The 276,711-nt window shown below is 46.1% G+C and overlaps 9 protein-coding genes and 3 pseudogenes across 14 annotated transcripts; 8 read left to right on the forward strand and 4 right to left on the reverse strand.

Annotated features, from left to right (window-relative positions):
* Positions 1–11,036: 11,036 nt before the first annotated feature.
* On the reverse strand, positions 11,037–12,269 carry LOC109461380 (nucleoplasmin-3 pseudogene; annotated as a pseudogene).
* Positions 12,270–33,045: 20,776 nt separating this feature from the next.
* Positions 33,046–47,888, forward strand: LOC141572852 (mucin-16-like). The gene is made up of 3 exons (XM_074338709.2): positions 33,046–36,574; positions 42,897–43,007; positions 47,566–47,888. The coding sequence occupies exons 1-3, from the start codon at positions 33,073–33,075 to the stop codon at positions 47,886–47,888; spliced, it is 3,936 nt and encodes a 1,311-aa protein (XP_074194810.2). The 5' UTR covers positions 33,046–33,072.
* Positions 47,889–50,633: 2,745 nt separating this feature from the next.
* On the forward strand, positions 50,634–81,128 carry LOC148755230 (uncharacterized). Its single transcript, XM_088792660.1, has 3 exons — positions 50,634–50,726; positions 67,139–79,089; positions 81,087–81,128. The coding sequence occupies exons 2-3, from the start codon at positions 67,189–67,191 to the stop codon at positions 81,126–81,128; spliced, it is 11,943 nt and encodes a 3,980-aa protein (XP_088648786.1). The 5' UTR covers positions 50,634–50,726; positions 67,139–67,188.
* Positions 51,762–60,134, forward strand: LOC109461379 (mucin-16 pseudogene; annotated as a pseudogene).
* Positions 81,129–87,017: 5,889 nt separating the features above from the next.
* LOC148755231 (uncharacterized) lies at positions 87,018–90,842 on the forward strand. The gene is made up of 2 exons (XM_088792661.1): positions 87,018–89,139; positions 90,801–90,842. Exons 1-2 carry the CDS (start codon positions 87,097–87,099, stop codon positions 90,840–90,842), a joined length of 2,085 nt encoding a protein of 694 aa, XP_088648787.1. The 5' UTR covers positions 87,018–87,096.
* Positions 90,843–91,037: 195 nt separating this feature from the next.
* LOC148755232 (uncharacterized) lies at positions 91,038–92,852 on the forward strand. The gene is made up of 2 exons (XM_088792662.1): positions 91,038–92,766; positions 92,811–92,852. Exons 1-2 carry the CDS (start codon positions 91,117–91,119, stop codon positions 92,850–92,852), a joined length of 1,692 nt encoding a protein of 563 aa, XP_088648788.1. The 5' UTR covers positions 91,038–91,116.
* Positions 92,853–93,047: 195 nt separating this feature from the next.
* On the forward strand, positions 93,048–95,116 carry LOC148755233 (uncharacterized). Its single transcript, XM_088792663.1, has 2 exons — positions 93,048–94,980; positions 95,066–95,116. The coding sequence occupies exons 1-2, from the start codon at positions 93,127–93,129 to the stop codon at positions 95,114–95,116; spliced, it is 1,905 nt and encodes a 634-aa protein (XP_088648789.1). The 5' UTR covers positions 93,048–93,126.
* Positions 95,058–168,514, forward strand: LOC109461385 (mucin-16). 2 transcript variants are annotated; one of them, XM_088792342.1, is made up of 53 exons: positions 95,058–98,272; positions 99,630–99,754; positions 99,836–99,903; positions 104,261–104,433; positions 106,318–106,353; positions 106,539–106,604; positions 107,295–107,419; positions 107,507–107,574; positions 109,657–109,829; positions 112,097–112,132; positions 112,369–112,434; positions 113,011–113,046; positions 113,336–113,368; positions 117,094–117,218; positions 117,503–117,570; positions 118,193–118,365; positions 118,478–118,513; positions 118,743–118,799; positions 120,752–120,873; positions 121,751–121,818; positions 123,228–123,400; positions 123,722–123,757; positions 123,963–124,028; positions 125,998–126,122; positions 126,290–126,357; positions 135,727–135,899; positions 136,029–136,064; positions 136,539–136,663; positions 136,928–136,995; positions 137,618–137,790; positions 137,904–137,939; positions 138,488–138,523; positions 140,093–140,217; positions 140,311–140,378; positions 140,866–141,038; positions 141,305–141,340; positions 142,114–142,238; positions 142,334–142,401; positions 144,140–144,312; positions 145,851–145,886; positions 147,081–147,146; positions 148,078–148,199; positions 148,296–148,363; positions 148,522–148,694; positions 149,991–150,121; positions 150,471–150,538; positions 151,333–151,481; positions 153,226–153,389; positions 153,714–153,781; positions 162,338–162,504; positions 164,251–164,292; positions 164,499–164,578; positions 166,382–166,556. In XM_088792342.1, the coding sequence occupies exons 1-53, from the start codon at positions 95,137–95,139 to the stop codon at positions 166,430–166,432; spliced, it is 8,058 nt and encodes a 2,685-aa protein (XP_088648468.1). In that variant the 5' UTR covers positions 95,058–95,136; the 3' UTR covers positions 166,433–166,556. The 2 variants fall into 2 exon arrangements, with proteins under 2 accessions (XP_088648468.1, XP_088648469.1); XM_088792343.1 differs by lacking the exon at positions 164,499–164,578 and having other exon boundaries at positions 166,382–168,514.
* Positions 168,515–172,053: 3,539 nt separating this feature from the next.
* On the reverse strand, positions 172,054–172,715 carry LOC109461378 (small ribosomal subunit protein uS10 pseudogene; annotated as a pseudogene).
* Positions 172,716–180,111: 7,396 nt separating this feature from the next.
* ZNF558 (zinc finger protein 558) lies at positions 180,112–199,138 on the reverse strand. Of its 5 annotated transcripts, none has more exons than XM_074337771.2 (10): positions 198,801–199,138; positions 197,956–198,042; positions 195,615–195,661; positions 195,119–195,214; positions 193,329–193,450; positions 192,723–192,808; positions 192,057–192,183; positions 184,786–184,881; positions 184,206–184,288; positions 180,112–183,260 (listed from the first exon to the last, which is right to left on the reverse strand). In XM_074337771.2, exons 5-10 carry the CDS (start codon positions 193,348–193,350, stop codon positions 182,478–182,480), a joined length of 1,197 nt encoding a protein of 398 aa, XP_074193872.2. In that variant the 5' UTR covers positions 193,351–193,450; positions 195,119–195,214; positions 195,615–195,661; positions 197,956–198,042; positions 198,801–199,138; the 3' UTR covers positions 180,112–182,477. The 5 variants fall into 5 exon arrangements, with proteins under 5 accessions (XP_074193872.2, XP_019613158.3, XP_019613159.3 ...); XM_019757599.3 differs by having other exon boundaries at positions 195,119–195,312; XM_019757600.3 differs by lacking the exon at positions 195,615–195,661 and having other exon boundaries at positions 195,119–195,312.
* Positions 199,139–239,091: 39,953 nt separating this feature from the next.
* Positions 239,092–240,342, forward strand: ACTL9 (actin like 9). The gene has a single exon (XM_019757610.3). The coding sequence runs from the start codon at positions 239,092–239,094 to the stop codon at positions 240,340–240,342; it is 1,251 nt and encodes a 416-aa protein (XP_019613169.3).
* Positions 240,343–255,049: 14,707 nt separating this feature from the next.
* On the reverse strand, positions 255,050–260,340 carry LOC148755234 (NFIL3 like protein-like). Its single transcript, XM_088792348.1, has one exon. The coding sequence runs from the start codon at positions 260,338–260,340 to the stop codon at positions 259,471–259,473; it is 870 nt and encodes a 289-aa protein (XP_088648474.1). The 3' UTR covers positions 255,050–259,470.
* Positions 260,341–276,711: the final 16,371 nt, after the last annotated feature.

Genomic DNA, 276,711 nt, shown 5'->3' on the forward strand with positions numbered 1-276,711 from the left:
TTGAATAATAGTGGTGAAAGTTAATAATAAAATAAAATAAAATCACTGTGGGAGGGATATAAATGATAAATGTCTATTACATTGTTCTGTACACCTGAAACTAAAAAAAAAAAAAAAAAAAGTGGTGAAAGTGGACATCCTTGTTGCGTTCCTGATCTTGGAGGAAAATGCATTTTGCTTTTCACCATAGAGTATGATGTTAGCTGTTGGTTTGTCATATATGGTCTTAATTATGTTGAGATATGTTTCATTTGTTCCCACTTTGATTAGATTTTTTTTACATAAATAGATGTTGGATTTTGTCAGATGCTTTTTCTGCCTCTGTTGAAATGATCACATGATTTTTATCCTTCATTTTGTTTATGGGATGTATCACAAAATTTGATTTGCAGATATTGAAACAGGCTTGCATCCCAGGGATAAAACCCACTTGACGATGGTGTATGATCTTTTAAATGTATTGTTGCATGTTACGTTCGGTTTGCTAATATTTTGTTGAGGACTTTTGCATTTACGTTCATCAGAGATATCAGTCTATAATTTTCTTTCTTTTTTTTTGTGTGTGATGTCTTTGTTTGGTATTGGAATCAGGGTAATGCTGACCTCATAAAATGAGGTTGGGAGCAGTCTCTCCTCTTGAATTTTTTGGAATAGTTTGAGAAGGCTAGGTGTTAATTCTTTTTTGAATGTTTAGTAAAATTCACCTTGAAGCTATCTGGTCTAGGACTTTTGTTTGTTGGGAGTTTTTTGATTACGAATTCGATTTAATTAGTAGTAATCGGTCAGTTCAGATTTTCTGTTTCTTTTTTATTCAGTCTTGGAAGACTGTATGTTTCTAGGACATTATCTATTTCTCCAGATTTTTAAATTTGTTCACACATAATTGTTCATAATATTTTCTTGTAATCGTTTGTATTTCTGTGGTGTCAGTTGTCACTTTTCTTTCATTTCTGATTTTATTTGTTTGGGTCCTCTCTATTTTTTCCTTGATGAATCTGGTTAAAAGTTTATCGATTTTGTTTATCTTTTCATGGAACCACCTCCTCGTTTCATTCATCTTTTTTTTTTTTTTTTTTGATCTTTTTGATTTTTTTTTCATTGTATTGTTTTTTAGGAACTGTTTTGTTTATTTCTGCTCTGTTCTTTATAATTTTCTTCCTTCTACTCACTTTGGGCTTCGGTTGCTGTTCTTTTTCTAGTTTCCTTAGGTATAAGGTTAGGTTGTTTATTTGAGATTTTTCTTGTTTCTTGAGGTAGGCCTGCATTGCTATGGATTTTCCTCTTAGGACTGCTTTTTCTGTGTCCCACTGATTTGGGGTCATTGTGTTTTCATTTTCATTTGTCTCAAAATACCTTCTGACTCTTCTTTGACCTCTTTGTTAACCCATTCATTGTTTATAAGCATGTTATTTAGCCTCCATGTGTTTGTATGTTTTCAATTTTTTTCTTGTAATTGATTTCTTGTTACATACCATTTTGGTCAGAGAAGGCACTTAATAGGATTTCCTAAATCTTCTTAAATTTATTGAGACTTGTTTTGTGGCCTAACATGTGATCTATCTTGGGATATGTTCCATGCGCATTTGAACAGGATGTATATTCTGCTTCTTTGGGGTGAAATGCTCTTCAAATACCAATTAAATCCATCTGGTGGAAAGTATCATTTAAGATCACTCTTTCCTGGTTGAGTTGCTGTCAAGAAGATCTAGCCATTGATGTCAATGAGGTGTTAAGATTCCCTACTTTGCTGTATTACTGTCGATCTCTCACTTTTTGTCCATCAATATTTGCTTTATATATTTAGGTGTTCCTATGTTGGGTGCATAAAAGTTTACAAAGGTTATATCCTCTTGTGGGATTGGTATTTTTATCATTATGAAATGTCCTTTATCTCTTATTATAGCCTTTGTTTTAAAGTAATTTTGTTTGATATAACAATTTCTACCCCAGCTTTTTTTTTGTGTTTGTTTCTATTTGCATGAAATATCTTTTCCCATCCCTTTACTTTTAGTCTCTGTGTCTTTTGATCTGAAGCATGTCTTTTGTAGACAGTATGTGTAAGGGTCTTGTTTTCTTATCCATTCAACTGCCCTATGTCTTTTGATTAGAGCATTTAATCCATTTAGATTTAAAATGATTATTGATAGGTATGTAGTTATGCCATTTTATTATTTATATTTATGTTCCCCCCCACTTTTCTTCTTAAAGCAGTCTCTTTAACATTTCTTGTAATACTGGCCTGGTGGTCATGACTTCCTTTCGCTTTCCCTTGTCTGGGAAGCTCTATATTTCTCCTTCAATTTTACATGATAGCCAAACTCACACCCAAACTTCACTTAATATAAAGCATTTTATAACATGAAAAATAGGCACTTACCTTTTCACATTCATTGCTTCATTTTTTTTATTTTCTCTGATTTCCTCACTTAATTTTTAGCTTGTTGTGTGTAACTCTATATTCCTTTTTTTTTTTACTTTGAGTGAGGAGGGCTAATCATGCATAAATATTATATTAATAAAAAAATACCCAAAAGATACACAGTGCATACATTTTTATGGATTTGTTGCTTTTGGGCCTAAGGCCGTAAACTCCTGGGAGAGACATAAATGGATTTCAGATGAGCAGTGATCTTCCTAAATATTTAGGAAGTGGGGTTGAGTATCTGTGCATCCCTTCCCTACCTCCAGAAAATAGAGAGATTTTATCAGACTCTCAGATGGATCCATGACCCCCCACATATTATGACCCTCTGATCTAGATGGTCTAAATGTAATTCCTGGATCCGGCCAGAGCATCAGAACAAAGCTTGTGTCCCCACCCGTGTGGCCCACTGTCAGCAAGCTTTCATCCAATGGGTCCAAACTGGGGTGATTTTGACCCCCAGGGGACATATGGCAATATCTGGTTGTCACACCTGGGGAGAGGGGACGATGCCCTGGGGTCTAGTGGGAAGAGGGCAGGTTGCTGCTAAACATCCTACAATGCCCAGGACAAAGAACTAAGCAGTAAGCTCAAAATAATCAATAGTGCAAGGATGAGAAACTCAGATCCAACTAAATTGTCTGTTGAAATCTCAGTCCTGGCTTGTGGCCAGGTTGTTACGGGAACTAATGGGTGGAAAGCCAACATTGCATTTATAGTCCAGTGCGTCCGTGCAAATGCTCTGTTGGGCTTTGCTCCTCTCCCCATTTGGACCTATTGTAATGAGCCACCTGAGACATTTCTTTCAGAACTCAGCGCCAGCCAAACCTTGGACTCTCTTGAGCAAGAAATATGATTTTAATTTCTAGATACTGGGCCTCTTGTTCATTCAACAAGTATTTACTGCCTGCCTGTCCTTTGTCAGGCGCTGCCTTAGTCTCTGGGGACAAGCAGTGAGTGAAATGGTTACAGTTCCAGCCTTCTTTGAAGCCTGTATACCAGTGGGAAGACACTAAATAAGCTACATGATGTAGAATTACTAGCTATGAGGGAAAAGAAGGAGTTTCTTAGGTACAGAGGCAGAGAAGAGGTTGCTAGGCAGAGAGAACAGCCTGTGCAAAGACCCTGGGGTGAGAAGGAACACTGTGTTTTGAAAGAATCATTGGCAGGCAATGATTTGGGGTGGCCCTGAGAGTGTGAATGTAAGTAGTGCAGAAAGCTGAGGAAAGAGATGGCAGTCAGACCGTGCAGCCTGGGCCAAGGAGGCTGTAGCGAGGCTTTGATCTCAGGTCTGGAGATGGAAAGTCAAGGAACATTTTACGTTGTGAAGAGGATGCACTGCAGAGGGCAAGAGTGGGGACCGTTCTTCAGGGGAGAGTTGAAGATTGCTTTGGCTTCCATCCATCTATCTGTCCATCCATGCATTTGTCCGTCAGTCCGTCCATCCGCCAACCCATCCAGCAAACAGGCACTGATTGCCAGTTTTGCCCAAATAGTTATGCTTTAAATCTCTGCAAGGTCTGTGGAGCAGCACCATCCTCTGGGGTCTTCCCAGACATGAAGACTGTCAGTGGGACTTACTGTGTCAGAATCTGCATTTAAGCAAGTGAATTCTGTGTGGGTAAATGTCAAGGAGCCCTACTGTTCATATTACCGATACTGACAGAGTCGTCATAAACAGTGAGAGCAAGCATGGCCAGTACCTGGCCTCCGCTGGTGACTGAGTAAGTGGCAGTGGCAGTGTTGCCATTTTCCATTTGCATTATTGTAGCTTCCTTAACTGGACCGATTCAGGGGTAGCTGTTCGTTTGCAAGGATCATTTATAGTCATGGGTGTTTGTTATTCGGGGACTTTTTATGGAGGGATGCCACTTCTCCAATTCATCTGTGGTTCCGAGTTTTCTAAGTTACCAAAGAGGTGATGCTGGCCCTCTCTCCTCTCTCGCTTCTCTCCTGGGGAGTCACTCAGCTGGACAGCAGAGCTTGGCTGGGGCTGGGTGTAACTGCAGGAATTCTGGGTGAGCATCATGTGCCCACGTTTTAGCCTTCTCCAGAGGGGCCGTGCACAGGTGTGCCCAGCTCCCCTGGGACACCCCCAGGGACACGCTTGCTATCCAGAGTCAGGAACACGAATGGGTTTTCTGTGGATGCCAAGAGGCAGCGGACAACAGAAAGCTGATCAGAAGGGCAGCATCTGTCTTCTCAGGGCCATCAGTGAAGCCAGGGGTCCCGTGAGTTCCCAGAGGCCAGGATGGGGCCCAGCCGGCTCCAGTGCCCCCTGCCCAACCACCCCCGCCACACTCAGGGCAGACGCCCCCATGCCCTCCCCGTCTAGGACCAGAGATAGTAAGTCCTTGCATTTTAATCTTCCAACTAGGCATTCTGGTGGTCGTACAAGTGTTTTATCGTCTTTGTTTCTATACTCATTGGTTTCACGGATGTCGAGGCTGTGCCTGATGCTGAGGGTCAAAGGTCACTGCAGCCAAATTGGTTCAGGCTTCATATGGCTCAGAGGCACAGTTTGAACAAATTGTCACAATGAACTGTGATGGTCCAAAGGAGGGGGGAAGGACAGAGGGTACAGTCAGGGGGGCCTAACCTGGGGTTGGAGATATGGGTTTTTCCATTAGAACCTGAAATTGAAGCCACAATGGGAAAGAATTCACCAGTAAGGGTATGTGGAAAAAATGCAAGGGCTTAATGGATGTTTCTTTTCCTTCCTTTCCTCCCATTCCTCCCATTCCTTCCTCCCAGCCTCCTTCCCTCCTTCCTTCTCTCCTTCTCTCTCTCTCTTTCTTCTACTCCCCTCCCCTCATTCTCCCTGCTCCTTCTTCGGTTTCTCTTTTTCCACAACTCTCTCTACCGTCTCCACTCTGTTTGCCCTCTTCTTCCTTCCTCTTCTCTTCCTCCTTCCATTATTTTGAAATAGATTACCATTCATTTCTTGAGTCATTCAGGTCATGGGCAAAGGACCCGGGCCCCTGTTTTTCTGTGGAGAACTCATGTTCAGAATGGTTTTTATGTGTTTAAAGGGCTGGGGCAAAACCAAACACACAGGAAAAAATAAAATAAAATAAAATAAAAACAAAAATACAAAAACAAAATAAAACCCTCCCCAAACAGAGGAATATGTAGCAGAGACCATATAGCCCATGAAACCAAAAATGCTTACTCTGCCTTTTACAGAAAAAGCTTGCTGAGCCTGGAATATATGATTTATATTATTTTCACTGGTTTCTTTTTCACTTTGTGTTGCGTGTGGCTGCTGGAAAAATATAAACTACATTGTATTTTAAATCAGTTTGTACTTCTGCTGAAAGAACTGCTGGAGGGGGTCGCCAGTGTCTGTCCCAGACGGGGCACACGTCCCCCTCAGTTCTTTTTCATCTCTACCCCTCAGTGCTGTCCTGTGAACAAAGGTCATGGTGGGAAGAGGCAGGGGAGACAGTGGTTATTCTCGTGGGCCTCCGGCATCTACTGTGGGTTCGAGTCCCAGCTCTTCTGCATCCTGGCTGTGGACACACTGCTTCGCCCGTTGACCCTCAACGTCCTGATTATAAGACGTGGACCTAAGAGTGCAACGTTGTGATTTATAAGACAGTCAGTCTTCATCCACAGTTCCCGGGTTGAAACAGGTTCGGAGAGCTTCCGGGTTGGTGAACACGTGGAGCTGCTGGGAGGTGGTGCCTGGAGAGGGCGTGGACGCTGTGCCCCCTGCCCCTTGCCTTGCCCCACACATCTCTGCCATCTGGCTGTCCCTGAGCTGTACCCTTCTCTAGTAAACTGGTGAGCTAGTACGTAACATGTTTCTCCGAGTTCTGGGAGCCACCCTAGCAAATTAATTGAATCCAAGGAGGGGGTCATGGGAACCTCTGATCTATAGCTAGTGGGTCAGAAGGATGGGTAACAAGCTGGACTTGCGATGGGCATCCTGAGTTGGAGGGAGTCGTTGGGACCTCCAATCTATAGTCGGTTGGTCAGAAGCACAGGTAAGAGGCAAGGCTTGCGACTGGTGTCTGAAGTGTGCCTATGTTTGTGGTGGGGGTGGTCTTGAGCCCTTATCCTGGGGGATCTGATGCTATCTCTGGGTAGATAGAACTGAGTTGAATTACTGGACACCCTGCCAATGTCTGAGAATGATTTGTTGGTGTTGGGGGAACCCTGTTGTCCCCATGCTGGAATTGGGTCTTCGAACACTACTTAAAGAGCCATACCTGTCCTCTGGATTTCTGTGAGCATTTAATGAGATGACATGTGGCAAACACTTAGCACAGTGCCTGGCTCGTGGGAATCATTAGGAGGAAGATGGCTCCTTAAAACCATTGGCCAGGGACCCTGCAAGTCACCATCCCCGTGGGACGCAATGTGTACCTTGGCAGGGGCTCTCCTGGCCTGGCCCCACCGGGACACTCCCTGGCAGCCCTTCCCAGCTGCTCCCACAGACACAGGATTAGAAGCCCATGGTGATGTTACCTGAGCTGGCTGGCACCCACAGGTGTGGCTGGGAGACCACGAAGACCAGTAGAGCATGACGGTCACTGCGAGTCCTCCTGGCAGCTGGGAAATGCCACACAGCCTCTGCTAGGGACAGAGGAAGGTCAGGCTGGCCCCGCCTCACCTTCCTTCAAGAGCTTCCTTCAGGTGCTGGGCTCTGGGGATGGATGTGGCACCAGCTCTGCCATGCTTTGCTTTCCAGTTCAGACGTCAAGCGGCTGCGTCTTGTTGGTCCCGGCTTCATGTACTCACCCGCTTGTTTTCCAGACACTGGTGGAGCACCTGCTTCAGGGCCATGCGTGTGCTGAGTGCGAAGGATGCAGAGCCGGCAATAAGAGCGAGGCCTCTGTCTCAACGAGGCAGAAAATCTAGGAGGTTGTTAAAAAGTGAGCAAAGGGCTGAGTCAACTTCAGACATGGTGGTCAGGGAAGGCCTCTCTGAGGAGGTACCACGTGAGCCGAGACTGGAATGGGGAAAGGGATCCTGCAGCGGGAAAGGCATTTCCGGCGGGGGGAAGCTCTAAGGAGAGAAAGCATGTGGCGTGTCTGGGAGCTTTAAGATCAGAGTGGCTGGAGGCTTGTGAACAAGAAGGAGAGGGTCCATATGAGACGAGGTCAACGAGATGGGCAGGACCTGGCTTGTGTGGAGCATTTGTGTCCAGTCATCGCTGCTTAACAAATTTCCCCAAAGCGTAAAGGCTGGAAACAACCTTTGCTACCTCACGGTGGGTGTCCGTGGCTCAGGAATGTGGGTGCAGCTCAGCTGGCTCCTCTGCCTCAAGGTCTCCCACAGGCTGTAATCAAGGTGTCAGCCGTGGCTGCAGCATCTCAAGGCTCCAGTGAGGAAGGACGGCTTCCAAGTTCACTTTTGGCAGGATGCAGCTCTTAGTGGCTGTGGGGCTAACGGTCTCCCGTGTCTTGCTGGCTTTTGGCGGGAGACCACCTCAGCTTCTTGCCACATGACCCCTTCCCTAGCTGTTTGCTGTATCAAAGCATTCAAACCAGGCAGGTGACAGACAATCCCACAAGATAGAAGCCACAGTCGTTTGTAACCTGATTGTGAAAATGACACCCCACCACTCTTGCCATATTTTACTCATTTTAACTGGTTCACTGAGTCCAGCCTATACCCCAGTGGAGGGGATTCCTCTAGGTGCGATCACCAAGGACCATAGATTCCTCAGCTAGGGGTGGTGTTTGACTCTTAACCTGAGTGCAGTCTTACTGAGTAGGTCTTACTGAGTGCAGTAAGAACTGAGTGGGTCTTACACATGTTATTTTGTCACTCTACCTCCAGCAGAAAATAAAGCCAAGGGTTCTCACACTGGAAGAAAGGAGCTATAGAGATCAGAATTTGAACCAATAGAGAGGGCTGTTATCCTGATTAATCATGAGTGTTGACTGAGGTAGTAAGCTCCCTGTCACTGGAGGCATACAAGTAGAGCCTGAAAGACACCACATGAGGAATGCTGTAGCAGGACCTTACAGGTTGGGCAAGACCGGAGCATTTTTATGCAATTAAAACCTGCCCCATGGCACAATTGAAAAGACCACTCTAGGGAAGATCCTCCTTGAAAAAACAAAACAAAATAAGATAGTCCTGAATCCCTCAGTGATAACCTGAGAGGCCCCAACCAGGGATGTGAACCCCTTGTTCCCACCCTTGAGTGCCTAAACTCAAGGACTCCTCAAAGATTCCTTCCCAGAGATGTCACTGCTGCTCCTTGGACGAGGGTCCCCCGGGAAGGATGTCTCAGCTGCAGGGTTATGGGTGCTGTTGTTAGTACATTCATCTGTTTAACGAGTGCAGTACACATACACAGGCTTTCAGCGTGGCCCTGCCTGGGGTCAAGTCCTTTGCCTTTACCTCTCCTTCACTGACTGAGCAAGTCGGAGTTTCTCTGAGCTGTAGTTTCCACATCTCTGAAAATGGGAAAAATAGTGTGTAACTCTTAGGGTTTGTTGTGAGGCTTAAAGAAATAAAGCAAAAGCCTGCCGGTCAATGCCTTAATGTGCTCAAAGGTCTCACAAAAGAGTCAGCGACCACGATGGTCATGAGGACCGCGGGTTGTTTGTTGATTTATCTATTCACATTGTTGTTCAGCAAACATTTCTTGGAGCCCGGGCGTTCACCAGCTGGGTGTCTGTGTGGAGTTGAGCGCCCCTTGTGAAGTCCCTCCTGATGGGTGCCCTGTGGGGTAGGAGTTTCCTCTGGTGCTGTAACAAACACCACAAACTTAGTGCTAGGGGAGAATCTGTTCCTTGCCTTTTCTAGCTTCTAGGAAGTTATCCACATTTCAAGGCTCATGGCCCTATCTCTCTCTTCAAAACCAGCAGTGTAGCATTTTCAGATTTTTCTCTGTCTCTCTGACCTCTGCTTCCATCATCACTTCTCCTTCTCCGACCCAGACCCTCCCGCCTCCCTCTCATAAGCACCCTGTGATGACACTGGGCCCATCTGGATAACCCAGGGTCACCTCCCCATCTCCAGGTCCTTAACTCCATCACATCTGCCATGGAAAGTCACATTCACAGGTTCGGGGGGTTAGGACATAGACAACTTGGGAGGCCATTGTTCTGCTAACCATACCTGGGTCCACCACCTTCCGGACCCTGCACCTATCTCTCCAGATACTCTCCATCCCTTGAATGAAACTCCCGCCTCAGATGTTCTTCTGCCCTCCCTTTGTCTGATATTACTCACCTCTCAGGTCTCCACCCCACCCCCAGGTTTCATCAAGTCCCCGGGTTCGATTAAATCCCCACCTTGTAAGTCACCTGCCACCACAGAAGTAAGGTGTGTGCCCTTCCTTATTTTTGCCCGCCTCCTTCTGTCACTCAGAGCCCCCTAAGGGCAGGGAGTTTTTTTTTTTTAAAGATTTTTTTTGGGAAGGGGAACAGGACGTTATTGGGGAACAGTGTGTACTTCTGGGACTTTCCCAAGTCAAATTGTTGTCCTTTTACTGCTACATCCTCATGCCTGGCACTTGGCAGCTCCTGACGAAAACCTGTCAGTTTGAATTGAGTGGCTGCCCCCTCCCCACCCGCCCTACTTACTATTAGTTTCCTTGTTGCTATTTGCAGGTGTATTTCTAGGGCGGCTGTAACAAACTACCACAAACTGGGTGTCTCCCACAGCGGAAATGTGTTATTTCACAGTTTTGGAGGCCAGAAGTCTATGTGATGGCAGGGTTGATTTCTTCTGAGAGCTGTCAGGGAGAAAGTATCCCTGCCAGGCCTCCCCCCTAGCTTCTGGTGGCTGGCTGGCGATCTTCGGGGTTCCTTGGCCTGTAGATGTGTCACCCGGATCTCTGCCTCCGTGTTCACAAGCCGTTCTCCCTGTGCATGTCTGTCTCTGCGTCCAAGGTTCCCTTTTACAAGGACACAGATTAGGTTAGGGCCCACCCTAATGACCTCATTTTAACCGAATCATCTGCAAAGACCCTATTTCCAAAATAAGGTCCCATGCACACATACTGGGGGTTAGGATTTGAACATCTTTGGGGGGACAGAATTCAACCCATAACATGAGGCTTCTGCCCTCAGAATCATCTGCACTTGACACCTCAGTAGCTTTTGCGTAATTCAGAAAATATGGATAGAGGGACTTATTACGTATAATAGACTGTTGAGCTGAAGGCTGGAGACCCCGTGGCAAGTTCTAGAAGACATCTTAATCCTTTTTTTTTTTGTTTTTCAAAAAAAAACACGACACCACTTTATTGCAACCTTTATCCAAAAATGTAAAAAGCATTAAAAATGTGTAATCCTGGGCTTCAGATGCTGCCCGCCAACCTTACAGGCAAGTGGGGAGAGAGGGTCACAACAGAAGCTCAGAATTCTTCTCCCTGCTGGAGAAAAGGGAAGCCCCAGGCATGGTACAAGATGAGCGGACGAGGGCCCTGTGGAGAATGGGACCCCCGCTCTCCTAGCACCAGTCCAAGATGCCCCAACCCACCCCTCCTCTTCAACAGAGAAGACATTTAAAATTCTTGATAATTGTACAGCAACATGGTGCCCGGCATGTGTGGCAGGCAGGAGAGCAAATGAGGGGTCAGCACCTGTTCCTCCAGCCTCCCAGACCCTGCTGGGCACCCCTCCCTCTCACTCACCAAGGAGTGCTAGGGCCTGCCCCGCTGCTTCTTGGCAGGCAGGATGGGGCACAACTCAGCTTCCTCCTCCTCACACCCCTCTTCTCCTCTCTCCTCTTCCTCCGAAATGTCATTGCTTACGGTCACCATCTGGTGCCGCCCGGTGATCCGGGCAGGGCCAGAACCTGACTTCAGGTGGTTGGAGCTGGACGTCATCCAAGCTGAGCGTGGGCTGCACCCATGCAGGACAACTTGAGGTTGGCCACAGGGACGGCAGTCTCCTGGTGGTCCTGGTTCCCTGAGGCAGAGCCTGGTCCACGCCAGCACGGCCTCTGCACCATCCTCTTCCTCTACGTTGAAGGTGAAAGAGCGAGTGGAGCCCAAGAACTCACAGCAGAAGACAAAACTCCATAGTGACTGGAGCTGGCCCCTCAGGCCCCCCAATGCCCTGGGTCCTGGCTCGGCTCTCTCCTGACTCAGGAACGCTAAGGCAGCGGCCATGCTGCAAGCTTAATCCTTCTTTTAAGATTTGCAAATGAGGAAAAGCTGATGTGGCTTTGGAATGTGCCTATTTCTCAGGCTGCATCATGGGGGCGGGGATGAAAATGAATAGATTTAGTACTTGCAAATGATTAGACGAGCCCCGTTTCCTTGGCCCTGCCCCCTCCCACGTTCTGCTTTTCTAAAGTCTCTCTCAAAGGCTCCTCCAGGGTGATTGAAGGTGTCTCATACCTGGAGGCGTCTCATGCAGGGGGTGTCTCATCTCACACACGCTCCCAGAGAAACAGGCTTAGTGCCACCTCTCGTCTTCACTTGCTTTGCTACACGACTATGAGTCTTCTCATTTCAGGCTCAATAGCAATATTGCAAAGTAGGTGCTGGCATTGCCCCATTTGAGATGCAAAGAAAGTGAGGTTATTGTCCAAAGCTGCACACCTGACGTAGTGGAGATTTGATTTGAACCCTGTGCATCTGACTCCAGAGCTTGTGCCTGTAACCCTGACCCAATAAAAGAGAGAAAGCAGGTTCAGGGGAAAAGAAGGCACAGCTGGGTCAGAGGTCAATCTGATCCCAAAGCTATATAGACTATATTTTTGCCCCTTTTCAAGGAACTAGAACTTAGGCCCAATGACATGCACAATTTTAAGTGTATACGTTTTCCAACAGCTTATTATGAAAAATTTCAAACATACACCAAATTGAAAGAATGTTGCAATGAAGTCTCATATACCCAGCACCAAGATTCTAAATTCACATTTTGCCATACTTACTTTATCACACATCTCTCCATCCATCCATCATCTACCCATCCATCAACTCATCCATCCTTCTATCCTTCCAACCATCCTTCCACAGTTCCTTCCTTCCTTCCTTCCTTCCTTCCTTCCTTCCTTCCTTCCTTCCTTCCTTCCTTCCTTCCTTCCTTCCTTCCTTCTTTCCTTCCTTCCCTCTCTTGCTCCCTCCCTCCCTCCTTCCCTCCCTCCCTCCCTCCCTCCCTCCCTCCCTCCCTCTATCCTTTTATCCACCATATCTAATCATCTTATTTTTTATGTATTCCAAAGAAGTTGCGTTATGAGTACCATCCCCCCCTAAGTAGTTCACCGTGCATTAACCAGAACCCAATATCTGTACATAGATGTTTATCTTTTGAGATCAAGTTTACATTCCACAAAATGCACAGATATTGTGTAATTTGCTAACTTTGGACAATGCACACATTGGTGTAACCCAAACCCCCATCAGGATATAGAAGTTCGTCAGCATCACCCCAGAGAGATATAGAATATTGCCCCTTCCTTTTCTGCTTTCTATAATTTTTTAAAATTTAAGTATAGTTCATATACAGTGTTATATTCATTTCAGGTGCACAATATAGGGATCCAACATTTACATACCTTACAATGTGCTCACCACGCTGTTCAGTTACCATCTGTCACCCCGCAAACTTATCACAGTGTTATTGACAGCGTTCCCCTTCACCTTTCCCACCCATCCCCCACTCCCCTCCTCTCTGGCAACCATCAGTTTGATCTCTATTTCTATGCTTTTTTTCCCTTTTATATGAAACTGTAATTTAGATCCAGTAAAGTCTATGTGTATAGGTCAATGACTTTTTATGAGAACCGTAAGATTTTAACTACTTGGCTGTACTTGCAAGCACTTCCCTTCTTAATAACTGGATCTTGTCTTTGGGCCAGATTCTGGTATGGATATAATTCAGTGGTTCTCAGTTAGGAGTGATTTTGCCCCCAGAGGACCGCTGGCAATATCTGGAGACATTCTAGTTGTCACCACTGTGTATGGCGGGGAGGGGGGCAGGTGGAGGTACTACTGGCATCTTGTGGGTAGAGGTTAAGGGTGCTGCTAAACACCCCATCTGTCATCTGTCGTGCACAGCTAAGGATTATCCATCCTCAGTAGACCTTAAATCCTCTAGAATTACCAGATGGGTCTGGATTTGAGACAAGTCGGTTTAGGCTCCATCCCGGGGTCCTGTGTACCATATATGAGTACAAAGAACCACCGTGGTCAGAAGGAGGGTGAAGCACCAGAGGGGAATAGAAAACACAGACAGTAGCAACCTATTTGCTTTTTCAGCCACGTTTGTCTCCTTCATTTCTTTGTTCCCAGTGCTTGGGGCCTGGTGATTGGTCAATAAGTAAATGAGTCAGTCAGCAAACTATATATAGAGAGTGCCAAAAATATGTATACACACTTTAAGAAAGAAAAAAACACTATATTAAAATTACACGGATGGTAACCGCTTAGAGCACCTCTTATAATTACAGAAGTCAAACGTGACTTGTGTTCATCTTGTTATTGGTGTGTATTGAGGATTACAATTTTAATACAGTCTTTTCCTTTCCTAAAATGTGTATACATTTTTTTGGCACCCTCTGTATTTCTGCACACCTACTGTGTGTCAGGTACCCTGTGCAGTGTTCACGAATCTAAGGTGTGCAAGAAATCAAAACACAGGTATGTGAGCGTGTGGTCAAATTCTTTCACTAGACAGTGACAGAGGGCTCTGGAAACGGGGCAGGGAGTTACACATTCTGTCTGTGTGAGGCCGTGGAGCTTCCTGGGACGCAGCAGCAAAGCCTTTGAAGGAATGAATGAGGAGAGGGAGGACAGTCCTGGCAGAGGGAACAGCCGGCAAGGCCGGGAGGGGAGAAGCCCTGTCAAACATTGCGGGGAAGGCTGGCTACTCTGACATGGCTGAAGCTCTAGTTTGTGGGGGAAATAGTGATGAGGTGAATGGGGAAGCAGGTCCCAGATCAAGGTGGGCCTCAAGAGTCAGGTTGGAGAGTGAACTTGATCCTGAGGGGGATGAGAAGGCACTGAAGAATTCAGACCAGGGGCAGGGCATGGCCGGTTCTGCATTTTTGAAAGGTCACTCGTTGGCTGGGTGGAGGGGATCTCAGGGTGGGGCTGGAGATAGAGGATGAATAAAGAGGCTGTTTGAAACGTCAGAAGATGAGGTGAGAGCCAGAACTAAGGTCGTGTGGGTGGCAGGGGGTCAAGAATTACCTGGAAGCTTCTGAGGATGGGAAGGAAGTCCTGGATAGAGTTTCACAGGGCAGGCCCCCAGAAGGCTGGCTCCTAGAGCTGCTAGGCCCTCAAATGGCTAAATTAAATACAACAGGGTTTCCTTCTCAACCCCATCGAGGGACCCCTAGGGACGTATTTATGTTTTATTCAACAAATATGTGAGGGCCTAGAGTGTGCCATCCATGGGCATATTCCCATGACTAAGATAGACCCAGCCCCTGCCCACCTGGAAGATGGAGACAATAGACAAGTGAACATATGGATCCTAAAATAATTAGAAATATAGAAAATTTCTATATTTTCTATATCTAGCCTGTGCTAGAGAGGAAATAAAGAGGATAATGAGGTGTAAAGAGGTGGAGAAAGCCGGCCAAGCTGGGGGTTGGTGAGAGCAGACCTCTTGAGGAAGTGACATTTGGTTGGAGGCCTGGGAGATGGGAAAGAGCCAGTTGTATAGAATTGCAGGCAGAGGGACGAGCATGTGCAAAGGCCCTGAGGTGGGCAAAGTCTTCATATGTGCTTCCAGCAGGGAGACAATGCAGCAGAGCAGAGAGGGGAGAGTAAAGGGAAGAAAAGACCAAGAGGTGGCTGGAGCCAGACCCAAGGGCTGTGAAGAATTCACAGCGAGGAATTTTGATTGTACTCAAAGTTCTGCATGAGGAGGGCATTGGAGGGTTTGAACAGGTGAGCTATAGAGAATGACTTGGACCAGAGCAAGAAGGGATGCAGGGAGGCCTGTGAGCAGGGCATTGTCATTGTTCAGGTGAAAACACATCATTCAGACAGGCCTCGGTTCAACAGCACCCTCTGCCAAATGCATTGGTACAATTTTAAGTTAATTCTTAAAAAATTTTTGTTGAGGTGTAACGCCCACCCAGTACAGTGTACAAAATGTCCTCATTGTTAGTGTATGACTCAGTGAATTGTTACATACGTGTTACCTTCCCTTGGCTCAGAGTATGGAACATTCCTTCCCTCTGGGACAGGGTTTCCCAGCCTCCATAGTGCGGATATTTGGGGCGGGGGGGCAATTCTTTGTTGTGAGGGGCTATCTGTGCAGGATGCTGAGCATGGGCCCTGGCTGCCACCCGCTAGATGCCAGCAGCACCCACACCTCCCAGGGCTTGGTTTCTTCTTTCTGGAAGTTTTTATCTTTTGACCACCATCCCCCTTTTCCCCTCCCCCTATCCCCCACTTCTGGCAAACACCAGTGTGTTCTCTGTGTTATTGAGTTTTTTTTTTTTTAAGATTCCACGTATAAGTGAGATCACACAGTATTTGTTTTTTGTTTTTGTCTGACTTATTTCACTGAGCGTAATGCCCTCAGGGCTATCCTTGTCGTGAATGGCAAGGTTTCCTTCCTTTTCATGGCTGAATAATATTCCATTGTGGATGCATATATACAGAGGGTGCCTAAAAAATGTATACACATTTTAAAAAAGGAAAACTGTATTAAAATTGTAATATTCAATTTATACCCATAACAAAAGATGAATGCAAGTCACGTTTGACTTCTGCAATTACAAGAGGTGCTCAAAGTGGTTACCATCAGCGTCCAGACACTTCTGATTACGGTGAACTACTGCTTGAGCAATGTTGACCAAAGTATTCACTTGTGTACATTTTTTTGGCACCAATGGTATACCTCACACTTTCTTTATCCACTCATCTGTTGGTGGACACTTAGGTTGTCTCCATGTGTTTGCGGCTGTAAATAAAGTGGCAATGAACACGGAGGTGCAGGGATCTCATTGAGATAGTGACTTTGTTTTCTTTAAATAAATGCCCAGCAGTGGGATTACTGAATCACAAAGTAGTTCTATTTTTAAGTTTTTTTGAGGAACCTCTATACTGTTTTCCATAGTGGCTGCACCAATTTGGGTCTTACCAACAGTACTGAGGGTTCCCTTTTCTCTGCATCTTCGCAAACACTTGTTGTTTGTTAATTTGTTGATGACAGCCATTCTGGCAGGTATGTCATTGTGTGTGTGTGTGTGTGTGTGTGTGTGTGTGTGTGTTTAAATTTTATTGGGGAATATTGGGGAACAGTGTGTTTTTTCCAGAACCCATAAGCCCCAAGTCGTTCTTCAGTCTAGTTGTGGAGGGCGCAGCTGAGCTCCAAGTCCAGTTGCCATTTTCGATCGTTTGTTGCAGGGGGTGCAGCCCACCATCCCATGTGGGAATCGAACTGGCAACCCTGTTGTTCAGAGCTCATGCTATAACCAACTGAGCCATCCTGCTGCCCCTCATTGTGGTTTTGATTTGCATTTCCCTGACAACTAGTGATGCTGAGTACTTTTTCTTATGCTTGTTTGCCATTTGTATGTCTTTGGGAGCACTTGTCAGTTCTGACAGCCAAAAATGTCTCCAGGCATTGCCAGATGTTTCCTGGGGGGGCAGAATTGCCCCACACCCCCATTGAAAACTGCTGCTGTAGCAGTTTCCCTTATTCTCTTTCAAACAATGTTCCATTATTCTGATTTCCATCCCCATCGGTTAGTCTTGCCTGTTCTTGAACATTTTACAGATGGAAACATATGGCCCTTCCCTGCAGGGTGCTGTGTGAGTTATGTAATTTCTTTGTGCCTCAGTTTATGTCTTTCTGAAATGGGTTGATGAATGCACCATCTGGAGATACCATGAGAGCTAAATGAACTACTAGGTCTGCAAGGGGTGGAGTTCAGAGAACACATTGAATAAATGCCTCATGTTCATGCTGGTGTTTAATGGCAGTGCCCTTAGCCATGATGCCCAGCATATTGTACTTACCAGTTTTGTGAGGGGTGGGATTAGAACCCAGGCTCCCTCCAGCGCCCGTCTCATTCCCTCTGGACTTCTTCTGGTCCTGACAATCTGGCCTTGTCTGTTCTCCTGCCCAGAACGTCCCTTCTCAAGAATCACGGACAGCTCCTCTTGAGCTTCCTGTGTCTTTCGTAGGACGTTTGCATGGGGGCTCTCCCTTGTCCCCAAACCCACTTCTGCTGCGGGAATTCAGTGGGCTTCTCCTCCACTTTTCTGACTGTGTCCAAGCAGTGTCAGCTCTTTCCCCTGGGCCCCCACCAATGCCACCTGATAGGGAAGGCTGGCTCAGGCCCCGCGCGGTCTGGGTACAGCAGGAGCCTTCTCCGCTCTTTCTCCAATAGCACCATTCTCTGTGTGCACTTGCAGGGGAGCAGGCAGATCTCCAGCACCCAGAGATCTCCCCCAATTCCCCAGTGACCCGGCGGATGGAGTTAAGCTGAGGAAGACAGAACAGAGGCAAAGGTTTTTTCTAGTTACGATGATTACGATTAAATTATGGTATAATAAGAATATTATCTGAAATGGTTACGCTTATTTATGGTGGGGAGCGCTCAGATCCCAGACCAGCGTTATCCATTAGAAAGAGAACCCAAGTTACCTATGTAATTGTAGATTTTCCAGTAGCCCCATTAAAAGAGTAAAAAGATACGGGTGCAATTAATTGTAATCATATGTTTTATTTAATCCAATATATCCAAATATTTATTGTTTTATTAAGTAATCAATATAAAAATTACTAAGGAGATGGTTTACGTGCTTTTTCTCCTATCTTCTAAATTCAGTGTGCGTTTTAAATTTTATTGCGCAGTTAGATTTTTTAATCTGAACTACTTGATCTGTATTTAGATTTTGCAAAATTCCAGTCAAAATAAGTACATTCACATGCCCACACTGTTCCAAGCCTGCTTCTGAGGCTTCTAATAACTGAACTGAGCATTGGTTTTGTTTCCCCCCCGCCATACTATACATGACATCCCCTTGACTTACTGATTTTATAACTGGAAGTTTGTACCGTTGACTCCTTCATTCATGTCTCCCATCCCCACCCCCTGCTTCTGGCATCCACCAATCCATTCTCTATATCTGTGAGCTTGAGTCTTCTGGGATTTTTTTTTTTCTCTCTCTTTTTTTTTTTTAGATTCCACATCTAAATGAGATGATACAGTATTTGTCTTTTTCTGTCTGACTATTTCACTGAGCATAATACGCTCTAGGTCCATCCATGTTGTCCCAGATGGCAAGATTTCCTTTTTCATGGCTGAGTAATATTCCATTACTTTCTTTACCTATCCATTGATGGACGCTCAGGTTGTTTTCATTTCTTGGCTATTGTGAATAATACTGCAATGAACATGGGATACAGCTATTGTTTTTTTAAACTAAGATTAAACAAAACGAGCACTTCAGTTCCCCCATTGTACCAGTCACATTTCAGGTGCTTAGTAACCACATGGGGCTACCTGGATGGAGCAGGTGTAAACATGAACATTATTATCATGGAAATTTCCGCTGGACAACAGCACAGCTTTAGACCAGGGTTTCTTATCAGTGAACTATTGACGTTTGGGGCCAGATAATTCATTGTTGGGGTGGGGCTGGTGGTGGTGGTGGTGTACTGTGTACTGTAGGATATTCACTGTGCTCTACCCACTCAATGCCAATAGCAACCCCCTTCCCCTCAGGACAACTGAAAATGACTCCAGACATTGCCAGGTGTCCTCTGGGAGGACAAAAAATGCCCCTGGGTGAAAAACACTGTTTTAGATGCAAACTGAGTTCAAATCCTAGCTCTGCTGTGTGCTGGCTGAGTGACTCTGGGCAGATCCCTAAGCCTTGGCATTCTCATCTGGGCAATGGCACTGACAGCGGCCACCTTGCAGAGTCGCTGTGAGGGTAAGACCTGCGTCATGGTGATGACTGGAAGCCATGCCCAGCACATAGTAGGTGTTCAGTAAACAGTAGCTGTGATTACCCATCATGAAGCTAAACACACTCACTGCCGAGTGCCCTTCATAAGAGCAGGGCAGCTCCTAGACCCCAAGGCCTCCCAGATTGATGGTGCTTGTTGTCACGTCTTAGTGAAGGAGGATTTGAATTGCTTAATAGGGAAGAATTTGGGGGAGTCCAGAGGCCTGGGGTCTGCTCCCAGCTCTGTCAGTGATCTCTGTTCTGGCGCTTTCCTGGGACCCAGTTTTCCCCTCTGAGAAATGGGGGAGTTGAGCACAGTGATCTTCCTTCCACGGGACTCGCTAGCTTGGCCTGTTTTTCTTAGGAAGGGAGGATGTGTCTCGGTAGGGAACTAGGGGTGAGGGAGTTGGACAAAGGCCAGATGCAACTTCCCCCTTCCTGCAGCCTCCAGCCTTTGCTGCTGCTGTATCTTTTCCCCAGAACCCTCCCATTTCATCTACCCACAACCCTGGCCCAGCTGACTCTAGCTTATCCTTCAGGTCTTGGTGTATGTGGCACCTCCTCCAGGAAGCATTCCCTGATTCCTTTCCCTTCCCAGTCTGGGTCTGGTGTCTCCCACCAAACTCTGTGCTTCTGCCACCCCAGCGTGATCTCTGTACTTGTTCATTTGTCCTTGGTCAGGCTGCATGCCCAGAGCAGAGCTGGGGCTCAGGGTATGTTTGTCCTGAGAGTGAATGAATAAGAGTAGGGCAGGCAGAGAGGAGAGAGTAAGTTACAGAGGACATGGAAGGGCCTGAAGTTTTCTGACAAGCTTGCCCTGGCCACAGGAATTTGGATCTGGGTACAAATATCCAGGAGATGTACGAGGCCCCGTGTGGTGTCTACTGCCTGCCACCTTCGCACTGGGCACCTGTGTATGCCTTCCTTGAATGAGGAGATAAACCCTCCTGGCTTTGGGCTGTTAGAGGCTTGAGGGATGGGGCAGGAGAGCAGGGAGGGGGTATCTTGAGTGCCTGGACGGGGGGAGGAGAGTGGGGGCCCTGAGGTGCATGGTACCCAAGGAGGATCTGTGCTGGGCACACGGCAGAGAGGCTGTTTCAGGGATGGCTGTCATAACAGCCCAGGTCCAGGGCGAGAAGAAACATGCTGGAGGCTGTGGAGATGTTGGGGGGGCATAATCCCCAATCCGCTCCTGGTACCCTACCGCAGCCATTCATGCCTTCTTTGCCCCTGGCAAGGGGCCACTGAGGGCTTGGCCGGGAGGCGAGGGACTGCAGCCCCATGGTGGCTGTGTGGGGCACAGAGGTGGAGAGGGTGGCTCTGGGGGGCTCCCGAAAGGTACCACAGACCTGGCCCTCAGCTGCCCTGGCAGCCGGGGAGTTCCCACGTGGGAGTGCAGTCTCCTTTCCACACCCGCACATTCCAGAACCCTCTGAGCCAGCCGTGCGTACCTCCTCCAGGGAGGGTCCGCCAGTCCCAGGCTGGTGGTGCCAGCCTCTGAGCAGGTAGGTGTCAGAGGTAGAATCCAGGGGCTTCAAAGAATGGGACAGGTTGAGGCCCAGGTCCCTGTCCTTCCTTCATCCCAGATGCACCCATGGGGGTCTCTCGGTTAGGCCACAGTCTCGGGAGCCAGGCTTTGTCTGGTGGGTTGGGGGTCTCCTTGGGGCCCATCTCACAGAGGGTGTTGGTCAGCAGGTGTTAGTCACTGCAGGCGCTGATGATGCCGCTGACCTTTGCCAGCAGCGGTGTCACCACTTCTTCCCCCCAGGGAAGCCCTGCCCCTCCTGGGAAGCTCAGCAAGGCGTGTCCTCACAGCCCTCCCAGGAGCTGGGGCCCGCCTGGGCAGGGCTCAGTCACAGGGACTTGTTCAGGGGTGAGGAGCACCGCCAGGGTGGACAGGCAGGAGATGGGCTGGGAGGGCCCTGCACACCGCCGGCCCCGCCGGCTTGAGCCCCTGATGGCCGTGGCTGTGAGTGTCCTCATCTGTGGGCCAGGTAAGTGGGACGGATGGGACAGGGGCCTGTGGAGGATCCGTGGAGCAGACGGGCAGTGACAGGTACCCTGGGCAGTGACAGGTTCCCAAGCCCCCGTGGGGGCAGCCAGGAGAGCTATTGCTTCCTGGCACAGGCTTACCTCACAGCTGGACAGGTGAGGCTGCGTTCTCTGGACGGATTTGGGCAAGTTCGCAAAACTGCTTCTTCATGAATTAAGTATCTGCTGAGATGAGTGTGGAGATGCCTAGGCATTCCTTCATTCATGGCTCACTCACTCTCGTTCCCTGTGGGGTTCTTTTTTTCCCATTAAGTGAGCTACTTTATTATTTGTTTATTTTTTATTAAATTTATCGGGGGTGACAATGGTTAGTAAAATTATATAGGTTTCAAGTGTACATTTCTATAATACATCGTCTATATATTGCACTGTGTGTTCACCACCCAGAGTCAGTTCTCTGACCCCCTTTATGCTCTTCTACCACCTCCTCCCCCTGACCCTCTGGTAACCACTAAACTGTTGTCCGTATCTATGAGTTTTTGTTTCTTTGCTTGTTTGTCTTGTTCGTTTGTTGCTTTCAGTTTTATGTCTCATTATGTGAGTGAAGTCATATGGTTCTTGACTTTTTTCATTTTTTTTCTTTTTTAAATTAAAGCTTATTGGGGTGACAATTGTTAGTAAAGTTACATAGATTTCAGGTGTACAATTCTGTAATACATTATCTATATCTCACATTGTGTGTTCACCACCCAGAGTCAGTTCTCCTTCCATCACCATATATTTGATCCCCTTTACCCTCATCTCCCACCCCCCTCCCTCCTTACCCTCTGGTAACCACTAAACTATTGTCTGTGTCTATGAGTTTTTATTCCTTCATTTGTTTGTCTTGTTCTTTTGTTGTTTTCAGTTTTATATACACATATCAGTGAAATCATATGGTTCTCTGCTTTTTCTGACTTATTTCGCTTAACATGATAATCTCAAACTCCATCCATGTCCTTCGATAGATGAATGAGGTTTTTTTTTAAATTGACACTTCAGCTCCCAACACCTGTGCCCAACTCTCAGGTGGGAAATGAACAAGCGACTTCCAAGAGCTCCAAGCTGGTGGGTGAGGAATGTGGGTGCCCAGCCACTCGGGTACAGGTTGAGCAGGAGCGTTGCCATCTGAGGGGATGCTGAGAGGGGGGAGTTTGCCTAGACGGCAGGGTGGTATTGGGTTGGCAGGATATGCACAGGCACACTTAGTGGTAAAGGGAAGGACACGCCTGGAGGGGAGAACCGGTGGGCAAAGGCAAGAAGCAGGAAGCTGGCATGTAGGTGAGTGAGTAGGTCAGTGTCATGTGAGTGTGTTTGGGCTGCGTGATGGGAGGACAGGAAGCTACGAGCAGGAGGGCATCCTGTGGGGGCTAGGGGAGCTGTGTTCTTAGATTCCAAAGAGGGCTTTGCAGCCCTGTTGGTCATTTTGGCTGCCCAGAACCCCACATTGCTTTATTCCTGCTGCTTCCTTGGGCAGGGAGTCAGGACTTTCCAGCCAAACTCCTCTGGTGTCCAAGATAACGCGAGGCTTGCAGAGGGGTCATCTACGATGTGCCAGGTGCTTAAATACCTGTTCTGTTGTTCCTCCCGGGAGAAAGGACTGTCCTCAGTGCTTTGCTGGGACATGGAGGCCACCAGGGCCTGAAGGTGGGGGGAGAGGGGCTTCTACATCCTGAGAGGGTGTGAGGCCCTCAACACTGGCAGCCGGGGGCCACCTGGGGTGGGAAGGCCGCCACCTGGTCTTCCCATAACTCAGGCTGGCTGCAGCTCCTGGAGCAGGGGGGAGGGTGCCCCCGGGCCCCAGCTCTGAGTCACCAAGACCAGGCTTTGGCCTGGGAAGAGCTTTGTGGTTGGGCACCATTGTGAGGCGTCCACACAATGACATGAATGGTGGGCCGGTTTGTACAGGACAGTCCCACCACCTCAGATGGGGTGTGTCCCCAAAGCACGCTGCCACAAACAGAGGCTGTGTAACTGCTTTTGTCCCCATGGCTCACTCAGGGTCGGATGCTGAGGACTGTTTGAATCGTTCAGATTCCTGTTCCTACCCCAGGGAGGGCTGGTTCCTGGGCTGTGGTCAGCATCCTCCTCACCACCCCGTAACTTCTGCAGCGCAGGGATAACCTCTCGGCAGGGATTCCCCTGGATTCAATCCAGACGCCTCTCAGGACTTTTGACTTAGACGCTGGAAAAGACGCCCTTAATCCCTGGGCAGAGATAAAAGGAATCTAAATCAGTCCCTGACAGGCTGTGTGTCCTTGGGCCAGACACCTAACCTTTCTGAATTTCTCACCCCCCAGAGAGTAATTTAAAAAAATTCCAGAGCTGGAGGAAATCTGCTTCTCACTCACTCTGCCTCCACCCTGGACCCCCCATCCGTCCTCCTCCACACCTGCATTCTGTCCTGTTTTCCTCCTTGCCCCTGGGGCTAAGATACCCTAAGACCCCAAAGGACCTCAGTAACCCTCATTTTGTAATGCGTACCTACTATGTGCCGGAGCTTTATTTGTGTTATCTCGATTGAGGCTGTGTGGGTAAGACCAAGGCAGCACTGACGTTTTTGTTTGTTTCTACGGAAGAGGAAACAGCCTCAAAGAGGATAAACCTTTTGTTTAAAGTCACACAACAAAGATCTGAATCCCAGTTTCTGGATGATTCCTAAGTCCCAGTCTTTACCTTCTGCCTGGGAAGAGACTGAGGGTTGATGGACATTTGTCCTCTCCTGGCAGTTTCCTGGCATGTGGGTACCTCCCCCAGGAGGACAGTGCTCCCTCCACCCTCCTCCCAGCAGGGCTTCTCCAGGGTTACGGCAGCATAGGGCATGTGAAGCTCTCACCTTGCTCTACTGAGTGCCTTGCTGCGGCCATCGCCCCAGCCCAGTCCTGGCCAGAGATACCAGAGATACCCGAGGCCCAGAGAGGGAGATAATCACGGGAGTCCGTATGCATGGAGGGTGTTTGGAGCTGAGAGGTCGGGCCCTGAATCTAACCTGCTCTGGCCAGAATTTCAGTTCACCTTCCAACCCTTGTGACACCTCTCAGAAAAGAGGGAAGATTTGTTCACATTCCCTCTGAACCTCAAGAAAGAGTCACCTTTCTTCCCAGTAACTCCTCCAAAGGAAGGTGATGGGTCCAGGAGGTGGGGCCGCCTGGGCTTCTTTACAGCCAGCTGGCCCTTCTGGTCACTCGGTGCTCCCAGGACGGCCCCAGGTGGGCGCTTTCTGGGAGACCCAAGACCGGTCACAGTGGCTCCTACAGGGACCCACCCACTCCTGATGGTAGGCTCGGGTCCAGATGTCCCCATTTCACAGGTGAGGGGACAGAAGCTCAAAGAGGAAGTCCCCCATGTGGCCAGGGTAGAGCAGGGCTTCAAACCCAGGTGGTCTGGCTCCAAACACAACACTTTGCATCCTACTGCCCCTGACCAGGTCTGGCTTCTGAGTGCAGGGAGCAGCCGGCTTCCTCTTCTGGTCTCAGAGCTGTCAGCAGGGGCCTTAATGTGTCATAGGCTCTGAGCTGTGCCGGGCAGATGCCAGGTCAGGCGGAAGCATCCCAGGATGGTCACCAACCAATCATCCTTGTTCACCTGAGACTGAGAGAGTTCCTGGGATGTGAAACTTTAAGTGCTAACACTGAGAAAGTCCACACCAAGACAAACTGGTCACCCTCTATGCGGGTCCGTCTCCTGTACTTCTTCTATTCCTGTCACCTCTGTGGCCTGTCCTGTACTTGGAACATAGTAGGTGTACGGTAAATATTTGTTGCATGAATGGTGGAGGCAAAAATCTCACTTGGTGAGAACTGCTGGTCTACCGCCTCCTCCCCCAAAGTCATGACAGATGCCCTGACAGCCTTAGGGGATGCTAGCTCATGTGCACTGCCCAAGCAAAAAGCCAAACTTCTCAAGCTGCCAGCACTGGAATGAAACCAGGTGGCCATCTTCTCTGACAGCTGGGGCCTCCTCCGAGAACCCCAGAACAAACCCAACCCTCAGCTCCCCTGAGCTCCAACAGAAGCATCCAGCTTTGCCATCTCTCCTTCTGCAATCCCCTCCCTCCCCCCGTGGCCCACTGGAGGAACCCAAGGGGTTGCATCAAGGGGCACCTCCTCTTTAGCCAGGGGTCTGTCCCCAGGCCCATCAGCTTCTCTGTCTTGGGGACATCCTCTGGGACAATGTTCAGCTTATATCTTGAGTCCCTCCCCTCCCCACAGCTGTGTCTCTAAGCAGCACGGCTCATCCTTTCACTACCTACCCTTCAGACTGCTACCGGCCCAACCAATGAGGCCACAGGGGTGGGAGGGCCCTAGGTGGCTCCGAAGGCAGGAGGAGTCGCCCTCCTCTCCCGCAAACAAGTAGAGAGAGAAGAACTGGATTCACAACTGAAGTAGTGCTGGTCATCTAGAATTCATTAAGGGTGAAGAGTTTGAGGTGCCTCGTTTATTTAATTCCTCTAAAAATGCTGTTAGAGACTTTTATTCTCTCCACTTTTGTTACAGTATATGCATTGATATTTTAAAAATATTTAGGTGCTTTTATTATCTCCATATGAGAGACCTACAACTGAAGATCAAGGGACTTCAGGAGGCCATGAAATAACAAATGGAAAACTAAGATGTGAAACTTGAACACGTTTGCATCTTAAGTCACGGTCCTTAACCACTGTGCTGTACCACCACCAGCCCCTAGGAACCAAAGCCCAAAGCAGATTGGCAGTTGCCCAGGGAACCTCCAGCTCCAGGAATGGGGGACTCAGTCAAGGGGAGGGTGGAATTCTGGGTCAGGAAAAGTACTCCTGGGCCATGGAAACAGAATGCTGCTCTTCTTGAAGTGGGGGAGAGCAGATGTGGTGACAAGGCCATTAATAGTTAATTAATCTGGAGGGGACATGGACCTGTCTTGATCGTCACCCTATCCCCACACCTTAGAATGGTGGCTGGCCCATGACAGGTGCTCAAGAAATATTGACGGGTTGGGTTAATGTGGGATGGAGAGTCTGGAAGGAATGAATGAATAAAATGGTCAATGAATGAGTCTTTATGTAGAGATTCCTCTGGAAAGAAAGGGAAGAAGTCGAGAAGAAAAGATTTTCCTTCCCGCTGCTTTCTGTTGAGATAACCATGCTGGGTCCTTCCTCCGCAGGGGTGCCATGGAATGCAGTGGTCTTTGCCCAGATCCCAAAACAAGTGGCATCTGGAACCAGCAGACCGTCAACAGACAATTCTTCATTTCCAGCATCGCTCCCCAGCTCTGTGGGTAGGTAATAATAAAGACCATTAACAAACAGCATTTATTACGTCCTATCCTCCTGCTCTGCATGGTGCTAACTGCTTCATCTGCATCATTTCATTGCATCATCACAACAGCCCTATACTGTTATCCCCACTGGATGCATGAGGCTCAGAGAGGTTAAGTGACTTACCTAGGGTCACACAGCAAGTTAGTGACAGAGCTGGGATTCGAATCCAGCTAAGTCCACTTCTTCCAGTTTCCTCCCACTGTGCATTTTGTTTCCTGTCCTGTGGAGGTTCCAATTACCTTGATTTTAGGGAGGGGAGATGATGGGTCTCCAGGAAATGAGTTGGATCTGAGGTCTGTGTGGACTCTGTTTCCTCTGCCTTACTCACAGATATTGGCTTCCTTAAGAGCAGGCAGGAGACAGACAGCCTGGCCCTTTATCCCTCTCCCTCTGACCCTCCTGGCTGCCCATCCACCTCCTCTCTCACATCTGCACAGTTTCCTGGATGCAAGTGCTGTCAATGGACCTCAATGCGGACCCAGCCATCAGCTCTGTCACATACACAGGAAAGTTTCCTGTTGCTGGGACACAACTGCCCAGATGTCCCCATGGTTGGAACTAGTGCAGTCCAGAAGCAGTCTGAGGCCTGAGCCCTGCCTGGGTTCTTCACGCTTCCCTGCCCTCCTTGCTCTTGGTGATGACCCTACTCTCTCAGGAGTCTAGTTTGTTCCCTGTGTTTGGACAATAGAGACTTTCTAATGAGCGCAGCACAGGCTTTGGTGCCAGACAGCCTGGCTCCAATCCCACACCAGACAAGTGAGGTAACCTCTCTTAGCTTCTGGTTATATATCTATCAGGTGGGAATACATGTGTGATTGACCAGTTGTAAAATCTAAGTTAAATTCCACATGCCTCCTCAACAGTGGTTCTCAACCGTGTGTGATTGTTGCCCTCCGGGGACATTTGTCAATATCCGGAGATGTTTTTGGCTGTCCCTTCTGGGAGGACAGGGGCTACTGACGCCTGGTGGGTAGAGGCCAGTGGTCCTGCTAAACAACCTGTCCTTACTTCTGCCAGCCACACCGCTCCCTCAGGCAGACTGCTGTGTCCCTGCCGGGGCTCTTGGCATTGGGGGCTGTGTCTCCTTGGGGATCGGGTCCCCGTGTTCTCCTTCCAGCTGTCCATCTCTGTCAGGGCCTCTGGGAACGTTTACATTGGTTTCTGAAACATGCCAGTGAGACCTCTTCTCTACTCCATTCCCCCAACCAGCACCCATCTCTGTAGTTGCTCATAAGACGGTGGTGACCTGATATAATCAGTCCTAAAGGTTCCTGCCTTCTAGATCAAGCAAGCTTTCACCAGTCTGATCTTTACTCTGTTTCGAGATTTCATTCCTTACTAGTTGGAAGGTGGAAAACCAGCCCGTAATCCCAGCTTTGGACTTATTTTTTTCACCAGAACTTTCTCAGAAAGAATTCTCAGTTCAGAGACAGAGTGAACTGGTACATGTATGAGAGTGGCCTCTGCATCCGAGATGGTTGAGTCTGTAACTTTCATTGCCTCTTACAGACACTGATGAAGATGAACCGGGACTTTTAGGAAACTGATCAGTCTGGGACGCCTGTGGGTGGAGCTGGGCGTCCTTGAACTCTCTAGCCCCGACTTCCTGTTTATAAACTCTATGGTTCTAACTTCCTGTGTGAGATATGTAAACCCCCCGTCTTAGATGGTCAGCAGAATGTGCACGTGGCTTGTCCAGTCTGCATTTTCTCATGCTGCTGCAGGATTTTTTCTTTTTCCCAAATAAATCCTTTTGGTGATGGATTCCCTTTCTTTATTTATCCAGTCAACAACACCATCATGCCAAGCTCAGACAGCACAATTGAAAGAGATCATTTAGGGGTAGCTGGTGAAACTCAGGTACTGGGGAGAGCAGTCTGTACCATAGATACGTAGAAAAAAATTATGTCATTCACATTACCTCTGCGTTCAGTGTCCTGAGAAGGTGTAATGACATGATAATGGAGAGCTTAGGTTGGGGCACGTTACTATGTCAACACTATTTGCATGTATTAGTTCATTGAATAGTAAGGACCTCATGAGGTTGTTATGGAGAGTCAGTGAGGTAATGCAAGTAAACAGAGAGTCTGGCACAGAGATCTTGACCAGTTTCTTTATTCCATCATTATCTCCATCCCTGGCAGTTTCTGCAGGACACATTATCCACAGGTGTCTAAGGAAGCTAACGTTATCAGTAACTCAGCCGCACAGCACAGCAGTGAGCAGTAGAAACTTAACACATATGAATGAATCGATACATTTCGTTTATTGGGATGCAGTATCTTCATGCTGGAGTTATGCCATTAACGAGAGGAAGTCACTCATGCATTGGTTCATTCATGCAGCAAATGGATAAAACGCATTGATATGTAGGTGAGATGCAGATTCCAGATTTTTTTGTTGTTGTTTTTTGTTTTTGTCCCTTAGAGCTTCTGGTCTATTGCAGTATGCCACCAAATAATTAAGATACATTATGAGAAGTATGGTCAAAGAGATACACCCTGGTGCTCAGAGAGCAGACAACAGAATTGCCCCAGCCAGAAAGGGCTCCTCTTTTAGGTTCCTGGATCCAGTTTCCAATGTGCATGTGTTGCGAGGCTTCGCACACAACACCCAACAATTCTTGGACACCAGCAAGGTGTCTGAGAATTCAACTCACTCCTGACACTATTTGCCCAGAGGTAGCGTCAAGATTCCACACATCAGATGTCAGATGCAAAGCCAGGCTGTCACCCGTGCTTCTGACCAACTGGCTACACATTGAAGGTTGCTATCACCCTTTGCAACTCAGGATGCCAAACAAAGGTCCAGCTTGTTACCTGTACTTCTGACCAACTGGCTATAAATTAAAGGTTCCTATGACCTCCTCCTACTGTGTTTCCCTGAAAATAAAACCTAGCTGGATCATCAGCTCTAATGCATCTTTTGGAGCAAAAATTAATATAAGGCCCAGTCTTATTTTACTATAATATAAGACCTGGTATAATATAACGTAATATAATATAATATAATATAATATAATATAATATAATATAATATAATATAATATAATATAATATAATGTAATACTGGATTGTATATTAATTTTTGCTCCAAAAGATGCATTAGAGCTGATTGTCTGGCTAGGTCTTATTTTCAGGGAAACAGGGTAGGTTCAATTAATTTGCTAGAGTGGCTCACAGAACTCAGAGGAATAGTTTACTTACCACATCACTGGTTTATTATAAAGATAAACTCAGGAACAGCCAGATGCAAAGATGTAAGGCCAGGTATGGGAAAAGGTGGACCTTCCATGCCCTCTCTGGCATCTCGAACTGTTCAACAACCAGGAAGCTCTCTGAATACTGTCTTTTTCATTTTTTATTTTTTTTTAAAGATTTTTTTTTTTTTTTTTTAATTGGGGAAGGGGAACAGGACTTTATTAGGGAACAGTGTGTACTTCCAGGACTTTTCTTTTTTTCCAAGTCAAGTTGTTGTTCTTTTAATCTTAGTTGTGGAGGGTGCCATTCAGCTTCAAGTTGTTTTCCTTTCAGTCTTAGTTTGGAGGGCGCAGCTCAGCTCCAGGTCCAGTTGCCCTTGCTAGTTGCAGGGGGCAGAGCCCACCATCCCTTGTGGGAGTCGAACCGGCAACCTTGTGGTTGAGAGGACACGCTCCAACCAACTGAGCCATCTGGGAGCTCAGCGGCAGCTCAGCTCAAGGTGCCGTGTTCAATCTTAGTTGCAGGGGGCGGAGCCCACCATCCCTTGTGAGACTCGAGGAGTTGAACCGGCAACCTTGTGGTTGAGAGCCCACTGGCCTATGTGGGAATCGAACTGGCAGCCTTCGGAGTTAGGAGCATGGAGCTCTAACCGCCTGAGCCACCGGGCCGTCCCTGTCTTTTTTGTTTTTATTAGAGGCCTCATTACATAGTCACAATTGATTAAATCATTGGCTGTTGGCAACTAATCGAATCTTTTTTTTTTAATTAAGAGAAATATCTTTATTAAAGCAATTTTCACCAAAAGTATAACATATTAATATGTATTAAATAATGTTTTCTTCGTCATCATACTAAGCTCTTTTTTAGTTAGACATTTATCATTTATACCCCTCACAAAGTGATAACCCCCCGCCCCCAATCTACTACCCCTCTGACATCGCATACAGCTGTTACATTTCCACTGTCTCTATTCCTTATGCTGTACTCCACTTCTTGTGACTATATATATATATATATATATATATATATATATATATATATAAAATTACAGTTGACATTCATTATTGTTCAGCTTCAGCTTCAGGTGTACAGTGCAGTGGTCAGGCATCTACATCATCCCTGAGGTGGTCTCCCTAATGAGACAAGTGTGCATCGGATACCCTACAAAATGTTTACAACATTATTGATTATATTTCCCAAATTGACTTTCGTGTCCCCGTGGCAATCTTCTGGTTACGGACTGTGATTTCTAATCCCCTCATCTTTTCCTTTATTCCCACCCCCGCTCCCATCTAGCAACCGTCAGTTTTTCCTCTATGTCTCTGAAACTGTTTCTGATTAGTTCGTTCATTTATTCTATTCTTTAGATTCCACGTATAAGTGAGATCATATGGTATTTGTCTTTCTCTGTCTGACTTATTTCACTTAGCATAATGTTCTCTAGGTCCATCCATATTGTTGCAAATGGTAAGATTTCATTCTTCTTTATGGCTACTTAATATTCCATTGTATAAATGTACCACAGTTTCTTAATCCAGTCGTCTACCAATAGGTATTTCAGTTGTTTCCATGTCTTGGCTATTGTGAATAGTGCTGCAATAAACATAAGGGTGCATAGATTTTTTTCGAATTAGCATTTTGGAATTCTCTGCATAGATACCCAAGAGTGGAATTGATGGATCATAAGGTAGTTCCATTTTCAGTTTTTGAGATACCCCCATGCTGTTTTCCATAGTGGCTGCACCAATCTGCAATCCCACCAACAGTGCATGAGGGTTCACTTTTCTCCACATCCCCGCCAGCACTTGTTGTTTGTTGATTTATTGATGATAGCCATTCTGACCGGTGTGAGGTGGTATCTCATTGTGGTTTTTATTTGCATTTCTCTAATGATTAGTGTGGTTGATTGAATCTTCATCTCCCCTCCCCTTTCCTGAAAGTTCCAATTCTCTAATCATATGGTTTGTTCTCCTGACAACAGTGCCCTGCCCTTAGGTATCCTAGGGGCTTTCCCAGAGTCACCTCATTAACTTTACAAAAGACACCTATATCTCTCTTTTTACTTAGGAAATTCCAAGGGTTTTAGGAGCTCTGTGCCAGAAATGGGACCAAGGCCAGTATATTAATATATGTTTCTTATAAATCACAATATCACATCTTCAGAGAAGACTTCCCTGAGGAGGAGATGCTTGAACTGTTTATTTTAAAAATTAACTTTTTAGAAGAAAAAAAAATGATCAGTGATGTTTATTTTCCTTCTCAGACTTTCCTGAAAATTCCAGTGTTCTAACATGAGCTGGTATTAATTTTGTCTTCAGAAGAATACAAGACATTGGAAGTAATGTATGCTCATTGTGGGACGTGTAGAAAATTTAGTAAAGACGAAAACTGAATACAATAACTGAAGCTCAATGTTAAATGATGAATATGTGTCAATTTGTGAAAAGGGTATAGTGATAATTGCAGACAGAATGGAAAGATGAGTGAAGAATTACCATTTGTCTGGCTGGGGAACTGCAAGAATGTAGCTGTGGCTTACAGAAGATGAGTGGATGGATGCTGTGGGACGTAAGACTAGAGCAGGGTTTTTCAGTATCAGGACTGTTGACATTTGGGGCTGCGTAATTCTTTGCCATGGGGGTTGTCCTAGGAATTATGGGGTAATTAGCAGCATCCCTGTTCTCTCACCACTAGATGGCAGTAGAACACCACTAGTAGTGACAACCAGAAAATGTACAGACATTATTAAATATTGGGGGGGAGGGGGCGTGGAAGTCACACCGGGTTGAGAACGAGAGCGCGAGCGAGAGCGAGAGACATGGAGGGGGGAGGGGAGGGAGACGGAGGAGACGGATCATAAAGAACGTGATAGCCTACGTAATTTATCGGGTAGGCAGTGAGTTTTGCAGGAGGGAACTGGATGGTCAGATTTTCACTTTAGGGAACTTTCTGTGGTTGTGACATCTTTCCCTTTCTCTTGCCCAAATTTGTATCTTCTTGGTCAAAAGAGTTGCCCAGTTTCCCCCAACCCCCACTACATACAACAGTGCTTCTGGACACAGGTCTGTCCAGCAGGCGCACAGAGATACCAGCTGCAGAGATTTCCCACACAGGAAATCGCAGGGAGCCCGGTAGCGGTGCAGCAGCCACCTCCCCTCAGTGGACTCTGCTTAGACCAGCCGCCCAAGAGGCAAATGTTGACCCATCCACGCTTGAACCCACAGGCCTCCCTGGATCAACTGCTTCTACGCGCTCCTTGTCAACAGGGCAGAGCAGCATGGAAGCCACATTGGAGGTGGATTCTGGACCCCCAGGAACCAGTTTGCCACAGGATGTGTCTGTAGGTGTAACCACGAAGAAGGAGGGTATCCTGCCCTTTACTTTTCCAGCCAAGACCACAGCCAGTCCTACCTCTTTGGGTCAGGCAGGAGCCACCCAATCCTTGGCAATGATGTACTCTGCCCTCCCTGAGTCAACCTCTCGAGAAATGACAAATTCAGAACAAAGAACCAGCCCTTCCTCGAGGCCCCAGGCAAATGGAACTCCTTCCCAGAATTCCTCTACTGAAAGGATGGTTCCAGAATTCAGTTCGCTAAGGACCAGTTCAACAGATGGTCCTTTGGCCAGAGAAGCATCGACAGACACACACCGTGAAGAGACCACCGATGGCCCACTCACTGATAAGTACACTGACCTCACTGATATCCCAGTGATGGAAGACAGTAGACCAGGGAGTATCCAGGACACAGAGCATCTTCCAGCAGCAATCCCAGCATCAACGGACACAAGCACAGATTTGACAGTTTCAAAGAAAAATGTCCCAAAGTCCATCATTTCATCTGAGCCCCAAACTGCTGGTGCACATACTCCCGGAAACACAGATCGATTGTTTGAGAACCCATCTTCTTCTGTACTTGAATCAACACCTACAGGGACTCCAGAGGGCTGGGGTAGAAACAGACTGGAACTAACTCAAATGAACATGGCACATCCCTTCTCCTCTCCTGACCCGCGCTCTGCAGCAGACACCGTGGAAAACACCAGGGTTCCTCTGTTGTCGTCTGCCTCAGCTGTCGGTGATAAAGTCTCAGGGCCCAGCACCTTCTCAGTCCAGAGGGTCACCGCTTCTGTGACCACCGGGACCCCTGAGACCACAGGAAGTCCTCAGCCCAACTCAGATGTCCCTTTGTCCATGACAATAAGCAATGCAGCGACAGGTGCTGAGAGAGTCAGAAGTACCGCTTCGCCTCAGGCCCGTCTGGCTCCATCAGCAGAAGGGACAGCAGGCAGTGTCCACACCCTCAGCACGTCTTCTGACACCGCAGACCCACCAAGCGTCCCCACAGCCAGGACTGGGGCTTCTGAATGGTCAGGTGGTCCTAGAAATGCCAGCCTTGCCAGTGTTTCGGGAATAAATACCACATTTTCTCCATCTAGCCACTCCACCTCAGTAGTGACCAACACCCATCTATTTATTCCTGGAGATGAATCAAAGGAAACTTTGAAGCCCTCTGTTTCTCAATCTGAGACCTCTGCTTTCAGAGTAACGTCCCCCTTCGCCATCCCCTCTGCCCCCGCTCACGACTTTCCCAACATGGACACCCCGACTTCCCTTCCAGCTCTCTCTTCTCCATCCCACCTAGTGAGCGGGCTCCGAGGCACAAGCCATGACTCCGTTATGAACTCCACCAGCACAGCCATTCCTAACACATCTCACCGCCTTAGAAACTGGGCTTTCCCTTCTGTAGCGGCGACCCCACAGGCCGACACGGGCACCTTTAATTATTCTTCTGCACCTGGAAACACATCTTGGCCAGAGACTAGTTCCAATTTTGACACAGGGTCACCTTTAACACAAAGCACTGTTCCAGCCTCTGCCACTCCTCTCCCTGCTACTGTGGGGGTCACTAGGTTCACTTCCCCAACAACCAGCTCTATGGCAAGAACTTCTCTCAGGAGAACGTCCACAGCCATACTCGCAACAGAAAGCACGAGTGGCCCAGACACTGTTCCTTTTACTGATTCCACGAACCTAACAACCACAAGGGGCTATGACAGTGAAGGAAGGTTGGGGACAAACCACCTGCCCACTGGAAGCACATCTCCATCTGAGACCTCTACAGATGTCACTGTGGCCAAGGAACGTGTCCCAATCCCAGTATCTCCATCTCAGTCCATGGGTGCTGATGCCTCAAGCACTCCAGAGAGGAAAAGCCAATTGGTGAGCATATTTCCTGATACCCCCTATCATTTGACCACTGGAGGGATTACAGTTTCTGTGAGCCAACCTTTGCCTTCACAGACGGTTACAGTTCACTCATTTCCTGAGCCTGGCTCTGCTGGAAGCAACTGGCTCAGCAGTTTGTCCTCATCTCCTGCTCCTGCTGTTGCTGCCCCAGTTACAGTGACCCCCACAGTTCCAAACCAGAGGGTCACCACAAGCATAATAGAAGCAGATGACCCACGTAAATGGAACATGCCCAGCTCACCTTCCATCACTTCCCTGTCACTAAGTAATACCCCCACAAGGGCTGATATAGGGGAAAGCACCACTATTTCCCACGGTACTTTGTCTCCAGCCCCATTGATGGAGTTGTCGGAAAGGAGATTCCCTCCCCTCAGCAGCTCCCCTGAATCAACAAACATACCTAGCATCAGCCTCAGGGCACACACCACAGCTTTAGCTGGGTCTTCCCCACTCCCCACACCCCGCTTCATGGAGACCACCACTCCTGTATCAATAGTGAAAATGGAGACCAATGATGTTTCTTACTCTTCTGGGTCCCAATCTGAGATGTCGGTTCCCAGAGAGGCAAGCACCAGTGGTTCCTGGGCCTCCACCACCACTCGCTACCCCCACGTTCCAAGTTCAACTCGCCTCTCTTTATCCCATGCAATACAGGAGCTCAGAACCGCAGACAGCTCGCCAAGAACAGAGGCCACCAGTCCAGCTACTCACCCTGAAGGTTTGGAAACTCTAAAGATACCCCATCCTGCTAGCCCTGCCACGATAGCATGGACAAGCACAGACGCAGTTGAACACTCCACGCGATCCCCGGGCAAAAATCCTGCATCTGAGACACAGTCAGCTCCAGCACCGGTCTCTGTAGACGTTTCCACCTCCTCTACCACTGGAAGCAGCACCTCAGAACCGACCTCGGATGCGCCGGGTGAATCCTTGGCCCTCACTACCACTGCACACAACACAATTACTTCTTGGCTATGGGCGCTCACTACATCTCTCCCCATGGAAACACGGCTAAGGACCAGTTCAACAGAAGAGATTGTCCCTGATGTTTCAAGTCCAAGTTCATCCAAGACATTTGCTACTTTTTCACGTGTGTCCATACCTCCTCACAAACTTTCCAATCCAGGAGTAGATACCAGTGCTCTCCAGAATACAGATTCAACTACTTTGGTCCAGCACCTAGAAGAATTCAGATTTTCGGGTACAGCTGGGGACTTAACGCCCCTTCCAGCCACTGCCTCCCAAGATCTCACCGTGAGCCCCAAACGAAGTGCATCCATCTCGTTGATTTATTCATCCTCAGATACGACAACCATAGGTGTCACAACTGAAAGCAGCACTGATGTGCCTGAATCTAGCTTTCCAGGCCTCTCCAACACAGAAGCCAGGAAGAGTTCATCTCCACTTCCTCCCTCGACTACTCCTTCTACAGAGACCACATCTCCTACAGTGCTGACTGCTTTGGTCCTAAACCCCCGTGCATCCAGGAAAAGACCCACACCATCACAGCCAGTCAGCTCAACATCTCAAGGTAAGACAAGCCCATCTCCAGAGTGGTCCACAAAGGTTCAGAGCCTTGCTGCCACTGTTCGCTCTGTGGAAACCAGCCGAAGGCTCACTCAGACATCTGACCATGGAAAAACCACAGTTGATCTGGGAACCAACTTAGTTGCTAAGTGGAATTCATCTCTGCCTTTGACTCCAAACACTGCTGGGGCCCCAGCTTCCTCAGAGACAGCCACTCCTGGAAGGCACAGTGGCCCCTGGTCAGAATCATCAGTGACCATAAGGAGGGATGGGCCAGGATCCATTTCTTCAGCCTCTTCTTCTGTGTCCCCTGAGATGACCACTCCATCAGTCACTTCCCCCACCATAGGAGAAACCATGGTCTCTACCTCATTCTTCCCTAATGTTAGGGAAATGCCAACTGAGAAAGTATCAATTTTCTCTTTGGCCTCTGGCCTGCCAGGCACAAGATCTCTCCAATCTCTCCCAAGGACCACATCTTCCACGGGTATTTGGGAGCATGCAGGGACAAGCTCAGCCAGCTCGTCTTCTGAAGGGGCAATAAATCCCTCTAGTCACACCCCCCTCCCCATTAGCAACGGTCTTGCTCCTTTTGATCTGCCCACCCGAGCAGGGCCCAGGGCTTCTTCCTTAGATCCCACATCCCCAACCTGGATCTCTTCAGAAGCATTTCCCAACTTTCAGGCACAGACAAGCCACACTTCTCCTGAGACTATTTCCTCCTCAGGAAGCACAGGGACAGGGTACACCAGCCCGGGAGTGGAGACTGGCCTGGCTAGAACCCCCTCAGGGGCATTGACTTCTTCTGAGTCCAAGAGAGAGCCCGCCTGGACATCCACCTCTCCACTGTCATGGGCCCCCACCAACAGAGGTAAGACTTCCGGGTCAGGGAGTACTGTGGCCCTGAGGTTGGGACATCCCCATGTATGAAAGTTCCTCATGGATGAAAAGTGACCCTTCAACACCTATGACATCAGTTTACTCTGCAGATATGATGGCTGCCATTTAAATTTGTCTCTAGGAACCTTGTTGTTTGTTCTCTGATCAATTGTCCTTCTACTAGAAATAGTCTGAGAAGTTGGGACCACCTGGATTTCTCCTCAAGAATGTTGGTCTCTCTGTTCTGCTTTCTCGATATGGGACTTAAGTATTTCCAAGAACACAAGAGACCATTGTGTGTTTGGGAGATTTTTATTAATAGAGGATTCTTACTGGAAAAGGTCTGAATCTAACATAATAAGAAGGGACTAAGACTGGTTCCTGGAATGGTCTTAAATGGGAAGGAGCTACCATATTAGAGGGTGTGATGCCATTAGAAAGTGAACTCTGTGTTCTGGAGGTTTTTCCATAAAGGAAACAGTTCTCTCTTCTCAGGAAGAAGTGATGGAGGCCTAGAGACAGACCAATATTTTTATAACCTAATTTTCCTGCATTTAACTTCTCTTTAAAGGCCAAATAGGAGTCTCCAAGATGGACAAAAATAAGAGAGATATTAAATTATACCCCAATCCCTTAAAAATAATATTTAAAGATCAAGCTTTTTAGATTCTGGAAGGGGCACCATGGATACTCGTTAATACGGTGCGGTCTGGAGAAGGTGCAGGGGCCATAGAAAAGGAGGGGCAGAATATCCTCATAGTTTTGTCAGCATTGGGATTTATTAAATGTTCTCTTAGCACAACTCATAAAAACCTCACTGTATACTTCCGAAAATCATGGGGGCATTTTTCAGATATAAAGGGCAGGGTGGGAGTACAGTTACAGACTAGATTTCCTCGGGAGAAGCAGGAATTCTCCTCTGCATCTTTTCAAACAACCAAGTGATCGTGTCACAGACTTGTCCAATTGCACCCAAAAGATGACAAGAACTACTGATATATCCACTACTCCAGGCTTCAGGGGGCCCACCAGTCTCCACGGGGCCACAGCCACTAAAGAACAAAAAGAGGTTGCCATCACGCCGTATCCCACTAGACCTGCCCCCCTTCAATTCAATGCTCCCACAGGGCAGAAGTACAGCAAATATCCCAAACAATGTCTTCCTATCATCCCGAGCCACAGATCCAACTGAGTCATTCTCTGACATGACCACGGGTACAGAACAAAACCTCCGTTTCACTTCCCTGGTTGATATCACCCCTGGATCAAATGTGTCAGAAAGGACCAGTCATTCATTAGGGACTTACCCCTCTGCCTCCCTGGACTTAACAACTAGAAGTGTAGCTTTTGGAGAGAGACCCAGCACACCTCTGACTCATGCTCCTGGGACTGATTTCTCCTCTCCTGAGACTCACCCCATTGATGGGCCGAGGATGAGCACCAATTTCCTTCTGATCTCATCCTCCATAAATCTAGGTCTGGCGTTCCAGGAACTGACTCTTAGCCAACCCGTGTGATACCAGAGGCACAGTCTCAAAGGAACTTGCGCCCATCACAGGGGTAGATTTCAGTCCACCTCCCCCTCCTTCCCCTGCTCTGTATAAAATTCCAACAACAACTACACCAATTGTGATTTTGCCTAATCCATCTCCCTTTGCAAAGGCAGAGCATACACAGAAGAGTAGCGTGTCCCCAGTGCTTTCCCCAAGGACAGAGGCACACTGGGAGCCACTCATAATGAGATCATCTCACTCAGAACACCTGATTGGACAGAAAGTCAAGCCCTGCAAGCTTCTCCACTTATACCACAAGCTCAGCCCTTCCCTCCACATCTGAGACACACATGGGGGAAGAAGAAGAAACCCTTAAGGATACTTCAGCAACGGTGGCTCCCACGGAGGCCTCAGTTTCTGGCACGGAAACCAAAGCCACTTCTTCTAGCTTTACCACCATTTTTATGAGCAATCCTGAGGAGGAAGTCAAAACCGTGGACAGCATTCAACCAACAAAAGCTGTCATAGGATACCCTGGGTCACACCCATTGGTGGATCAATAACTACCGCTCTCCTGGTCCCTGGGACAAGCCCAGTTACAGCTGCCAACACCACTCACTGGCAGAGCATCTCTTTACCAGAAATGCCTTCTGCAAAAGAAACACTATTGCCCCAGGTAACAATCTCTTGGCCAATCTCTGTGTTCAAGTCCCATGCTGGCCCTGCAGCCACAGCTGCAACCAGAAACATGGAAACACCAGCAGTTCAGACACCTAAATACACGACACACACAACAACTGTAGATAAAATCAGTACTTTGGGGTCCAAGATCAGTAGTGCTTCAGTTACTGCTGAAGACAGGAGGGCTTCCACTAGTTTGGGGATGTTTAGAAAAACATTAGCACATGGAAATATAGAAGCAGAAGTAATACTAACCTCGCATATTTCCACAGATCATTATGAACATTCAAGAGCAGAAGCAGAGACAAGTATGTCCCTGTCTACTTCACAGCATGGCCAATCCACCACGAGCTTCACCAGTGCCTCAGAAGGAAAACCCGCCGCCTCTACACTTGTAATATCTCTGTCAGAGGAGCCAAAGATTCGTAACTTCATCACAGAAGCTGCCTCGTCACCCGGGATCCCATCTAAGTCTTCATCTCCGACTAGCATGATGAGTTGGGGTGGCTATAAAGCTCCCCCTTCAGCTGTCACAAACAAAAGACAGTGGGGGACAAGCTCCCGTCCCATAATCATGCCTAGCCTGGAGGAGAGTTTCAGCACCACGGACAGTGCCCAGGCGTCAGGGTCTAGGACCCCGTGGGCTGTCCCAGACACAGCTGCCAACTTACACATTACAGATCTGCCCAAGGCCAGTTCTACAAGAAAGACACATTCTTCCTCAGCAACAATTACTGCATCAGGCTCTACCCAACATCCTACCACTTTCACTGAAACCAGTCTGGACACCCCACTATCTGCTTATGCAGCTAGAGTCATTGAGGTCAGCACAAGTGTGAGAACTTTGAGTCCAGTGGACACGGCTGCATCTTATCCCATCACAACCTCTTTGGACAAAGAGCAGATGAGCACCTCACTTCCTGAGACTTCAGGTTTAAATCAGACTCCCCAAAGCCCTGAACTAATGACACTCTATGTTTCCATTCCTTCTTCTGACGAACTAGGCACACAGGCTGACAGAAATGACTCCTTTCCCACTTCTCTTCCTGACTCTACCTTGAACTTGACAACTAGAGAACATTCATTATCAGCAGCTGTCACCAGTTCAATGACTCAGAGAGACACAAATTCCCAGGAACCCATGTCGGAGCCTGAAACCAGCCCATCCATCTCAATACAGGAATCCTCAGCCCCGGTAGCCATGACCCCTCCTGAAGTGACGCTAACTCTGAGTACAAGTTCCAAGGGATACAGCTTAAAGCCTCCTGCAGTGAGGATGACAGCTTCAGCCATTTCTAGGGGTGAGACACACACAGCCTCCATGACTCCAATGACCACTGACACGGGACGAGTCTCTGCCAGCTCATTGGGGCTCCTGAGTGGAGTCACTCACTCAGCTGAGCTAGTGAAACCCACATCTCTGGTGGGTGTGAGCACAGAAACTGGGAACAGTTCATCTCCAACTCAGATCAACACCTCAATGGAGACACTGGCTGATTCTGAGACCACCACAGACACCACAGGCACGGAGGAAATTCATCCCTCCACAGACGCAGTGGTATCCACCATGTGGGCAACAAGTTCTGGAGCTGCTCTACGTTCTGCCCCTTCCCACCCGGAATCACACACGGTCACACCACCAGTGGTTACTGCTTTCGCCATGGAGGCCATCGGCTCTGCGACCTCTCCTGTCCCCAAATATGCAAGGATGGGCGCAGAGCCTGTTTCCTCACTGACACATGGACTCAGGGAGACCAGCACTTCTCAGGATTTCAGCAAAGCCACAGACATAGTCATGGTCTTTTCCCAAGTGTCCAGTGCGGAAGTCACCAGGACTGAGGCCATTTCCCCTGACAGAACGTCTGGCCCAGACTTTACTCAGTCAGTGGGTGGCACTGATGTTCCTATAAGAGCCGACACCACCCGTTCTACCTCCCCTCCCACGGCAGAGTCTTCACACAAGACTTTCACCACACCAAGTCCATCTAGGGCTCCAACAAAGAGGACTCTCCCTCAGGACTCCATAGACACAACCTCCGGGGAAGGGATGCCCTCTGTTGAGACTCAGGGCTTTCCACTCTCAGAGACGAGCACGCCTGTGAGCACAGGTCTGAAGACCCAGTCACAGACACAACCTTTCTTGGAAGAACAGACCAAATCCCTCTCTCCCCTGGTACCTGTCCTAAGCTCAACCTCAGCTTCTTTTATTTCCTCCAAAGTAGAAAAATCTAGAGCCTCCAGTTCTCTGCCTGCCTCAGGGCTGACACCATCCTCATCATCCACAAACATTCAGTCCCAGAAAAGCCCAGCTTCACCAGGCACTAGCACCCCAGAAGACTCCTCCTGGTACCCGAGCACAGCTACAGAAGAGGATAAGACCCCTGGGATGGATATCACCACACCAGTGGCCAGGCTACCAGCGGCTGTCACATATGGCATAGCTGAGACTATAGCCACCAAAGAGAGCAGCCCACATGTAGAGCCCAGCTCAGTTCCAGCTCCTGATAACTCCATCCCATTTATAAGTAAGAACCTAGTTCCCGACCTCCTTTGCTTTGGGGTTCTGAGGTTTGCTGGATGCAATTGAATGGAGGATAAAGAATACAGGAGGAGAAAACAATTGAGGAGAAGAGAAAATTCCTTCTGAGATGCCCCTTTCTGTTTCTATTAGGTTGGTACAATTGCAAAAACCGCAATTACCTTTGCACCAACCTAATACATATCTAGGAGGATCATTCTCTCTCTATGTAACTACTGACATTTCCAGCATGTTTGAGCCAAAATTCAGTTCCTTCAGTCAAAGCCTATGTTTCCCCTTCCCAGATATGAAGTGTGCATGATAATAATTGTAAAATAATGATAAAAGTAAATGACGTGAGTAATCAAGACATTATTTGCATACGTATGTTAACTAATATGATGTAATAATTAATGATATCATGATTTTAATTGCAGAGAGTTCAAATATGGGAAGGAAAAATTAACCAATTGTGAATTCATGTATTATAAATGATGGAGATAGAATGTTACCAAGTGCTTTTGCTTGAAGCTAATAAGTTTAGCAGTCCTGCCATCAACAGGAAGCTCTTCGATAATAATGATCCAGGTCGTTTTATGGGTTTGATTTCATGCCAACAAGAGAATTATTTTATGCAATATATCTTCTCAGATACAGATGAGGACATTGCTGAGCCAGTGTCTAATGAGAGAATTTCTCATAGACACACATCTTGAAGGAATGCTGGGATGACCCTTCTGTCCCTTTTCCTCCAGGGCTTGAGGAGTCAGTGGCAACCACCACCGTGGAGCTGAGTGAGGGGCCCCACGGAGGCACCACAGGGTCAGTGGGCGACTTCTCATCTCTGGTGACTGTCACTAGTCTGGGTATGTATGACCATCTGTGTACACTATGCTTGAGTCTTTTCTCCTGATCTCTGGAGTAAAATCATTGATTGCCCAGGTCCCAGGTTCTGGTAGATATGAAGGTCTGACAATTACGTCCATGAACTAACCCTAGAAAAAGTGCTACATGCCTCATTGCTGAATATCATTATGGTCACCATCAAAGTACTCCCCTTGGGAAGCTCTGCACCAATGCCAGCGACTAGTCTACCATTCAAAGCAATTGTGGAACTCTTTTTCTGGAATGACCATCAGAGCTGTTGTCGTATTACCCTTGATGTCCTGAATGAAATCAAAATATCTTCCTTTCAATATTTCCTTTATCTTTGGGTAAAAAAGAAGTCATTGGGGGCCAGATCAGGTGAATAGGGAGGATGTTCCAATACAGTAATTCATTTACTGGCTAAAAACTCCCTCACAGACAGTGCCGTGTGAGCTGGTGCATTGTTGTGATGCAAGAGCCATGAATTGTTGGTGAAAAGTTCAGGTCATCTAACTTTTTCATGCAGCCTTTTCAGCACTTCCAAATAGTAAGCTTGCTTAACTGTTTGTCCAGTTGGTATAAATTCATAATGAATAATCCCTCTTATATCAAAAAAGGTTAGCAACATCGTTGTAACAACCTCGCAAACTTAATTGTCATACCTCAGTAATCATAACTTTCTGCTGTTGTACCCAGAGGCTGTTGATAATAATTTTTGGGGAGATTTATTGACTTCTAATATGCAGTGCTTCTACTTAGTAATTTGCAAGTTCAAGAGTCAATCACTGAGGCCTTAGGGACAGACAGACATGTCTACCAATCAGCTGACTGATTATGAAGGTCCTTCCTAAGTCAGGCATCCTGACTGAGGTCAGGAATTGCCATAAGCAGGGAAAGGCAAGCCTGGGATGTCACAGGTTTATTCTATGGGATAAGTCATCGCTGAGGTGATTTTAATATAAGGTGAACATTTATCATCCATTGTTATGGCTTATAATACGTGGCACACAGATGAGAGGGGATATCCACTTGCGGTACTTAAGCTGATGAGTACAGCTGTCCTGATTCCTGAAAGCAGTAGTTTGGCCTGTCCTTCTAGGCTGTAAGGAAATGGTTCTGTCCTTTATGGATGAGAAAAGTGAAAGAATATGAAAACATAAAGGAAGTAAGATACCTGGGTCTACCTCTTCTCCTAACCTGTTAAAACCAAGCCCCAGAGCTACTTTTCAATTAGACTCACAGTTCTGAGGCTTAGGGGAGAAAGGCAGATATCAGACTAAAATAGATTGATTAAAGCTTGGGCTCAAGGATGAAAAATGGAGCAAAAGAAGGGAGGGGTTTTCCTCTGTTCCTGGCGGACTCTTTATGCTTCACTAAGACATGAGATGTGGTACAAAGGTCCACATGGAGGCCACATGGAGATAGAAACTCACGGTACCAACATGAGCTCTGTGAGCCCGTTATAGACCGAGCCTGTGTCCCACCATTGGACGCACGGCTGGACAATGGAATTCCTGCCATTTAGAGGAGGAGAGGGCGTGTCCAACTGATTTGTAAAAAGGGAGGAAGGAGAATCCAAACCAGAAGAAACCTCTTTTTCACCTCTTTGCAAACTTCCTAACTCAAGAGCTGTTTCAGCTGCAGGTCTGCCCACCGGAAGCCCAGGAACCTCTGAAAATATCAGAAACCCAAGCTTGCAGGAGCCCAGCGGCAGCCACGAGACCGGAACCCCTGTGCAAACTTCTCTTAGGGAACCTCTAACACAGACTGCTCCCGTGGAGACCACCGTGGGACCGGCCACCCGTCTGTCCATGGTCACGGGGAGTGGCAGCATCAGACTTGCTCACCTGCCCACAGGAACCATGGTGCCTGCAGAATCCTCTACAGAAATGGCGGTAGCTACAAATAGGATGCCACCCTCCCCGTATCCAGCTGAGGCTTGGGTCAGCCCACACTCTGGGACACTAGAAGGGACCAGGCAGCTAAGAGGAACGGTGTCCTCCCTCCTCTCAGAGTCAACTCCCCCAGGCCTCACAGGGAATGTGCAGCCTGTCAGCCCAGTTCTGACGCCTCAGACAACTGAAACGGACTTGTCCTCGTGGCTTGACACCACCGGGGGGACCACAGTGGACACACATGTCCCTTCGAGCACATCTTCCACTGGCCTTCCAGGCTCTGCAGGAGGCTTCATTACAATCCCCATGGGAACCACAAGCTCAGTGACAGATAAATCTGAACTTAGAAGCATGAGATGGGTCAGCACCACAGTCATTCCTTCCACTGCCCTGAGCAAAACGACAGTGACAGCCGAACGGCAGACACGGGGACCTGTGGGTAAGTCTTATTCATCTACGAGCCCATGGTCAGAGCGTACATCCGGAAGGGACCTGATGCTGAGTGCCTCCTCTGCGAACGCAGACACAGCTGTGACCACCCTTAGAGCCCCTATTACTCCAACAGTACCCTGGACTTCTGATAAATCAGATGGCTCAGCCACTATGAGCCTCATCAGGGTGACAAGAGGGAAAACTGGCTCCTCCCCTTTAGGGACCCCCAAGTCTGAGGCCCTGTCAAGAGTGGAGACCACTGACACTACATCTCCACCCAGAGCCCTTTCTGTGATGTCATCTCTTGGAGGACTAACGAGCAAGGGGAGGGCCTTCACTCTGGAGGCTGTCACCTCCAGCCCCAGGGGAACAAGGGCAGCTATAATGCCTAGCCCAGAGAGGAGGGTCTGGACCACAGATGGCACCCGAACAGTAGAGACCTCTTCATGGACTGTCACAGACACAGCTGCCCACTTTCCTGTCACTGGTTTGCCCAGAGTCCCTTCTACAGAAAGGACACTTTCTTCCTCCGCACTGGCCACTGCGACAGGCTCTCCTCACCATTCCTCGGCTTCCACTGGAACTAGTCTGGCCACCCTGCCCGCCTCATATTCAGATGGAATCACTGAGGCCAACCCAAGACTGGACACTTTCAGTCCAGGGGACACAACTCTATCTACTCCCATTGCAACTTTTTCTGATGACCAGGGGCTGAGCACCTCATTCCCTAAGATTTCAGGTACAAACTTGACTCCCCAAAGCCATGAAACAACTGTACTCCCTATTTCCTTTATTTCTTCTGAGAAGTCAAGCACACAGACTGATGTACATTCCTCCCCGCCCACTTTAACGCATGATGTGTCTACGGTAACCTCGGCTACTAGAAGATCTGTGTCTTCAGCATCTGTAACAGATTCGATTCATGTGGGAGCCACAAGATCCCAAGAACTCACCTTGGGGCCCAGTGATAGCTCATCCATCTTACTGCTGCCGTCCCCTACAGGGGCCATGACAGGTGGGGCCGCCTTGCGTCAAACAGCCAGTCGCACTGAAGTGTCTGTCACAGGAAAGCTACTGCCAACCAGCAGAGAGCCAGAACGGAGTTCTGTGTTGTCTCCCACCATGAATTCAACCTCAAGACAGAAATCCACAGTCTCAGTTACTCTTCCCGGAGAGACCACATCCACAGTAGAAAATGTAACCCTCAATTCAAGTGCCCAGGGACAGAGTGTAAAGGCTCCTAGATCTGAGATGACAGATTCACCTATCTCTAGAGGTGAGGTACAGACAACCGCGGCCACACAACTGACCCCAGAGATGACATCGATCTCTCCCATCTCACTAGGGACCATCAGTGAGCTCACTCAGTTTCCTGGACCACTGCAGACCACCAATCTCCTGGCCACAAACATGGAATCTGGAACCACTACACCTCCACTCTTGATGAGTAGCTCACACGATAGATTGGCCACTTCCAAGACCACCACAGACACAGAGACAAATGCTTCGACAGATGCAACAGTGACTACTCATTGTGATACCTGCTTTGGCTCCGGGCCACCTTCCTCTGCCCCCACACACTCGGAGTCACACAAGACCTTCTCTCCAATGGTTGCAGTCTCCACTGTAGAGACCACCAGTGTGTCTCCATCATTATCCACTTATCCTGTGTTTTGGGAAGAACTTGCTTCCACTCAAACATCTGGACAGAGAGAGACCAGTAATTCCAAGGATTCCAGCTCAGTCACAGATGGAAACACTGTCTCTCCTCGAGTGTCCAGTGCTTCTACTACTGAGGTCACCAGGACTGAGTTCACTTCTGACAGAATATCTGGCCCAAGCCCCACTCCATCCTTGGGGACACCTGATATCTCCAAAGGAACCAACACCAACTCTTTTACCTCCTCTCCCATGACAGAATCTTCACACCTTGCCTTAACCACACCAACAGGTCCCTCGAGGGCTACACCTGGGGGTGCACTTACTCTGAATAAAACAACCGCAGCTTCCCAGGAAGGGACAGCTGTGGCTTTGATTCAGAACTTTCCACTCTCAGAGATGACTATTCCTGTGAGAAGAGGTCCAGAGACTCTGTCAGGGAGAAGCCCTTCCTCGGAAGCAGAAACCGGATATCTGTCTTCCCCAGTGTTTACCCCCAGCTCAATCTCACCTTCTTCCAGTTTCTCTGAAGCAAGGGAACCCAGAGATGTCCCTTCTCCTCCTGCCTCAGGACTGATACCATCCACATCATCCACAAACATTCAGTCCCGGAAAACTACAGCTTTGGCAGGCACGGGTTCCCCAGAAGACTTGTCCTGGTCCCTGAGCGGTGCTGCAGGAGAGGATGGGACCCCGGACATGACCTCTGCGAATGTCACCACATCGGTGGCCAGGAGTGAACCACCCAAGGCTACCACATCTGGCCGAGCTGAGAGTCCAGCCACCAAGGAGAGCTTCCCTGTGCAGGCCAGACCTGCTCCAGTCCCTGACAAATCCACTCCATTTACAAGTAAGGACCACCTGTTCCTGAATTCCTTTGCCCTGCGGTTCTGAGCTTTGGTGGACATGATTGAATGGGAGAAGAGAGAACTGTCAGGAATCTGCTTTCTGGTTCGATTTTTTCCATTAGGATCTTTCTATTTTTTCTCTTAGAATCGAGTGACTTCTATAGCATGGAGCCCAAATTCAGTACCTATCAGTCAGAATCTACTTTTCTCCATCCCAGATATGAGTGTACAAGATAATAAGTAAAAGGGCATGTTGAAGGCAAATAGCAATTCTTTTAGAAAAATAATTAACTAATTATGTTTAATTATAGTTGAAATACAGTACTATGTTAGTTTCAGGTGTAGAACACAGTGATTCAATATTTATAGAGCGAGCACAACAATAAAGCTAGCAACCACCCATCACCGTGCACGCATTATGATACTCGTATTATTGACTTTATTCTCTGTGCAGGACTTGACATCCCCATGACTTAGTCTACAAACTGGAAGTTTGTGCTTCTTAATCCTCTTCCCTCTTTCTGCCCAACCCCCACCCCCTTCCTCTCTGGCAACCATCAGTTTATTCTCTGTTATTCTCTGTATTTATGCATTTGTTTCTGTTTTGTTCTGTTTGTTCATTTATTTTGTTTTTTAAATTCCACATATAAGTGAAATCGTAGGATATTTGTCTTTCTCTGACTGACTTATTCCACTTAGCATAATACTATGTCCATTCATGTTGCAAATGGCAAGATTTCATTCTTTTTTACGGTCGAGTAATAGTCCATTGTATATATATGTACGACATCTTCTTTATCCATTTATCTATTGATGGACACCTAAGCTGCTTTCATATCTTGGCTATTCAGCAATCCTGCAGTGAACATAGACTGCATATATCTTTTCTCTTTTCAAATTATTTTTTTTTCAGTTACATTTGATATTCAGTATTATTTTATATTTGTTTCAGGTGTACAGCATATTGGTTAGACATTTATATAATTTATTCAGTGTTCCCCCCATTAGTCTAGTACCCACCTGGCACTATACATAATTGTTGCAACATAGCTGACTAGATTCTCTGTTCTGTACTTTATATCTCCGTGACTATTTTGTAACTACCAATTTGTGTTTCTTAATCGCTTCACCTTTACAGTCAGCTCCCCCAAACCCCTTCCCCTCTGGCAACCATCTTTTCAAATTAGTGTTTTTGTGTTCTTTGAATAAATACCCAGGAGTGGAATTGCTGGGTCATAATGTAGTTCTGTTTTTAATTTCCGAAGGAATCTCCACACTGTTTTCCATAGCGGCTGCACCAATCTGCAAGCCCACCACCAGTGCACAGGGTTCTCTTTTCTCCACATCCTCGCCAGCACTTGTTATTTGTTGTCTCTTTGATAATAGCCGTTCTGACAGGTGTGAGGTGATGTCTCACTGTGGTTTCAAATTGCATTTCCCTGACGGTTACTGACATTGAGCATCTTTCATATGTCTATTGGTCATGTCCTCTTTAGAGAAATGTCTCTGCAGGATGTCTGTCCATTTTTAATTGGATTGTTTTTTGGTATTGAGTTGCATGAGTTCATTACATATTTTGGATATTAACCCCTTATCACATATATCATTTGCAAACATCTGCTCCCATTCAGTAGGTTGCATTTTTGTCTTGTTGATGATTTCCTTCACTGTGAAGGAAAAAAAAAAAAGTAATTCTTTATTGCTAATTTTGTTAGTTACATGCTTTAGCTATTATAACATCTGTCCAGAGTTCAGCCGAACTGGACTCAGAGTACTGAGCTGCCCTGTGTTGGAGTAGTTGAATAAAATGGCAAGCCAAAAATGAAAACAACAGTCAAGCCCTTAATAGTTCACTGTGACAGTATAAGCAAGAGATAAAACTGAAGAAAGCACCGACTCCCCTCTGTTCTAGTTCCCCATGTAATGGCATGTAGCTCAAAGACCAGGTGGATTAACAAAGAAGTGTCTCACTGTTGAGGGGCCTTGAACAGCAGCCTCCTGATATTTTATGGACCCAAGAGTCAAAAGGAGGGGAAAGTGAAAGGCTAGAAGTGGAAAAGTACTGAGTCAGAGTGGGGAAAAAGTGTCCTAAAGATTGCCCTCTCCTCCCCCTGATAAACCAGGAGAGCTCAGCAGAGTCACATGAGAAATAATGCAGCCGAAGAGACTTAGGAATGAAATCTCCTGCACTAGGAATGCAGACAAGCAGAAGAGCAAGGCTGGTCAAAAAGGGCCCAAGACCTGACCACAGCTCCCTTGAGTGAATGTAGTGTATTGGCTGTTCACCAAGTCTGGTGTGGGGAGGACATATGGCCTCTTTGACGCTAACTACCATCCTTGAGGTAATTCCCTATGGTTGTGTCTGAAAATCACACAACCAGAAGGTTTTTAACCAGAAGTCAGATGCCTCTATAACTGCAACCAGTATTGTGATATTAAACTCATTTTACATATAAATATTTTAATAAGTAAAGGTATAATAGTGAGAAAGACCTTACTGGTCCTAAGGAGAGAGTGTCTCGAAAATTCACATACTTGAGATCAACAAAATTGGCAGTCCCCACAGTCAGCAGACAGCTTTCCATCCCTTATGCCCATCGTGAGTTTTTTGTTTAAATGTAATTATTCTTTAATTAAATCTTTAAATCTTTAAATGCCAGATATTCTTTAAATGCCTTCTCAGAGACAAGTGAGGGCGTTGCTATGCCAGTGTGCAGTAAGAATGTTCCTCACAGACCCGTATTCTCAGGGAATGGAAAGGAAACACCTCCGTCCCTTTCTCCTTCAGGGACTGATGAGTCAAGGCAGCCACGTCCAGGAGAAAATGGAGGTACCACTCAGTCACCCAGTGATGCCACATCTCTTGTGACTGTGATCAGCCTGGGTAAGTATGAGCATCATCTCTGTTTCCTTCAAGGCCATTTCATTCGGGTCGTTTCTCCTCATCTCTAGGGTCAAAAGTTGGGTTGTTTAAGGAAGTAAAATAACTAGCTTGAAATAGTTTCCTTTGACTCTTGCCACTCTTCTCTGAGGATTTGGCCTATTTTTCCCGGAAATTTGATTCACTGAACACTTTTATTACTTCAACTTAGTCATGTATATGATTAGTATCTAATCAATTCATCAGGAGAAAATGCCACAGAGTCAGTTCTTTCTATACCTTCTTTTGCCCCAGAGTAGAGGATCTTTCTAAATCAGAGACTATTACTGAAATCTTGGGTTCACAGACGGGGCACAGATAGACTCATGTTGACATAGGTTCCTTACGCTACAGTAGAATATACAGCCAAGGTTGTGGTCCTTGGCTATGCCAGGTTGGTTAGAAGAATGTTAAGAAGTGTCCCCAGGAGGAGTGTCTTTGGAGGGTTGAGCTTTCCTCACCCCCGTGGCTATTAGATGTTCTTTTCCACAAGGACAGGAAAAGGATTCTGAGAGGGAGATTAATTTGAAAGATGATTAAGGTAAAGAATAAGAATGATTTCATCCCCCTACCCTCTTCCTTCTCAAATATAAATCCTTAAGTGGCTTTGCAGTGAACTAAGATCTAGAGGAGGCTGGAAGTTGTAAGCTGAAATTGGTTCAGCAAAGGCAGCAAAGCCAGGCTCCACGCCTCTTACCTTGTACAAAGAGCCCTTGTATATAGGGCATGAGGGAGACTGAGCTCCAGGGGACAATGTCTCCTGAGCAAACCAGATGGGTCAACACTCTGACCCAACTAGATCCCTGGGGATGATCAGTATGTGCCCTGGTGTCCAGAGGCTTGCAGTGTGGTGTGGAAGGACTAACATTTTATTTTCTGGGAAATAAGGAAACCACTTGAATGGAAATACCAGGAGGAGATGAATGATACTGTCAACAGAAGGACCCCCTTTCTTTACCATTTGCGTATCTCCTACCAACTCATTTTCTAATCACAGGGATGCCCACAAGAAGCCCAGAAATGGCTCCAGCTCCCAAAGTCATAAGCTCCAAGGAGCCCAGCACCAGCGCAGCCACTAGGTACACTGTGGGCAATTCTTGGGAGACTTCAACAGCGACTGTCCCCATGGAGACCAAGGTGGAATCGGTCACCCTTCAGTCCACAGCCATCAGCCTCCCTCACCTGCCCATGGGAGTCATGGCACCAGAAAAGTCAACAATAGAAGGGACAGCAGCTACAGAAATGGCGTTACTCTCCCCATCCCCATCCGAGGCTGGGATCAACCCCCATGCTGGGACTAGCAAATCACTGGGCCCCGTGTCCTCTGTCTCCCTAGAGTCAACTCTTAAAGGTACCACAGGGATTGGTCAACAAAGCAGCCCTGCCCTTATTACAGAGACAACTGGAATGAATTCCTCCCCTGGCTCTACTGGAGGGACCACAGTGGAAACACATGTCTCTCTGAGCACATTTTCCACTTACCCTGAAGATGCTATGGCCATCTCAGGCTCTCTGACAACCCAGAAGGGAACCACAAGCGCAGTGGCAGATAAATCTGAATTTATAACCAAGACATGGGTCAGCACCACAGTCATTCCTTCCACTGCCCTGAGTAAAAAGACAGTGACAGCTGAACAAGCAAGTCTGTCTGTAGGTGAGTCTTACTCATCTGCGAGCCCATTGTCAGAGCAGATAGCTGGGAGAGACCTGACACTTAGTGTGTCCCCTGAGGGCACAGACACATTGAACATAACATCCATAGGACAAACCACATTAGGATCTCTGACCCCTGAAAGCCAAGCCACTACCAGCCTCACCAATGCCTCAGGAGAAAAAATGAGCTCTTCACCATCTGTCACATTCCCTTCAGTGGAGACTGAAAGTCTGGTGGCCACCACAGGTGTAGTTGTCTCTACTCCTGAGCAACTGTCACAGACATCACCTCCTGCAGGAGCAAGCATCATGGATGTTACCACAGCCCTCACTTCAGGTGTCACCACAGCCATGACCACCATGGGAACCAACTCATTCCTGACTGCCATGCCTGACCCAGAGGGGAGTGTGAGCGGCATGGAAAGTGCCCTGGCCACAGAGACCAGCACATCTGCTCGACAGGACCCTCCTACCTGGTCATCCATAACTGCATCTGCCCCAACAGCAGGCCCTTGGACTATCACAAACATGGCTTCCATCTTGGACGTCACAGGTTCTCCTGATACAACTTCTGCGATGGGTACCACTTCATCCTCAGCATCAAGCATGGACTCAGGCTCTGTGTCTACTCCCCATGACCTTGTGACGGTCATTGGAGCCAGCCTAGCTGTTCCTTCCTCCTATGTTTCAGCTGAAAAGACAGAGGCCAGCACAAGGAGAACACTGGGTCCATCAGACACAACTGCATCCATAACCATCTCAACTTCTTCTGCTGTCAAAAGGATAAGCACCTCAATTCCTGACATTTTAAGCACAAGTGGGACTCCCAGTAGAAGAGAAACAGAAATGCCTGTTTCAATGGCTTCTACTGACCATTCAAATACAAAGACTGACCCAAGTATTGTCCTACCCACTCCTCTGCCTGATTCTCTGTCCACTCTTGACTGGGCCACCAGGACGTCTGTGTCATCAGCTACAATCTCTACCTTAGCTCCACAGTGGGGCACAACTCAACCAGAACTCCCTTTGGAGAATGTGATTAGCCCAATGACCTCACAGCTGCCACTCTCTGTAGGAGACATTACAAGTGGGTTCATACCCGCTGCAATGGTAAGTAGCTCTAGAACAATTTTATTAGGGAGGCCAGATCTTGCCAGCAAAGAAGCAGAGAAGAGCTCTACCCAGCTTCTTGCCACAACTTCTGTAGATCCAGGATATGTGCCCAAACCAGAAGCAACAACTCCGGATGTGATTTCCTACACAGTAAGAACTCCAGACCCAACTTCCCAGGGGCCAGGGCTAAGGACTCGTACAACAGAGGCAAGAGCTACATCTGATTCCTGGATGGGGAGAAAGGATTCAACTTCAAGCACGTATATGAATGCTGAGATGACAAGTGTCTCCTCTGTCTCAGGAGGGGCCACCAAGGAGGTTATGGACTCCCCAGGCTTATTAAGGTCCACAGATCTATCAGGCATAAGCTTGGAATCTAGGACAACTTCACCTCCAAGTTGGACAAAGAGCACATCTGAGAGAAGAGCCACTTCTGAACCCACCACAGACAAAGAGGTAGTTCACCCTTCCACAAACACACCAGTGTGGGTCATACGTTCTGAATATGACCCTCATCTCACTGTCCCAGTCCACTCAGAGTCATCCAGGGCCATACATCTGATGGATACTGCCTCAACCATGGTGAAAATTATTGTTTCCACATCAACAACCACCTGGCCAGAATCCACAAGGGCTGGAATGGAGCTTGGTCATTCCCTGACCCCTGAACTGAGGGATTCCAGTGCTTACATGGACACCAACTCAACCACAGAGACAAACATTGTCCCTTCCCCAAGTTCTACTGCTGTTACTAAGGAATCTAGGACAAAAGCCACCACCTCTGACAGAACATTCAGCCAAAACCTACCTCAGCCCACAAGATCATCAGCTATCACCAGGACTTCTACCCGCTCTGCCATGGTAGAATCTGAGAGGAATATCATCACGAAAACAGGTCCTTCTGGGACTACATCACTGGGTACACCTACCTTGACTGTACTATTTCCACAGTCAGAAATAACCACTCTCATGAGCAAAGGTCCTGAAGATGTGTCATGGGCAAACCCTCCTTCTGTGGAAGAAACCATCTCTCCCTCTTCCCTGGCACCTTCCTCTGCCACAAACTCACCTTCTCATGTTTTGTTGACATCACCAGGGCACAGTCCCTCGTCTACTCTACCCGTGACCTTTGGCTTGGGGAAGACCACAAACATGTTGAGGACAAGCTTGGAACCTGATACCAGTTTACCCCCAAATTGGAGCAGTACCTCAGGTGAGATACTGGCCAGCTACAAAGCTGCCACAGATCCAGAAGCAGTTCATCCTTCCACACACACCGCAGTGACAGATGTAGGTACCACTAGTTCTGGATATGAATTGCATTCTCCCATCCCGGCCCACACACAGCCATCCCAAGCCATACCTCCAATGATTACCTCCTCTACCAAGTGGGCCATCACTTCTTCCACACTGAGATCTGGCTCCTCTGAGACCACAAAGATTGAGAGAGAACCAGTGTCCTCTCTGAATCCTGGACTTAGGGAGGTGAGCACCTACCAGGAGCCCAGCTCTGCTGCAGAGACAAGCACTGTCATTTCCAATGTGTCCACAGGTGATGCTACTACTGATGTCACCAGAATACAAGTTACCTCCTCTAGCAGGATGTCCAGCCCAAGCCCTGCTCACGTCAAAACCTTTCCAGATATACTTACAGAAAGCAGCACCACACCCTCCACCTCCCTATTCGTGACAGAACCTGCAGAAATGATTATAACCACCCAAGCCAATCCTCCTGCAGCCGCCACACAAAGTGCACTTGTCTCGGGTACATTAACCAAGGCCTCCTGGGCAGGGACACCCTCAGCTGTGACTCAGGGATTTCCACAGTCAGAGAGGAGCAAAGGTCCTGAGGATGCGTCATGGACAAACCCTCCACCTGGGGAAGAATCCAGCTCTCCATCTTCCCTAGAACCTACCCTTCCCACAACCTCAACTTCTCCTGCTGCCTTCACGTTGCAAGGGCACAGAACCTTCTCTCCTGTTTCTGAGACCTCAGACCTCACCTCTGGCCTGGTGAAGACCGCAGGAATGTTGAGCACAAACTTAGAGCTTGTGACCAGTACACCTGAAAGTGTAAGCAACATCTCAGATAAGACACTGGCTACTTCACAAGCCACCACCAATACAGAAACAATGCACTCTTCAGCAAGCATCGCAGTACCCAATATGGGGACCACTAGTTCAGAAAATGCATCACATTCTACTGTCCCAGCCAACTCAGAGTCATACAAAGCCACATCTCCAATGGTTACCTCTTCCACAATAAGGGACACCACTGTTTCCACATCGATGCCTGACTCTTCTGAAACCACAAGGATCAAGACAGAGTCAGTGCCCTCCCTCGTTCCTGAATTGAGGGAGACCAGCACCTATCAGGAGAACAGATCAAGTATAGAGACAAACACTGTCTTCTCCAGTGTGTCCACAGGTGCTTCTACTGAGGTTTCAAGGACAGAAGTTCCCTCCTTTGATGAAACATTAATGTCAGCCTCTGCGACATCAACAAGGACGCCACATATTTCTTCAGAAACCAGCAGTGGACACTCTACCTCTCCTCCATTGACAATATCTACACATGTGGCCTTCACTACACAGACGAGTCCTTCTGGGGCTCCATCACTGGGTACACTTACCTTGGACACTTCCACCATCTCCACATGGACAGAGACTCCATCAGCTGTGACTCAGAGCGTTACACACTCAGAAGCAACCACTCTCATAAAAACTGATCCCAAGAATATGTCATGGACAAGCCCCCTCTCTGAGAAAGAAACCAACTCTCCTTCCCTGGCACCTATTCCTGCCATGACCTCAACTTCCCTTGTTTCTTCCACATTACAAAGGCACAGTCCCTCATCTTCTTTATCTGTGTCTTCAGTTCCCACCTCTGGACTGGTGAAGACCACAGGCATGTTGGTCACAAGCTTGGAAACTGGTGCCAGTTCACCTCCAAGTTTGAGCAACGCAAGTTCAGAAGCCATCACAGATAAAGAGAAAATCCATGATTCCACAAAAACAGGAGTATCCAATGTGGGGACCACCAGTTCTAGACACGAATCACGTTCCTTTGTCCCAACGGACTCAGAACCATCCACAGCCATATCTCCAATAATTACCACCTCCATCATGGGGGAAACCACTGTTTCCACCTCAATGCCTGGCTTCTCTGAGACAAAGAATGAGATTGAGACAAGTTCCTCCTCAACCCCTGGAGTGAAGGAGACCAGCCTCTCCAAGGAGACCAGCTCATATACAGAGTCAAATACTGTCCTTCCTGATGTGAACACTGGTGCTACCGCTGAGGTTTCCAGGACAGAAGTCATCTCCTCTAGCGGAATACTCAGTCCAGGCCCTGCCCATTCCACAGTGTTGCCAGTCATCTCCACAGAAACCATCACCAGGCTTCTTACTTCTCCCATCATGACAGGATCAGCAGAAATGACCATTGCCAGACAAACAGGTCACCTGGGGGCTACGTTACTGGATGCTCTTCCCTTGGATACATCAACCACAGCATACTGGTCACAGACACCCTTAGCTCTGACCCAGGGAATTCCACACTCAGAGATGACCACTTTCATGAACAGAGGTCCTGAGAATGTGTCATGGATGAGCCCTCCTGTTGTGGAAGAAACCAGCTCCCCATCTTCCCTGATGCCTCTATCTGCCATGACCTCACCTTCCCCTGTTTTCTCCACATTACTCTCCTCTCCTACTCCTGGGACCTCACTTCACACCCTTAGCTTGGCAAAGACTGCAGACACACTGGGCACAAGCCCAGAACCCAGAACTCGTTTACCTCCAAATTTGAGCAACACCTCAGATGAGATATTGGCCATTTCTAAAGATACTACGCCTACAGAGATAATTCATCCTGCCACTTACACAGCAGTGCCTAATGTGGGGACAACAAGTTCTGGATATAAATATTCCTCTGTCTTGGAGCTATCTGAAACCATATCTCCAACGGTCACTGCCTACACCGCAGGAGACACAATTGTATCCACATTAATGTCAGCCTCCTCTGAGGTCACAGAGATTGAGAGAGAGCCAATATCCTCCCTGACCCCTGGAATGAAGGAGACCAGCACCTCTCAGGAGAACATGTCAAGTACAGAGACAAGCATTGTCCTCTCCAGTGTGTCCACAGGTGCTGCTACTCAGGCTTCAAGGACAGAAGTTACCTCCTTTGACGAATCATTCATGCCAGCCTCTGCTACGTCAACAAGGTCCTCGGACATTTCCTCAGAATCCAGGAACAGACTCTCTACCTCTCCTCTCTTGACATTATCTACAAAGGTGCCCTTCAGTACCCAGATTGACCCTTCCGGGGCTACATCACTGGATGCGCTTTCCTTGGCCAAATCAACCACAGCCTCCTTAGAAGGGACTCCATTGTCTGTGCCTTGGGGTTTAGGACATGCAGAGATGACCACTATCAGCAACAGTTCCAAGGATGTGTCACGGATGAGTTCTCCTGTGGAAAAAAACAGGTCTCCATCCGTGGGCCCCATCTCTGCCACAACCTCACCTTCTCCAATTTCTCCCACATTAGCAGGGAGAAGCCCTTCCTCACCTACTCCAGTGACCTCACTTGTCTCCCCTGGCCTGGTGAAGACCACAGACATGTCGGGTCTAAGCTTGAAACCTGTGACAAGTTCATCTTCAAGTTTGGTCAGTACCACAGTTGAGATACTGGCTACTTCTGATGCCTCCACAGAGGCAATTTACATTTCTAAAATCACAGCTGTAAACAATGTGGGGACCACCAATTCTGGACATGAGTCACATTCCTCTGTCCCAGCTGACTCAGGGCCATCCAAAGCCACATCTCCAATGGTTACCTCTTCCGCCATAACGGACACCACTGCTTCCATATCAACGTCTGGCTCTTCTGAAACCACAAGGATTGACACAGAGTCAGCGTCCTCTCTGATCCCTGGACTGAGGGAGACCAGCACCTCCCAGCAGATGAGCTCGGCCACAGAGACAATCACAGGCCTTTCCAAAATGCCCACTGGTGGTCCTCCTGAGGTCTCCAGGGCAGAAGTCATCTCCTCTAGCAGGACATCCATCTCCGGCCCTGCTCAGTCCACAATGACACCACACATCCCCGCAGGAATTTTCAGGCTCTCTACCTCCCCGGTCATGGCAGAACCTTCAGCAATGACTATCGCCACCGAAAGAAGTCCCCGTGAGGCTACCTCACAGGGCACACCTCCCTTGGACACATCAACCACAGCCTCCATGGCAGATACCAACTTGGCTGTGAGTCAGGGTTCAGCACACTCGGAGACGACTGCTCTCATGAGCAGAGTTCCAGAGGATGTGTCAGGAAAAAGCACATCCTCTCAGGAGGAAGCCAGCTTGCCATCTTCCCTGGTACCTTCACCTGCTATGACCTCACCTTCCCCTGTTTCCTCCAGATTACCAGGGAATAGTTCCAACTCTCTTACACTGGTGACCTCACTTCTCACCTCTGGCCTGGTGAAGACCACAGACATGTCAGGTATAAGCTTTGAACTTGGAGCCATTTCACCTCCCAGTTCGAGCAGCACCTCAATTGAAACACTGACCATTTTCAAAGGCTCCATAGATACAGAGGCAGCTCACCTTTCCAAAAAGAGAGCTATGGCCACTGTGGGGACCACCAGTTCTGGACATGAACTTCATTCCTCTGTCCCAGTGCACTTGGAGTCCCCCAGAGTCACATCTCCAATGGGGACTGCCTCCTCCATGGAGGAGACTACTGCCACAGCATCTGACACAGAGCCACTGTGGCATCTGACTCCTGGCTTGAGGGAGACAAGCACAGCCCAGGACTTCAGCTCAGCGACACCCACACACATGCCTCCATCTCCCCAGTCTACTCATCTTTCGAAGAGTCCCAGGGCTGGTGCCACCTATTCCGTGAAAACATCAGTCCCAGACCAGCCTCCATCTTTGCAGTCCACTGAAATTCCAGTGGAAACTGTCACCCATTTTTATGACCCTCTCTCTGTTACAAGGCCTGCTGACATAACCTCCTTCCAAGAATCCAAGATTTCTGTGCCTGTATCAGAAAGTGACCATCATTTAGGCACAGATATTCTGTCTTCAGCTGACACCATTCCAGGGGACACATTGACACTGTCTCTGTCAGGTTCCATGGCTTCCTTTGCCACATCTGGAGTTCTGGATGGCAGCTCAGCCGCCTTCTCATTCAGTCCATTTTCTAGAACAGAGTCAGTCCCTGGAGATGCTACTAAGTCCACCATTGCAAGGAGCCCACCTTCATCAGCTTCAACACCATTCCCCTCTTCAACTTTCTCTACCATGGACTCTTCAACCAGCTCAGCCCCCCATGGGGTTACTGCCTCCCCGGCCGCCACACATACAGCAGACACCACCCTTGGGAAAGAGACCAGTGCTACTGAAGGACCTTTGGTCATGGTCAGTGCTCTGGAGACTTGGACCCAGCCAGTCAGGACATCTTTACCTCCCATCATGGATACCAGAATAACAGAGAATGTTGACTTGCAAACAGTGACAAGTGCTTCTCAAGTTTCTCCACTTTCAACAGGGCTGACAAGTAAGGACCCACAGCTGTTACACTCTCATTATTGAGGGCTCATAGTAAATGGCTTCTCTCCTAAGAGGTAAAAAGGAGTTAATTAGGAATTTATTACCATACTATCAATTCTTTTGCCAACATTTGTTAATCTTTCCTCAGTTCCAGGCAGTGAACTATACTTTGGAGTAAACAAAGATAAATAAGCAAGTAGTTGCATAGATGGTCTCACATTACTGTTAATACTTATGATGAGGAGAATAATAACAGCAGTTGTTTATAGAACACTTATTCTGTGTCAAAAACTGTTCTATCAAATCATTTAATCCTCATTGGAACCAAATATAAAGAACGCACTATTATAAGCCCATTTTACAGATAAGTAAACTGAGGCACAGAGAGGTTAAGTAATTTGCTCAAGATCACAAAGCTGGTAAGTGATAATAACTCAGACTATGTGGCACTAGGAATCTATGTTCTTAACCATTAGGCCGGTTAGAGTGGTCAGAGAGGTGTGGTCAGAGAGGTAGAAGAAATAGCAAGAGATCCTGGTACCACAGAAGCTGTAGGAAGAGAGAACTTTAGGAAGGAGGAATGGCCAGTTCTGTCAAATGCTACAGAATAGCTGAGTTGAAATGGGGTTGGGATTTTCTGACAAAAGAGGGGTCCTCAGGAATTGTAAGAAAGGGGAGCATCAGTGAGCTGTAGAGGACTGAAACAACAGCTAGAATAATACATAGATACAAGGGAGGGGTTCCCCCTTTGAGTTGAGCATTGATGACAGCATCAAAAGCAAGGAGGAAGGTGAAAGGGAAAGGTGAGCAAATGAAAAATGAGGGAACAAAGTACCTATGGAGGTGGTGAGAACCCAGGGCCCAGGAGGAGAAAAACCACCTTCAAGACATCAGTAGTTGAGGGAGGGAACCTCTTGGGAAGTCCATTTCTCTGAAAAGTTGAATTTGGCCCCAACTTTTGTTCTGGACACAAGTCTAAAGAAGTCCTGCAACTACTTCACTAGATAATGTCTACAAAAAGATGACTTGATTATCTCTCAAGTTAGTTTAGAGCAGGGGTGTCCAAACTTTTTTCAACGTTTTTCGCCAAGGGCCATATACGGTAAAATACACAAACAGCCAGGCCACTCACTCGAGGTGAAGTACGTATTGCCTCACCTGGTTTATTTAAGTAAAATAAATATAGTTTTGGAATTTGCTGCGGACCAATTAAAAATGGATTGCGGGCCGCAGTTGGCCCGCGGGCCGCAGTTTGGACACCCCTGGTTTAGACATTTCACAATAAAGTTAGGCACAGTGGTGGCTATTTACCCATGTCTTAAACATGGCTTAGTCGTTAAGTCACAGGTGTTCACAAATTAGGAGTGGGATGGTAAGAAAGCAGGACTGTGGTTGGATGGATGGCAGGATGAAAGGAAGAATGGAGATAAGAATAAATGAGAGAAGAAAGGATGGATTGTATAGAAGGAAGAAAAGAAGGAAAGGTGGACGGATAGAAGGCAGAATAAAAAGAAAGAAAGGTGGATGGAAGGGAGGACTGAATGGAAGTAAAAACTGAAGGAAAGAGAGATGAAAAAATGAAAGGTAAGAGGAAATATAAAAGGAAGGATGCATGGTAGGATATGATAAAAGGAAAGATGGAAGGATGGAAGAAAAGATGGATGGATCTATGTGTGAATGAATGGATCTATGGATGGATGTGGCTGCTTAGGGTACATAGCCATGGCTCAAGGTCGTACTAATGGATGTGAGAAAAATTGAGTTGTATAGTCTACTTCATTAGCAGATCCACTTAGATAGTGCTGTCTTTCTGGCTGAGATGAGTTACCCCATGCTTCTTTCCCTCCCTCATCTGCAAGGACTGATGGCATCAGGGAGCACATGACAAAGATGCCAAATGTATCAGCGCATGGAGGTGCCAGAGGACCAGTTTGTGTCCCTCTGGCACCCACGTCATCTGCTAGTCCTAGACGTAGCTTCAGCTTTGCTTACCTCCCAGTAGTCTGACTTGTGGCCTTATTTCCTGTTCCAGAGAGATGAGATCTTTGGGGTTTTTAAGAGAAAGAATTAGGTGGGATTGCCATGGGCTTCTCTGTCTTTGCTGGATCTTTGTCTGTTGGTGCCAAGTTGGATGTTACCACTTTTCCTTCCCTCGTAACATACCGAGTGAGTTCAGTTCAAGGTTGGATATGTCAGCTTCATAGAGTCGACTCAGTTTAACTTAATTCTGAAAATGCTTAGTAATAGCTCACTCTGTGTTCGAGGCTATGTTATAAACTGAGGGTGTGCAGATGAAAATACTTTGGCATTGCACCGGTGTTGATCTCAATTCAGTGGGGACAAAGGACAGCAAAGGAACAAAGTAATTATGATGCAACTTTAGAGAAAGGCTTCATGGCGGAGGCAATATTTGAATTGGGTTTGAAAGGATAAATAGGAGTTTACCAGGAAGACAAAGGGAGTTGATGAAGACATTCTGAATAGAAGGAAAAGCCATATCCAGAGGCATAGAGAAGCGTAAAACCTGGGAATCACTGGGAGGTACAAATATTTCACCTTTGTTACAGTGTGAAATATGTATAAGGATGGCATGGTAGGAGGTAAGACCAGAGGCATGGGCAAAAAGCAACATTCAAAAAGACTCTAAGGCTTGATAATGCTTGGATGCCCTTTAACAAAAGGACAAAGAAGTTTGTGGCCAAAAATTTTGGCAAATATGTTCCTTCTTCCTAGAGAGTCATAACATGCATAAGAATGTTATAGGCTCTGAGAAATCCTACTGTAAAGAAACTTGTTTAGCTTTATTCATGCCAGGGTTTATACAATTATTTGACTACATAACCTTTTCCTATGAAAGGCACCTAGTAACATTTCCTAGTATTATTGTTCTGCCTGAGAGTTTAAGACGGGCAGGTTTATGAGGTGTGACCGAAAAATACAGTGAATGTTTAAATTTAAAAAATTTTTATAATAAAAGACACATTGCCATTAAATCCCCTCAAAGTACCCCCCCTTGCTTTGAACACACTTATCCCTTCGTTCTTGCCACTTTCTGAACCAGTTCTGGAAGTCCACTTTCATGAGTATCTTTAGTTGTGCTGTCATGGCTGCCTCTGTGTCCTGAATCGATTCAAAATATTTTCCTTTCATGGTCATTTTGACTTTGGGGAAGAGCCAGAAGTCATACAGTGCTAGATCTGGTGACTAAGGTGGATGTGGACAGCCTGCAATGTTTATATTTGACAGAAATTGTCATATACCAGAAGTGATGTGTGCCACGGAGTGTTGTCATGATGGCAGATGAAGTAAAGACACTCAGGGAAGAGGGCTTCCAGAACTGTTTCAGAAAGTGGCAAGAATGATGGGATATGTGTGTTCAAAGCGAGGGGCAATATTTTGAGAGGGATTAATGGCAATGTGTCTTCTACTGTAATAAATTTTTTTTATTTAAACATTCACCATATGTTTTGATCTGACCTTGTATATAGCAAGGGGTCCTTCTCACTGGGTGGCTAAAAGTTAAAGCTCCCCCATGCATATTAAATTTCTTCCAAGTTTTTTAGAGACCAGACTACTTTACCAATACATTATAGAGGCTTTCTGCAAGATCCAGGCTTTGGACAGTCACCCCCAGTCAGGTTATTAGTCTTATCCTGTGACCCAAGTATCTTTGGTTGGGTCCCCAAAAGAAGACTTAAGGATGTGGGGCAAGTAGTTTATTTGAGGTGGAGGATGGTCCTAGGAAGCCCTGGAGAAGACAAGGAAAGGAGGTCACTGCAACTTGCATTTGTGAGCAGGTCGTAGGTATGGGGGTCAGAGTGTCATTACCACTGGGGATGTCTGAGGGAAGCATAGAACAGCTCAGTATTGTCCCATCCAACGAGTGATGTGGCTGGGGTATTTATCATCTGACTGGCTTTCATCATTGACTGTGGGCTGCTTGCTTTTGGGGGTGATAGGCCTCAGCACTTCTGGCCTGCACCCCCCACGGGCTGAGTCATAGCCCCTAGGTGTGGACCCACGGGGACTGCCTTAGGATCGCACTGGGGTCACTGCACTGCAGCAGTAAGTGCTTATGGGATATGAGTGGTGCATTGACAGGGCCGCTACATCAAGGTCACCAGGGTGCAGGTCACCAGGCTTTAGGGGAAAACTAATATTGGATAGCAAAGTTTATGAGGAATAGCCAATAGTACTCATTGGCTCCATTCAGTATAGAGCAGGGTTTCTCATCCTCAGCACTACTGACATTTTGGGCAGATAATTATTTATTGCCTCCTAGGATGTTTAGCAGTATCCGTGGCCTCTACTCACTAGATGCCTGTAGCACCCTCCGCATATACACAATTGTGACAAAGATGTTTCTGAACATTGCCAGTGTCCCTTGGGAGCAAAACTGCCCCAGGGTGAGACCTACTCAACTAGTGAGTTGTTAAGATACCCCAAGATGGAATTTCCCCCTCACATCCTTGTCTTTCTATCCTGGACCCCATGAGATCTTGAACTTCAATTAGGGAAGTAATATATAGTGGTTACGAGCATAGGTTCAGGATATAGACAAAACTATGTTCAAATTTCCACACTATCAGTCAGTAGCTGTGTGGCCTTGCCAAATTGTGATCTCCCGGTTTCTGTTTTCCTCTTCTGTGAAACGACAATAATAGAGGGTACATTCAATGTTCTAGTGATGATCAAAGAGAGAAAGCATTCCAGGTGCTTTGCAATGTATCATCATCATTATCACCATCAAATACATATGAAGCACTTTATCATGTCCACTCTCAAAAATATGTTTTTCAGGTTATTCACAGCAACACAGGGACATGGCTCCACCATGAGTGTCAAAATCCCCTTAATTTTGTCTCTCTCCCTGCACCAAGCTCCACTAGGCTTTCTGGTGTCTATAGAGAAGCCTCCAAGTGGTTCCTCCTCACTCCTGAGAACCATTTTTCGAAGCCGTGGGCAGTAGCTGCTGTCTCAGCCAATGCCACTTTAATCTTCCCCACAGGTGAATGCCAGGCACCGTGGCCAGCTAATGTGCTCCCTGGTAAATTCAATTCAGTAAACATTTATTTTGTGGTAGAAGTACAAAAGTAGGTAGTAGTAACAGCAGTAATAGTAGGTAGTAGCAGTGGTAGTAGTAACAATAGTAGTAACAGTGGTAATGGTAGGTAATAGCAGTGGTGGTAGTAACAATAGTGGTAACAGCAGTAACGGTAGGTATTAACAGTGGTGGTAGTAACAATAGTAGTAACAGTGGTAATGGTAGGTAATAGCAGTGGTGGTAGTAACAATAGTAGTAATAGCAGTAATGGTAAGTAGTAGCAGTGGTGGTAGTAACAATAGTAGTAAGAGCGGTAATAGTAGATAGTACCAGTGGTGGTAGTAACAACAGTAGCAGTGGTGGTAGTAATAGCAGTAGTAACAACAGTTACTACAATAACAGCAGCAATGGTAGTAGTAACAGTAGTAGTAATAGCCATAATAGTAGGTAGTAGCAGTAATAGTAGCAACAGTTCTAATAATAGAAGTAATGGTGGATTGTAGCAGCAGTAGTAGTACTAATAATAGTAGTAGATAGTAGCAGTGGTAGTAATAAGAGTAGTTATTACTAACAGTAATGGAAGTAGTACTAATGTCTTATTGTGAACTGGGAGGCACTGTGCTTGGTGCATTTTTATCAACACTCTGAGATGGCCACTGTACTTATCCTTACTTTATAGATGAGAAAAGAGAGGTCTAGTAAGATTTGGTAACACATCTACTTAGTGGCAGAGCCGGAATCCTAGATCTTAGTGCAGGACTGTCTCATTCCAGAGCCCAAGTGTGTAAGTACGATACATGATCTCTCTCAAGTAAGGGGATATATACACACACATATGTGTATATGTACGTGTATATATACACACACCAGTACACACACAAAATATGACAGTTAAGTTCGTGAACTTGTTGCAACAACATTGTTAACTTTTTTTGATATCAGAGGGTTATTCATTATGAATTTGTACCAACTAGACAAACAGTTAACCAAGTTTACTATTTGGAAGTGCTGGAAAGGCTGTGTGAAAAAGTTAGATGAGAATGATCTGAACTTTTCGCCAACAATTCATGGCTCTTGCATCACCAGCTCACACGGAACAATGCACCAGCTCACACGGCACTGTCTGTGAGGGAATTTTTAGTCAGTAAACAAATAACTGTATTGGAACACCCTCCCTACTCACCAGATCTTGCCCCCAATGACTTATTTCTTTACCCGAAGACAAAGGAAGTATTGAAAGGAAGACATTTTGATGACATTCAGGACATCAAGGGTAATATGACAGTTTTGATGGCCATTCCAGAAAAAGGTTCCAACATTGCATTGAAGGGTGGGCTAGGCACGGCATCGGTGTATAGCTCCCTAAGGGGAGTACTTCGAAGGTGACCATAGTGATATTCAGCAGTGAGGTATGTGTCTTTTTCTAGGATGAGTTCGCAACCTTAATTGTCTGACGTCGTATATATCCACTTATTCACTCATTCATGAATTCAGTGACTTAGCAAATATTTGTTGAGCACCTACTATATGCCAAGCAGGCAGACATTAATAGCTACTACCAAGGACACTGAGCCATTGTGCAGTGCAGGTTCAGACAAGATGGTAAGGAGATAATTCAAAGGGAGAGATGAATTCTGACATGGATTTATAAAGCTAGATTTGAGCTGGGGTTCGAAATAGGACAGAAAGGAAGAAATCTGTTGAGATAGGGGCATGGCAAGCTGAGAAAACAGCTTGAACAAACTCACAGGCTGGAGAGTACAGAAAACATTCGGGAACAGGGAGTGGTCAATAATCCATGGAGGAGTTACAGCCCAAGATGAGACAGGAAAGGGTAGGGAATGCCAATCACAGCTCCTTTTCCCTCCAGAAGCACTGCGGGCATGTCCCGGGCAGACACATTTATCTCCCTTTCCTCATATAGATGAAAAAACAAGCTCTTGCCAGTCCAGTAGGTGGTAATCATTGTGTCCTAAATTGTGTGTCTATCCCCAATTCACAGGACTACCAGCAAGAGGCACAGAGAGGGCAGAGACCACCAGCACAGCAATTATGACCACCAGAGTCTCCACTCCCAATGTGGGAAAGTTGACTCTCCTCAGGACACCAGGTAACACGGCCAGCACAAGCACAACAGGAGTGACCATCACAACCCCAGATGTCTCCCCTGATGCTCTGGAGATGACAGCTTCCTTGGAAACCCAACCTGGAACAGAGACCAGCATGGCAATTTCCAGGACGACCACATCTATGTTCAATACAGGATCAGAGACCACACCTGCACTGGTCCTTAGTTCTGGGGCAGAGACCAGTTCAGCTGGTGCAACTCTGACTGTTTCCCTTACTGAGCCAGATGAAACCTCAGACTCAAGGGTCACCCATCTTGTGGGGACCGGCACAGCTGTTTCCAGGGCAACCGTGACTGCTTCCCACAGTGAACCAGACAGCATATCTCCAATGGCTACCAGTTCTGAGGAGGAAGTCAGTTTAGCTGTTCCAACTCCAACTGTCTCCCCTGGTGTACCAGAGATGGTGACCTCACTGGTCAGTAGCCCTGAGGCAGAGACAAGTATGGTTTTTGCAAATCTGACTGGTTCTACAAAGGAACCACAGACCACAGCATCATGGATCACCCATCCAGGGTCACATGCCAGCTCCATTGTTCCGACGTTAACTGTCTCTCCTGCTGACACAGATAAAATAACCTCATCGGTCTATTCTGCAAGGAACGGCACAGGTGTTTCCAGAACAATTCCAAATGCTTCCCATAGTAAATCAGACAGCACATTCTCAAAAGCCACCAGTCCTCTGACAGAAGCCAGTTCAGACAATCCAAATACAACTCTGTCCCCTAGTGTATCAGGGGTGGTGACCTCCCTGCTCACAAGCACTGCAGAAGAAGCAAGTAAAACTTTCCCAACTCCGACAGATTCCCCACATGCACCAGAGACCACAGCCTCATGGATCACCCAACTTGAGTCAGAAGCAAGCTCCCAGGTTCCAAAATTATCTCTCTCCCCTGGTGACACAGATACAAGAGATTCATGGGTCCATTCTGAAGGAACTGCCATACCTGTTACCATAACAACGCCAAATGCTACCCATAGTGAATCAGGCAGCACACCTTCCGCCCATCCTGGGGCAGAGGGCACTTCAGACATCCCACATACAAGTGTAACCCCTAGTGTATCCGGCACAGTGACCTCCCTGGTCACCAGCTCTGGAGCAGAGGAAAGTACAACTTTTCCAACTCCGACTGATTCCCCACACGAACCAAAGACCACCGCATCAGGAATCACCCATCCTGGGTCAGAAGCCAGCTCCATTTTTCCGGCCTTAACTATCTCCCCTGGAGACACAGATACAACAGCCCCATGGGGCCATTCTGCACAGACTGGCACACCTGTTGTTGGAACAACGCCAAATGCTTCTATTAGTGAGGGAGACAGCCCACCTTCAGCAGCCACCAGTTCTGGGGTAGAAGCCAGTTCAGACATTCCAAATACAAGCGTATCCCCTGGTGTATCAGGCGTGGTGACCTCCTTGGGCACCAGCTCTGGAGCAGAGGCCAGTACAGCTTTTCCAACTCCGACTGATTCCCCAAACGAACGAGAGTCAACAGCCTCAGGGATCACCCATCCATCGACAGAAGCCAGCTCCATTGTTCCTACGTTAACTGTGTCCACTGGTGACACTGATACAACAGCCTCATGGGTCCATTATGAAGGCACCTGCACACCTGTTTCCGGAACAACGCTAAATACTTCCCAGAGTGAATCAGACAGCACGCCCTCAACAGCCACCAGTCCTGCGACAGAAGCCAGTTCAGACATTCCAAATGCAAGTGTAACCCCTGGTGTATCAGGCGTGATGACCACCCTCGTCACCAGCTCTGGAGGAGAGGCAAGTACAACTTTTCCAACTCCGACTGACTCCCCACACTCACCAGAGTCAACAGCCTCAGGGATCACCCATCCTGGGTCAGAAGACAGCTCCATGGTTCAGACGTTAACTGTCTCTCCTGCTGACACAGATACAACAGCCTCATCGGTCCATTCTGCAGGGACCGGCACATTTGTATCCAGAACAACTCCAAATGCTTTCCGCAGTGAATCAGACAGCACACTCTCAACAGCTACCAGTCCTGGGGCAGAAGTTAGTTCAGAAATTCCAAATACAACTGTATCTCCTAGGATATCAGGGGTGATGACCTCCCTGGTAACTAGCTCTGAGGCAGAGTCAAATACTACTTTTCAAAGTCCGACTGATTCCCCACAGTTATCAGAGACCACACCATCATTGGTCACCCATCCTGGGACAAAAGCCAGCTCCACTGTTCCGGCCTTACCTATCTCCCCTGGTGACACAGATACAACAGCCTCATCGGTCCATTCTGCAGGGACCGGCACAAGTGTTTCCAGAACAACTCCAAATGCTTCCCATAGTAAATCAGACAGCATACTCTCAACGGCCACCAGTCCTGAGCCAGAAGCCAGTTCAGACAATCCAAATACAAGTCTGTCTCCTGGTGTATCAGGGGTGGTGACCTCCCTGCTCACAAGCACTGCAGAAGAAGCAAGTAAAACTTTCCCAACTCCGACAGATTCCCCACATGCACCAGAGACCACAGCCTCATGGATCACCCAACCTGAGTCAGAAGCAAGCTCCCAGGTTCCAAAATTCTCTCTCTCCCCTGGTGACACAGCTACAACAGCCTCATGGGTCTATTCTGGAGGGACTGTCACACCTGTTTCCATAACAACGCCTAATGCTACCCATAGTGAATCAGGCAGCACACCTTCCGCCCATCCTGGGGCAGAGGGCACTTCAGACATCCCACATACAAGTGTAACCCCTAGTGTATCCGGCACAGTGACCTCCCTGGTCACCAGCTCTGGAGCAGAGGAAAGTACAACTTTTCCAACTCCGACTGATTCCCCACACGAACCAAAGACCACCGCATCAGGAATCACCCATCCTGGGTCAGAAGCCAGCTCCATTTTTCCGGCCTTAACTATCTCCCCTGGAGACACAGATACAACAGCCCCATGGGGCCATTCTGCACAGACTGGCACACCTGTTGTTGGAACAACGCCAAATGCTTCTATTAGTGAGGGAGACAGCCCACCTTCAGCAGCCACCAGTTCTGGGGTAGAAGCCAGTTCAGACATTCCAAATACAAGCGTATCCCCTGGTGTATCAGGCGTGGTGACCTCCTTGGGCACCAGCTCTGGAGCAGAGGCCAGTACAGCTTTTCCAACTCCGACTGATTCCCCAAACGAACGAGAGTCAACAGTCTCAGGGATCACCCATCCATCGACAGAAGCCAGCTCCATTGTTCCTACGTTAACTGTGTCCACTGGTGACACTGATACAACAGCCTCATGGGTCCATTATGAAGGCACCAGCACACCTGTTTCCGGAACAACGCTAAATACTTCCCAGAGTGAATCAGACAGCACACCCTCAACAGCCACCAGTCCTGCGACAGAAGCCAGTTCAGACATTCCAAATGCAAGTGTAACCCCTGGTGTATCCAGCACGGTGACCTCCCTGGTCACCAGCTCTGGAGCAGAGGCAAGTACAACTTTGCCAACTCTGACTGATTCCCCACTCTCACCAGAGACCCCAGCCTCATGGGTCACCCATCCTGGGACAGAAGGTATTTCCATTGTACCGACGTTAACTGTCTTACCTGGTGACACAGATACTACAGTCTCATGGGTCCATTCTGAAGGAACTGAAACACCTGTTTCCAGAACAAGTCCACATGCTTTCCATAGTGAAGCAGACAACACACCCTCAACAGCCACCAGTCCTGCGACAGAAGCCAGTTCAGACATTCCAAATGCAAGTGTAACCCCTGGTGTATCAGGCGTGATGACCACCCTCGTCACCAGCTCTGGAGGAGAGGCAAGTACAACTTTTCCAACTCCGACTGACTCCCCACACTCACCAGAGTCAACAGCCTCAGGGATCACCCATCCTGGGTCAGAAGACAGCTCCATGGTTCAGACGTTAACTGTCTCTCCTGCTGACACAGATACAACAGCCTCATCGGTCCATTCTGCAGGGACCGGCACATTTGTATCCAGAACAACTCCAAATGCTTTCCGCAGTGAATCAGACAGCACACTCTCAACAGCTACCAGTCCTGGGGCAGAAGTTAGTTCAGAAATTCCAAATACAACTGTATCTCCTAGGATATCAGGGGTGATGACCTCCCTGGTAACTAGCTCTGAGGCAGAGTCAAATACTACTTTTCAAAGTCCGACTGATTCCCCACAGTTATCAGAGACCACACCATCATTGGTCACCCATCCTGGGACAAAAGCCAGCTCCACTGTTCCGGCCTTACCTATCTCCCCTGGTGACACAGATACAACAGCCTCATCGGTCCATTCTGCAGGGACCGGCACAAGTGTTTCCAGAACAACTCCAAATGCTTCCCATAGTAAATCAGACAGCATACTCTCAACGGCCACCAGTCCTGAGCCAGAAGCCAGTTCAGACAATCCAAATACAAGTCTGTCTCCTGGTGTATCAGGGGTGGTGACCTCCCTGCTCACAAGCACTGCAGAAGAAGCAAGTAAAACTTTCCCAACTCCGACAGATTCCCCACATGCACCAGAGACCACAGCCTCATGGATCACCCAACCTGAGTCAGAAGCAAGCTCCCAGGTTCCAAAATTCTCTCTCTCCCCTGGTGACACAGCTACAACAGCCTCATGGGTCTATTCTGGAGGGACTGTCACACCTGTTTCCATAACAACGCCTAATGCTACCCATAGTGAATCAGGCAGCACACCTTCCGCCCATCCTGGGGCAGAGGGCACTTCAGACATCCCACATACAAGTGTAACCCCTAGTGTATCCGGCACAGTGACCTCCCTGGTCACCAGCTCTGGAGCAGAGGAAAGTACAACTTTTCCAACTCCGACTGATTCCCCACACGAACCAAAGACCACCGCATCAGGAATCACCCATCCTGGGTCAGAAGCCAGCTCCATTTTTCCGGCCTTAACTATCTCCCCTGGAGACACAGATACAACAGCCCCATGGGGCCATTCTGCACAGACTGGCACACCTGTTGTTGGAACAACGCCAAATGCTTCTATTAGTGAGGGAGACAGCCCACCTTCAGCAGCCACCAGTTCTGGGGTAGAAGCCAGTTCAGACATTCCAAATACAAGCGTATCCCCTGGTGTATCAGGCGTGGTGACCTCCTTGGGCACCAGCTCTGGAGCAGAGGCCAGTACAGCTTTTCCAACTCCGACTGATTCCCCAAACGAACGAGAGTCAACAGCCTCAGGGATCACCCATCCATCGACAGAAGCCAGCTCCATTGTTCCTACGTTAACTGTGTCCACTGGTGACACTGATACAACAGCCTCATGGGTCCATTATGAAGGCACCAGCACACCTGTTTCCGGAACAACGCTAAATACTTCCCAGAGTGAATCAGACAGCACGCCCTCAACAGCCACCAGTCCTGCGACAGAAGCCAGTTCAGACATTCCAAATGCAAGTGTAACCCCTGGTGTATCCAGCACGGTGACCTCCCTGGTCACCAGCTCTGGAGCAGAGGCAAGTACAACTTTGCCAACTCTGACTGATTCCCCACTCTCACCAGAGACCCCAGCCTCATGGGTCACCCATCCTGGGACAGAAGGTATTTCCATTGTACCGACGTTAACTGTCTTACCTGGTGACACAGATACTACAGTCTCATGGGTCCATTCTGAAGGAACTGAAACACCTGTTTCCAGAACAAGTCCACATGCTTTCCATAGTGAAGCAGACAACACACCCTCAACAGCCACCAGTCCTGCGACAGAAGCCAGTTCAGACATTCCAAATGCAAGTGTAACCCCTGGTGTATCAGGCGTGATGACCACCCTCGTCACCAGCTCTGGAGGAGAGGCAAGTACAACTTTTCCAACTCCGACTGACTCCCCACACTCACCAGAGTCAACAGCCTCAGGGATCACCCATCCTGGGTCAGAAGACAGCTCCATGGTTCAGACGTTAACTGTCTCTCCTGCTGACACAGATACAACAGCCTCATCGGTCCATTCTGCAGGGACCGGCACATTTGTATCCAGAACAACTCCAAATGCTTTCCGCAGTGAATCAGACAGCACACTCTCAACAGCTACCAGTCCTGGGGCAGAAGTTAGTTCAGAAATTCCAAATACAACTGTATCTCCTAGGATATCAGGGGTGATGACCTCCCTGGTAACTAGCTCTGAGGCAGAGTCAAATACTACTTTTCAAAGTCCGACTGATTCCCCACAGTTATCAGAGACCACACCATCATTGGTCACCCATCCTGGGACAAAAGCCAGCTCCACTGTTCCGGCCTTACCTATCTCCCCTGGTGACACAGATACAACAGCCTCATCGGTCCATTCTGCAGGGACCGGCACAAGTGTTTCCAGAACAACTCCAAATGCTTCCCATAGTAAATCAGACAGCATACTCTCAACGGCCACCAGTCCTGAGCCAGAAGCCAGTTCAGACAATCCAAATACAAGTCTGTCTCCTGGTGTATCAGGGGTGGTGACCTCCCTGCTCACAAGCACTGCAGAAGAAGCAAGTAAAACTTTCCCAACTCCGACAGATTCCCCACATGCACCAGAGACCACAGCCTCATGGATCACCCAACCTGAGTCAGAAGCAAGCTCCCAGGTTCCAAAATTCTCTCTCTCCCCTGGTGACACAGCTACAACAGCCTCATGGGTCTATTCTGGAGGGACTGTCACACCTGTTTCCATAACAACGCCTAATGCTACCCATAGTGAATCAGGCAGCACACCTTCCGCCCATCCTGGGGCAGAGGGCACTTCAGACATCCCACATACAAGTGTAACCCCTAGTGTATCCGGCACAGTGACCTCCCTGGTCACCAGCTCTGGAGCAGAGGAAAGTACAACTTTTCCAACTCCGACTGATTCCCCACACGAACCAAAGACCACCGCATCAGGAATCACCCATCCTGGGTCAGAAGCCAGCTCCATTTTTCCGGCCTTAACTATCTCCCCTGGAGACACAGATACAACAGCCCCATGGGGCCATTCTGCACAGACTGGCACACCTGTTGTTGGAACAACGCCAAATGCTTCTATTAGTGAGGGAGACAGCCCACCTTCAGCAGCCACCAGTTCTGGGGTAGAAGCCAGTTCAGACATTCCAAATACAAGCGTATCCCCTGGTGTATCAGGCGTGGTGACCTCCTTGGGCACCAGCTCTGGAGCAGAGGCCAGTACAGCTTTTCCAACTCCGACTGATTCCCCAAACGAACGAGAGTCAACAGCCTCAGGGATCACCCATCCATCGACAGAAGCCAGCTCCATTGTTCCTACGTTAACTGTGTCCACTGGTGACACTGATACAACAGCCTCATGGGTCCATTATGAAGGCACCAGCACACCTGTTTCCGGAACAACGCTAAATACTTCCCAGAGTGAATCAGACAGCACGCCCTCAACAGCCACCAGTCCTGCGACAGAAGCCAGTTCAGACATTCCAAATGCAAGTGTAACCCCTGGTGTATCCAGCACGGTGACCTCCCTGGTCACCAGCTCTGGAGCAGAGGCAAGTACAACTTTGCCAACTCTGACTGATTCCCCACTCTCACCAGAGACCCCAGCCTCATGGGTCACCCATCCTGGGACAGAAGGTATTTCCATTGTACCGACGTTAACTGTCTTACCTGGTGACACAGATACTACAGTCTCATGGGTCCATTCTGAAGGAACTGAAACACCTGTTTCCAGAACAAGTCCACATGCTTTCCATAGTGAAGCAGACAACACACCCTCAACAGCCACCAGTCCTGCGACAGAAGCCAGTTCAGACATTCCAAATGCAAGTGTAACCCCTGGTGTATCAGGCGTGATGACCACCCTCGTCACCAGCTCTGGAGGAGAGGCAAGTACAACTTTTCCAACTCCGACTGACTCCCCACACTCACCAGAGTCAACAGCCTCAGGGATCACCCATCCTGGGTCAGAAGACAGCTCCATGGTTCAGACGTTAACTGTCTCTCCTGCTGACACAGATACAACAGCCTCATCGGTCCATTCTGCAGGGACCGGCACATTTGTATCCAGAACAACTCCAAATGCTTTCCGCAGTGAATCAGACAGCACACTCTCAACAGCTACCAGTCCTGGGGCAGAAGTTAGTTCAGAAATTCCAAATACAACTGTATCTCCTAGGATATCAGGGGTGATGACCTCCCTGGTAACTAGCTCTGAGGCAGAGTCAAATACTACTTTTCAAAGTCCGACTGATTCCCCACAGTTATCAGAGACCACACCATCATTGGTCACCCATCCTGGGACAAAAGCCAGCTCCACTGTTCCGGCCTTACCTATCTCCCCTGGTGACACAGATACAACAGCCTCATCGGTCCATTCTGCAGGGACCGGCACAAGTGTTTCCAGAACAACTCCAAATGCTTCCCATAGTAAATCAGACAGCATACTCTCAACGGCCACCAGTCCTGAGCCAGAAGCCAGTTCAGACAATCCAAATACAAGTCTGTCTCCTGGTGTATCAGGGGTGGTGACCTCCCTGCTCACAAGCACTGCAGAAGAAGCAAGTAAAACTTTCCCAACTCCGACAGATTCCCCACATGCACCAGAGACCACAGCCTCATGGATCACCCAACCTGAGTCAGAAGCAAGCTCCCAGGTTCCAAAATTCTCTCTCTCCCCTGGTGACACAGCTACAACAGCCTCATGGGTCTATTCTGGAGGGACTGTCACACCTGTTTCCATAACAACGCCTAATGCTACCCATAGTGAATCAGGCAGCACACCTTCCGCCCATCCTGGGGCAGAGGGCACTTCAGACATCCCACATACAAGTGTAACCCCTAGTGTATCCGGCACAGTGACCTCCCTGGTCACCAGCTCTGGAGCAGAGGAAAGTACAACTTTTCCAACTCCGACTGATTCCCCACACGAACCAAAGACCACCGCATCAGGAATCACCCATCCTGGGTCAGAAGCCAGCTCCATTTTTCCGGCCTTAACTATCTCCCCTGGAGACACAGATACAACAGCCCCATGGGGCCATTCTGCACAGACTGGCACACCTGTTGTTGGAACAACGCCAAATGCTTCTATTAGTGAGGGAGACAGCCCACCTTCAGCAGCCACCAGTTCTGGGGTAGAAGCCAGTTCAGACATTCCAAATACAAGCGTATCCCCTGGTGTATCAGGCGTGGTGACCTCCTTGGGCACCAGCTCTGGAGCAGAGGCCAGTACAGCTTTTCCAACTCCGACTGATTCCCCAAACGAACGAGAGTCAACAGCCTCAGGGATCACCCATCCATCGACAGAAGCCAGCTCCATTGTTCCTACGTTAACTGTGTCCACTGGTGACACTGATACAACAGCCTCATGGGTCCATTATGAAGGCACCAGCACACCTGTTTCCGGAACAACGCTAAATACTTCCCAGAGTGAATCAGACAGCATGCCCTCAACAGCCACCAGTCCTGCGACAGAAGCCAGTTCAGACATTCCAAATGCAAGTGTAACCCCTGGTGTATCCAGCACGGTGACCTCCCTGGTCACCAGCTCTGGAGCAGAGGCAAGTACAACTTTGCCAACTCTGACTGATTCCCCACTCTCACCAGAGACCCCAGCCTCATGGGTCACCCATCCTGGGACAGAAGGTATTTCCATTGTACCGACGTTAACTGTCTTACCTGGTGACACAGATACTACAGTCTCATGGGTCCATTCTGAAGGAACTGAAACACCTGTTTCCAGAACAAGTCCACATGCTTTCCATAGTGAAGCAGACAACACACCCTCAACAGCCACCAGTCCTGCGACAGAAGCCAGTTCAGACATTCCAAATGCAAGTGTAACCCCTGGTGTATCAGGCGTGATGACCACCCTCGTCACCAGCTCTGGAGGAGAGGCAAGTACAACTTTTCCAACTCCGACTGACTCCCCACACTCACCAGAGTCAACAGCCTCAGGGATCACCCATCCTGGGTCAGAAGACAGCTCCATGGTTCAGACGTTAACTGTCTCTCCTGCTGACACAGATACAACAGCCTCATCGGTCCATTCTGCAGGGACCGGCACATTTGTATCCAGAACAACTCCAAATGCTTTCCGCAGTGAATCAGACAGCACACTCTCAACAGCTACCAGTCCTGGGGCAGAAGTTAGTTCAGAAATTCCAAATACAACTGTATCTCCTAGGATATCAGGGGTGATGACCTCCCTGGTAACTAGCTCTGAGGCAGAGTCAAATACTACTTTTCAAAGTCCGACTGATTCCCCACAGTTATCAGAGACCACACCATCATTGGTCACCCATCCTGGGACAAAAGCCAGCTCCACTGTTCCGGCCTTACCTATCTCCCCTGGTGACACAGATACAACAGCCTCATCGGTCCATTCTGCAGGGACCGGCACAAGTGTTTCCAGAACAACTCCAAATGCTTCCCATAGTAAATCAGACAGCATACTCTCAACGGCCACCAGTCCTGAGCCAGAAGCCAGTTCAGACAATCCAAATACAAGTCTGTCTCCTGGTGTATCAGGGGTGGTGACCTCCCTGCTCACAAGCACTGCAGAAGAAGCAAGTAAAACTTTCCCAACTCCGACAGATTCCCCACATGCACCAGAGACCACAGCCTCATGGATCACCCAACCTGAGTCAGAAGCAAGCTCCCAGGTTCCAAAATTCTCTCTCTCCCCTGGTGACACAGCTACAACAGCCTCATGGGTCTATTCTGGAGGGACTGTCACACCTGTTTCCATAACAACGCCTAATGCTACCCATAGTGAATCAGGCAGCACACCTTCCGCCCATCCTGGGGCAGAGGGCACTTCAGACATCCCACATACAAGTGTAACCCCTAGTGTATCCGGCACAGTGACCTCCCTGGTCACCAGCTCTGGAGCAGAGGAAAGTACAACTTTTCCAACTCCGACTGATTCCCCACACGAACCAAAGACCACCGCATCAGGAATCACCCATCCTGGGTCAGAAGCCAGCTCCATTTTTCCGGCCTTAACTATCTCCCCTGGAGACACAGATACAACAGCCCCATGGGGCCATTCTGCACAGACTGGCACACCTGTTGTTGGAACAACGCCAAATGCTTCTATTAGTGAGGGAGACAGCCCACCTTCAGCAGCCACCAGTTCTGGGGTAGAAGCCAGTTCAGACATTCCAAATACAAGCGTATCCCCTGGTGTATCAGGCGTGGTGACCTCCTTGGGCACCAGCTCTGGAGCAGAGGCCAGTACAGCTTTTCCAACTCCGACTGATTCCCCAAACGAACGAGAGTCAACAGCCTCAGGGATCACCCATCCATCGACAGAAGCCAGCTCCATTGTTCCTACGTTAACTGTGTCCACTGGTGACACTGATACAACAGCCTCATGGGTCCATTATGAAGGCACCAGCACACCTGTTTCCGGAACAACGCTAAATACTTCCCAGAGTGAATCAGACAGCACGCCCTCAACAGCCACCAGTCCTGCGACAGAAGCCAGTTCAGACATTCCAAATGCAAGTGTAACCCCTGGTGTATCCAGCACGGTGACCTCCCTGGTCACCAGCTCTGGAGCAGAGGCAAGTACAACTTTGCCAACTCTGACTGATTCCCCACTCTCACCAGAGACCCCAGCCTCATGGGTCACCCATCCTGGGACAGAAGGTATTTCCATTGTACCGACGTTAACTGTCTTACCTGGTGACACAGATACTACAGTCTCATGGGTCCATTCTGAAGGAACTGATACACCTGTTTCCAGAACAAGTCCACATGCTTTCCATAGTGAAGCAGACAACACACCCTCAACAGCCACCAGTCCTGCGACAGAAGCCAGTTCAGACATTCCAAATGCAAGTGTAACCCCTGGTGTATCAGGCGTGATGACCACCCTCGTCACCAGCTCTGGAGGAGAGGCAAGTACAACTTTTCCAACTCCGACTGACTCCCCACACTCACCAGAGTCAACAGCCTCAGGGATCACCCATCCTGGGTCAGAAGACAGCTCCATGGTTCAGACGTTAACTGTCTCTCCTGCTGACACAGATACAACAGCCTCATCGGTCCATTCTGCAGGGACCGGCACATTTGTATCCAGAACAACTCCAAATGCTTTCCGCAGTGAATCAGACAGCACACTCTCAACAGCTACCAGTCCTGGGGCAGAAGTTAGTTCAGAAATTCCAAATACAACTGTATCTCCTAGGATATCAGGGGTGATGACCTCCCTGGTAACTAGCTCTGAGGCAGAGTCAAATACTACTTTTCAAAGTCCGACTGATTCCCCACAGTTATCAGAGACCACACCATCATTGGTCACCCATCCTGGGACAAAAGCCAGCTCCACTGTTCCGGCCTTACCTATCTCCCCTGGTGACACAGATACAACAGCCTCATCGGTCCATTCTGCAGGGACCGGCACAAGTGTTTCCAGAACAACTCCAAATGCTTCCCATAGTAAATCAGACAGCATACTCTCAACGGCCACCAGTCCTGAGCCAGAAGCCAGTTCAGACAATCCAAATACAAGTCTGTCTCCTGGTGTATCAGGGGTGGTGACCTCCCTGCTCACAAGCACTGCAGAAGAAGCAAGTAAAACTTTCCCAACTCCGACAGATTCCCCACATGCACCAGAGACCACAGCCTCATGGATCACCCAACCTGAGTCAGAAGCAAGCTCCCAGGTTCCAAAATTCTCTCTCTCCCCTGGTGACACAGCTACAACAGCCTCATGGGTCTATTCTGGAGGGACTGTCACACCTGTTTCCATAACAACGCCTAATGCTACCCATAGTGAATCAGGCAGCACACCTTCCGCCCATCCTGGGGCAGAGGGCACTTCAGACATCCCACATACAAGTGTAACCCCTAGTGTATCCGGCACAGTGACCTCCCTGGTCACCAGCTCTGGAGCAGAGGAAAGTACAACTTTTCCAACTCCGACTGATTCCCCACACGAACCAAAGACCACCGCATCAGGAATCACCCATCCTGGGTCAGAAGCCAGCTCCATTTTTCCGGCCTTAACTATCTCCCCTGGAGACACAGATACAACAGCCCCATGGGGCCATTCTGCACAGACTGGCACACCTGTTGTTGGAACAACGCCAAATGCTTCTATTAGTGAGGGAGACAGCCCACCTTCAGCAGCCACCAGTTCTGGGGTAGAAGCCAGTTCAGACATTCCAAATACAAGCGTATCCCCTGGTGTATCAGGCGTGGTGACCTCCTTGGGCACCAGCTCTGGAGCAGAGGCCAGTACAGCTTTTCCAACTCCGACTGATTCCCCAAACGAACGAGAGTCAACAGCCTCAGGGATCACCCATCCATCGACAGAAGCCAGCTCCATTGTTCCTACGTTAACTGTGTCCACTGGTGACACTGATACAACAGCCTCATGGGTCCATTATGAAGGCACCAGCACACCTGTTTCCGGAACAACGCTAAATACTTCCCAGAGTGAATCAGACAGCATGCCCTCAACAGCCACCAGTCCTGCGACAGAAGCCAGTTCAGACATTCCAAATGCAAGTGTAACCCCTGGTGTATCCAGCACGGTGACCTCCCTGGTCACCAGCTCTGGAGCAGAGGCAAGTACAACTTTGCCAACTCTGACTGATTCCCCACTCTCACCAGAGACCCCAGCCTCATGGGTCACCCATCCTGGGACAGAAGGTATTTCCATTGTACCGACGTTAACTGTCTTACCTGGTGACACAGATACTACAGTCTCATGGGTCCATTCTGAAGGAACTGAAACACCTGTTTCCAGAACAAGTCCACATGCTTTCCATAGTGAAGCAGACAACACACCCTCAACAGCCACCAGTCCTGCGACAGAAGCCAGTTCAGACATTCCAAATGCAAGTGTAACCCCTGGTGTATCAGGCGTGATGACCACCCTCGTCACCAGCTCTGGAGGAGAGGCAAGTACAACTTTTCCAACTCCGACTGACTCCCCACACTCACCAGAGTCAACAGCCTCAGGGATCACCCATCCTGGGTCAGAAGACAGCTCCATGGTTCAGACGTTAACTGTCTCTCCTGCTGACACAGATACAACAGCCTCATCGGTCCATTCTGCAGGGACCGGCACATTTGTATCCAGAACAACTCCAAATGCTTTCCGCAGTGAATCAGACAGCACACTCTCAACAGCTACCAGTCCTGGGGCAGAAGTTAGTTCAGAAATTCCAAATACAACTGTATCTCCTAGGATATCAGGGGTGATGACCTCCCTGGTAACTAGCTCTGAGGCAGAGTCAAATACTACTTTTCAAAGTCCGACTGATTCCCCACAGTTATCAGAGACCACACCATCATTGGTCACCCATCCTGGGACAAAAGCCAGCTCCACTGTTCCGGCCTTACCTATCTCCCCTGGTGACACAGATACAACAGCCTCATCGGTCCATTCTGCAGGGACCGGCACAAGTGTTTCCAGAACAACTCCAAATGCTTCCCATAGTAAATCAGACAGCATACTCTCAACGGCCACCAGTCCTGAGCCAGAAGCCAGTTCAGACAATCCAAATACAAGTCTGTCTCCTGGTGTATCAGGGGTGGTGACCTCCCTGCTCACAAGCACTGCAGAAGAAGCAAGTAAAACTTTCCCAACTCCGACAGATTCCCCACATGCACCAGAGACCACAGCCTCATGGATCACCCAACCTGAGTCAGAAGCAAGCTCCCAGGTTCCAAAATTCTCTCTCTCCCCTGGTGACACAGCTACAACAGCCTCATGGGTCTATTCTGGAGGGACTGTCACACCTGTTTCCATAACAACGCCTAATGCTACCCATAGTGAATCAGGCAGCACACCTTCCGCCCATCCTGGGGCAGAGGGCACTTCAGACATCCCACATACAAGTGTAACCCCTAGTGTATCCGGCACAGTGACCTCCCTGGTCACCAGCTCTGGAGCAGAGGAAAGTACAACTTTTCCAACTCCGACTGATTCCCCACACGAACCAAAGACCACCGCATCAGGAATCACCCATCCTGGGTCAGAAGCCAGCTCCATTTTTCCGGCCTTAACTATCTCCCCTGGAGACACAGATACAACAGCCCCATGGGGCCATTCTGCACAGACTGGCACACCTGTTGTTGGAACAACGCCAAATGCTTCTATTAGTGAGGGAGACAGCCCACCTTCAGCAGCCACCAGTTCTGGGGTAGAAGCCAGTTCAGACATTCCAAATACAAGCGTATCCCCTGGTGTATCAGGCGTGGTGACCTCCTTGGGCACCAGCTCTGGAGCAGAGGCCAGTACAGCTTTTCCAACTCCGACTGATTCCCCAAACGAACGAGAGTCAACAGCCTCAGGGATCACCCATCCATCGACAGAAGCCAGCTCCATTGTTCCTACGTTAACTGTGTCCACTGGTGACACTGATACAACAGCCTCATGGGTCCATTATGAAGGCACCAGCACACCTGTTTCCGGAACAACGCTAAATACTTCCCAGAGTGAATCAGACAGCACGCCCTCAACAGCCACCAGTCCTGCGACAGAAGCCAGTTCAGACATTCCAAATGCAAGTGTAACCCCTGGTGTATCCAGCACGGTGACCTCCCTGGTCACCAGCTCTGGAGCAGAGGCAAGTACAACTTTGCCAACTCTGACTGATTCCCCACTCTCACCAGAGACCCCAGCCTCATGGGTCACCCATCCTGGGACAGAAGGTATTTCCATTGTACCGACGTTAACTGTCTTACCTGGTGACACAGATACTACAGTCTCATGGGTCCATTCTGAAGGAACTGAAACACCTGTTTCCAGAACAAGTCCACATGCTTTCCATAGTGAAGCAGACAACACACCCTCAACAGCCACCAGTCCTGCGACAGAAGCCAGTTCAGACATTCCAAATGCAAGTGTAACCCCTGGTGTATCAGGCGTGATGACCACCCTCGTCACCAGCTCTGGAGGAGAGGCAAGTACAACTTTTCCAACTCCGACTGACTCCCCACACTCACCAGAGTCAACAGCCTCAGGGATCACCCATCCTGGGTCAGAAGACAGCTCCATGGTTCAGACGTTAACTGTCTCTCCTGCTGACACAGATACAACAGCCTCATCGGTCCATTCTGCAGGGACCGGCACATTTGTATCCAGAACAACTCCAAATGCTTTCCGCAGTGAATCAGACAGCACACTCTCAACAGCTACCAGTCCTGGGGCAGAAGTTAGTTCAGAAATTCCAAATACAACTGTATCTCCTAGGATATCAGGGGTGATGACCTCCCTGGTAACTAGCTCTGAGGCAGAGTCAAATACTACTTTTCAAAGTCCGACTGATTCCCCACAGTTATCAGAGACCACACCATCATTGGTCACCCATCCTGGGACAAAAGCCAGCTCCACTGTTCCGGCCTTACCTATCTCCCCTGGTGACACAGATACAACAGCCTCATCGGTCCATTCTGCAGGGACCGGCACAAGTGTTTCCAGAACAACTCCAAATGCTTCCCATAGTAAATCAGACAGCATACTCTCAACGGCCACCAGTCCTGAGCCAGAAGCCAGTTCAGACAATCCAAATACAAGTCTGTCTCCTGGTGTATCAGGGGTGGTGACCTCCCTGCTCACAAGCACTGCAGAAGAAGCAAGTAAAACTTTCCCAACTCCGACAGATTCCCCACATGCACCAGAGACCACAGCCTCATGGATCACCCAACCTGAGTCAGAAGCAAGCTCCCAGGTTCCAAAATTCTCTCTCTCCCCTGGTGACACAGCTACAACAGCCTCATGGGTCTATTCTGGAGGGACTGTCACACCTGTTTCCATAACAACGCCTAATGCTACCCATAGTGAATCAGGCAGCACACCTTCCGCCCATCCTGGGGCAGAGGGCACTTCAGACATCCCACATACAAGTGTAACCCCTAGTGTATCCGGCACAGTGACCTCCCTGGTCACCAGCTCTGGAGCAGAGGAAAGTACAACTTTTCCAACTCCGACTGATTCCCCACACGAACCAAAGACCACCGCATCAGGAATCACCCATCCTGGGTCAGAAGCCAGCTCCATTTTTCCGGCCTTAACTATCTCCCCTGGAGACACAGATACAACAGCCCCATGGGGCCATTCTGCACAGACTGGCACACCTGTTGTTGGAACAACGCCAAATGCTTCTATTAGTGAGGGAGACAGCCCACCTTCAGCAGCCACCAGTTCTGGGGTAGAAGCCAGTTCAGACATTCCAAATACAAGCGTATCCCCTGGTGTATCAGGCGTGGTGACCTCCTTGGGCACCAGCTCTGGAGCAGAGGCCAGTACAGCTTTTCCAACTCCGACTGATTCCCCAAACGAACGAGAGTCAACAGCCTCAGGGATCACCCATCCATCGACAGAAGCCAGCTCCATTGTTCCTACGTTAACTGTGTCCACTGGTGACACTGATACAACAGCCTCATGGGTCCATTATGAAGGCACCAGCACACCTGTTTCCGGAACAACGCTAAATACTTCCCAGAGTGAATCAGACAGCACGCCCTCAACAGCCACCAGTCCTGCGACAGAAGCCAGTTCAGACATTCCAAATGCAAGTGTAACCCCTGGTGTATCCAGCACGGTGACCTCCCTGGTCACCAGCTCTGGAGCAGAGGCAAGTACAACTTTGCCAACTCTGACTGATTCCCCACTCTCACCAGAGACCCCAGCCTCATGGGTCACCCATCCTGGGACAGAAGGTATTTCCATTGTACCGACGTTAACTGTCTTACCTGGTGACACAGATACTACAGTCTCATGGGTCCATTCTGAAGGAACTGAAACACCTGTTTCCAGAACAAGTCCACATGCTTTCCATAGTGAAGCAGACAACACACCCTCAACAGCCACCAGTCCTGCGACAGAAGCCAGTTCAGACATTCCAAATGCAAGTGTAACCCCTGGTGTATCAGGCGTGATGACCACCCTCGTCACCAGCTCTGGAGGAGAGGCAAGTACAACTTTTCCAACTCCGACTGACTCCCCACACTCACCAGAGTCAACAGCCTCAGGGATCACCCATCCTGGGTCAGAAGACAGCTCCATGGTTCAGACGTTAACTGTCTCTCCTGCTGACACAGATACAACAGCCTCATCGGTCCATTCTGCAGGGACCGGCACATTTGTATCCAGAACAACTCCAAATGCTTTCCGCAGTGAATCAGACAGCACACTCTCAACAGCTACCAGTCCTGGGGCAGAAGTTAGTTCAGAAATTCCAAATACAACTGTATCTCCTAGGATATCAGGGGTGATGACCTCCCTGGTAACTAGCTCTGAGGCAGAGTCAAATACTACTTTTCAAAGTCCGACTGATTCCCCACAGTTATCAGAGACCACACCATCATTGGTCACCCATCCTGGGACAAAAGCCAGCTCCACTGTTCCGGCCTTACCTATCTCCCCTGGTGACACAGATACAACAGCCTCATCGGTCCATTCTGCAGGGACCGGCACAAGTGTTTCCAGAACAACTCCAAATGCTTCCCATAGTAAATCAGACAGCATACTCTCAACGGCCACCAGTCCTGAGCCAGAAGCCAGTTCAGACAATCCAAATACAAGTCTGTCTCCTGGTGTATCAGGGGTGGTGACCTCCCTGCTCACAAGCACTGCAGAAGAAGCAAGTAAAACTTTCCCAACTCCGACAGATTCCCCACATGCACCAGAGACCACAGCCTCATGGATCACCCAACCTGAGTCAGAAGCAAGCTCCCAGGTTCCAAAATTCTCTCTCTCCCCTGGTGACACAGCTACAACAGCCTCATGGGTCTATTCTGGAGGGACTGTCACACCTGTTTCCATAACAACGCCTAATGCTACCCATAGTGAATCAGGCAGCACACCTTCCGCCCATCCTGGGGCAGAGGGCACTTCAGACATCCCACATACAAGTGTAACCCCTAGTGTATCCGGCACAGTGACCTCCCTGGTCACCAGCTCTGGAGCAGAGGAAAGTACAACTTTTCCAACTCCGACTGATTCCCCACACGAACCAAAGACCACCGCATCAGGAATCACCCATCCTGGGTCAGAAGCCAGCTCCATTTTTCCGGCCTTAACTATCTCCCCTGGAGACACAGATACAACAGCCCCATGGGGCCATTCTGCACAGACTGGCACACCTGTTGTTGGAACAACGCCAAATGCTTCTATTAGTGAGGGAGACAGCCCACCTTCAGCAGCCACCAGTTCTGGGGTAGAAGCCAGTTCAGACATTCCAAATACAAGCGTATCCCCTGGTGTATCAGGCGTGGTGACCTCCTTGGGCACCAGCTCTGGAGCAGAGGCCAGTACAGCTTTTCCAACTCCGACTGATTCCCCAAACGAACGAGAGTCAACAGCCTCAGGGATCACCCATCCATCGACAGAAGCCAGCTCCATTGTTCCTACGTTAACTGTGTCCACTGGTGACACTGATACAACAGCCTCATGGGTCCATTATGAAGGCACCAGCACACCTGTTTCCGGAACAACGCTAAATACTTCCCAGAGTGAATCAGACAGCATGCCCTCAACAGCCACCAGTCCTGCGACAGAAGCCAGTTCAGACATTCCAAATGCAAGTGTAACCCCTGGTGTATCCAGCACGGTGACCTCCCTGGTCACCAGCTCTGGAGCAGAGGCAAGTACAACTTTGCCAACTCTGACTGATTCCCCACTCTCACCAGAGACCCCAGCCTCATGGGTCACCCATCCTGGGACAGAAGGTATTTCCATTGTACCGACGTTAACTGTCTTACCTGGTGACACAGATACTACAGTCTCATGGGTCCATTCTGAAGGAACTGAAACACCTGTTTCCAGAACAAGTCCACATGCTTTCCATAGTGAAGCAGACAACACACCCTCAACAGCCACCAGTCCTGCGACAGAAGCCAGTTCAGACATTCCAAATGCAAGTGTAACCCCTGGTGTATCAGGCGTGATGACCACCCTCGTCACCAGCTCTGGAGGAGAGGCAAGTACAACTTTTCCAACTCCGACTGACTCCCCACACTCACCAGAGTCAACAGCCTCAGGGATCACCCATCCTGGGTCAGAAGACAGCTCCATGGTTCAGACGTTAACTGTCTCTCCTGCTGACACAGATACAACAGCCTCATCGGTCCATTCTGCAGGGACCGGCACATTTGTATCCAGAACAACTCCAAATGCTTTCCGCAGTGAATCAGACAGCACACTCTCAACAGCTACCAGTCCTGGGGCAGAAGTTAGTTCAGAAATTCCAAATACAACTGTATCTCCTAGGATATCAGGGGTGATGACCTCCCTGGTAACTAGCTCTGAGGCAGAGTCAAATACTACTTTTCAAAGTCCGACTGATTCCCCACAGTTATCAGAGACCACACCATCATTGGTCACCCATCCTGGGACAAAAGCCAGCTCCACTGTTCCGGCCTTACCTATCTCCCCTGGTGACACAGATACAACAGCCTCATCGGTCCATTCTGCAGGGACCGGCACAAGTGTTTCCAGAACAACTCCAAATGCTTCCCATAGTAAATCAGACAGCATACTCTCAACGGCCACCAGTCCTGAGCCAGAAGCCAGTTCAGACAATCCAAATACAAGTCTGTCTCCTGGTGTATCAGGGGTGGTGACCTCCCTGCTCACAAGCACTGCAGAAGAAGCAAGTAAAACTTTCCCAACTCCGACAGATTCCCCACATGCACCAGAGACCACAGCCTCATGGATCACCCAACCTGAGTCAGAAGCAAGCTCCCAGGTTCCAAAATTCTCTCTCTCCCCTGGTGACACAGCTACAACAGCCTCATGGGTCTATTCTGGAGGGACTGTCACACCTGTTTCCATAACAACGCCTAATGCTACCCATAGTGAATCAGGCAGCACACCTTCCGCCCATCCTGGGGCAGAGGGCACTTCAGACATCCCACATACAAGTGTAACCCCTAGTGTATCCGGCACAGTGACCTCCCTGGTCACCAGCTCTGGAGCAGAGGAAAGTACAACTTTTCCAACTCCGACTGATTCCCCACACGAACCAAAGACCACCGCATCAGGAATCACCCATCCTGGGTCAGAAGCCAGCTCCATTTTTCCGGCCTTAACTATCTCCCCTGGAGACACAGATACAACAGCCCCATGGGGCCATTCTGCACAGACTGGCACACCTGTTGTTGGAACAACGCCAAATGCTTCTATTAGTGAGGGAGACAGCCCACCTTCAGCAGCCACCAGTTCTGGGGTAGAAGCCAGTTCAGACATTCCAAATACAAGCGTATCCCCTGGTGTATCAGGCGTGGTGACCTCCTTGGGCACCAGCTCTGGAGCAGAGGCCAGTACAGCTTTTCCAACTCCGACTGATTCCCCAAACGAACGAGAGTCAACAGCCTCAGGGATCACCCATCCATCGACAGAAGCCAGCTCCATTGTTCCTACGTTAACTGTGTCCACTGGTGACACTGATACAACAGCCTCATGGGTCCATTATGAAGGCACCAGCACACCTGTTTCCGGAACAACGCTAAATACTTCCCAGAGTGAATCAGACAGCACGCCCTCAACAGCCACCAGTCCTGCGACAGAAGCCAGTTCAGACATTCCAAATGCAAGTGTAACCCCTGGTGTATCCAGCACGGTGACCTCCCTGGTCACCAGCTCTGGAGCAGAGGCAAGTACAACTTTGCCAACTCTGACTGATTCCCCACTCTCACCAGAGACCCCAGCCTCATGGGTCACCCATCCTGGGACAGAAGGTATTTCCATTGTACCGACGTTAACTGTCTTACCTGGTGACACAGATACTACAGTCTCATGGGTCCATTCTGAAGGAACTGATACACCTGTTTCCAGAACAAGTCCACATGCTTTCCATAGTGAAGCAGACAACACACCCTCAACAGCCACCAGTCCTGCGACAGAAGCCAGTTCAGACATTCCAAATGCAAGTGTAACCCCTGGTGTATCAGGCGTGATGACCACCCTCGTCACCAGCTCTGGAGGAGAGGCAAGTACAACTTTTCCAACTCCGACTGACTCCCCACACTCACCAGAGTCAACAGCCTCAGGGATCACCCATCCTGGGTCAGAAGACAGCTCCATGGTTCAGACGTTAACTGTCTCTCCTGCTGACACAGATACAACAGCCTCATCGGTCCATTCTGCAGGGACCGGCACATTTGTATCCAGAACAACTCCAAATGCTTTCCGCAGTGAATCAGACAGCACACTCTCAACAGCTACCAGTCCTGGGGCAGAAGTTAGTTCAGAAATTCCAAATACAACTGTATCTCCTAGGATATCAGGGGTGATGACCTCCCTGGTAACTAGCTCTGAGGCAGAGTCAAATACTACTTTTCAAAGTCCGACTGATTCCCCACAGTTATCAGAGACCACACCATCATTGGTCACCCATCCTGGGACAAAAGCCAGCTCCACTGTTCCGGCCTTACCTATCTCCCCTGGTGACACAGATACAACAGCCTCATCGGTCCATTCTGCAGGGACCGGCACAAGTGTTTCCAGAACAACTCCAAATGCTTCCCATAGTAAATCAGACAGCATACTCTCAACGGCCACCAGTCCTGAGCCAGAAGCCAGTTCAGACAATCCAAATACAAGTCTGTCTCCTGGTGTATCAGGGGTGGTGACCTCCCTGCTCACAAGCACTGCAGAAGAAGCAAGTAAAACTTTCCCAACTCCGACAGATTCCCCACATGCACCAGAGACCACAGCCTCATGGATCACCCAACCTGAGTCAGAAGCAAGCTCCCAGGTTCCAAAATTCTCTCTCTCCCCTGGTGACACAGCTACAACAGCCTCATGGGTCTATTCTGGAGGGACTGTCACACCTGTTTCCATAACAACGCCTAATGCTACCCATAGTGAATCAGGCAGCACACCTTCCGCCCATCCTGGGGCAGAGGGCACTTCAGACATCCCACATACAAGTGTAACCCCTAGTGTATCCGGCACAGTGACCTCCCTGGTCACCAGCTCTGGAGCAGAGGAAAGTACAACTTTTCCAACTCCGACTGATTCCCCACACGAACCAAAGACCACCGCATCAGGAATCACCCATCCTGGGTCAGAAGCCAGCTCCATTTTTCCGGCCTTAACTATCTCCCCTGGAGACACAGATACAACAGCCCCATGGGGCCATTCTGCACAGACTGGCACACCTGTTGTTGGAACAACGCCAAATGCTTCTATTAGTGAGGGAGACAGCCCACCTTCAGCAGCCACCAGTTCTGGGGTAGAAGCCAGTTCAGACATTCCAAATACAAGCGTATCCCCTGGTGTATCAGGCGTGGTGACCTCCTTGGGCACCAGCTCTGGAGCAGAGGCCAGTACAGCTTTTCCAACTCCGACTGATTCCCCAAACGAACGAGAGTCAACAGCCTCAGGGATCACCCATCCATCGACAGAAGCCAGCTCCATTGTTCCTACGTTAACTGTGTCCACTGGTGACACTGATACAACAGCCTCATGGGTCCATTATGAAGGCACCAGCACACCTGTTTCCGGAACAACGCTAAATACTTCCCAGAGTGAATCAGACAGCACGCCCTCAACAGCCACCAGTCCTGCGACAGAAGCCAGTTCAGACATTCCAAATGCAAGTGTAACCCCTGGTGTATCCAGCACGGTGACCTCCCTGGTCACCAGCTCTGGAGCAGAGGCAAGTACAACTTTGCCAACTCTGACTGATTCCCCACTCTCACCAGAGACCCCAGCCTCATGGGTCACCCATCCTGGGACAGAAGGTATTTCCATTGTACCGACGTTAACTGTCTTACCTGGTGACACAGATACTACAGTCTCATGGGTCCATTCTGAAGGAACTGATACACCTGTTTCCAGAACAAGTCCACATGCTTTCCATAGTGAAGCAGACAACACACCCTCAACAGCCACCAGTCCTGCGACAGAAGCCAGTTCAGACATTCCAAATGCAAGTGTAACCCCTGGTGTATCAGGCGTGATGACCACCCTCGTCACCAGCTCTGGAGGAGAGGCAAGTACAACTTTTCCAACTCCGACTGACTCCCCACACTCACCAGAGTCAACAGCCTCAGGGATCACCCATCCTGGGTCAGAAGACAGCTCCATGGTTCAGACGTTAACTGTCTCTCCTGCTGACACAGATACAACAGCCTCATCGGTCCATTCTGCAGGGACCGGCACATTTGTATCCAGAACAACTCCAAATGCTTTCCGCAGTGAATCAGACAGCACACTCTCAACAGCTACCAGTCCTGGGGCAGAAGTTAGTTCAGAAATTCCAAATACAACTGTATCTCCTAGGATATCAGGGGTGATGACCTCCCTGGTAACTAGCTCTGAGGCAGAGTCAAATACTACTTTTCAAAGTCCGACTGATTCCCCACAGTTATCAGAGACCACACCATCATTGGTCACCCATCCTGGGACAAAAGCCAGCTCCACTGTTCCGGCCTTACCTATCTCCCCTGGTGACACAGATACAACAGCCTCATCGGTCCATTCTGCAGGGACCGGCACAAGTGTTTCCAGAACAACTCCAAATGCTTCCCATAGTAAATCAGACAGCATACTCTCAACGGCCACCAGTCCTGAGCCAGAAGCCAGTTCAGACAATCCAAATACAAGTCTGTCTCCTGGTGTATCAGGGGTGGTGACCTCCCTGCTCACAAGCACTGCAGAAGAAGCAAGTAAAACTTTCCCAACTCCGACAGATTCCCCACATGCACCAGAGACCACAGCCTCATGGATCACCCAACCTGAGTCAGAAGCAAGCTCCCAGGTTCCAAAATTCTCTCTCTCCCCTGGTGACACAGCTACAACAGCCTCATGGGTCTATTCTGGAGGGACTGTCACACCTGTTTCCATAACAACGCCTAATGCTACCCATAGTGAATCAGGCAGCACACCTTCCGCCCATCCTGGGGCAGAGGGCACTTCAGACATCCCACATACAAGTGTAACCCCTAGTGTATCCGGCACAGTGACCTCCCTGGTCACCAGCTCTGGAGCAGAGGAAAGTACAACTTTTCCAACTCCGACTGATTCCCCACACGAACCAAAGACCACCGCATCAGGAATCACCCATCCTGGGTCAGAAGCCAGCTCCATTTTTCCGGCCTTAACTATCTCCCCTGGAGACACAGATACAACAGCCCCATGGGGCCATTCTGCACAGACTGGCACACCTGTTGTTGGAACAACGCCAAATGCTTCTATTAGTGAGGGAGACAGCCCACCTTCAGCAGCCACCAGTTCTGGGGTAGAAGCCAGTTCAGACATTCCAAATACAAGCGTATCCCCTGGTGTATCAGGCGTGGTGACCTCCTTGGGCACCAGCTCTGGAGCAGAGGCCAGTACAGCTTTTCCAACTCCGACTGATTCCCCAAACGAACGAGAGTCAACAGCCTCAGGGATCACCCATCCATCGACAGAAGCCAGCTCCATTGTTCCTACGTTAACTGTGTCCACTGGTGACACTGATACAACAGCCTCATGGGTCCATTATGAAGGCACCAGCACACCTGTTTCCGGAACAACGCTAAATACTTCCCAGAGTGAATCAGACAGCACGCCCTCAACAGCCACCAGTCCTGCGACAGAAGCCAGTTCAGACATTCCAAATGGAAGTGTAACCCCTGGTGTATCCAGCACGGTGACCTCCCTGGTCACCAGCTCTGGAGCAGAGGCAAGTACAACTTTGCCAACTCTGACTGATTCCCCACTCTCACCAGAGACCCCAGCCTCATGGGTCACCCATCCTGGGACAGAAGGTATTTCCATTGTACCGACGTTAACTGTCTTACCTGGTGACACAGATACTACAGTCTCATGGGTCCATTCTGAAGGAACTGATACACCTGTTTCCAGAACAAGTCCACATGCTTTCCATAGTGAAGCAGACAACACACCCTCAACAGCCACCAGTCCTGCGACAGAAGCCAGTTCAGACATTCCAAATGCAAGTGTAACCCCTGGTGTATCAGGCGTGATGACCACCCTCGTCACCAGCTCTGGAGGAGAGGCAAGTACAACTTTTCCAACTCCGACTGACTCCCCACACTCACCAGAGTCAACAGCCTCAGGGATCACCCATCCTGGGTCAGAAGACAGCTCCATGGTTCAGACGTTAACTGTCTCTCCTGCTGACACAGATACAACAGCCTCATCGGTCCATTCTGCAGGGACCGGCACATTTGTATCCAGAACAACTCCAAATGCTTTCCGCAGTGAATCAGACAGCACACTCTCAACAGCTACCAGTCCTGGGGCAGAAGTTAGTTCAGAAATTCCAAATACAACTGTATCTCCTAGGATATCAGGGGTGATGACCTCCCTGGTAACTAGCTCTGAGGCAGAGTCAAATACTACTTTTCAAAGTCCGACTGATTCCCCACAGTTATCAGAGACCACACCATCATTGGTCACCCATCCTGGGACAAAAGCCAGCTCCACTGTTCCGGCCTTACCTATCTCCCCTGGTGACACAGATACAACAGCCTCATCGGTCCATTCTGCAGGGACCGGCACAAGTGTTTCCAGAACAACTCCAAATGCTTCCCATAGTAAATCAGACAGCATACTCTCAACGGCCACCAGTCCTGAGCCAGAAGCCAGTTCAGACAATCCAAATACAAGTCTGTCTCCTGGTGTATCAGGGGTGGTGACCTCCCTGCTCACAAGCACTGCAGAAGAAGCAAGTAAAACTTTCCCAACTCCGACAGATTCCCCACATGCACCAGAGACCACAGCCTCATGGATCACCCAACCTGAGTCAGAAGCAAGCTCCCAGGTTCCAAAATTCTCTCTCTCCCCTGGTGACACAGCTACAACAGCCTCATGGGTCTATTCTGGAGGGACTGTCACACCTGTTTCCATAACAACGCCTAATGCTACCCATAGTGAATCAGGCAGCACACCTTCCGCCCATCCTGGGGCAGAGGGCACTTCAGACATCCCACATACAAGTGTAACCCCTAGTGTATCCGGCACAGTGACCTCCCTGGTCACCAGCTCTGGAGCAGAGGAAAGTACAACTTTTCCAACTCCGACTGATTCCCCACACGAACCAAAGACCACCGCATCAGGAATCACCCATCCTGGGTCAGAAGCCAGCTCCATTTTTCCGGCCTTAACTATCTCCCCTGGAGACACAGATACAACAGCCCCATGGGGCCATTCTGCACAGACTGGCACACCTGTTGTTGGAACAACGCCAAATGCTTCTATTAGTGAGGGAGACAGCCCACCTTCAGCAGCCACCAGTTCTGGGGTAGAAGCCAGTTCAGACATTCCAAATACAAGCGTATCCCCTGGTGTATCAGGCGTGGTGACCTCCTTGGGCACCAGCTCTGGAGCAGAGGCCAGTACAGCTTTTCCAACTCCGACTGATTCCCCAAACGAACGAGAGTCAACAGCCTCAGGGATCACCCATCCATCGACAGAAGCCAGCTCCATTGTTCCTACGTTAACTGTGTCCACTGGTGACACTGATACAACAGCCTCATGGGTCCATTATGAAGGCACCAGCACACCTGTTTCCGGAACAACGCTAAATACTTCCCAGAGTGAATCAGACAGCACGCCCTCAACAGCCACCAGTCCTGCGACAGAAGCCAGTTCAGACATTCCAAATGGAAGTGTAACCCCTGGTGTATCCAGCACGGTGACCTCCCTGGTCACCAGCTCTGGAGCAGAGGCAAGTACAACTTTGCCAACTCTGACTGATTCCCCACTCTCACCAGAGACCCCAGCCTCATGGGTCACCCATCCTGGGACAGAAGGTATTTCCATTGTACCGACGTTAACTGTCTTACCTGGTGACACAGATACTACAGTCTCATGGGTCCATTCTGAAGGAACTGATACACCTGTTTCCAGAACAAGTCCACATGCTTTCCATAGTGAAGCAGACAACACACCCTCAACAGCCACCAGTCCTGCGACAGAAGCCAGTTCAGACATTCCAAATGCAAGTGTAACCCCTGGTGTATCAGGCGTGATGACCACCCTCGTCACCAGCTCTGGAGGAGAGGCAAGTACAACTTTTCCAACTCCGACTGACTCCCCACACTCACCAGAGTCAACAGCCTCAGGGATCACCCATCCTGGGTCAGAAGACAGCTCCATGGTTCAGACGTTAACTGTCTCTCCTGCTGACACAGATACAACAGCCTCATCGGTCCATTCTGCAGGGACCGGCACATTTGTATCCAGAACAACTCCAAATGCTTTCCGCAGTGAATCAGACAGCACACTCTCAACAGCTACCAGTCCTGGGGCAGAAGTTAGTTCAGAAATTCCAAATACAACTGTATCTCCTAGGATATCAGGGGTGATGACCTCCCTGGTAACTAGCTCTGAGGCAGAGTCAAATACTACTTTTCAAAGTCCGACTGATTCCCCACAGTTATCAGAGACCACACCATCATTGGTCACCCATCCTGGGACAAAAGCCAGCTCCACTGTTCCGGCCTTACCTATCTCCCCTGGTGACACAGATACAACAGCCTCATCGGTCCATTCTGCAGGGACCGGCACAAGTGTTTCCAGAACAACTCCAAATGCTTCCCATAGTAAATCAGACAGCATACTCTCAACGGCCACCAGTCCTGAGCCAGAAGCCAGTTCAGACAATCCAAATACAAGTCTGTCTCCTGGTGTATCAGGGGTGGTGACCTCCCTGCTCACAAGCACTGCAGAAGAAGCAAGTAAAACTTTCCCAACTCCGACAGATTCCCCACATGCACCAGAGACCACAGCCTCATGGATCACCCAACCTGAGTCAGAAGCAAGCTCCCAGGTTCCAAAATTCTCTCTCTCCCCTGGTGACACAGCTACAACAGCCTCATGGGTCTATTCTGGAGGGACTGTCACACCTGTTTCCATAACAACGCCTAATGCTACCCATAGTGAATCAGGCAGCACACCTTCCGCCCATCCTGGGGCAGAGGGCACTTCAGACATCCCACATACAAGTGTAACCCCTAGTGTATCCGGCACAGTGACCTCCCTGGTCACCAGCTCTGGAGCAGAGGAAAGTACAACTTTTCCAACTCCGACTGATTCCCCACACGAACCAAAGACCACCGCATCAGGAATCACCCATCCTGGGTCAGAAGCCAGCTCCATTTTTCCGGCCTTAACTATCTCCCCTGGAGACACAGATACAACAGCCCCATGGGGCCATTCTGCACAGACTGGCACACCTGTTGTTGGAACAACGCCAAATGCTTCTATTAGTGAGGGAGACAGCCCACCTTCAGCAGCCACCAGTTCTGGGGTAGAAGCCAGTTCAGACATTCCAAATACAAGCGTATCCCCTGGTGTATCAGGCGTGGTGACCTCCTTGGGCACCAGCTCTGGAGCAGAGGCCAGTACAGCTTTTCCAACTCCGACTGATTCCCCAAACGAACGAGAGTCAACAGCCTCAGGGATCACCCATCCATCGACAGAAGCCAGCTCCATTGTTCCTACGTTAACTGTGTCCACTGGTGACACTGATACAACAGCCTCATGGGTCCATTATGAAACAGGTGTTTCCGGAACAACGCTAAATACTTCCCAGAGTGAATCAGACAGCACGCCCTCAACAGCCACCAGTCCTGCGACAGAAGCCAGTTCAGACATTCCAAATGCAAGTGTAACCCCTGGTGTATCCAGCACGGTGACCTCCCTGGTCACCAGCTCTGGAGCAGAGGCAAGTACAACTTTGCCAACTCTGACTGATTCCCCACTCGCACCAGAGAGCACAGCATCATGGATCACCCAACTGGGGTCAGAAGGTAGCTCCAAGGTTTCAACATTAACTCTCTCCCCTAGTGACACAGATACAACAGCCTCATGGACACATTCTGAAGGAACTGGCACACCTGTTTTTGGAACAATGCCAAATGCTTTCCATAGTGAATCAGACAGCACACCCTCAGCAGCCAGCAGTCCTGGGACAGAAGCCAGTTCAGACATTCCAAATACAAGTGTATTCCCTGGTGTATCAGGTGTGGTGACTGCCCTGGTCACCAGCTCCGGAGCAGAGGCTTTTCCAACTCTGACTGCCTCCCCACACTCACCGGAGTCCACAGCCTCATGGATCACCCTTCCTGGAACAGAAGGTATTTCCATTGTACCAACATTAACTGTGTCATCTGCTGACACAGATACTACATTCTCATGGGTACATTCTGAAGGAACCGAAAGACCTGTTTCCAGAAGAACACCACATGCTTTCCATAGTGAAGCAGACAGCACACCCTCAACAGCCACTAGTCCTGGGGCAGAAGCCAGGTCTGTCGTTTCAACTCTGATTGTCTCTGCTGGTGTACCAGATAAGGTGACCTCCCAGGTCAGTAGCTCTGAATCAGATGCCGGTGTGGGTATTCCAACTCGGACCCTTTCTGTCAGTGGAGAGACAAGCTTCAATTTTCCTGCTTCAACTGTTTTTCCTCATTCATCAGATATCACAGCCTCAGTATCCCTCCTACCTGAGTTGGAGTTTAGTACAGCTCTTTCAACTCAGACTGTTTCCCTTGGTCTGCCAAATACAGCAGCCTCTCCGTTCCCGGCAGTTGTGAATGAGACCAGCGGAGTTGATCTGGGTCTGACTGTCTCACCAGGTGTTCCTGTGGAAACTGCCTCGGTCTCCATCCATCGTGGGACAGATATCGTCACAATGATTTCAACTTCAACTCCTTTTCCTGGTTTCTCACAGCCCACAGATGTACTGGCCCTAAGCCCTGCATCAGCTACCACTACAGGTATTCCAACTGTGACTGTTTTCCCTGGTGTTCTCGGGCCTACCAGTACCCCTGCAACCACTGGTGAGCCTCATCCTGTAACTTTCTGGAGCACTAAAATGTCACCACCTGCAACATCTATTGGACTTCCCGAATTTTCCCAGACTATGACAGGGGGCACTGTGACCTTGACTGCACTGAAAACCAGTCATGGTGATGGATCAAGTCCAACTACTGTCCTGAAAACTACAACTCTTGAGACCACTCCATTGGCGGCCACAGGTGTAGGCCCCACCAGGGAAGAGACCACAGCCACTGTCAGTACACTGTCTGCAAGTTCCTTTGTCCCTGTGACCACCCCTGAGGTAGCCACGTTAGCCTCTGTGAGTGCGACTTCAGGAACAAGTAAGAATAACATTTTTATTCTATTATCTGTCTGTCTATGTATCTGTCTGTCTGTCTGTCTGTCTGTCTGTCTATCTATACATCTTACATATTTTAACCATTTTAAATGTACAATTCAGAGGGATTAATTATTTTCACACCTTTGCCACTATCTATTTCTAAAACTTTTTTTTATCATACCATACAGGATCTGTGTACCCATGAGGCAATAACTCCCCTTTCCCTAGTCCCCCCATCCCTGGTAACCTCTAATCTACCGGTACTTACTGTCCCCATGAATTTGCCTATTATATATACCTCATGTAAGAGGAATTGTACAATATATGGGTCATTTTGTGTCTGGCTTAGCTGTGTTAGCATAATGTTTTCAGGGTTCCTCCATGTTGCAGCACGCATCAGAACATTATTGCTGTTTATGGAACAATAATATACCGTGGTGCCGAGAGACCACATTTTATCTGTCCATTCCTCTGTTGATGGGCACTCGGGTATGTCCACCTTTTGACTTATTCTGAATCTGCCTCTATGGACATGGGTGTACAAGTATCCATTTGAGTCCATTTCCAATTCTTTTGGGGTCTATACAGCAGGTCCTCAAACAATATCGATTTGTTCAGTGTCGTTGCATTGGAACATTGATAAGATGCCATAGAAATTTAACTCTTGTTTATGTCAGTTAGTTTATGGTAAAATTGTTTTCTTTATATGTCATTTCACCGAAAGTCACAGAACCTATTGATGATGTTAAGTGAGGACTTCCTGTACTAGGAAAGGAATTGTTGGGTCATCTGGTGTATTAGTTTGCCAGAGCTGCCATAAAGTACCACAAAGTGGGAGCTTTCAACCTTAGAAACTCGTTGTCTCACACTTCTGGAGGCTGGAGGGGAGCATGTGTATGCCGTGCATCTTAGAATCATCCCATAGAGGGTGGGGAAGCTGGGGTATTTACCCACCGACTCTCACCCATCATTGCTAGAGGGATGCTCCCTGGGCCTGTTAATTTCCCCCAGACAGAGAGCTGTAGGTGCTGGTATGTGCTGAAATGGTAAGAGCCAAGGGGAAGAGGGAGTAGAAAAGGGCGACCCACTTATGTCAGTTGGCCCAGGACACTTTCACTTCTAAAATTGAAAGACTACATCCCAGGAACCCACATGGGTCCTGGGAAAACTGGGATGGTTGGTCACCCTGTGTGACAGGATCTTGGACAGTGTCTGCTACATGAGGTGTCTCAAGGAGGACAGCCCAGGCCAGGCCCCAGCTCGGCCCTGGGGTTAAGGTGTAGCTCAGAGCCCAACCTCCCATCCTCAGCCTGAGGCCTGACTCAGGACTGACCTCAGTTTACTCCCCCTTCCTGCAGCTGCAGTTCCTTTCTTGATGCCTTTTGTTGTCAACTTCACCATCACCAACCTGCCCTACACAGAGGACATGGGAAACCTGGGCTCTGAGATATTCAATGCCACGGAGAGACAGCTGCAGCAGCTGGTGAGAGCCCCCCACCAATTCCCACGTCACAGGAATTCTGTTGTGGCCCCTCCTGCTCATCTCCATCTCATTCCTTCCCAGCTGGGGCCCCTGTTCAAGAACAGCAGTGTCGGTTCCCTCTATGCTGGATGCAGACTGGTGTTGCTCAGGTGAGACCTCCTCTAAAGCGCTTACAGGAACCCTACTTCTCTCCTTTCTTGGCCCCCACATCCTGGTCAACCACAGCTGTCTGGGCCTTTGCCAAGAGGCACTATAACATAGTGCCTGCGTTTGAAGCTCTGCTCTTCCATTTGCTAGCTGTGTGACTTTGAGCAAGTCACATAACCTTTCTGTTCTTCAATCATGCTATCTGTAAAATTATGATAATGACTGCCGTACTCCTGGAGTTGTTAATCTTTCATCTCAATGCCTGCCCCATCGTGAGTGCTCAATGAATGGGACCTTCTATGTAGTACCGGCTGGTGTAGCGTCTTTACCAACTATGTTCCCAGAAGCCCCGACACTGTCCCTGTACCAGCTCATAGCTACCCTATTGCAGACAAACTCTGGACACTGCAACTCTGCAGTTTATTCCCTGAGAAGTGGAAGGGACTTCCCCAAAGGAAATCTTACTGAACCCAAGGGAAAAACAAACCAAATGTTGAGTTCCAGCAGGATATACTGCGAGTTTAAAACGCTCAAATGGACCTGAACTCTGCAGAACTGGCCTGTCTTCTCTTCTCTGCCTATATCTACTTGGTGTCCCCTGAGGTCAGTGGGCTCAGGACCCTTTCTTTACACTTGATGACTCTACAGCCTCTCTGTGGGTTCCTTCATCCAGCCGGCTCAAGGCATCCTGCCAGAGATGTGGGTCCTCTACCCACATCGCTCCATGAGGAGATTCCCAGAGTATCATAAATCAAAAGTGTCCCCCAATGAGCTGAACCCAGCACACTTGCCCTCATCTCTCCATAATATGGGGTAATCAATACTACTACTACTACTACTAGTATTGCTTGTAGTACATGCCATCTAATAGTCTAAGTGACTTACATGGTTTCATTCATTTCATCCTCACAACACAATTACTAGCCCACCTTTCCCGTGAGAACACTGAGGCTCGTAGGCAAGTAGGTTGCTTGAGAGAAGCTAGGATTTGGACCTAGCGTTCTGGTTCTCGAGTCCCTCCTTTTATCCATGGTACCAGCAGTACTCAGGCTCGCTGGGTTCAACCACCTTTTTCATTCTTAAAAAGTACTCGGAACTCCAAAGAGCCTTTGGACTTGGGGTTCAATCTGCTCATATTTACTATACTAGAAATGAAAACAGAAATTTTATAGTTATTCATTCATTCATTAAAAATAATAAACCTATGTTGCTTTGTACACCTGAAACTGATGAAAACAATAAACCTACTACATCTTAACATAAATGACGTATTTTTATAAACAATAGCCATATTTCCATCCCCTCCACCCCCCCACCAAAAAAGCACAATGAGAAGATGGCCACTGCAGTCCACGTGTGGAGAGCTTATCCTAGAGGGCTTTTTTGTATGCATAGCTTGCTAGTTTGTCTCCTACATTTGAAAATGTTTAGTTTAGAGTAAGTACTTTATCCAATTACGATAAAGAAACCATTTTCCGAACTTTCAGAAACTCATCAAATGAACAGATGAATGATGTCAAAACTATGTGTCTGATACCAAAATGTTTCAGTATTTGTAATTTTTTTCTTTTTTAAATTAGTTTCAGGTGTACAAAACAATGTAATAGTTAGACATTGACACCCATCACAAAGTGATACCCCCTCTCCCCATCTAGCCCTCTGACAGCGTATACAGCTGTTACAATTCCATTGACTCTATTCCCTATGCTGTACTCCACATCCTGTGACTATATTAAATTATAGTTGACATTCAGTATTATTCAGCTTCAGCTTCAGGTGTACAGTACAGTGGTCAGGCACCTACACTGTCCATGAAGTGCTCTCTCTAATAAGACAAGTGCCTATCTGACACCCTACAAAATCTTTACAACATTATTGATTATATTCTCCAAACTGTCTTTCATATCCCCATGACAATACTGTGGCTACCAATTTGTGCTTTCTAACCCCCTTCGCTTCTCCCTCATCCCCACCCCTAGCCCATCTAGCAACCCTCAGTTTTTTTCTCTATATCTCTGAGACTATTTCTATTTAGCTTGCTCATTTATTCTGTTCTTTAGATTCCACGTATAAGTGAGATCATATAGTATTTGTCTTTCTCCGTTTGACTTATTTCACTTAGCATAATATTCTCTAGGTCCATACATATCGTTGCAAATGGTAAGATTTCATTCTTTTTTATGGATAATATTCCATTGTGTAAATGTACCACAGTTTCTTAATCCAGTCTTCTACCAATGGGCATTTCGGTAGTTTCCATGTCTTGGCTATTGTGAATAGCACTGCAATAAACATAGGGTTGCATATATTTTTTTGAATTAGCATTTTGGATTTCTCTGGATACCTAAGAGTAGAATTGCTGGGTCATAAGTTAGTTCCATTTCCAGTTTTTTGAGACACCTCCATACTGATTTCCATAGAGGCTGCACCAACCTGCAATCCCACCAGCAGTGCACAAGGGTTCCCTTTTCTCCACATCCTCGCCAGCACTTGTTGTTCGTTGATTTATTGATGCTAGCCATTCTGACCGGAGTCAGGTGGTATCTCATTGTGGTTTTTATTTGTATTTCTCTAAAGATTAGTGAGGCTGAGAATTTTTTCATATGTCTGCTGGCCATCTGTATGTCCTCTTTAGAAAAATGTCCTCTGCCCATTTTTTAGTTGGATTGTTTGTTTTATTGAGTTAAATGAGTTTTTTTGTTTGTTTGTTTTATCAATTTTGGATATTAACCCCTTATCAGAGGTATGGTTAACAAATATCTTCTCCCATTCAGTAGGATGTCTTTTTGTTTTATTGATGGTTTCCTTTGTTGTGAAAAAACTTTTTAGTTTGCTGTAATCCCACATGTTTATTTTTTCTCTTACTTCCATCTCCCGAGGGGATATATCAGTAAAAATATTACTAAGGGCAATATCTGCAAATTTACTTCCTGTATTTTCTTCTAGGAGTTTTATGGTTTCAGATCTTACATTTAAGTCTTTAATCTATTTTTAATTTATCCTCATATATGGTGTAAGGAAGTAGTCCAGCTTCATATTTTTGCATGTGTCTGTCCAGTTTTCCCAGCACCATTTATTGAATAGACTAGTATTTGTAATTTTAAAGTCAGAAGCTGGTGTCCCTGGTAAAAGTTTTTACAGTTATTCTACAATATCTTCTTTGAATACTAAGCACGACTAGTATTTTTAAAAATTGTGAGTAAGCTTTGCAGTTTCTGTGAACTATTGTCTATTGGAGGAAAATTTTTGTTTTAGAATTAAACTGAGTTAACATATGCAAAAAAAAATGACCATTGTTTACATTTTTGCAAATCCTTTTAATGTTTGGCTTAGTAGAAGATACTAGGATATCTGCTTCTACATTCAATTTTTCACATTATGTGACCTCATGGTCTATGGAAAAAATGTTACTGTATACTCCTGAGAGAATGAACATGAAAATAATGTGTTAGGATTATTAGGAAAATATTCTTTACCTGGTGGACTCCCTGTAATAGTTTTGGGAACACCAGTGGTCCCTGGGCCACACTTTGAGAACCGCTGCATGACGCTTTATGGGTATAAAATGGAAATGCTTTGAATAGCATGGATCATAACAAACAGAATTCACGCAAGGTAGGAAGGCGTCTTTCTTCCTACCTGTAAAGCTCCTGCTTTGAGTGAATCACTGTAAGCTCGGCTTAAATTCAGGACAAAGTTATTTTTGAACCAATTGCCCTGATTGCTTCTTAACTCATTTTTCTCTGTTTTCCTCCAAATTTGGTTGCCTATCCAAAATGTATTCCTGAACTGTTGACCTTAGCCTCAGGATTTGCCATCTTGAAATAAAATTCCCCTTTCAGGCTCTGTGGTGGTTGTTGCCCAGTGTCACAATCAGCCAAGGGGGTGATTGACTCACCTTTCTTAAGGTCTCCAATCCTCTTGCTTTTCCTTCCCACATGCTGCCTGTCTCCAGGATCCTCAGCATTCTCCTCCCTGGGAGCCCCACATCCCCAACCTTGTGGCTCAAGTAGAACTAAGCTATTACTGGAGTGACACGATCTATATTTACCATCGTGAATGGACAGGGAGTGTCTTGGGGGCTGGTAATTGAAACAATGAGCTTCAACCAATTAATAAAAAGACAATGAAGACAAGAAGAACATTACCTAAGGAACAGCTATAGTAACGTGTGGAACATGGCATCTAAGGAGGTGGGGATCTAGATCCCCACACGAGACAGAAAGGATGTGTGTGAGCAAGCAGGTGAAACCCAGGGAAGCATGCTGACATAAAAACTAAGGGACACAACTGAAGGAAGGAGTGGTCAAGAGAACTCAGCTCTTCTATGTCCCAATTTCCATGTCCCTCCTTCCTCAGGGCTGAGAAGGAGGGAAGAAGGACCAGGGTGGATGCAATCTGCACCCACCACACAGGTCCCACAGGCTTCAGGCTGGACAGAGAGCAGCTGTACTGGGAGCTGAGCGAGCAGACCCATGGTGTCACTCAGCTGGGCCCCTACTCCCTGGACAGAAACAGTCTCTCCATCAATGGTGAGTGGCTCTAATGGACTTGGGGTCTCCTGTTCCCCAGATCAATTTCTCTGCACTCATGTGTTCGTAGTTCTGGGCCAACCTAGAATTTCCATGGGGTCTCAGTTCTCTCCCTTCATAATCTCTAAAGAGCACCATTCAAGGTCTGGGCATAAAGGTTCCCTTCAGTCTTCATTCCAATGACCATTCGCAGAAGCCCGAAGGGAGCATGCAGACACCAGGAAAGGAAGAGGGTAAAGCAAGCCCATGCCCGCCGTTGGAATCAACTCTTCCCCAAGAGGTGATGGGTTCCCAGTGCAGTGATGAATGCTTCTTTCCCGTCCTTCTGGCAGCTTGTGGCCCTTTAGCCGTTCTCCAAGGGCCAGCTGGAGCTACACCCCACCTGAGAAACAAACAAATCTGTTAGTAATGTCTTAGCAATAAATCCCTTTGCAACAATGCTCTTAGCAACAACACCCACAATAACATTTACACTAAAGGCAATTATTTACTGAGGGATTCCTGTGACGTTACACTAATCCTACCTACACTAATACACTCTCTGAGGTATTATGTATATCTTTTTTTTTTTAATATTATGTATATCTTACAGAAGAGAAAACAAGGCTTGGGGAGGGAAATCCATTTTCCCCAAATCAGATAATTAATTCTGGAATCAAACCCTAAATTGACTCTAAAATCCAGGGCCCCCTGACTACTAGGCTATACTGAAGACTAATCCAAGAAGAACAAGCCTCAAATCTCAAGATGGGAAGATACACCAATGGGCCTCTACTATAACCATTTAAACTAAAGCTTGATTAATTGTGTCCCCATTATATTACCGTGGACATTTTCTTTTTACCTGGATTAAAACCTGTATTGCATGTCAGTAGTTTTTGGAGCTTGGCAATTACTTAAAAGCAGTAGTTACCACTGTGGGTTTGGATGAATTACAGATCTTGCTTTACTTAAGCCTGGGCCCTGCCTTTTGCTTACTAGGTGGTCCTGAACAAGCCACAAAACCTCTGTAGACTTCACTGTCCACTTTCAGAGTGGAATTTTAAAACGAAAAGTCAGCTAAGATTATTGTGAGGGTCAAATGAGATAAAACCTGAATAAGCCACGGAAATCACAGGACTCCACTTGGTCCAGTCTCGGAGAGGAACTTCATTTCAGGAAACCCAATTGGACCATCAAATGTAAAATCAGTCCAAGGTTTACTTGCATTACTTACAGAGCATCAAAGAAGATCTAATCCATGATCCAGAACCATACTTATTCGAACCCTCTTTCTCCTATTTCCTCTAATTTTTCAACTTCATACTCTCTGGTTGATACCCAAGTCCTTCCTCTCTCAAGCCCACTTCTCTCTCTCTCTCTCTCTCTCTCTCTCTCTCTCTCTCTCTCTCTCTCTCTCTCTCCCCCTCTCCTTCTCCCTCTCCCTCTCCCTCCATCTCTCTCCCTCATTATCTCACGTTACAGAAGTCCAGAACTACACAGTCGCCGATCAATCTGTCTTCGGAGGATTGGGTAGTGGGAGAAACTCGGAGATTAAGGGCAAAATTAGTAGATAAAGAAAACATGAATAAGGCTGGAAACACTCACGTAGAAGTGTTGTCACTATTATTCATTTGCTGAGGTTGATATTATTCCAGGCACTTAGTAAAGCCCCACTAGATTTGATCATTATTGTCATTCTGGTTAATAATAGTGAGGATGAAATTATCATGAGCATCAGTGTATCAGGAAGTTAACTCATAAATAGTGGCTGTTATTACTTATTGATGAAACTTAGAGGAAGAACTCAGGGAGGTCTGTGTGCTTCTGGCTCTAGTTCTGCCCCTCACCCCGTTCTTAACCTCCTCCCATCATCTTACTCGTCCTCTCTGCTTCCTTCTGCAGGTTATAACCATCGGCACTGGTTCCCCACCACTAGCAGTGAGTAACGCGGGTCTGGATGTCCTTATGTGTCCGAGACCCTTCCTCCCTAAGCCTACTCCCCGGAGGGAAAAGTCTCCCGTGCCCCAGGCTGTCAGCCCAGAGCAAGTTCTCATGAACAGCTCTCTCCTCTCGTTCCTTCATGACAGGGCTCAAACAATGATTCATATTACATTTTCTTTCAGCTCTGGTGACCTCCACATTCCCTGCAGGACCCCCAGCATCTCCGACCCCCACCCCCAGCTCTACAGGTAGGAATCTAATCTCTGAGTCTCATTAAGCTTCATCTCCCGTTCAGTGACTGATGAATTCCTGCATGACACGGGCTTGTGCCCACCCAGCCACAGACCGTCCCCCTCAACCTCGCTCCCCAATCTCTGGCCACACCAGCCTCATTTCTGTTCCTCCAGGTCCCAAACATCCTTCCTTCTTCAGGGCTTTTCTCTCACTGTCCTTGGAACTCAGCTATGCCTGCTGCTCTTTGTTTCCTTACCTCAGCTAAGCAGGCTCTTGCTCAGACCACCGCCTGTGAAGCAGCAGTGCCTCATCTCCCACACATAGCTCGTCTCTGTTCTGTCTCCATGATTGTTTCCTTTGTGGCAATTACTAGGATTTAGATTTTTTGACTGCTCCAGTATTTGTGGCCCAAGGCTGAAAACAAAAGGTCTCAGCTCCTCTTCTTCCCACCCAAATGTCCATAACTTGTCAGCCTTTGAATACTGTAGGATGAAAGGGCCGAGTTCCCTTTTGAGCTGAAGTCACACCTGTAGCATGGAGGTCCCTTCTCCGCTGGCTGGCTGAGGAGGGAGGGTGTCCCAGACGGGTATCTCAGGCCTCAAAAATGAGACACTAGGGACAGAAAGATAACACTAGTCCCTTCCCCAACATACAGCAGGCCTAAGACTGGGATGGGTCTCCTCTCTTTCTTCCTTCAACTGCAGATGTGGGCCCAGCCCCAGCGCCTTTTACCCTCAATTTTACCATCACCAACATGCGCTACACCCCAGATATGAGGCATCCAGGTTCGGCAAAGTTCAACTCCACTGAGAAGGCCCTGAACCACCTGGTGAGGACCCATCAATGCCTACACCAGCCTGCCTTGTCCGCGTGCCACCCTGTGCCCCCAGCTGACCTCCCTCTCCCTCTTCCCCAGCTTGGTCCTTTGTTCAAGAACACCAGCATTGGCCCACTGTACTCTGGCTGCAGACTGACCCTGCTCAGGTAAGACTTCCCTGTGTAACAATACATGAAAAGATGGTCACAGGCAAGCTTATCTGGAGGTGAGGACCCGAACGTGACAACTAGAAAACAAGAAACATAAATGGTTGGGGCCTTCCAGGGATTCAGACTTGGAAGGCATCCCCTGTGGCTCAGTGCATCAGAGACGACTTCCTGAAAGAGGTCGCTGTCAAAGGTCTTCAATTATTTGGATAAGAGGATCCACAGAGCATTCATGCTCATTGGTCAGAAAGTGCAGCATTGACTCATTAAGCAAACATGAAATGAGACACCCCAGGTCACACCCTGTGACAGGTGCTAAAGGCACTGAGAGAAGCAGTCATGGGCCCTTTCCTCAAGGTGCCCACAGTGCAGTGAGGACAGCAGCCATATGTACCTAAGACCATCATATGAATGGGGTTGTGCAGTGATTAGACACGACGTGGGGCCATAGAAGCCCAGGGAGTGGAGTGTGAGTTCAGCCTGGGGAAGCTGAGTGGAGGCTGTCTGGAAAGGTGATGCCTGAGCTAATTTTGACAGTTGGGTGAACATTAGCTACAAGAAACACTGATAAAGCTATTTCAATGGGTGGCGTAGCTTAAGTAATGGGGCAGATGTGAGAAATACCCTGGTGCATGAGACAAGTTCTGTGAATTGGAGAGTAGAGAGTAGGGAAAAATAGCAATCGAATAAAAGAAAGAAAGAAGAAAGAAAGAAAAAGAAAGAAAGAAAGAAAGAAAGAAAGAAAGAAAGAAAGAAAGAAAGAAAGAAAGAAAGAAAGAAAAGAAAGAAAGAGAAGAAGGAAGGAAGGAAAGAAGGAAGGAAGGAAGGAAGGAAGGAAGGAAGGAAGGAAGGAAGGAAGGAAGGAAGGAAGGAAAGAAGGAAGGAAGGGAAGATTTAGAGAGAGACAGAAGGAAAGAAAGAAAGAAGTGGAAGGAGGAGATAAAAAAGGAAGACATGGAGGGACGGAGGAGAGAGGAAGGAAGGCAGGCAGGGAGGGAGAGAGAGAGAGGGAAGGAAGTTGGTTGAGTGGGGGACTGGCTGAGCAGATGGATGGGTGCACAGCGGTGTAATTGCATGAGTGGTGGGTACGTTGTGGGATGAGTTTCGAGAAGTGGGTATCATCAAGAGTTCGAGTTGGAGCTGGGGTTAAAGGCACACTAAGGAGTTTTCATAGTATTTTGCACAGCGAAAGGCTGAGAATTAGTGGTCTCCATGTCCAAAGGCATCCAGTCACATCCTATTTTTGTCATGTGATGCTTTGGAAGTTATTTAACATCTGTATGATTTTGTTTCCTCAACTATAACGTGGAAATCATACTAGCATCAGTTTCATAGAGTTTCTGAAAAGATAAAAAGAGACAGTAAATGTAAAAGTAGAACAACTAGTAGGTGTGCCATAAATATTAGTTGAATTTATTCGGAGCTGTGGGAAACCGTGAACTTGTAAGCAGAGCCCTGACATGGTGTCATTTATTTTAAGTAGGACACTAGTAGATATGGAGATGGAACAATTTAGAGTGATGATGGGACGGTAGAGGTTGGGTTGGACCTGGATATTGCTCGGATGGGGCAGAAAAGATGGGGAAAGGTTCAGGAACCCTGTTACATCTCTGGCTCTGGCACATATATACAAACATGGGAGGGGGAGAAGGTTCTGTGCTTTGAGGAGGGAAGATAGGCTTAGTCTGGAATGTTTGGAATCTAAGAGGCGTGGAGGACATTCCTAAGGCTGGTGGCTACAGGGCACAGAGCTCATGAGAGAAGTCTTGGCCAGAGAGTAGGAGATTAGACCTGACGAGAATAAAGCTGGTAGATGAAACAATGAGTGTGAACAAAATGACCCCAGAAGAATGAGGGGCTGACTGAGGATAAAGCCCTGGAGACCAGACACTTTATGGAGTAGGAAGGTGCCTAGATGAAGAGGACACAGAAAAGAACATGCTTGGGAAACCAGTCAAGAGCCAATAAAGAAGAATGTCATAAAACTTGGGGGAATGGGTCAATTTGAAGGAAAGAATTGAAGAAAGTATGTAACTCCTTAGTATCTCTGAGTGTCCCTATTTCCCTGCCTCTGCCCCCAAGGACTGAGAAGAACGGGGCAACAACTGGAGTGGACGCCATCTGCACCTACCACCCTGACCCGATGGGCCCTGGGCTGGACAGAGAAGTGTTGTACCAGGAGCTGAGTCAACTGACTCGTGGTGTCACCCTGCTGGGCCCCTACACCCTGGACAGCGACAGTCTCTATGTCAATGGTGAGTGTTTGTGAGTGTTTGTATCTGTACTACAGCTGGAGTCTCCTATGGTCCCCTGTCTGTCTATACCAGTAGTTCTCAACTGGGGTGATTTTGCTCCCCAGGGGACATTTCGCAATGTCTAGAGATATTTCCATGTCATGACTGGAGGGGTGCTAATGTCATCTAGAAGCCAGCAATGCTGCTAAAGATCCCACAATGCCCAAGGCAGCCCCCCACCGTGCAGAACTATGTAGACCATAATGTTGAGATTGAGAAATTGCTATACGCAGATTCACAATTCTGTTACAAACATAGCATTTCCCTGGAGGCTCATTTTTGAATGCTTAACATACCACAGGAGGCCGGTTTTCTTCCCTTTTTCACCACCTAAAAGTACGGTAATAGCTGTAAGGCTTGGAACAAACACTTGTTCATAAATTTGCCCCGTGACCCTTGTTCTTTTATGAAATGCGTCCTCCTCCTGTGGGAGTCCAACTGGAGCATGCAGACTCTAGAGAAAGCAGTGGGTGGACGCAGGGCTCTGCAGTCAAGTCTTCCCCAGTGGGCAGTGGGTGCCCAGTTCAGCCCTCTACTTCCTTCTCTCCACCATGGCAACTGAAGGCAATTTTCTAAGTTCCCATGGGCCAGCCAGAGAAACGCTCATGGAACTGTTCACGAAACAAGACCACGGTTTGTTACTAACACGCCATGGAAGGTAACTGTTAACACAACACTGCTGGCAACCATACCCCTACCAGCAGTGCTCATACTGAAAATAATCATCGTAATAGTGGCTAATTCTTATCAAAAGGTTCCTATGTGCCAGGAATTGTAATAAGGTCTTTATTTGTATCAGCTCCTATTAACCATACCCTACATCCTGTGAGTTGTAATGCTCATTTTTAGAGAGCCATCATGCATTTATATAGGAAGTCATCTGCTCAAGATAATCCAGCCATAGGCATTGGCACAGTCAAGACTTGAACCCAAGGTTGAGTCTCAAGTCCAAGTTCTAACCACAGGGCAACACGGCAGACCATCCATATAGAGAAAGTCTTAAATCTCAGGACACTGTCCAGAGGCCATTAATGACCTCTGGCCTAACAATCTAACCTAGTGCTTGACGAGTTATTTACCCTCTATATCAGCTAGGAAATTCCCTTTATATATGGTTTAAAATATATATTTGTGTTAATAAAGAAACAAAAACTCATAGACACAGACACCAGTTTAGTGGTTACCAGAGGGTAAGGGGGGAGAGGGTGGTAGAAAAGCATAAAAGGGTGTCAAATATATAGTGATGGAAGGAGAACTGACTCTGAGTGGTAAACACACAGCATGATATATACATGATGTATTACAGAGTTGTACACCTGAAACCTATGTAAATTTACTATTGTCACCCCAATAAATTTTAATAATAAAAAGGAAATATATATTTGTGTTAACAATAGCACATCCTGTTCTGTGTCTATAGAAGATTTAACTCCTGGATTGGGAGTAACTTAAAGCGGTAGTTAATAATATGGGAGTTGGTGAGTGACAGATGTGTTTTGTGTGATGATGGACAAGCTATACGACCTCTCTCGGACCCAATGTTCCCATTATAGAGCAGAACAAACATACATACCAGGCAGTATTGTCCTGAAAATCAAATGAGATCATTCAACAATAATCCAAGGAAATCCCAGGGCTCCTCTGGGTTCAGTTTTTACTCACATCTCTCTCAGAGCATCAAAAAGGATGCAATCCATGACCCAGAGAAACACTCGTGAAAAATTCTCTTTTCCCAAATTTCTTTCAGGCTCCGAGTTTTATACCATCCACCTGAACTCCAAGTCTCTTCTCTTTTTAAATATCATCCCATCTCCAAATTTTCTCTAATATTCCTAGCCACATGTACATTACCTTTCCTCCATCTTGCTACCCTGTCACCTCCACACAAAAATACAGTAATAGCTGTAAGGCTTGGAACAAACACTTGTTCGTAAATTTGCCCCGTTACCCTTGTAATATGTTCATCATTATTTCTGGTGTATAGTACATTCCCCATAAATAGGGGCAGTTTTACTGTATTTTTATTTTAACAATAATGCTAATGATATTCATCATGATTTTCAAAGGACAAGGCACATAAAGGCACCAAATAAAATGGAGCCATTATTGTTCATTTGTGAATCTCAGAAAGTTTATTAATGAATTTCATTTATAGGTCTACCGTCTATGCTTCCTTAAGTCTTACCCATCCTAACAGCACTTCTTTACTCTTTTCTCTTTACCTGCAGGTTATAACCATCGGTATGGGACCCCGGCCACCAACAGTGAGTATTCAAAACTGAAACTTCAATGCTCAGTGGACCCTTATTCCTTAGAGTTCATTCTAAGGAGAGAAGCTACTAACATTTCCTCCAAAGTGTCCAGCCTGTGCCTCACAGCAATCCCTAACTCACCCAAGGTCTTGCTCTGAGTTTAGAAAGAAGCCCAAATTCCAATGAACAGCTTCTGCCCCATGTTCCTTCAGGATGGGACTCAGTCATTTTATCATTTTTTTTCTCAGCTCCAGTGACTTCTACCTTCCCTCCAGAATCTCCCATGTCTCTGACTCCCATCCTCAGCTCTACAGGTAGGAACCTGTTCTCTGGGACTTATAAAACTTCTCTTCTAAATGGTCTGGTCCCTGTTAACTACCCAGCTTCAGCCTGTCCCCTCATTCTGTCTGTCATTCTATAAACTTTGGCCTCATCAGACTTTTGTCTTCTCCTGTCTTCTCGGGTATGGGGAGGATTTGAGCTCGTCCCAAACTGACCTACACCTTTGGTTGTTTCCCTCAGGAAGAGGCATACATTCTCAGCTTTTCCAGAGGTACACTGAGAGATCAGAGAAGGGGGTTGGGGACAGATAGCAGAGGGAGGAGCTGCAGATGGCCTGGAAGAAATTCTTCCCTGTGCTCCAGTGGCATTCTTTGGGGTTTGTCTATAGGGTCTTCACTTTGAGGGTGTTCTATAAATACTACTTGATAAACAAATTCTTCCTTGCTATTCAGTGGCATTCTCTGGGATTTGTCTATAAGATCGGCACTTTGAGGGTGCTCCAAAAATACTACTTAAATAAATAGATTCATCGAAACTCAGTGGGCCCAGATTCTTGCCAACTCCCATCCTTATAACTCTTCACCTTCTCATTCCCTCTCTTTCTGCAGGTTATACTCATCCTGCCCTGACTTCCACCCCCAGTCGTGAGTAGTAATTTGGGTCCTACTGTTGCTTTGCCTTGGGGGCCATCTGTCCTCCCTGCTATCCTTACCCCATGTCCCCAGGGAGGGAAGGAGTCAGGAAACTCCAAACTGTCTGCATCGTCATTCCCTTGCTCAGAAAAGACAAGTCTGATGCAAACTTGAGGACACACAGGAAAAGGGTCTTAAGGTCCTGTGGTTGGCCTTCTTTGGCTGGGGAGTCTCTCATCAACCATATTTGACTCACTGTATTTTCTTCTCACTATTGCTATGGCCTCCACCATCTCTCCAGCAACTTCAGCGGCCCCAGTTCCAATCTCCACAGGTAAGGACTTCCTCTTTGTAACTCCCCAGTGGAGAGCCATGACCATTCATTCATTCATTCATTCATTCATTCAATAAGTATTCATTTTAGCACTTACTGTATAAAAGATCCTGGTAATGCAGAACCAAACAGAATAGAAAAGGCTCTAGTCTTTGATGGGCTCCCAGCAAGAAAGACAGAGAATAAAGACTTGAGGGTATAAATAAGCATTGAATTATAATTAGAATGGTCTTGGGTGAGTTCTTCAGGTGTGTTGCAGGGATCTTCTTCCTCTTGAATCTTTAGTTTTCATGTCCAGGAAATAAGAGAACTTCATGAGCTCTGTGTATACATAGAAAATGCCCTCGTACAGGTCTGGTCAGGGATTTGGGTGGACTCTGGTTAGGCTGAGGGCCAGCTGGCCATTCCTGGGTTCCCAATGGCCCACGGTAGATTTCAGTAACACCCACTGTCCCTGATGAGGATCCTAGATGAGCCATCACTACCTCTGTCTTAGTTGAGTCTATAGTACTCATCAGCTATGGCCTCCTTGAGGGCATTCGGACCACTGACCACTCAGACCAGAATGAGCAGTCACTGTAGGTGGGATCTGCCTGTGGTCCCAGGTAGAGGGGTTAGGAGACTCTGGGACCACGATGCCTGGGTTTAAACTGGGCTCTGCCACTAGTAACAAATTGCTGAATAAAGTGTCTATATCAATTTACCCTAGTACTTCATGGGACTATCCAATTAACCTTGGTCTAACCTATGTTGAATGTTATCTAAACCTGTAGATTTTTCTCATCTAATGCTTGACCGTCTTAGCTCCTTGTTGCATTAATTTCAGTATCTTTCATGACTATGTATTTATTAGAATTTGTTTATCTTTTCCTGTTAATGACCTATGATTTTCTCCAATATTTTGTTAGCCTTTTTATCATTGAATTTTAGAAGTTTTTTGTATATCACGGATAGTAATCTCATTAAATTGAAAATATTTTATATTGTCTTCAGGCTTTGTTAATGATGTCTTTTATCATCTAGAAACTTCTTAAAATAATGTTTTAATTTTTCAATTACAGGTAACATATTATATTAGTTTTAGGTGTACAACATAGTGATTAGACATTTATATAACTTACGAAGTGATAACCCTGATAAATCTAGTATCCATCTGACATCATATATAGTTATTACAATATGACTGACTATATTCCCTATGCTTTACATCCTTATGACTACTTTATGAGTATCAATTTGTACTTCTTAATCCCTTCACCTTTTTAACCCATCTCTCCTTCCATCTGGCAGCCATCAAAATGTTCTCTGTATCTGTGAGTTTGTTTCTGTTTTGTTTATTATTATTTTTAGAGTCTACATATAAGTGAAATCATATGGTATTTGTCCTTCTCTGTCTGACTTATTTCACTTAGCGTAATACTCTCTAGGTCCATTCATGTTGATGCAGAAGGCAAGATTTCATTCTTTTTTGTGGCTGAGTAATATTCCGTTGTATATATGTATCACCTCTTCTTTATCCATTTACCCATTGATAGACACCCAGCTTGCCTCCACATCTTGGCCATTGTAAATAATGCTTCAGTGAATATATGGATGCACATGTCCCTTTGATGTAGTGTTTTGGGTTTCTTTGGCTAAATACTCAGAAGTGGGATCACTAGGTCTTTCTTTGTCTCTTGTTATAGCCTTTGTTTTAAAGTCTATTTTTGTCTGGTATAAGTATTGCTACCCCAGCATTTTGTAATGTTTCCATTTCATGAAATATTTTTTTTCCAATCCCTTTACTTTCAGTCTCTGTGTGCCTTTCAATCGGAAGTGAGTCTCTTGTAGGCAGCGTATGTAAGGGTTAGTTTTATCCATTCACCCACCCTATCTTTTGATTGGAGCATTTAATCCATTTACATTTAATGATTGTTGATAGATATGTAGTTATTGCCATTTTATAATTTATACTTTTGATTTTTTTTCTTCTCATCTCTCTTAAAGAAGTCCCTCTAACATTTCTTAAAGCACTGATTTGGCGTTGATGAACTCTTTTACCTTTTTCTTGTCTGGGATGATCTTTATCTCTCTAATTCTAAATGATAGCTTTGTTGGGTAGAGTAATCTTGGTTGTAGGTCCTTGCTTTTCATCACTTTGAATATTTTGTGCCAATCCCTTGTAGCCTGAAAAGTTTCTGTTGAAAAATCAGCTGACAGTCTTATGGGGGCTCCCTTGTAGATAACTAACTGCTTTTCTCTTGCTGCTTTTAAGGTTCTCTCTTTTAACCTTTGAAAGATTTTAGGAACATCCCCAGCCTGAGCCAAGACAGGCTGTTTGTATGGAAAAGCCACTGAAAGCAGCTTGTGTGGGTCTGAAATTTGGGTGGGGTGGGGTCTCAAGGAATCACCAGGGCAGGGTTAATGAATAGTGTTAGCCAGATTGATGGAGACCCAGCTATGGCTCCAGCCTAAGTCTGCACACTCAGGAGCGGGGAGGGCTTAACAAAGAAATAATGGATTCTGCTAGTACTCTGTCTGGAGAAAGCTGCCCCTCCAGCCCTCACCCTGAAACTAGACAATTCAGTTCCTCCCCATATGTCCCTGGAGCCTTTCATGCTGCTGTTCCAGTGCTGGAACTCAGAGTGAGTTAGTTCATCAGTGACTAAGTCTGCGTGCAGTCTGTTTAAGAGGACCACCTGGGACTCCAGCTGCCTTTGTCTTACTCAGTTGCAATCTCCACTGGTTTTCACAGGCAGAAGTTACAGGGACTTCTCTCCCCAGCACTGAAACCCTGGGGAGTGTGGTGTTGGGCTTGGGACTCTTAGCTCCTCAGGGGGAACCTCCACAGCTGAGATATTCCTCCTGATCTTTAATTGCCACATGGGGGTGTGGAACCAGCCTGTTCCATGTCTCCACCCTTCCTAATAGTCTCGAGGTGGCTTCCTCTGTACTTCCTTAGTTGTAGAACTTCTGTTCAGCAAGACTTCTGGCAATTCTCAGTGATGGTTGTTATGTAGTTTAGTTGTAATTTTGATGCAGTCATTACAGGATGCAAGTACAGCATTACCAACTCTGACATCTTGACTGGGAAATCTATCATCCAGAAACTTTAAGTAATAAAGCTTTTCAGTTTTTTGTCTATGCCTTTGAATTTTATCAAAAGTATGAAAAAAACTGTGCTCTGCCACTTGGAGAGTGTGTGACTTGAGGCAATTTATTAAACCTCCTTTGGGCTCAGTTTTTACATCTATAAAATGGGGATAAGAATACTATCTTCCTCCAAAAGTTTTGCCTCAAGGCTTAAATGAGTCAAAATATAAGTAAAACACTTAAAATGCCCTGACTCATAAAAAGCAATATAAGTGTTTCCTCAAACAAATTAAAAAAAAAAAAATCAGTAAATAGGTGAATCTCACAGAAATAATTTGGGTTAAAAAAAAAAAAAAAGAAAACCTCAGGAAAAGAGGATGTCTGTTTGGAATTTTAGCAAGCCAGAGGGTCAGATATTTTGGCTTTCTGCTTGATGTATTTACCTCTATGGTGCAATATTTCATACACATCCTCAGTGCCCCTTAGTTAATGTTAATGCTGATGTCTGGGATCCCCTCCCTGTGGAAACTGCCCATTTTAGAGGAGGATATCCCTTCCTAATGCTTGATGACACATCTGAGGGATGCCACACACTCAGGCTCACTGAGCACAGGGTAGGCTCAGTAGGCATCTCTCTCCCTCTCCCGCTGCAGCCACTGGCCCTTCCCTGGTGCCATTCACTCTCAACTTCACCATCACTAACTTGCACTATGAGGAGGACATGGGTCACCTTGGTTCCTGGAAGTTCAACACTACCGAGAGAGTTCTGCAGGGCCTGGTGAGAGCCTCGCCCACTTCACTCCTGCCCCACCTACTGAGGCTTACCCACTTAATCCCTGCCACACCCATGGAAGCAGACCGTGGCCCACCTCACTCTTGCCCCAACCACTAATGCAGGCCCCACCCACCTCATTTATTTCACGCCTGTGGAAGCAGTCCCTACCCACCTCATCTGTTTCTATAGTGCAAGCCCTGCCCACTAATGTTAGCCCCACCCACCTCACTTCTTCCCTGCCCCTAACACCTTATCCATTTACTTACTTTCCTCTCCCTCCTCTATAGCTCAGAATCTTGTTCAAGAACAGCAGTGTGGGCCCCCTCTACTCGGGCTGCAGACTGACCCTCCTCAGGTGAGACCTTGGACTAGCCGGCCAGGGCTGCCTCAGGTGCACCCAGACCTGAGGAGTTTGGTATGATTCCTTCCTTCCCTCCCTGTCCAAGTCCCCAGCAGAGGTGGAATTCAGGAGACGCTGGCTCCAGGGTCAATGCCTCTTCTGATTGTACGCCCCCCAACTATCCCCAGATTCTGCAGAGCCCATCAGCAGTATGGGCCCCTAGCCTGGTCATCCTTCTGAATTCCCTCCTCACTCCCTTTGACCAATGAGGGCATTTCCTTTAGGTTTCCAATTCTGTCCCCAGGGTTTCTCTCAAGACAAATGTATCTTTCCCACTTGCTTTAATTCCAAATCCCAGCTCTACACATGTCTCAAATATGAGCTCTCCTGTCCCCATGCCTTGAGGATGCAGGCTTCTGCCGGGCAATTTAATAGTAGGTCTCTCATCCACTGACTCTGCTCATAGTCCCAGGCTGGTGAGAAGTTGGAGGTCTCAGAGGCTCTAAGTCTGACTTCTCACAAGTCACCAGCCTCCCCATTTCCTCTGGCCCCTTCCTTTCCTGCCCCACAGGGATCTCATGACCCCTCCCTAGAAACTCACTTCATTTATTGTCATCCCCTCACCCACTCTCCCCAGGCCCGAGAAGGACGGAACAGCCACTGGAGTGGATGTCGTCTGCACCTACCACCCTGACCCTCTGGGCCCAGGGCTGGACAGGGAGAGGCTGTACTGGGAGCTGAGCCATCTGACCAGTGGCATCACCCAGCTGGGCCCCTACACCCTGGACCAGGACAGTCTCTATGTCAGTGGTAAGAAGTTGCCTTTTTGTGTGCATCTTATCAGGTCCCACATTCTTCCTCTCCATTCCTCCCTTTTCCTCATCCCTCTCCCTCCTCACCTTATCTTTCTCTCCCTGTGCAGGTTACACCCACCAGACACTGGCCACCACCCCCAGCAGTGAGTATTCTGAGGCTTAGAATTCTCTACAACCCTGTAAGTCCCAGTCCTTAGGAATGGAAGAGGCCAGGCGCCCACTTCCTTCACTCTCCAACCCTACTCTATCTCCAGCCTCTGATGAACAGGGACCAGTACCCAAGAAATCCCAAGGCATGGCCACTCCCTCCCTGGTATCTCCAAGGTGATGTGATGATTCCCTACACTAAGCTCGTGGGTCTTTTTCCTCCAGAGTCTATGGTGGTCACCGTTTCTGCAGTGGTTCTGACTCCTCTCTCCAGCCCCACAGGTAGGCATTCTTGTCTCTGAAGACGCTCCTAGTGACTTGTTGGATTCTAATCACAGGATGTAGAGGAGGGGTAGCGTAGGTGGCATCATTCAGAGGAGACCAAGGCTGACTTCTGCGTATATGACAGGGCCTACCCAGGTCCCGGCCAGTTTTTTGAATACCAGTCCCCTCCCGCCCCCCAGAATCCTAAGCCACTCTCTGTAACCTGTTTATGAAACCTATTGGTAGCCCTTGACTTCTAAATCACCCCACAAACCTTTGAGGAATCGAAGCTGCCCCTCCAGCCCTCATCCCGAAGCCAGACAATTTAGTTCCTCCCCATATGTCCCTGGAGCCTTTTGAGCTGCTGCTCAGAGCGAATGAGTCTGTCAGTGAGTAAGTCCATGTGCAGGCCCTTTAAGAGGAGGGCCTGGGATCCAGCCTTGATTCCATCTCACTCAGTCACAATCTCTGCTGGTTTTCACAGCCAGAAGTTACAGGGATTTCTCTCCCCAGTACTGGAACCCTGGGGTGGGGAATCTGGTGTGAGCCTGAAACCCCTCGCTCTTCAGGGAGGACCTCCACAGCTGAGAGGTCCCAGTTTTCAAGCACCACATGTGGATGTGGGACCAGCATATTCTGCATCTCCACCTGTCCTAGTAGTCTTGAGGTGGATTTTTCTGTATGTCCTCAGTTATAGGACTTCTCTTCAGCTACAGTTCAGGCAATTCTCAAGATGGTCTTTCTGTAGTTCAGTTGTAATTGTGATGTAGTCCTGGGAGGATGTGAGCACAGCACTTACCTACTCTGCCATTTTGACTGGAAAGCGGCTTTAAATATACTCTTTTATAAAAACAGACTTGAGAAGAATTATTCATAAAGTAAGTCTTATTATAATAAATCAGTAAATTGGGTAAATTGGGAAAAAATGTTATTTGGCAAATTGTCCCTCAGGCAAATTCTCAGATGAGGCACTGAAGGTTGACCCTGTCTGGGAGGGTCCTCAAAGGTGCCCTGCTAGGAGGAAGAAACTGGCTCAAGCCAAGATGAGCCTGTGCTCCTCAACTACCCATTTCTCACTTATTCTCAAGCCAATCTAACCAGGCATAGGGGTTTTGAGACTTCAGGGTTGAGCAAGGAAAAGGATATAACCACTAGATGGCAGTAGCACACACAAGGTTTATTGGGCAACACTTTTTTTTTTTTTTTTTACTGGGCGGTAAAGAAGAATGAAATCTTACCATTGGGCAACACTTTGATTTGCCTGCAGGGGCTGTCCCTCAGAGCAGACACCTCCAAGAAGTAATGGCATGGGGACCATTACTCAACTCAGGAGAGAAAGGAGGGGATTAGAGAAGAGGTTTATGTATTTAGGTGATGCCACTCAGCGGCCCATTGATGTGTATCTGGGTTAGACACCTCTGAAAGGAAGTCATGGCTTAGGATGTTTATAGCCACAAAGCTTATCCTTTTTATTGCTATCAGATGTTGGGTGCAGTTTCACAGGGTATGCAAAGCAGGCAGGCTCAAAATGGCAAAAAATATATATGCTTGTTTGGGCTATCCTAAAACAATTGGATGTGTAAAAAATTGAGTTTAGTCCTTGTAAGCTTTTGAGCTATGGATCCCTGCTTGCTGTGAAGAAATAAATAACCTAGGGGCTAATATACAGGCACCGTCTTTGCACCGTGAATGTAACACCCCGATCCCACCATCTTTAGTTTCTGTATGTGGCCCAAGTTGGGAACCACGTGAAATAGAACATACCACTGCCTCCACTCCCCACTCCTAATCCATCTCCAGCCTCTGATGAACAGGAAATGATGCCCACAAAAAGCCCCAGGCATGGGTGCCCCTCTCCTTTACGTCCAAGATGATGGGATCCCCCAAGCAGGCAGGGGTTGTGGCCCACTCACCCTTTGCCCCACATCTGGCCTAGCTCAGCATGGCCTCTCCTTCCCCTCCCTACGCAGCTGCTGGCCCCGCCCTGGTGCCCTTCACCCTCAACTTCACCATCACCAACCTGCATCACACGGACGACATGTGGCCTGGCTCTGCGAAGTTCAATGCCACAGAGTCAGTTATACAACACCTGGTGAGCACCCCTTGCTGCCCACTTCTCTACCCACTCCTCCCCACCCTCTCTCAGTCTCTCGCTACACTTTCGGAGGATATGGGAGGTTGGGCAGGCAGGCAGTTGCAGGTTCAAAACTTGGAACTGCGACAGACAGGAGATGTGACTTAGGAGTAGTGATTTGCCTGTTTCTGTGTGTTTTTCTTTTTTTTTAGTTTCAGGTGTACAAAACAATGTCATAGTACATTTACACCTCTCACAAAGTGATAACCCCTCTCCCCCAATCTACTACCCCTCCAACATCATATATAGCTGTTACAATTCCACTGATTCTATTCCATTTGCTGATTTGCCTTTTGATATCATTTACTCATCTGTAAAACTGAGGCAATAAGAGCACTTACCCCAAACGGTCCTTTTGAGAATTAAATGTGGTGTGAGATTAAATGTTAGGGAACTGCTGTTTTATTTTAAAATATGGTGTGTTTTTTAATCTATTTTTTAAGATTGTTATTAAAATATAGCCAACATAAAATATTATATTAGTTTCAGGGGTACACCACAGTTACTCAACATTTGTACCCCTAAAGAAGTGATCACCATAAGTCCATCTGACACTGTCCCATGCTATCCCAATATTATTGACTATATTCCACATGCTGTACATTATATCCCCATGACTTACTTGTTTTATACCTGGAGATTTGGACCTCTTATTCCTCTTCACCTGTCCTTCCTTTTCTAATTTTTAAATTACAGTTGACATTCGATATTATTTTATATTAATTTGAGGTGTACAACATAGTGGTTAACATTTCTATAATTTATGAAGGGATCCACCTAACTATGATGATTAGTTCTATATTTACTTTTTTATCCATCACTCTTTCCTCTTCAGCTCAAGCCCCTGTTCACCAACAGCAGCATTGGTTCGCTGTACTCTGGCTGCAGACTGACCACACTAAGGTGAGACTCTGCTTTGTCTTCCCGTAAGAAAGTGTCGTAAGGTGTGGGCTGGTTGGGCCGGCCGGGGCCTCAACTAGGGTCAAGGAAGTGAGGTGCCTAGGACACAGCATTTAAGGAGACATCAATCCTTAGGTGCTAACAGTGTGCTTGAACAACCCTGAGAGGGTTCACGTCCTTAAATATTAATTACATCTTGACACCTTGCTTATTTCATCCTATTCCCAGACCTGGGATGGTGCTGTGCACGGCCCTCTCTGATTGAATCATCCTACATCCAACAGACACTCAGACTTGCAAGGTCTGAATGGGCCATACATGACAATAGTTGTACTTAGAAGGATGTGGACAGGAAACAGTGTGCCAGCAGGGCAGTGCTGGCCATTTAGTATTTGCAAGGACACACTTGATATTCCCAAGGCTATTTCGACATTCCAAGTGACCGTCCATGTGCAAATAAATGAAATTTCAATGGATAGGTGCTGGAGCCACATTGGCTTAGATATACCGTGTCCCAAAGAGGAACCAATATCTTTGCAACAGTCCTGCCCACTTAACAGGGTCAGCCCACACCCCAGGAAGTCCAAAGTTATAGCTCCCTACTGGGTATCGATGTCCATTTAAGGTCCTTCCAGAAAAGATGCAGGTCATTTTCATCACAGGCAGCATCGCCGGGCAATGCAACAGACAGCACACCTTGATCATTTCTAGGGGACCTGAGCTAGAAGCAGCTTAGCTCTAGGTCACTTCCGTCCTGCTGAGGTGCAGGCATGTTTCTCCCCAGTCATGCTCTCTGGCAGTGCAACCTGCTGGATCTCTCAGGTTATCCCTCCAGGACTCATTTTTCCTGCTCTAGAGAGGTGGTGATGAAGGAGGCAGGTGGGCAGTGGGTGGGGTCTCTGCTATGCAGTGTCTCGTGCTCAGATGCTCAGGTCTAAAGATTGGGTTGGGTTAGCTTTCTGAGAGCTGATAAGTCTCTGTTTAGAGCTGCTGTCTGGTGTCACTAGGGAATGCGTGTGTGCTCTGTAAACATGTAATTTTACAATGAATTAATTAATGAACACTTAATAATGTACCTGTCAGGAGGGCTAGTTATTTTATATCAGTAATGTCTGAATCCTACCACATTCTAGCAAGGTGGTTATAGCACTGTGAAGATGGGAGACCTGAGTCAGAGAAACTTCTGTGGATTATTTAACACGTGACAGAACTAAGGTTGGACTGATAGTCGTCTGACTCTAAAAAATCCACTCTGGTCATTTGTGGCTCATCGGTGCCCCTCCTCTTGTGAGCAGCTCGTGCCTAGATCAGGAGAGCAGATCAGTGAGCACCAACATACAAGTGGGCTGAGAGAGGATGTCCTATCAGGATGTCTCTGTCCTGTCCCCAGATCCATGTCCTTCTTTCCCCAGGCCTGAAAAGGACGGAGCAGCCACTAGAGTTGACGCCATCTGTACCCACCGTCCTGACCCTGCAGGCCGCGCGCTGGACAGGGAGCGGCTCTACTGGGAGCTGAGCCAACAGACACACAGTGTGACCTGGCTCAGTCCCTACCTCCTGGACAGGGATCGTCTCTATGTCAATGGTGAGCATCTGGCGGTGACAGTGGTCTCCTCCTGCACCCCAGGTGGATGCGTCTGTTGGTGCTCTGAGCTCTGTCCAGAGGATGCAACCATGTGTGCTCTGTCCTCACTTTTCCTTTCTTTGTGAGGTCCCCCTCCCTCACCACGTGTGTATCCATCACACACACAGAGGCAGCGAGTCAGAGAAAGCTTATAGGAGGCACAACCCTCTATCTGGAAGGGATGCAACTTCTCGATGGCTTCTACTCTGCCACCAATGTTCCGACCCTGGCACCCCTTCCTTGACCCTCTCAAATATCCCACCTGACTCTTACTCTTTGCAGGTTACACCAGACCAACCTTGACTGCCATCCCCAGTGGTAAGAGTTCAAACCCGACGCAGCCCCTGGCCTTACAGTGTTTTCTGGGGGCAGCTGGTCCCTCCTCCCTGGTGGGAAGGAAGCCGTAGGGCCCTGGTTGTGCCCCCCTCATCTTCTGTGACTCAGATGAGGCATCAAGGCCCCCTGTCTCTGGCATCTCCGAGGGGAGTCTGCATCATTCTCATTTCTGATGCTTCCTCCTCAGTTTCTGTGACTTCCACCCCCTCCCTGGGAACCTCAGCAGCTTCAGTCTCCTTCTCCAGCTCTACAGGTAAGAGTCTTCTCTCCATGAGCACTTCCTTCCCACCTACATGCCTCTGTGCTTTGTAATGAGAAGACACGAGAGAATGCACAGGAGGGTCACAGCAAGGGGACAGTGTGCAGAGGATAAATTGGGGGAGGGGTCACACCCTCATCACATACCAGTCCAACTCCATTCCTGTATTCAGAGAGCTCTGTGACTCCAGGTTTTCAATCCCAGACTGCAGCAGTGGCTCCTTTAAATCCATCCTTTACTTTCGGTTAAAGTTTTGTATCAGTTAACTTTGTATAACAAACTACCCCAAATTTACTGAGTTGAAACAATCAGTTCTTACTTCTCATGAGGCTAGAAGTGAACACTGCAGGGTTTCTGGTGTGTCTGCAGCCGCCTGCAGGTTAGTGAGGTGACTGCTTCTGGGACATGCCTGACGGATGGCTGGGGTGACCCACTTCTCCTTCATGTGGCCTCTCATCACCCAACAGGCTAGCTCCGGCTCATTCATACAGTGGCCCTAGAGTTCCTGGCAGCAAGAGAGGGTGAGCCTCAGTGCTCAAGTGCCTTTCAAGGCTGCTGGCTTCACGCCTCCCTTGTCCCATTGGCCAAAGCAAGTCATGGCCAAGCCAGAGTTGAGAGCTAGAGAAAGAGCCTCCCATCTATTGGTGGAAGGGCTGCAACACCACATTGCAAGGGTGTAGATGCAGGGAGGTGGAGAACTGCTGGCCACTTTTATAACCTTCCCCATTGGTGACCTGCCAGGGACCAACTTTTCACCATGTTGGCCCTACAGGACCTGAAGTGTGGGGATCCGTTAGTGAGATCACATCCAGTGATACATTCTGGAACAATTCACAGAGTTTCACCTTCTGCTAGAATGGAATGAAAATAGTCAAGGGCACATCCAGGATTAATTCCTACAGGGCAGAGACTAAATGGCTCAACAGAGAGAGCAGACATGAGTAATAACAACAGTGGCAATTCACTGCTGTCATGACAGCAGCATTCACTGATTGTCACTTGATGGGGACCTTGCTTTACATACATGATCTTCAACTTCTGTGGGTAGGCACTGCAATTTCTCCATTTAAGAGAGTCTTACACTGGTTCTTAGGGGCTCAGTGTTTTTCTGAGGTCACACGGCCTGCAGATGGGCAGGACTCAACCATAAGTCATTCATACTCTAGAGCCTGAGCTTCTGCACGAAAATAGCTGTGTGGCCTTGGAGAAGTGACTGAACCTCTCTGAAACTTGCATTTATTCTCTGTCAGTTGGACACACCTCCAAGGGTTGTGTGAGGATTACACGAGATACTGGATGGAAAGTGCTTAGCACAGAGTGTAGCACAGAGTAAGCTCTTACCAAACATCAGCTGTTGCTATTGCTCGTGTGTTTATTGTCATTGTTATTATCACTAACATTTGTTAGTGTCTTTCAAAATAAAGTTTCCCGTTCTGGGATGAGACATTCCGAGCTCTTGCACCAGATGTGAATACCAGACCCTCCCCCCACCCCCACCCTTCACCCCTAAATCTAGCTTGGAAAGTAACTTGGGACATGACTTCCTTTTTATTTTTGATTAGTTTTTTTAATTAGTTTCAAGTGTGCAAAACAATGTAATAGACATTTACACCCCTCATAAAGTGATAATGCCCCCAAAGTACTACCCCTCTGACACTGTATCTAGCTGTTACAATTCCATTGACTCTATTCCCTATGCTGCACTCCGCATCCCGTGACTATGTATGTATGTATGTGTATATATATATATATATATATATATATATATATATATATATATATATATATATATATATATATATATCATTATAGTTGACGTTCAGTATTATTCAGCTTCAGCTTCCGGTGGACAGCGCAGCGGTCAGACCTCTACACCATCCATGAAGTGGTCTCCGTGATAAGACAAGTGTCCATCTGACCCCCTACCAAATCTTGACTGTCTCCTCTCTCATCCTCGCTGCAGTTGCCAGCCCTGTCCTGGTACCATTCACCCTGAATTTCACCGTCACCAACCTGCACTACGTTAATGACATGCAGCCTCTGGGCTCCGGGAAGTTCAACAAAATAGAGAAGATCCTTCAGCACCTGGTGAGCGTCCCGCCCCCCGAATTCCTGCCCTGCCCCCTGCTGCGACCTCTCCTGGCCCCTTCTCTCCCAGCGTCCCAGCTGAGGCCAGCCCCGCCCAGCCAACCCCAGCCATGCCCCCGTCCTTCCCTCTCAGTCCCTCTCCTCGTCTCCCTCTGCTTCTTCAATAGCTGGGACCCTTGTTCAAGAACACCAGTGTGAGCCCCCTCTACTCCGGCTGCAGACTGACTTCGCTCAGGTAAGACCAGCAGTGGAGGTTTTGTATCCACAGTCCCCTAGGCTTGGTCCTCCCTTTGGCCTTTCCAGCACTTTCCAGCTCCCCACCTGAAACAGCCATTAACTATCCCAGAGGTTTCTGGTCCCTCGTTCCTGTTCTGGACCTTCCCATCCTCCTGAGCCTCCAATCTCACATGCAATATTTAATAGGAACAAAATGGTACAACATGACAACCAGGAAATATGCCCCAAATTCCTTCATACAGGATGCATCCCTGATCCTTCACCAGGAACACACCCACAGCCTACTTTGACCCCAACCCATGCTACATATATTTCTTTTTATAACTAAATTTATTGTGGTGACATTGGTTAATAACCTAAGTTTCCAGTATACGATTCTATAATACATCATCTGTACATTGCACTGTGTGCTCACCACCCAGAGTCTGATCTCCTTCTGTCACCATATATTTGACCCCCTTTGCCCTCGTCTACCTCCCCCCACCCCAAACCCTCTGGTAAACATCATACCGTTGTCTGTGTCTAGGAGTTTTTGTTGCATTCTGTTTTATATCCCACATATGAGTGAAATAATATGATTCTTGTTCTTTTCCATCTGAATTATTTTTCTTAGCGTGACATTCTCAAGATCCATCCATGTTGTCACAAAGGGCAGTATTTCATCTGTTTTATGGCTGAGTAGTATTCCATTGTATATATGTACCAGATCTTCTTTATTCAACCACACATCTAACACTTTGGTTGTTTACGTGTCTTGGTCACCATGAATAATACTGCAATAGACATAGGGCTACATATATCTTTATGGATAAATGCTTTCAAATATTGGGTGTAGATACCCAGAAGAGAGACTGCTGGGTTGTATGGTAATTCTATTAATTTTTTGAGGAGCCTCCATATTGTTTTCCATTGGGCTGTACCAGTTTATATTCCTACCAACAGTGCATGAGGGTTCCTTTTTCTCCACAACCTCTCCAACACTTGTCATTATTTGTCTTGATGACGACAGCCATTCTAACTGGTGTGAGGTTGTATCTCATTGTGGTTCTGGTTTGCATTTCCCTAATAGCGAGTGAAGTTGAGCATCTTTTCATATATCTGTTGGCTATTTGTATGTCTTCTTGGGAGAAGTGCCTGTTTAGGTCTTCTGCTCACATTTTTCATTACATTGGTTTTTATATTTTTATTATTTTATTGGGAAATATTGGGGGACAGTGTTTTTCCAGGACCCATCAATCATTGTCCTCCAATCTAGTTGTGGAGGGCGCAGCTCATCTTCAAGTCCAGTCTCCGTTTTCAATCTTAGTTGTAGGGGGCGCAGCCCACCATCCCATGTAGGAATTGAACCGGCAACCCTGTTGTTAAGAGCTCACGCTCTAACCAACTGAGCCATCCTGCTGCCCCTCATTGTGGTTTTGATTTGCATTTCCCTGACAACTAGTGATGCTGAGTACTTTTTCTTATGCTTGTTTGCCATTTGTATGTCTTTGGGAGCACTTGTCAGTTCTGACAGCCAAAAATGTCTCCAGGCATTGCCAGATGTTTCCTGGGGGGGCAGAATTGCCCCACACCCCCATTGAAAACTGCTGCTGTAGCAGTTTCCCTTATTCTCTTTCAAACAATGTTCCATTATTCTGATTTCCATCCCCATCGGTTAGTCTTGCCTGTTCTTGAACATTTTACAGATGGAAACATATGGCCCTTCCCTGCAGGGTGCTGTGTGAGTTATGTAATTTCTTTGTGCCTCAGTTTATGTCTTTCTGAAATGGGTTGATGAATGCACCATCTGGAGATACCATGAGAGCTAAATGAACTACTAGGTCTGCAAGGGGTGGAGTTCAGAGAACACATTGAATAAATGCCTCATGTTCATGCTGGTGTTTAATGGCAGTGCCCTTAGCCATGATGCCCAGCATATTGTACTTACCAGTTTTGTGAGGGGTGGGATTAGAACCCAGGCTCCCTCCAGCGCCCGTCTCATTCCCTCTGGACTTCTTCTGGTCCTGACAATCTGGCCTTGTCTGTTCTCCTGCCCAGAACGTCCCTTCTCAAGAATCACGGACAGCTCCTCTTGAGCTTCCTGTGTCTTTCGTAGGACGTTTGCATGGGGGCTCTCCCTTGTCCCCAAACCCACTTCTGCTGCGGGAATTCAGTGGGCTTCTCCTCCACTTTTCTGACTGTGTCCAAGCAGTGTCAGCTCTTTCCCCTGGGCCCCCACCAATGCCACCTGATAGGGAAGGCTGGCTCAGGCCCCGCGCGGCCCTACATTGTTTGTTTTTTGTTGTTGAGTTCTATGAATTCTATGTACATATTAGATACTTACCCTTGTCAGAGGGGTTGTTTGCAAATATCTTCTCCCATTTGGTTGGTTGCTCTTTTGTTTTGGTTTCTTTTGCTGTGCAGAAGCTTTTTAGTTTCATATAGTTTCATTCATTTATTTTTTAAACAATTTATCTCTTTTTCAGTTACAATTGACTTACAATGTTATATTAGTTTCTGGTGTACAACACAGTGATTAGACATTTCTATACTTACAAAGTGATCACTCCAATAAATTTAGCACCCGTTTGACACTATACATAGTTATTACAATATTATTGACTATAGTCCTTATGCTGTACCCTACACCCCCATAACTGTTGTGTAACAACCAATTTGTGCTTCTTAATCCCTTCCCTTTTGCACCCAATCCCCAACTCCCTCCCATCTGTTCTCATCCCAGCTTGTTCTCTGTATCTGAGTTTGTTTCTGTTTTATTTGTTCATTTATTTGTTCTTTGGATTCCACTTATAATTGATATCATGTGGCATTTGTCTTTCCTTTATATGACTTACTCCATTCAACACAGTACCTTCCAGGTCCATCCATGTTGTTGCAGAAGGCAAGATTTCATTCTTTTTTATGATTGAGTAATATTCCATTGTATCTATATACATGTACCACCTCTTTTTTATCCATTCATCCATTGACAGACACCCAGGCTGCTTCCACATCTTGGCCATTGTAAACAATGCTGTAGTGAACATATGGATGCACACATCCCCTCGAAGTAGCATTTTGGGTTTCTTCAGATATATACCCAGAAGTGGGATTACTGGGTCCTTCTTTGTCTCTTGTTATAGCCTTTGTTTTAAAGTCTGTATTGTCTGGTATAAGTATTGCTACCCCCAATTTTTTTCTACATTTCCATTTTCATGAAATATCTTTTTCCATCCCTTTACTTTGAGTCTGTGTGTGTCTTTCAATCTGAAGTGAGTCTCTTGTAGGCAGCATATGTAAGGGTCTTGTTTCCTTATCCATTCAGTCTTCCTGTGTCTTATGATTGGAGCATTTGATCTATTTACACTTAAAGTAATTGTTGAAAGATTTTGAGAAGGATAGGTATTAAATCATGTTTTAATTTTTGGTAGAATTCACTAGTGAAGCCACCTAGTCCTGGACTTTTACTTTTTGGAAAGTTTTTGATGCTTGTTTCAATTTCCTTACTGTTGATTAGCCTATTTAGATTGTCCAGTTTTTTTTGTTGTTGTTGTTATTGTTTTGTTTTGTTTTTGTTTTTGTGATTCAGTCTAGGAAGATTATAGATTACTAAGAACTTGTCCATTTTTTTCTAGGTTATTGAATTTGGTGGCATATAATCTTTGATAACATTCTTGTATAGGACTTTGTATCTCTGTGGTTCTGTCGCAACTTCTCTTTCATTTCTGATTTTGTTTATTTGAGTCTTTTCTGTTTTTTCTTTACTTAGTCTATCCAGAGGCTTGTCCATGTTATTAATCTTTTCAAAGAATTAGTTCTTTGTTGCATTAATTTTTTCTGTTGTCTGTTTATTCTCTATGTCGTTTAATTTTGCTCTAATTTTTATTATTTCCTTTCTACTACTGACTTTGGGCTTCATTTCTTCTTCCTTTTTTAGTTCTTTAAGGTGGGAGATTATGCTGTTTATTTGAGCTTTTTGTTTGTTTGTTTCTTGAGTTGGGCCTTTACTGATATACTTTCCTCTTATTACTGCTTTTGCTGTAACCGAACAATTTTCATATGTTGTGTTGACATTCTCACTTGTCTCTATGTATCTTTTCATTTCTTCTTTTATTTCTTCTTTGATCAAGTCATTGTTTAGTACTATGTATTTTTTTAAATTTAATATTCTCTTTATTCAGTATTAGATTATAATTTGGAGCAAATCTATGACATCAAAGGTTTTATAAATTAACACAAAATTTAAGAAAGATTGCATTTTCCACACTTCTCTTTAATCATCTCTAAAATCCCTCCTTGGTGCCAGCAAGATACTGATTTGTTAGAGCATTTCCCCCTAACATCCTTTAGGAATTCCGAACGTTCTGTATAAAGAGGCCTTTCTTTCTTCAGTTCCACAGGAATTTCTCATTTTCTACAAATAGGTTCTCAAGCCCTTGCTTATTCTCTTCTCCTTCTGGTAACCCTATGATGCAAATGTTATGCTTGATGTTGTCCCAAAGGTCCCTAAAACTAGCTTTTGTTGTTGTTATTTAGTACCATGTTGTTTAATCTCCACATATTTGTGGTTGTCCCTGCTTCTCTTGTGCGTTTGATTTCCAATTTCATAGCATTGTGGTCAGAGAATATGCTTGATATAATTTCATTCTTCTTACATTTGTGGAGGCTAGTTTTGTGTCCCAACATATGGTATATCCTTGAGAATGTTCCACGTGCACTGTAAAAGAATGTATAAGGTGGTTTTCTGTAATGAAAAGCTTTGCAAATGTCAATTATGTCCATGAAGTCTAATGTGTCATTTAAGGCTGATATTTCCTTATTGATTTTCTGTTTGGATGATCTATCCATTGCTGTCAATGGGGTATTTAGGTCCCCAGCTATAATTGTGTTTTTGTCAGTTTCTCCCTTTATTTCTGTTAGTAGTTGCTTTATTTATTTTGGTGCTCCCAGTTTGGTTGCATAATATTGATAAGTGTTATGTCTTCTCGACGTATTGTGCCCTTTATTATTATAAAATGTCCATCTTTGTCTTTTGTTACTTTTTTTTTATTTTGAAATCTCTCTTGTCTGATATAAGTAGAGCTGCACCTGCTTTTCTCTGGATGCCATTTGCTTGGAGTAACATTTTCCACCCTTTCACTTTGAGTCTCTATTTGTCCCTGCAGCTGAGATGTGTCTCCTGAAGGCAGCATATAGCTGGGTTTAGTTTTTTGATCCATCCGGCTACTCTGTACCTTTTTATTGGTGAGTTCGGTATATTTACATTTAGGGTGATTATTGATACTTGAGGATTAATATACCCATTGTAACTTTTGTTTCTGGTATCTTGGTGTCTCCATTGTTTCTTTTCTCTTGTGTTTCTGTTATTTTAGTTTGATGGTATTCTGTGATTTTTCCCCCTTTGTTTCCTCTTTTTTTATGTTATGTGTCTCAGTTCTAGTTTTTTGTTGTTCTTGTTACCATTAGGTTTATGGAAAACAAAGTTTCATATATACAATAGTCCTTTTTCTTTAAATTGCACATTATCTCCAGTCTTCTTTGCAAGTTAACTTCTTTTTCCCTGTCCCTTTTTTGTTGTTGTGGTCACAAATTATCCTTTTTTATGCTGTGAGTTCATTTCCAAATTGTAGTAGCTATTGTCTTCCTTTTAAAAAATGTTTTACCTCTTTTAACCTGTAATGTTTTATTTAAGTGTATAATACACTAGTCTGATAGAGGTTGCAATTTTCTATTTCTGTTTGTCTAGTAGTCATCTTACTCATAATTTTGTATTCTTTTGTCTCTTTGTTTCAGGTAGAAGGGCACCCTTTCAGTATTTCTTGTAATGCAGGTCATGTGGCGGTAAATTCTCCCAGCTCTGTATGTCTGAAAAGGTCTTTATTTCTCCTTCATATTGAAAGGATAATTTTGGTGGATATATTTTTCTTGGCTGATAATTTCTCTCTTTCAATAATGTGAATATTTGATTCCACTCTCTTCTAGCTTGTAAGGTTTCTGCTAGAAAATCCGATGATAGTCTAATGGTTTCCTTTATAGATTACCATCTTCTTTTTCCTGGCTGCCTTGAGAATTCTTTTTTTGTGTGTCATTAATTTTTGGTAGTTTCAATATAATGTGCCTTGCAGAAGGCATTTTGGGATTGAGATAATTAGGTGTTATTTTAGGGTCTTGGATTGAGGATCTAGTTTTTTCATCCAGTTTGGGATGTTCTCATTGCTTATTTGTTTGAATAGGCTCGCTTTTTCCTCTCTTCTCCTTCTGGTATACCCATTATTCTTATGTTGCTTTTTCTAATGGAGTCAGATAGTTCTCATGGAGTTCTTTCATTTTTCCTCTCTCAAATATCTGTCTTTTACTTCAGTCATTTCTAGATTTCTATCTTCTGTGTCACTCATTTTTTCCTCCATCTGTTCTGCTGTATTTCTTAAATTCACAAGTTTATTCTTTATCTCATATTGAGTTCTTCAGCTCCAGAGTTTCTGTTTGGTTCTTTTTTTATAGTTTCATTCTCATAGGTTAATTCTTGTTCATTGATTTTATTTCTGTTTGTTGAATTGTTTTTCTGAGTTTTCTTGTATCTCATCGATTTTTTTCAGAGCTGCAATCTTGAATTCTCTATGATTTAAATCACAGTTTCCCATGTCTTTAAGTTTACTTTCTGGAGATTTTTCATTTTCTTTCTGAATTTCCTTGTTACCTTGGTTAGTCATTATTCTTGGTGGGTTATTCTTCTGTCTGGGCATTTGTGGAAATGAAATTCTGTTTTTTAAAGAGTATTTGACACCTCACCATTTAGCAGGTTGCTAAGTAGAGTGTTTTTCTTCTGTTTTCTAGTAGGTGGCACCAAAATAAATGCAAGTTTTTATTTTATCTTACCTGCACTACTGGGCTTCTGGAATTTCTGTGGGGTGCTGTTGCCTCAGCAGTGGAATGCCCCATACTCCCTGAGGAGGTGGGCATCTGTTTACAAACCAGTTGCCTTGGTCACGAGACACCACTCCTATGGACTAGAAGGGGTGGGCTATGGGTTTCCTGGCTGTATGTTCTTGGCGCTGTCTGTCTTTCTTTAGCTAGAAGCCACCATCAGAGCTGCTCTGTCTGAGTTGGCCCAGCTGCCTACTCCAGGCTACGCCCCAGTGGGTGGTGGAGGGTTGGACGTGGTGGGGGGAGGAAGTGGTTTTATGCGTCTGAGATTCTGCTCTTCCTCATGGTTTCAGCCACAATAAGTACAGACCACTTATGTTGGAAAGTTTTTTTCAGCCTTTTTAAGGTCTGCCAAGTGAGGATTTTACTGCTGTGTGGGCCACAGGGTGGGCAGTTCCCACATCATTTGTCTTGTGCTGTTGGGCTGTGGAGTACTGTGACTTTTTGCACTGCCTCTTTGCCCCTGACCCTGGGCCCAGCCTCCGTGTGTGCCAGCCACCCAGACCCAGTTGCTGTCACTGCCCTTTCAATTTGCCCAGGAATGGTTGTACCACAACCATTAACTGCTATCTCATCTGCTGGAGTCTTGGGGCGTACGGGGATGGGTGCAACTTCCATCTCTGTCCCTCCCCCTCTCCGTCCTATCTCTGCTGTATGCTCACCTTCTGATGTCTCAATGTGAGAACCTCTCAGATGTGTTTGTGTGCTGAGCAGAGATGCCTTTGTTGAATTCGAGCTGTCCAACTTGTTGTAACTTCAAGGCAAAAGACCTGGAGGTCCACTCACGCTACCATACTGCTGACGTCACTCCTACATGTAAATATTTCTGCAGGCTAACACACAGCGAGCACTTGGTATGCTTCAGATATTGGGTTCTTGAGGTATGGCCAATATTGACATTCTGGGCCAGATAATGCTTGCTGTGGGTGACTGTCCTCTGCATTGTTTGGTGTTTAGCAGCATCTTGGCCTCTATCTTCCAGATGCCTGTAGTACCCCAAACCCCCAAAGTTTTGATAACCAAAAATGTTTCCAGACATTGCCAGATGTCCTCTGGGAGTGAAAATCCAGGGAGACAGTGAAATGATTCCCATATTCCCAAAATTCTTTGAACATCATTATTAATATCCCCATTTTACAGATGAAACATAAAGGCACAGACAATTTAAAGAACTTTCCCAGAGCCAGTAGCTGCCAAATGGTGGAACCAGGATTCTAACCTAGTCTCCTCAGAGCCCAGGCTTTTTCTTGCGAGGCCTGCTTTGCCTCTTTGTGAAGAACAATGAGCTCATCTTTCCGGATGAGCCCTGACTTTGATTCTCTGCTCTCTTCCAGTGCAGAGGTATGGAACTTGACCCTAGGTCAGCTGATGACTGGGGTTTTGAGCATGAGTCACCTGCTCCATCCTGACATTTTTTGAGGGTTTAGCCTCAGTGGCCATCTCCCTGGAAAAATCTATAGCCCTCCAAAAGTAGAATTTGAGAAAGAATTTTCCCCCTGCGACGCCAGGATAGAGAGGGATGGAATGAAATCATCTTTCTTAGAGTCTGGCTGATGCACCCACAGAGAAAGTAGCCCCTCACTCCGCTGGCCTGGAGTGCCACACATTGTTTTTCCATCCCCAAACATTGCTTGATCTCCTATTGTGCACCAAGCTCAGTGCTCCACTCCAAAAACTTGGTGGGGGCCAAAGCCTAGATTGTGCCATCAAGAATAGTGCATTACATTAATTATATACAATTATATGCAAACATGTATACATATTAATTACACTATTTCTAAGCATATTATTAATATCAACATATTTAATCCTCACAAGGTATACCTGAATACTATGGTTACACCCATTTTTATAGATAAGAAACAGAGGCCCAGTGACACCGTTGAAATGCTGAAAGATGAGAGAAGTGTAGTGGATCTAGGAGGAACTGAGATGGAGCCTCATACTTGGAAAGGAGCAAGTGATGGTCAGGAAACACAGCTGTGGGCCAGGAGGAGTGTTGCAGGGAGAGGAAACGACATGTGGAGAAAGCAGAGTCCAAGGTAGAGAGGGCATGCAGAGCAGACATACTCACCCGGAAGGGGGAAAGCAGAGAGGCGAGCAAGGCAGGCCTTGGATGCCCTACGTGCATGTTGGGACACTGGGCTTCATGCACAGGCAGTGGGGACGGAACGTATTTCAGCAAATGTCAGCTAAGGAAAGATTTCCACTTAGAGTGACAATTGGCTGCTGTGCAGAGACTGGAGGCCAGTGAGGGGAGACCTGGACTCACAAGGTGGCCTTTTATGGAACTATTTGTACAGTTTGGAGCAAATTCCCTCAATGGCAAATGACACAGCGTTCCAGATCCTGTTGACAAGAGACCTACCACTTCTAACTTTCCCTGTGGTGCCCCCACCACGTTCTCAAGGACCTTCTGCACATGGATCCTCACTGGCTCTGCTTCTGTGTCTCTTCCTCCAAGGCCTGAGAAAGATGGAGCAGCCACCAGTGTGAACACAGTTTGTACCCACCGGCCTGACCCTACAGGCCGTGGAGTGGACAGAGAGCAGCTGTACTGGGAGCTGAGCCAGCTGACCCAAGGCATCACCAAATTGGGTCCCTACACCCTGGACCAGGACAGTCTTTATATCAATGGTGAGCAGCAGCCATGTTTGTTTTGCTGTATTGCCAAGCCCTTGTTCTTCCCCTACAATTGTTTTATTCCTTTGTTTATTCCTTCTCCACACCCAGCACCTTCCGCCTCTCTTCCCTCACCCTCTGCAGGTTACACCTATCATACTTCAGAAACAACCCCCAGTGGTGAGTACCGAGTGGTCTTCAGAAGCCGCTACGTCACCAGGGATGCACGCAGCAGGCCTCTGACACATCTCCAGCTTTCAGGGAGGGAAGGGGTCGGGGATACAGGCTGGGGAGTCACTGCAATAAGACTAAGCTGGGAGTCTCCTCAGTGTTGTCAGCTGGACACAGAGAAGTGGCTACTAAATGTTGGTTGGGTGGATGGATGGAGGAAAGTCAGTTAACAATTGAGTTGAAATAAATAACAAGATTAGGTTGCAAACTGTCTCCTTCAAAGCTTCACAGACTCCAAATTGTTCCCTGTTTCACCCGCTGCATATGATGGTTTAACATCTACAGTGATGATTCTGGAATTCGACCACAAGGACCATTAGCCGTCGTTGTGAGATGGCCCCTGGTCTCAGGACTGTGGCCCCAGGCCTGTATCCGTCTCAGGCCTCACTCAGTGTGACCTTTTCTCTCCCTCTCCTGCTGCAGCCACAGGACCACCCCTGTTGCCTTTCACCCTCAACTTTACCATCACTAATCTGTACTACACAGAGGACATGTGGCCTCCGGGCTCCTTGAAATTCAACACCACCGAGAAGTTCCTGCAGCACCTGGTGAGAGCCCTGCCCACAATGCTGACCTGCCCACCGAACCTCTGCCCCACCTGCTGGTGCCAGTCCCACCCACTTCACCCTGTCCTGCTCACTGGAGCCACAGCCACCTACTTAGTCTTCCTCCTGCCCACTGATGACCCTTCTTCCCACTCCTGCCCAGCCCACCAGTGCGAGCCCCACTCACCTCACTTGTGTCTCACCCATTGATGACCGGCCGGCTGCTGCCTCTCAACCTCTCACTGATTTCCTTGTCCTCACCCACAGCTCAGGCCCTTGTTCAAGAACAGCAGTGTGGGCCCCCTCTACTCGGGCTGCAGACTGACCCTCCTCAGGTGAGACCTTGGACTAGCCGGCCAGGGCTGCCTCAGGTGCACCCAGACCTGAGGAGTTTGGTATGATTCCTTCCTGCCCTCCCTGTCCAAGTCCCCAGCAGAGGTGGAATTCAGGAGGCGCTGGCTCCAGGGTCAATGCCTCTTCTGATTGTAAGCCCCCCAAGTATCCCCAGATTCTGCAGAGCCCATCGGCAGTTTGGGCCCCTAGCCTGGTCATTCTTCTGAATTCCCTCCTCACTCCCTTTGACCAATGAAGGCATTTCCTTTAGGTTTCCAATTCTGTCCCCAGGGTTTCTCTCAAGACAAATGTATCTTTCCCACTTGCTTTAATTCCAAATCCCAGCTCTACACATGTCTCAAATATGAGCTCTCCTGTCCCCATGCCTTGAGGATGCAGGCTTCTGTCGGGCAATTTAATAGTAGGTCTCTCATCCACTGACTCTGCTCATAGTCCCAGGCTGGTGAGAAGTTGGAGGTCTCAGAGGCTCTAAGTCTGACTTCTCACAAGTCACCAGCCTCCCCATTTCCTCTGGCCGCTTCCTTTCCTGCCCCACAGGGATCTCATGACCCCTCCCTAGAAACTCACTTCGTTTATTGTCATCCCCTCACCCACGCTCCCCAGGCCCGAGAAGGATGGGACAGCCACTGGAGTGGATGTCGTCTGCACCTACCACCCTGACCCTCTGGGCCCAGGGCTGGACAGGGAGAGGCTGTACTGGGAGCTGAGCCAGCTGACCCAAGGCATCACCCAGCTGGGCCCCTACACCCTGGACCATGACAGTCTCTACGTCAGTGGTAAGAAGTTGCCTTTTTTGTGTGCATCTTATCAGGTCCCACATTCTTCCTCTCGATTCCTCCCTTTTCCTCATCCCTCTCCCTCCTCACCTTATCTTTCTCTCCCTGTGCAGGTTACACCCACCAGACACTGGCCACCACCCCCAGCAGTGAGTATTCTGAGGCTTCAGAAACCTCCACAATCGTGTAAGTCCCAGCCCTTAGGAATAGAAAAGGCCAGGAGTTCACTGCCTCCCCTCCCCACCCCCACGCCACCTCCAGCCTTGGAGAATGGGGACCAGTACCCCTAAAACCCTAGACGTAGGCACCTCCTCTCTGGCATCTTCGTGATGACGAGGTCCCCAACCCAAGCACATGGGATGTGTTGTCCCAGCTTCTGTGACGACGGTGTCCGTATGGATGGTGAGGGGCTGTGTTGGGGTGTGAGTCCCCTCCTCCCCACTGAGTGGGCTTTGCTGCAGCAGGTTCCTGGCCCAAGTTCAAACTCTCCTGGGGCCTCCCGGGTTGGAGTGCTTTGAGCAAAGCTTTGGCCTCTGGGGATGAGAGAGTGGATTTTGTGTTTTCCACATGAGCACTCGGTCTCCTCTTCAGAATCCCAGCTGTGACAGTCCAGCCGCCATCTCTGCAATGGCGGAGTTGCCGCTTCCTTGAAGAGCTCTCCCTCCCCCTTTCCTCATGTCTCTCCCTCTCTTTACAGGTTACACCCATCCCACCTCAGTCACCACCCCAAACAGTGAGTATTTCAGACTGTTGTGTACCTGTGACTACAGCCCTAAACATAGGAACTGTTCAACCTGCCAATCCTCCCTCCTGTCCCCCCCATCTGAGTGGGGCGGAGTCCAGAAAACAGGCACAAAAATGTGGGCTAAACTGGAGGTGAGAGGAGTCTCCCCTCCTCTCCACTCCCCGCATAACTGATGATGATGCCCTGACTCCAGGATAAGTGGGCATCGAATGAGGCACGCATGTGTTATAACTAGAACCACTACTCCTGGCCCCATTCCCTTAAGGGCACAGTACACTTGGGATTTCATTCCTGGTTTTTCCCTCAGTTTCTGTGACTTCCACCTACTTTCCTTCTCTGGCTCCATCCCCCTCCATCAGGCCCACTGGTAGGAGGGCTCCGAAGGGCACCAAATCATTTATACAAAATCACTCATAACAGGTCGCTTCTCTCATTGTTCGCTCACCTTCCCTGAGGGAACTCGTCCATTGCTGTGGATTTCAGGGACCATCTAAGTACTCAGGGTCCAGCTGCTGAGAATCCAAGTCCTGAGGCCAGCCCACGCTGTATAGCAGCTCCTGAGCCTTGGCCCACCCACCTCCTGGGCACCACCCAACTCCTTGTTCTCTGACCCTGAAGTCATCCTCTTTTCCAAAACTTACTCTTTCTCCTCATCACCAAAGGCAGAGACACAAGCGCCAACCTTGACCCACCCTATGGCTCACCTGCCGCCTCCATCCATCTCCAAATCATCTCCTCTCCCTACAGAATATCTCATGAGTCCTTCTTTTGTCTGCATTTGTGTCACTCGGCCTTTATTCAGGCTACTGGCATTTTTTTTTTTTTTTTTTTGCTAGGACAAGTGCAGTAGCCTCCCCTCGCCTCCTGTAGCCTTTCGCACAGAAGCTGCAGCTTCCCTCCCAATGTACCTCTGTCCACATAATTCCTCATTGACAACCTTTGGATGACCCCCTGCTCTACAAATCACATCCAAACCCCTGTACTGCATAGTGACTGCCTCCCCTTTCTGAGCTCGGGGCCCCCTCCAGGCTCACATCTACTCTGCCCCATGGCGGAATGAAGGGCTTCAAGGTCCCTGAGGACGACTGCTCTGTTCTCCTGCCGGGTCTTCACCCAGGCTGTTCCTTCTGCGTGAGCGCTCTTCCCACCGAACTCTCTCTCATACTTTTGGTCACATCTGAAATGATGCTTCCTCTGAGAAGCTTTCCCCAGTCACTTGTTGGGTGCCCCTCCTGGGATGGCTCATGCCCCCAGCTTCCCTGCAGTGTCATGCTCTGGTTACTCTCCTGGCCACAACGTTAGGAGACTGTGCCCTATTCATCTTTGGACCTGCAGGGCCCAGCACAGCCTCTCACACATTAGGTGCTCAATAAGTGCTCACTGAATGAATGAACGAAGGTTCTTGGTATCTTAGGAATTCCGTAATGCTCTCCCTTTCAGCTCCTGCAGCCCATGGCTCTCCTTTGTCCCCTGCCAGTGCCCCATGGTTAGAGCCCCAGACACCCTTGGTCATTACTGTGGCCCTAATGAGACATATTTCTTTCCCCACCACTGCAGTCACTGGCCTCACTGTGGTGTCTTTCACCCTGAATTTCACCATCACCAACATGCGCTACACAGAGGACATGGGGCACCCAGCTTCCTTGAAGTTCAACTCCACCGAGAGGATCCTACAGCACCAGGTGAAAGCCCTTCGATGACCACTGTCAGCCCCCTTTCCTGCCTGCCCACATAGCCCCTCAGCCCTTCCGCTCACATCCCCTTTTCCCCTCCAGCTCCAGCTCTTGTTCAATAAGACCCGTGTCAGCCTCCTCTACTCTGGCTGCAGACTGGCCTCGCTCAGGTGAGACCCCAAATGGAGTGATTCCTCAGGTCAGGGGACCCTCATGCACCAGCCTGCAGGGCTCCGTTCTTGGGCATGTCCCTGGCACCGCTGACCTCCAGCACCCACCAGGGCACCTTCGTGCCTTCTTCATGCCCGGAGGTGGTGAGAATGTTCCAGGTCGGAAATGATGCATCATGTTTAAAGTTTACGTAATTCAGACAATGTTTTGTTTACGTAATTCAGCCAATGTTTTGTTTTAAATGAAGCTTCTCCTATTAGAAGACATACTGTATCCTGTCTCCAAATTCTAATTGAAATGTTTTCTGTCCCTAATTGTGACCGGGTTGTCTCAGATGACAGACATTTAGGTTTCCCCACCCCCGACCCCAAGGCTTCAGAGCTACCCTTTCAGCATTATCTTAGCTTTCTCACTTCCACTTTCTTGCTTCCCACACCCAGAAAGACCCCTGTGGTGTTCCACACCCCTATGTCCTTCCTTCCCCAGGCTTGAGAATCATGGAGCAGCCACTGGAGTGGACGTTGTCTGCACCTTCCACTCTGACCTCGTGGGCCCCGGGCTGGACAGAGAGCGGCTGTTCTGGCAGCTGAGCCACGAGACCCACGGTGTCACCCGGCTGGGCTCCTTCACCCTGGACAGTGACAGCCTTTACGTCAATGGTGAGGGGCTTGGCTATGGCCATGACCTCTCTCCCAACTGGGGCTTTATTTTGCAGTGAGCTTTGAGCCTCCTTTTTCTCCTTCTGGTCTGTCTTCTGTCTTCCTTATGACGAAGTAATCACTGGGTCCAGCTGCCTCAGTCTCATTGCCTAGTTGCCTCCTCCTTAAATATTTCTCCACTGCCTCTTCCCTCTGCTTTTCTCACATAAAGCCCTGAATCCTTTACGTTCACCTCAACTCTCGCTCAGCGCCTCTCTTCTCTGCAGGTTATACCTATGGAGCCACGGTCTTGACTACCACCAGTGAGTATTCATGGCCCTGATTTTCTGGGGGAGCCATTGTTCTCCTTCACCTTTCCTTGATGAGGGAAACACTTGGAAGTGCCCCTAACTCATCTCTTCTCTTTGTCCTGGGGTTTTGGTGGAGAATCCAGCCCAGGGTGAGGAAATCTTAGATACACATATGTTTTCCCACCATATTCTGAGATGATAGATGACTCTCCTGCCCTGACAACCAGGTCTTCCAGTTTTCTATGCAGTGGTTTAAAAAGCCAACAGTCCTAGCAGATTTGGATATAGAGCCATCTATCAATCAATCAATCTGTCTATCAATCTGTCTATCTATCTATCTATCTATCTATCTATCTATCTATCTATCTATCTATCTATCTATCTATCTATCATCTATCTGTCATCATCTATCTCTTGAAAGGAAGAGAGAGAGAGAGACTAAGGCACAGAGAGACAAAGATAGAGATTAGAGAGAGAGAATGTGGATAAAAATACCAGAGCTCATTAGTTCCCCATCAGTGTGGCAGGTTGGAGCCTTTTCTCCTGGGAAAGTACAAATCCACCAGTGTTTGCAGAGCCCTGAGTCCTGCATCTGGGTAGAAATGGTCCATCTCAATGCTCTCAAATTATTAAGCTTGTCCTTCTTCGCTGCTGGAGTTCTCTCCATTAACAAGCAATCCTCAGGCTTATCAGGAGGAAGACATGGGCCCTCTGAAGCCCCACGCAGGTAGACATTGGGCCCCTGATCTCCCTGCGAGCCTTGGCTCTCTCTGCACCTACCATAGCTGCGCAGGTCAATGAGGAGTCATTCACGCTGAATTTCACGCTTAACAACCTGCACTACTCAGCGGACATGGGCCATCCGGGCTCCCTCAAGTTCAACATCACAGACACCCTCATGCAGCATCTGGTGAGAGGCCTGTTTACCTTTCCCACCCCTCTATTACCCATCCTCGGGACTGTTGCCTGTCTCTGACCCCCACTGGCTCTCTCCTTCCTCTCCAGCTCAGCCTCTTGTTCCGGAAGAGCAGCCTTGGTCCCCAGTATGCAGGGTGCAAGGTCATGTCGCTCAGGTGAGAGCAACCCCGCCACCAAACGACGTGGACTTCTGACTGTGGGGGCTGCCCCTGGTCTGGGCAGGCTATTCTTGGAGGGTTTTTTTCTGCATCTGTTTTAAAAAATATTCCATTTTTAATTTTTTAAAATTGTGATAAAATACATATAAACACACGAGCTTCCCCATTTAAGCCATTTTAAGTATACAATTCAGTGGCATCAATTGCATGCATAATGTTGTGCGCCCATCACCACGATCTGGTTCCAACACTGTTCGTCACCCCGAGCAGAAGCTCTGTACCCACGGGGCAATTGTTCTCCTGCGTCTGGGTCAGTTTGCATTCTGTTGGTACTTACAAAGCGCTTCTCAATTCGGATTTTCATTCAACTGACACTGATGGTGCAGGCCCTTGCAGGCAGGTGGTAGGGACCACAGTGACGAGATAAGCACTGCCCTGCCCCCATCTAGCGGAGAAAACAGACAATAAGGAGGAGAATAAACATTGAAGTAAGTGCTTTCAAATGTGATTAGGTGATGGGAAGCATAAATAAGTAGGGAATGATGGGACAGGAGCTTTACCCAACGGGACGGGGTAGCCTCCCCGTGGAGGTGACTTCTGAGCTGTATGGCCATGAAATCTGTCCCAAGCAGAAGGGACAGCATGTGCATAGGTCCTGCAGTAGGAATGAGCTTGGCACGTTCAGTGCACAGCAGGGAGGCCAGTGTGGCTGGAGCAGAGAGAACGAGGGAGAGAGAGGGAGGAAATGCAATGTGAGATATCAACGGGGTCTACACCATGTCGAGTCTTGAAGGAAGTGGATTTTTAAATTGTGCTAAAATACATATAACGTAAACTCACCATCTGAACCATTTTTAAGTATACATTTTGGCAATAATAAGTATATTCACTTTGCTGTGCAACCAGTCTCTAGAAATTGCAAAACTGAAATTCTGTATCCACTAAACAACAACTCCCCATTCTCTCTACCCACCCCCAATCTGGGCACCCACCATGCTATAGGTTGGTGCAAAAGTAATTGTGGTTTCAAAGTTTAATAATTGCAAAAACAGCAATTACTTTTGCACCAGCCTAATATTTTCTATCTCTATGAATTTGGGTACTCTGGGCATCTTGTAGGGGTAGAATCATGCAGTATTTTATTTTTTCTGACTCTTATTTCACTGAACATAGATCTTCAAGTTTTATCCGTAATGTGTCAGAATTTTCTTCCTTTTTAGGGCTGAATAATATTCCATTGTATGTATATGTTGCATTTTGTTTGTTGATTCATTAGGACATTGGTTTTTACAGGGAGCAGGCAATGTGCTAGGTGCTGGGGGTTCAACACGGTGACAGTGAACTGGACTGCCCAATTCCCTGACCTCATGGAGGTTACCATGTGGAAGGAACAGGGACACATAATACATGCTCACATAGTGGGTGACCAGGGCTGTGATGGGGGAGTCACAGGGTATTGTGGGAACCAGAAGAGGTCCCTGACTCAGGGTTCTTTGAGGAGGAGGAGGTGTCTAAGTTGAAACATGACCAGGAAATTGTCAAGGTAAGGAGAGAAGGGGAGAGATTTCTAGACAGGAGTCACTGCAAGTGCAAAGGTCCTGGGGTAGAGAGTATGGCTAAGTGGGGAAACTGAAAGTTTCAACAAGGCTAAAACATGGGGTGTGAGGTGTGCGGTGACTGCAGGTGGAGAGGTACCATGTGGGCTGCATCCCCCAAAGGTCAACATCTTCCCTAGGCCTGTGAAGAATGGCGCCAAGACAAGGATGAACTTCCTCTGCACCTACCGCCAGCCCCCCAGCGGCCCAGGTCTGCCTGCCAAGCAGATGTTCCAGGAGCTGAGCTGGCAGACCCACGGCATCACCAGGCTGGGCCCCTACTCCCTGGATAAGGACAGCCTCTACCTCAATGGTGAGTGGTTCTCAGCCCACTTCACTGGGGCCACCTTCTAACTCCAGATGGGTTTCCATGTGCCAGTTCTCCAGGGTAAACCTTGAGACAAACTTGGGTGTGAATCTCTACTCCACACTGACTCCCCTCCCAGTAACCCTGGAAAGCTGATCTTTGATTAAACCCATTTTAAACTTGAATAAACTGAGGCTTAGAAAGGTTAAGTCATTTGCCCAAGTGGGTATAGGTTTGGAGAGTGGGGGAGCCAGGGCATGACCCCCAGTTGTCAGCATCTAACACCAGCCTTTCTAGGGGAAACTTGGGGAAGGAAATCCCGCATCTCTCTCCCCTCCCTGCTTTCTTCCCACCCTTGACCAGGGACAGACTTTTTTCCTGGGTGGGGCCCCTATGCCAGGAAGGAAGAAAGGGACTGAACATCTAGGTGGTCTGAGCTTCGGACACACTGGCTATCAGCCTAGAATCCTGGAAGAGACAGCATTTAGGAGGGTGACTCTCCTCTGGCATTCTGAGGGGCAGAGCATGGCCGTGGTAGGTTCATTGGAATAACTCAGCTTCCCTCCTCTCTTTCTCCAACCTGCAAATGGTACTTGGCAACTGCCACTTTCTTATCACCATTGCCCCATCAGGTGATCAGGGAGACATCCTGGTCTTTTATGATTTCCATGTTAGCCAAGAGGGAAACAGAGGCATAGAGGAAGGAAGGGACCTGCCTATACCCACGGTAGGTTTGTGGCTAGTCTGTGTTTTGATGTTCTAAGTTCCCATCTGTTCCCTTTACCTTGGCCCTTGCAGCGGCCAGTTTAGGATTTCCCCCTTGGAAACTGCCCAAGTTTATGCTTCATTTTGTTCACTGACTCAGCAATTACCAAGTGTCTCCGATAAGCTGGACCTTGCGCCTGGCACCAGGGTCAGGGAGAGGCTGCATGCACGGCCTGTCCTAATGTAAGCTACAAGCAGACAGAGCGTGTTTGGTTCACTGTGTGTTCCCCAGCTGTAATGGAACTTGGCACATAGTCAGCCCTCAATAAATATTCTTTGGTGGAGGGAGAGACCGGAGGGAAGGTGGAAGGGAAGATGGTAAAGTGGACGAATACGTGAGGGGATAAACGCAGGAACATAAATGTGCTGAGAGTTTCTTGCCATGTGCTGGGTAGGTGGAGAGGGAAGGGGCGTTTCAAATGAAAAGATCAGGAGAGCCTTTAGCATGGATAAGCCATTTGAGTCTCATCTTAAAAGATGTGGAGCATGGGTGGCAGGTTAGAGCACAGTGCTCATAACACCCAAGGTCGCCGGTTCGATTCCCTCATGGGCCAGTGAGCTGCGCCCTCCATAACTAGAGTGAAAACAATGACTTGACCTGGAGCTGAGCTGCGCCCCCCACAACTAGATTGAAAAAACAAAACAAAAAAAGAAGATGCGGAGATGCTTGCCTGATACAGAGGGAAAGGCCTCCGGGATGGAGCCCCACGCGGACAAAGGCATGGAATACCTGGAATCATTCTGCCACCTCCCCTTATACGTGACATTTCTGTTTCCAGGTTATAATGAACCCGGTCCAGATCAGCCTCCTACAAGTACGTATCTTTGCCTCCAGTGCCATTTCAGCCTCCACTGACCTTGAACCAATCTTGTCTCCTTACTGATAGAGGGAGCTTGCCCCAGACTCAGGCCAGTCTACTGAGTGGGGCCGAGGTGTCAGCGGGAGGCAGAATGCTCAGTCTGTGGCCTCTCTCTGGACCTGCATCCATGCTACTGGCTTTCTAAATTTTCCATACCCGTTTGGGTCGGAAGGAGACAGTTGAACAAGCATTCCCTACAGGGATAGGGGTTGGGGTCAGATACTGACCTTCCAGTCCATGCCTCCTGACAACAAAATCCCTTTCAGGGACCCCACAAGGGGCCTCAGTGTCGAGCTGAGTGTCAAACTCTGGTGGCTACTCAGTGCTCAGGCCACACTTGCTCATATACACTCATCCTGTGGTCTGTTAGTTTATCTGTTAACCCATCTGTTCTTCCATCCTCCCAGTTGTCCCTTCTCTCAAACACCTTCCTTTCTCCCTCTCTCCCCTCCCTTTCCCCAACCCTCTCCCCATTTCTTCCATCCATTCTTCCCTCTTTGTATCCAGTATCCCTTTCCTTCCTTCCTCCCTTCATCCCTCCCTCCCTCCCTCCCTCCCTCCCTCCCTCCCTCCCTCCCTCCCTCCCTCCCTTCCTTCCATTCTTCCTTCTTTCCATTCAACCAACCATTCTGCTTATTCATCTGTTTGTCCTTTCCTTCTGTTCCTCCATTCATCTGTCTAACTTTTCTTTCTTCCATTTATTCTCTCCTTCTTTTTGACCATCTGTCTGCCCATCCTGTCCATTTACCTGTTTGTCCTTTCCTACCTCTGTCCTGCACTCTTTCTTTCCTTCGACCTCTCCAACTTCTCTTCCTTGTCTTTATTCCTCCTAATTTCTATTTGACCTTGCACTGGTCCATCCTTTCTCTGTCCACCCAGGTATTCCACTTGCTTGTGCATTTTTCTGTCCCCCCATCTCTCTGTCCTCTTTGCTCAGTCTCTCATTTACCTACTCTCACTCTCTTGAGCTCATTTACAGGTTTGCTCACCCGTTTCCTCACACAATCACTCCTTCCCACACTCTCATGTACGGTACACCTGTGAATGGTGGTTCTGGGACAACTGCTGCTAGAGCCCAGGAGAGCCCAGTGGGGCTTCTCCCACTCTGTGGGGGGCTTTGCTTCTCCCTGATGACTGCTGTTTTCACAGATCTTGAGCAGACCACCACATTCCTGCCGACTTTGTCATCACCTGTGAAACCAGAAACAACCACAGGTATCTGAAGGGACCCTTTTCCTTCCTAAGAGAAGCTCTCCAGCCCCATACCTCCACCAGCCAATTGTCATATAGGAACTGGGAAGCTAGGGTGTGAGATTCTGGTTTTAGGGCAATCATTTGATCACAAAGATTATATCAACAATTCAATTTCATGCCTTCCCTCATGGAAACCCCAGTCTTGTGAAATTAATAGACCATTATAATGCAATGAGGGATGTTTTGGGAGCAGGACCCTGGTGTAATCTAGATGGAAGAGCTTTCTGGTGAAAGTTTCACCCAAACAGAGCCTTTAAGAATGAGTAGGGGTTCTTTAGACTAATAGGGCATGGAGAAGGTGTCCCCTGGCAGAGGGGGTCCCATAAGCAAAGGGTCAGCAGGCAGAAATAGCATAGTATATGGGGAGAATTGAGAGGGATTTGGTTTTCCTGAAATATAAAGCTTAACATGGAGTAGATGGGTAAATTAAATGGAAAGGTTGGCAAGAACCAGGTTGGGAAGGAATTTGAGAGTCATGATCAAGAAGCTTGAACTTAATGCTGAAGGCCATAGAGAGCCATGGGCGATGTAGAGCAGTGGTGACCGCAGGGAGATTTTGATTTAATAACACTTCTTTTAGTACTCAGTGTCGGGAACATACTTTAGACAGGGCATCCCATGAGCCTGCTGGGGTAGTGGTCCAGGTGAGAGAAGATAAGAATTGGGCTGGGGGAGAGATGCATATGAGGACCAGTCTGCATGTGGAGTTGGTATTACTTGGAGGTGAGGGAGGAGGAGATGAGCGGATGTGATGGTTTTGACTGGCATGACCACATTGGGGGGCAGTGGTGCCACTGGAAGAGCAGACAACAGATTCTCATGAATGCAGGGCTCTGATCTGGTCTCAGGCCAGCTCTCAGTGAGAGCCGTCTCTCCCCGCCTCTTCTTACAGCTCTGTTTCACAACCTGGAGACCCTCACACTCAACTTTACCATCGCCAACCTCCAGTATTCCACAGACATGAGCAATGGCTCACCCACGTTCAACTCCACTGAGAGGGTCCTGCAGCATCTGGTGAGACCTGCTCCCAGCAGCTCCTGGTGGGTTAAATCCATCCAAGGCCCTCACCCAAGCCTCCTGCTCATCTTTCTCCTCCTCCTTCCTCTCCAGCTCAGATCCTTGTTCACCAAGAGCAGTCTGGGTCCCTACTACTCGAATTGCAGACTGATCTCCCTCCGGTAAGACTTTCCTGAGCACTTGGCAGTAATGACCACTTTTGGTGCCCACCCGCTTTTCGGTCTTCCCACTGACCTCACATTTGCTCCTCCCTCTTTCTGGCCCCCACACCCAGAGATTCAGGATCTCTCTCTGAGTCCCCACGTGCTTCTCTCCCCAGACCTGAGAAGGACGGAGCAGCCACCGGTGTGGATGCCGTCTGCACCTACCACCCTGACCCCCTGGACCAGGGGCTAGACAGAGAGCAGCTATACTGGGAGCTGAGCCAGCTGACACACCGTGTCACCCAGATGGGCCCCTACGCCCTGGTCAGCGACAGCCTCTTCATCAATGGTGCGCGTTTGTGCCGAACTTGGATTTACAGAGATGATTACATGTCTTTGTTCAGTTTTGTTTCCTCTTTAAGAAATCAGCCCCAGTTCTGGCTGGGGCCCACCTTCCCCAACCTCCATCGGGAAGGTCTTTCCTATTATTTCAGGTAAATGTCATGAAATTCTTTGACCAAGTTAATACACTGAATTTTAATTCAAAACCAAAATGACAGGCCCGGGGGATCTCTTGTGACAGGATTTTTTCTACGCAAGGTTTCTCTATGCCAGTGGTTCTCACCCACGGGGGCAGTCTGCCACCCCCTGGAGACTCTTGGCATGTCTTTGATTGTCACGGGAAACATTTTTGGTTGTCACACTGGGAGAGAGTGCTAGTCTCATCTAATGGACAGAGGCCAGTGATGTTGCTAACATCCTTCAATGCACAGGAGATCCCCACAACCAAGAATTCGATGTCAGCAGTTCTGAGGATGAGAAGCCCTGCTGCATCTGGTCCCAGAGTCCCTAGTGGGCTCCACACCAACACTTACCACACTTTACTGCAATTACCTGTTTAATTATCCAACTCTACAAAACCAGGGTTTGTCTAGTGTGGCACCGGATCCTGGTTCTTAATATGCTGGCCCTTGGTCGTGCCCAATGAATAGGTGACTCAGCAACACATGAAAGTTGGGTATCGCAGCTCCTCATGTTTGGGGATCTGCCGCAGTTCACATTTATTCATTCAACAAACACATGTGTGACCATTCTGTCCCAAATCATGTGCTGAGTATGGACATAGAAGACAGGTTCTGTCCCCAAATAACTCGTAGTCAAATGAACTAAAGATCACTTAGGGACACAAAAATTGCAGCAACGCTAATTAACCAGTTGCCATGGGAGCGGGGGTGGGGGGACAAATCAAGGAGGGTTTCCTGAAAAGAAATATTATGTTCCCAGGACTGTACTGGGCACTAGGACAAGATAAGAACAAGAGAGGGTGGGTGGGTCCTTGCTCTTCTGGGGCTCCACCTAATTGGGCTCCTGAAGCATGAATAGGAGTTTCCCAGGAAGAGAAGAGGACAGAAGAGCATTCCAGGAAGTGGTAACTGCATAAGCACAAGCTCAGCCTCCGGACAATCTGCATAAAATTTCAGTTTCACCCCCTCTGGGGTGACTTTCAGTTTGGGAGTCCCCACAGCCTCCAGGGTGTGGGGTGGATTTGGGCTGATTTCCGCAGCAGGCAGGGGCCTCCTGGGACACCATGCCTCTGTGCTAAAAGCTGCGCCTCTCCACCTCTTCTTCCTCTCCATGGCCCCAGGCTATGCCCCCCAGAGTTTGTCTACGCGGAGCGAGTACCAGCTCGATTTCCGCATCCTCAACTGGAACGTCGGCCGCCCAGACCCCACATCCTCAGAGTACATGGCCCTACTGAGGGACGTCCAGGACAAGGTGTGCCCTCCCCGCTCCCATCGCTCCTTGCCCTGGGCGCCCCTCCCTTTCCCCTGTCTAACTGACGTTCATTGGTTGTTTCAACCCTTAACTTGACCTACATATTCTGGGTTCTCTCCATTTCCCCAGGCAGTGCCGTGGCTGCCTCTCTCATTTCTCAGATGAGCAAACTGAGGCTCAGAAAGGGGAGTGTTGTTGTGCCTAAGGTCACACAGTGAGGTGGGGGCAAAGCCTGGATTTGAACTCAGGTCTCCCTTGCTCCAAGGCCTATGTTCTTTCACTGGCTCCAGGGGCTGCCTCCAGCCCCAAGAGACCTCCATCTCACCCACTCTCCCCCACTTTCTTCTAGGTCACCAAACTCTACAGAGGCAGCCAGCTACGAGACATGTTCCTCTCCTGCCTGGTTACTGACTTGAAGTAAGTTGAGGAGACTGGGAGCATTGGCTGAGCTGGCGGCTTGTGGCTCTGGGCTCCCCTGGCATGTCTTTGATCTGAAAGTGTTGCCGTGGTGCCTGTTCTCCCCACGCCCCTGGCAGCTAATCCTGCCAGCTCTGTCCATAGGTTTTCAGGGGCGGGGAAAGGATTAACCCCATGGGGCCCCCACCCCTCAGCATGCTCCACCTTCTCCTCCTTTGGACCCTTTCAACCAGTATCAGCCCAATCATCACATCTGCTATGTCCAGGCTCCTGCGAGCACGTTCATGCACGGCCATCTCATTTAATTCTTAACAATGTCCCCATCTTTCAGATGGGAAAACTGAGTCTCAGAGAAGTGAACAGCCCAAGAACTGCCTGACGTTGGCTTTGCACCCAGGTCTCTGAGGGACAGGTGGAGGAATTAGGAGAAGGATCAGGGAACCCACTGTGTTAACTACTGAATTTGAATATTGAAGTTTGAATATTTCCAAACTTCCATTCCTTTGTCTTTAGGGATAATTATAATAATAGCTTCCAGCAGAGTGATGGTGAGGAAATGTGTAAGTCACTTCTTAGAGGTGCTCCGTAGGTGTTCATGGTGGTTACTGTTGCTTCTATTTCCGACTCATGGAAACCTCCCCTTTTCGGTCAGGGTCTCTTGACTCTCCCGAGGGAAGAGGCAGCCAAATGATCTCCCACCGCTTGCCCCTACATCTTTGGCTCTATAAAGCAGGAACCTGGGGGACACTGCTGGTGTTGGATGCTGGCTGAGCTCCTGTGATCTCTGTCTCCAGGTGGGGTTCCATGTCGGTCACCATCCAGGGACTGTTCTCCTCCGGTACGGACCCCGGCGTGGTGGAGCATGTCTTTCTAGACAAGACGCTGAATGCTTCTTCCCACTGGCTGGGCGCCACCTACCATTTGGCAGATATTCACGTGACAGGTACAAGATGGGGTGGCTGGTTTCGTGTCTTGAAGAGGTGAGGCTGTGAGGAAGGACAGTCTTCTCAGCAGCAATGGAAAGGATGTAGGCTCTGGAAGGAAAAGTGGTACTTCTTGAAAGGCCATGTCGATGAACGATGGTCATGGTGGTGGGTCAGCCAACAGGAGGCAGGAAGAGAACATGCAGCAAGTACCCTCAAAGGAATGCGTATGTTTCCATGTAAATTTTCCAGCCCAAAATGTGAGGGCTCCTGAGTTGCCTTTTAAGGGCATCTGTTTGTGAGTCGTTCATTCAAGTAAATAGGTACTGAGGATAAACTGAAAATTCCTGTAAGGGGATTTCAAGAGCCTGTGGGAACCTCAAGGAGGGACACACATCCCTTTCTTAGACTGTTTTCTTGGGGTGGCCGGTTAGCTCAGTTGGTTAGAGCATGGTGCTAATAACACCAAGATTGCTGGTTCATTCCCCCCATGGGCCACTGAGCTGTGCCCTCCTTAAAAAAGAAAAAAAGAATGTTTCATAAGGAAGTGATAAAGAAACTGAGATGTGATAGAGAATGTGACCTAGCCTGTGGGAAGAGATGGATAGTTGTGCTACATGTGGCTTTAGCCCAGAAGATAGAAAGAGCGTGGCATACTTAGGGAAGCTGTAAGAAATGTGGTGTGGCTGGTATGTATGTTTTGACATGGGAGAGGTGACAGTTGAAGCTAAAGAGGTGAGCAGGGACTTTCTTGGGGTTTGTGGAGGAACACAACACACTCAGAGTTCTGCTTTCAAAAGCTGATTCTCTGAGTGCTGCATGGAGAATGGATTGGCAGGAGGAAGAAGACCAGAGGCAGTAAGATACATTCGGAGTCCAGGTCAGCAGAGGTGTGTGGCAGACACTACAGGGATGGTCAGTACCTTCCCTTACCCGCTATGCCCCAGAGAGGCCAGGCCTCCTCTCCCCGACATCCTAGTGAACTCTCACAGCACTTGATGGAAAGAAAGAGAGTTGGATAGGTAGACAGATGACTACGAATTCTGACAATTAAGTTCGCGAACTCATCCTAGAAAAAGCACTACATACCTAATCGCTGAATATCACTACGGTCACCTTCGAAGGACTCCCCTTGGGAAGTTATGCACTGACGCCAGAGCCTAGTCCACCCTTCAAAGCAATTTTGGAATGCTTTTTCTGGAATGGCCATCAGAGCTGTCATTGTATTACCCTTGATGTCCTGAATGTCATCAAAATGTCTCTTTCAATATTTCCTTTACCTTCGAGTAGAGAAAGAAGTCATTGGGGGCCAGATCAGGGGAGTAGGGAGGGTTTTCCAATACAGTTATTTGTTTACTGGTTAAAAACTCCCTCACAGACAGTGCCGTGTGATCTGGTGCATTGTCGTGATGCAAAAGCCATGAATTGTTTGCGAAAAGTTCAAGTCATCTAACTTTTTCATGCAGCCTTTTCAGCACTTCCAAATAGTGAACTTGGTTAACTGTTTGTTCAGCTGGTACAAATTCATAATGAATAATCCCTCTGATATCAAAAAGATTAGCAACATCGTTGCAACAAGCTCACAGACTTAATTCTCCGACCTTGTATATTCACGGTGGGTAGGTAGATGGAGGGTCTTTTATATCCCATCTTTAAAAACCCATTTCAGGTCACATTACCAGAAATAAGTCGACTGGCTCAAATGACCTCTTTGTGAAAACCTTCCCCAGATATGGGACTTTTTATACTTTCTTTTTATTTTAGAAGTGAAGCCATCAGTTCATCTGCCGGCAGAGAAAGCAACAAGCAGTCCCAGCCACCAGCATTTCCAGTTGAATTTCACTGTCACCAATCTGCCATATTTCCAGGACATAGCCCAGCCAGACACCACCAAACACCAGCGGAACAAGAGAAGTATTGAGAATGCGGTGAGAAGGGAGTTGTGTCCACTCTGTTCCCACGTAGGGACTGACCTGTGGATACTAGGTAGTCGAATGGTGACTTTTCATAACAATTCATGAATACACGTTCTTATTCCCACTTTACAAATGAAGAAATAGACACAGGGAAGTCCAGTAGCTGGCCCAGGATCATGTAGCTACGTCATACCCTGGAACAAGGCATTTTTTAGTACACATACCTGGGCTACTGTTTGTTGAGACAAGAAAACATAGATGGGGAAATTTGCTCAGCATTCCCTGAGGCCACCCAGCCTGGGATTCTGATGAAAGAAACATGACCCTGTCTTTCAGCTCAACCAGCTCTTCCGAAACAGCAGCATCAAGAGTTCTTTTTCTGACTGTCAGGTTTTAGCATTCAGGTGAGTTCCAAATCCGGACCTAAGGACTCCGTAAACCATTTTTTTGCTTTTGTCTCATCTTTTCTTCTAAATCATAACACTTGCCTTTTAAAAAAATTCATTGGGGTGACAATTGTTAAAGTGTTTTCCTGAAAATAAGACCTAGCCAGACAGTCAGCTCTAATGTGTCTTTTGGAGCAAAAATTAATGTAAGACCCAGTCTTATTTTACTTATAATATGATATAAGACCAGGTATAATATAATATAATATAATATAATATAATATAATATAATATAATATAATATAATACTGGGTATAATATAATATAATATAATACCAGATCTTATATTAATTTTTGCTCCAAAAGATGCATTAGAGCTGATTGTCCAACTAGGTCTTATTTTTGGGGAAACACGGTAGTAAAATTACATAGGTTTCAAGTGTACAGTTCTGTAATACATCCTCTATATATCACATTGCGTGTTCACCACCCAGAGTCAGTTCTCCTTCCATAACCATATATTTGACCCCATTTTCTTTCATCTACCACCCTCCTCCCCTCTTCCCCTCTGGTAACCACTAAACTATTGTCTGTGTCTATGAGATTTTGTTTCTTTGTTTGTCTTGTTCCTTTGTTGCTTTCAGTTTTATATACCATACATATCAGTGAAATCGTATGATTCTTGACTTTTCCTGTGTGAATTGTTTTGCTTAGCATAATAATCTCAAAATCCATCCATTTTGTCACAAATGGCACTATTTCATCTTTTTATGGCAGAGTAGTATTCCATTGTGTATATATACCACATCTTCTCTATCCAATCATCTATTGAAGGACACTTTGGTTATTTTTATGTCTTGACCACCATAAATCAAGCTGCAATGAACATTGGAGCACATATATCTTTATGGCTAAATGTTTTCAGATTTTTTGGGTAGATACCCAGGAGAGGGATTGCTGAGTCATATGGTAATTTTATTCTTAATTTTTTGAGGAACCTCCACACTGCCTTCCATAGTGGCTGCACCAATCTACATTCCCACTAACAGTGTAAATGGTAATTCTATTCTTAATTTTTTTGAGGAAACTCCATTATTGTTTTCAATAGTGGTTGCACTATTTTTGATTTGCATTTCCCTAACAGCTAATGAAGTTGAGCATCTTTTCATATATCTGTTGGCCGTTTATATGTCTTCTTGGGAGAAGTGTCTGTTCAGGTCCTCTGCACAGTTTTCATTACATTGTTTGTTTTTTGGTTGTTGACTTATTAAGTTCCTTATGTATTTTGGATATTAGCCCCTTATCAGAGGTATTGTTTACAGATATCTTCTCCTGTTTAATTAGTTATCTCTTTGTTTTGTTGATGATTTCTTTTGTTGTGCAGAAACTTTTTAGATTGATACAGTCCCATTTATTTATTTTTGCTTTTACTTCCCTTACCTTTGAGGTCAAATTATAAAATCTTCTCCAAACACAAAATCCATAAGTTTAGTACCTATGCTTTCTTCTATGCAGTTTAGTGTTTCAGGTCTTATGTTTAGGTCTTTGATCCATTTTGAGTTAATTTTAGTATATGGTGACAGATAGCAGTCTAATTACATTCTTTTGCATGTGGCTTTTCAATTTTCCCAGCACCATTTATTGAAGAGGCTTTCTTTTCTCTATTGTATGTTTTTGGGCCCATCTAGGTGTGGTTTTATTTCTGGGTTCTCAATTCTGTTCCATTGGTCTGTGTGTCTATTTTTCTGCCAATACCAAGCTGATTTGTTATTGTCACTTTGTTGTACAAGCTGAAGTCAGGGAGTGTGATTCTACCAGTCTTACTCTTTTTTTCTTAGGATTGCTTTGGCTATTTGGAGTCCTTTGTGGTTCCATATAAATCTGATGAATTTTTTGTTCCATTTCTTTTAAAAATGTCATTGGGATTTTGATGTGGGTTGCATTAACTCTTTATATTGCATTGAGTAATATGGCCATTTTAACTATGTTGATTCTTCCAAGCCTTGAACATGGAATAGCTTTCCATTTTTTTGTGTCTTCTTCAATTTCTTTTAGTAATGTCTTATCGTTTTGGGTGTATAGGTCCTTCACATCCTTTGTTAAGTTTATTCCCAGGTATTTTATTCTTTTTGTTGCAATTGCAAAAGGAATTGTTCCTTTCATTTCTTTTTCTGAAATTTCATTGTTAACATATAGGAGTGCAACGGACTTTCGTACATTGAATTTGTATCCTGCTACTTTACTGTTTTTGTTGATTGTTTCTAATAGTTTTTTGGTGGAATCTTTAGGGTTTTCTATATAAAGAATCATGTCATCTGCATAAAGGACAATTTAACTTCTTTGTTCCCAATTTGGATGCCTTTTACTTCTTTCTCTTGCCTGATTGCTCTGCCTAGTACGTCCAACACTGTGTTGAATAACAGTGGTGAGAGGGGCATCCTTGTCTTGTTGCTGATCATAAAGGAAAAGCTTTCAGTTTTTCACCATTAAGTGTAATATTAGCAGAGAGTATAGACTTAATTATATTTGAGGTACTTTTTTAAATACCCATTTTGTTAAGCATTTTAACCATAAATTGATGTTATATCTTGTCAAATGCTTTTTCTGCATCTGTTGATATGATCATACAATTTTTATCCTTTATTTTGTGAATGTGGTCTATGACATTGATCAATTTGCATATGTTGAACCATCCTTATGCCCCTGGAATGAACCCCACTTTGTCATGATGTATAATCTTTTTAATGTATTATAGTTGATTTGGCTAGTGTTTTGTTTAGGATTTTTGCATCTGTATTCATAACAGATATTGGTCTTTAGGTTTTCTTTTTTGTGTTATCTTTACTAGGTTTTGGTGTCAGGGTAATTTTGGCCTCATAAAATGAATTAGAGAGTATTGCCTCTTCTTCAGCTTTTTTGGAAGGGTTTGAGAATGATAGGTATTAAATCATCTTTGAATGTTTGGTAAAATTCACAAGTAAAGCCATCTTATCCTGGACTTTTGCTTTTGGCAAGGTTTTGGATGACTGTTTCCATTTTCTTACTGTTGATTGGTCCATTTAGATTTTCCAGTTCTTCATGATTCAGTCTAGAAATGCTATACATTTCTAAGAACTTGTCCATTTCTTCTAGGTTATTGAATTTGGTGGCATACAGCCCTTCATAGTATTCTTGTATGATTCTTCATATTTCTGTGGTATCTGTTGTTTCTTCTCTTTCATTTTTTATTTTGTTTGTGTCTTTTCTCTTTTTTCCTTAGTAAGCCTAGCCATGGGGTTGTCAATTTTGTTAATCTTTTCAAAGAACTAGATCTTTGTTGCATTAATTTTTTCCTACTCCTTGTTCTCTATTTCATTTAATCCTGCTAATTTTTATTATTTCCTTCCTTCTGCTGACTTTGGATTTCATTTGTTTTTCTTTTTTCAGTTCTTTTAGATGTAATGTTAGGTTGTTTATTTGGGATTTTTCTTGTTTCTTTAGATAGGCCTGCAATGATATAATTTTCCTCTTATTACGGCATCCCAATAATATTGATATGTTGTATTTTTATTCTTGTTTGTTTCTATGTATCTTTTGATATCTCTTTTTATTTTATCTTTGACCCAGTTGTTGTTTGGTGGCATGTTTAGTAGCATAAATCTCCACATATTTGTGGTATTTCACACTTTCTTTTTGTATTAATCTCCAAATTCAAAACATTGTGGTTGGAGAATATGCTTGGTATGATTTTAATCTACTTAAATTTGTTCAGGCTAGTTTTGGGTCCCAACATATGGTCAATCCTGAGAATGTTCCATGTACACTAGAGAAGAATGTATAATCTGGTGTTCTGAGATGAAAGATTCTATAAATGTAGAGTATGTCCATTTGGTCTAATATGTCATTTAAGACTGATAGTTCCTTATTGATTTTCTGTTTGGATGATCTATCCATAGTTCTCGATGGGCTATTTGGGTCCCCTATTATGATTGTGTTTTTGTCAGTTTCTTCCTTTAGTTCTGTTAATAATTGCTTTATATATTGTGATGCTCCCTGATTGGGAACATATGTATTGGTAAATGTTATGTCTTCTTGATATATTGTCCCATTTATCATTATGAAATATCCATCTTTGTCTCTTGTTACGTCTTTTATCTTGAAGTCTATTTCATCGACTATAAGTATGGCTACACCAACTTTTCTCCAGATGCCATTTGTTTGGAGTATTATTTTCCAACCTTTCACCTTGAGTCTATATTTGTCCTTGCAGCTAAGGTGTATCTTTTATAAGCAGCATATGGTTGGGTTTTGTTTTTTGATCCAATCTGCTACTCTGCTTTTTTTATTGGTGAATTCAGACCATTTATATTTAGGGTGATTATTGATATATGAGGATTTCCTATAGCCATTTTATCTTTTGTTTTCTAGTAGCTCTGTGTTTCCATTGTTTCTTTTTCTTTGTGTTTCTGTTTATTAGTTTAGTGGTATTATATGTTTTTTTCCTGTTTTCTCTTTTTTTTAATGTTATATGTCTCAGTTGTGATTTTTTTGGTGTGGTTACCATTATGTTTATGTAAAAGAAAGTTTCATGTATACAGTAGTCCTTTTTCTTCTGCATGCATCTTATCTCCATTCCTTTTTGCAAATTCAGAACTTTACCCCCTTTCCTTTTATGTTTTTGTTGTCACAAATTGTCCCTGTTTATGCTGTGAGTTCATTTCCAAGTTGCAGTAGCAATTATCTTCTTTTATTTTTCTTTTTTTATGTTTTTACCTCCTTTAACCTTTATGTTATGTTTAAGTGTATTGTGCCCTATTCTGAATACCGGTTACAATTTCCTGCTTCTCTCTGTCAGTCACCTTACTCACAGTTTTGTGTCTTTTTGTTTTAGGTAAATAACCCCCTTCAGTATTTCCTGTAATGCAGGCCTTGTGGTGGAAAATTCCCTCAGCTTCTATATGTCTAGAAAGGTCTTTATTATGCCTTCATATCTAAAGGATAATTTTGCTGGATACATTATTCTTGGCTGGTAGTTTCTCTCTTTTAATAGTTTGAATATTTGATTCCACTCCCTCCTAGCTTATAGAGTTTCTGCTGAAAAAAATTTGATGATAATCTAATGGGCTTTCCTTTATAGGTTCCTGTCTTTTCCCTGGCTGCCTTAAGGACTTTCTCTTTGTCATTAATTTTTTATAGTTTTAGCATAATATGCCTTGGAGAAGGCCTTTTGGAGTTGAGATAATTGTTATGTTTGTTTCTTGGATTCAAGGATCCAGTTTTTCCCATAGGTTTGGGAAGTGCTCATGACTATTTGTTTGAATAGGCTCTCTGTGCCCTTCTCTCTCTCTGTTCTCCTTCTGATATACCCATTATTCTTATATCACTTTTTCTGATAGAGTCAGATAGTTCTTGTAGAGTTCTTTTAACTCTCAAGTCTCTCTCTTCTTCCATCTGCATAGTTTACAGATTTCCTCCATTTGGTCAACTCTATCTCCTAAGTTTGCTATTTCATTCTTCATCTCTTTTATTGAGTTGTTCAGCTCTAGAAATTCTATTTAGTTCTTTTTTAAATTTGCAATCTCTTTGGTAAATTATTCATTTTGTTTGTTGACTTTATTTGAGTTCTTTAAACTGCCTATCTAAATTTTCTTGCATCTTGTTGAATTTTTACAGAACTGCAATCTTGAATTCTCTGTCATTTAAGTCACATATTTCCATGTCTTTAAGTTTATTTTCTGCAGATTTTTCTTACTTTTTTTTCTGAGCTGCCTTGTACCTTGGTTGTTGAAGTCATTTGATGGATTCTTTCTCTGCCTAGGCATCTATAGGAGTGAATTCTGTCTGCTGTAGGTTGATAAGAAGAGGTCTTTCTTTTGTTTCCCAGTAGGTGGCGCTAGAGCATTTTATTTTCTCTTGCACTGCTCTGGCTGGCTTTTCAGATTTCTGCTGGGTGGGGGGAGATCCCTTGTATTCCCTGGGGAGGTGAGTGACTCTGCTGTGACCAGGTCAGCTACGTCTCAGGTCACCACCTCTATGGGAGTGTGTGGTGGCGTTCTGAACCCCTGAAATCCCAGTGCTGCTCCTGCAGTCAGGTTCAGTGCTGTGCTGCCTGAGGTGCCCCAGGTACCCCTGCTGGGATCAGCTGTGAAGGGTGGGGGTAGGGTGGGCTGGGATAAGCCGCTGGTGTGTTTGAGGCTTTGTTCTCCTCCCGGTAATGGCAACTGCCAGACACAGCTGCCTCATCTTTGTATCTCCACCCTTCTCACTAGGATTAGCTGCAGTGTGCATCTGCTGCTCAGAAACTGTCTCTTCAGTTCTCAGGGCTATAGATATTATGCTTAGTAACCCAACCCTCACTGCTATAGTTTCTATTGGGTCCTGCTGCTAGCTTTGGGAGGTGTGTGGGAGGTGAGCTCTGGAATGGTGGGGGTAGATGGAGATGGACAGCTCTATGGCTTTGTTCTCTGCCTGGCAGTAGCAGCTGCTAGAACACAGCTATCACACTTCTGTATTAGGTCTTTGCCCTGAGGTGTCTGTCCTGATCACTGAGTTCAACCATATTATATACTGAGCACTCAGGCAGGAATGCTCGGGCCCACAGAGAGTGCACCTGCGGCCTGATTCCTCTCCATTTTTGAGCACTGCAGTGAGCTCCATGCTACTTCCACAGGACCCGTCTCTGCTCTTCTCCCTTCCCTCCTCTCCTGCTCACTCTGATTTGTCCACCTTCAGATGCTTCATTGTGTGGATCTCAGAGACATGTTTGTGTGTTGTGCAGGGAATCCTTTGTTGAATAATAGCTGTTTAACTAGTTGTAACTTCAAGGGGAGGGACCAAGGGGACCCTTCACATCACCATGCTTTCAACGTCTGTAAACTTCTCTTTTAAATAAAAGACACACTGTCTTCTTTAAGTAAGAGTGTCTCTACGCTAAAATTTCTCAGTTCCTAGCTGTGGTGGAAGAGAGCCCTAGGAATATAGACCTCTTACTTAAACAGACAAACAAGTAAACAGCTTTTTCCTAAAACAGTGAGCACAACTGGCTTAGAAACTCAAAAGAGCTTGTGTAAACCAATAGAGATGGAGGTACCCAGTGCCGGGATTCATGGGACATGAGAGGCTCTCACAAGACAACTTAAAATCCAACAGTCTAATCATGCTGTCCACTAGTGTAGTCACTAACCACATGTGGCAGTTAAAATTTTTTATACACCTATTGAGCTATTATTCACATACCGTGTATGCTTGTGTGTGTGTGCATGTGTGTGTGTATTTGGATTTTCCGTATATTATATCATGTCATCTGCAAAAAGAAATCGTTTTATATCTTCCTTTCCAATCTGGATGCCTTTTATTTCTTTTTCTGGCCAAATTGCCCTCACTAGAACTTCTAGTAAAATGTGATTAACATCGGAGATGAGGGCATTTTGTCTTGTTCCTGGCCTTAGGGGGTATTTTTTGTCTTTCACCATTAACTATAATGTTAGCTGTGGGTTTTCCTTGGATGCCATTTATCAGGTTGAGGAGGTTTCTTTTTATCTTCAATCTGTTAAGCGTTTTATTTTTTTAATCATGAAAGATGTATTTTGTAAAATTCTCTTTTGTATGTTTGTATTAAGATAATGTGGTATTTGTACTTTATGCTACTACCATGGTGGATTGCATTAATCAGCTTTTTTGTATATCAAGCTAACTTTTTGGATAAAGATGAGTAATTAAGACTTGTTCAGGTCTTCCCTGGGCATGTACACAGCCCTATACATGTGTGGCCTTCTAGATTATCTGAAATACATTGGAGATTTTCAAAGCCCACATTCCCTTAATTTTTATTTTAAGGTCTTGGCTTACCTCTGGCCTGCCTCAATTGATATTGCTCCTTTTATGCAGCTACAATGCAAAACAGTTACCAATGCCTGTTTTTTAACAAGTTCCTTAGGATGAGCTTTCCTCACTGAGCAAGCTCTGAGTCAAATAAAGACAAGCCCTGAAAATGGGGATATTTCTCGAGTTGCTAGACAGGTCAAATAGAAACAAATGGGATGCATCTTTTGGGGAGTTCCAAACCTACTATCGATACCTGGCTGCTGTTTTTCAGTTACCCTCGTTCTGAGATTGATGGTTTTCAAAGTTACTGAGTGCATTGTGAGAGCAGAATGGGAATAGTACAACTTATAATGCCACAGCGCTTACTCTCTTTACCATAATTCAGCCATTTTCTTAACTAAATACTCCTCAGATTGTTGCAAACCTTTGGTTCATTTTCAGATGTTTGAAAAGTTGATTTTGACCAGTTTTACTCTGTTCTTATTGTTTTTATGGATTTTCAGAAGTTCTTATTCCAACATTTCAAAAATGGTCTCCCTGTGGCTATTTATTTATAAACGAATTACATTACATTAACTTACATGGAAATTCACATATGGGCCACATTTTAAATGCTCAATAGCAACTTGTGGCTAAGAGTGACTGTATTGGATAGTGCAGATGCAAATGTTTAATCATTGTAGGAAGTTCTCTTGGACAGAACCCAGAAACAGAAAACCTGGAATTGGGGTAGAATTCCAGATATTCCAGCTTGTCCCTGTGTCCTTCCAGGTCTGTCCCCTACAGCAACCACACTGGGGTGGACTCCCTATGTAATGTCTCACCACTGGTGCAGAGAATAGACAGAGTTGCCATCTATGAGGAGTTCCTATGGCTGACGCAGAATGGTACCCAGCTGCAGAACTTCACCCTGGACAGGAGCAGTGTCCTCGTGGATGGTAAGGCTTCCTGGTCATTGGGGCAGGAGTGGTCATTGAGGTCCAATTTCCACACCTGGGGCCTTTCCTGGGGACCTGGAGGCCTAAACATTGAACTTTCTCAGGCTGGCAGGAGGTGGTACAGTCCCGCAGGTTTCAGCCACCATTGAGGGAGAGGAAAGGACACCCAGTGGCATAAGGAGGTATTTTCCTTCTCCTCGACAGCTCTATGACCTCAGGACAGTCCTTTCCTTCTGTGGACTTGTTTCCTTATCTCTGTACTGAAAGCCAGTTGACCAGATGGTCAGTGAGGGTCTTCCCCAGCAAACTATGTATGAAGCAGCCTTGACAGGTGTGATGGGGGAGATCTGTTTTCTGCTTCCCAGGCTGTATGAGAAGAGGCAATGGGTCTGACTTGGCCCACAGGCTGTAGATTGCCCAGTTCTGCTCTAGGTCACCACCATCCAATCGGATTTTTTGCAATGATGGAAACGTTTTCTATCTATGTTATCCAGTACATTAGCCACATGTAGCTACTGAGTATCTGACAGATGGCTAATATGACCGATTTTTATCATTACTGATTTTTAATGTTACTGAGGTACCAGATTTTTTATTTAATTTAATTAAAATTAATTTTAATGTAAGGAGTCCCTGTGGCAGCTCCATATTGGATATCATATCTTAAGAGTCCAGGGAGCAGACAACAATTAACGTCTCTGCCACAGTGACCAGTAAGGATCCAAAAGCCCCCTAGCCTCCTGAAAGTGCCACAAAAACTTTGAGCCAGGGACTCCATCCATTGCCAGTGTCATATCCAGAGTTCAGCTTGCATAGGAGCAGAGGTAGGGAGAAGAAATCTGGAAGTTGAAAGGAAACTGAGTATTTACCTAGATTATTACATTGGACTAAATTTACCAAAATAGCCTAAAGTTTAATTCCCACCCTGGGACAGTGGTGGAAAGTTGGAAGGAACATTATTTCAATTAATAAAGAAAAAGTATAAATTTTTTTTTAAAGTTGCTGCTGGAAAGAAATAGGGGAGCTGCAACTCCCCCCCTCCGCCATGCCCAAAAGTTGCTATATGTCCCTCCCCTCATGGAGTTTATGTTGTAGTTGGGAATAACAAGAATAGGCAATTGTCAATTATAAATGATTTGATGTGAACCAATCCATACTTGGGAGTGGTAATCAGAGAAGGCTTCCTGGAGGAAATTATTTTGTAGACGAATCCTAGAAAACGATTATAAGATGACTCAGTAAAGGAGAAGGGGGTGAATGTGTTTCTAGGCAGAAAATTGACCTTTTGAGTGGGGATTCACATATTCATAGAGATCCCTTGGGCTTGCCAACTGTGACGATCCATTTCCCCCCAACCATCATAAAATGGTCCAGCCCACTTCCAGCCCTCTATGCCCAGAAGTATGGATTTGATTTCATTTAATACCTTTATGTAGTGTGGTAATGGCCTTGGCTTATGTAGCAAAGCGTCCTCATTTCTTAGAGACGCGCACTGAAATGGGGTGAAACATCATGATGTCTACTTTACTCGTACGGATTTCAGTGAAAATATGGGATGAAGCAATAGAGACCAGTGTTAATAATTTATGCATTGAATGAAATATTGCTTGAATTGATTACAATATTCATTGCTAAATCTAGGTGATGGATGTTTATGGTATTGTTCTATTTTTCTGTGTATTTGAAAAGTTGTATTAAAAAGAGTAAAACACACAAACACGCATTCTTTATTTTGTCCACTTCCAGGGTATTCTCCAAGCAGACATGATGCCTTGACTGAGAATCCTGGTAAGGCTCACAGCAGCCCCAGCCCAGGTGGGGAGGGAATATCTTGATGCTCTGTCTCATCCAAGAGAACCATGCGCACGAGAACTTGGATGACAATGACAATTGGCCAGCCCCTGTCAAGGATTATTGAGGCACAGTGAGGGGGGGACAGTGGGGGCTGTGTGGGAGTGACAGGAGGTGGCTCACTCCAGCACTCGTGTCCCCAGACCTCCCCTTCTGGGCTATCATCCTCATCTGCCTGGCAACACTCCTGGTTCTCATCATATGCCTGCTCTTCTGTTTCCTGGTAAGGAAGAAAGTGATGCTGATCTTCTTGCTATTGGGTTGTAAGGGTTTTTTATACATAGTCACGTGCCCACATAACAATATTTTGGTCAATGGTGGACTGCATATATGATGGTGGTCCCATAAGATTTTGATGGAGCTGAAAAATTCCTCTCACCCAGTGACATTGTAAGCATAGCAAGGTCATAGCAAAACACATTACTCACATGTTTGTGGTCATGCTGGTGTAAACAAGCCTGCATTGCTGCTCATATAAAAGTAGAACATACAATTGTGTATAGTGCATAGTACTGGCTGATGATAATGAAGTATATTGCTGGTTATGTATTTACTATACCATACTTTTTATCGTTATTTTTTAGTGTACTCTTTCTATTTATTAAAAAAAGTTTGCTGTAAAGCAGTATGCTGTGTTATGCTGGCAGCACATTCATACATCTCATGTTTACTGCCTCTCCTGATTACATCATTTTCATTTGTGCTTGATTTAATCACGTGCTGTACAGGCTTGTAGTCTCAGAGAAATAGGCTACACCATACAGTGTGTGTGTGTAGGAGCGTCTACCATCTAGGTTTATGTAAGTGCTCTCCATGAGGTTTGCACAAAGAAGAAATCCCCTAATGACACGTTTCTCAGAACACGTCCTTGTTCTTATGTGGCACGTGACTGTTGTAAATACAAGTCCTCTGATGGGCGTATGTTTGGCAAATACTGTTCCCAGTCTCTGTGTGTGGCTTGCCTGTTTCTCTTCTCAGTAGCAGTTATTCGGGAAATGTAACCGAAAGTCACAAGTCTATTATAGTGGTAGAAGTACCACTACCTACGAGAATGGCTAAAATTTTTAAAATACTGCTTATAAAAAATGTGGGTGAATAAGTGAAGCAACTGGAAGTCTCATATAGTGCAAGTGAAAGTAGCTTGGTTGTTTGTTTAAAAGTTATATACACTTACCTAGCCATTCCACTCATAGGAATTTATCCAAGGGAAATAAAAGCATAAATCCATACAAAGAGACTTGTGCACAAATGTTCATAATAGGTTTGTTTGTACTAGTCCCAGGTGGGAAACAACCAAGATGTCCATCAACAGGTGACTAGATAAACAAACTGTGGTGTATTCCCACAATGGAATATAATTCACCAATAAAAAGGAAAGAATTATTAATACATGCAGTGACATGCATAAATCTCAAAATAATTATGCTGAATAAAAGAAGACAGATGAGGAAACTTATTTCATGATCCCATTTATAAACAAATTCTAGAAAAGCCTAGCTATAGGGACAGAATCAGTGCAGTGGTTGCCTGGGAATAAGAATAAGAATGTATCTGCAAATGGCAGGGAAGGAGGAATTGCACAGAAGCACGAGGACACTTTGGAGGATGATGAGAGTTCCTTAGTTGATTATGGTGATGATTCAATAAGTTATAATCAAAACTTATCAAAGCATTTACTTTAAATGTATGGAGTTTATTGTATGTCAGTTATACCTCAGTTAAGCTAGGGCATGTGGGATAGAGAGAAAGAAGGAGAGAGAGAGAGAAAGAAGAAGAGAGAGAGGGGTAATCAGAGGGAAAATGGTAGAACAAATGAGAGTGAAAAGGGTGGCAGAAAAACAGAAAGAGGTGAAAGAAAAAAAGGAAAGGAAAAGAAGGACTGAGGGAGAAAATTACATGAAGAAAGGAAGGAGAGAGACACAGGACATGTTTGGTCTGTGTGGCTTTGGCTATCTTCTTCCCTTGTCATCTCCCATACCTGGGCAGGTGAACAGTCCGTTCTGAGGCCCCTTCCTCACCTTCGCAGGTTACCATGTGTCTGCGGAAGAAGGAGAGAGACTACAAGATTCAGCCATGATGCCTGGACTACCATGTGCCACACTGAGACCTGAGGAACCTGCAATGACTAGAGCTGCCTGAGGCCCTCTTTTCCCAGCCAGAGTCCAGTGGAGCTTGTCTGGATTAGAAATAAACCACGTTGGTTGAACACAGTCTCTGGGCCCTTCTTGACATGTCCCTTGTCTCGTCCACAGGGACTGGTATAAAAGTCCTTTCCCTTCATTAAGTCCTGAAGGCAGCTGCAAGTTCTGTCTTGTGGTTTCACACCACTTTATCCTTCAGGAACAGCAGAATCAGCGAAACTGGCACAGAAACGGCCATAGTATAAAATCATATCCTGTTCAGTGCAACATTTCCCTTCTTAGGAAACTTTGCAACATACCACCCCTGGCTCTTGTGTCACCTGACAAACTCAACTCTGTTCCTCCATTTTCCCCACCCCAAAGCCGTGGCTGTCTCAAATTCCCTTTATGCTACCTCACTCTCTGAAGTTCAGATGCACCAGGACTACCAGATCAATTGGCCTCAGTGGCGCCTCCTTCCTCGTGGGTCCTCCAAGGTGGAAAATAGGGCAAGATGGAAGCAGTGGATCAGACATGACTCTGCAATCAGCCCTGGGAGTTGGGAGCAGAAATCACGGGGTATCTGGGAAGACTGGATCTGGAGTAATACCGAGGCTCTAAAATGTTTGGATATAAAGATGAATAATACAGTACAAATCTGAGGGCAAATAGGTTTTTTTCCCCCATATTTTTCTGCACAGAATCCACTAAGACAGTTATAACAGAAGTTCCCCAATAAGCAGCTCAAAGCATCACAGGCATGAGGCTGACTGTGCTGTCCTGCCTTGGATTTGCAGGGACAGATGATATGATCTCCACACAGTTTGCAGATGACCGCAGCTGAAGATACCCAATGGCTAGAAATTAATGTCCCAGTAATGCCAGCCATTCACTTTTGTTGGTGTGAACTTCGTCTCCTCAGCTGTCGTTCTCTGAGATGCAGTTTCTGAAGATTATAACAATGATAATAATAGCTATCATTATTGAGAGCTTCATATCTGCTAAGCAACGTGATCGGCAAGTTCTGCATGCGTTGTCTCAGTTATACTCACCATCCGTAGGGCTTATTCTCATTTTATTCCCATAAAGATATGGAGGCTCAGAAATACTAAATAACAAGGAAGCAAAAATAATGACTAAAACAATTAAGCACCTGGTCAAGCTATCTGTCAAAGAAAGAGATAAAGACATTTTCTGACATACAGTCTCAAAGTTGACCTCCCCTAGGCTTTTAGTGAAACAACCAGTAAAGAATGTACATCAGGAAGAAGGAATGTGAACCCGGAAAACCATAACAGGAGTCATGAGGAAAAGGAAAAATAAATCAGTGTATGTAAATTAGTATTCGTTTTAAAAATAAGACATTAAAAACACATTCTACTAAAATTCCAGATGATTACCACATTGGAGAATAGAGGAGAGGAGATTCAGTTAAAAATAACTAATTTTTAAGGAAGATATAAATACCATAGATACTCTATTATTGCTGAAGATATCACTCAGAAAGTAATAAACCTATAAGACAAAAGTAGGTAATGATAGGACTTCTGGTCAAAATGGTAGAGCAGGTAAACACTGCTCACCTCTTCCCACAACAACATCAAAATTACAACAAAATGATAAACACTATATTGAGCCTATACCTAACCCTCTCCATAACCCCAATCCTAACCAAAACCCAAACAATATCAACTCTACCACTTACCTAAATCCTAACCCTACGTGTAATTTCAAACCTAACCCTAACCTTTAATCTAAACAAAACCCTCATCTTATACATAACCATAACTTTAAACAACCCTAAAACTAAATCTAACCCAATAACTAAACTCATACCTAAACCCTAATGCTATTATCTAACCTCCGTGCCCCTACCCCTAACCATAGCAATAAACTTAACACTAACCCTATATTGAACCTCAAACCTAAATCTAAGCTTCAGCCTAATCCTAAACCTAAGCCTACAACTAACCTCTATCCAAACCCTAACCCTATACCTAACCTCAACCCTAACTTCAATCTTAACCCAAACCTAACATCAACCCTAACCCTAACACAAAACCTAACCTTAAACACAACTTTCTCCATCTCCCCAAACTACCCCTAATCCAACCCTAAACTTAATGCTAACCCTATATATAAACACAACCCTACCTCTAATCTTAACCCTGTATCTATCCTCAACCCTAACCCTAACAACATGCCCAAGCCTATACCAAACGCTCTGCACAACCGTAATTCTAACCAAAACCAAAATCATAACCTAACCTCTACCACTAACCTGGACCCTAACCTTATACCTAACTATAACCCCAAACTTAATACTAAAGCTAAATCTAACCCTATAACTAACCTCATACCTAACCCTAACCCTAACCCTCACTTAACCTAATACCTAGCATCAAACCTAAATCTAACCTTAAACCTGACCCTAAATCTAAGCCTATAACTAACCTCCACCTTAACCCTAACAGTAACCTAATCTATACCTAACACTCTTCATAACCCTACCCCTAACTCTAACCCTTATCTGATCCACAACTCTATACCAAACATCAACCCTAACCAATATGATAACCTTAACTCAACACCTAAACTCAACCCTGACTTAAACCCTATGCTAATACTAACCTAACCTTAACCATAACCTTATACACAAACTTCTCCATGGTCCTAAGCCTAACCTTATAACCAACCCTAAACCTAACTGTGTAAATAAAACCAGCCCTAACTAACCCCAATCCTAACCCTAACCCTATGTCTATCCCCAACCCCAACCCTAACACTATACCTAAGTCTAGGCTTACCCCTCTCCACAACAGTAATCTTAAAAAAAACCTCAAACCCTAACCTAACCTCTATCACTAACATAAACCCAAACTCTCTCATCTAAGCTCAAACCTAACCCAAAACATACCCCTAACCAAAACCCTAGCCCTGTACTTAAACTTATACCCTAAACTTAATTAAAAGCCTAACCCTAACCCCAAACCTAATTTAAACTCAAAGCTAACTCTAACCCTAATGTAACCCTAACTATCGTCATAGCATCAATCCTGAACCTAACCCTAACTTGAAGCTTACTCAAAACATAACCCTAACCCTAAACAGAAACTCAACCCTAACCTTAACCCTACCCCAAACTCAAAACCTAACCCTAAACCTAACTTAAAACATAAACCTAAACTTAACTATACCCTAACCCTAACCCTCACCCTTATCCAAACCCTAAACTTAACCCTAATTTAAAGCCAAGCCTTCACCTCAAAGCAAACCCTAACCTAACCCTAAATCTAACTCTAACATGAAGCATGAATATAAAAAAAATCTAAACTTGAGCACAAAATTCACACCTTAAATTGAAACATAATCTTCCCCACTTACCCTAACCCTAACCCAAATCATGAACTTAAAACTAACCCCATCTCTGACCCTTAATTTAACTCAAAACCTAACCCTTCCCCTAAACCTAATGCTAAACCTAACCGTAACTGGAGTCCTCACCCTAACCTTAAATTTAAACCAACCCTAATTAAAACCTAAAACCTAACCTCAAAGTTAAGTCTAACGCTCATCCAAACCTAACCTTAACTCAAAGCCTAACACTAACACCAAACCTAATCCGAACCCTCACCATACACTATACCTTAACCCTATTGCTAACCCTAAACCTGCTTGAAACCCAAACCCTAACCTCAAATCTAACTCTAACCCTAACCCTAAACCTCAGCCTAAAGCTAGCCCTTACCCCAACACCAACCCTAACACAATCCCTAATTTGAACCCAAAACTTAACCTCAACGCTAACTCAAACCCTTACTCTAACCTTAACCGTAATCATAAACTCAAACAACACAAACCCTAACCCCAAATCTAACAGTAAACTTAACCCTAACCCTCACCCTTAACCTATCCCAGTCCTAGACTCCCCATAACACTAACCCCAAACCAAACTCTAATTTAAAACCAATCCTAAACCTAACCCTAACTGTACAATCCACCAGGGACACCAGGATCCACCAGGGACACTGGGGTTCTCCTGGGACCTGTATTCATGGGGAACAGTGGGATGCACCAAGGATGCTTGAATCCCCCGAGAGCCTGGTATCCAACAAGGACACCAGGATTCACAAGAGACACTGTAATCCTCCATGGACACGGGGGAACTCCAGGGATACTTATATTATTTAGGGACACTAATGTCCTCCAAGGCCAGCAGGTTGCAAAAGACATCCAGATTCACTGGGGACACTGGTGTCCTCCAGGGACACTTAAATCTACCAGGGAAAGCAGGATCCACCAGGGATAGTTGGATCCAACGGGGACACATGGATCCACTTAGGTACACTGGGGACCACCAGGGACACCAGGGTCCTCCAAGGACCTTGGATTCACTAGGGATACAGGAACCCACCAGGGACACCAATTTCCAGGAATACAATGGTTCTTTAGTAGCACTGGGGTCCTCCAAAGACACTGGGTCCTCCAGGGACACTGAGGTCCTCTAGGGTCACTGGGCTGTGATTGATCCTGGAATCCACTTGGGACACCGGAATCCAAGGAATCACCAGACACCAGGGTCCACAAGGAAAAAGGGGGTTTCCAGGGAAACTTGGATCCACCAGAACCACCGGGGTGGGGTCCTCCCAGGACAGTGGGATCTACCAGCGCTGCCTTTGTCCACTAGGGACACTGGGGTCTACCAGGGTCACTTGGATTCACCAGGACTCTCTTGTGTAGTCTTGGGAGTCAAGCTGGGCATTGTGTTGGGTGAGAAAGTTGTGCATTTACTGGGCTCCTTTCTTCTTTAGTTCGTAGGGGATTGTAAGTTGCTTTTGGGGGTTTCCACCATCTCTAATCTTGGAGGGTGATGGGGGATCACTTGCTGAAGCTTCCATCGTCGGATGGAGCCCTGGTAAGGTTGGCAGTAACCGGGGTTACGAGGCTGGGGTTCCTGTTGTCTTTGGGGTTGAGGAACTGGAAGCCTACTGCCTGCCTGGGGCTCCCAGTTTTCAAGTGTTGAGGTGACAGGGAGGGGTCTCTGGTGGGAAGTCCAGTAGTCTCTAACCTGGAGGGAGGATGCGGGTAACCACATGGGATCCCATTTATTGCTAGTCAGGGGGGCTGGAGGGGTCTCTTTATGTAGCTCCTTTTTTCTAGCGTTGATGGGGATTAAGAGTGTCACTTTCTGGGTCCCACCTTCTTTGTTGGCATCAAGTGGGTGGGTCACTGGGCTGGGGCGCCTTACTCTCTAGTGCTGAGGAGCAGCGGAGGGGGTCACTTGTGCAGTTGCTGTCATGTCTCTCATTGGAAGTGACTAGGGACTGCTTGTGGGAATTCCCATCATTTTTACTTTCAGGAGGATGGAGGTCTTGCTTGCTCAAAGCCCATCATCTGTGTTTGCTGGTGACAGTTGCTATCTGAGGCTCAGTTGCCTGTAGCGTTGGAGGGGACCGGTGGCCCCTTGCTGGGGCTCCCGTCCTCTCTAGTCTTCAGAGGCAGACTGGGGGATCCCTTGCAGTGGCTTCTTCCATCATCTTTAGTCTGGGAGGATCAGTGCAATGCGTTTTTTAAAAGTATTTTATTTGGAAAAAGTTTAGACCTACATAAAAGCTGTAAAACTGTACAGGGCTGTTTTATTCAGTCAATATTCACTTATCTTTACTTACGTTTTGTTTCCTGCTGATCTTCATTCCTAAATTGTGTGTCTGCACGTGAAATCATTTTCCTTCAGCCTGTAGAACGCTTTTTAGTGTTTCTTGAAGTGTAATTCTAGTGTTAATTCTTTCAGCTTTTTAAAAACCAGAACACATCTTTGTTTGCATTTTTTAAGACTTTTTTTTTTTTTAACAACTGACAGTCAATTTGTTAAAAAGTTTGCCTTACGCATCTGCAATAGTGACGTCCACCTGGACTCCTGGCTCAATACGGATGGGAGTCGCCTGCTTAACAGTCTTGGAAGGACTGTGCAAGTCAGTGAGCTGCGGGTCCCCATCTGAAACCCATCCCAAGTTTTAGAACCTTCCGCACGGATTGCTTTTCCTGTAGTGATGCTCAGGGTCTCGGTAGACATCTGAACTGGTCCTTTCACTTGGAGGTTCTTTTCCTTTGCGCCTCTGATCAATCAGCAGCACACACCTTCTGCAAGGATTTCAGGCTGTGGCTGGGTAGAGTCATTCTAATTCGGCGAATCACTACCTCTGGTTCCACAGGCGTCTTTCCAGTATCTTCAAAAGCCATGGCTGCTGGTGCGGCTTCCTGACTAACTTGTTCCTGGGTGAGAGCAAACAGTGGGGAGTCAGGGCAGAGCAGGCAGAGCAGGCAGAGCAGGCAGAAGGGAGCCCCGCTGCAGCTGCAACCCCATCTTCCTCAAAGAGAGCCATTTTCGAAGACTTTTTATTAGGTCATAGAATTTTAGATTGGCAACTGTTTTTTATTGCATTCACCTTTCTAGATGTCAGATGCCATTCATTGTCTTCCTACTTCTACAGCTTCTTTTGAAAAGTTAGCAGTCTTTTTTCTTTTTTTTTAATTTTATTAAATTTATTGGGGTGACAATTGTTAGTAAAATTACATAGATTTCAGGTGTACAATTCTGTATTACATCATCTATAAATCCCATTGTGTGTTCATCACCCAGAATCAGTTCTCCTTCCATCACCATATATTTGATCCCCCTTACCCTCATCTCCCACCCCTCACCCCCCACCCCCCTTACCCTCTGGCAACCACTAAACTATTGTCTGTGTCTATGAGTTTCTGTTTCTCATTTGTTTGTCTTGTTCTTTTGTTGCTTTTGGTTTATATACCACATATCAGTGAAATCACATGGTTCTCTGCTTTTTCTGTCTGACTTATTTCTCTCAGCATTACACTCTCAAGATCCATCCATGTTGTCACAAATGGTCCTATTTCATCTTTTCTTACCGCCGAATAGTATTCCATTGCGTATATATACCACAACTTCTTTATCCATTCATCTATCGAAGGACATTTTGGTTGTTTCCATGTCTTGGCCACCGTAAACAAAGCTGCAATGAACATTGGAGCACACGTGTCTTTATGTATAAATGTTTTCAGATTTTTTGGGTAGATACCCAGGAGAGGGATTGCTGGGTCACATGGCAATTCTATTCGTAATTTTTGAGGAACCTCCACACTGCCTTCCATAGCAGCTGCACCAGTCTGCATTCCCACCAACAGAGTATGAGGGTTCCTTTTTCTCCACAGCCTCTCCAACACTTGTTACTATTTGTCTTGTTGATGATAGCCATTCTGACTGGGGTGAGGTGATATCTCATTGTGGTTTTGATTTGCATTTCTCTGATGATTAGTGATGTTGAGCATTTTTTCATATGTCTATTTGCCATTTGTATGTCCTCTTTGGAGAAATGTCTCTTCAAGTCCTCTGCCCATTTTTCAATTGGGTTGTTTGTTTTTTTGTTGTTGAGTTGCATGAATTCCTTGTATATTCTGGATACTAGCCCCTTATTGGAGGCACTGTTTGCAAAAATCTTCTCCCATTCAGCTGTCTTACTCCTTTGAAAGCAATGCGTCCTTTTCCTTTGGTTGCTGTGAAGGTTTTCAGTCTGTCTTTCATTTTCAGCATGAAGGAAACAACTTGTTTCCTTCATTTTCCTTAACATATGATTCAGTTATTCTGAAGCCCTTGTCTGCTACGCCCACTGTCTGGATCGCTTCTGGGTCTGCTCCTAATGTCTTTCATGTTCATAACTGAGAACAGTTTCCTGCTGCTTTGCATGTTTAGCAATCTGCTTGTGTGCTGGATCTTGTGAATAACACTTTCTAGAGGTTCCTAAACTAAGTTATTTTGACTCTAAATGTTAGGTGTTGTTATGGCAGGAAGTTATAGTACAAACGCATCACCTCGGAGACTAGGTTTTACTAAGGAAAACTTGAGTTCAGTTTTATACTGACTTTTAAGATGCAGTCTTTACTATTACTGCATGGTACTCACTCTTAGGTTGTGGAATTTCTAGGGCCAAGACTGAAACCCAGGTTTTTCGGTTTTGTTTTGTTTTGATCAAGGTTATTCCACTCTAGATGAGTCCAAAAACTAACCTCCAACTCCTGGCATGTGTGATCTCTGAAATTTCTGTACAGATCCTCAGCTTTCAGTAGCAATTCTTTTCTAAGCCTCCAAGAGTCTTTCCCTGAACATGCACAGCTTAGAGGTTACTATTCAAGGACCTGAGGGAAACTTTTAGGCAGATTTTTGGAGCTGACTCTTTGTGAATATTTATTTATTTTCCCTTAGAAGATCCTTCAGAGATATTTCAGGATCATGCTCTAGCTTCCCTGTCCCAGCCTTGGAATCTTTTATTTCTCCAAAGAGCCTTTTTTTTTTTTTTAAGAAAGGTATTTTTATTAGAAACCAAGATTTGCATGAGTGATAAATATTCTCATTCTTACTAAGCCTTCAGAGCTGACAGGCCTTGGAAATACATAAATGTATACTATCCTATTCATACACACATAGCTCTACTGATCTACCTATCTCTCCATCCATCTAATAAAAAACATAAATTCGTAGCAATACCTCTGCAACAACACAGTGTTCATTCTCTCTTTCTTTCTCTCCTACTTTGTAACATCTTTCCTCGACAGTAAGAACCTGGCTCTCATTATCTACCTTATATTTACGTAGTTGCTCCACCCCACTATTCATTTAATTTCAGAATTGCTAACCCATAGAATTATGAGAAACACATTTTTTAACTAGAGTACAGGATTTCCAGACAGTTCTTTTTGTATTTAGCCTTATAGTACCTTGTCAAAATATAGTTTTCTAAAGTAAATTTGGTTTCCTTCTCACCCCCTTCATTGTGGTTACGTTATTCATTTGTAATACAGCTATGTTTATTGGTTATACTTTGTATTCCATTTTGAATTCCCTCCACTACCTGGTGGATTATTATTATTTTTTTAACCTGCAGTAATATCCGCTCTTTGCGGAGTACAATTCTATAGATTTGGGCAAACTCATAGAGTTGTGTATCCATCAACACAACCCCGATAGAACAATTCCTTCTCTCTCACATTCCTTTGTGCTGCCCCCTTGTAATCATCCCCTCTTACTCCTCACCCCTAGAAACCACTGATTTGTGGTCCTTTCCTGAAGTGTAGCCTTTTCCAGAATGTCATACAGTGGAATCACACAATAAGTGGCTTTTGGTCTCTGGTTCTTTCACTTAGCAAAATGAATCTAATTTAAACTGAAATATGTTACATACGTACAGATCTTAAGTGTAGAGTTCAACATATTTTGATGAATGCATACCCCTACGTAACCTATACACCTTTCAAAATATAGAACATTCTCCTCACCCCATAAAGTTCCTTCAATCCCTGCTCCTACCTCACCCCTCCCCCACAATCTGAGCTAAGCTGTAACCACTGTTCTGATTTTTTCCCATCACAGATTACTTTTTACCTGTTCTTGAAATTTACACAAATAGAATCATACAATATTTACTTCTTTGTGTGTATCTTGTTTTGCTGTGTATAATCCTACAATGAATTTTATTTAATTCATAATAAAAGATGAAATATGTTTCCTATATGCCAGGAAGTCTTATAAGTGCTTTACATATATTAATTAACTAAACTCTCAATACTAGTCTATGAATTAGGCACTTTCATCATTTCTATTTACAGATGAAGAAAGTTTGGCACAAAAAGTTTACTTGTCTGAGATAACAAGGCTATGAAGTGGCAGAGTGTAGACTTAAACCCAATCTCTCTCCAGAGTGAATACTTTTACTACCCACACCGTAGAGCACTACCTCTGTACCACAGTTTGCAGCACAAGATCTGCAGTGATGAATCAAACATAGCCCTTGCCTTCATCTGTTTACAACCTAGTGGGATTTGGGACGGAGAAAATTAGGCAAACAAATTATGAAGAGAGTTGGTCTATACTAGTACGTGCTATTGAGAACGTGGGGGGAGATCAGTCTAGGCAGCAGGGAGGCCCTGGTGCAGAGCGGTGCTGGGGTAATAAAGCTACAGGAAGCCCAGGGTGACGCCAGTGGAGGAATGAAATAGGAGAGTGGTGGAAGATGAGGTCAGCGAGGTAGCGGATCCTGATTGTTTGGGGCCTTCTAGGAAATGGGAAGGACTTTTCATTGTACTCTCAGTGCGCTGGCATATCGCTAACTCAGAACGATCCATGATAAAGGTACTAGGGCGTGGGGAAAACCAAAAGAGGATACTGCATATTTGGTGACCTAAAGAAGAGCAAGGAAGAAGAGGTGAGGGGAAGGAGAGATTCTTGAAATCTGGGGACGTAGTAGAGAGAAGACTGCACTGCAGGGCTGAGCAGAGGTCAAGGGCAGTATCCAGACCAGAGTTCTCCTGCAGGGATATAGCCAGGGCATGACCTCACTCGGTTCCATTCCTCCCATCTTCTACCTGGGCTCCCCACTGACCAACCTAAATAGAAGCACTAAGGCAAATGAGCCCATTAAAGTAGTCCGTACAGGTTAACCTCTGTAGTCAGAGAGCCAGATGGAGAAGGCAGCGGAGCTGGAAGGACAAATGGGAGATACTCAACACTGTCTACCCCCTTTAGCTTCCTGACGTCAACTCTTATCCTTCAACACGGGATAAGTCCAAGTTCTTATAACAAGATACAAAGGAAGCCTGGCAGGTACTGTATTATCCTGTGATAATATCGATTTGATCGAACTCCCACTAGAAACCTGAAACTTTGGGCACAGTGTTATGTACATAAAATGGAGGGACGAAAAAAGGATCATGAGGGTAAGTGGGAGAAAAGAACAATCTAAAATATAGCTAAAATGTAGCTATAAAAATATAGCTGCCTTCCGTTCCTGCTTCTGCACCTGCTTCGCACCGTGTTGCATTTTTCACAACTCTTTCCATGTTCCCCTGGTCTCTGCCAGCCCCTCTTCTGAATGAGGTTCTTTAGACAGTGCGAGCTTAAGGCAGATGGAGATTTTTGCTTAATGGACTTCATTGAGGAGGATCTTTAAAGGAGAAAACCAGGATTGGGAAGAATAAGAGATTGAACTATAATAAGTTAAAAACGGACTACAGCAGATCCCATGGGGAGTTCTGGAGCTGCAGTGGCTCTTCAGGAGTGTCTCAACTTGAGACAAAGGAATTGAGCCTTTGTACCCCTCACATGAACCAGTCATTGGGAGTGGCCCTAACCTTAGGTGTGGTGCTTTCATTTGGCCCAAGGGAATTCCCAGAGACGATGGCAGCATGAGCCCTTAGCAACCAACACTTCCAACAGTGAATGGCAGTCCTGAAAAAAAGAATCAGAAATATACCACTGTCTCCATCATGGTCCACCACTCATACCGCTCAGATGCACTTGTTCTTAAAGTGCACCCAGCATTATGGTTGGTCTTGTTGCCTAGAGACACATACAAGAGAAAGACCACTGGGATAAGTTATTAACAGCTCTTGACAGAACTATTTTCAACGCTGTGATTGACACCTCTAACAATTAAAGGAATAGCATCACACACCTCTCCTCTTCCGTTTTAGATTCCCTTCCTGCTTGACTGACACCTCAGCTGACCTAGGTGGTTTATTTGGAGGAATGATCCAGAAACACCTGGTCACCATGTGCCTCTCAGGATACAGCTGCTATGCTTTTTTTATCAGCCAAATTTGGGAAAAGATATCAAGAGACATCCCAATGGATTACCTGAGTGCCAAATATCTCCTCTGCCATCAACACATAACAGTAGCCCCACATCTTCTGGAATGACAAGATTAGTGACCTGTGAGGCCAGAAGCCATGGTGTCTTTTCTTCTGCGCTTGTCTCATAGTGCTCAGCAAGTTCAACGCAACCCTTACTGCATCTGCTTGTGGGTGTTCCTCCTCTGGGAACCAGGACCTTTATGTTATTTTTTGTGCCTTCTTTCCAAGAGCCTCTTGACCTATCTTACATGAACACCACTTGTGGAAGCAATTATTGTGGACTACAAGTGGCAAGATTAATACGTTGCCAGCACCCAGGACAGTGGTGATGGAATTCCTGGGCAGGTATGTGAAATTTCCACCCAGGTGATTGAAAAGAGTAGATTCCAAGAAGCAAAAGGGATCAACGTTTCTGGACATCTTCCATTTGCCCCAATGGGTCCACTTTTTTCATCTTGCTGCACCCAGGAAAGTTTATCAAGATGAACTACATCAGTGGGCTTCCTTGCCTTATGGCTTCAGGTTGGGTTTGGTCAATGGGGAGCCTAGGTATTAAATGATAACGATGAAAGAAAATGAAGTCTTGCGCCGTTTCCTGTAGAATCCAGAAGTGGATGCTACCCCTGACCTTCTCTCAGCTTCTGGAATGCAATTCTCTCCTCTCTTGATCTCCAGGTTTCAATTATGTTCCCTCCGCTTGCCCCTTCAGGCTTAGGAGTGTTAATAGAGCCCTGCTCTTACCAGCTGCTGGGTACCAACCACCCTTTGTGGGTTTTCTACATCCTGTCTCTAACTCTGTGAGCAGCCCCTTTATGAAAACTCTATGCAAACTGTCCTAGTGTGAGTGTCAGGTGGTCCTGCTGGGACTCGACTGATATACCAACTCACTGGAAATATAAAAAGTCCTAACGATGACCCATAAAACCAGTAGGATAAGGATCTACCAAGTCTCTGACCACAATATCTTCTACCGCTCTTTCAACACCTAAGAGGCTAGTGGTAAAGTACAGAGTGTTTGGGCTCAAATCTGGGCTCCAGCATTTACTAGACAGTGAACTCAAGCAAGTAACTTTAAGTGTATCATGCCAGTTTTCTCATCTGCAAAATGGGGATATTAATAGTACATACTTCATAAGCTTATATTGAAACTCTAAGTTATTAATATTTATAAGGCATTCAGAAGTGTCTAGTATATGGAAAGGGCTATATAAATGCTTGATCATTTATTAATATATTGAAATATTTGCCTTAAAAATATGGCCCCTACATAAAAAGAAATAATTCACAAGAAAATAACTAATCCTGTGTGTGCTTACATTACATCAAAATACACAAAGAAGAAAATGACAGAATTACAAAAATGAATCAGTTTATAACCACATGGAACAGTATCACTAAATAAATCTGAGGAGAAAACTCTGAATGTGCACACTATATTTGAAAACACAATTAGCTTGAGTTAATGGGCATATAGTCTACATTAAAAAATTACAGAATCCACACTCAAGCCACAGACTTGGGAATAAATCTTTACAAAACAGGTATCTAATGGACTGGTACCCAAAATATACAAAGAAATCTCAAAACTCAACAGTAAGAACCCAATTTAAAAATGGGCAAAAGCCTTAACAGGTACCTCACCAAATATACAGAGGGCAAATGAGCACAGGAAAAGATGCTCAACATCATTATGTCATTAGGAAATCACAAATAAAAACCAGATACCATCGCACACTTATTAAACGGCTAAAATCCCAAACAGTAACACCAAATGCTAGCGAGGATATGGAACTACAGGAACTCTCATTTATTGCTGGTGTAAATGTAAAATAGGACTTTGGAAGACAGTTTGGCAGTTTCTTGCAAAACTAAGAACACAATCCTTGGCATTTACCCAAATGAACTGCAAATTGATGTCCACACAAAACCACTACGTAAATGTTTATAACAGCTTTATTAGTGATTGCCAAGACTTGGAAACCAAGATGTCCTTCAATAGGCAAATGCATAAACAAACAGTGGTCCATCCAGACAACGGAATATTATTCAGTGCTAAAAAGGAATGAGCTATCAAACCACCAAAAGACATGGAGGAACCTTAAATATATATTGCTAAGTGAAAGAAGCCAATCTGAAACGGCTACATACTATGATTCCAACTTCCTCAAAAATAAACGCAAAACATCACTTTGCTTCTCCTCACTTAGTGGTTATTTTTAATCATGTAAGGAGAAGTCTAGGAATAAGCTGTCCTGAGTTGACATAGCCAATCAGAAGCTTTTGGGGAGTCCACATATTTGTGATTTTTTGTTACATTGTTTTTTGTCATCTTAGTCAAAATATAGCTCTTCCAATTTTAGCCTTTAGCCCACTTTCAAAAGAAACAGTAGTTAAGATGAATAGAATGTAGGTGAAGCGAATAAGCCAGATGACATTTGCCCAGTGACTTCTACCTCCTTTGCATGGCCAGCAGATGACAAGACATCTCTAGGCTTTGGGGAAGCCTGACATATTGAGTATTTTTAATACTGCTCATCGGCAACTTGAACAATTTTTTTTTCTTTAAATAAGTAGGGGAGAATGGACATTGTGAAAGAAGCTAAAAGTAAGTGCCATACGAGAATAAAAAGATAAAAAAGAATCAACATCATAAAGTCCACTTACTTGACAAAAATGCCATTAAATTAGAAAAAGTATATAATACATACAGTCTAAGTTTCATTATGATAAACTAAGTCACTCAGGAGACATTCAGAAATACATTTCTGCATATGTAATATATTGATATTTTTAAAGAGTAAATAATAAACATATTACATATAAAACTATGGAAGATCATTTCAGGTTTACTTTAGGGTACAGCTACAGAAATAAATGTTTATACTAATAAACAAGTGAAAATTAATGATGCAATGGACCCATATAAGGATTAGATACTTTTAAAGGTAATACCGCTTATGTTTACAATTTTCATTCCCAGTTTATTTTGGGCCACTTCGTGAAGAGGTGAGGCCAAGGCATCCTCGTATTGATTATATTCTGAGGGTTTCCCTCTAATTTGAGTTCTCACAAGTCAACAAAGACAGCAATCACTGAAAGGTCTTCTAAAATTAATACACTCACAGGATGGGCAGCCAGGGAGCTCCTATTTTTCCTCATGTAAGAGGTATCATTAAAAGTTTGTCCTCATTGTTTATATTCACAGGCTTCTTTGCTTGAGTTCTCACACTTTCCTCGGGAATGGGGAAAAATGGAAAGCTTTCCAATACTGATGACATGTAATGGGATTTCCTCTCCAGAATAAATCCTTACATCTCTTAGAAACTGACACAATGTTTAAGGCTTTCCCGTTGCATTCAGAGTATCTCACCACTTTGCTCAGTCATGTGAATGTCTGTGCTGTAAGGTTTTCCCATCCTTTTGTGAGTGTTTCGTGGCAGTGATTTCTCACACGTGTTCTAAGGGACACGTGTCCCTGAAGGCTTTGCATTCTGATATAAGGTTTTCCCCTTAGTGTGAACTGTCACATGACTCCTTAGAGATAGCCCAGAAGGCCTTCCTAGAGCTATCACACTCCTAGGGTTTCTCCCCAGTGCATAACCTTTTGTGCACATTAAGGTGAGTTTGAGCTGAAAGCTTCTATCACAAAGACTGCACTCATGAGGTTTCTCTCCAGAGTGGATTCACATGAGGGCTACTGAATGATACTTCATATCAAATAGACTGAAAGCCTGAAGGCCTTTCTTTGTTGATTTCATGGCAAGTTTCACAGAAGGTTCCCAATGCTCTCTCTCTAATCCTATACACACCTGTGTAGTCTCCTCCCACACTGCATCACGATTGGTCTGTGTCCGATACAATATGGAAGAAGCGACCTGTCCTTCCAAGGCTAGGTCATAAAAGACTACGTGGCTTTGGCATTAGCTCTCCCTCAGACCATGCTTTCGGGGCAGCCTGCTGCTACATCATTAATATACGTAGGCCTGTGGAAAGTCCTACATGGTGAGGAAATTAAGGTTCCCTGCCAACAACCAGCACCAACTTGCCAGGCAACTGAGTGAGCCCCTATGGAAGTGGACTCTTCAGCAATAAAAAACACAGATGATTGCAGCTCCTGCTGACAATCTTAATTGCACCCTCATGAGAGATCCTAAGCCAGAACTACAGAATTAAGCCATTTCTGAACTGACCTACAGAAATTGTGAGATAATGTTACGCAGCAACAGATAACTCATACACCTAGCATGACTTACCACAGTTGTCTGAGGTCTAAGAAATCAGTGCTTTCCCAGTTACTGTATTCATATCCACCTATTATGTATTCTCTTATGCACAGAAAGGTAAGAGTTAGTGGTGAAAGATTTTCCACAATGATTACATTCATAGGGTTTTTCTCCAGTGTGAGTTCTCACGTGTTTCTTAACAGCTGAGAGATTATTAAAAGCTTTCCCACAGTTACTGCATTCGTAAGGTTTCTCCCCAGTATGAATTCTCTTGTGTACCGTAAAAGAAAAGCTACTGCTGAAAGATTTGCCACACTGATTACACAAATAGGGTTTTTCTCCAGTATGAGTTCTCATATGCTGTGTCAGATACGAGCTCTTCCTAAAGGTTTTCCCACAATCGTGGCACTCATAAGGTTTCTCCCCGGTATGAATACTATTGTGCCCGGTAAGGGAGGACCTTGTGCTGAAGGCCTTTCCACACTGATTACATTCATGATGATTCTCTCTTGTATGAATTCTCTTGTGGCTTTTGAGGTTACAGCTAGTGCGAAAAACATGAAAACACTGGTTACATTCATAAGGTTTTTCTCCAGTGTGAATTCTTACATGCAGTCTGAGGGATGAGGGATCATTGAAGGCTTTCCCACAGTCATTGCATTCATAGGGTTTCTCCCCGTTATGTATTCTCTTATGAATCGTAAGGTAAGATCTACTGCTGAAGGATTTCCCACACTGATTACAGTCATAGGGCTTTTCTCCCGTATGAATTCTCTTGTGCTGAGTAAGGTTAGATTTTGTGCTGAAGACTTTAAAACACTGATTACATTCATTGAGTTTCACTCCAAGATGATTTCTTTCCTGTTAAGAGATGAAAGATCATTATAACTTATAATATTTTTAATATTCAATGTTGTCATACAAATCCCCTCTCCCAGGAATTATGTTGATGTTCATAATCATTTATAATAATGATTACAATCACTTATTATAGTCACTTATAATCATTATTAAAATTGATGTTTTCACTATCTTCAGTGCTTGTATATGACTTTGGCCCAGTATGAGCTCTTAAAAGTTCAAAAAGATGCATGCTTCGCCACCAGTCTATCATATTCACAGAGCATTTTTTTTTTTTTTTATTAAATTTACTGGGGTGACAATTGTTAGTAAAATTACATAGATTTCAGGTGTACAATTTTGTATTACATCATCTATAAATCCCATTGTGTGTTCATCACCCAGAGTCAGTTCTCCTTCCATCACCATATATTTGATCCCCGTTACCCTCATCTCCCACCCCCCACGCCCCTTACCCTCTGGTAACCACTAAACTATTGTGACAGAGCATTTTAAAAATAAATTTAAGACCATTTTATGATTCAATAGTCCTTATCTTAGTTACAGTTAAGGAAATATTCACTTCTGGAAACTTGTGAAGAAACAAGTTTGAAGCTACCCTGTCTCCCCAAAAATAAGACTTAGCTGGACAATCAGCTCTAATGCGTCTTTTGGAGCAAAAATTAATATAAGACCTGGTCATATTTTACTATAGTATAAGACCGAGTCTTATATTAATTTTTGCTCCAAAAGACGCATTGGAGCTGATTGTCTGGCTAGGTCTTATTTTCGGGGAAACAGCGTAACTTATAATTTTCTCCAAATTGGTTCACAGCATCTCTCCAGACGCCATTTTCTCACGTGCAAATGATACCTTCCTTTAATGACTCTCCTGTTTATTTTGTGGCTTTTCTAACTCATGGAATTCTACTGTGAACAACCAAGAATCATCCATGTTAGTCTTACCGCTTTTACACCATTAGAACCTTTTTTTCTGAAAACATGCTTCTTAGGAGTTAACCATTTGGCTTTAAGTACAGTCTCCAAATCTGAAACAAATTGAAAAGAAATTTAAGTTGATGGAGAAAAGAAACAGTAAAGTGCACACATGAGTAAAGGTAGGCTCTGAGCGTAAGCTAATGAGTTTTGAGGCAGCCTGCAATGGAAGGGAAACGAGTGCGCAAACTGTAGGCATTAAAAAGGGATTCTAGAAGGATTAAGATTGACCAGAGATTTACAAAAGAAGGAATTATCAGGAATGCAAAGTAGGAAGAAAGTGGACAAAAAGCTCATGAGACCTAAATTCTTTTTAAAAAGAGATATTTTCCCCCCTCTGAGTCCAAAGTAAAAATGAGACGTTAAACAGAAAGTTAAAAAGGAAACAAAGGTACACGAGGAAGCTCATACCTAATGTTCTTGGCCATCTCCATCAAAAAAAGGACATTTTACAGAGTTCCCTGATTGACATTTCCTAATGTAATACTCCCATGTCCCAAACCACTGGCCATAGCTATCCCTCACAAGGACTCATCCACCTGGTGCTCACCTGAACAGGTGCCTGGGAGAATTCCTCTCTCCTCTGTCATCATCTTGTCTTCTTGCTCCAACTGAGAGATTAGGCTGGGTTTATCAACATCATACCCTAATCATGGAGAAAAGACATGTTGAAGGGCGGCTGTGCAGGTGACAAGCAACTCCATGAAACTGAAGCCAACAATCAAGAAAACAGCCAAGTGTGACTTTTGGAACAGTGGAATAATTACACTTAAATTTTAATGAATATTGTAACTCAAAAAATGCAAACATCTTCGCTCAATATCCAGGTGACAGGGCATAAATACTGGGGGTGCCGAAAAACTGTATACACATGACTTGTAGTCATCTTTTGTTATCAGTATATATTGAGGATTACAATTTTAATACAGTTTTTTCCTTTCTTAAAATGTGTATACATTTTTTGGGCACCCTTTGTACATTTGACCCTTGAATGAGGGGGTTAGAGTTGCCATCACCTGCACAGTTAAAAATCTGCATATAACTTTGGACTTCCCAAAACCTGTTGTCCCTTGGCATCCATAGGAGACTGGTTTCAGGACCCCCCACAGATACCAAAATCCACACACTGTTCAAGTCCCTGATATAAAATGGCACAGAACAATGCAGACAGTCAGCCCTCTACATTAACAAATTCCCAACCATGGATCAAAAATACTGTTTTCGATCTGCAGTTGTGAATCTGCAGATGTGAATCCCGGGATATGGAAGGCCAACTGTATATTTACTGAAAACAGCCACATGTAAGTGGACCCACACAGTTCAAACCTGTATTATTCAACAGTCAGCTGTAATCCCAAAGCCCATGCCAAAGCTTGAATACACACTTCAGAAGCTCTGAGGCTTTTAACCATGGAGATATAAAGTCAGGGTAAGAAACAGATATATTAGGTCCATAGGGAAGGCATCAGTCAGACAGCTCTGTGAGGGTGGAGAATATGTCTGTCTCATTCATCACTATATTCCTAAACCTAGCAGACCCAGAACATAGAAGTGCTTAAGAGACTGTGAGAAGTAATGACACTGAAAATTAAGGAATACTGAACTCCAAAAGCCCATCCCTCTATAAAACTGTGAATAAAGTAGCAAAACCTATCAGAATCAACTTTATTGGAACTCTGGAAACTTAGCAAAAGTTTACAGCAACCAGAAAAATGCTTAATCAAGGAAAAAAAAAATCTGACATTTTAGTTGATCTTTGCCTCATCTTCAATTCCCTGCTTTGGCTGTGACCTTGAAGATGACAAGCCCACATTCCCAGTACTGGAGGGAGCAGAATGGACCTTTATCTCAAGAAACTGGGATAGTTCGTTTTGACCTTTCTGTACATTTGGCTCAAAGGGCTTGCCTTTATCTAATCCCAAACTCCCCAAGGGCTGAAGCTGAACTAGCTACTCAGAGGGCGCGTCCTGCATGTATTTAAAGGCAAAGATATCAGCCACCACCCTCTGAAGCAAAGGAAAACAGCAGGAGAAACCAAAAGACTAAACAAACACTTAGGAGGAAAAGCATGGAATAAGACGTTTGGGGGAATTTTTTAAAAGCTCCCTCATATTCCTTTTGTGCATGAAAATGGGTGCTATAATAAATCATAAATCCCTAACTGGGCAGGTCATGGTGAGTGGTCACACTCCACCAGGCCTGTAACTTCTTTAGTGAAAGGTTATTGAGCCAGCCCGGCCCACTGCATGTAAATCTTGTTAACTATCCTGTAATCTGATTCCCACCTTGCTTTCTCCCACCTTCCTGTAATCTTCCTTGAGTTCCCACCTTAATTTCAAATGCATAAATGAAATTGCAAAAGAGTCATTCTCCAAGAGCATTTGAGCTCTTGCTTCCTGGCAACTGGACTTTGATGGGAATCCCCCTTTATACACACAGAGCCTATCTGCAGGGACTAGGAGTTATTGTTGCTGTTCCAGGCAGTCAAGGAAATCTCTGACAAACCACTCGCTAACCATTAAGCTAACATGGCAGAGTCTTCCGTGGCCATGCACAACAAATACAGACATTACAAAATCAGTTCAGAAACATCACTAAACTTATATACAACACCAACTGCAACAAGCAACAAGAACAAACCCTGGGGGTGGGAAAAATCTGCTTCCAGAATTGCTATATTATAATATTCCAAATGTCTAGTTTTCAATAAATAAAATTATGTGACAGAGAAACAAGTGTATAGCCCATTACAGGAAAAAAAATTAGTGAAAACTGTACCTGAGGAAGCCTAATCATTGAATTTATTAGATAAAGAATTTAAAACTATTTTAAATATGCTCAAAGACCTAAAAAAAAGAAAAGAAAAAAGTACAAAGAACTAAAGGAAACAATGAGAACAAATTCTGATCAGGTAGAAAACATGTTAGAGATAGAAATTATTTTAAAAAATAAACTACATAAATATTTTGGAGTTGAAAAGTACAATAACACAAATGAAAAATTCAGAAGAGGAGTTCAACAGCAGAATCAAGTAGGCAGAATAAAGAATTAATGACCATGAGGTAGGATAATTTACATCACCTAATGTGAAGAATAGAAAGGAAAAAAAAGAATGAAAACAATATGAAGAGAGTCTAAAAGACCTGTGGCATACCATCAGACATACCAACATACACATAATGGAGGTTCCTTAAGTAGAGAAGAGAATGAGGCAGAAAGAATACTCGAAGAATTAATGGCTAAAAATTTAACCAAATTTGATGAAAAACACAAATGTACACAGCCAAGAAGCTTAATAAACCCCAAATAGGTTAAACTGAAAGAGACAGAGATCACTAGTACATCTACCCTCCAAGAAATGCTAATGGGAAACTTCCAGACTGTAATAAAAGGACAATGGCTATTAATTCAAATCCACACAAAGAAATAACGAACACTGATGAAAGAAAATACATAGGTAAATATAAATGTCAATTACAACTGGCTACTTATTTTTGGTTTGTAACTCCTGTATTTTTGCTTTGTAACTCTTTCTTCTTATGTGACTTAAAAGATAAATGCCTAAACCAAAAATTATAAATTTATGTTAATGGTCACACAATGTATAAAAACGTAATTTGTGACAAAGCAATATAAAATGGGGGTGGGGGGTGCAGGCGTGTAGCTATATAGGAGCAATATTTTTGTATGCTATTGAACAAAGTTGATATTATGTCAAAATAGTATAAATCAAAATGTTAACTGTAATACTCAGGACAACCATAAAAAGCAAAAACAAAAATAAAACTAAAAAACCCAAAAGAAATGAGAAAGGAGTTAAAATGGCCCACTAGAAAATATCAAACACAGGGGTGGCCGGTTAGCTCAGCTGGTTAGAGTGTGGTGCTAATAACACCAAGGTTGCTGGTTTGATCCCCGCATGGGCCACTGTGAACTACAACCTCCCTAAAAAAAAAAAAAAAGGAAGAAAATACCAAATACAAAAGTTAATAATAAGGGAAGAATTGAGGAACAAATAGAAAACAAATAACAAAATAACATAAATAAGTCCTTCTTTATCAGTAATTACCTTAAATGTATATGGATTAATCTATTTCCAATTAAAAGGCAGATTTTGGCAGAGTGGATTAAAAATAATCCAATGATATGCTATACACACACACACACACACACACACACACGTATATGACAGACTCACTTTATATCTAAAGACAATAAACAGTTGAAAGTCAACTGCTGGAATTCCATGAAAACAGTAGCCAAAAGAAAGATTATGTAGCTACATTAATTCCAGGCAAAACAGACTTTAAGACAAAAAATTGTTATAAAATACAAAGAAAGATATTATTAATAAAAAGGTAAGTTCATCAAGAAATATAACAATTATAGACATATACGTACCTAACAACAGAGCTCAAAAATATACATTCAAAACTGACAGAATTGAAGGGAGAAATAGAGTTCTACAGTAATAAGTGCAGACTTCCACACCCCATATTCGACATGCAGAAAAACTAGTTAGAACATCAACCAGGAAACAGAGGACTTAACCAATCCTATAAACTAACAGGACCAACACAGACATGTAAACACTCCATCCAACGACAGAATACATATTCATCTCAAGTGCATATGGAACATTCTCCAGAACAGACCATACGTTAGTACACAAAACAACTCTGAATAAATTTAATAACAATGAAATCATACAAAGTATCTTAAATGACCACAATAGAATCAAATTAAAAATGAGTAACAAAAGGGTATGTATTGGAAAACTTAATATTAGGATGACAATACTAACCAAAATGATCTACAGACTCAGTGCGATCACTATCAAAATTACAATTTATTTTTCTTCCAAAAATGGACAAGCTGATCCTAAAATTCATATGGAATTATAAGGGATCCCAAACAGACAAAACAGTCTTGAGAAAGAACAAAATAGAGACTCACACTTCCTGGTATCAAAACCTGCTTCAAAGAAATGGTAATGAAGACCGTGGGGTACCAGTACAAGGACAGACAGATGGATAGAGCAGAACTGAGTGCACATAAACTCATATGCCTATGAGCAAATCATTACTGACAAGGGTGCAAAAACAATGAAATGGGGAAAGAATAGTCTGTTCTACAAAAGTGCTAGTACGACTGGGTAGACATACGCAAAACAGTGAAGCTGACGCTTTCTCCAAACCACATAGAAAATTAACTCAAAAAAGGATCAAAAACCTAACTGAAGAGCTAAAACTAGAAAATTCTTGGAAGAAAACAAAGGTTTCAATGTTCATGACCTTGGATTTGGTAACAATTATCTTAGGCATGACACCAAAAGCACAAACTAAAAAAGAAAAAAATAGGTAAATTGGACTTCACCAAAACTGAAAGTTTTGTGTATCAAAGGACACAAGCAAGAAAACGGAAAGAGCATCTTTTCCTGTATCTGCTGGCCATCTGTATGTCTTCTTTGGAGAAATGTCTTTTCATGTCCTCTGCCCATTTTTCGATTGGATTATTTTTTTGTTATTGAGTTGAATGAGTGTCTTATATATTTTGGATATTTTGGATATATCCTATTGGACATATCATTTGTGAATATATCCTCTCATTCAACAGGTAGTCTTTTTGTTTCATTGATGGTTTCCTTCCCTGGGCAGAAGCTTTTTAGTTTGGTGAAGTCCCATTTGTTAATTTTCGCTTTTGTTTCCCTTGCTGGAGGAAAGCATGCTCAACGTCACTAATCAGCAGGAAAACGCAAATCAAAACCACAATGAGATACCACCTCACACCTGTAAGAATGGCTATTATCAAAAAGTCAACCAATAACATGTGTTGGAGAGGATGTGGAGAAAAGGGTACCCTTGTGTACTGTTCATGGTACTGCAAACTCGTGCAGCCACTATGGAAATCAGCATGGAGATTCCTAGGAAAAAAACCTGAAAATAGATATACTGTATGACCGCAATTCCATTTCTGAGTATTTATCCAAAGACAACAAAAACACTAATTCAAAAAGATACATGCACCCCTACGTTCCATGCAGCATTATTTACAATAGCCAAGATATGGAAGCAACCTAGATGCCCATCGGTAGATGAATGAATAAAGATATGGTACATATGTACAATGGAATATTATGTAGCAAGAAAAAAAACCCCAAAATCTTGCCATTTGCAACAACATGAATGAATCTAGAGGGTATTATGCCAAGTGAAATAAGTCAGGCAGAGAAAGACAAATACTGTACATGGTTTTACTTACATTGGAATCTAAAAAAACAAAACAAATAAACAAACAAAATAAAAACAGATTCACAGAAACAGAGACAAAAGGGATGGTTACCAGAGGGAGAGCGTGGGGGGATGGGTGAAAACGGTGAAGGGGAACATAGTCAATAATATTGTGATAGGTTTGCACGGTGACAGATGTACAGATGATTACTAGAATTAGTGGGGTGATCACATTATAAGGTATATCTAGAAATGCTGAATCACTATATTATACACATGAAATATGACCAATATTATATTGTATACCAGCTGTACTTAAATAAAAAAAAATAAAAAATAAAAAATGGAAAGACACCACAGAATGGGAGAAATTATCTGCAAATCATATTTTGAACAAGGGTCTAATATTCAGACTATATAATGAACTTTTACAACACAAGAACAAAAAATAACCAAATTAAAAAATGGGCAAAAGACTTGAATAGACATTTCTCCAAAGAAGATACACAAATAGCCAACAAAAAAAGTACATGAAAAAAAACGCTTAATGTCATTAGTCGTGAGGAAAATGCAAATCAAAACAATAAGATACCACTTCACACCCTAGTGAATGGCTATAATTAAAAAAATAAATGTTGGGGAAGATGTGGAGAAATCAGAACCCTTATACATTGGTGCTGATGCTGTGGAAAACAGTTTGGCAGTTTCTTAAAAACTTAAATATAGTAATATATGACCCAGCATTCCATTCCTAGATATATACCCAAGAGAACTGAAATCATAGGTTCAAATAAAAACTTGTACACAAATATTCACAGCAGCATTATTTATAACAGCCAGTATGTGGAAACAACCTGAGTGTTTATCAGCCAATGACTGGATGAACAAAATGTGGTGTTATCTCTAAAACGGAATATTATTCAGTCCTAAGAGGAATAAAGAACTGATACGTGCTACAACATAGCTACACCTTTATACATGATGCTGCCTGAAAGCCAGACACAAAAGATTGCATATTTTATGATCCAATGATATGAAATGTTCTAAATATGATTTAGGAGTATATTTCACAACAGTAGTTTTTTATATACGTGAGCTGCCTTTCAGGATGGGAAGGTAACAGACTGAATGTAAAATAAACACTGAGCTTCCGGTCAAGATGGCAGAGCAGGTAAAGGCTGTGCTTACCTCCTCCCATGACCACATCAAAATTACAATTAAATTACAGAACCATGGATGAGAACTGCCTGACATCTAGCTGAACAGAAGCCTGACAATGACCAACATGCAGTGAAGCAAATGCATCAGACAGAATGCCAGTTAGTGGTGGCCCGCAGCGGGGAGTGGGGAAGTAATGGGTATGGGCTTCTCTGAGGGGTGATGATAGGATCTGAAATTAGACAGTGTTGATGGTTGCACCACGCTGAATACATCAAAGCCACTGAACTGCATACTTTAAAATGCTTAAGATTGTGAATTTTATGTTATACGAATGTTACCTCAATTTAAAATTAAAAAAAAAAAACACAAAGAAGAAAAAGAAAAGGCTTGTTACCCCAGTCATTAAATGCAGGGATGGTACCGGGCTTACCAAGCGAGGCCAGGTTCCTGCAGGTCTCCAGCATCACGTCTCTGTACAGTGTTCTCTGCGAAGGGTCCAGCAGAGCCCACTCCTCCTGGGTAAACTCCACGGCCACATCCTCAAACCTCACTAAGTCCTAAAACCATCAAAAACATTATGGCTTCGCCAAGGACCACCCCCGACCAGGGCTGTAGAGGAAAAGGGCCAAGGCGACAAGAAGAGGGGCAGGGAACCCAACGCAGAAGTCGTACTTCATACATCACAGTTCTGAGCTCTGCTCTCATTTGCTTCTGGGCTCAGTTCTCAATCTCAAAGTTTGAATACAGGCCTGGGACATTACGGAAATCAGAGAAATACTTGGGAAATTTATGAATGATTTCCTAATGGTCAGCATCAACTGCTTGACTTTAGGGAAAAGGCATATCTTTTCTTAGCTTCCCCTTAAAACTGTTAGCAGAACATGATGCAAACAGTGACCCTGCAGGAAGCTTTGTAATGGAGTAAATACTGACATATACAGACCTTTTAGGGCAGCCCTTCACCTTCCATCAGATACCCAGAGATCATGGGGTCTGAAGACCTAGTTTGGCTGCGAGGCTCCAGGTCATTGAAAGACAACAAGTCCAACTTTTGGCCAAAGGAATAACGATTTGGAAAAAGGACTATCTGACTCACCGGTAACCAGCTTGTCAGGAAGCCAGTAACAAACCCTTCCTCCTCTGTGCATCGTTTTTGAGATGCTGGATACAGGGGAGACTGACCTAGAGAAGAAATGAGTCATACATGAGTCACAAGAATCCAGGTGTACTCTATATTCCAGCACTCACAAATCTGGAAGCCACGCCACCTACCTCTGAATGGCCATACCCCAACGCACGCACGCACGCACGCGCGCGCGCACGCACACACACACTTACTTCATGGAAACCAGAGCAGAGCCCTGTCTCACCAAGGGCCAGAAAACAGGGCTCAAGGGTCATACTATACTTGAGGAAGAGATTATTCCCATTTCACAGATGAGGAAAGTAAAAATCTAAGGGATATCATTGTTATTTTACCAAGCTTATTAAAAGGGTTAGAGGTAAAATTCCAAGGCTCCTGCACATTCACTACACAGATGACATCGCCACAGACGCTCAAACACCGAAGTCCCAAATACCTCAAACCAGCGACCTCTGGGCTACATTCATGCCTCATCTGCTGCCCCCTCCTCATACCTGCTCTGTGATATAAGGACCTTTACACCTGGACTCTGAGAGATGCTAGGACCCCACAACTTACCACAAGTGCGGAACAGAACCATGGCTCCACGCCTACGACTCAGACAGGAAGTCTTCCTGAACAGGGCAGCAGGAGAACCAGGACACTCCGCCTTACTCCCACAGTGCACTCAGGACAAGGCTCTGAAAGAAACGGGAAAACAGGAAGAATGCACAGCCTCTCTCCCTCTCCAGGGTACAGAGGACAACTCTATCTTAGCCTGCCCGTCATGTCCTCCTTTAACAAGCAATGTCTTTCTTACTGGGCCGTTATTTTGCCTGGCAGGTGATGAACTCAGGGCCATGTGATGGCAAAACTTAACTTCTCTGCACCAGGGTATATTACTGCCCCAATCCACGTTAAACCCTCGGCTTCACTGAGCCTCAGGGCACATTCCTCCATCCGTATGGTTGTCACAGTCATGTCCCAACTATAACCCCTATTCACTTGAGCCTTTGGCACCCGACCGACTCCCATTATTCTTCAACTTCCAGTCCCACCTCACTCGGACAGTCAGACCTCACTGAGTTTGCCCCACTCCACCTCGACCACACATTTCCACAGGCACCACCGCACGTTTTGTCATCACTTGACAGTTTCACCACCCAGAACAATAGTTCAGAAATTTCCCTCTCTCTGTCTGACACAATCTCCTAAACTTCTACCTTGTTCACTCATTTTTTTTTTTTCCTTTCACTACGTATTCACTACCACACAAAGAACTCAGTTCACCTACTATCCTACTTTCCTGCTACCCATCAGCCACCTTCTCTTCTCAATCTATGCTTACGCAGCTTGGATTACAGTGACCCTTCTTTCCACAAATTTCCTCATCCCTACCCCCACTTTTACACTGGCCCTGCAGGACTCCAGCCAGACGATTACACTCATCCCCTGCTCTGTGGCAGCACTTGAACAACCAGCCTGCAGGAGAGCCGAACTATTATCGTCACCTCTAGATAAACTTGGTCACCAACATGAAAAGAACCTTCAATCCTTCAGGACAATTCTATAAGTCAATGGCACTTCCTACTCATCACACCTTCTCTAATCTCTTGAAATCTCATATATCCCCGCCTTTTCCCTCTATGGTAATTAGCTTCCTCTAAGCCTTAATAATTCAAGCCTCCTGATATTCATGCCTGCATTTAGTTAGGGCTGAGCTGTGTGACTAGTAAACCATTGTGGACGTAACTTCAGAGGCTGGGTCCTAGGAAGCACTGCAGCTTCCACACCACACTAACTGCTCTGGGGAAGCTGTGCTGCAAGACACTCAGGCCGCCCTGTGGAGAGAGCCACCTGGAGACCTCCCTCCAACAGCCCACATGCCAGCATGTACGAGAACCACCTTGGCAGCAAACCACCTTCAGCACCAGTCGAGCCTTCAGATGACTGCAGGCCCAGCTGACATCCAGCTAAGAAATCATGTAAGTCCCTGAGCCAGAACCCTCATGCTAAGTGAATTCCTGAACCACAAAAACGGTAAGAGACGGGAACAGACTATTATTGTTTCCTTTTTTAATTAGAAGAGAATGCCTCCTTTACCTGGAATAATGGAATAAAATGTAACTCTAAAACCAAGCTTCCTGAAGTCTCTATGTGTGTCCTCCCTGCACCCAAAAGACAAAGAATAAAGGGTGTGAATGTGCGCAGGGAGGGGACATTTGACACTAAGAGTGCGTGTGGGCCAGGTGAAACAGCCTTGTAGGGGAGGGGGTCACTGACTCCTGGGCAGGTCTGGTCCACAGATTAATGCCCCGCCCCAAAGATGGCCACATTTACGCCTCAGAACCTGTGAATATGTTACGTACATGGCAAAGAGATTTGCAGATATGCTGAAGGTAAGGACCTGGAGATGGGGAGATGATCCTGGATTATCCAGGTGGGCCCAGTGTCATCACAGGGTCCTTATGAGAGGGAGGCGGGAAGGTCAAAGTCAGAAGAAGTGATGATGGAAACAGGTCCGACAGCAAGAAGGAGATTGGAAGATGCTACACTGCTGGTTCTGAAGATGAAAAGAAGAGCATTAAATCAAGGAATGCAGGCGGCCTCTACATGAAGGAAAAGGCAAGGGAATGGATTCTCCGCTAGAGCCCCCAGGAGGAATGCAGTCCTGCCAACACATTTAGGATTTCTGAACTCCAGCATTGCAGGAAAATAAATGTGCAATGCTTTAAGCCACAAAATTGATGGTAGTTTGTTACAGCAGCTATGGGAAACTAATACAGCCTCTCACATCAAACCCTTCCTGAGCCTTGGTGTGAGTGAGTCCAGCAGACCCATACAATTGCGGCAGAGTCTCCCTACCTGCTGCAGGTGGAGGATGGCTCCTCGCTCCTCACCAGCGACCCAACCTGCAGTTAGGAATAATCACAGTCACTGAGCTGAGTGGTGAGAGGAGGGCTGGGATCCAGCCGGCTCAGAGCCTGAAGAGGAAAGGAAGCTGAGAAGGCGCCTGGGACACTCTCAGGCCCTAAGTACCCCTTCAAGGTCTCCTGGCAGCTGAAGTCTCACATGAGGACAGGGCGGGGCTCTGTTCAGGTTACAGAGACTCCTGTCCCCTCTTGGATATGCTGGTGCTGGGAGGGTCACAGAGAAAGGGCCACTCAATACCAGTGTTGCCCAATGAACTGTCAGTGGTAATAGAAATGGTCTATAATTCTGCTCTGAGCACTTGAAATGTGGCCAGTGGAACTGAGAGAATGAATTTTTAATTGTATTTTTCAATGAAATGGTTACATGTGGCTAATAGCCATGGTGGGGGACAAGGAAGCCTTAGATATAGTCAGGCCTGACTTCCTTTAGGATGTGGAGAGGGCCTGTGAGTGGCCGAATGGGGTGAAAACATGGACCTGGGTGAGGGCCATGCCTGCAGGTTTGCAGGGACAGGAGCTAGGAGCTCCGTAAGTGTCCTGTGCCATCTGACAAATGCATGCACGATGGAAGCCCTGTTACATTCTCTTAGTTCTGAACCCTAAGGTCTCTTCTTTCTGCTTCTTTCCTCCTCCACAGCCACGATCCTGGCCTAGGGAACAACCATCTTATACCTAAGCTTCTCCCAACACTTCCTATCTTCCCTTGAAGTCCTCTTTTTTAAACCTGAAGTCCATTTTAACCGACATGCAAAACCCAAATGCTGACCACACCATCCTGCGCACATCTCTGCAGCGTGTGCCCACTCTCCTGAGAACAGAGTCCAAAGTAATGCCCGATCTAGCCTTGCCTGCCTACCTGTCCAGTCTGGCTCATATCCCTTCCTTACTTTGCTCTCTTGGCTTCAGCCACCCATGTCTCCCCAATTCATGGAGCACACCAGACTCTCCTACTTTGGGGCTTATTCTCATGCGGTTCTCTCTGCCTGAATGCTCTCTTAAACGTGCTCCCACACTTTCACTCCAGTCTAGTCCTACTTCAGCTCTCATGCTAAATATCAGTCCTTCTCAAGAGGGCTTCCTGTTCCCTCAGGTTGAGTCCTCTGTGCCAAGCTCCCACATCACCTATGTAAGTAATTGTTTAAAATTCACCTTCCCTATCAGAATGTAAACTCTGTAGAGGTCGGCCACGGTCTGTTTGGTTCTCCAGGGTCCGTAAGCATCCGGCCCAAGGCCTGGCTCATGGGGATAATGAACCATCCTGCTTTGCCTCCAACTGTCCTGGTTTGAACACCAAATGTCCTGTGCCCTGGCAAACACCTCAGTCCTAAATAAATGATGGCTGGTCATCCTAACATGTGTACTCAAAGAATATCTATTGCATAATAAGCGAATATTCCCCTCAAGAACGTTACAGGAAAGCTAATGAAAAGGCATATACACATACATACATACATACATACACACACACACACACACACACACACACACACACACAGAGAATTAGTAAAACCCAACAATTAAATATAAAATTACTTAACATGCTTCTCTGCAATATGAATCATCGGGCTGTTATTTCAGAAAAGTTGTAAGAAAGTTAGTTCCTATCAGAAGGCAAGTTGTGGAGGGCAATCTTTGGAAATTAGTACCCTACCCTTTACTCTACAAGTTGATGCATAATATTCCTCTAAACGATTTTAAATCGCATTAAAAAAATCCACTTGCTCAAAATACATCTGGTTGCTGGGTGATTTAATTTTAAATTTTGGTTACTAACATAAGGAAGTTCAAATCATTGTTTACCCTGATGCCCTATATTTTGAATCTTTGTGGAGGATTTATAGGGCTTTAGAAATCAACTTGAACAGGCCTGAGGGATGCTGCTGAGTAGTCCTGCCGGTCTTTAGGGGACAACTTGTAATATACATGTAAAAAAATTATACCTTTATACTTATATATAAAATCCTAAAGTTCTTAGTTTTATGGAATGTGAGTATACATTTCTATACTGTTGCACATACATACTTACATGTTTGTTTAATGTGTACTTACTTGCATATAACTATTTACTGAATTATTTACACACAGATAGCCACACACACTTTACTATCTTTCTCTTGAATATAATCCATCAAACATAAATAATTTTTCTTAAGATTCTCTCACTCTTAGTGACTCCTTGTGTTTACAATCTGAGCTCAAGAAAGCCATGAGCAGTTTTGCTGCAGTGAAGGCAGCTGCAACCTGTTGTTAGAAGTTCTACACAGTCCTCTCACCTAGTCACACAGAAATCTTCAGTGAGGAAAGGTGAGACTTCAGGCTGGTTTCAACTCAAACTTGAGCTCCAGGTATGCTTTTCTTGTCTGAAGAGAAAGAAGAAAAAAAAAAGCACAAAGATTGCTTTTGAGGCCTTTTATAGGGCATATTACAGTTGTTGAATGGAAAGGGTACCCATTCACTTTTCTTTTTTTGTATTTATTGGTTAACGTGTAACTGTTGGCTGTTACTGGATTTCCTTGATTCCCATCCAGCCATTTGCTCCCCAAGTGGGAGGAAGCAGCTTCACGCTGTGTGCAACTGACTTGCTCAACTCATGCGGCTGCATAAAGAGTTTAGGGTGACTCCAGACACTAAATACGGCTTGTAACTTGGGGGGCCCTATAAGTGACTCAGCTGACTTCTAAACAGTATCCACAAATCATTCAGGGCCTCAGAGATTTTAAGGCCCTAGAGCACGGTTTCCAACCTCAGCACTACTGACATTTGGGGCCAGATAATTCTGTTTGGGGGGCTCTCCTGTGCATTGCAGGTCGTTAAGCAGCATCCCTGGTCACCACCCTCTAGAAGCCAGTACTATCACCCCCACCACCATCTGTAACAACCCAAACAATGCCTCTAGACACGGCTGAAAGTCCCCTCGGGGCAAAAGTCACACCGGGTGAGGGTGACGGGGGCACGCTCTGAAGAAGGGGCTGCGGCCTCCAGAGCTGGGAGGTAACAGCAGCTTCCGGCCGACTTGAAGGACCGGCCCAGGGGAGGAAACGGGGTCCCTGGGAGAGATCGGGGGTCGCCGCGATGTGACTGGGGGTGCTCTCAGCCCAAGCCCTCCCTGCACGCCTACCAGTGTCCCGGACCCAGGCAGCTCACTGAGTCCTCCGCTCGCACGGCAGCCAAACGTCCCACGTGAACGCGAAAGTCCCACCCAGAGAAGACAGTACACACAGCGAGCGCAGCAAGGCACCCACGACCGCCTCCACTGCGCCTCCCTGTGCTCCCACTTCCGGTCTCGGCTGGCGCTTCCACACAGCCGTTTCCGGTCACGGGCTGGCCGCCGCAGAGAGTGGGAATAGGGGGGTCTAGAGACTGAAGTGGTGCCCGGCACGGGCGGGGGGCAAGAGACCGAAGGGCGGTGTGCGGGCTGAGACCAGTTTACGCGGGTGGGAGTTGGGCAGGGACCCGGCTGTGGGTGGCACCGGGTCCAGACGGCGTGGCCATGGGCGGAGACCAGTTCTAGGGGCGGGGCTGTGAGGGGTACAAGTATGTGGGTGGTACCAGGCGTAGAGAGCCGGGTCATGGGTGGGGACCAGATTCCTGGTTAAGCCGGTGGGTGGGTACCGGACCTGGGGGCGGGGCGGGAGTAGAAGGGCGGGGAGGTGGGCGGAGGCCAAGTCTAGGGGTGGGGATAAGGCGGAGATGGGGCTGGAATAGACTAGACGGGCTGGACGGTGGGAGAAAAATCACCTCTAGAGGCGGGGCTGGAGGTGGGGCTTTACCTGGATCCTAGACTGTGCAAGTAGCAGCAGGATGCGTCGTAAACAACTTTTCTTCAGTTTTTCCTCCACGTTCACACAGCCTCACAAAGCCTAATACTAGAACCACAAGCCCATGTTTAAGATTTTTAATTTTGGGTGCATGTTTCTGTTCTTAGTTTCTTTTTAAAAGTGGATTATATGTTCACATTTCTCTACAACTTGCTGCCCATGACAAGAGAGGGATCTAACGCTATTTTAATTTAATACTATTTTGGGTGGGGGAAGCTACATCATACTAATAGATAAACTTATAGGAAGACTTCAAAGACAAGTACAAAATCAGTAAAATATGCTCACTCCCACCCCTGTCTCTCAGTCTTATGGCCCAGATACAAACATCCTTTTCTCTTCTGTCCTTCCAGATATAGTGTGTATGTGTATGCATATGTATATGTTCAAACCCAAGAGGGGCGTCCCCAAGGAAAAATTGAAGCTGTCAAAGTATTTCATGTATCTGGATCTACTGAAGAGATATTTATATTTCTGATACAGAGGAGTGAACCAGTGATTAATTGATAAGAAGAAAGCAAGGGAATTTTACTATTTCAAAGGTCAAAATAAAAAAAGGAAAAAAATGTGTTCATAATATCCTACATGACACATCTCTGGATAAGATTCACATGTCATAAAATGGCAAACATGTAGTAAGACAATAGACACTGAATTTTGATTTATCCTAATTCTTTAAATAATTTTTTGCACTAGGTAAATTACATTTTAAGATATATAAGAGAAGTATATGCTAATTTTTTTCAGAGAAATAATTAGAAAAAGTTAAAAGTTGAAAAATGAAAAAGCTATATAAGTAGCTAATTTAGAAATATAGGGTTAATAAAATTGTTTCTGTGAGTCAGAATAAAGAGTGGGCAATGGATTTTCATTATAATGCTTGAGGTATTATTTGAGACATATATGGGGGAGAGAGAGAGAGAGAGAGAGAGAGAGCAAGATGAATTTGTATTTCAAAGGGATCAAACTCTAAGAAATTTATAAAAATGATTCACTGCAACAATGAAAACAGCACACTTCAAGAATTAAAAAAAATGAGCTATGATCATTTTCTTGAAAAAAAATGAATGGAGTATCACTTTCCAGTATACATGATAATAAACGTTTTATGTACATTACTCTTAAGTATTTTCACAACAACCCAATAAGGAAGATGCTATTATCTATCCCATTTTATGGATGAGAAAATTGATGGCAGTACTTGCTAAAATGTTCATATTACATAGAACTTCTCAGTAGATATCTCTAAATTGTTTATTTACTTTTATTTTCATTAACAACATTATATGCACCATTCTAACACATAAGCAAAGAGTTTGTAAAAAACAAATTAATAGAACTACAATTCTTCCTTGACATAGTTAAATATATCAATCAGTTTATTATTTTTCTGCTCTCTGCCTCACATCTAAAAAGATCCTTCCCACCCTAAGGTTTACTAAAAATCTCTACTAAATACGCAAGAATCGGGAGTCCCTATATTATGGAAACTTCCTGAACACACACAAAAGAGCCATTAAAAAAATATTTGATGCAATAATCTTAAATTATTAATGAGTTGATACCAATGCAAGTCTTAATTAGGCAAGATGTATTTGTAGAGTGACAAATATTAAAATTTTAGAAATTTCGAAAGGTAATTTATTACATTAATTAGAGGATATAAAAAGAAGTTTTTTCAATCTCACTGAGGGCCAGGAAAACATTTGGGAAAATGCATTGCAGCATTATTCACAATAGCCAAGAGCTGGAAACAACCTAACTGTACATTGATGGATACAACGGTAGGGGAATGTGGTATATACATACAATAAAATATCCAGCCTTAAAAAGGAAGGAAAGGGGTGGCTGGTTGGCTCAGTTGGTTAGAGCATGGTGCTAATAACACTAAGGTTGCCAGTTCGATCCCCACATGGGCCACTGTGAGCTGTGCCCTCCTTAAAAAAGAAAAAAAAAGGAAGGAACTCCTGTCATATGCTGCAATATGCATGTATCTTGAGAGTATTATGCAAAGTGAAATAAGCCAGCTGCACTGCATGATTGTACTTAGATGAGCTATCAAAAGTGTTCAAACTCATAAAACACAGTAGAATGGTGGCTGCCAAAGGCTGTGGATTGGAGGAGGTGGGGAATATTCAGTGTGTGTAGAGTTTCAGTCCTAGAAACACAACCTACCAAAACTGAATCATGAAGAAATAGAAAATCTGAATGTCCTATAACTAGTAAGGGGATTTCACCTGTAATCAAAACTTTCCAACAAAGAAAAGCTCTGGACTACACGACTTCATTACTGAATTCTATCAAACTTATTAAAAATGGTTTACACGAATCCTTCTCAAATGCTTCCAAAAACTAAAGAAGAGGAAACACTTTCTAACTTATTCTATGAAACTAGTATTAGCCGAATACCAAAGTCAGACAAAGACAATATAAGAAAAGAAAGCTGCAGACTAATATCCTTCATGAATATCCATTAATATTTATTATCCTAAAAAAATGCTAGCAAACCAAATTCAGCAGCCCATTAAAAGGATTATACACCATAACCAAGTGGGACTGATTGTTGGAAACTAAGGATGGTCCAACATATAAAATTCAATGAATGTACATTAACAAAATGATAGGGGGAGGGAAGCACATGATCATCTCAATTGATGCAGAAAAAGCATTTGAAAAAAATTTAGTACACTTTCATGATAAAAACAAAGTAGGAACAGAATGAAATTTCCTCAACATAATAAAAGCCCACAGCTATCCTCATACTCAGTGATAAAAGTCTGAGAGCTTTTCCCCTAAGACCAGAAACAAGAGAAGAATGTCTGCTTTTGCCACTTCTATTCAACATAGTATTGAAAGTCCTAGCCAAAACAATTAGGCAAAAAGAAGAAATAAAAAGGCATCCAAACTTGAAAGAAAAAAGTAAAATTATTTTTGTTTGCAGATGACATGATCTTCTATACAGAAACCCTTAAAGATTACACACATATGCACCTGTGCACAGACATGCACACAGAAAACACACAGCTAATAAATGAATTCAGCAAAGTTGCAGGATACAAAATCAAAATGCAAAAATTATTTGTGTTTCTAACAAACCAAAAAGGAAATTAAGCAAACAATTTTATTTACAGTAGCATCAAAAAGAATAAAATTCTTAGGACGAAACTTAACCAATGAGGCAAAACACTTGTACTTTGAAAACTATAAAATAACGATGAAAGAAATTAAAAGAGACGTGAATAAATGGAAAGACATTCCATATCTTGGGTGGGAAGACTTAATACTGTAATAATGAAAATGCTACACAAAGTGATCTACAGATTCAATGCAATCTGTATTACAATTCAGTGACCTTTTTACAGAAATAGAAAATCTATTCTAAAATTCATATTGAATCTCAAGGGACTCTGCATACCCAAAACAATCCTAAAAAGAAGACCAAAGTTGGCAACACACATCCTAATTTCAAAACCTACTACAAAGCTACAGTAATTAAAACGGTGTGGTCCTGACATATAGTCCAATGGAATAGAATCTAGAGCCCAGAAATAAACCCTCATGTAAATAATTGTCAATAAGGATGCCAATACTATTCAATGGGTAAAAGACAGTTTTTTTCAACAAATGATATTGGGGAAAGTGGGAACCGAAGGCACTTTCCAATGCGTACAGAGGCGGAAGCAGAGTCCTTGAGAAGGCGCCATTCCCCAGTGCGATCAGCTCTGGGTGGCGGGGCTAATTTGGACTAACGTGGCCATGGAAGAACAGTATTTTATTCTCTCTGGGGTAGACACTTACTCTGGATACAGATTTGCCTTCCCTGCATGCAATGCTTCTATGAAAACTGCCCCGCATGGACTCACAGATGTCTCATGCACTGTCATGCTGTTCCCCACAGCATTGCTTCTGAGGAAGGAACTCACTGACAGGAAATGAAGTGAGACAATGAGCAAACACTCACAGGATTCACTGCTCATTCCATGTTCCCACCGTCCTGAAGCAGCTGCCTGGCTGCAGGAGAAGGGGCTTTGGGCGACAGTCAGTGTCCACGGGGTGATAATACCTTGCAGGATGGGGGCCACGCTCTCCAGGAGGCTGTATAGGCCTCTCCCCATCAGAGCACCAGGGAGAACCAGGGACCCCCCATGTGGCTGGCAGTGCCCCTCAGTGAGCTGGGACCTCCTGGGAGGCAGCAGACTCTGGGGACAGGGTCTGACCTGGTTGACAGAGTCTCTGAGTCTCCCTGGGAACTTAGGTCCACGGTTTTGCTTCAGGAATGAGTTTCATTAAAGGTTAGACCCTGGGTTGATCCAAATTGGAGATTTTCAAGTATTTCCTTTGCAGCAAATGAACTTTATGTCCAACTGAAACCAGCAGTGGTCGAGACAGTTCTGCTGAGTAGAAATGGGAGTCCCCTCCCCAGTGCCATGAGACCTCAGGGTCAGAGAACTAGTGGAAACCCTCATCTGGATCTGTTGGATCTTCTGGGGACTTAAATAAAAGTGATTTACCCTCAAATATCTCCACAAAATCCCAAGGTTTTTCTTCCTTCCCTTCCCTCAGAAAGAGCTCCCCAAACCTACAAAGCTCTGCACCAAAGACCAGAGAGTGAGCAGAAAGCTACTGGTGAAGGTAAAGTGCGGGCTGGAATCTGGAAGGAGGGAAATGGGAGAGGTGAGAGTGGCCAGGCAGGACGTGGATTGGTTAGTTTGTCACTCAGAGCTCTCTGAAAAATCCGTCTGCCTTGTCCTGATTGAGAGGAAGAGGGACGTGGGTGGCTGTGGGCAGGTGGTGGCAGCCGGGGGACAGGAAACCCAGTCATGGGATGCAGTGGTGATGGCGGGACTGTCCCAGGACGCTGAGGAGCTGGAGAACCAGCAGGTCTCTGCTCTGTGCTGGTCCATCAGCCGGTGCTCAGGTTCCTCCAGCGGGTGGTGGGTGGGGTGGGTGGGCGTCCTTTCTTCCTAAACCCACCGAGTCTGCCCTCAGGACGCCAGGTCCCCACTGCTCCTTGTGTCTTCACTGCACCTCCCAGGGGAGGGCACCCTGCCTGCACCAGCGATGGGCACTGCGGGGTCCCACGGGCCAGAGGGACACAAGGGCTGCCCCGCTGGGGGTCCAAAATGCGAGCCTGGGACAGAGAAGTGTGCTCTCTGTGACTCCCCACTCTGGCCCTATTGCGGTCACTGCTAATCAGTCCTGGTGGGATTCGCACTCGGTGCCCAGTGGACAATGACATAAGGCCCTGATGGCGGTGAGAAGTTTCTGGGGACCTGCGGGATGCCTAATAGATCCTTCCTGACTGAGCTTATACATAAAAGAGGAAGCAGATGTCACCATCTGGTGCCCTACCTGTCAGTCAGAGATGACACTCAGCGGGTCCCCATCCTGAGTGAATGAAGGAAGAGCTGTGTGCAGGGGGACAGCTGAGAGTTCCAGGGAGATGCGGTCTCTGCCATGGCCCTGGGCCCAGCCTGGGGAAGAGACTCCCTGGGGCTGGGTCAGGCGGGAGCCACTTGGCCAGGCCCCCTGAGTCACCCTGTCCCCCTGTCCCTAGAGTCCTGGGAGCTTGGACACCCACCGAGAGCCCAGAGGACATGACCTGGTGAGTGCTCCCTGTGACAGGTGGAGCTGGGGCAGGAGGCTGAGGGTGAGGGTTTTCAGGGGAGGGTCTGTGGGGGCAGCTGAGAGCCATGGCTCACCACCACCCCACACCGATGGCACAGGGTGTCGTCCCCTATCTGGGCACCTTCTTCATGTACCTACAAGTGCTGGACTGTATGATGGAGGATTATTGGGAGCTAAGTAAGTCTGCGGTTTGGCCTGGGGGTCAAGGTACTGAAGTTTTTGGAGGAGGTAACGCTGCACTGAGCCGTGAGTTCTCAGTACTGGGCACACCTCAGCCTCAGTCTCCCCAGGTGTTATCAGAGAAGGTGAGGCTGGAAGGATGTTGACCTCAGCTCTCCTGTTTCACCTTCTCTAGAGCTCAGAGTCCACAGAGGTCCAAGCCCTGTTACTGGGCACTCCTGCCCTCTGGTGGTCCCTAAAGGTAGTGCATCACAAGAAGGGGTAGGGATGGGGCCAGTGATGGGGCTAAGGGGGGCTGTTTCTGATGGACTTTGGCTGGCTGCCTCCCAGCAGGAAATGGAGAAGATCCAGAAAAAGACTGAGCTGAGCAGCTGTGGCCTCAGCTGGAGGGGAGGGTGTGGAAGTCAGAGACAGTCCCATCCTGCCCCCTGGGCAGGACCTTTCTGGCCCCATCCCCTTGGTCTTATATTTAATGGGAGATTTTGATTCACAGAGTGGGAAACCCATGGAACAGACGGGTGGGGAAGGGGCCGGCATCAAGGACAACTTCCTGCAGGAGGAGCTATTACACCCAACTGTGAGAACAGGCAGGGCCTGGGTGGAATTGGAGGGAAGGAAGGTTCTCCCAGCTCCACTACTGATCAGGCCTGCGAGCAAGGTCCCAGGAACGGCCCCTGCCCCAATCCTCACCCCTACAAGGCCCCTGAGGCGTCCCCCATCCCGGCCCTGTCTGCACCCTGTCCTTCGTTAGGGCCAGAATTTCTCCATGAAGGCGATGCAGCTGCTCCAGGAGGCTGCCTCTATGTACAACCTGGGGCCCGAGAAGCAGGTTAGAGCCTGGTTCTAGGCCATAGAGCCTCACAGCGAGGATGGAGGTGAGGCGGGAGGAGTCAGGTGAGGGCAGGGCCCACTCTCTCCGATGGGCAGCTCCAGAAAGCCTGCAGATGTGGCTCCCTGGTCAGTCCCAGACCTTGTTGTATGGTGATCTCTGGAGCACCAGGAGGCTAGCTGCTGGCAGGTGCTGGGAGTGACACCTGAGGTGTGGCTCCTGGGATCTCACAGGTGCCCCCCATCCTGTATCTACAGCCGGACCTGACAGCTAGAGCCTGCAAAGTACCGGGTCATCAATGCCAGAACATGGAAATGTTCTAGGCAAACGAGAACTGGCCATCATCAGGATGAGGGCCGAGTGAGTGTCCTTCTGGCAGTGGCTGGATCCAGGGGTTCAGCAGAGCTTCAGGCTGGGGCGTGGGCCTGGGGAGTCGGACAGCCGGCGCTGGGATCGCAGCTCCACTACTGACCAGGCCTGTGATGAGGCCACTGTCCTCACCTTTCAGGACTCGGTTTCCTCCTGGGTGAAATGGGTGATGGTAATGAGCACTCCCAGGGCAGGGACACATGGGACGCTGTTGACAGAGCAGTCAGCACAGGGCCTGGTGACAGAGTGCAGTGGGGACAGGGAAATGGGCTGTGATTTGGGGGAGGCCCCCCAGATAACTAGATCTTCTAAATAGGCATGATAGCTGTGGGATTTTTGTGTGTGTGGTCTTTATTATGTTGAAGACATTTCCTTCTGTGCCTCGTTTGTTGAGTGTTTTTATCATAAACGGGTGTTGAATTCTTTTCAAATGCTTTTCTGCATCAGTTGAAATAATAAAGTGGGTTTTTCTTCCTTATCTTTTTTTTATGTGGTGTATCAGATCGATAGATTTTCACATGTTGGACCATCCTTCAATTCCAGCAATGAATCCCCCGTGGTTACAGTGTATGATCCCTCAATAGGTTCCTGCGTTGACTTTACCAATATTGTGCTGAGGACAGTGCCATTGATATTCCTGAGGGGATTTTGGTCTGTAGCTTTCTCTTCTTGTGTTGTCTCTGTGTGACTCTGGCATCAGAGCAATACTCTCTTCATGTAATGAGTTAGAAAGGGTTTCCTCTTCTTCAGTGTTTTGGAAGCATTTGAGAAGGGTTGGTGTTAACCATTTTCTTTGTTTGATAGAATTCAGCAGTGAAGTTGTTTGTAGGAAACTTTTTGATGACTGATTCAATCCCCTTATTAGAGGTCTATTTAGGTTTAGATTTTCTTTTTTTTAATTAAAGTTTATTGGGGTGACAATTGTTAGTAAAGTTACATAGATTTCAAGTGTACAATTCTGTAATACATCATCTATATATCACATTGTGTGTTCACCACCCAGAGTCAGTTCTCCTTCCATCACCATATATTTGATCCCTTTAACCGTCATCTCCCACCCTCCTACCCCCTTAACCTCTGGTAACAACTAAACTATTGTCTGTGTCTATGAGTTTTTGTTTCTCATTTGTTTGTCTTGTTCTTTTGTTGTTTTTGATTTATATACCACATATCAGTGGAATCATATGGTTCTCTGCTTTTTCTGTCTGACTTATTTCGCTTAGCATTATAATATCAGATTTTGATTTTCTGTATCTTCGTGATTCAGTTTCGGTAGGTTGTGTTCCCAGGAATTCGTCCATTTCTGTTGTTTAAGGCACCCAGTCTGTGGCCCTTTGTCATGGCAGCCCTAATAAACTAATATAGGTTTTAAGGCCCTTTTAATGTTTTCCAAATTAGGAAACGTCTTTCCATTTTGTGAGATTATGTATTAGCAGTGGGTATTATATTCTCTCAAGTTTTTCACTGTAGCAAGGAAATACATGACAATAAAATTTACCTGCCAGCAGTTTCCAAGGGGACGTCACCACCCTGTCAACCGCATGGCCCCTGTTGCGTAAGATTCTCAGAACTGCCCCCTCCTTCACCACTGAACTCTACACGCACTGAACGTGCCCCACTTCCCCTGGCCCCCAGCCGGTGGCAACCACCATTCTACTGTGTTTTTGAGTTTCACTACTTTTGACACCTCATCTAAGTAGAATCATGCAGTACTTGGTCTTTTGTGACTGGCTTAGCATGATTCTCTCAAGACACATGCATATTAGAGCATATGACAGGATGTCCTTTCTTTTTAAAGGAGAATAATACTTTATTGTATGTATTTACCACATTTCCTTACCCTTTCAGCCCATCAATGTACATTTAGGTTGTTTCCAGCTCTTGACTATTGTAAATAAAGCTGCAGTGCATTTTCCCAAATGTTTTCTTGGCCCTTCATGAGATTGAAAAAATTCTTTTTATCTCCATTACTTAATGTAATACATTACCTTTCTAAATTCCTAAAGTTTAAATATGTGCCACTCTACAGATAAATCTTGCCTAAATATGATGTGTATTCATATCATCTCATTAATAATTTAAGACTATTGCATCAAATATTTTTGTGATAATGGCTCTGTGTGTGTGTTCAGGAAGTTTGCATAATATGGATTCCCTGATTCTTGAATATTTAGTAGATATTTTTAGTAAACCTTTAGGATAGGAAGTATCTTCCCAGATGGGAGGCAGAGAGCAGGAGACATATTTATTTAATTATGTCAGGAGAAAATCGTAGTTTAATTAAATTGTTTTGCTCATTTGTTGGAATAGTACATATTATGTAATTAATGAAAAAAAAATTCAGCCAACAATTTTAATAATAGTATCCACTGAAGTTTTATGTAATATGAACACTTTACCAATATGCTGTCATTAATTTCCTCCTTTGTAAATGGGACAGACAGCATCTTCCTGTGGGTTGCCGTGAAAATACTTCAGGGTCATAAATGCAACATGACAACAACATGATTGTCATGGAGCACATGGGAAAGTAATGCCCCATTCATTTTCCCACTAGGAGGATCATAGCTTTTTTTTTTTTTTTTTTAATTCTTGAAGTCTGCAGTTTTCAAAAGACATTGCACTATTACAAAGTGAATCATTTTTATAAAGACCTCTTGGGGTTTGATGATTCCTTTGGAATACAGATTCAGGTTTCTCTCTCCCCCTCTCTCTTTCTCTCTGTATGTGTGTATGTCTATGCACGTATATCTCAGATGGTACTTTAAACCATATGATGAAAATCTACCTTCCTTACTCTTTACTCCGACTCAAAAAACAAACAATTTTTCTGACTGTAGCTCTGTTTCTAAATTAGCCACTTATACAGCTTTTTCATTTTATTACCTTTTGACAATTTTCTAACTTCTTTCTTCTCTGAAAAAATTAGCATGTAGTTCTCTTACATACCTTAAAACATAATTCCCCTTGCTCAATATAAATAATGAATTAAGATAAATCAAAATGCAATGTCTACTGTCTTCCCACATAAATGTTTACCATTTTATGATATATGAATCTTATCCAGAGATATACCATGTAGGATATTGTGAATATATTTTTCTTCTCATTTTTTTCTTTTGATCTCTGAAATAGTGAAAAATCCTTGTTTCTTTGTGGGTTTTTTCCCCCCTATCAATTCATCACTGGTTCAACACTCTCCACCAGAAATTTAAGTCTCTTTTTAGTAGATTCAGATGCATGAGACAATTTACCATCTTCAGATTTTGCTTGGGGACATCCCTCTTGGTCTGAAACATATACATACACATACATATACACACTGTATCAGGGAGGACAGAGAAAAAAAGAATGTTTATCTCTGGGCAAAAGAACTGGGAAATAGTCATGGGAGTGAGAATTTTATTGACTTTGTACCATTCCTTGAAGGTTTCCCATACGATGCCTGACAATTAAGTTCACGAACTTGTTGCTAACATTTTTTTTTTTATATCAGAGGGATTATTCATTATGAATTTGTACCAACTGGATAAACAGTTAACCTAATTTACTATTTGGAAGTGCTGAAAAGGCTGCATGTAAGAGACAAAAACAACCTGAACTTTTCACCAACAATTCATGGCTCTTGCATCACGACAATTCACCAGCTCACACGGCACTGTCTGTGAGGGAGTTTTAAGCCAGTAAACAAATAACTGTATTGGAACACCCTCCCTACTCCCCTGATCTGGCCTCCAATGACTTCTTTCTTTACCTGAAGATAAAGGAAATATTGAAAGGAAGACATTTTTATGACATTCAGGACATCAAGGGTAATACAATGACAGCTCTGATGGCCATTCCAGAAAGAGTTCCAAAATTGTTTTGAAGGGTGGACTAGGCTCTGGCATCGGTGCATAGCTTCCCAAGGGGAGTGCTTTGAAGGTGACTGTAGTGATATTCAGCAATGAGGTATGTAGCACCTTTTCTAGGATGAATTCGCGAACTTTATTGTCTGACCTCATATGTGCATGTATGTTAGTTTTCTTCCATCTAACAAAAAAAATTAAAATAGCTTTGAGTCCCTACTACTGGCTTGGGACAACAAGTTGTGGAGAAATGTAAGTATATTATTACATTTTTTAAAAGAAATTAAGAAGAGCAAACATGCACAAGCCATTAAAAATACTAAAATTGGCATGTCGTTCTGTTGCACTGTGTGACGCTGTGTGAACATGGTCAAAGGACTGAAGAAAAGGGATTTGTTCAGTCTCCTGCTACCTGCACACTCTAGGGATCCCCGGAAAGCCCACCTTCAACCCTACTCCAGGAGCTGATTTCCTCCCACTGTCCAGCCCAAGCAGGGGACTGAATACCCTAATCAGAGGTCCTTCCTGGCCTACTGTTTCAGTTTAATGTTTTCCCACACAGACACATCCTTATCGTGGATTCTGACATTGGCAGCACAAGTCTGTAATTTTTCAAGAGGGCTTAATTTTTCTGAATGTGAGAACTAGGGCCCAGGATTGTCTAAACAGGCCCAAACAGGCCCAGCATCTGTGCTTTCCAGTTTAGAAATAAAATCTGGAGCTAAGGATCCTGTGTGTGTTGTAGTTCAGGACAGAGCTGAATGGCAGAATCGAAGTGGGCCCTTTGCTGGAGCAGGGCAGACCTGTTGGTGGCAGGGCTTTATGCTGCCTCAGCCTGGGGAACGACAGCAAAACCACAGGGCTGGGGGGTCCTGCCCTCAGCAGGCCTTTGCGCCCTCTGCTGGGCTCGTGAATGCCCCAGGAGCTAAGGGCTCACAAAGCAGTTTCCCAAGCAAGCCAAGGAAATAAAAGGAAAGCTTGGTTCTGACTGCCTGTCTGATTGGAGCAGGTCTCATCTCCCATTCTGAGCCCCGCCCCCCACACTTGCCTCAGGACGCCCACCTTCTAGGCAAAAGCACCCCAGCAAGCACCATGCTGGACCCTTCCAGAACCTTCGGTGCCGTCCTCCCTGCTCCAGACCAAGAGTGGAAGGGAATGAGGCCGAAATGCACACACGTACACACACTGCAACGCTTCAACCAAGTCACAACGCACTTTTATTCTCCCGCCCAGTCTCCTTTTCCCTGACTTCACCAGGGTCTGGTAGCAATGTGGTGAGGGGTACCCTGCCTGCAGGGCCGAGTCAAGGCGGGGCGTGGGGTTGGGAGTACGCAGGTGCACAGTGCAAAGTCGGAGTGAACGCGGAGCCCCCACACCTGTCCCAGGCCGGCCGACAACACGGCCCTGCGTGAGCACGCCTCAAGAGCAGAGTCAGGGGCAGCTGTGGCCCAGCACTTGATATTTGCACGAAGCATTTGGTTTTGTTATTCTTTGTAAAGTAGGAAAGTAGACAGAGCTACTTATTTCTCAACTCGGCAGCTCACCAGATGGAAAGGAGAGTAAATCGCAAGCCTGTGGACCTAACTTGGGCACATGGAGGTCATGTTAACGAAGCCTGGTCCAAGAGCCAGAGATCTGGGTGAACTGGCCCAGGCCCCCCCTGTCCCGCTGCACCAGCTGCCACCCTGAGAAGCAGGAGGCTTCAGGCATGAAGACAACGTAGTGTGCCTGTGCCCTGCCCCCCCTCCCCAAGTGCCCCGCCATCACCCCACATTAAAATTCATTATAGAATATAAATTTTGTGTCCAAAGGAGAAAATCAAATCTATTTAAGTCCATCCAAGTGAGTCAGGAGGCTAAGGGGCAGGATGAAGGCATAGTTCTTAATGTGGCTGAAATGCCCAAGGCCATTTCCGGGAAGTCCCTAAGAAACCCATTGACACCTGGGAATCCCACTCCTCCCACATGGGCAGGACAGCAGCCCTGGTCCCAAGCCTCAAACCAAGCTGAATGAAGTCTTTTCTTCCCGTTAATGAGCCTGGGAACTAGCTGGGGATGGGGAAGGAGACCGACCCTCTAGAAGACACCCAAGGCGCCTGCACAGGGGCTGTGGCAGCAAGCATGGAAGCTGAGCCCAGGTGTCTTTGACCCTTCACAGCCAGCCCCAGGCTGGGAAAGAGCCAGAGATCGCTCCGCGGCACGACTCGGGTCGCCTCACAATGCAAGTCAGAACCAGGAGAGCGCCCGTCAGACAAGGGGCAGACTGAAGGTCTCCACGGCTTCTAGAAGTGTTACCACCAAGAGGCAGCGGGAGTCTGGTACATTTCCTCATGGAGTTTATTTTGCAGAATTCTCTCGGTGGGTTCACAAAGCACGTAATCCAGGTCACTGATTCTCCGGTTTTCTCAAACAGGGTTGCAGAGGTGAGCAGAGCAAAGGCTGCTCCTCACTTCCACAGGTTGGAGCACAGAAACACCGTCTGTGGGAGGTTTGTGCTTCCATGCCTGAAAGGCCCTGCGTGTTTATGGAGCCCTCCTCCCACCTGAGGGTGCTGGAGGGGGGTTGGGTCATTGTGGGGATAGAGCCCCAGAGAGTAGTTTACAGGCTCTCGGCCTCACGTGAAGGGGTACTGGCTCGCGTGGTGAATGGCCGTCGGCTGTGGCCGGTTAGCCAATTGGCCGCTGGTATAACTGCTGCGGCTACAAAGGATTGCCGAGGAGCCGAGCAGAGCCGAAGAGAGCGGAAGAGGAGGGCCGAGAGAGAGGAACAGAGGAGAGAGTGGAGAAGAGTCGTCGGTCGGTCGGTTGGCGGAAAGGCGGATGGCAGGTCACGCGTCCGGTGGGCCCAGCCTCCAGTGAGACCGTGGTGGTATGGCTCCCCTACCTATGGCTCCGTGGGTGTTCCTTTTCGGCCTCACCATATCCTGCGTTCTTGTGTGGGGAGCGGGAGCAGAGACCCCGCAGGCCGCCCGCCTGAAAGATGGCGCGGCGAGAAGGCCTCCGCGCACGACAGTCATCTCAGGGTTCACGGTGGCAGCTCTCTAGTCCCCTGACCCGAGGTGTATTTCAGATGCATTTGTCACTGCACCAAATACTCCACCTCAAGAACAGGGTCAGGCCAGAATGAAAAAGTGACCCCATGGTTTGTCCAAAGACAGCCTCTGCTGTCTCCACACTGAAAGCTGCAGGTTAGGGGTTGGAAACGGCACAGGGGTTCATGAGTAAAATGTGCAAGAGATAATGGGGAGCCTCATTTACAGGAGAGAATATAGTTACCAGGACCCAGCCTAGTTTTCAAATGATTATGAATTATTTTCACCATGCACTCAAAAAGGGTTAGAAAAACAGCCATAATACATTTTTCCCTTAGATTCTAGAATTACGGTGTGACAGCTAATGCAATAATGATTTGTTTCAAATGCCAGTGTTTAAGCTGTGTAAAGCTTATTTTATACATTTTTCCTTTGTAGATAATGAAATTAAGTACATCAACTGCCTTTGTCCCCAGGGGACAAAGAACTGAACACACCACTGAGTTATTTTTTATTAAAATAAACTACAGCCAGGAAGATGGACTAATTGTATACGGAATTGAAAAGATAACATTCCATTGATATAATTAAGCCAGTTTTTATGGACAGAAATAATTATAGCGGATATAAAATAAGCAAAGCCTTCCCCAGAATCTGACCTCCCTCCTTTCTTACACAATGTTAACTGTGAAACAAGGTGTGTCTCAGAGCGCAGCATTCCTATCTGCAAGCTCTAGGTCATCATCACTCCTCAGAGTCTCAGGCTGGCCAAATGGGCAAAACCCCAAGAGAGGAGAGTGGGCAGAGCAGGAAGAGGCCACCCCTCCGTTGCCCTGGGCCCATGAGAGCTCAGGAGCAGTAGCCATCCCAGAATGGTCACTGTGGCCCTGGCCATCGCCTAGGAGGTACCCAGACTTGAGGAACAGAGTCCAATCCAGACTGGACCAGCGAATACGGCCCCAGCTCCTTCTGTCCCGTGGGCAGGTCCAAGCAGCAGCAGCTCCACCTCTCCCTGTTGCTAGGGGGAGGGGCAGTGATTATTGCCCCCAGATTTGGGGAGAGGGTGGGACGGTGAGCCAGCAGGTCCTACACCTCCTGCATTTACTCAGGCAACAGGCAGGCAAGTGGTCAACACTTTTTCACTATTCTGCACATGCCCTTGGAAGAAGACACCCAGACCAGGGGCTGGAGAAGCAAGGCCAGGCTTCCTGCCCCCCTGGGTGGAAAGAGTCCAGAGCTGGGTGCAGAAAGAACCCAGTCTGGAGGAGGCTGAGTTGCACTCACAAGCTGTGAGCACATTGATGGCTCATTTGCTTTGTAAAGAACAGACCTGTACTATGCTGAGTACCGGGCCTTGGGAAAATGCCTGAACCCTGACACATTAAAAAGCAGCCGATGCAGATTGGTGAAGCTTCTATGGAAGGCAGTGTGGAGGTTCCTCAAACAATTAAGAATAGAATTACCGCATGACCCAGCAATCCCTCTCCTGGGTATATACCCAAAAAATCTGAAAACATAAAGATATATGTGCTCCGATGTTCACTGCAGCTTTATTTACAGTGGCCAAGACATGTCCAAACAACCAAAGTGTCTTTCAGTAGGTGATTAGATAAAGATGTGGTATATATACACAATGAATACTCTTCTGCCATAAGAAAAGATGAAATAGCACCATTTCCAACAACATGGATGGATCGTGAGATTATTATGCTAAGCGAAATAAATCATGCAGACAAAGAAGAGAACCATATGATTTCATGGATATGTGGGATATAAAACTGAAAACAACAGAAGAACAAGACAAACACATGAAGAAACAAAAACTCATAGACACACAATAGTTTAGTGGTTATCAGAGGGTAAAGGGAGAGGCAGGTGGTAGATGAGGGTAAAACGGATCAAATATATGGTGATGGAAAGAGAACTGACTCTGGGTGGTGAATACACAGTGTGATATGTAGATGATGTATTGCAGAACTGTATACTGAAATCGATGTAACTTTATGAACAATTGTCACCCTAATAAACTTTAATTTAAAAAAAAACATAGCCAATGGAATTATCTGCAGCTTGCAGTGCTGTGGTGGGGTGAGGGTGGGGGGCACGTACTAAATAAGAAACTTGGAAGGGCTTTATTTAAGTGACATTTTATTTCCCCTTAACTTCTTATGTGACCTGCATGGGTTACTTGACCTCTGTGTCTCTGTGCCTTGGGTTTCTTTCTTCTAAAAGTGGTGCCAGCTATAGAAGGAAAACATAATAAAGGCCATATACGACAAACCGTCAGCTAATCTCATAATAAACGGTGAAAAACTGAAGCCCTTTGCTGTACGTTCAGGAACACGACAGGGCTATCTCCTATCACCTCTGCTTTTCAACATCGTGTTTGAAGTCCTCGCCAGAGCAATCAGGCAAGAGAAAGAAATAAAAGGCATCCAAATTGGGAATGAAGAAGTTAAATTATCACTCTTTGCAGGTGACATGATGCTATATATAGAAAACTCTAAAGACTCCACCAAAAAGCTATTAGAAACAATCAACGAATACAGTAATGTGGCTGGCTACAAAATCAACGTACAAAAGTCCATTGCATTCCCATATACTAACAATGAAATTTCAGAAAAAGAAATAAAAAAACAATTCCTTTTGCAATTGCAGCAAAAATAATAAAATACCTAGGAATAAACTTAACCAAGGATGTGAAAGACCTATATGCTGAAAACTACAAGACATTTTTTAAATAAATTGAAGAAGACACAAAGAAATGGAAAAACATTCTGTGCTCATGGATTGGAAGAATCAACATAGTTAAAATGGCCATATTACCCAAAGCAATATACAGATTTAATGCAATCCCCATCAAAATCCCAATGGCATTTTTTAAAGAAACAGAACAAAAAATCATCAGATTTGTTTGAAACCACAAAAGACCCCGAATAGCCAAAGCAATCTTAAGAAAAAAGAACAATCCTGGAGGTACCACACTCCCTGACTTTAGCTTGTACTACAGGGCTACAATAATCAAAACAGCATGGTATTGGCAGAAAACCAGACATGTAGACCAATGAAATAGAATTGAGAACTCAGAAATAAAACCACATATATGGACAGATAATTTTTGACAAAGAAGCAAAAAACATACAATGGAGAAAAGACAGCCTTTTCAATAAATGGTGCTGGGAGAATTGGAAAGCCACATGCAAAAGAATGAAACTGGACTGCTATCTGTCATCATGTACAAAAATTAATTCAAAATGGATCAAAGACTTAAGCATAAGACCTGACACAATAAACTGCATAGAAGAAAACATAGGTACTAAACTTATGGACCTTGGGTTCAAAGAGCATTTTATGAATTTGACTCCAAAGGCAAGGGAAGCAAAAGCTAAAATAAATGAATGGGACTATATGAAACTTAAAAGCTTCTGCACTGCAAAAGAAACCATCAACAAAATAAAGAGGCAACCAACTGAATGGGAGAAGATTTTTGCAAACAGTGCCTCCGATAAGGGGCTAATATCCAAAATATACAAGGAACTCATGCAACTGAACAACAGAAAAACAAACAACCCAATTGAAAAATGGGCAGACGACCTAAAGAGAGATTTCTCCAAAGAGGACATACAAATGGCAAATAGACATATGAAAAAATGCTCAACATCACTAATCATCAGAGAAATGCAAATCAAAACCACAATGAGATATCACCTCACCCCAGTCAGAATGGCTATCATCAACAAGACAAATAGTAACAAGTGTTGGAGAGGCTGTGGAGAAAAAGGAACCCTCATACACTGTTGGTGGGAATGCAGACTGGTGCAGCCGTTATGGAAAGCAGTGTGGAGGTTCCTCAAAAAATTAAAAATAGAATTACTGTATGACCCAGCATTCCCTCTCCTGGGTATTTACCCAAAAAATCTGAAAACATTTATCCATAAAGACACGTGTGCTCCAATGTTCATTGCAGCTTTATTTACGGTGGCTAAGACACGGAAACAACCAAAATGTCTTTCGATAGATGAATGGATAAAGAAGTTGTGGTATATATACACAATGGAATACTATTTGGCGGTAAGAAAAGTTGATATAGGAACATTTGTGACAACATGGATGGATCTTGAGAGTGTAATGCTGAGCGAAATAAGTCAGACAGAAAAAGCAGAGAACCATGTGATTTCACTGATATGTGGTATATAAACCAAAAACAACAAAAGAACAAGACAAACAAATGAGAAACAAAAACTCATAGACACAGACAATAGTTTAGTGGTTACCAGAGGGTAAGGGGGGTGGGGGTGGGGGTGGGAGATGAGGGTAAGGGGGATCAAATATATGGTGATGGAAGGAGAACTGACTCTGGGTGGTGAACACACAATGGGATTTATAGATAATGTATTACAGAATTGTACACCTGAAATCTATGTAACTTTACTAGCAATTGTCACCCCAATAAACTTTAATTAAAAAAATAAATAAATAAAAGATAAAAGTGGTGCCAACTAAGCCACACTCCATCCTTCTCAGGGTCAGTGAAGGGGGGTGGGGTCTTGTCTTCCACATGGACCATGGGCACCCCTAAAGGAACCTTGAAGATCTCCCTGGAGGTGGCAGTGACAGCAACCTGAGCAGCAGCTCGAGCTGCATCCTGCTCCAGGCCTCCCCAGCAGGCAGGTGTGTGTGTGGGGCTACTGTGTTTCCCCGAAAATAAGACCTAACTGGACAATCTGCTCTGATGCATCTTTTGCAGCAAAAATTAATATAAGACCCAGTATTGTATTATATTATGTTATTATATCATATCATATTGTATCGTATCGTATTGTATCATATCATATTATATTAAGACGCTGTCTTACATTGTAGTAAAATAAGACCGGATCTTATATTAATTTTTGCTCCAAAAGATGCATGAGAGTTGATTGTCTGGCTGGGTCTTATTTTTGGGGAAACACAGTAATTCACAGGGCCCATGCGCCACCTGGGGCTAAGCTGACCCCCGATGTGGCCTAGGAAGGTTGGGGTACATCCTGAACCCCAGCCTCCACTTTGGTTCTGTAGCCCTGTCTCTTCCAGTCCCCACTGCCTCATCTTAGACCCAGCCTGCTCCAGCTTGTCTGGAGCAGGTCTGCAAAGTAACTGAGAACTGGACACGGGCCTGCCACCCATAGATTCTGGGCCAGAGTCAAAAGTCAGGGGGTTTTGAGCATGGAGTCAGTCCAGCCTTCTCTGTCCAGAAAACCAAGAGGCAGAGACCCTTGAGGCTGGACTACTAGCCTGGAGGAGAGGGCGCTGCTCTGGCTGACCTGTGGTCAGGGGTGCCCTGGCACAGGCCTGGCCACAGGCTGGGGTCAGTGTAGACGTGGGCGCTCTCTCACCTCACAGAGGTTGGCTGCGACTTTGTGCTAGAACCACAGGGATCTGCAATAGCAACTATTGGCTCAAACCGGGGCCCCCAGTCCCCGCAGCCTGGGTTGGCTGCACCCTCTGCAGCCCTTGGCAGCCTGGGTCTGAGCCTGTCGTCACCCTCTGTACCCGCAGCAAGGCCCAGCTACTCCCTAGGCCTCCTGAAGTTTCTTTTCCCACCATGGAACAACCTTCCACAGTACCTTAATTACCCGGTCCCCCAAGGATTCCTCATTGCCTCCCAATTGAATCTAAAGGGGGTTAATTGTGCCCAAGGTGACCTAGCAAGTGGATGTGCCTCTCCGAGGGGACCAGTGAGGGGAGTGCTGTGCCAGACCCACTGCCAGCACCTGGCCTTTTAACAGAAACGGGGTATAAGGTACCCTGCCCCACGCTTTGCCCAGAAGGGGGATGCCAGTTGTGAGGGAGCCCAGCCCTGCAGGGTCAGGGAGGCCCAACCCACACCAGCTCTGCAAAGGCAGAGGACAGAGGAGCAGGGCGGCCCTGGGCTGGCTTTGGGTGGTGGGGGACCCTAGAGCATAGCCGGTACCTTCCCCAGGGAGACTGCCAAGAGGTCACTCTACCAACAGGATTTGGCAACACCCTCCTTCCTCCTGAAGGCCTCAAGACATGGCACACCTGCTGGTAGATGGCAAAACCAGAGCCTGCAGGCACTCTGCACACTGCCCCAGGGCACCTGGCCTTGGCCTCCAGCCCTGCACCCCATCCCACCATCAGTGTCTCTGAGGTTGTCCAAAATCCGGACTAGAAGCTCCACTCCAGAAACGCATTTCCTGGTGCTACTGACCTACCAGGTAGCCAAACAGGAGGAGGTTGTCCTGGCCCCTGGAAGAGGACTGGTGGAAAGGGCTGACTTCCCAGTGGGTGGGAGAGGGGAGAGGGAGCCTGGCCTGTTTCAGAGGAAGGAAGGGGCTGGGAGCTCAGCCTTCAGCCTGGCTGCCACAACCCCGTCACACACACACCTTCCACACACACGCCTTCCACTCACATGCCCTCCGCGCACACGCCCTCCACGCACACACCTTCCACACACACATCCCTGGAACACACAAGACACACACAGTGCTAGAGGTAGCAGGCCCCAACCCCTCCCCAGGGACCGGGCTGCAGCTGGGTGTGATGCGTGGCATGCTTTCGGGGGCCCAGCTATGCTAAGTACCAACCCAGAGATATAACTTCTTTGGAAACAAGTCACGAGTGCTCCCACTGGGCTCACACTGGGGTTTTCAGCGCTGAGCGCTGAGCAGTGGGGCTGGGCAGGGTCAGGCTAAGGAGGTCTGAATGGCCTGGTGGACAGGCAGGGACCCTAAGGGGAACGGCCGGGCACACTTTCTGCAGCTGGGTGGGCGGCCAATGGAGGAGGGGGAGGCAAGCACAGGAGGCGCTGATTCTGCTCTGCGTGATGCTCAGTTTCGCTGCAGCACCACAGCCAGGCTATGGGAGCCCTTCTTGCCAGGACATACCCCTGCCGTCTACACCTGCCCTCCTGTTGGACCACAGCCCTGGCCGTGGGTCTCACAGCCAATGGAGCCGGTGCCTGGGCGCAGGGACCCACTGGTAGGTAGCAGTGCAGGCGGCCCGCTCACCAGGCGCCAGGCTTAAACCCCAAGGCAGCTGCAGATTTGATACCTGGAACCGCGGGCTCAGCCTAAGATGGAGCTTGCGGATGAAAAAGGGGCCAAGTACCAAACCTGACAAGCTCAGGGGAGGCCAGCATGGCAGTCCTGATAAACTCAGAGACTGCAGTTAACAACATGGGATGGTCTGAACATAAACATACTTAGAAGTCGCTCATGACCAGTAGTCATATCCTAGGCCTGTAGCTCCCTTGACAAAGGTCCATCTTCACCTTAAGTGAGCCTGTCTATTGTCTTTTTGCATCTAAGATAACATACCCTTGGAATGCCAGAGTAATCCCTTTTTCAGGACCACACAGGGTACCACCCACTGCACCAGAGCAGGAGACCACAGATTACATTGTTATCTTGTTCCCCAAACACCACCCCTATGTCTGTAAATGTTAATTAATTATCCTATACCCACCAATGTAAAAGAAGTATGCGTCTCTCCGTTTTACTTTTTATCCAAGCCCAGAGATTCCCATCTCCTACTCCCCCACTCCCAAACCCCCACCCCACTTTGCTTTCTCTTGCCCCCTTTAATCTACCACCAATGCATTGCATGTAACCTCCTTACATCTCCTTTGATTCTATTGTATAAGATAAGCTGCAAAGCTGCCATTCTCTGGAGCATTTTCTCAATCCATTGAGATTCTGCTCCCTGGCAACTGTCATCAGTTTGGCTCAAATAAACTCATTAACATTCTCTACAGGTCTCAATGTTTCTTACCTGGACAGAGGAAAGAGAAAGTAAGACAGGGAGGGGCGGTCTCTCCGGGCAGCTCTGCTCCCAGTAGGGCCCCATGACTGTGCCAGGCCAGTGAGTGTGGGAGTGTCCAACTGGGGTGAGGGCAGTGGCAGCAGCAGGTCAGAAATTGGCCTGGTGGGGACCCTCCTGCTGGAGGCACCTGCACCTGGGCAGTGCCCATGGCTTGCTGGAGTCACAGACGGCCAGCCGCGATGGCCATCAGTTAGGAATCAACTTCACAACCATGGTTCCGAGTCCAGGAAAATGTCTCCATTTCGTTACCCAAGTGACTACCCCGCCCTGATGACCTCTGCCCTGGCACCCCTGGAGCTGAAGGCGCCTGCCTGTGCCCCCTCCTCTGCCTCCTCCCCAAATGGGGAGGTCTCCCTCCTTTGCCACTGGGCTGGCTACTGCCAAAGCCAGTGCTGTAGTGCCCAAGTGCCCACTATTTCAAAAGCCTGAAACAGGACTCAATCAGAACTGAGAGCCACTGGGAGAGAGACAGAGGGAGTGAGCCAGGGGGATCAAGTGCTCTCTCCTTTCCTCACCTTTTCAAGGCCTTTTCACTCCCCTTCACCTTCATCTGGATTCCTCTGTCTCCCTCCCTGTCCTCACCTTGTGCCTGGTGGGGGAGCAGACTCACCGCCTGACAAGAGCCCTGGAGGGGGTTCAGGGCGGGGGAGGGAGGGCTGGTCCTTCCAGGAGCCTGTGGCCCAGGCGCTCCAAGCATCCAATTAAGTGGGAAAGAAAAAACCTCAGAATAACTGCGTGGAGCTCAGTTCACATCGCTGACCTTCTGAAGCTTGAGTTCCTAAAGAATTGCTTTAATCACTACATTTCGGTGTGGTTTCTTACACTGTGTGGTCGCGCAACAGCCTAGCCGTTTGTCCTCCCCGCACCTTTCCTTAAAGAAAGAAGAGTTTGTGGGACTGTGTCTCTCTGGGACTGAGTTTGTTACACTTCATGTCTCTCTGCTTGGTCTCCAAAAGAAGAGTTTGCAGTCAAAGACGAGTAAGATTCCTCAGAGTTAGATTCCTCACGGGAGGAACAACTCAAGCCAGACGGGACCCTGTTGAGACCCCTGATGAGCTGCCATAAAACTTCTGGGAAGGAGCCTTGCCCCTCCTTTCCCCTGCTTGGGCAAAGCTGCTGCTGACTCTTGCTGCTGCCTCTCACCTAATTGTGAGAGAGGTCTTTAGAGCGGTAAGATCAAGCTGCACAACAGACTTTCTCCCCCAGCCGCACCTTAGTCATCATGGGACTATATGCTTTGGCTGTTTTGGGACAAATAATTTGGTTTTGAAATCATTTTTCTGACGTCGTGTGTGAGTTTCACAGACCATTCCTTAAACAATGTAACTTCCTTGTCTGTAATCAATAAATACCGCCATTCGGCCCGATTTCGGGGCTCCAGTCTTTTAAGGCTGCGAGACCCTTGGCCCTCTGAGATTTAATTACACTGAGTCTGCTTTTTTCTTATAGCTTAATCCAAAGCCGCCTCTTCTTGCCTCCCCACAGCCTGTGTTGCGCAGGATGCGACAACACTGCATAAAGCTAACTGACACAAAAGCATTTGAACTTAGAAAAGAACATTTTGAACTCAAGAAGTTAGGGGTATGTGTACAGGAAGCTTGATTCAGACACGTTCAGGAGAGACAGGGAGATGGAAAGAGTGTGTTTTGAGAACATTTATGAAAAGTGGCATTAAAAACGGCATAACAACAGCGGCAAATGCTGGCTCAAGGACAGAGTGCTTTTTAGTTGTGGCACATTAAATCATGTGCTGATTAGAGGTTGGTGACAGACTTATCAATGGCCAGAGCAAAGGACATCAGGCTGAGGGGTCAGGGGCTTAATTGTGGGGGGAAATGACCTAATCATTATGGACTATAGCCTACCTTTTTATAAATGATAAAACCATTTCTTCTAGGAGAATACTGCATACCTGGCCGTGAAGTTGGGACAAGTTAAGACGTGCTCTCTGTGAGTTGTGTCCGTTTCCCTCTAACTTCCTGCTGAAGCATCCTGTAGAATATTCTACTAGGCCTCTTGTTGATCTATCCAACAGCAGCTCTTTCTTACCCCGCTGAATCCCTCAGAATTCATGCCCAGTTTCTTGTGGGCACAGCACCGCAGAGCCCTGTCTCAGGATGCAGTGGTCCCAAAGCCTTACTGAACTGTGATGAAGTCATAAACTCCAAGGGGGAAGGACAGTCCCAAACATGTTTTTCTGAATTGTCTCTCACCAGGATAAGGGGAGGCAGGTGCAGGGCACAGGGCAGTGTGATCCCCAGAGCTCCTCCATGGGTCTGCAGTAAAGCAGTGAAAATGGGAAAGCCAGGCTGCTCTCCTCACAGGGGTACCAAGGGCGAGGTCTCAACACTGTGGCTCCCTTACATGTGCCCCCTTTTGCTCTTAGCTGTGCCCTCATCTGGCACACCAGCCTGGCACAGGCTCTATGGTGATTCCACAGGCTGAGCTTTATAGCGGGAATCTGCCGTGCCCGACACACAAGCCCCTTCCCCCTGCAGAGAGCTGAGCCTGTAGACACGCTCCAGCTCCATCCTCTCTTCAGCTCAGCTTAGAAGCAGGGCTTTATCGCTCTGTTGGGCAGACCCTGCCATGCTGTTCCCTCTGATTTCTCTCTTCCTACTCCTGCAGCCTTTACTCACTCCATGCGATATGGCTTATTCGGGCTGTTTTCAATACCTGAAGTCAAGTGTCTATAGACATGGGGACTTGGTATTGGGTGAGGTTTCCCCCCTTTATATCTTCGAGGACAAACAATTTGCATCCTGGGTGTCTTTTTTGCAAAACCAAGAAACAGCATCTATTAATAATATGTAAGTTCTTTGGGGTGTGTGTGTGTGTGTGTGTGTGTGTGTGTGTGTGTGTGTGTACATTTGCATGTGTTTAACGCAGACCAATGTATAATAAATGTTCTGTCTCTCCTCTTACTACTGTCCTTTTCCTTTTTCCCTCCACTCCTTTCTAGCCAGAAGAGAGAAGTTAGCATTTTTGATATGTGTTCATCAGCCTGAGTCCCATGACCAGTCCCTGGAGGGCTTAGAATGAGTGAGGATGGTTCCCACCCTTTCTACTGCTGGCACCCACAGATCAGGGCACAGGACACCCCGAAACACTGTTCTCCTTGACCGGACGTCAGGGTCAGGAGAAGGGGCTCGGTCTGGGTGCCCTTTGCTGACGAGGGCATTATTGGCATGTGCCTCCCAGAAAAGTCACGGGTGTCTGACCTCCACCTCCTTAAACAGAACTTTCCCCAGCAATGATCAGTAGCTGATGCCCATGGGCCATGTGGCGTTCTGACCTAAGATCTGGAAAGTGAACAGAAAAAAGGGAAATCATCTCTCATGGGGAGTTAATGCTCTTCCCTTTGATCCTAATGACTAACTTCTCCAAGAAAAATATAAAAATTGCGTTAAATCTGGGCTTTATCCGGCCATGCGGCACGTGTCTCACGTGATCAGTTATTAGGTGCTTGTATTGATGCTAACTACCTAGGAGTTTACAAGCAAGCACTCTGCTCGATGCGTACTTCGCAAATTAGACTGCTTCTAAAGTGTTCAGTTTATCAACATCCTCAGGTCCTCAGAAGAGGGTTAGGCAACGTGCCATTTGTTTCCTTGGGGTGGCTCTGTCCTTAGCAGTTCCTTTTATGGTTGACACTTGTCATCTCAGCTGGCTCCTCTGGCTGAGAGGGGAGGGGAGGGAGCGTGGAGGGAGGGGTTGGCAGGGCTGCTGGTCTTTGGGTTCAGTTTCAGCCGGGTTTTCTATCACCTGTGTGAGGACCTGTGCCTTTCCAGTATTGTTCCCATCTAGTTGTTTCATTCTGAGTTTTCTTCCCTTTTTGTGTCTGTTTCTATCATTACCCAGATTTGGAATAGTATATGTTTGACAATTGTTTCACGCATTCCTGGCTTGGTGGCAGCTACTGATTCTTTTCACTGTAACAGAGTTAGGGTGGCAGGCCATACATATCAAGGGAGGAAAACTCCTTTGGTCTCAGGCGCTCTGTGGGGAAAGTGACAGCCTGTCTTGTCAGTGAGGCCAGGGTGGGGATGAGGAGTGAATGATTTTAGCCTGTGTCCCAAGTCTAGAGGACACACTTTGCATTCCAACCAGAGACGTTTCTGGCCATCTCCGTTCTGGGCAGAAGAGGTCCAGGCATCATGCAGTTGTCAAACCCTGGAATTATCTATTATCAGACTTGTGTTCGTTACAGCGTGAAGGCAGACTGTCAACTTAATTCTGTAAATGGGCTTCGCATACCTATAGCATGGGCATAGTTTCATGTAACTAAATGAACACTGATGTTATTAGTTCCATGACTACCAAGTGTCACTTCATTTGGATATGCCTAACTGTTGTTTACCCATTATTGGACTTTTGTGATGTTACTAATTGTGTGTGACTATTATGAAAACTGGGGGAGGGGGGCGGTAAATTTGTTGGCTCAAGGCATACACTCATTCATAAAGCTTTTGGCACATGTGATAAAATACTGCTGGGAAACCAGCATGTTTTCATCACCCCCAAAAGAAATCCCATACTCATCCCCTTTCTTCACTCCACCAGCCCCCAGTAACCACTAATCTCTATCTTCGGGGGCTTTCCTATCATTGACATTGCATGTAAATGGGATTATGTCGTTTGTGGTCTTTTGTGATTATTGTATTTCATTGAACATAATGTTACCAAGGTTCATCCATGGGTAACACTTGTCTGTACTTCATTCCTTTTCATTGTCAAATAATAGTCAATGTATAAATATACCACATATTGTTTATTCATTCATCACTTGATGGACTTTTGGGTTATTCCCACTGCTTTTGGAAGCTAATACGAATAATATTGCTATGAACATATATGTGCAAGGTTTTACATGGAGATATGTTCTCCTTTCTCCTGGCTAGCTAACCCAGAGCAGAATTTCTGGGTCATATAGTAACTCTGTATTGAATTTTTTGAAGAACTTCCAAACTAAATTGTTTTGCAAAGTGACTGCACCATTTTAAAACCCCACCCAAAATGTACAAGAGCTCCAAATCACGTACTTTTTAGGACAATAAAATTCGCACCAGACCTTTTAATTTTCTGGTCTATTATTATTATAGCCATCCTGATGGGTCTGAAGTAGACTCGATGTGCAGTTTTTTGATAACTAATAACATAGAGCATCTTTTCATGTGCTGATTGACCACTGTATATCCTTTTTGGAGAAATGTGTATGCACATTTTTGATCCATTTTTCAATTGGGTTTAGAGTTGTAAAATTATTTAAATATTCTGGGTTCAAGGCCCTTATCAGATAAATGACTTGCAAATACTTTATCCCATTATATGGGTTGTTTTTATGCTTTATTGATTGTGTCCTTTGACAGTTTTCCCTTTGTTGTTATCCAATTTACCTATTTTTTTCTTTGTCACTTGTGCATAAACCTGAGTAACAAAGATTTTCTGCTATACTTTTTCTATTTGTTGCATAAGGTTTTATGTTTAAGTCTACAGTCAATTTTGAGTTGATAGTTGTCTATTCAAATGTTTATGGAAAATAACAAAATCAGGCCATTTGTTTAGGCAATAGGAGAACATTTCAAATTCCAAGAGTATAAATAATACAGTCAAAATTATTTAAGTATCACAGTAAATCAGGTCTTAATTTAAAGTAAAACATAAACATTTGGGAACTGTTAAAATAGCTCATAAATATTTAAAGAATTGAAATGAAATACAATTACACATTGTATAGATATTGAAACATAAGAACCAATGGAAACCAACTAAAGCACATATTGGTCTAACATTATCTGTTAACCAGAAAAATATTTTTAAATGTTTAAAATAGGGTTGAAATTTTAGAAGTTAGTACAAGTCCAGATCAATTCCAAAAATCTAAGAAGAAAATAATAAAGAGAAAACAAAACATTAATTTTTAAAGAAACATCAAAATATAAGAACAATTTTAGAAATCCAAGATCTTATATTTTAGCTAATCTAATTAAGAAAAAGACAGAATACTCGAATGTAAAATTAGAAATTATAAAGGAGAATTAGCCACTGAGAAAGAAAATTAAAGAAAACTCCAGGGAATGATTTGCTGAAGTCTATATAAATAAATTAGAAAACCTGAAAAAATTTTGTTTTCAAGTAAAATATAATTTAGTAAAACTGATTTCATGAGTAGATTATTAGCAAAGAAAATAATAGAAAATACCTAGTAAAATGCCTAAGATGAATAGTGTTTCACAGGATTATCCTCCCAAATGTTTGAAAGACTGATATGTCAGAAGCTATTAAATTAAATTGTCCCAAAGTGTAGGGTAAACAAGAAATGCTTACATCTTGGCTTCTGGCTCTAAGTTCAAGCAAGATCACATTTTGGGGTATACCTCTGCCTTTACAAACAGGATTATTAAGATGGGTATATATCACATTGTGTGTTCACCACTCAGAGTCAGTTCTCCTTCCATCACCATATATTTGATCCCCTTTACCCTCATCTACCACCCCCCTCCCCCCTTACCCTCTGGTAACCACTAAACTATTGTCTGTGTCTATAAGTTTTTGTTTCTTCATTTGTTTGTCTTGTTCCTTTGTTGTTTTCAGCTTTATATCCCACATATCAGTGAAATCATATGGTTCTTGACTTTTTCTGTCTGACTTATTTCACTTAACATAATATATAGCTGATGTATTGCAGAATTGTACACCTGAAACCTATGTAACTTTACTAACAATTATCACCCCAATAAACTTTAATTTGAAAAAAAGTTTTAAAAAAAAGATGGGTATTATGCACTCTTTAATCATGTCTCTAGGGAGGAACATCTTGCTGTTTTCCCTACAGATATTTTATTTATAGGACCCGAAAACAGAAATCTGTCATGTTGACAGTCATACCCTCCAGCCAAATGCCTCCCCACCCCATTCACAATGTACTGCAAACCTTTTTTTTTTTTTTTTTTTTGGTGGTTTTGATGCAACTTGCTTCATCAGAGTAAAAGGGGGCCATTCTAAGATCTTCCAGAACCCTGGGAACCTTATTATACCATATCCATATGCCAGGGGAGGCAACTTACTGAATAGAAAGGGGAATCCAAACACTTCTTTTTTTCTTGGCTTGGCTTACCAATTGCCTCTGAGTTGCATGACTAGACTATTTTTCCTTATTCTTTCCCCTCTCTTTAGATAGCTTTGGGAGAACTACTACTATGTATTGGCCTTTCTCTTAGCCATAGAGGAGATCAACAAAGACGCCCACCTGCTCCCCAACCTGTCCTTGGGTATGGATCTCCACAATGCCCTTCCCAGTGACCAAAAGACCATGGAGAGTGTCATGTTTTGGCTCTCTGGAGGAAATCAGATTGTCTCTAACTACAACTGCCAGAGACAAAAGAAATCTGTAGCCATGATTGCAGGCACCACACCAGCCTTTTCAGCTGACATTGGACCACTTCTGGAGCTCTACAAAAGCCCACAGGTAAGTAAGTGGGTTTTGAATTCTAAGGAGAAATGGTTGGGTTTTTGTCAACGCCCTTCTCCCTCATCTTATCAAAAGGAAATGTAGAAGCTGAGCGCACATATCCCCGCAGAGTTTAAATCGCATCCCAGGGAATTCCTTGGATTGTGAGGTTATTGACTGTGACGAGGAGGAAAAATAAAGGGAAGCAGCAGTGTAGTGGATGCTGTGAGACTCAACCCAGATTCCTGTCGAGGGCCAAGGCATCCTTCTCCCAGATGATGGGAATATTGACTGCTGACATCTGACAGGTGGGTGCCTCATAGGAAATGTCCACGCTCTGAAGAACGGCCCCAATCTTAGATATGGCTCTGTCAGGAGAAATCTAGAAACCAACAACTGGCAACTGTAGGGATAGAAAGACCTAGACATTATGTTTCAATTTGGGATAACACTGAAGTGCCATTGCAGTTCCGGAGAGCCCCCAAAACTAACTGAGACTCAGTTATAACTGCATTGTGTCTTATCCTTGCCCTCTGCCCAATCCAGCCCTACTCACATCCACACAGGCGCATTTTTCGAGAGCACTCCCAGAAACTTTCCACATGCCACTTTCCATCTCAGTGATTCCTTCCAGTGACCTGATCTGAGACAAGTAGCACTCAGGAGGGGACCCGACTGCCAAACGAGACAACATTAGCTTAGGAGGATTCTACTCCGAAAGAATCATTTTTTAGAAAATCAGAGTGGGTAGGTGATTGTATTAGTCAAGACAACTTTAGTTCTACTGTCATCATCAAGTGTGTCCAAAGTATCAAGCAATTAATACAGTAAAGATGTATTTCTGTCTCAGGGTTTCAGTCCAGCCTCGGTTGCTTGGGAAGGGAGGGCTCTGCCCCGTGAGTCACATGGGGCAAAGCTGATGGGGACTCCACAATCTTGGTGACGCACCATCTGAAGTTCATGGCTTCTTCAGTTACCACTGCAGGGGATACATAGTGCGTGGAGTCCTTACCCATTTTTGTCATGCTTTAGTCTGGGAGTTATCATTGGTCAGAATTAGTCAGATGACCCTCCCTAAAAGCACTGGTATGGGAAACATGATTTTCTATGGGCCCAGAATTAGAGAACTGGGAAACCTCCACAGTAGTCTCTCTTTCACCCTATGTTTTGGTTGCTTGCTGTCTTGTGTAGAGCATTCCCAACCCCTGTGTGAGACAACGCTATACAACGCAGACTCAGGCTATGTCTTTTCTCATTCAGGTCACATATGGTCCTTTTGATCCTGTCCTAATAAAGTCCAGTTCCCATCACTCTATCTGATGGCCACCAAGGAATGGCCCGTGGAATGATCTGTGTATTGCTGCATTTTCACTGGACCTGGGTGGCACTCTTTGTATCTGATGATTTGAAAGGGGAGCAGCTCCTCTGGGATTTCAAATCAGAGATGGAAAAAAAGACATCTGTGTGGCCTTTACACAGAAGTTCCCCAGAACTAAGAGAATGGGATAAGAAACTTGATTTCCATGAAGAGGATCCGAGTTTCATCTGCAAATGTGCATAGAATGTATGGTGATACAGGCAGCTTCATGATGCTGACCTTTGCAATATTGAACTATTCAACCCCAGAGAAGGTGTGGATCATGGCAGCAAAGTGGGATGTGATTTTGTACAGGGATAATCACCTGCTGCACTTTTTCCACAGAAGCCTCTTATTTTCACATCAGAAGAGGGAAATCCCTGACTTTAAAAACTTTCACAAGATAGTTAGTCCTTCCAAATACCCAGAGACTTTTTCTTCAGTAAATTTTGGCTTCGCACGTTTAACTGCTCCCTTTCTGGGTCACTACGTGGAAAACTTGGAGACTGTCCTCCAAATTCTTCCTTAGAGTCTCTGCCAGGTCATATTGACATGCTGACCATGTCCGACTCCAGCCACTTCATCTATAGTGCTGTGTACGCTGTGGCCCATGCTCTCCATGAGCTGATTTTGGTGAGAACAGAAATGGGCGCTCCAGCACATACAGACGAACGTATGCTTCTTCCCTGGCAGGTAAACGTCCCCCAGAAGCAAGACAGGCATTGACGCCCTCGTGGTATCTGAGGTTTTTATATTGAAATGCAATATCATGCCCGTGTTTTGTTCTCAAGATCTACAAAATTGGGGCAAATGGAAAGAGGGTGATTTCACACTGATTATAGGTATATTTTTAATTATTATGTCTATTTGGAGAATTCTGCCATTGGGTGCTTAAATTCCAAACTATTAAATTAGAAATTATATGTGGAAAAATATTTTCTAATGAAATGCTTTAGATTATCCAAAGACAACTGATGACAAAACAGTGAGATCAAAATTGATCATATATATATACACATATATATACACACATATATGTATACTTTTCCTGAGAATGTATGAAATGCCAGAAAATTGGCATTAAATTGATATAATAACCATATCTGACTCCAGCTATTTCATCTATACTGCTGTATATAATATGCCCAAACCCTCTGTGAAATGTTACATGATATCTTAAAATGACTGGAATACAAATTGTTTTTAGACATAACTGTTCTTACGAAACCTGCAACAGTTATGGGAGCAGGGACTGTGGTCCCATTTTTAAATGTGAGAATAATGACGCATATAAACTCAGGATGTGGCCCCCACCCCAGGTTATAAATGGGTTTGTCTGGATTTTAATCCACATTTATCTAATCCACAGCCCATATATAAAATGTGTTTATGAACACTTGTCTTCAAAAATAAGGGACAAATACATTAATCAAAATTTGTTGATTTAATGAAATAAATGTATCTAATCAACTTTAATATCTAGACAAAGGCAAACATGTACATGTCAGAAAAGTTAATTTACCACCTACTTTCCATTTCTACTAACTATAATAATATTTGATATGCAATTTCAAGCTTTTGTAGAGTTGACTCAGAAAAGCAGGTGACTTTTCCCAAGATGTGATTTTAGATACTTTAGAATGCTTCCACTCACAGTAATTAAAGACTTAAACAATAGGTGCTTGAACAATAAGGGGTTAACTATTCACAGCTGAGTCCCAGAGGTTCAAAAGCTAACAACTGGCTGAATCAAAAATTTTATTAAAATCCAGAAATTCTGAATTTTTACTTTGTCATAGATGGTCTTTGCATTGTCATAAAACTCACCAAAAACACTCCTAAAGGCAAAATGGGAAAAACCCCACATTGTGCCTTTTTTAAAGCATAAGAAATAGCTTCCAAGAAGCCCCACCAGACCCCATACCTAAGCCACCATCTGGGCCACATCCTAGAATTTTTCAGATTGAATTCAATTACGTCCCCATTGTTCTTATTGAGAGAGGCAGAGTTTATGTCACTCGAGCCCCTGAGATGCTGCACACACAAAACTGAGCCTCTACCAAAAACAAACAAACAAACAAACAAACAAACAAAAAACCAAAACATGAGGGTAAGGAGGAAGGATTGCTTGGCACATGCCTATGGGCCTTCCAACTCTAATTTGAATGCACACCTCATTTCCAGCTCACAGCTCTCTTCTAGCTTCACCCATTTCTGAGGATAATGCAATTTACAAACAATGCTAGGGACCACGTATCCTTAGATGAACAAGACCATGTGGCATGGTATGATATCCAGAGCACGGTGAATTTTCGTGCTAGTCTTGTCTGCGGGATAAAGGAGGGGAGTTTGTCTCCAATAGTCCACATGATCAAGGCTTGGTCACCAATGAAGAGATGATAGAATGGCCTGTTGGATTCAAAGAGATATGAAGTCATTTCAATATCGGTGACAGACATTATGGAGGTATCTGAACAGAGTCCTGATATGAGATTGAGTGGGCACTCCTTTAATTCAGCACTGAATTCACATCTTGACTTCATTCTAAAAATCTTACCCACACAAATCCTGAGCTCATGCCTATAGAAATAACAGATTTGTATAAGCTATTGTTTCTAATTTGGGGTATATCTAGTCATACAGCAGTCAAAAAAATAAAGTGGTTGAAGTTATAAAGTTACTGTGCGTGTGTGTACTTGTGTGTATACACCAAATATATCCCTCCATCTATCCTGAAAGCCTTAAGCTTTAATCATATATGGTCATTATTATGTTTAGATGTAAACACAAGTATATTACAGATTTCAACCACTGCTTTGTAGACACCATTTACATTTTCTTTGTCTATTTGCATACTATTTAGTCATCAATCTTCATTCTACCTAGAATATCAAACCATTTGACTGAGATTCCATATATTTCCATAGTTGAACAATCCCAGGCCATTTTGCAGGTGATTTATATACAAATGATGCTTTATGCCCATAATATTTTGTTAACTTTCTGAAAAGTAATCCTATACTTGGACTCAAGTTCCCAGACTTGGACTATACACAATGGGTGGTTCATAAAACATTCTTATGGTTTCTCTGTAGGCTCATTTTTTTTTTTAAGTAGATGCTTTCAGTAGTGTGCTCGATTATCACATCATTAGGTTCCTTTATCTAGAACACAAAACCTTCTACCCAACCAAGTGTTAGGCATGATAAGAATATCCTGGGACATACAAGATCTCAGAATCATTAATACACAGAAACCTGCATTGGAAAGATTTTTGATAAAGTAAGTAATTAAAGGAGAGGGAAAATCCTTTGGGATATTGTCATTGATTTACAAAATAAAGGTGATCAGATACCCTGGTAATATGTGATAAACACTTTAAAATAAGGAAAAATAACCATAGTAACTCATAAGTATATGTCTAGACAATATCAACACAGGGGGCTTGGCAGGGAGACAGTAATGACCGTCTATGAAGATCCAAGTTTTCTCTTAGGAGACGAAAAATACAGACATCTTTTCAAAGCTGCGAATAACGTGTAAAATGATGACCGACAATTCTATTTTCCCCTGCAGACACCTCAGTCTGTGTGTTGCCAGAGCTGTGGTCCAGAACCAGGAAAATTCCAGAGGAAGGAAAGCCCATCTGCTGCTTTACTTGTTTTTTTTTTTGCTCAGAAAGCAAACTTTCCAATCAGACAGGTAGAAAATACATAACTATCTTACGATAACTCTACATCGTAAATATTTCTCAATAAAAAGGAAATCAAGGATATTGGCAATAGTGTCCTCGTGCACCATTTTTCTTGATTCATTCCTTCATGCATTCCTTCAATGTGTCCACCTTTTAATCACGCTTGTTGCCCCATTTTGTGTTAACTCTGGTCTGGCTGTACTCATCCTACTAGGCTCCACTGTGGCACTGATTGCAATGGACACCTGTCTTTACCATCCAGGGCTGAGTGAGAGTCTCATTGTGTGATCTTATATTGGACTGCACTCAAGTCTGCCCTGAAATGTAGCACACGGCATCATCAAGGCAATCTGTGGGGGCCCGGAAAAATTGAGACTTATACTTTTCATATCCAGAAGATAAGCACAGAGGAAATACATGTCAAGTGTTCTAGAAATGTTTTATTACTTTATGTATCAGATCCCAGACACTGTTCAAAGTATGAAGTGCACATAGATAACTAACGCCAGGATGCTGCCCTTTGGAATATTATAATACAGTAGAGGAGAGGAGCATGTAAAAACCAAAAAAGGAAAAAGGAAGACACAACATTCTAATAAAAATGTAGGACCCCTAAAAGTAGCTATTACACCAGATATAAATTCAAGGAGTTATGTATCAAAACAGAACGTGTTATTGTAAAATATGAAATGTAGAAGGATTAATTAAACAATTCTTTTATTTTCTAAAATATAAAAAAATATCATGATGTTTTGAATCCTTCCATAAATACTATGAAATTCCAATCATCTCACCAGTAGGAATCACTGGGATTCAATCACTTGGTGGAGTCAACAGATGTTTTCAGGTGTGAATATGCTAATGAAAAAAGTGACTTCCCTTTCTCATGAACTTATTGGAGGTGGAACACCAAGTAAGTTGTGTAAAACAGAAAAAGACACAGAAGAACACAGGACTAATGACCCACAATAAAATATATACGTCTGTGTGTTATCTAAGGAAGTCAGAAGCTCTTGTTGACTCTATAAAGAGGGAATGGGTATCTGAGGAAAAGAAAGGTAACAGAAGTATTATGATTATTTTAAAGTTTGTACTATTGCATGAGTATTACCTGTGAAAAATAAGACCTTTAAGGGAGTAGGCCAACTACTCCCTTATTTGTGAATGAAATATAATTGAAACACAGCCAGCCATGCCCATTAATTTACATATTGTCTATGACTGCCATTGTGCTTTAACAGCAGAAGTGGATAGGGCAATAGAGACCATGAGGCCTGCAAAGCTGAAGATATTTACTATCTCCATTTTACTAAAAAAGTTAAACCATACTTCAAGGTGTACATGCATGGAAATGAAAAACAATAGCCCTCTGCTTTCACGATTAAAATATCGATTCCTCCAAAAATAAATATGGTGCAACAATACAAATCCATTCAGAATCCAAATTATTTACATTTGATCAAACCATTTCCAACATTTATATGGAAAAAACGGTACAAGAATAGTTACAAAAATGAAGAAGCAGAATGAGAAAAGACTTGTTTTTATCAGATATCAAGTTCTATATAGAAAAGAAACCAATAAATTAGGGAAATGATCAAAAAGGTTGTCCCAGAAATCTCTTCTTCAATATGTGAATAAGGAAATCTTTAACTTTGCCCCAAGGAAATATTAGAAACTATAGAAATACACTACTTAGTATGAAGAGAACACTAGGGACACTAGAGAAAAAAGTTGGGAAGAATCCATGCTCTTGGTGATGTCACTGGACCATGGGATGAACAAAACGAGACCCACCATATTCTGAAGACCCAGTTTGACTGCATTTCGTCTTAACCTGTAGCTGAAAGCCTTCTTCCTGAGATATGAATATAGAAACTTAATTAGGTGTGCCTGAGTATTACATCAGTGACAGTCTGTATGCACAATGACAGCAAAGGTGACCATTTTTTAAAAAGGCCAGAAATGAAGAACTTGTGAAACTAAAACGCTGAGTCGTTGCTCTTTCCCCAGACGCAGAGCAGTGTATCCAGTGCCCAGCTTAAGCATCCAAACAGTGAGAGAAGTTGCTGCCTCCCCAAAGTCATGACCTTCCTGGCCTTTGAGGATTCTTTGGGGAGGGCCCTGACCTGTGTGGCTCTGTACTTATCTGTCGTCACAGCTGTGGTTCTGTGGCTCTTTGTGAAGCACTGAGACACACCCATAGTCAAGGCCAATAACCGGGCTCTCAGGTACGTCCTGCTCATCTCTCTCCTGTGCTTCCTCTGCTCCTTACTCTTCTGGCCGGCCCAACACCACCACCTGCATCCTCTGACAGATCACATTTGGGGCTGTGCTCACTGTGGCTGTTTCCACTGTTCTGGCCAAAACCATGCCCGTGAATCTGGCCTTCAAAGCCCCGGAAGGCCAGGAAGAACAAGGCACCGGCTGCTGTGGGGGCTTCTAACCGTGTCATTCCCATGGGCTCCTTGATCCAAGTGATCATCTGTGGAGTCTGGCTGGGAACCTCTCCCCCTTTCATTGACAGAGACACACATTCCGAGCCCAGAAACCTCATCATCATGAGCAACAAGGGCTCAGTCACTGCCTTCTGCTGTGTCCTGGGATACCTGGGCTCCTTGGGCCTGGGGAGCTTCTCCTGGGCTTTCCTGGCCTGGAACCTGCTGACACCTTCAATGAAGCCAAGTGCCTGACGTCCTGCAGCTGGTGTTCTGCAGTGTCTGGGTCACCTTCCTCCCCGTCCACCACAGCACCAGGGGCTAGGTCATGGTGGCCGTGGAGATCTTCTCCATCTTGGCTTCAAGTGCTGGGTTACTGGGCTGCATCTTTGCCCAAAGTGCTACATTATTCTAATAAGACCCAATAAGAACTCTTTGAAAGGGTTGAGGAACAGGATAGGTTCCAGAAGAAACAGGCATTCAGGTTTCATCTCATAAGTCTATCCTATTTTTAGGCGTTTGAATAAAATGCTCAGATGTTATATATCTCACTTATATGTTACATAACAGTGTTTCTCGGATTTGTCTTTGTTGTTCATTGATGTTTCCATGAACCTCGGTCCATGTGCCCTGCTGCTCATCTAGAAGCACATGGCAGGACTTAATGAGGACAAAAACCCCCACCTCCTCTCTTTCTCCAGAGAGGCTGGTTGACCTCCCAAGTTTGGCCAGAACTGTGGTGCTTTCCTTGGGCGCTGCAGTTTCTGACTGCTCCTTGGAAGTTCTTGGCCTGAACCCACAGGTGTGGATGTAGGTGCCTTGCAAAGGCCAGCGCGTGCCATGTGATGCTGTCGCAATGAAGGCTGCTGGCCTCAGAGGGTAGGAGAGATGTGTCATCAACGTCTCACTCACCCACCTCACCCTGTGTCCATGTCATGATTACACTGTATTCCAGTCATTAAACACACACACACAATTCTGTGTCTCAGATATGAGTGGTGTACTCATTCAAATAGTACAAAACTGAAACTGCTGTACCTCTATCAAGGAATCCTCCCCTCTTTTTAAGAATCCCTGTGACAACCCTCAGTCAGCAAGACTCTCAAACAGGCTTCTAGCTCAGATTGATGGCTATCCTCAAAGCTTCTGCTATTGAATCTGGCCATTTCACCATCATCAAGTATACAGTAGGCATACCCTCTATTGCTTCAGCCTCTCCTCCATCTTGGAAAACTCATTTCATAACTAAGAATGTTTCAGACTACCTTCTCTCTTTTGTTTCATCAATTGACAGCATAAAGATTTACATTTGGGTAAAGTATACATGCTATATATAATGTCTTTTATGTTTTCTTCTGGCACCTTTAGAGTTTTTAAGTTTCAATTTTAGTTTTAAAACATATTTGGAATTTAGTTTTTCTGAATGCAGAAGTTAATTTTTAAAATTCATAGTATACGCTCCTCAAACCATTTATGTATTATTTTTTATTAAATCTATTGGGGTGACCTTGGTTAATAAAATTGTACAGGTTTCAACTGTACAATATGTAGATTGCATTGTGTGTTCACCACCCAGAACCAAATCTCCTTCCATCGCCATATATTTGACCCTCTTTATCCTCTTCTATCTGCCATCGACCCCCTTTATCCTCTGGTAACCACTAAACTGTTGTCTGTGTCTATGAGTTTATGAGTTTTTACTTGTTTTTTTTTTTTTTTTTTTCTTTTTTTTTTTTGGTCTGTCTTCTTTGTGCTTTTGGTTTTATATCCCACATATGAGTGAAATCATATGGCTCTTGACTTTTTCTGTCTGACGTATTTCTCTTAGCATGATAATCTCAGATCCATCCATCTTGTTGCAAATGGCAGTATTTCACCTTTTCTTATGGCTGAGTAATATTCTATTGTACTTGAGGTCTGACAATTAAGGTGGCAACCTTGTTGCAACGATGTTGCTAAACTTTTTTGATATCAGAGGGATTATACATTATGAATTTGTACCAACTGGATAAACAGTTAACCAAGTTTACTATTTGGAAGTGCTGAAAAGGCTGAGTGAAAAAGTTAGACGACCTGAACTTTTCACCAAGAATTCATGGCTCTTGCATCACGACAATGTACCAGCTCACATGGCACTGTCTGTGAGGGAGTTTTTAGCCAGTAAACAAAGAACTGTATTGGAACACCCTCCCTACTCACCTGATCTGGCCCCCAATGACTCTTTCTTTACCCGAAGATAAAGGAAATACTGAAAGGAAGACATTTTGATGACATTCAGGACATCAAGCGTTATATGACAACAGTTCTGATGGCCATTCCAGGAAAACAGTTCCAACATTGCTTTGAAGGGTGGACTAGGTGCTGGTGTCGGTGCATAGCTTTCCAAGGGGAGTACTTCGAAGGTGACCATAGTGATATTCAGCAATGAGGTACGTAGCACTTTTTCTAGGAGTTTGTGAACTAATTATCCAACCTCCTACCCTCTTGGAAACCAGAAAGCCATGCTAGCTGACCACTTTCTGATTAATATTCTAAGAATTAATAATTTAATATTCTAAGGAGGCCTGTGACCAGCTCTCAATACCACACTAGACATAACTTCAAGCCAAGGCAGCAGAAGGACTCCTGGGTCTTCTGGGTTCTGGATCAGGGAACTGCATCAGAGGTCCCATCTGCAGAGCCCTCTATCCTACTTCTCCACATTTGGCCCTTTGTAGGGAATGCAGCATAGACAAGTACCCTGTGAGGCTTCTGGGGCAGGGAGGGCCCCCAATCCCAAATTGTGAAGTCTTCTGAGGGGGCAGCAGGCAAGCTGATGTCATAGATGGTCCCCTAGTCTCTGCCTGTGCCTACATGTGGCCCAGCCTCAAGCTTTCCTCCCCACACTCCACACCCAGAGGAACGGGGTCAGCCTTGCCCAGGAGCCCACCTGCCACCTGAAGCCATGGATGCAAATCACGCCAACTCCTCTGAGCCCCAGAGCTCCCCAGAGGTCCCGGGGCCAGGCCTGACCCCCAGCTCAAATCTGGTGAACAAGACCCTGCAGCAGGACGCACCCAGCATGGTGGGTGACAGGTTGCCGCCAAAGACCAGCGCTGTGGTCATCGACATGGGCACAGGAACTTGTAAGGTGGGCTTCGCGGGGCAGGCCCAGCCCACCTACACCGTGGCCACCGTCGTGGGCTGCCAGTGGAAGAAGTCGGCTACCACGGGGCAGGCGGTGCTGGAGTCGTTCGTCGGTAAGGCGGCCCGCGCGTGCCCAGAGCTGACGTTGGTGCAGCCGGTACGCAATGGTATAGTGGTGGACTGGGATGCAGCCGAGCTCATCTGGCGCCACGTGATGGAGCATGACCTCCGCGTGGCCACCCGGGACCACCCACTGCTGTTCTCTGACCCACCCTTCAGCCCCACCACCAACCGTGAGAAGCTGGTGGAGGTGGCCTTCGAGTCACTGAGCTCCCCTGCCATGTACGTGGCTTCCCAGTCGGTGCTGTCTGTCTATGCGCATGGGCGGGTCAGTGGGCTGGTGGTGGACACAGGTCATGGGGTCACCTCCACGGTGCCCGTCTTCCAGGGCTACCACCTGCCCCATGCCACCGAGCGCCTGGACCTGGCAGGCACTCACCTGACCGCCTTCCTGGCGGAGACGCTGCTAGGCGCCGGCTTGCCGCTGGGGCAGCAGGACCTGGACACCGTGGAGAAAATCAAGCACCAGTATTGCTACGTGGCCTCCGACTTCCAGAAGGAGCAGGCCCGGCCAGAGCACGAGTGCCGGCAGAGCCTAAAGCTGCCGGATGGCCGGGCAGTCACACTGGGCAAGGAGCTGTTCCAGTGCCCAGAACTGCTTTTCAGTCCCCCGGAGATGCCTGGGCTGTCGCCCGTGGGCATCCCCACCATGGTCAAGCAAAGTCTTCACAAGGTGCCCCAGGAGGTGCGGGCGGACGTGGCCCAGAACGTGCTGCTCTGCGGGGGCTCCTCACTCTTCCTGGGGTTCCCCGGCCGCTTCCAGGAGGAGCTGTTGGGCACTCTGGCCCCTGAGGCGCACGCGGTGGTGGTGGCGCGATCCACTCGTAACTTCTCGGTGTGGATTGGAGGGTCCATCCTGGCCTCATTGCGCGCTTTCCAGTCCTGCTGGGTCCTGCGGGAGCAGTACGAGGAGCAGGGGCCATACATCGTGTACCGCAAATGCTACTGATGTGGGCGGGGGCTGGGGGGGCAGTAAAGTCGGTGCTACCCAGCCAACTGTGTCCTGCCTTTCCCCAGGGCCAGTCGGTCCATGCCTGGACCCAACCCAGACACAGACCCCTAACCCTGTCAAACCCATTTCCCACGATCCGTGCCCCCCAAGGCATTCTCAGCTTAGGACTTCACCCAAGTGCACCCCCAAGACATTCCCAGACTTGGACCCCTTAATCTCTCACCCTTATGTTCTGCTGCTTTTGATATAGCCCCTGAGATTCCCCTGCGCTCTAAGCCCCCCAGTTCACTCCCTTGCTATGTCCATCAAGGACCCCAAACCCACACCCATAACCTGTTCCTCTCCAAGGAACTTACTCCACTGATGCTCCAACCCCTCTCCCAGAATCTTTCCACAAGTGTTCCAAGACCTAGGTCCACCCTCGTAATCTGTCCCCTCTTTCTAATGCCCACAAGCATAACCTCAAAATCCACTTGCCAAGACATCCCTGGTTCTGAGCACCCCAAATCCACCTCCTCGTTGGTCTCCCCTGTCTGATTATCCAAAGTTCTCTGACACCCTGATGTTCTGAGCACCCCTAGGATCCCCCTTACAAGTGCTGAAACCCCACATCCACCATAAAGATCTGTGTTCTGCTTCTCAAGGGTTCTCTTCCTACAATGACCCACTGAAGGATACCCCAGTATCCACAGACCCCTAATTCCATCCTCCCCCAAAACTCTGCACTCCTGGCATAATTTGCTTCCCCAGACTTCTCCTTCCCATCCAGGTCTCCCAGGATCCATTCCCTATCTGTACCCCCAAAGAGCACCCCGTTCTGAGACTCCCAAACCCACAGATGGCCCCCACTGCTCTCAGCCTACTTCCTGTGGTGTCTGCCTCAGAAATACTCCTGGATGGCCTGTTTCATAGTGTACCTCCTGACCTCATTCCTCAGCCCCTCCCAAAGATTTCTGGTCTCCAGGTCCATCGCATGATGACCCCACTAATGCCCTCGGTGCCCCTGTTTCTTACCCTCTCCCAGGGTCTCCCCATGATGAACACCCAGGACACCCCAGCCTGGGATTTTCAGATACTCCCCAGAACCCACCCCCAGGACCACCCCCAGGTCCCATCCCATTCGTTGAGACACCAATAGGCAGTGACATTTCCGAGGGCTGCCCAGCCCACCATGACCCTGGGCCAGATACCTCAGGTGGGGGCTCCACCTGGACACTGGCTTCCTTCCCCCACCCCCACACAGGTCTCCAGGGACCGACTGTGCTGCGCTGTCCATCCCCATCGCCCTCCATTCCCCTAGTTTACTCCATCTCCTCAGACCTTGCTCAGCCTGCTCCTGTTACCAAACTCAAGGGGTTTGTAGCTTGGGGTGCTCTATTCAAGAAGGAGACGTGGTTGTGGTTAGGTGGTTTTATTTACTTGCAGCAAATAAAGGAGACAGGATTCACATCCAAAGTTCTGCCTCTGGAAGAAGGCTTGGCCATTGCTTGTATACACTATTGGTTAATTGCTTGTTGATTTCTTCTTCGCAGTTGGCTAAACTTATCCTGTTGGGGTTATAGCTGTGTCTACATTTTAACATTTAGCAAGAAAAGCATTTAGTAAGAACCTCCCAGACCTTGAGACACTTGTCCTATCTGACATTCCTGCAACACCACCCCAGGGGCTTTCTCTGGGATCTGCCCTGAGGACCCCTTATGAAGTCTCTCCCACTCCACCCTGTCCCTGCAGAGGCCTGGAGTCCAGCCTTACAGGATGGGGAGGCTGGACATTCTCCCCACAGGGCGCCCTGGCTCCTTTCCCCCCCTCGGCCATCCTCCTCAGCCTCCTTTGGCCCTGGCTGGAGGCAGGACCCTCTGCCTTCAGGTCCTCCAGCTCAACAAACACCAGAAACCCCATCCTTCAGCCTGGGCACATCGTCCCAGTTTATCAGCAAAATAAACTTATCCTCTCCTCCCGGTCCAAGGAATTGCCATATTTATCCTTCATTCATTCAACCAGTCAATATTTACTGAGCCCCTTTCAACAGGCTCTGCTGTCTCTGTCTCTCTGAGTCTTTCTGTGTGTCTCTGACTCACCTGCTCATTTATTTGTGGAGAATTGAGGCCATCACACCCATCCCCCGCATCTGCCATCAGATGATAAATGTAGGTGAGGGCCCTAGCTATCCCCACCCATGCTGTCTCACGGTGTCCAGTCCCAGGTGCTCCTCAGCTGGGGTGGAGGTTGGCTCCATAGTCAGGCCAAGATCTCCAGATCACAAACATGCAAGTTTGGAGCACACAAATCCCCCTCACCTCACAGCCCCACAAGGCAGGTAGCCTCAATCTGTAGAAATCAGCAAAAAACCCCAAGAGGTTACAGGGAAATAAAGGGGGAATGTCTCATTCTTCCCACCAGGGGGCAGTATCCCCAAGCTCAAGGCACAGAGGGCTGCTTGGAATTTAGAACCGAAATGATTGCAGCCAACCATCATCCCAGACCTCAAGTGAGACCTAAGTGGAGGTGCCAGGGCACTTCCAGCCACACACACTCACACAGAGGGGATGTGGGACAGGCTGAGACTCTGATGCTACAGGATGTGAAGAGGATGCAAAAACCCCTGCTATCCCTGGGATGCTGGGTGGATTCTCATTTAGACAAGACTAAGGTTCCCTGAACTCAAACCTTGCCTGGGGGAGAAATTTTCTCTATAATCCTTGAGACACGAGCCCCTCCTGTTTGCACACTCCCAAGAATGGGGAGCTCACTACCTCGAGTCTGTTGTGAGAAATCTCACCTCATCCCAGGAGTCATGGGGAAACCTGCACTTGCTGCCTGTCACTCCCCACCCAGGGCACTGAAAGCACCAGAGACCCTGATCCACACATGCACATACACACACGCCTGGGGTCTGCTCTTTTCATGTGGATGGGGGGCTCCATCCTGACCTCGCTGTATGCCTTCCTGTCCTGCTGGGTCCTGTGGGAGCAGTATGAGGAGCAGGGGCCCCACATCATATACTGCAAAAGTATGATTTAAGGAAATGTGTTTGTGCCGAGAGGTGGACTTGTGATGGTTAATTTTATGTGTCAACTTGGCTAGGCTAGGTACTCAGGTGTTTGATCAAACACAAGTCTAGATGTTGCTGTGAAGGTATCTTTTTAAATGACATTATCAATAAACTTCCAATGAAATGAATTATCCTTCATAATGTGGCTGGGCCTCATCTAATCAGTGAAAGGACCTAATAGAACAAAGACTGATGTCTTCCAAGAAAGGAGGGCCTCTGCCTCCTTTGGCAGTTGGTAAACTGCCTTTGGAATCAAACTGCAATTCTTCCTGGGTCTCCAGCCAGCCAGCCTATCCTGCAGATTTTGGACTTGACAGCCTCAAAAAGTTTGTGGCCAATTTCTTAAAATAAATCTCTCTTTCTCCATGTATTATTATTCCTCTTATTATTTGTGTTTCTCTGGAGAACCCTGACTAATATAAATGCCAAGACCCCTCCTACCTCAGGACCTTTGCACCTCCTGTCAGTATGCTCCTTCTCACCTTCCTTGTTCTCAGTAGGACACAAAACTCAGGTGCCATAAATGGAATGATGAAAACAATTGACTTCAGGTAAACATAAAAACAAAAACAAAAACAAAAAAAAACATACAAGGTAAAAATCACCCTGAACAAAGTCAAGATAAATGACAATTTAAAAAATAAATTTAATAAATAATTTTTGAAAGACAAATGACAGAGTAAACTATAACTCATAACAAAAAGGGATGCTGTCCATAATATAAATAATCAATAAGAAAAATACTGCAACAGTCCATGGCAAAGTTAGCAAAGGATATGAACCTTGAGTTCACAAGGAAAGAAAGACAAATGGCTCTTGGTCACAGTAGAAGGTTCTCAACCTCATAGGGGAAATGAATATTAACACCAAACAGCAATACCATTTATAACATTTCAATTTGGCAAAGATCAAATGATTGATAACACGCCAAGTTGGTGAGGCTGTGGGGAAACTGGCACTCTCTGACCTTGAGAAGAAAATTGGTGATAACCCTAAGTGGGACAAGTGGCAATGTCTACTTAAATGACAAATGCACACACCTTCTGACCCCGCTATCACACATCCAGGAACTTCTCCTTCAGATACAGTCACTCATATGGGAAATGATGTAAATACTGTTATCCAATGTACACTGCAGCACACAAAACAACATATGCATTTTCAGTGTTATGTGCTGGTCCATGAGAACGGATGAAATACATTTCATTCAAACACAGAGGAATACTGTGCAGCTGTGAAAAAGAAACCAGCACACTGGGTTCACTGACATGGAGTGATTCCCAGGATATATTCTAAGTGAAGAAAGTTTCAGATGATATGTTACCATTTATGTAAAAACAGGAACAAATGGATACGTAGATATTTTCTTGAAAATGCCTAGAATAGCCCCTGAAGATCTCTCCAGAAATCTGAACTGTGGTTGCTTCTAGAATAGTTTCTCAAGGTTTATTTCATTATTACGCCCCAAGGAGCAATCAGTTTTAGATATTTTTTTGTAGTTGCCCCCACCATGAAAGTTTCATACCACAGATCCACTGTATATCTGTTTATATATCTGAGGTGCATCTGCAGTTTATACATAAAAACACGTTTTTTTTGCCTGCCCCCTAGAACCAATTTTCACCCCTTGGGGTCAACATCACCTCCATTGAGGATTGATGCTCTTGGGGGTACCCAGGGGCCTGGGTATTGAGGTGGGAAGGAGACTTCTCACTGCCTGCCCTTTGAACTATTAGAATTTTGAATCATGTGAATTTTGAACCGCATTTCTTTTTTTTTTAAATTTATTGGGGTGACAATTGTTAGTAAAATTACATAGATTTCAGGTGTACAACTCTGTATTACATCATCTATAAATCCCATTGTGTGTTCACCACCCAGAGTCAGTTCCACATTTCTTTTTAATATGGAAGTTTAAGTTCCTCTGACATCTACCCAGGCAGCTCCGTTTTCTTCCTCTCTCCCTAGCTGTGCTCACCTGACTTCCATTCGTCGTTGGATTCCTTGTCAGCGGATGGTGTCACGTGCCTCTGTCATGAGTTTCAGGAGAGCAGGGGGCCCGCGTATGTATCATTCACCCAGCACACAGTCACACCCAATAAACGTTTGTTGAATGACTGAGTGAGTGAGTCAGGACTTTGGCTGAGCTGAGAGGAATCCTCCTACGTAGGGACCCCTTCCCCTCTCTTCCTCCTGGCATTGGAGTCAGGCCTGGGTTCGAGTCACCCCTCCTCAAGTGCTGTGTGACCTTGAACGAATAACCTGATGTCTCTTAGCCTCAATCAACACACCTGTGAAACGAGGGTGATATCAGTGCTTGCTTCCTGAGGCTTCATGCGGATTAAATAAGATCACACAGGTGCGCCAGGAAACGGAAGGACACATCTCAAACTGTCATTATCATTGGGGCTATGGCTTATGGGAGGGTGTTCACATTTACTCTGTATACGACTGTATTGTTTGAATATTTCACAATGCAAATGCCTCCATAGAAATAATTTCTTAAACTCATTTTGAGTAATGCCTAAAATGGACTTAACATGCTCAGTACACAGTAAGTGCCAAATAGATGGTGATAAGCCTGCTATTTTGACTAGGGTGTGTTAAAGAGAGACCTCAAGTCCTCCAGCCACCTGCTGGCCACCAAGAGCCTGGAGACCATCCTCCGAGGGTTCGAGCAGAGAGAGGGGTCCTGCACAGACCTGCCCAAGTCACTGCACAGACCTCGCCCCACGTCCAGACCCCCTGTTGTTTGGCAGACCCAAGGGAGGTAACATTTGGAGGAGGTAGGTCATATTTCACCAGCAAATCATAGACTGGGTGAAGACTAAAGTGGGGTCAGTGATGCAGGCCAAAAAGTACGGTGTCAGGGCTTGTCTTCATTTAAAAATGTAACAGCTTGTTCATAGAACTTTTTAACATTAGTTTTGATTTTTAAAATATTGCATTGAAGCCAGGCACCCGGGGGAGAGAGGAATGGGAGTGACTACCCCTGGGTACAGGGCTTCTTTCTGAGCTGATGAAACTGTTACGGAATTAGACAGAGGTGATGGTTGCACAACCTTCTGAATGTCCTAACTGCCACTCAGTTGTACACTGTCAAAGGGGGGATTGAATGGTATGGAGACAATCTCGATCAAAGTCACTGCATTGAGAGGTTATTTACTTTATAAGCCCTGGAGCTTTAACGCGCAGTATAGTGAATATGGACAGCAACATTGAACTGTAATCATCAAACTTTCTAAGAGATTAGAACTTATTGTTCCAACCACTAAAAAGGAAATATAATTACGGAATGTGATAAAGGTGCTAATTATCACTACAATGGAAATTATGTTACAACATACAAATGTATTAAATTAACATGTTGTACACATTAAATTTACACAAGTCTGTATGTCTAATGTATTTCCATTAAAAAAGAAATATTGACATTGATTCCTGAGATTTGGGGCACCCCCTTACATTTTCCCAAGGGGAAAGCCTCGCTCCCCTTGCCTTAGTCCCAGCCCCACGGACACAGGCACTGTGAGGCTGCGGAGCTGAGCCTATTTGCATGAGGCTGGCCCAGGAAGGAGAAGCCGGAAGATCAGGCTCCTGGAGACCACGGCCAGGGGCTCAGCAAGAGGCGAAGCCGCAGGGCCTGCTTCCCACGGAAACCAGGAAATCACCGACACCACGTCCCACCCGCAGCCCCCACCCACAGCCCAGCACCTGCAGCTGCTGTGTCCACCCCCGCCCAGGCCGCTGCCCCAGGAGCAAGGGGACATGGCCAGTACCTCACTTCAGCACAACCGAGTTCAACCCAACCTGGGGGAGGGCAGGTTTAACTTCCGACAGAAAGGGATTTCTAGTGGGAGCAGGGTTTTTCACACACTTACACTCCTGTCCCCTCAACCCCAGCTGTCACCTGGGGCCTCCTGAAACTTTGTGGGGACAGATGTGGCTGCCAGCTGTGTGGAAGAAAAAGGAGGGAGTGCTGGGCCAGGTGACAGGGTTCAAGATCAGGGGCTAAGCGATTTTCCCAGAACCCCACTGATGACTGACCAGGCTGCTGCACAGTGTGTGGAAAAGCTGTGCCCAGCCCACATGGTTGGGGATCATCTTACCTTTTGGGCCTCAATCTTTCCACCCCCTTCTCCACAGTCCCATGCCTTCCCTCACCCTAGGTTGCCACATGCCTCCCCCCAAGGGCACCCAGCATCCCTTCTTCCCCTTCCAGTCTGCCCCCCACCTCAGAACCCCATGATTCCCTTCTGCAAGAAGCAAATCTGACAACGCCCTTCTCCTGTCAATATTTTTTGATGGCTCCCCATAGACTTGGGACTAAATGACTTTCCCAGAACCCCATGACAGCTGGCCCAAAGCCTGCTAACCCCACCATAGCTCCCCATTTTACTGTGCATTCTATTTCCACATACCTTTCTTTCCTTTGAACTCAGCACTTTCCCTGTCACCTCAGGGCCTTTGCACAAGCTGTTCCCTTCACCAGGAACACATTCTTTCTTTCTATCTTTTCCTAGTAGCACCCATCCCCACTTCAGATCTCACCTCTGGTCACCTGTGTGACCACCTAAGGGGGTCAGGCCCACTGGGCACCAGGCTTCAGTCCAACCTAACATTTATCAGAATCATACATTATATCTACCTGAGTGACCTAACCCATGTCGCTTCCCCCAGCAGACTGTGACTTCCAGGAGGTAACTGGCCACCCTACCCTGGGACTGGCATGTACTAGGTCCTCAGCCAACATTTACTTGTTAATGATTTCAAAGCTTTCTGCCCAATGGAAAGAACAGACAATAATCACAAAAAGAAATAAGAGTTTCAGATGCTGAAAAGTGCACTGAAGAATATTAAACAGGGAGATGAGACAGGTGATCAGAGAGGAACTGAGATGATGAGGAAAAGCATTCCAGGCAGAGGGGAACCACAAGGGGAAAGGTCACGAGGCAGGACCAGCGTGGCATTTTGGGGGAACACAGGAAAGTGAGGGAGGTGTGAGGGCAGGGAGGTGATGGGGTAGGGCCTTGTCGGCTGTGTGGGCTGTGACAATATTGAACTTTACCCAAGCTCTGTGGTCTCGGAAAACGATGAAGATTGAGGATTCCCCCCCACACACCCTTTATGTTCTGGGAAACTGCTTACTGCAAGAAACCACCCTTCCACAGGACTTAGATGAGTCTCACAGACGCCCACTGTATGGTTCATTTGATGTGTCAACTTGACTGGGTCTCATGGTGCCCAGATACATGGTCAAACATTATTCGGGGTGTGTCTCTGAGGTGACTATGGAAGAGATAAACATTTAAATCAGTAGACTGAGTAAAGCCAATTGGTCTCCCCAAGTGTGGGTGGGCCTCAACTAATCCATTGGAGCCTTCAATAGAACAAAAATAGCTGACTCTTCTCTGAGTAAGAGAATTTTACCTGCCTGGCAGCCCTTGGACTGGCTCATCAGCTCTTTCCAGCATTTGGACTTGAACTGAAACATTAGCTCTATCCGGGTCTTTATCCTGCCAGCTCACCCTACTGGTCTTGGAATCTGCCAGCCTCCATAACTGTGTGTCTGTTCCTTACAATCAAGGTGTATGCCAGACTAAAGATATAATCCACATAGATACAAATCTGTAGATAGATATTTATGTCTATCTATGTCTATAGATACCTAAAACTAGATAGATATAGGTGGATAGCTATAGATAGATACAGATATATAATATATAGATATTGTAGATATAGATATATATATTCCTATGTTGATATATATCTATAGGTCATTATATAGACATTATATAGATATAGCTCTCTCTATATTATACATCTATCTCTAAATGTCTCTCTATAGAGCTATATATCTACCCATCTCTCTCTCTCTCTATGTATAGCTACAGAGAGAGATAGAGAGATAGAAAACTGTAACCAGATAGATATGGATGGATGGATGGATAGATAGATAGATAGATAGATAACAGATCCATTCTTCCTATTGGCTCTGTCTCTCTGGAGAATCCTAATACTGATTTACCTGTAACAAGGCCAGACGCACACCCTGCAATTCCGATTCTTTGGGTCCTAAGTGATTATTTAGGTGACCAATCAGAACAAAATGCTTGTTAACCGACTTTGGGTTAATCTCTGCTCCTTCCTCCAGGACCCTGAATTTAGGGCCCCCTCGCCCCGGCCAGCAGACAGCCCCTCCTGAGAACAGGCGGCCCTGGGTGTACGTACCTCCTCTGTTCCGCTCTCCCATCCCCACCCCCTGTCCTTTCATCCCACCTCCCACACCTGGCTCTTTCCCACCTTGTCCCCTCCTCTCTATAGAAGAAAGGTGCTGTGGCCTATCTCTTTAGAGGCCAGCAGACTTCCCGGTCAGAGATCTCTCTATGGCATAGTCCCTTTCCTCCCCACTTGCAAGAACCCTTCTGAATAAAGGGTCTCCTGACTAAGTCCAGATTTGTGTTGTATTGACAGCTTCAGGGTGTATTTTGAATTTGTCTTTTAGAAGTAAGAGGGAGCCATGGGAGGGCTGAGGGCAGAGAAAGGCCAGTGGGGACAACCAAGTGAATTGGGAACCCTGAGGAGGGGAACTGTTAGCCCAGGTGAGAAGCAGACGGATTCAAGCTGCACTTTGGAGGGCAGAAGCATGAGAGTTAGAGGCAGGTCTCTGGAGGTCCCCAAACCTCGGGCACAATAAATTGCAAGGGTATCACAGTTTGTGGCAAAAACAGTCCAGGAAGGGGGCTCTGCATGGAGATGGGGAGAGTAACTTGGGGCGGGAGTGAGGGGTGAGGGCCCCCAGGAAGGTTGTTCGTCAGGGAGTCTTAGAGCCACAGAGCATCAGAGCCCAATGGGGAAACCGAGGCGCAGAGCTGCACAGTGACCCATCGGAGGCTGCCCAGCGTATCGGAGCCAGAGGCGGGATTCGAACCCAGATCCCCGATCTCTCAGACCCGGCTGATCCCACTGCTCTCCTGTTTCCTGATGAGCTGGGATTTGAATGATTCCTGGGTTTGTCAGGGGGATAGGAGTGAGGGCATTCTGGAGGAGGCACAGCAAGGGTAAAGCATGGAGGCTGGAGGGAGGGAACGCAAGATGCAGGAAGTGGGTAAAAACAGCAGACAGCAGGAATCGGGCCCTTCCTACCTGCAAGACGCTGCTCTAACTGCGTGGCAGGAACTATTCTTATCTCCATTTTACAGAAGGGAAACTGAGGCCCAGAGAGGCAATGGAAAGGGCTCAGAGGCAGGGGGGAGTCCTCTCCCCAGTGTCTGGGAACCTGGGCTGGGAGGGGGTGGGTCCTAGCTTTTGCTCCCTTTGGGCCCCCCACCCAGGCCCCAAGACAGGAAGACAGTGGCCAGGGCAGCCCAGCCAGGGGCGGAGGAGGGGCCAGGCCAAACCACAGACAGGATTTCTCAGAATTTACAGTATGATGGAGGAGGGGAGGCTGGGGTTGCCCCAGCACCTGCGCAGCAGCAGGGAGGAGGGGGGTATGGGGGGGGGGCAGCTCAGACGCCAGACCCCACACCTGTGGGCTTATGAGAGGGGAATCCACTCTCTTCCATCCCCCATCTCTTTGAGCCTTCAGCCCCTATGACAGAGGGTGGGGGCCACATATGGGAGACTTGAAGGGACCCCTGCCCACTCAGACTCTAGCACACATGTGCATGTGTGTGCGTCATGTCCCCACTCAGACCCCAAGCACACGTGTGTACATGCGTCACTTCACACATGCGCACATGAGCGTGTGTGTGTGTGTGTGTGTGTGTGTTTCCCACCCATGTAGACGTAGGCACTGCACCCCCAGGCACATGCACACACCCACAAAGCCAGGCTGGTAGGTTTACCTGGCTCCCATCCTCTGAGGGCCATGTGTCCACGATGGGACCAGACAGAGGCCCATCTCCTCCCACAGCCCCTCTGCACTCTGCGCCCAGTTCCCTGAGGTGTCTTCCTTTCCGTCTCTCACATGCCTGCCCGACCTCTGTGCATGACAGACTCACTGGCATTGTTTTAAATTGAGGTGAAAGTCACATCACATAAAATTAACACTTTGAAGTGAACAATTCAGTGGTGTTTAGTGCATTTACAAGGTTGTTCAACCACCATCTCTATCTAGTTCCAAAACATTTCACCCCAAAGGAAACCCATTAAGCAGTCATCCCCCCGCTCCCCACAACCACCAACCCGCTTTCTGTGTCTATGGATTTGTCTCTTCTGAATAATTCATAGAAGTCGGATCATACAACATGTGGTCTTTTGTGACTGGCTTCTTTCACTCACTCATGTTTTCCAGGTCATGGTTCAAATGTCACCTCCGAGGGACCTTCCATGACCTCCCCTGTCCCTGAATGCCCCAGGCGCCTGCTCATCAGCTCATGGCCCTCAGCAGCGTCTGACATGATCCTGACCTTCCATTTGTCCATCTCCTGCTCAAAGCACAAGCTCAGAGGGGCAAGGAATTGGTTTCATTCTCTCAGAAAGCTGTGAGTGGACTAATGAATGACGTATGAAGAACCCACATGACACCCTCCTTCCTCTTCTCCCTCTACCCCATCATGTGGACCTTGGCTCTTTGTTGAATCTTGGATGAAATTCGACAATATTTGTCACACACATACTATGTAACAGGTCCTGTCCCAAACACCAGGCCTCCTGCAGTGGACAGAATGGACAGGCTCTCTGTCCCCATGATGCCTTCATCCTCGAGATGGAGTCAGACTGTCAAACCTGGTGACATACGAGTTAATTGCAGTCAAAAATTATAATGACAAGGATCAACAGTTCCTGTCCAACTAGTTTATTCATTTAATAAATAGTTATTGAGCACCTACTATGTGTAGGATCGACATGAATAACCAATTATTTCAGAGTAAATGTTCTGGGAAAGCCTTTCGTAAGGAAATAGCATTTGAGCCAAGAACTGAAGGTGTAAAAGGAGAGTCATATAAAGGCTGAGGATAAGTTTGCACAGTGACAGACGATAGCTAGACTTAGTGGGGTGATCCCATTGTAAGGTATAAAAATGTCGAATCACTATGTTATACTCCTGAAACTAATATAATTTATGCAATATTGTATACCAAATATATTTAAATAAAAATAAATATTAAAATAATAAAATAAAAAACAAAGGTTGAGGGAAAAGAATTGCAGCAGAGGGAACAGCAGCATAAAGACATGAAGCAGAAGACGAATTCAAGGAAGAGAAAGTTGGCCCTGAGGCTTGGGCAGTAATGAGGGGGAAATGGCTCATCTTGCTGCCAGTTGTGTGATGTTAGGCAAGGTGTGTAACTGCTCTGAGCCTCAGTTTCCCCATCTGTTAACCTGGATAATAATAATGAAGCCTTTTGCAGAGGGTGAAGCAAAATCCAAGGCACAGACACTGGCCTAGACCAGCTGGCCAGGAAATGAGCCCACAGACCTTTGGTGGTCACAGTAATTGTATGGCAGGTATAATCCTCTATCACCTTCTCACCCCTGGTCTTTCATGGCAGTCCTACCTGCTGACACTGGCTGGAGACACCCTACCCCCAGCTTATCTCTAGCTCTTCCTGTTTAGCTGAGTCGACCCTTCCATGTTTGTCTAAAATGGCTATTTAGTGGAGAACAGCTTTATAAACAAGAGAAGCATTTGCCTTTCCTTTCCATGATTGCACCTCATAGAGCAGCTTTACCTTCCCCTCCTTCATATTTCAAAAAGAGTGAAAAACAAGGATGAGATGAGCATTTTGGCTCAGAGTGCAGGGGGCATGTGGGCCATCTGTTGGGAGATGAGTTACAGCAACACTGTGGTCAGTCACCCCTTTCTCAGATGATGAGCCAGCTCTCCTGTGCCTGTGTGGTGGGTTTATTTATTTTTCACTAAGCCTCACACACCACAGGATGGAGTGGGGTGGGGGAAAGGACAGTTACAGCAGAAATATGGTCAGCAACTCCCCCAAACCCCCATCTCACTCAGAGAGGAAGACAGAGTCCTCACCTCGACCCACAGACCCTGCTTGACCTGTCGTTGTCACCTCCCTGTCTTTACCTCTTCCCTCTCTCCCCCTCCTTCACTCTCTTCCAGCCAGAGGGGCCTCCTCCATGTTTCTCCAACTCACCAGGCATGATCCTACCTCAGGACCTTTGCATGCACTGTTCTCTCTGCCTAGGGAGTGCTCATCCCCCAGCACATGCGTAACTCCCTCAAGTCTCTGCTCAAATGTTGCCTTCCTGACCTCTTTATTTCAATGCTTATAACCCACCCACCATTACCTCTCCCAAGTCCCCTACCTCTTTTTTCTCCATAACACTTATCTCCATTGATCCAACTATTCATTTTTCTTCTTTTTTTACCTGTCCTCCCCACTGGGCTTGCAACACCACAGAGGCAGAAACCACATCTGTTTTGTTCACTGCTCTTTCCCCAGTGACTGGTATATGATCTTTAAGTATTTGCTAAATGAGTAAAGGGATTTTTAGAATAAATGAATGAATGAACACTTATTATGGTTGAGACATAAATTTAGTCCTGAGCCCCCTGGAGGCCAAAGCAAAAAGGGAAGTAGGATTAGTTACATCCTCCATGAGGATAAAACAATCCAGTTCCCAGGGAACGGCCCTGCGCCAAGTCATTTATATACTTCTTGTCATTTAATCTTCACAAGAAAGCTTTGCAGGATGAGCACACTTGGAATCTCCACTTACTGATAAGCAATATGAGCGAGACCACCAGCCAGGATAGGATGCTGGGCTTGACCAACTTCCAAACCCATCTGCTAACCACTAAGCCGACTTTTCCCAAACTGGTCTGATTATAACAATCATCTGGGTGCTAGTGAAAAGTACAGATGCCAAGGCTGCCTCCTGTAAAGTCTGAACTCAGGAGGTCTGTAATTAAATAAGCACCTCTAGGTGATTCTTTTGTTCAAGAGGGTTTGAGAAATGGCACTTCAGAATGAAAGGGAGACAGGAAGAAGATGGGCTATGCATGGTGATCAAAGAATACGGTGAATGCTGCTGCCGAGTGCCATCCAACAGAAAGGCAGGGATCGTCAATATGGGAAGTGGCACATTGAACCTTAGGAACAGTGTGTGACAAGTTTCAGCTTGTTCAGTGCAGTCAGTCAAGTGTGAGCTATGGTTGAGAGAAGGTGTGTTTTAAAGTGTGCCATAAATCATCCTCCATCATGACACTTCATTTCACACAGCACTTCTGGTACAGTAATTTGTGTCAAATGAAAACACTACGGTGTGTCCTAATCCACCTTATTCACTGGATCTGGCACCATGTGACTTCTGGCTCTTCCCCAAAGTCAAAATGCTTCAGGACATTGAGGCAGCCACGACAGCGCAACTAAAGACACTCATGAAAGAGGACTTCCAGAACTGCTTCAGAAAGTGGCAAGAATAGTGGAATAAGTGTGTTTGAAGTGAGGGGGAGTATTTTGTGGGAGATTAATGGCAATGTGTCTTTTACTGTAACAATTTTTTTTATTTAAACATTCACTGTATTGTTTGATCACACCTCATAAATACTTAAAGGTGAAAAGCAAAACTTGAAAACATTATAGAAACATTTAGGAACTTATCTTTATGACCTTGAGATATGGAAAGATTCTCAAACAAGACAAAGATATACAAACCATAAAAGATTAATAAATTTGGCTACATCAGATTTTCCAACTTTTGTACAACAAAACACACCAAGAATAAAATGAAAAGACAAGTCAAAAAATGGTGTTCATATGTGACAAAGGATGTATGTCCAGAATATATAAAGAATTCTGAGAAATCAATAATAAGCAAAAGGTAAATATCCCAGCAGAACAGGCGATCATAGATAAGGAAATTCAAGTGGCCAACAGAGTTTGACAAAGATATTCAACAGAGGAATGCAGGTTAAAACATTTTACAAAAGATATTGTCAAAAATCAAACAGTTCATGAAAACCAAGTGATGGCAGAACACAAAATTCCTTTACATGTAAGGGATTGTCAATTGAAAATACCACTGTGCAGAACACTTCAGCAGTATCAAGTTTGAAGACAAGCACCCCAGGATCCACGATTCCACTCCAGAGCATACATCATCAGCAGACCACGGCCTACAGGCCAAATCTGGGAAATCAAGTTTTATTGGAACACAGCTCCACCCCCTTGTTATCATATTGTCTATGGCTACTTTCATGCTACAGCGACAGAGTGGAATAGATGCAATTGTGATCATCTATCTCACAAAGCCGAAAAAATTTACTCTCCGGCCCCTCATACAGGACACGTTTGCCAACCCTGCTCTGGATCGATGCTCCTCAAACTTTAATGTGCATGTGGCTCTTCTGGGGACCTTGTGAAAGTGCAGGTTGTGATTCAGCCATTTGTGGGGGGCTGAGAGCTGAGAGTCTTCATTTCTAACAAGCTCCCGGGTGATGATGACGTTGCTGGTCCTGGGACCACGATTTGACTCTCAAGAAGCCAGGCAACAAGGATTCAGCCAGGATGTGTCTGTGATTCCTTGTGGACAAGACAGAGAAGTGCGGCTTCATCAGCATCTTCAACTCATCTTCTCTGCTCCTGGCAATAACCAACTAACTGGGCAGACTTTCATTCAATGTTTATTGCACACTCTATGTGGACCTGAAGCAGGAAGGGAATTCCATACATTCATAGCCAAAGAGATCTCACCAGCCTTCAAGGATGGGTGGAAGAGGAAAGGTAACATGTGGTTGCACAATGTCTTAAAGTTCGGTCCCCAAGTCAGTCAATCATGAATGTGAGACATAACCTGAGGGGCCCATGTACACTGCAGGGTAGGTCATGACACTAGAGTTCTTACAGCCCCAGCTCCCAGGCAGCCACATGGAAGGTTGACAGCTGCCCATTGGCTCTCGGAGGGCAGAGGCCACACGTGTGGTCCCAGAGGCCAACATAGGAGGAGGGAAATCAACATATCTAGGGTGAATGTTCTAGATATTTGTGCAAGTTTCCTCTTGCAAACTCCTTAGTCTGAAGCACCTTTTCCCCTCATTCATTTCCTGATTGACACATAGCAGGATCTCAAAAAATATTTCTTTATAAAATACATGTATTTGATTAATGAAGAAGTGATTCATATTCAGTTCCAAGAGCCATCAGATATAAATACCATTGACAAAAAATTAACAAGATCCAAGCCAGGGCAAAGGAATTTTAAAGAATGAGAGGACATTTACCTTGATGACAACACTACTCTAGGGCTGGGAACATGAGAACTTTCTAAAAAGGAAAGGAAGAGCGGGCAGTTCACATTTTTTGAACACTTGCTGTGTATGAGGTCTGACAATTAAGTGCATGAACTCATCCTAGAAAAAGTGCTACATACCTCATTGCTGAATATAACTATGGTCACCTTCGAAGTACTCCCTTTGGGAAGCTCTGCACCAATGCCAGTGCCTAGTCCACCCTTCAAAGCAATTTGGGAACTCTTTTTCTGGAATGGCCATCAGAGCTGTCGTCTTATTACCCTTGAGGTCCTGAATGTCATCAAAACGTCATCCTTTCAATATTTCCTTTATCTTTGGGTAAAGAAAGAAGTCATTGGGGGCCAGATCAGGTGAGAGGGAGGGTGTTCCAATACAGTTATTTGTTTACTGGCTAAAAACTCCCTCATAGACAGTGCCGTGTGAGCTGGTGCATTGTCGTGATGCAAGAGCCATGAATTGTTGGCAGAAACTTCGGGTTGTCTAACTTTTTCACGCAGCCTTTTCAGCACTTCCAAATAGTAAACTGGGTTAACTGTCCAGTTGGTACAGATTCATAATGAATAACCCCTCTGAAATAAAAAAAGGTTAGCCACATCGTTGTAACAAGCTCATGAACTTAATTATCAGACCTCATATGAAATGCTATGCACACAATAAATTATATTTAATCTCCTCAAACCATCTGAGGTAGGTGTGGTGGCCTCTTCTTTAGAGAGAAGGAACCAGAGGCTCCTTCCATCATACCACCTACCTCCAAGCAGGGGGGCAGGATTCTGAGTGGCCCCCTGTGGTAAGAAAGAATTAGAGGTAAAAGTTTATAAGAAGTGAGTTTTGACTCTAGAGACGGAGTGGTGCTAGGGGTTTGGAAGAATGAGTTCTCCATCTTTAAAAGTATTCAAGTAGAGACAGGATGACCACTCATCAGTAGACTCTGGGGGCCCCTCCTGATACAGAAATTCTATGATTTATTGCAGGCAGATCTTTCTCTAGCCTTTTCCAACTGGCACTGAAAGGTTAAGGCGGGGCCCGAGTAGCCCAAAGGCAGTCATCCCTCTCTCCCTTGAGTCCATGGGGTGTAAGTGAGCTGGACTCAGACACCTCGGACACCTCGGACACACTGGCTGGGTGGCATCATTGAGAGAAAGCACCAAGCCACCCACAGCTCCCAGCAGCGGGATGCTCCTCAGATGCTCCCACTTCCTTCTTCCCTCTCCCTTTAAGATTTTTTAATATCCCTCTGGTTAAGGCCAGGGAAGCAGTAAAGGCCTCTGTGCAGGATCAGCCATGGCTGTGTGGCATCTTTGTATCGGGAGTGGGCTCCTCTGCACCCCCAGTCTACCCTTCCTGACTGTGGGCGCTGGTTAGGGAGAGACAGACCGGAGCCACCTCCTCCAGGCAGCCCTCCTTCCTGCCTCCCCAGGACACTCAAGAGATGAGCGTCTCCAAGCCAAGCCCAAAGGTTGGGGAGGGGCAGGGTGTCCCCCACCGATCTGTGCCCAGGGGCAGTGCCCAGCTAGCAGCGCAGTTCTTCCCAGGGGCAGGTGTTGGCTGAGTCTCTCATGGATGACTACTGCAGCAGTGACCAGCAGGATGGGAGGCCTGGCTGGGTCCTTGTTTTCTGCTCTCGCTGGAGGGCTGAGCACGAGGTGAAGGATCAGAGTAAATGGTGAGCAGGCAGAGGAGGGCTGGGCAGTGATGTGTGGGGCTCCCTGCACTGCCCAGGAGGAGCCTACATACATTTGTGACTGTGATAGCCCAGGGTGCCCAAGAATTATACTAACCTGAGCTTGGTGGGGAGTGTCCCTGAGGCCCAGTGACCCAGCTGGCCAAGGGCATCCAGTACTCAGTGACTGTATCAGCCTAGGTGACACCCCCCTGCCACAGCTCTCCCCATAACTGAAGTTGGGTCTATTTATCCAAAATCTAATAAAAGCTTTAAAACTACTTTTTAAATAGAGGGTCCTGAGTAAGAAACTGAGGAGGGAGAGGGATTTGTTGAGCTTTGGGGCTCCAGGGTCCCTGGGAGACCCTTCCTGCAGAAAGGTCCTTGCTTTCATCCAGTTGGGAGTGTGTGTGCTGGGGCAGAGAGGGGCAGCAAGCAGCTGGGGAGAAAGAGGAACTGACCTCCCTCAACCCACATATCGCTGACCTGTTCCACTGGCTCACAGTCCTGGCCCACGACACAGAGGAAGCCATCTGGACTGGGTAAGTCTGACCCCAAACTGGATGGGAAGCAAGACCCCCAAAAAGCGCCCCCTAAGAAATCAAGATTCAGACAACCTGAGACGTTACCGCTTCCTTCAGGATGGCCCTCAGAATGTCTGTCCCCAAAACCCACCACTCCCAGAATAACAACCCCAAAGCCAGGAGGGTGTCCTCACACTTGTCACTAAGCTGAGCACAGAGGGAGGGGTATAAAGACCATGAGCGGGTGGGTAAGGGGACATGTGAATTGTAAATAAATGAATGAGACAATGCATCAATGAATGAATGACAAACAAATGAGCACAAGAATGAGTGATTGAATGAATAAATGAATGGAAGAACAGACGGATGGATAGATGGATTGTAGACGGAAGAAGGGAAAGAAGGGAGGACAAGGAATTACCCAAAGCACTTATCTTAGGGAAGATGGGAGCCATGGTGTGATCCAAGAGGGAACCCCATGCCCTGCTCCTAGAGGCCTGGACACTGAGAAGGGGACTCCCCAGCCAGGGCACCGCCCCCCTGCTTCCCACAAGCCTTGCCAAATAATGGGAGCTGGGTCAAGGCCAAGCCACTCATCCCCCCAGACGAACTCACGCTCAGCCCCACCACCCCTTACAGGCCTAGCCCTGCCCAGGGAAAGCCCTCACAGGGGGCCCCCGCCACCCTCCCAACTTCCAGGTGCTCTGCCTGAGGCTCGGGACTTGATGCGCAGTTTGTGGGGCAGGGACGGCTGAGTGAGACCCTCAGGATAGTTCCCTCCGACAGGACAGGCCACCCTGGGAGGCAACCCCACGGGATCAGCAGTGGGTGTCAGCAACACAGCTGAGGACCGGGAGGCCGGGCATCCAGGGGGCACTGGCGACCACAGATCCCAGCAGGGCCTAAGCTCAGATCTGGGCCCCCCATGCCCACCCAGGAGGTGACAGGTGAAGAAGGTGGTTGGGAGTGCCGCCTGCAAGGCCATATCCATTCTCTTGGTGTTGGGGGGTACAGAGTCCTGGGAGTACCTGGGGTAAGTGGCCGGGCCAGCCCACCTGTGAGCCAACAGGCAGCTCTGGAATCCTGGAACCCCAGCATCCAGAGCACATGGCCTCAAGACGCAGCCATGGGAGCCCGGCAGAGATGGGAGTGGCTCAGCCCCGGCTCGGGGGTCTCCAGTCCAGGGGTTCATCCATAGCAGAGCCTGCAGGGGCAAAGTCCCGGCACCACCAGCGGCGGGCAGGAGGCCAAAGTGATGCTTGAGCTCCTGCAGCTCAGCCCTGAGCTGAGCGTTCTCCTCGAGCAGCGCGGCCAGCCTGCCCTCGAGGGCTGCGTCATTGAGACGCCGCTTCTCCCGGGATCTCTTGGCGGCTTCGTTGTTCTTCCTCCGCTTCTCCCAGTAAACCGTGTCCTTCTTCTCTTCTGGCAGGAACTCCCGCTGCCGACGCAAGGCCGGGCCCCTGCCCCGCGTTCCCCGCGGGATCTTTCCGTGACACTGAGGTGCATCTGGCAGGTCCAAGAGACCCACGTCCATGGCTGCCTGGGGAACAGGAAAGAGGTCTTGGACTGGCGGCAGAAGGCTGACCCTCCCTCTAACTTATCCCCCACCATCCCCAGTGGGGGAAGGGTGCCGTTAGAGTGGGAATTGGGCTGGCCACCAGAGTGGAGGCAGCAAGAGGGGTTTAGATGAGAGAATGGGGGCTCATGGGATGGTTTCACGCCTGATGGAGACATAGGTGAGGCTGCCAGAGACAGGCCACTTGGCCGGGGAATGTGACCACAGTCATCATGAAGAGCTGGTTGGGCACTGTATCCAGGAGGATGCAGGCTCCTTCCTGGGTGTTCTTACCGCTGAGGAGATCAGCGTACAAACCAAGGACTCAGTTCAATCTGAGCTCCAGGGTAAGATTCTTGGCGGCCCAGAGAGGGATAGAGGAAGCCTGAACCTAGAAAGAGAGAATGTGTGTGCATGGAGTTCAACTGAGCCAAGCTAGGGTCAGGAAATATCCACAGCTCATGAACTGTGCCCAAGCTGTACACCAAGATCTCCGTCTGTGGCCAGAGTTTTACGCCTGCCCATGCACCCATTTACCCACACATCCATAAAGTCATCTATTCACCCATCCACTCACTCAACTGTCCATTTGCCCATCTCTCTACCAACCTCCCGAACTAAATCACCATCCAATTATTTATCCCTTCATCCACCCTTCCACCATCTTATTTATTCATCTACCCATCCCCCACCCGATTATACAAGCATGTATCCATCTACTTACCACCCACTCACTCATCCACCCATCTAAATGTCCATTCATTCACTCATAGATTTACTTTTTAAAAAATAATATTGTTCCTACAGGTAACAAAAGAAAAATAGACAAATTTGACATCATGAAATACTTTAAGTTGTGTACAGCAAACACACTATTCACAGAGCAAAAAGGCAACCCACAGAACAGGACAAAAAATTTACAAATCATATATCTGATAAGGGGTTCACCTCCAGTATATATACAGTGGTCAAGATGGTGGAGTAGGTAAATGCTGTGTTCACCTCCTCCCAAGACCACATCAAAATTAAAACTAAATTATAGAAAAATCAACCTGGAAAACAATCAGAAGACTAGCTGATTGAATGGGACTCCTATAACTAAGGATATAAAGAAGAAACCACATTGCGACCGATAGGAGGGGCAGTGATGCAAAATGTGATGGTCCCACACTCATGTGGGGCAGCTGAGATTTGGGAGGATTATCTTAGCTGCAAGGTCCCTCCTGAGGAGTGACAGGTCCCAGCCCCACACCAGGGTCCCCAGCTCAGGGCTCCAATGTCAGGAAGAGGAGACCCCACAGCAGCTTGCTGTGAAAATCAGTAGGGATTCTGTCCAGTCCTGGTGAGACAGAGAGCAGTTGGAAACCAGACCTCTTCCTAAAGGGTACACTCACAGACTCACCTGCTGACAAACACCATACATACAGAGGTTGCCAAAAAAATGTATACACATTTTAAGAGAGGAGAAAACGGTATTAAGATTGTAATACTCAATATATACTCATAACAAAAGATGGATTCAAGTCACATTTGACTTCTGCAATTACAAGAGGTGCTCAAAGTGCATCAGCATAATTTTAATACAGTTTTTTTCATTTTTTTTATTTTATTAAATTTATTGAGGTGACAATTGTTAGTAAAATTACATAGATTTCAGGTGTACAATTCTGTATTACATCATCTATAAATCCCATTGTGTGTTCATCACCCAGAGTCAGTTCTCCTTCCATCACCATATATTCGATCCCCCTTACCCTCATCTCCCACCCACATTTCTTAAAATGTGTATATTTTTGACACCCTCTCTATATATATGGCATCCAAATTAGAAAGGAAGAAGAAAAACTGTCGTTATATAGACATGATACAATAGAGAGAGAACCCAAAAGATTCTGACAAAAATACTATTAGAACTGATAAATGAATTCTATAATGTAGCAGGATACAAAATTAATATTCATAAATCAGTTGCATTTTTATACACCAATAATGAACAAGCAGAAAGAGAAATTAAGAAAACAATCCCATTTACAATAGCATCAAAAAAATAAAATACCTAGGAATAAATTTAACCAAAGCCTTAAAAAACCTGCACTTGGAAAATTATAATACATTGAAGAAAGAAAGAAGTGGAAAAAGATACAAATAAATGGAAGCATATACTGTACTTATGGATAGGAAGAGTTAACACTATTAAAATGTCCATACGACCCAAAGCAATCTATAGATTCAATGCAACCCTTATCAAAATACCAATGGCATTTTTCACAGAACTAGAACAAATAATCTTAAAATTTATATGGAACCACAAAAATGCCCGAATAACCACAGCAATCATGAGGGGGAAAAAAGAATGAGTTGGAGGTATCACACTACTTGATATCAAATTATACTGCAAGGCCATACTAATCAAAACAGCATGTTGTTGTCATAAAAACATAGTCAATGGAACAGAATAGAGAGCCCAGAAATAGTTCCATGCTTATATAGTCAATCTATGACAAAGGAGGGAAGAATGTATAATCAAGTGAAACATTCTCTTCAATAAATGGTGTTGGAAAAACAGGAGAGATACATGCAAAAAAATGAAACTAGACCACCTTCTTATGCCATATACAGGCATAAACTCAAAATGAATTTTAGGGGCCAGCCCAGAGGCTCAGGTGGTTGGAGCACGGTGCTCTTAACGCTGAGGTCACCAGTTCTATTCCCACATGGGCCAGTGAGCTGCGCCCGCTACAGCTAAGATTGTGAACAACAGCTCTCCGTGGAGCTGGGCTGCCCTGAGCATCTGGAAGTTGGCATAAGCTTGCGGGCTGCCGTGTGCTGCCACAGGCTACCGTGTGTCAGCGTGACTCACCCACCAGTGAAAGGTGCTGTGAACAACCAACTGGCAACCGATTGCCTCAGCTGGGGGCAGCGCAAGGCTCATTATACCAGCATGGGCCAGGAAGCTGTGTCCTACACAACTAGACTGAGAAACAACGGCCTGAACCAGAGTGGCGGGGAGGCAGAAGAAGGGGAAAAAATAAAAATAAATTTAAAATAATAATAAAAATTAAAAAAAAAATGAATTTAAGATTTAAATGTAAGACCTAAAACCATAAAACATGTAGAAGAAAATATAGACAGTAAACTCTCTGATGCTGCTCTTAGTAATATTTTTTGATATATGATATCTCCTTAGGCAAGGGAAACAAAATAAATAAATAAATAAACAAATGGGACTACATCAAACTAAAATGTTTTTGCACAGCACAGGAAAATATCAACAAAATGAAAAGACAACCTACTAAATGAGAGAAGATATTTGCCAACAATATATCTGATAAGTGGTTAATATCCAAAATTTATAAAGAACTCATGAAACTGAACACCTAACAAACAAACAATTGAATTAAAAAATGGGCAGAGGACCTGAATAGACATTTCTCCAAAATGGACATACTTATGGAAATAGTACAACAGTTCCTCAAAAAATGAAAAATAGAATTACTGTATGATTCAGCAAACCCACTCCTGGGTATAATACCAAAAAGAATTGAAACAGGTTCTCAAAGAAATATTTGTATACCCCTGTTTGTAGCAGCATAATTCACAATAGCTAAGAGGTGGAAGCAACTCAAGTGTCCATCAATGGGTGACTGGAGAAACAAAATGTGGTCCATCCATACAATGGAATAGTATTCAGCCTTAAAAAGGAAGGAAATTCTGCAATATGCTACAACATGGATGAACTTAAGTACAGTATGCTGAGTGAAATAAGCCAGCCACAAAAGGACAAATACTGTGTGATTGAGTCCCCTTATATGAGGTCATTAGAATAGTCAAAATCATAAAGACAGAAAGTAGAATGATTGTTACCAGGACTGAAGGGAGAAGAAAATGGGTAGTTATTGTTTAGTGGGGACAGAGTTTCAGTTTTACAAGATGAAAAGAGTTATGGGGATGGATAATTTTGATGGCTGCATGACATGAATGTATTTAATACCACCGAACTGTACACTTGTCATGCAGGCTGGCATGCAGGGTCTCTGGTCCTGCTCCCCACAAAACAACACAGGATATGGTGAGGCCAAAAAGGAACACCCACGGAGCCATAGATAGGGGAGTCATAACACTATATTTCGCTGGTGGCTGGGTCGGAGACACAGGAAGCAGGAGCCACACGATCTGCAACCTGCTGTCCGCTTCTCTGCCAACCAACCAACCCCACTTGCTAGCTGCAATCCGCTGTGCTAACTGCAATCCGCTCTTGCTAGCTTAGCCACCATCTTCTTGCTAGCTCCCCATTTGCTGCCAGCGTAGCCACAGCAGTTATATCAGTGGCAAGTGGCTCACTGGTTACAGCTGATGGCCAACTAGCCAAGCTGATGGCCATCCCATCACAGTTGATGGCCATTTACTACCTGAGCCAGCATCTTTCCATGTGAGGCCGAGAGCCTGTAAACTGCGCTCCTGGCTCTGTCCCCACAACACTTCAGAATGCTGAAGATGGTAAATGCTCTGTGTATTTTACACAACAAAAGTTTTTTAATAATGATATTGTACCCTTACTAAGTTCCAGGTGTATTTCCATCCATATATGCATTAATTGGCTCCACTCATCCAACCCTCTGCTCTTCCATTCTTTCATTCATTCAACAAATATCCCCCCTATGTGCCAGAAATCCTTCCACAGAACCATTCGGTCATTTATTTATTCTTCCATGGGTCCATCCATTCGACCAACCAACAAAACAGGACTTTCCAGGTGCCTATTGTTGAAGAACCAGAATTTAGGCACAGGGGCAAAAAAAGAATCAAGTCATTAGATTCCCAGCTCCTAGGGTGGAGCCCAGAAAGGGTGCCAGGGTCCCAGGGGCACCCCAAGGATGGGGACCACCTCTTTTTCCCAGCCCAGTTTCCCTCATTGGTTTTCCTAAAAATTCTGACCCAAAGGTCTGGGCTCGACCAATCCCCTGTGTTTTCTGTACACAGGATGTCATCATCTTCTGTGATTCTGATGCGAAACAGGTGACTAGAAAATCAGAGCAAGGTGTGGGGGTTCTGCCTGAGAGGTCGGAGTGGGCTCCCGGGAAAAGAGGACATGGAAGGCTGGCGTCTTCATTCCAAAAAGCCACGACTAATCTCCATGATGGCAGGTATGTGGGGGGTTTTATCTACCACTGTAGCCTTGGCACCCAGCATTGTGCTACAGATAGTAGGTGGTAAATAATTATTTATTGAATGAGTGAATGAATGAATGAATGAATGAACCAATCAATCAATCAACTGATGAACTGATGAATGAAAACAGAACCTTTTTCATAGATAGAGAAGTTTTGGCCCACTTGCTGGCCTGCCAACCCAAAACTATGAAACCCACCACATTCCCTGTTTGCTCTGGCCACCCAGGAAACTCAGCATTCATAGTAGCTTTCTTGAACTGGGAGTGCAGTTTTTTTCTCCAATGTTAGTATTTGAATTACATCTTTTATTCTGTGCTAACAGCTCTTGGTCTTAGTGTCTATGGCTGCATAATCCAGGTCATGTTTGAAAGAAGATAGAGACACAAACAGCCAAGTAACACTTATGGAGCTCTGACCATGGTCCTAAGTCCACGTTTCCCAAAATATGTTCTCAGGAATCCCAGTGCTAAGGGTGCTCTGGGAAAAAAAAAAAAAAAAAAGGTACAAATACACTTGAGAAATATTGCTTACCTTATTTTTATATGAGCATCACAAAGGTAAGATAATCATTAAAGCCTCTGATAAGCCCTGCAAAAAAAGTCTAATTTTTCTTTGATTTAGAGCGTGTCAAACTTTTTTCTCATGAACCATCTACTTCACAAAACACCTTGGGGTTCATATTTATTCATTCATTCCTTCATACGGTACTGTGCCAGGTCCTAAGGTGGTTACGGGGACAACAGAGGAAAACCAAACAGCCTCCCTGCCTTCACAACGCCCCAAGTCTCGTGGAAAAGGTAAGAGTGAGCATGATAATGAAGAAGAACATAGGCCCAGAGAGGGTCCATTACCTGCCCAAGTCACACAGTAAGTCAGAGGCAGGACTAGCCCTTGAATCCGATCTGTCTAATGTGTGGGTCTCCTCTGCCACCCACACCCTGTGACCTGCTCACAGCTCTGAAGGGCTGCTGTGTCTGGCAGTCTTGGCTGGGCTTGGAGAAAGAAAAAGCCTTCTGCAGCAGCAAGAAGTCCTGGTCAGGGGAGGGAATCCAGCGCCAAAGCCTGGGACACCACCCCCCTGAATTCCTGATCATTGGGGGTTGGGGATGCAGCACCCAGGCCCAAGAGCCCTTCAGAGTCCGAACAGGCTTCTGGGGCCTCCTCCCACCCCCCTTGCTGGTGCTTGCAGCCACAGACAGCCCCACACTGGCCCACGTCATAGGGGCTGGAAAAGCATCTGCAGTTTCTGGACCCTGGTCCCCAGGAGCCAGGTGGGGAGCCCTGGCTTTGCACCCGCCTGCTGCTCACATTCGGGCTTTGTTCCCAGCAGCGAGCCCAACAAACACAACCTTGCACAGGACCAAGTTCACTGACCCCTTTCAGACACCTGAGGCCACCACGCCCTCTGTGAGGAGTGTATTGCCCAGGTACAGAAAAGGAATCGAGGCTCAGGAGGTTAAGTGGCTGCCCAGGGATACTCGGTGATTCCCAAAGTAAAGCCCCCTTTCCTTCCCATCCTTCCCACCCAACGTGAGTGCCCCCACCAACTCTGACAACAGCTGCAACCAACAGCACTGGCATCCTGCTTGCCTGGCCCACCCCACCACTTCCCCCTCCACATTTGCACCCACTCCTCTCCTCCTCCCCACAGCCCTGGCATCTCTTATCCCACTGGCCCCCACCAGCTTCCATCCTTGTCCCCCCACGTCCTCCATTGGGCCAGAGGAGTCTTTTTAAAACTCTCCTGATCCTCAGCTTAAAAGCTCTGGGTTGCGCTTATGAAAATGTGAGCATTCCTTAAAACAAGGCTCACATGTGCCTCAATTCACCCCCATTTCCACCCCAAGGTCAGAGAATAAACAAAGGAGGAAGACACTGTGTGAATATTTTTGGAATTAATAAATGCATGAATATATTTGGAATAAACCAATGCATGCATGAATATTTTTTTGGAATGAATCAATGAATGCATGAATTTTTTTGGAATGAGCCGATGAATTCATAAATATTTTTGGAATGAAGCAATGAACAGATGAGTATTTGAATTAATTAAAGAATGAATGAAATGTGAGTGAATGAACAAATGAAGTAATGCTCAAGGGGCAAGGGCCGTGAGAGTGGGGTACAGGAAGCATGAAGGGTCCTCTCTCCCCCCTAAAGGTCTGGCCTGGGTCTTCCACCACCCAGACCACTCATCTGAGCCCCAGCCAAGTCTAGCCCCCAGACCAGCTCTCACTCAGGGACCCTTGTCCTAGTGTCTTGCCATGTCCCGGGGGCCCTCAGACAGGTCCTGCCCACTATTCCAACTTCCAGGATGCTGACCAGAGCCCCGGAGTTGATGTGCGCCAGCATGGAGGTCAAAGGCACATGCCAGGGCCCTGGGGCAGCATCCAGATGCACCACCCTGGCTCTGGGAGAGATAACAGGGGCGGCAGGTAAGCCCAGAGATGACTGAACCAGGGGCCAGCTGGGCTGGAAAGGGAAGGGGACACAGCAGGGGTTCTTTAAGTCCAACTCAAACCCAGCAGATGCCTGAGGAAGAAGGCCAAGTGTGACTGACGGTCAGATGGAGGAGGGACAGTCTCAGTCTCCCTGCCTGGGTCCCTCCTCTCTGTGGCTTGGCCTGAGCTCCCCCTAACCACCACCACCCACACCTCCACAGGAACCCAGAGAGAGATGGGGCAGTAGGTAGCTCAGTCGCCTGAGTTTATTTAGAGAAAACACAGCAAAGGCTGGGCTGGGTCTTCCTGTGGTCACAGAGGAAGCGGCAATGGGGGGGGGGGGTGATGAGACAGGGGACACTCCTTGTGAAATAGCAAGCCTGGTAAGAGGAAACAGGAAAAGGGTCTCCCTCAGAGACGGCCCAGGCCAGCTCAGCCCCATCAGTCTCTGCAGCCTCCCTGACTGGTGGCAATCAAAGCTCCGTTTGGTTCCCTTGAATGATGGGGAGCTCATTCACTCTAAAGTCACCCCTGTGAGGCTGGCTGAGCTGTCAAGGTCAGGAAAGTTTTCCTGGGATGGAGAGAAATTCCACCTTCACTGGACCTTTACGTATTGGGATTAGTTCTCTCTTTGTGTCCATGAAAAACTTTTCCTCCCTCTGGCCCCTAAAATGCTTTGGTGATTTGAAGGATCAATGCTCATATTCCATCACTACTCTAGTCTGCTTTCCTCCAAGGAGCACCTACTATGTGCCAAGCACAGGCAATATCTCACTGCACTCACCACAGGGGCCCAGAGAGGTCAGGTAACCTGCCTGAGTCAGCACAGTCAGATTGCAGGCACAACAGACTGCAGAGCCCACACCTTTTCTAACACACCAGGTTAAACCTTCCACTTTTGCCACTTCTTCCACTGAGGACACAGTTTTGTGCTCGTTTAGCACCTCTGAAGGGTAGAGCTCGGTGTCCACAGAGGAAAAATTGGGTCCAGAAGCCACACTGTTAACGTGAGGCAGGGCTGAGATGAGCACCCAAGCCACCCGCCAGGATGATGCAATGGGTGGGCAGAGTTAAGAGCTTAACCCTGCTTTAAGTGGGTTCAAATTCTCCTTCCTAGCTGAGTGTGCTTGGGCAAGTCAGGGGACCTCTATGAGCTTCCAATGCCTCATCTGTAAGACGAGGGTAACAGTAGTACCTACTTCATTAGTTATGTAAAGAATAAATGAGATCTTGTGTGTTAAGAGTTGATACATAATAATAGTAAATGATACACATTGCTACTTTTCGTGTGGTGGTGGTGTTAGAATCCTCTCCCACTGGACATCTGTTGCCAGACCCCTGTGGGTACCTGTTGAGAATATCTGTGGTAGCCCTCAGAGATCACCAAACACAACTGTATCAGTTTACAGATAATGAAATTGGACTTCTTTTCAAGATGGCAGACCAAGTACACATTGAAACCTCCCCTTTCCTCCCAGTTAAAAATTGCAAGAAAATGTTAACTTGAACCAGAAAACAAGGCAGAGGTGTCCAATGGCAAGGGGACCCCACCCATGGAAATACAGTGCCCCTTCATACATGAGGTCAAAAGCACACACTCTCAGAAGAGAGTCACCTAGGGAGAAATATCCTAAAGAGATGAAAAAAAAATCACCACCATTTCATGAAGCTCCCACACATTCCCCAACTGGAAGAATTTACATCAGAGGAGAATATCATGCAATCTTAGCATCTATTACAATGAATAGGTTAAGTGACTCAAAAAGATAAGGGATGGAATAATAGCCATAAAACAAGAACAGGAGGTTATGAAACAAAAACAGGTAGATATAAAAAAGAACCAGTTAGAACTAAGATCCGAAAAAATATAGTTGCTACAAAACTCAAGAGATAGGTTGACTGGAAGGGGAAATCAAGACCCAGATCTGGGAAGGGAATTACCAGGGTCACATGGGATGTTAGTGGCAGAGATGGACCCAGAACCTGAAGCCCAGGATTTAGAAGATCAGAACTGAGGTCTAACTCAGGAGATGAGCCTGGGAGCCATTTGTGGCTCTCCAAGAGTGTTCCATGGTTTCCCCTTCTCTCTTTCCTGTCTTTCTTTTCTTTCCTTGTGTTATAAGTTTGCTGCTGAGCTGGACTTCATAGATCTTCCCTACTGAGGAACAGGGCTTCCATCCCCTGACTGGCCAGGGTGGGACAATGGGTATGGAGAAATGGCCAACCCTCTCCTCCTAGATGAGAATTTAATTAAACAGAATCTTAATGTCAAGAGAGGAGTTGACTGAGTGAAACGAAGAGAGATAACCAGTATTGGCAATGGAATGCTGGGTGGGTGACTTAATAATATCTTTGAGCCTGATTCCTCATCTGTGAAGTGGGTTGAAGCATCCCCATTACGTGCAGATGCTTTGAGAATTAAATAGTAAGTTGTGTGTATAAGACATCCGGCATGTGCGAGTAGTCTCACATGGAACATTTTCATAGGTTGCAGCAACCCCTTCTTTGAGCCTAAGGACACCCCAGATGAGGACAATGCTACAGTCACTTGGGGACTCAGCCACCAATGGAGGAGAGAGAAATTTAAAACTCTGAAAGAAGAGGGGGGAAAAAAGGTGAGAAAAAAAGATGAATCAAAAGAGAGAGGGTAGGCTATCTTATCAATGTCCCACCCACATGGCCAGAGGGTAGGCCACAAGACTTCCATTTGCTCTGTGCTAAGAGGGGGACTAGAAATGACTACAAACTCTCCATTGGATATAAGACTTCTTAACATTCACAGGCAAGAAGTGGCATTTGTGTGGCCAATGCACATCTGAAGAAATTGTTCATCCCAACCCTTACAAGAGAAATACTCATTTGTTTTAATGTATGCAATGAGATATAAGGTTTTTTTCTGGCTGCATTTGGCAAAGATTTTTAAAATGATAAAACCCAATGCTAACAAGGATGTGGTGAGATAGGCACTTGTGTACCTAGAAGGTGGAGGTGTAAATTGCTTCCTGGTAAAGTAATTAGGCAATATGAAATAAAGTTGTTCTCATACACTGTTTGAAGAATGAAGGTGTCACTTTCCTTCTGCCTGAATCACTGCTCCAGTCATGTTTTTATTCTGGCCTCAACAGACCCAATATTCCTCATCAAACACACCGTTCTAGCCAGTTGTAACCTCCTCTGTTTGTTGAAAAGATGTTTTTTATACCTCTACATGTTGTTCCTTCTGCCTAAAACATTCTTCTCTTCCCTCATCTCTTTCCTGGTCAAATCTTACACATCCTTCAGGACTTAGCGTAGATGTAACCTCCTACAGGAAGCCTACCAGATTGACCCCTCTCAGCAAGGCCAGCCCTCTTCTGGGCTCGTAGTGTCCTGTGAGTTTCTATCTACACCACGGGGATCACTCTGGGTCTGCGTCTCCCATGCCCACAGATCTCCAGAATAGTCACTCGATAAACATAGGAGGAGTGAAATATTTGGAGAAGGGGTCCTCTGTGTGGTCCCAGAAGGCGGAGCCAGGACTACAGAGAAGAGGATGGAGGTGAAGTTTGGGGTCAGCATCTGATAGAATTTTCTAAGAATTCCAGCTCACTAATCCAGCAGAGGCTGCCTTGAGAGGTAATGAGCTGCCCATCACAGGGGTTGTGCAAGTGAGGGGTCAGAACTACTTCCCTAGATCCCTGTCTGACTTCCACACCACCACCCCTCACCCCTCCCACCCCCCTGACCCCCCACCGTCCAGGGTGAAGAAAGTGCCCTCCTTGCCAGCTCAGCCCAGCCCCTTCCTTGGAAGCACCGCAGAGTCCCAAGAGGCTCCACTCTCACGGGGTTCAGGGGCCGGATGGAGCCTCGGGGCCTGGCACTCTCACTTTGAGTGAACCCTGGCCTCTTAAAAGCCTCAATGAAACCAATCTCTAAAACTGAGAACCCTTTGAAGGAACTCAGATTTCATGGGAACATGCAAAGCATTCTGGGATTGTGGTGGCCCTCCCCTTCCAGTCACCCCTCCCTGGGCCCATGGAGAAGCCACTGGTGCCTCTGTGCCCAGGCCCACAAGCCGAGCTGGAGTTCCCAGACCAGGAATAGGCTGATAAGCAGGAAGGGTGGGGACAGGGTGAAGTGTTTGCAGTCAGCAATCCCTGCTGTGCCATGGACACACTGTGTGACCTTAGACAAGTGCCTGCTTTGAGCCTCAGTCTTTTCGACTGTCAAATGGGTACAAGCTTGGTGCCATGGTTGGTAAGGCACATGCTTAGTCCCAACACATAGTAAGTGATCTGTTTGAACTCCAGGAGCTTCAGGGAGCACCCCGGGGCTCCCACAGTCTGATCCAATGGCAGGACTGTGTGAGTGTCAGCTCCATGGAAATCCACCTTCTAAAACTCACACAGAACAAAATATATCTGGAGGTCTTTAAGCCCTTGGCCTCTGGCCAGATGGGTTCCTACAGTTCTACCTCCTCCTCTCTTCAGTCCAAATTGAAACAACTCCCAAAATGAGAAGAGACTCAGAACCTTGGGGGTTGGACAGGCTGAGCTCCAGCTCCCTGGCAGGAGCTCAAGGCCTCCTATGCATCCTGGAGGTGGTGTCACCAGGATGGGGTGAGGACACTTGGCCCCCGTTACCTACCCCACAAACCTAAGGGAAGGAATCTCAGAGGTACCCCGTGTCCAGACAAGGCCAGGACTCTACCAGCCCCCGCTCCCATTCAGGCCCCAGCCAAGAGGGTCTCTCTTCTAGGCACCTGAGTCCCCCCAAATCCCCTGCAGGTGGCTGGATCCCACCCATACCCACTGGACCCTACACACACATCTCATTAGAACTATACGCAGCCTCATGGCTGTGCCTCATCTCACTCTGCTCCAGCCACACAAGGCTCCTCGCTGTTCCCCCAAAACACCAGGCACAGTCCTGCCTCAGGACCTTTGCATGGGCTGTTCCCTCTGCTGGGAATGCTGTTCCCATATACTCACAAGGCCCCTCCCTTACCTCCTTCAGGTCTCACCTCCTCAGCAAGGCCGTCCTTGACCCCTAGGCTGAATCGTCACCCACACCCACACCCCTCTATTCATTTTCTCTCCTTTTCCTGCTGTGTGTTTCTTCGGGGCACTTATCACTACTTTCTAATTATTGACTGATTTGCTTAGTGTCTGTCTCTGTCACTAGAATGCCAGGCACAGACAGCGCCCCTCTGTATATCCAGTGCCTAGAACAGCACCTGGCACAGAGTAGGTGCTTAATACCTATTTGTTGAGTGAATGAAAGAATGTGAACAATGTTGTTTAATTCTCACAACTTCCCTGAGAGGCAGGTTCTCCACGTATTGCCACAGAGACTCAGTGGTAGTGTCTGGCCCATGGTCACACAGCTGGTCTGGGTGGGTTTGGAGCCTGGGCAGCTGGACCCCAGGGCACACTCTCTCGAGCCCTGAGATGTGGCCAGAGGTGTGGCACGTCCTAATGGCACCCTGAGGCCAGGACACAGCTCCTGGCTCAGGACTCAGTGCCCATGGAGCCCCAGGGCCTCAGTCTCCCCCCCTCCCCTGTGAAACGGGCCCAGGAGTGGGCTGAGAGAAGCAGCTTCTGGCCTTGGGAGCCCTGCGCCCCAGCCCAGGGGTGGCTGTCCTTCCCCATGTCCAAAACTGCACTCAAAGCTGGGACATCCCACTTTCCCAGCCCCCACCCCAAACCTGGAATGTGCCATGGTTCTTGGAGATGTCATGTGGCAGGGACTGAACCCTGTGACTTCTCTGGGTTTCCAAAATATACTCTGTGCCATCAGAACCCTTTCTGGGTACCTGGCTCTGCCTGTGCTAAGCACTTTACAGACACTATCTGTCGGCGGGATCTTTTCACCACCAATTACGCCACTTTCCAGCTTAAAACCCTCACCAGACCAAGACCACATTCCTGCCCCACCCACAGGGCCCCACATGGTCCGTATGGAGCTGGTCCCCTCCATGTTCCAGCCACTCAGGCCTTCTGACTGCGCAGACTCACCACAGAGCCTTTGCATGTGCAGTAACTTTACATTCACTGTGTATTAATTGACTAATATCTCTGTTACCCAGTGAGGCCAGGACTGTGTTTCTTCTCCCCAGTGAATCCCCACTGCAGGGCCTGGCACATAGTAGGTGCTTGATAAATCGTTGTTGAATAAATAAGTGAGGGCACTGAATCCTGCCATCACCCCCAGGCCCCATTCTACAGGTGGGGAGACTGAGGCTAGCTCACCTGAGGGGGCACCAGGCTCCTGACTCCTGTGCACAACCTGCCCCCCGACATACACAGCCCCAGGCTGCCTCCCACCCACCCTCCAGCTTTAGGGCAGTGGTTCCAAATTCAGGGATGTTTGATTGTTATAATGAGGGGAGGGTGGTCCTGGCATCTCGTGGGTAGAGACCGGGGATGCTGCTCAGCCTCCTACAGTGCCCAGGACACTGGGTCATCCAGCCCCAAATGTCACTAGTATGTGCCGGAGACACCGTGCTTTAGGGGAAGTGCTCACATCCCAGCCTGATTTACAAAGACGTGCCCCACAGGTAGGCCTGCACCCAGCGGCTACTTTATCAGAAATGGTGGTGCTTGGAACCCTGGATCCCCAGGGTAGATCTCACCTGGACCCAGCTGCCGCTGTTTTAGCTGTAAAAACAGGGGTGCCATCAAAGAAAACTGCACAGAGTGAAAAGGCAACCCACAGAATGGGAGGAAATATGTGCAAATTGTACAGCTGATAAGAGATTAACATCCAGAATATAGAGAGAATTTCTAAACACAACAACAAAGTGTGATTTAAAAATGGGCAAAGGACTTGAATAGATATTTCTCCAAAGAAGATATACGAATGGCCAGTAAGCACATGGAAAGATGCTCAATGTCACTAATCATTAGGGAAGTGCAAATCAATACTACAATGAGATACCACCTCACACTCGTGAGAATGACTACTAACAACAACTTCAGCAAACAAAACAAAACAAAACAAAAAACAGAAAATAGCAAGTGCTGGCCAGGATGTGAGGAAGTTAGAACCCCATGAATTGCTAATGGGCATGTAAAATGGTGCAGCCGCTGTGGAAAACAGTCTGGCGTTTCCTCAAAAATTAAAAATGCAGCTAACGTATGATCCAGCAATTCCACTTCTGGGTGTGTACCCAAAAGAGTTGAAAGTAGGGCCTTATAAACCTATTTGTACACCTGTGTTCATAGCAGCATGATTCACAATAGCCAGAACGTGGACACAACCCAAGTGTCTATTGACAGATGAGTGGACTAACACAATGTGGTCCATCCACACAATGGAATATTATTCAGTCTTAAAGAGGAAGCTGCACACACGCTGCACCATGGATGACCCCTGAGGACATGATGCTCAGTGAAATAAGCCAGACACAAAAGGATTAATACTGTGTGATTCCCCTTATATGAAGTCCCCAGGGAGTCAGATTCATAGAGACAGGAAGTAGATGGTGGTGCCGGGGGCTGGGGGAGGGGAGGGGAGTGAGTGGGGGGCTGGGGACAGAGTGTCAGTTTGGGAAGATGGGAAAGTTCTGGAGATGGCTGGTGGGGATGGCTGCACAATGTGAGTCCACTTAATGCCACTGAGCTGCACGCTTAAAAGTGGTTAAGATGACAAATTTCATGTTGTATTTTATGACAATTTTAAAAATTGGATAAAAAGAATGGTGGGTCACCGTGTTGGTGGCCATGTCTGGAACATGGGCTAGAATTTAAGCAGAGCCCCAAACAGTGTCCAGCCCCAGTGGCTCCCACCCACGCTTGGGGTAAAAGCCCAAGTCCTCCCCGCGGCCCACAAGGCCCTGTACAACCTGCCCCACCACCTCCCTGCCCTCACCTCCTCCCCCTCCCCCAATTCACTCTGCTCCAGCCACATGGGCCTCCTCACTGTTCCTCCAACACACCAGGCCCAGTCCTGCCCCAGGGCCTTTGCACGGGCTGTTCCCTCTGCCTGAAATGCCCTCTCATTTCAATATCTACATGACTGCTTCCCTCCCTTGAGGCCCAGAACTCTCTCTGCTCCCCCAGGAGAGAGGACCTGCACGCACCCAAGCTGCTCAGCCTTGTCTCAGACTTGAAGTTTGGGGAACAAAGCCTGGCTGGGGCAGAGGGAATGGTCTTCGAGACACAAATCTCCAGCCTGGTGGCTCCCTGTGAACCAGTGATTCCCACCTCCATGCCCACCTTGGGTGGATGGGGGTGTCCCACCTCCTCCCACCTGAGCAGGGCCCAGAGGCCCCAGGAACCTGCTGCAGCCAGATGGTGGGCACAAAGTAAACGTCTGAATGAAAGTGCACTAAAGGGGGGACAAAGAGAGGTTGCGATGGAGAGAGACAGACAGGAGAGAAACGGATGGACAGAGAAAGAAACAGAGAAAGCAGGAAGGGGAGAGAGGGGGAGGGCGGAAGAGAGAGAGAGAGAGAGAGAGAGAGAGAGAGAGAGAGAGAGAGAGAGAGAGAGAACGAGCTGATGGCCACTAATCCAGGAACTGCAACCCCACACACGTCAGACTCCAGCAAACAACAGTGGAGGTCTGTCACCACTAATTGTAACAACCACTCACTCCCATCCTCCACGGCTGCTGGAACCTCATGGTAGTTGTGCTGCACCCCAACCATCCCCAAACCTTCACGATAGCTGGACCCCCACAACAGTCAGACCCCACAACAGATGGACCACAGGCCTGCACAGCATCTGGACCCACTTCACCACCGGGTGGGTCCC

The sequence above is a fragment of the Rhinolophus sinicus genome, chromosome 15 (assembly GCF_057876585.1).
Source record: "Rhinolophus sinicus isolate RSI-liver-muscle chromosome 15, RSI-T2T, whole genome shotgun sequence".
Lineage (NCBI taxonomy): Eukaryota > Metazoa > Chordata > Mammalia > Chiroptera > Rhinolophidae > Rhinolophus > Rhinolophus sinicus.

What these genes read in the sequence shown, in the direction of transcription:
- LOC141572852 (XM_074338709.2), top strand. Translation starts at nt 33,073, where the DNA reads ATGGAAGCCACATTGGAGGTGGATTCTGGACCCCCAGGAACCAGTTTG. An exon ending in AGTCAGCTCAACATCTCAAG is followed by an intron (nt 36,575 to 42,896) that starts GTAAGACAAGCC and finishes CTTTTCCTCCAG; the next exon opens with GGCTTGAGGAGTCAGTGGCA. An exon ending in GGTGACTGTCACTAGTCTGG is followed by an intron (nt 43,008 to 47,565) that starts GTATGTATGACC and finishes CTCCTGCCTCAG; the next exon opens with GACTGATACCATCCACATCA.
- LOC148755230 (XM_088792660.1), top strand. Translation starts at nt 67,189, where the DNA reads ATGACCACCAGAGTCTCCACTCCCAATGTGGGAAAGTTGACTCTCCTC. An exon ending in TCACCAGCTCTGGAGGAGAG is followed by an intron (nt 79,090 to 81,086) that starts GCAAGTACAACT and finishes CCTCGTCACCAG; the next exon opens with CTCTGGAGGAGAGGCAAGTA.
- LOC148755231 (XM_088792661.1), top strand. Translation starts at nt 87,097, where the DNA reads ATGACCACCCTCGTCACCAGCTCTGGAGGAGAGGCAAGTACAACTTTT. An exon ending in TCACCAGCTCTGGAGGAGAG is followed by an intron (nt 89,140 to 90,800) that starts GCAAGTACAACT and finishes CCTGGTCACCAG; the next exon opens with CTCTGGAGCAGAGGCAAGTA.
- LOC148755232 (XM_088792662.1), top strand. Translation starts at nt 91,117, where the DNA reads ATGACCACCCTCGTCACCAGCTCTGGAGGAGAGGCAAGTACAACTTTT. An exon ending in CAGACATTCCAAATGGAAGT is followed by an intron (nt 92,767 to 92,810) that starts GTAACCCCTGGT and finishes CCTGGTCACCAG; the next exon opens with CTCTGGAGCAGAGGCAAGTA.
- LOC148755233 (XM_088792663.1), top strand. Translation starts at nt 93,127, where the DNA reads ATGACCACCCTCGTCACCAGCTCTGGAGGAGAGGCAAGTACAACTTTT. An exon ending in CAGATACTACAGTCTCATGG is followed by an intron (nt 94,981 to 95,065) that starts GTCCATTCTGAA and finishes CACCCTCAACAG; the next exon opens with CCACCAGTCCTGCGACAGAA.
- LOC109461385 (XM_088792342.1), top strand. Translation starts at nt 95,137, where the DNA reads ATGACCACCCTCGTCACCAGCTCTGGAGGAGAGGCAAGTACAACTTTT. An exon ending in GGACAGTCTCTATGTCAGTG is followed by an intron (nt 118,366 to 118,477) that starts GTAAGAAGTTGC and finishes CTCCCTGTGCAG; the next exon opens with GTTACACCCACCAGACACTG. An exon ending in GGCAGATATTCACGTGACAG is followed by an intron (nt 151,482 to 153,225) that starts GTACAAGATGGG and finishes TTTTTATTTTAG; the next exon opens with AAGTGAAGCCATCAGTTCAT.
- ZNF558 (XM_019757601.3), bottom strand. Translation starts at nt 193,350, where the DNA reads ATGGTTCTGTTCCGCACTTGTG. An exon ending in GGTTCTGTTCCGCACTTGTG is followed by an intron (nt 192,809 to 193,328) that starts GTAAGTTGTGGG and finishes TTTCTTCTCTAG; the next exon opens with GTCAGTCTCCCCTGTATCCA. An exon ending in CAGGAACCTGGCCTCGCTTG is followed by an intron (nt 184,882 to 192,056) that starts GTAAGCCCGGTA and finishes CTCCATGATTAG; the next exon opens with GGTATGATGTTGATAAACCC.
- ACTL9 (XM_019757610.3), top strand. Translation starts at nt 239,092, where the DNA reads ATGGATGCAAATCACGCCAACTCCTCTGAGCCCCAGAGCTCCCCAGAG.
- LOC148755234 (XM_088792348.1), bottom strand. Translation starts at nt 260,340, where the DNA reads ATGGACGTGGGTCTCTTGGACCTGCCAGATGCACCTCAGTGTCACGGA.